General features: G+C 40.2%; 1 protein-coding gene and 1 pseudogene across 3 annotated transcripts; both read left to right on the forward strand.

Moving 5' to 3' along the window:
* Nucleotides 1–17,901: 17,901 nt before the first annotated feature.
* On the forward strand, nt 17,902–224,005 carry AFG1L (AFG1 like ATPase; the record flags this gene model as incomplete). 2 transcript variants are annotated; one of them, XM_080700611.1, is made up of 13 exons in its annotated part: nt 17,902–18,040; nt 38,200–38,423; nt 74,516–74,567; nt 82,962–83,063; nt 83,981–84,111; nt 102,102–102,201; nt 118,379–118,437; nt 152,670–152,752; nt 179,432–179,502; nt 179,759–179,859; nt 215,046–215,186; nt 220,128–220,241; nt 223,877–224,005. In XM_080700611.1, 13 exons carry the CDS (start codon nt 17,902–17,904, stop codon nt 224,003–224,005), a joined length of 1,446 nt encoding a protein of 481 aa, XP_080556737.1. The 2 variants fall into 2 exon arrangements, with proteins under 2 accessions (XP_080556737.1, XP_080556738.1); XM_080700612.1 differs by lacking the exon at nt 215,046–215,186.
* LOC308266364 (large ribosomal subunit protein eL21-like) lies at nt 163,199–163,675 on the forward strand (annotated as a pseudogene). The gene has a single exon. The product of its transcript is annotated as a large ribosomal subunit protein eL21-like (transcript).
* Nucleotides 224,006–272,343: the final 48,338 nt, after the last annotated feature.

Consider the following 272,343-nt stretch of genomic DNA (forward strand, 5'->3'; position numbering starts at 1 on the left):
ATGTTTAGCAATGTGTAGAAATGTTTGTCTATATTTCAACACAGTGTGTTATCAAAAGAAGGAGGCAGGCATGGTGGTACACATTTGTCATCCCCAGTACTAGGAAGACTGAGATAGGAAGATCACAGGTTCATGGCCAGCCTTAACAACTTAGTGACCAGCCTTAGCAACTTAGTGAGACTCTCAGTGCTTGGGAGACTGAGACAGGATTGCACAGGTTCGAAGCCAGCCTCAGCTGCTGAGTGAGGCTCTCAGACACTTAGTGAGACCCTGTTTCCATATAAAATATAAAATAGGTCTGGGAGTATAGCCCAGAGGTAGAAAGCCTCTGGGTTCCACACCCAGTACCACCAAAATAAATAAATAAATAATAAAATTCCCCTGGGTTCAGTAACACATGCACGCGCGCGCACGCACACACACACACACACACACACACACACACACACACATTCTTAAATATTATCCAGGCACGATGGTACATGCTTGTAATCCCAGCATTTGGGAGCCTGAGGATTGCTATTTGCTATCATCCTCAGCTATTTAATGAGGCCCTTTGCAACTCAGTGAAACCCTGTTTCAGAATAATAAAAAATCAGGCTGGGGTGTAGCTCTGAAGTAGAATGCCCCTGGGTTCCAGCTCCAGTACTATAAAAATGTGTATATATTTTTTATATATTTATATATATACATATGTTTATATATATACATATATATTTATATATATTTGAGAACCTGTGTGTGTGTGTGCATGTGTTACTGGGGATTGAACCCAGGGGCATTTTACCTTGGAAATATACTCCCATCCCTATTTTATTTTATTATTTATTTATATATAATATATGTAAATATATTATATATACATCATATATATTATATATATATATATATATGAGATAACTCTTGTGTGATAAGAATTGCAAATAATTTTCTGGTTTGATTTTTTACTTTGCTAATGATTTTTTTTAACCATGTGTTTTGTACCAATTCATATTCAGTTTATGTAGTTGAATTTATCAGTCTTTTTTTTTTTGTGGTACTAGTGATGGAACCCAGGGGTATTCTATATCTAAGCTATACCCCTAGTCCTATTTTTTATTCTTTATTTTGAAACAGAGTCTTACTGCTTTGCAAAAGGCTTCACTAAGTAGCTGAGGCTGTCCATGAACCACAGTCCTCCTGTCTCAGCCTCCCAAATGCTAGGATTACAAGTGTGCGCTACCATGCCCAGCAGTCTTTTTTTTTTTTTTAACAGCTTCTGAATTATTAAAATGGCAAGAAAGATCTTTCTTCACAACTATTACAATAGAGGTCATGACCACTGCAATAGGAAGGAGAGAATGGGTTGGAATGCAAACACAGTAGAGAGAAGTAGGGATTCATAACCAAGGAACTAGGTGAGGAGCTCAGTGGATAGAAACTCATTAAAATGAGACATTAAGACATGGGGATTTTTGCTAGACCTAACAGGATTCTTGCTAAAGGCAGTCCAAGGACTTAGGTGAAATAAATGGGGTACGAAGAACTTGATCAAATACCAAGGTTGAGGATTCTCTCTAAACTGATTTAACAGGATTCTTGCTAAGACTGGCCTCAGCAAGGAAGGACAGGGAAGGCCAAGGTAAATAAAGAGCGCTCCAAGGGCCCTCAGATTGTGTTACACAGAGTATCTTTCTCTATAGTGTTGGGCTTGGAAAATCTTCTCCAAAAACCCAAAGTATGGTGACTGAACTAAAGGAGAAACTTTAAGGTTTCTCTCTGACCTCCTCCCTCTACCATCCTGTCTCTTAATATTTCCCAAAGGAAAGGAGCAAGCCCTGAAGGAAAGGGCTTGCTCTGAATCTCCCTTCCTAGAAGGAATGCAGTTGTGAAATCTCATTAACAAGGAATGGTTAGCCACCAGAGAAGAGACTAAAGGTCTCCACTAGGACAGCAACTAGAGGTTGCCTGAGACATACCATAGACAATCTTTCTCTGGGCCCAGTGGGGCACACCTATAATCCCAGAGATCCAGGAGACCGAGACAGAAGGACCACAAGTTCCAGCTGGTCTCAAAACAAACAAACAAACAAACAAAAAAAGAAGTAGTGCTCCTTAAATATCAATATATGTGTGAATCGCTTGGGACCCCACAAAAATAATTCATGAGTTTGGGGCTAAGGCCTAAGATTTTGCACTCGGACAAGTTCACAGGTTGACATAATCAACTTACTAAGGGAAAATGTTTATTTTAGCTTATGGTTTCAGAGGTTCATAGTCACTTGGTCCTGATGTTTCCAACTAGTGGTGGCATAGCCATTGTGGTGAGAACACATGGCAAAGAAAAATCTGTTCTTCTTATGGCAAAGAGAGAGAGAAAGAAGGGACTAGGGTTCCATTATCTCCATCAAAGAATCCCCCCATTACTTAACTTCCATTAGGCCCTCCTCTTCCTACCTCATACTGGAGATTGAAACCAGCAGCTTTCAGCCAGGTGTGGTGGTGCATACTTGTAATCCCCACGCTTCGGAGGCTGAGACAGGAGGATCGCATAGGTTCAAAGCCAGCCTCAGCTACTTAGTGAGGCTCCCAGCAACTTAGTGAGATGCTGTTTCCAAATAAAATATAAAATAGGTCTGGTAGTGTATCCCGGAGGTAGAAAGCCTCTGGGTTCCACCCCCAGTACCACAAGAAAGAAAGAAAGAAAGAAAGAAAGAAAGAAAGAAAGAAAGAAAGAAAGAAGCAGCTTTCTACCTCTGAGCTACATCCCCAGCCCTTATTTCTCCTCTCCTTATTTTTCCAGTACTAGGGATAGAACCCAGTGATGTTGACCATTTTACTACATTCTCAGAACTTACTTTCTTTTTTTAAGATAGGTTCTCACTAATTTACCAAGGCAGTCTTCAAACTTGTGATCCTTTTGCCTCAGCCTCTTGAATAGTTGAGGTTACAAGCATGTGCCTCCATGCCTGGCTAGGCTCCACCTCTTAAGGGCTCACCACCTCCCAATAGTGCCATGGGCTGGCCACCAAGCCTTTAACACATGGGCCTTTGGGGGACATTTCACATGCAAACTATAGTATATTATTCTAGTGAAAGACCTGTTAAATTACAAGCACTAGAAGCCATTGTTTTGGATTAAATTCATGCAATAAACTCTAACCATCCAGGCTAAAACTAAAACTGAAGTCACACAAAATTTTGTGTTACCATGCTGAAAAATTAAGCTTTTTATCTGATCTTTCAAGAAACAAGAAGAAATAAGAGATGACAGCCAAATGTCTGAAAGAGTCAGTTTCAGTTGATAATGAAGTTTTCTCTGCTTTATTCCTTTCACAAAAAAGAGAACATAACTACCTACAACTTTCTCTTATTCTGCATTTCTGTCCCTCTAAGGAAAATAATGTGTAGTGTGTGTGTGTGTGTGTGTGTGTGTGTGTGTGTGTGTGTGGCATTGGGGATTGAACCCCAAGGCATTTTACCTCTGTGCTAAATCTCCAGCCTGATTTTATTTTGTATTTGGAAACAGGGCCTCACTAAGTTGTAGAGGGACTTGCTAAATTGTAAAGGCTGGCTTTGAACCTGCAATCCTCCTATTTAAGCCCCCCAAGTACCGGGATTACAAGTGTAGGTAACTTTGAAATGACTACTCTACACTGTGTTTTTAGCTTCTGATTTCTTCAGCCCTCTTCTATCTATAAACCAACTTTCTCTGCTCAGCTCAATCTGTTCTATGGAAGGAAATGTTACCTGATTCCAGAATTGAAAAGAAAGCCAAATAAGAGCCAGGCATTTTGGGGTATCATGGCCCGTATTTGGTATTCCAGTACTTGGGAGTCTGAGACGGGAGAATTGTAGTTTTGAGGACAGCCTTAGCAATTCTGTGAGACTCTCAGCAACTTAGTGAGACCATTAAAATAAAATAAATAGGGCTGGGTGTAGTTCAGAAGTAGAATAATACCCCTGAGTTCACTCACCAGCACAGAAAAATTCAGGTATGTTTTTTTGTGTGTGTGGTGCTAGGGATTGAACCCAAGGACATTCTACCTCTAAGCTATATCCCTAGTCCAATGTTTTTATTCTTTTTTTCTTTGTTTATTTTTATTTTCATTTTTTTTTTTTTTTTTTTTTTTGCTGTACTGGCAATGGAACCTAGGGCATTCTGCCTCCGAGCTACACCCCCAGCCCTATTTTTTATTCTTTATTTTCAAACAGGGTCTCACGAGTTCAAATGGCCTCACTAAGTAGCTAAGGCTGTCCACGAATTGCAATCTTCCTGTTTCAGCCTCCCAAGTACTGGGATTACAAGTGTGGGTCACCATGCCCAGCTTTATTCTTCATTTTGAAACAAGGTCTCACTAAGTTGCGGAGGGCCTCGCTAAGTAGCTGAGGCTGGCTGCGAACCTGTGATCCTCCTGTCTCAGCCTCCCAAGTACTGGGGTTACAAATGTGTGCCACCACCACCAGGCCCGGCTTCAATAAAGATCTTTAAATTAACTTGCAAATCAGGCATTATGGCACAGGTTTATAATCCCAGTACTTGAGAGGCTAAGAGAGGAGGATTGCAGATTTGAAGCCAACCTCAGCAATTTAGTGAGGCCCTCCACAATGTACACCCTGTTTTAAAATAAAAAATAAAAGCTGGAGTCAGATGTGGTGACACATGCTTGTAATCCCAGCATTTGGAAGGCTGAGACTTGGAGGATCATGGTTCATGGACAGCCTCAGCTACTTAGGCTCTCTGCAATTTAGTGAGAGCCTGTTTCAAAATAAAGAATAAAAAACTGGGCAGGGGAGGTATAGCTCGGAGGTCAAATGCCTCTGGGTTCCATCCCTAGACCCGCAAAAAAAAAAAAATTAAAAAATTAAAAAATAAAGAATAAAAAACAGGGCATGGGTATAGCTTGGAGATCGGATGCCCCTGAGTTCTATTCTCAGATACACACACACACACACACACACACACACACACACACACACAAAGCCCGAAGCTGGGCATGGTGGTGCATGCTTGTAATCCCAGTACTTGGAAAGCTGAGACAGCAGGATTGTAGTCTCAGCTACTTAGGCCACAACTTAGTGAGACTCTGTTTTAAGATAAAGAGTAAAAAGTAGGGCTGGGGGTGTAGATAGGAGGTAGAATGCCTCTGGGCTCAATCCCCAGTACAGCAAAATAAATTAATGAATGAATAAATAAATAAGCTGGGCATGGTAGTGCATGCCTGTAATCTGAGTACTTGGAAGCTGAAATAAGAGGATCACAAGTTCAAGGACAGCCTTAGCAAACATGGAGACCCATCAACGTAGCAAGATTCTGTTTCAAAATAATAGTAAAATTGGGCAGGAGGGTGTATCTTGGAGTTAGAAGGCCCCTGGTTTCAATCCCCAGTATCAAAAAAATTATTAATCAAATTAGAGTTTTTGTATCTTTGATAGGCCTTTGCCACAGGGACATACACTCTCAGCCATACCAGGTTTGATTTTCACTTGTATTTGTAAAGGAAATTAGTTCTGATTTTTCTTTTCTTAATTTTTGTGGTACTGGGTGTAACGTTGAAATTGAGCGGGGGTAGGGGGGGTGAAGGAGGTAAACATCAGCCTAGTTATCAAAAGCTGTTTTAACTGGTGCCTTCAGGCAGGTCTGCCGACCATGGGGGAAGGGACCGATGAACCATGCAGTCAGCAGAGTCACACGGATGAGCCAAAGTACCCTGATATTTAAAGCTGGGGGGCGGGTTTTGGAGTGGGGCTAGCAGTGTGGGAATGCCAATTCTCTGGCGTCATCCGGAGTCTCACGATGCCTAGAGTCTATCTCTCGATGTCTGGAGTCTCATGACACCTGGAGTCTTGCAATAGCTCCACTTCTGGCTTCTGGGGTTCCGCCTCCTGTCCCTGCAGAGTCCCGTGGGGGAAGAGAAGGATCTGACCTATCACTGAGGATGAAACCCAGGGACATTTTACCTCTGAGCTAAACTCCCCGCCCTATTTTTTTTATTACTGTTTATTTTGAAACAGTGCCTCACTGGGTTGCAAAGGGCCTCACTAAGTAGTAGCTGAGGCTGTCTGCAAACCACGATCCTCCTATCTCAACCTCCCAAATGCTGGGATTACAGGCCTGTGCCACCATGTCTGGCTCTGATTTTTCATTTGAGAACACATCCTCATAGGAGCTATATTTGTCCAGAAACTGTGGGTTGGGTTTGGCAGAGAGCCTGACTGGACCATTGATCCACCAACTGTCCAGTGTTTCCAGGTATACAATTACCTCCACCTGGAGTGTGAGCAGATCAATGTTATACTGGCACCCATCATACCATGTTCTCACCAAGGCAGTCAGTTACTATTTCTGCCTCTTGTCCTACTGATTAATTCAAATATATCTTGTCTAAAGTTAGTCTCAACCAATTTACTCTGAAGCAACTTCCAGTATTCACATTCTTTTGGCTACATTTGGAATTTGTTACAGTTTCAAACAGAAATGACCTCATCATGTGAAGATGTGTCATTTTGCACATCTCTTTGCTAACCAGAAATTCCTAAGTCAAACACACTTTTCCTCCTGCTTACCAGAATGTCCCCATTGCCTAAGATGTGCCTGACAAGCCCCTTGCTCATGGCATCCCTGCTTATGGAAAATCCCCGTGTCCTGCGCAATCCAACTCTAATAACCCAACTAACTCCCTTTAACAGCCCCAGCAATGGCTGCCCATCGCTGCCCCGCTCCACAAAATCTCCCCTTAGACAACCTATACACGTTTCTAAGCTACAAGCCCACGGGGGTCCAACGTTTCCTGGAGCCCCCACTCCACATATTTTATCCCAATAAAGCCTGTACTTCTGCTGACCGTCTCCCATCTCCTTCCTCGCAGAAACTTTTAGTATTATTTTTCTTATAACTTGTGTGTGTGTGTGTGTGTGTGTGTGTGTGTGTGTGTGAGAGAGAGAGAGAGAGAGAGAGAGAGAGAGAGAGAGAGAGAGAGAGAGAGTGAGTTATTGAGGACTGAACCGAACCGAACCCCAGGGACATTCTGCCTACAAGGTACACCCCAGCTCCATTTTATATTTATTTTGAAACAGGGTCTCACTAGTTTCATGAGTCTCAGTATTAGCAGAGGCTGTCCTCAAACCTGCAATCCTCTTGTCTCAGCTTCCCAAGTATTGGGACTACAGGCGTGCACCACCATGCCTGTCTGGGTTTATGACTCTGACTCATCTTTATCTTTTTCATCCACTCTTCACCCTACCCCGTCCCCGCTGTACTTCATTTGGTTAATGTTGGACTAGAGACAGCTCTATAGGCTTTGTTTTCTCTAGTCTCTCCAGCCTATTGTGCATAATGCTGGCATGGTTTACGCATTACTATTCTGGTGATTTTGGCTTTTATATTATAAATATCTCTTGGCTAGAATTTTATATTTTAAATAAATCCATCTGTGAGAAAATCAATTGTATTTAATCTGGGCTTGATAGACCAGATTGTCAAAATCTTTAGTACTGAGTAACTTACACAAATTATTTCTACGGTCTCTGTCTTCATTTCTTCACATATAAAAATGGGGATAATAACTATCTACTTCACGAGGTGGTTATGAGTATTAGAAGTGTTATTATTTGTAAAGTATTTGGAACAGTGCCAGATACATGGAAAGTCCTGGAATACCTAGAATCTGTATAGAAGTAAACAAGAGCTGGGTGTGGTGGCACACACTTGTAATCCCAGTACTTGGGGGCTGAGACAGGAAGATCCCAGGTTCACAGCCAGCTTCAACTACTTAGTGAAGCCCTCTGCAACTCAGACCCTGTTTCTAAATGAAGAATAAAAAGTAGGGCTAGGAGTATAGCTCAGAAGTAGAATGCCCTTAGGTTCTATCCTCAGTAGTGGGAAAAAAAAAGTGAATATGGAAATGAACTTAGCCGGGCGTGGCCAGTCTCAGCTACTTAGTGAGGCCCTTTGCAACTCAATGAGACCCTGTTTCAAAATAAAGAATAAAAATAGGGCTGGGGGTGTAGCTCAGAGGTCTAATGCCCCTAGGTTCCATCCCCAGGACCACATAAAATAAAATAAAGAATAAAAAATAGGGCTGAGAGTCTAACTCAGAGGTAGAATGCCCCTTGATTCCATCCCTAGTAACACACACACACACACACACACACACAAAAAAAAAAAAAAAAAAAAAAAAAAAAAAAAACTGGGTGTGGTGGCGCACGCTTGTAATCCCAGCATTCCAGAGGCTGAGATTGGAAGATTCGAGGACAGCCTCAGCTAATTAGTGAGGCCCTCCTTAGTGAGATCCTGTTTCAAAACAAAAAGAATAAAAAACAGGGCAGGGGATGTAACTCAGAGGTCAAATGCCCCTGGGTTTCATCCCCAGACCCGCAAAAAAAAAAAAAAAAAAAAAAAAAAATAGAACTTACTCAGAATGTGGTTGGAAAATCTTAAAATGAGGCCTTCAGTGCCATAAGTAATGATGTTGATGATGTTTGGGTTCATGAGCTAAAGAAAGCAAATGAATATTCATTTATTTATTTACTCATTCATTCATTCATTCATTCATTCATTTATGTTATGGTACTGGGGATTGAATCCAGGGGCATTTTGCCTCTCAGCTATAGCCCAGCCCTGTTTTATTTTTTATTTTGAAACAGGGTCTCATTAAGTTGCAGAGGGTTGCTAAGAGGGTTGCTAAATTGCTGAGGCTGGCCTTGAACCTGTGATCCTCCTGTCTCAGCCTCTCAAGTACTGGAATTACAAGGGCATATCACCATACCCAGCCTGGATACTGTGTCTAGATGAATCTCAGTGGAATGTTTCTTGGTTTTCTTGACCAGAAACCTGAGCTTAAATCTGATAGAATGTTTGAACACCTTAATTTACTTAATGTTGTTTTATATTTGAAGCACTACTTTTCATGGGCATTTTAGTTGAATGCAATATTGTTTAACTAGGTGTTAAGTAAATCATTTGCCATAAGAAGTTTACATTACCATAGCTTGCATTTAAGAAAGTCAAAAATTTCAAAATATGGTTAGTTTCAAAGTAAATTTTTTATAAACCAGCTTGAATACTGCATTGTGGATAACAAGGTTAAATAAAGGTTTTAATAAGACAAACAGTGACAATTTAAATAAATCAGATGTTTTTGTCGAAGATTACTCTGTGATTTTCTCCAATTATTCATGACATTTCACCCATTCATATTGTGATCTGCTTTAATAGTGGAAGAAAAAAAAACCCTTGTCTCCTTGTTTATTCTTTGTTCTCAAGGAGATAAGCTGTTTATAAAGATACGTTATTTGTTATTTAAATCACTTTTACTGAAGTTGTTTATTTCCTTGTTTCAGTTTCTAAAAATATTGCAACAATTGTAATGCTTCTTAGTGATGTCTATTCAATTCAGAGTGATTTGTACTGGAATTCTTTCCTAAATGGGCACAGGTGCTGATATGTATATCATACTAGAATGAGTCAAAACTAATAAATGAGAAAAAAAAGATAATGGGGATATACTTGTGTCAACTTTTAAAATCTGTAATTAAAAATACTTTAGACCTAAAGTCTTAGATATTTATAAAGGTCTACCTTTATATTTGCCATTTCATAAGTACTTACAAAGAGTAATAATAATAATGATGATGATAATAATAAAGTAAGTATAGCAGTAAAACCATAAGCAGAAAAATTGCATAATTTAAATCCAGAAGTCTATTTCTTGAAAATGCCCTTTAATCACTTTGCAGACTTTCAAGATCATAATTATTATATAAAAGTAATTACATTAAAAGATAATTTACCTGGTAGTAAAGTATCAAATTAAAGCTGAAAAACAGTATTTGTAAACAGAATTATATTTAAAAAAAATTGTTGAACAGCAAACATATGAAATTATATCTCCTGCTTCTTTCTTTGCTATGCATAAAATTGCTTTCAGAATAAATTTTTGTGATTTGATGCTAAAAAGCTGCATGGTTGTATAGCATACAGCTATATTACATGTTTTGCATATCAATGTATAAACCTAAACCATGTCTTATCTTAAATAATCAACAGGGTGGATGTGTGAAATAAAGTCAAGAAGATTTGATATTGTAAGGGACAGTTGATTATTTCTAAGAAATAAAGGTTCAAAATATAGCTGGGTTGACTTGGCTAAAAAAAAAAGAAGAAGAAGAAGTAAGAAGTGGTATTATAATTTATAGCATATATTCCTGCTGAGTAAGCTCTGGATGCTGCAAACTCGGGTCTGTGAATGCACATCTCTCCCTTTGAAGTTGATGAGAATTGCTTGGGCTAAGTGAGATACATGCTGGGAAAATTGGGCCCTTACAATTGCTGTGTATAGACATTAGAGGCCTCATGATACTTTCCATATCTGGTCCTTCAGTTTTCTCCAGTACTGGTTTTGGCAGAAGATGTTCAGTTTTGGAATGAACACCCCTTGAATTAGATAATTTCTGTTACTAAAAGGTATTCAGGTTTCATTATCCAAAGAGTCTTACTTAGCCAGGCCTGGTGGAGCAGCCTGTAATACCAGTCCTTGGGAGTTTGAAACAGGAAGGTGGTAGGGTCCAGGACAGCTTCAGCAAGTAGTAAGACTCTCATCAACCTAATGAGACCCTGTTTCAAAATAAAAATAAAAAATAGGGCTGGGGGTGTAGCTTAGCTGTAATGCACCTGGGGTTCAATCCCCAGTACCATACATACATACATACATACATACATACATACATACATACAAAAGGAAGAAAGAAAGTCTTACTTGAGAACTGTTCCACTATCAATTGGATAAATAAAGTTTACCTTGATTTAGTGCCTGGTATGGTGGCGCATGCTTGTAATCCCAGAACTTGGGAGGCTGAGAAAGGATCTCAGGTTCATGGCCATCCTCAGCTACTTAGTGAGGCCCTTCCCAATTTAGTGAGACCATGTTTCAAAATAAGGAATAAAAAATAGGGTTGGGATGTAGCCCAAAGGTAGAATGCCCCTGGATCAAACCTCAGTATGGCAATAAATAAATTAATTAACTAATTAAACAAAAATAAAAAATTAAATAGGGTTAGAGGTGTATCTGGGAGATAGAATGCCTCTGGGTTCAACTTTCAGTACCAAAAAGCATAAAACAAAGAAACAAAAGAAGGCAATTGTAACAATCCAGGAGGGAATTGATGAGGATTTGGAACAGGGTTTGTTGTCACACTGCTGGTGAAAGTGATGGGATTTTGGATAATTTTGAACAAAATTCACCGACGCAATGGACGCAGGGTGGGGGGAGGAGTAAAAGTGAAAAGCAGAGGATGGTGGCTGTGATAAATGACCTGGACAGCTAGAGGCGCAGAGTTGGCATCTACTGAGACAACAGGGTCACACAGTGGGTAGTGGGAATGGGAAGAAGTACTAGGGCATCCTCTGCCCCTTAAAGAAACGGTCATAAGAAGAGGAACAACAGCAGTAGTGTACGGAAATGGTCTCTCGACTGGGTCATGTCAGTGGCCTGCCCCGTCTGTGCTCAGTCTCTGTCACTGGCCCAAAAGCACCCTCCAGGATGGTGACCTTATAAACCCGGACTTGGAAAATCATAATGTATGTTAGAGATAGAGGACAACCATACAGTCCACCCCTTCCACACACACACGCACACTCACACACACACAAAATGGATTCTGTGACGCTCTCTCATATATATATATATATATGTTTCAACCATAAAAGATTATATCATATATATATAACAATCATATATATATGAATTTTCTTTTATTTATTTACATATGTATTTATTTTTGTGGTACTGGGGATGGAACCCAGGGGCTTTTCTACCTCTGGGATACACTCCCAAACCTATATTTTATTTGGAAACAGGGTCTCACTAAGTTGCTGAAAGCCTCTCTAAGTAGCTGAGGCTGGCTTCGAACCTGCGCGATATTCCTGTCTCAGCCTCCCAAGTACTGAGATTACAAGTGTGCGCGCCACCACGCCTGGCTTATTTATTTACTTATTTATTATTTATTTATCTTGTGGGTATTGAACTCAGGGATATTCTACATTCAAGTTATACCCTAGCCCTATTTTGTCTTGCTAGGTTGCTGAGGGGTTTCACTAAGTTTCTTTTTTTTTTTGCGGTACTGGGGATGGAACCCAGAGGCATTGTACCTCCAAGCTACACCTCCAGCCCTAGTTTTTTTTTTTTTTTTTTTAAACAGGGTCTCACTGAGTTGCGAAGGGCCTTGCTAAGTAGCTGAGGCTGTCCATGACCACGATCCTCTGGTTTCCACCTCCCAAATGTTGGGATTACAAGTGTGTGCCACCTTGCCTGGCCTGGGTCTCACTAAGTTTCTGAGGCTGGCTTTGAACCTTTGATCCTACTGTCTCAGCATCCCAAGTATTAGGATTATAAGCATGTGCCACCATACCTAGCAATCTTCTCATTTATTTAAATCCTTCTAATTTTTTTTTACCTTTTATTATTTTCATCATTTACATTTATTTAAAAATTTCTGGCCAGGTTTGGTGGTGCACGCTTGTAATGCCATCATTCAGGAGGCTGAGACAGGAGGATCACAGTTCGCGGACAGCCTCAGCTACTTAGTGAGGCCCTTTGCAACTCAGTGAGACCCTGTTTCAAAATATAGAATAAAAATAGGACTGGGAGTGTAGCTCAGAGGTAGAATGCCCCTGGGTTCTATCTCCAGTACTGAAAGAAGAAGAAGAAGAAGAAGGAGGAGGAGCAGGAGGAGGAGGAGGAGGAGGAGGAGGAGGAGGAGAAGGAGGAGGAGGAGAAGAGGGAGAAGAGGGAGAAGAAGAAGAAGAAATAGGGCTGGGGGTATAGATTGGAGGTAGAATGCCCCTGAGTTTAGTCTCCAGTACTGTAAAAAAAAAATTTTTTTTTAATATTGGTTACTTAAGTCTTCTGGTTAAAACAAATTCTCTTGAATACAACAAATGTAATATAAGTTATTTCCCTTTAAATTACCTCACACTTGTTCATAATAAAGTTCAGGAGCTGGGCATGGTAGCACATGCTTGTAATCCCAGCATTCAGGAGGCTGAGACAGGAGGATCTTGGTTCACGGACAGCTTCAGCTACTTAGTGAGGTCCTTTGCTGTCGGGGCCCACTCGGCTGGACCGAGATGGCACCCAGGCTTGTTGCCAGCGTGGATTCAAGATGGCGCCTAGGCTTGCAGCCAAGTCATGAGACTCACAAGATGGACGTCTCCTTGAGCATGCGCAGTGTGCCATGCTACGTGCCTGCAGAATGATAAGTGACGCCTACCACCAGCCTGCCTATGAGAAAGTCAGAAATGTGCATGCCCTAACTGTGGAAGCTTGGGGTTGGTAGGGAATAGAAGGAGGGATTATGATGCTGATATATATTGTGTACGCATTGTCAGACATATTGGAGACATATTAGAAGAGACATATTAAGAGACATGTTAAGGATCCATTAAAGAAGAATTCATATTTCAGCTGAAAAGGTGTCTGTGTCGTTCTCTAAGCCCCTGCGGGTCGGAGTCTTAGCTTCAGCTACTTAGTGAGGTCCTTTGCAACTCAGTGAGACCCTGTTTCAAAACAAAGGATAAAAGCCAGCCGTGGTGGCACAAGTTTGTAATCCCAGCATTCAGGAGGCTGAGACAGGAGCCTCAGTTACATAGGCCCTTTGCAACTCAGCGAGACCCTGTTTCAAAATAAAGAATTAAAAAATTAGGGCTGGGGGTATAGCTTAGAGGTAGAATGCCCCCGGGTTCCTTCTCCAGCACCACACAAAAAACGTTTATTTTCTATGCTTCTGTATTCTTTCATGGCCAGATGAAAAATTTATGTTGATATTGCTGCCCATTTAACATTAACATATTCATGATTGCTATTTTATTTCCATAATTATTAAGCTGTTGGAATCTCTAACAAAGGATTGTTTCATTGATCAAAAGAAGGAATTATTAAGCCAGGTGTTGTGGTGCATGCTTGTAACCCTAGTATTTGGGAGGCTGGGACAGGAGGATAGCGGACAGCCTCAGCTACTTAAGCCTTCCGCAACTTAGTGAGCCCCTATTTCAAAATAAAGAATAAAAAACAGGGCTGAGGGTTTAGCTTGCAGGTAGAATACCCCAGAATTATTTTTCTTATCCTTTTTTTTTTTTCTGATACTGGGGCTTGAACCGAGGGGCACTCTACCACTGAGCTACATCCTAGCATTTTTATTTTTTGTTTGGAGACAGGGTCTCACTAACTTACCTAGACAGGCCTGGAACTTGCACTCTCCTGCCTCATTCTTTGCAGTCCCTGGAATCAGGTCATGTGCCACTGTACTTGGCAAATTGTTTTCAGAAAAAAACATGATATCTAAACACTCAGCTGGGCATGCTGGCACATACCTGTAATCCCAGTGCTCTGGAGCCAGAGACAGGAGGATGTGGTTTCAAGCCAACCTTGGCAATTTAGCAAAGTCTTTCAGCAATTTAGTGAGACTGAGACCACATTTAAATAAAAAATTACAAGCATGTGTGCTACAGCATATCATGCAGATCTTGAGAAAGCTCAATCGGGATCCGCAATGGCGTAGATCCCCTGTGAAGCATGTCTAGCATTTCTTTCTTCATAAAATTATTTTAGGATTATTTGGATTAATATGTATAATTGGAATTTTATGTATAAACATTATAACTAAAACTGATGGGCAGCGGCTTGTGAGAGACTCAGGCAGCAAAGATTTTTTCCCAAGGATAAAGTTATTGGGCCAAACATTAAGTTCAAACTGATGTTAGTTTGAGCCACTGTGTAAGATAAGGTTTGAGTCAGCTTTATGAAGTGGGACAAAGCATATTATGATTAATTAAATGTCTGACACCGTTGCCCTAAACTCTATACAAAAAATAAAACTTTTCCTGTCCTTGAAAATCCTGCTTGCATGGCTATGCCCTTGCTTTTCTGCCAAAAAATAAAGTATAAAAGTTGTAACAAATCCTAAATAAAATGGAGAAGGTTAAATCTGATTTCGTGTGGCAATTCTCTCATTTCAACCTCGGCTTCCCTCACCAACACACGAACCTCGACTCTGCGAGGGCTGGACCCCGGCACATGTGTGATGGCACATGCTTGTAATCCCAGTACTTCCGGAGGCTGAGGCCGGAGGCTCACAAGTTCAAGTACAGTCTCAGCCAGTAATGACACTCTCATCAATCTGGTGAGACCCTGTTTCCAGATGAGAAATAAACTCTGAGCTGGGCGTGGTGGTGCAGGACCTGTACTTAATACCAGTACTTGGGAGGCTGAGACAAGAGAATCATAGATTCATGTCCAGACTCATCTACCTAGTGAGGCCCATGCAATTTAGTGAGACTCTGTTTCCAAATGAAAAATAAGCCTGGCATGGTGGCGCATGCTTGTAATCTCCGCGCTTGGGAGGCTGAGACAGGAGGATCGCACAGGTTCGAAGCCAGCCTCAGCTTCTTAGGCTCTCAGCAACTTAGCGAGACCCTGTTTTCAAATAAAATATAAAATATAAAATAGGTCTGGGAGTATAGCCCAGAGGTAGAAAAGCTCCTGAGTTCCAACCCCAGTACCACACACACAATTAGGTATGAGGGTGTGGCCCAGAAGGCCCCTGGGTTCCATCTCTAGTACCACACACACACACACACACACACACACACACACCCGAGTGAGGGTGTATAGCTCAAAGGTAGAATGCCTCTCTGGGTTCAATTTCCAGTACCCCTCACACAAATAAAAAAATTCTGAGTTGGAGTGTAGCTTGAAGGTAGAATGCCTCTGGGTTCAATCTCCAGACACACACACACACACACACACACACACACACACACACACACACGAATAAAAATAAAAAGGTCTGCGAGTGTAGCTTGGAGATAGAATGCTCCTGAATTCAATCCCCAGTACTGAAGGGGGAAAATATAGGGCTGGGAGTGTAGCTTAATAGTAGGTAGAATGACTCTGAGTTAAATCTCCAGTACCAAAAACAAAAAACAAAACGAATAAACATTCTCTGAAAAAAAATTTTTTTTTAAAAGATGAGGTCTTAGCCGGATGTGGTGGTGCACCCCCTTTTTTTGGTGGTACTGTGGTCCCTGGAAGCCCTTCTACCTCCCAGCTACATTCCCAGACCTATTTTATATTTTTATTTGGAAACAGGGTCTCCTAAGCCAGCACCCGCGGCTGGCTTCGAACCTGCGCGATCCTCCTGTCTCTGCCTCCCAAGCGCTGGGATTACAAGCGTGCGCCACCACGCCCGGCCCAAATAAAGAATTTTAAAAAAGGGCTGGGAGTGTAGCTCGGAGGTAGAATGTTCCTGAGTTCCATCCCCAGTACCGTCAAAAAAAAAAAAAAAAAAAAAAGAAAAAAAAATCACTGAAGTATGGAGTAACAGTTTGTCATGTCCAACAATAGAATTGCAGCTAGAAAGCAAATAAAAACCTTTATGTGTGAATTGGGGTATTTTCAAATACAATCAATGACTCAACAAAGTTGGGAGATGAGTCTTCAAAATATTTTGCCATGCTACATTTTCCTTTTCTGTTTCTTTGTGAAATTTGGCTTTCTCCATCCTATACTCTCCTTTCCAGCTTATTTTATAGCTCTATTCCTGGAATGTCTTGCTGAACTCTTGCTGAAAGTTAATCTTCTAGAAGGCATTCCTGATTTTCCATTAAAAAAGTCACATAAATAAAGTTGCTCTGTTATTAATACCGCCACAGCGATATGTCTTTTGTTGAAGTCTTCATGCAGCCTGTTTTGAATAGCAATTTGTATCCCCAATACCCATAGTATTTCAAAACACTTTTCTTTTAATCACGTTCGGGTGGGTCACTTAGAAATTCCTCTTCAGTAGCCGGGCGGGTGGCGCACGCTTGTAATCCCCGCGCTTGGGAGGCAGAGACAGGAGGATCACGCAGGTTCGAAGCCAGCCCCGCGCGCTGGCTTAGGAGACCCTGTTTCCAAATAAAAATGTAAAAATAGGTCTGGGAGTGTAGCCCGGAGGTAGAAGGGCTTCCAGGAACCCCAGTACCACCAAAAAAAAAAAAAAAAAAAAAAAAAAAAAAAAAAGAAATTCCTCTTCAGGATCAGGTGTGGTGCCCCATGCCTATAGTCACTATAGTGGTGAGCCCGAGACCAGAGGACATTCATGGTCGAGGCCAGTTTCAGCAATTTAGCGAGATCCTTCAATAATTTAGCAAGACCCTGTTTCAAAATAAAAAAATAACAAAAGAGCTGAGGGTGTAGTTCAGAGGTAAATTGCCCTGGGTTCAACCCCCAGTGCTAAAAGAAAAAGTTCCTCTTTGGCTACACCATCCCATGACTACTCCATCCGCTAACTGTCCTTGGGTCACTGAATTTCCTAAACCCTTGTAAATCCAAAACATCTGAGTGTGTGCCATATCGAAAGTGACTTATTATGTTACTCAAATACCCAAAGGATAAGTGATAGGTGTACATTTCAGCTACTTTTGGACATTGGAGGCCAAAAAAAGGGGCTACATTTCAAGAGGGTTTAATAACATTTTATTAAAATATGAGGGTCCATTGGGCCACCTACAAGTAATTTACATGCTCTAACTTCAGAGGCTCAGGGGTGGTTACTGCTACCACCCCTGAAGGCGGGGTGAACTAGGGGGTGCCGCACAGCCTGAGCTGGGCGGAGAGTTGCCCCGCCCCTCCGGCCGCGAGCGCTCGCCCCGCCCCTCGCCCCGCCCCCGCCGCGACGGCGCACTGCATGCTGGGAGCCCCGCCCGCCGCCCCGCCCGGAAGCCCTGCGGGCCGGGGAGTTAGGATTGGAGGTCGGGGACCTGAGCTGCTCCCTTAGGTTCGCTCGGGCGGAGCCTCCGGCGAGCACGGCCGGAGTTGACTGTGCCTCGGTGTCTTCTGGGTTTCAATAAAGTTTTCCTCTCCCTCCCCTTGTACGGAGCTCAAGATGGCGGCCTCCTGGTCGCCCTTGGCCACCCTGCGCGGCTTCGCGCAGAGCCGGCTGAGAGGGAGCTGTGCTGGGCGCGGGGCCCGGGCCGCCGCTCTGGCTCCTGCGGCCGCCGCCCCTGGGAAGCCCCTTTGGAAAGGTCAGTGACTGCCACGAGGAGGCGGGGCCGGCCGGCCTGTAACTGGAAGCCTCGGGGTCATCCTTTCTCCCAGAGCTCCCCCACGCGCCCCCAGGTTTCACAGCTCTTCCACTTAAGGGTCCCTCGAGAAAAGAGAAGTTTGCTTCTTTTGCCCTTTTATGCCACCTGCCCGTGAGGAGCCCAGAGCACTTTGGAAGCGGCCCAGAGTAACTTTTATATTAAGGCTTAGAGGTCGACCCTTACTTAGCTGGTTCCTTCCAAGATGTTGGAGAGCTGGGACCTGGCAAGGCTAGGTGTGGAGTGCCTGGCACCTCAGCTGACCCTGCTGCTGTCTGGTCCAGAAGGCTGAAGATTGAAGGGTTCATCTTGGTGTTCATTTCAAGCTTCGGTGGAGTTTATCACTGGGTTTATAGCATTCGTTCGTTTACTTATGTGCATGCATGCATGAATGAATGAATGACTATTTTGAGTAACCAAACCCACAGCAGTGCTATAATTTTACTGCTCTCTTCATATATTCTCATCCAAGTGCAGATTACTCAAAGGCAAGGACCTCAGGTCATTGTCATTCTCAGCATTTCGCACAGGGGTGGGTACCTGATGGGCAGATACTTTTCCGAAGAGTGATACGTTGTTCTCATTGTTTCCCTCATTCACCTACTTAATGCTTTCCTTTTAATCTTCTCCCAGCACACCCTCCTTATTAAACTGATATATGTTAATAAAGAATATAATGAACTACTTATTGGCCAAAAAAGCAACATCTTTGACCATTATCATCAATGTAGTTGAAATTAATACTAGAACTATGATTAGGTCAAATTACACTTTTTTATGGAACTGGGATTAAACTGAGAGGGGTTCTACCTCTGGGCTACACCCCCAGCCCTATTTAATTTAATTAAAAAATTTTTTTTGGTGGTACTGGGGTTCCTGGACACCCTTCTACCTCTGGGCTACACTCCCAGACCTATTTTATATTTTTTATTTGGAAACAGGGTCTCTTAAGCCAGGGAGGCTGGCTTCGAACCAGCGCAAACCCGAGCAATCCTCCTGTCTCCACCTCCCAAGCGCGGGGATTACAAGCGTGTGCCACCATGCCCGACCAATTTGTTTTTATTTTTAAAAAAAGTTTTGGTACTGGGGAATGAATCCAGGGACATCGTACCTCTGAACTATACTTCTAGTCCATTTATTTATTTATTTACTTATTTTTGTGTTACTGGGGATTGAACCCTGGGACTTTCTATCTCTGGGCCATGCCCTCAGCCCTATTTTATTTTTTATTTCAAAACAGGGTCTCCCTGAGTTGCTGAAAAACTTCACTAAATTGCTGAGGCTGGCTTTAAATCTATGATCCTCCTGTCTCAGCCTTCCAAGTACTGGGATTACAAGCATGTGCCACTATGCCTGGTTTATTTTTATTATTACTTTTTTTTTTGTGTGTGTGTGGTACTGGAGATGGAACCTGAGGCATTCTACCTCTGAGTTACATTCCCAGCCCCATTTTTTATTCTTTATTTTATTTTATTTTATTTTATTTTGTGGTACTGGGGATGGAACCCAGGGGCATTCTATGAGCTACACCCCTAGCCCTATTTTTTATTCTTTATTTTGAAACAGGCTCTCAGCCTTCCAAATGCTGGGATTACAAGCGTGCACCACCATGCCCGGCTTTATTCTTTATTTTGAAACAGGGTCTCACTGTGTTGCAAATGGCCTCACTAAATAATTGAGGCTGTCCTTGAACCTGGGAATTGCTAAATTGCTTAGTCTGGCCTCAAACTTGTAATCCTCCTGTCTCAGCCTCCCAAGTATTTATTACACTTAATGTATAATCAAAATATTTTGCTAGTATAAACTGTGGATCATAAAATAAACTTTATTTTTATAATAGCCAATAGGACTAGTGATGTTGTTTAGTGGGAGAGTGGGTGCTTAGCATGCAGAATGCCCTGGCTTCAATCTCCAGCACTGCAAAAATAAAAATAAACAAATAAATGGACTTGAATAGTCAGTAAAAACAAAGGTTACAAAATACAAATGTTGTGAAGAGGAAATTGGTAGTAAAATGTAAGACTCTTCTAACTTTAACAATTTAGGAGTCCTCTAAAATTGGTTTGTTACATATCCTTCCAAAGATAATCTGTGTATGTACAAGCATAGATGTATGTATTTATCTGTACAAAAAAATGGAGGTAAGCCGGGCGTGGTGGCGCACACTTGTAATCCCAGCATTTGGGAGGCTGAGACAGGAGGACCGCGGTTCGCGGACAGCCTCAGCTACTTAGTGAGGCCCTCTGCAACTCAGTGAGACCCGGTTTCAAAATAAAGAATAAAAAATAGGGCAGGGGGTGTAGCCCGGAGGTTGAATTCCCCTGGGTTCCATCCCCAGTCCCGCAAAAAAAAAAAAAAAAAAAAAAAAAAGTAGGTAGTAACATACCAAACACACTGTTCTGTGTATAGAACAGTTAATTCTTTGTTCATTTAATATGTCTTGGAGGCTTAGTTCTATCAATAAGCATAGACTTGTTTTAAACAGTAAAATAGTTTTCCATCCTATGCATGTACCATAATTTATGAAAATTAAGTTAAGGCTTAAGGAATGTCATTACAGCAGCAGGTGTGATTTACTAAATGCTTATTCTGTTCTTTAGTATGCTAACTGCTAATTTATTTATTTCTCGTTATCATTATTTTGGAGATGATGGATCCAGTGTTGGCAGAAGTTGTATGTGACTTGTAAGCCACAGAACTTGTAGGTTCAAGTAAATACCGTTCTTGGACATACATCCGACCCTAAGGCCATGCTGTTAACTCATGCTCCCTTCTATACTAAAAATTTAGCCAGTTCTGGGTATTGAGATTTGATGAAAATGTAGTTAGGGGAGGCCAATTTAATTCTAACTAAAAATGTTTCCTTCCCTTTTTAAACAAAAAAAACTTAAGTTGAAATTCTGTTCAATATTTTAAGTCTGAAATACAAATTAATTTTTGGTCACTTTCTTGATTTTTTTTACCATTTATATTTCTATATTATCTTTAATTTTTAATCTTTTGAAGTCTAGTGTTTAATACAGCATAATGTGGGTGAAGCATTGGTTTAAACAAGGAAAGAGGTAAGGAAAGGAATGTTCTTAATTTTGTTTCTGTCTCTTTGTTTTTTTTTGTGGTACTAGGGGTGGAACCTAGGGGCTTTCTACCTCCGGGCTATACTCCCAGACCTTTTTTTTTTTTTGCGGGTCTGGGGATGAAACCCAGGGGCATTTGACCTCCAAGCTACACCCCGTGCCCTGTTTTTTATTCTTTATTTTGAAACCAGGTCTCACTGAGTTGCAGAGGGCCTCACTAAGGAACTGAGGCTATCCGCGAACTGCCATCCTCCAGTCTCAGCCTCCCGAATGCTGGGATTACAAGTGTGTGTCACCACGCCCGGCTTTCCCAGACCTATTTTTATACTTTATTTGGAAACAGGGTCTCACTAAGTTCCTGAGAGCCTCACTAAGCAGCTGAGGCTGGCTTCAAACCTGGCATGATCCTCCTGTTTCAGCCTCTCAAGGGCAGGGATTACAAGTGTGTGCCACCACATCCGGCTTCTGTCTCATCTTTTAATACCAGCCCTGGCTCTATGGGTATTAAAACTTTATGGGTATTAAAATGCTGTTCATCCAAATTAGACCTACCTAATTACCTCATTTTAATTAAGTTTTAGGAAATACAACATGTGATCTCCTGTCTCAGCCTCCCAAATACTGGGACTACAAGTGTGCGCCACCACGCCCAGCCTAAAAATATTTTTCAGTTGTCTATATTTATGGGGTAGAGTGTGACAGTTCAATATGTGTATACAATGTGCTATGATTAAATCAAGATGATTAGTAATTCTATCTCCTTAAACATTTATCATTTTTTGTATGTACTAATGATTTTCAAACTCTCTTCTAGTTCATTATAAATATATAGTAAATTGTTATAAACTATAGTCTTTGTATAGTCTTATTGTAAACCCTACTGTGCTGTAGAACATCAAAACTTTTTTTTCCTGTTAAACTTTTTTTTTTTTTTTCTTTTCCGGTAGTGGGGATTGAACCTAGAGGCACTCTACCTCCAAGCTATGCCCCAGCCCGATTTTATTACTTTATTTGGAAACAGAGTCTCACTAGGTGTCTGAGAGCCTTCTTGTATTGCTGAGGCTGGTGTTGAACCTGCAATCCTCCTGTCTCAGCCTCCCAAGTACTGGGATTACAAGCGTGTGTCACCACATCTGGCTAAACTATATTTTGGTACCCGTTATCCAGATTTTCCACCTGCTTTACTTCCTGCTTCTCTTTCCTAGCCAGTAGTAATCACCATTCTTTCCTTTATGTGCACACCTTTTTTTTTTCTTTCTATACTGATGATTGAACTCCAGGCTTTGTGCATGGTAGGCAAGTCCTCTACCACTGAGCACATACCTGGCAACTTCTATGATTTTTTTGAGCTTCCACATCTGAGAAAGAATGTGCAATATTTGTTGTTTTCTACTTTGCTTATTTTGGTTACCCTGATGTCCTCTACTGCCATCCGAAAACATATATATGAGATGGTGTTTTACTGCCTTGCCCAGACTGGCCCTGAACTCCTGGATTCATGTGGTCCTGCCTCAGTCTCCTGAGTGCTGGCACAACAGGTGCCCACCACTGTGCCTAGTGAGTGCATAATTCTTTTCTTTTTTCTTTTTTGCTGACACTGAGGTTTTAATCCAGGGGCATTCTACTTCTGAGCTACATCACCAGTCCTATTTCATTCTTTAAAAATTTTTTTTATTGGTACATTATATTCATACATCATATTGGGGTAAAAAACTTGTGTGGACATACATGTACACATCACCAATTTAACCTCTACCCAATTCCCACCCCATCCCCTCCCCATCCCTCCTTCCTTTGCTTGGCTTAGTGGTTGACTTCGATATATTTAAGTACATTGCGTTTTACAGAATTTCCTTCCCCCCCTCCCATCCCATTATTTAGGTTGTCTTGTTTGCTCCTCTATAGGATTTCCTTTTTCATCTAGAGTTCCTCTATGACCCATTTCTCCTTAGCTTTCACATATTAGGGAAAGCATCTCTAATACTATATTGAAGAGAAATAGTGATAATAGACATCCTTGTCTTGTTCCTGTTTTTAGGGGGAATTCTTGAAGTTTTCCCCCATTTAATATGATGTTGGCGATAGGTTTATTTTAGATTGCCTTTATGATGTTGAGATATGTTCCTTCTATTCCAATTCTCTGCAGTGTTTTAATCATAAATGGATGTTGGATTTTATCAAATGTTTTTTCAGCGTCCATTGAAATGATCATGTGATTTTTGTCTTTGATTCTGTTTATATAATGAATTACATGGATTGATTTTCGTATGTTGAACCAGTCTTGCATCCCTGGGATGAACCCTACCTGGTCATGGTGTATGATTTTCTTTATGTAGTTTTGAATGTGTGTTGCTAGTTTTTTGTTTAATAGTTTTGCATTCAAGTTAATCAGAGATATAGGCCTGTAGTTTGCCTTCCTTGAACTATCTTTATTTGATTTGGGTATTAGTGTGATGTTGGCTTCATAGAATGTATTTGGGAGAGTCCCACTTTTTTCTATTTCACAAAATAGTTTGAGGAGTATTGGGGTTACTCTTCTATAAAGGTTTTATAGAATTCACTTGGAAAACCATCTGGTCTTGGGCTTTTTTTTGATGATAAACTCTTTATTGCTTTTTCAATCTCTCTGATTGTTATTGGTTGGTTTAAGTGTTCTATATCTTGTTGACTCAGTTTAGAAAGGTTGTATTTATTTAGAAATTTGTCAATTTCCTCCAGATTTTCCATTTTGTTGGAGTATAGTTTTTTAAAGTAGTTTCTGATAATCCTCTGGATTTCTACATTGCCAGTTGTAGTGTCTCCTTTTTCATCTCTTATCTTCATAATTTGGGTTGATTTTCTCTTTTTTTTAAGGTTAGGTTGGCTAGTGGTTTATCTATCTTGTTAATTTTTTCAAGAAACCAGCTTTTGGTTTTGTTGATTTTCTGTATTGTTTTTTTATTCTCTACTTTGTTAATTTCTGCTCTAATTTTAATAAATTCCTGTCTTCTACTGGCTTTGGGGTTTGATTGTTCCTGTTGTTCAAGGATTTTGCGGTGTGTCGTTAGGTTATTTACTTGAAGATTTTCTGTTTTGCTTATGTGAGCACTCAGCGCTATAAATTTTCCTTTTAATTCTGCCTTCAAAGTGTCCCAGAGGTTTTGATATGTTGTATCTTTTTTTTTCATTTGTTTTTATTAGAAATTTCTTGATTTCACCTCTTACGTCTTCTATGACCCATTCTTCATTCAGAAGTGTGGTGTTCAGTCTCCACATGTTTATGTTGTTTCTCTGGGTCTTCTTATAGTTGATTTCTAGTTTCATTCCATTATGGTCTGAAATGACACAGGGAAGTATGTAACATTTATTGAATTTGCTAGTGCTCATTTTGTGTCCCAGGATGTGATCTATTTTGGAGAAGGTTCCATGAGCAGCTGAGAAAAATAGAAACTCCACTGTAGTTGGGTAAAATATTCTGTATGTGTCCAACAGGTCCATTTGGTTAATGGTGTTCTTTAGTTCTGAGGCATCTTTACTGACTTTTTGTCTGGAAGATTTGTCTAATGTTGTGAGAGGTGTGTTGAAGTCTCCCAGTATTATTGTACTGGGATTTATGTGTGACTTCATGTCACAAAGAGTTTGTTTTATGAAAGTAGCTGCACCTATGTTTGGGGTATAGATGTTGATTATTGTTATTTCCTCTTGCTGGATTATTCCTTTTACCAGTAAAATATGACCTTCTTTGTCTCTTCTAATAATTTTGGGTTTGAAGTGTAACTTGCCTGATATCATAGTTGCTATTCCTGCTTGCCTTCGAGTTCCATTAGCATGGATTACCTTGCTCCAGCCCTTTACCTTGAGTTTGTTCCTATCTTTACTTGTAAGGTGTGTTTCTTGTAAGCAGCAGATGGATGGATTCTGGTTTTTAATCCATTTTGCCACTTTTATATCTTTTTATTGGGGAGTTGAAGCCATTTACATTCAGTGTGATTACTGAGAGATAATTTTTAATTCCTAACATGTTAAGATTTTATTTCTGTTTGAAATAATGTTTATTTTTCTTTGCTTAGTTGTCTGCTGTATGGAAAATCTTGTTTCTCTGGTTCTGGTGTGTATTACCTATTTCTTCTTTGTAGTTAATCTCCTTGAGTATTTTCTTAGCGCTGGTTTTGAAGACATAAATTCCTTCAGTTTCTGTTTGTCATGGAAGCTCCTTATTTGCCCATCTAATTTGATAGATAGTTTTGCTGGGTAGAAAATTTTTGGCTGGAAATTGTTTTCTTTCAGAATTTGGAATATGTTTCTCCAAGCACTTCTGGCTTTCATGACTTGATTTGGGAAGTCTGGAGTGATTCTAATTGGTTTGCCTCTGAATGTCACTTGGCCTTTTGTTTTTGTTGCCTTTAAGATACTCTGCTTGGATTCTACATTGGTCATTTTGACAATTATGTGGCATGGGGAACCTCTTCTCTGATCCTGTCTAAAGGGAGTTCTATAAGTTTCCTGGACCTGTGTATCGACCTCTTGCTCTATGTTTGGAAAATTTTCTGCTATTACTTCCTTGAAGATATTATTGATCCCTTTGGTTTCACCTTCTTTTCCCTCCTCTATTCCAATTATTCTTAGGTTAGCTCTCTTAAAATGGGCCCATATTTCTTCAATGTCAAATTCCTGTTTTCAGATTTTTTTTTCTAAATTATAAACTATGCGTTCGTTTTTGGAGTGATCATCTTCTAGGAGCGAGATTCTATTCTCCATGTGGTCTAATCGATTGTTTATAGCTTGAATGGATGACTTTACTTCAACAATTGTATCCTTTATTTCTTTTAAACTCTCTCTAAATTCTTTTCAAGGTCCTGTATTATTTCTACAGTTATATTCCTGATTTGATCTTCTTGAGGTCTCTGAATTTCTGTGTTATCCGGTTCTGATAATATGGAGTTGTGGGCATTCATTGCTTCATTGTTATTCCTCTTTCCCATGTTTTCAGAAGTTTGTGCCTTCTCTGGGTTCTTCCTTGGGTCACTATGACTTCACTAGGGTGCTTTGGATCTTGAGTCTGTGGTAATCTCAGTCACCAGTGCTCCTTTACTGGGTTGTATTGCAAAGTCTCAGACCCAGGGAGTTGATCGAGGCTGCACGAGACCGTGGGGGTGCTGAGCTGGGCATTTTCCCATGGGGAGCTGTGACTACGGTGTGCTATCTCTGCCACCGCTACTCCTTCTCTGGGTTGGACTGCAAACCAGACCCGGTGATATTATCAAAGCTGCGCAATTCTCTGGGGGTGCAGTGCTGGAATTTCTCCTTTAGGGGCTGCAATTTCATTTACGGTTATTGTGTGTGCTGATCTGGAGCTGTCGCGTGTGTGTTGAATTCACTGCTGCCACTGGCAATATGGCGCTGCTGCCATGCCCAAGGTTGTGAGGCTGGCATATTTATTTTCTGGTTTTGTGCTCCTTCTTGAGTCGCTGGAGGGCGTGATAAGGTTGGCCACTGGGAGTTTTAGACATTCTTTGCATTGAAAAAACTGCTGAATTATACCCAAATGACCTGCAGCTGCTCACTTCAGCTTTTTGTTTACCTTTCTTCTCTGGAGCCTGGTGTTATGAGGGAAGATGGCGCTGGCGCAGCATCTGCTGCCACAATGCGGGCTGGTTTCTTTTCTGGTCTCTGGTTGTTCTTCTAGTCTTCTTTTTCTCTGTCCTTTGTATTTACAGTTTTTATTTATCTACTGATAGTGTTTGTTGGCTATCAAAAGTGCTGATTTTGTGGTAATAGTGATGGAGTATTAGTGGGACTTGTAAATGCTGCTTTTCTTGGTCGCCATCTTCCCAGAACATATTTTATTCTTTATTTTGAAAAAAATATCTCCCTAAGTTGCAGAGGGCCTCACTAAGTAGCTGAGTCTGCCTGAGAACCTGTGATCCTCCTGTCTCAGCCTCTCAGGTACTGGGATTACAAGTGTGTGCTACCATGCCTGTCTATATAATTCTTATAGTAGTTCCTTTATAGGGTTGTAATGCAATTTATAATTTAAAGGTAAATATGTTAGATTCCATTTAAAGATTTTCATTTATATATGGATGAGCTTATGCAATCTAAAATGAACAATGAATGCATCAGTTATTTTTCTTATTTCTTGAAAAAAACAGATCTCTTAGATCTCATTATTAAAGAGTGTGTGAACAGGGTGAATATTAAGGAGTTATTCAGTATGCTAGGCCATGCCTATAATTACTTGAGAATCACTTTATTCAGATTTCTAGGCAGTATTTTACTGATTTGTTATCATGAAATTTAAAGGACTATTTTTTCCTTTTGTAAAGTTATACACATTGGCACATTTAAGATTAGCTACCTTCTACTGGAAAAGAATGATAACCAGGAAGCATTTAGTTTCAATTTTCATAATTTTTCTATTTAAATCAAAAGCACCCTTTTAAAGCCCCTAAATCAGTCTTTTATAAATAAAGTAAATCATCTTGTGATGCATTCCTTGATGATGGCTTATGTTGTTTTTCTAAAGAAAAAGTTTAATTAAGATTTGATTTTCTTCTATTCTGCACTGCTTTATTCATCACTGAATCAAACAGGTCTTTAATGTCACTGATAAGTCTTGACTTTTTGGGTTATTGATGACCACTGCAGTTTTAAAAAAAGCAGTGGAATATTATTTTTCTGGATATGATTAGACTGTAATAAAGCACAAATTGGCTGCCTTTGACCTCAGCATGAGCTTCTGCCACTGTAGGAGAACATTTCTGGTCAGTGGCTACTGTTTACAGTTTGTTAAAATCAACACAAATGTACGAATAAATCATGAATAATTGTGAACACAGTATTTGAATGGATGTTTAATAAATATGCATTAAAAATCTAATTACTGTAATGAAGTTTACAGCTGAAATTTTAATCCAGCCCTTTAGAAATATTAAATGTGCTTTTCCTGATTGTGCATTTTTCTCACAGCAGTTGGGTAAACATTTTAAACTAGAAATCTAAATTCCTTCTATAGTTTTGATTTCATTTAACTAAACATGTGTTCTTTTTTTTTTTTCCTTCTTTTGCGGTACTGGGAATGGAAGAGGGGCATTCTACCTCTGAGCTACACCCCCAGCCCTATTTAAATTTTTTATTTTTATTTTTATTTTTTTGTGGTACTGGGGATGGAACCCATGGCCTTCTGCCTCAGTGCTACACCTCCAGACCTACTTTTATATTTTATTTGGAAACAAGGTCTCACTAAGTTGCTTAGAGACTCACTAAACTGCTGAGGCTGGCTTCCAACCTGAGATCCTCCTGTCTCAGCCTGCCAAGTACTGGGATTATAAGGGTACACCACCACACCCAGCTCCCAGCCCTATATTTCATTCTTTAGTTTGAAACAGGGTCTCACTGAGTTGCAAAGGGCCTCACTAAGTAGCTGAGGCTGTCTGCCAACTGAGATTCTTCTTTGTCAGCCTCCCAAATACTGGGATTACAAGTGTGTGCCACCACGCCCGGCACATGTGTTCTTTTTGACAACAGTCTTTTTCTTTGTGAAGAAGTGAAGTCTTCTTTATGTTATACTGTTATTTTGAAGATTTTTGATCAGTTCTATCTCAGAACTGGTGAACATATGGGATACCAAATGATTATTAAAATATGACCTGAGCTGGGTATGGTGGTGCATACTTGTAATCACAGTACTTGGGAGGCGGAGACAGGAGGATTGCAGGTTTGAGGACTGTGTCATCAAATAGTGAGACTTTCATTACCTAGCAAGACCCTGTTTCAAAATAAAATAAAATAGAGCCAGGCATGGTGGCGCATGCTTGTAATCCCCGCGCTTGGGAGGCTGAGACAGGAGGATTGCGCAGATTCGAAGCCAGCCTCAGCTACTTAGTGAGGCTCTCAGCAACTTAGTGAGACCGTGTTTCCAAATAAAATATAAAAAATGGGTCTGGAAGTATAGCCGGAGGTAGAAAGCCTCTGGGTTCCACCCCCAGTACCACCAAAAAAAAAAAAAAAAAAAAAAAAAAAAAAATTAAAAAATTAAAAAAAAAAAAAATAAATAAAATAAAATAGGTCTGAGAGTGTAGGTTGGAAGTAGAATGCCCCTGGGTTTAATCCACAGCACCCCCTCCCCCCAAAAAAAGGCCTGGAAAGATGAGATTGTGGTTTTGGTTTCATTTTATTGTACGAGAATAATAATTTAATTTTCTTTTCTTTTTGGCACTAGCAATTGAATCCAGGGCTATTCTACCTTTGAGCTATACCCCAGCCCTATTTTTTTTTTTTTTTTTGTGTGTGTGTGTGTGTGTGTGGTACCAGGGATAGAACCCAGGGGCATTCTACCTCTGAGACACACTCCCATCTCTATTTTTTATCCTTTATTTTATTTTATTTTTTGTGGTACTGGGAATGGAACCCAGGGGCCTTCTACCTCTGGGATATACTCCAAGACCCATTTTATATATTATTTGGAAACAGGGTCTCACTAAGTTGCTGAGAGGCTCACTAATAGCTGAGGCTGGCTTCGAACCTGTGTAATCCTCCTGTCTCAGCCTCCCAAGTACTGGGATTCCAAGCATGCTCCACGACACCTGGCTTATTTTTTCTTTTGAAACAGGGTCTCACTAAGTTGCAGAGGGCTTCACTAAGTAGCTGAGGCTGGCTGTGAACCTTCAAGCTCTTCATGTCCCAGCCTACCAAGTACTGATATTACAAGCCTGCACTACTATGCCCAGCTTCCCAGGTTCTATTTTACTTTTGATTTTGAAACAGAGTCTCACTAAGTTGCAGAGGGTCTCACTAAGTAGCTGAGGCTGGCCTTGAATCTGTGACCTTCCTGTATCAGCCTCCCAAGTACTGAGATTTGAAGCATTTGCCACCATACCTGGCTGGAATAATCATTTATGTTTGTTTGTTTGTTTGTTTGTTTGCACATACTGGGGATGGAACCCAGGGGCATTCTACCTTCAAGCTATACCCCCAGCCCTAATTTTAAAAAAGTTTTTTTTTCCTTTGAAACAGGGTCTCAATAAGTTGCAGAGGGCCTCACTAAGCAGCTGAGGCTGGCCACAAACCTGAGATTCTCCTGTCTCAACCTCCCAAGGACTAGGAGTACACAGGCATGTATCACTACTCTGGCCCTTTTTATTTTATTATTATTATTATTATTAATTTTTGCGATACTAGGGATGGAACCCAGGGGCATGCTACCTCTGAGCTATACCTCCAACCCTATTTTTTATTCTTCATTTTTAAACAGAGTCTCACTGAGTTCCAGAAGGCTTCACTAAGTAGCTGAGGCTGTCCTCCTGTCTCAGCCTCCCAAATGCTGGGATTACCAGCAAGCGCCACCACATCTGGCTCCTTTTAATTTTTATTTTGAGTTATTATCTGGCAGTTTTGCCCACACTGGCTTTGAACTTTGGATCCTTGTACCTCCGCCTTCTTGAGTAGCTGGTGTTACAAGCATGTGCCAGCTCTTTTTGTTGTTGTTGTTTTTTAGTTCTCACATTTAGGTTTTTGGTTCATTCCTACAGTAATTGGAATTCATTAAATCTGAGTTTTATAGGTGATTCTGATATTTAGTCAGGATTGGGCTTAGAAAATCTGTACCTGTTAGGAGACTAGACCAAATGTTGTCAACCTTTTTCTGTAAAGGTCAGATAATATATTTTTCTTTGCAGGCCATATGGTCTCTGCCAAAGCTATTCAGTTCTGGTGTTGTAGTATAAAAGTAGCTATGGACGTAACATAGCTAATGGGCCTGGCTGCATTTGGAGTGCTGAACATAGCTTGTTTACCTCTGCTTAGATAAATATTCATGTATACTTACATTATTCTTTTGTTTGGAATTAAAATACATATATTTTAAAACTATCTGGAAATGTTGTTATGTAGAATGAGGGCATAATCTAAATTAATTTTTCTGTTGTCTTTTATTTATCCAAATGCTAGTTGTTGAATAATCTGTTGTCCCATGTTGCTTACTTCATTTACTCAATAAATAATGTGTGCCCATCATGGACATTATGCTAGCTAGGCCTTGTTGGTCCTAGGTACAAAGTGAAGTAAACACATGAGGTACCTTTCATTTTGTAGTTTCGTAGTCTAGTTACGAAGGACAGATGCCAGGCATGGTGGCGCACGCTTGTAACTCTAGTACTTGGGAGGCTGAGACAGGAGGATCGCAGATTCTTAGCCAGCCTCAGATTATTAGTGAGGCCCTCTGCAACTCAGTGAGACCCTGTTTCAAAATAAAGAATAAAAAATAGGACTGGGAAGCCGGGCGTGGTGGCGCACGCTTGTAATCCCAGCATTCAGGAGGCTGAGACAGGAAGGCCCTCTGCTACTCAGTGAGACCCTGTTTTAAAATAAAATATAGGGCTGGGGGTGTGTTGCTCGGAGGTAGAATGCCCCTGGGTTTAATCCTCAGCACTGCAAAAAAAAAAAAAAAAAAAAAAAAAAAAAAAAAGATCTTGCTAGGTTGCTGAGGCTGGTCTTGAACCTGCAATTATTTTGTCTCGGTCTCCCAAGTACTGGGATAACAGGTGTGCATGCCCTCTAGACCACCATGCCCAGTCAGACCACTCTTTCTTAGAGGTATTTGTCTAATTGTATCTTCCCCAGAGCACTGTCAGTGCTTTGAGTAGAGTTATAGCATCTGTCTAGCTCACCATAATATTTGTAGTTTTTAGCACAGAGCTTTGCATTTGAGATATTTTATAAATTATTGGTTGAATTATTTTTTGCTTAACTACATTTTTCTATTTAGTCATTTTTCAATCAATTCCTTCCAAGATAATTAAATTTTAAACTTAAATGCACCTCAACTAAATTTTGTGTTGGTAGGTTCATTGAACTGTTGTAGCACAACAACTTGAATTGCAGTTGTGATCCAACATTGATTTGTCTTCCAATTTGGCGTCATCTTCAGATTGAAAGACTTTGTCATTTATGTCTTCTAGTGCCAACTGTACTAATATTTTGTACTTGAAGCTCAAAAATGTATACATAAATCAAATTCGTATCATAATTCTTAGAAGCTAGCCAAATAAAGTAGCTAGCTAAAAAGGGCTCTTTAAGACTTATATAAAAAGGAATTTCTTCTCTCCGACACTTTGGCTTTGGGCTGGCAGCTTTGGAAGAGCGCCACGTGTTGTTAGCAGTGGCAGTTGACCCTGGAGTGCAGGCAGGACAAGCTTTGGCAGTGAGACCCAGGCGGAGCCAGTTGCTCTGGGAGGCTGGAGAGCTTCAGATGTGAAGGCCTGGGAGAGGTTTGTGTTTGATTTTTGGTTGCCTGGTTGTGACAAATGGGAGTACAGGCTTCACTTGTTTGTAGTATTCTGCTTGTTTTAATGAGGCTGAGGGCCTGCTGGTTTGGGGTCACTTAGCTTCAGATCCTGGCTCGGCCATTCACTTAAGTCTCCTAACCTGTTGAGGTACCTTACTATCCTCAGGTGTAAGAAATAAATAATAATTCCTACTCAGATTTTTTTTTTCGATAACGAATATAAAGGAAGCACTGTCTGTGGGCACAATCTCCAGTACTACAAAGCAAAATCAAAATGAAAAATATTATTAAAGGGAATAACTGAGGCATATACAAGATGAAATATGTCCATATAAATGTAAAGTGTTTCTAAGGAAAACTTTTTATTTTAATTAAATTAATTAATTAATTTATTTATTTTGCAGTACTGGGGATGGAACCCAGGACATTCTACCTCCAAGCTACACCCTCAGCCTATTTTTTTTGTCTTTTTTTTGGGGGGGGGGTCTGGGGTTGGAACCCAGGGGCATTCAATCTCTGAGCTATACCCCCTGCCCTGTTTTTTATTTTTTTATTTTGAAAAAGGGTCTCACTAAGTTGCGGAGGGCCTCACTAAGTAGCTGAGGCTGGCCACAAACCATGATCCTCTGGTCTCAGTCTCCCAAATGCTGGGATTACAAGCGTGCGCCACTACGCCCTGCTACGTCTTTAGTGTTTTTGATGATTGACATTCTAATTGGAGTTAGATGAAATTTCAGTGTAGTTTTATTTATTTATATATTTATTTTTGCAGTACTGGGGATGGAACCCAGGGGCATTCTACTTCTGAGCTACACCTCCAGCCCTATTTTTTATATTTTGAAACATCATCTCATTGAGTTGCAAAGGACCTCACTAAGTAGTAGCTGAAGCTGTCCTTGAACTGGGATCCTTCCTTCTCAGCCTCCCAACTGCTAGCATAACAAGCGTGCGCCACCACATCAGCTTTCAGTGTAGTTTTAATTTGCATTTCCCTTTTTGCTTAAGATGGTGGGCATTTTTAAAAATATATATTCATTGGGTGTTTGTATTTCTTTTTTTGAAAAGAGTCTGTTTAGTTTGGTTGCCCAGTTTTTTGAACGGGTTATATTTTAATGCCAAGCTTTTAAAGCTCTTTCTGTGTTTAGATATTAGACCTTTGTCTGATGGGTAGGTGGTGAAGATCTTCTCCCATTCTGTAGGCTCTCTCTGTTGACTCTTAATGGTTTTCTTTGCTGCACAGAAGCTTTTAATTTTTTTTTTTTGTGTGTGTGTGGTACTGAGGGTGGAACCCAGGGGCTTTTCTACCTCCAGGCTATACTCCCAGGCCTATTTTATACTTATTTGGAAACAGGGTCTCACTAAGTGGCTGAGAGCCTCACTCAGTAGCTGAGGCTTCGAACCTGTACGATCCTCCTGTCTCAGCCTCCCAAGTGCTGGGATTACAAGCGTGGGCCACCATGCCCAACTTTATCTATTTATTTATATATAGAATCCACAATTGAACTCAGAAGCATTCTGTCTCCGAGTTATACTCCCAGCCCTATTTTATTTTTTATTTTGAAACAGGGTCTCACTAAGTTGCAGAGGGTTTGGCTAAGTTGCTCAGGCTGGCCTTGAACTTATGATCCTTCTGTCTCAGCCTCGCAAGATCTAAGGTTACAGGTGTACGCCACCCCACCCAGCTAACTTTTCTTTCTTTCTTTCCCTCCTCCTTCCTTTCCTTCCTTCCTTCCTTCCTTCCTTTTCGGTATTGGAGGTTGAACCCAGGGGTATTTTACCTCCAAGCTACACCTCCAAGCTATTTTTAAAACTTCTTTTTCTTTCTTTTTTTTGTTTATTATTATTGTTTTACTTATTTATTTTTAGCTGTACTGGGGATGGAACCTAGTGGCATTTTACCTCTGAGCTATACTGCCAGCCCTATTTTTTTTCTTTATTTTGAAACAGGGTCTTACTGAATTGCAAAGGACCTAAGAAGATGAGGCTGGCCTCAAACCCAGATCCACCTGTCTTAGCCTCCCATATGTGGAGATTACAAGTGTGTACAACCATACCCAGCTCCCAATTCTTTTTATTTTGAGACAGGTTCTTACTAAGTCACAGAAGGCCTCACTAAGTAGCTGAGGCTGGCCTCAAACCTGTGGTCCTCCCATCTCAGCCTCCTAGGTACTGGGATTGCAAGTGTGTGCCGTCATGCTTGGCTTCCCAGCTAACATTTCTTATAAGGAAGACATTTACTTTCTCTTTAATTGGTCTTGTCACCATTTTTCCTGTGATCCTGCTGTCTCAGCCTCCTGAATGCTGGGATTACAAGCATGCGCTACCACACCCGGCTGAAACAGGGTCTTGATAAGTTGATGAAGGTCTCATTAAATTGCCAACCTGCAATCCTCCTGTTTCATCTTCCCAAATACTGGGATAATAAACCAGACATGGTGGTGCACACCTGTAATCCCAGTACTTGGTAAGCTGAGAAAGGAGGATCGTAGGTTCAAGACCAGCCTCAGCAACTTATTAAGACTCTCAGGAACTTAGCAAGATCCTGTTCCAAAACAAAAAGTAAAAAAAAGGCTGTGAGTGTAGTAGTTTGGAGGTAGAATGCCTATTCCCAGTAACACACACACACACACACACACACACACACACACACACACGAAAAAAAAAAAAACACCTGTTTTTGCTGGGCGTGGTGGCGCATGCTTGTAATCCCAGTATTCAGGAGGCTAGGATCAGCGTTTGGGGGCAGCCTCAGCTACTGAGGCCCTTTGCAACTCCGTGAGACCCTGTTTCAAAATGAAGAATAAAAAAGTAAGGCTGGGGGTATACCTCGAAGGTAGAATGCTCCTGGGTTCCATATCCAGTACCACAAAAAGAAAGGAAGGAGGAAGGAAGGAAGGAAGGAAGGAAGGAAGGAAGGGAAAATAAAAGAATAGTGCTGAGAGTGTAATTTGGAGGTAGAATCCCAAGGACCACAAAACAAAACCACCAACCCCAACAAAAAAGAAAAACCCAGCATAATGTGATTTAGTATATTATTTGTTGATTTAGTGAGATTAAGTGAAGCATATTAGTAGAAACTTTTTTTGTGTATGGCATGAGGGATTGAACGTAGGCACATTCTACTTCTGTGCTACATCCCCAGCCCTATTTTATATTTTAGTTTGAAACAGGATCTCACTGAATTGTGGTGGAGGGCCTTGCTAAGTTGCTGAGGCTGGCCCCAGCCCTGTGATCCTCCTGTCTCAGCTCCCAAGTACTGGGAATACACACATGTACTACCATGCCCAGCTAATAGAGACTGTAAGAGTGCAGAACTTCAGAAGAAATTTATTTGTTCCAAATTTATGTTTTAAGGTAAAAACCTAAAAATTGGGAAAGTTGCTTCATTCCAGGCTTAAAATATGGCGAGTACTCCTAAAACCCAGTAGACTTTGTATAAGAAGTGTGTCAAGGGCCAATCCCACAAAGTCACACAGTACTAAAGGGCAAGGACTCTCAGTATGCCCAGGGAAGATGATGTTTTGACAGGAAGTCGAGTGGCTATGGTGGGCAGACTAAGCTAATCTTCTGAAGAAGACAAACTACAAAGAATGATGCATGGCAGTCAGCTGCATATCTAAGAGGGCTGCTCATGAGAGACACAAGCAAGGCCGGGCACGGTGGTGCACGCTTGTAATCCCAGCATTTGGGAGGCGGACACCAGAGGATCGTGTTCATACCTAGCAAGGCCCTTTGCAACTCAGTGAGACCTTGTTTCAAAACTGAAGAATAAAAAATTAGGGCTGGGGGTGTCTCGCAGAGGTACAGTGCCTCTGGGTTCCATCCTCAGTACCACAAAAAAAAAAAAAAAAAGAGAGAGAGACAAGCATCTTGAACTGGGAGGAGTGAAAAGAGAAAGGGCCTAGCGACCCCATTCCAAACTTCATCTTTAGTTTTATTACGAGGAAAATAAAACTGTGAATTATGTTTACTTAAAGAAAAAATAGAAGAAATCAAAGTAATCACAATACAACCCGAGGAAACTCAGTTTTTCCCTAGAAATGATAAAACTAAATTGAAACTTTTTTGTGTGTGTGGTGGTACTGGGGTTCCAAGAAACCCTTTTACCTCCAGGCTGCACTCCCAGACCTATTTTATATTTTTATTTGGAAACAGGGTCTCTTAAGCCAGCGTGGCTGGTTTGAACCAGCGTGATCCTCCTGTCTCCGCCTCCCAAGCATGGGGATTACAGGTGTGCGCCACCACGCCCAACCAGTTTGTTTTTATTTTATTTTATTTTTTTATTATTATTAATTTTTTTTGGTGGTACTGGGGTTCCTGGAAGCCCTTCTACCTCTGGGCTACACTCCCAGACCTATTTTTATATTTTTATTTAGAAACAGGGTCTCCTAAGCCAGCGCGCGCGGCTGGCTTCGAACCTGCGCGATCCTCCTGTCTCCGCCTGCCAAGCGCGGGGATTACAAGCGTGCGCCACCACGCCCGGCAGTTTTTATTTTATTTTTTAAAGTTTTGGTACTGGGGAATGAATCCAGGGACATCGTACCTCTGAACTACACTTCTAGTCCATTTATTTATTTATTTATTTATTTATTTATTTATTTATTTATTTATTTTCGTGTTACTGGGGATTGAACCCTGGGATTTTCTACCTCTGGGCTATGCCCTCAGCCCTATTTTATTTTTTATTTCAACAGGGTCTCCCTAACTTGCTGAAAAACTTCACTAAGTTGCTGAGGCTGGCCTAGAAACAATTATTAAAAACTACCTAGGATGTTATAATAGGTTATTCAGGTATTAGAATACCAAGATATTGCCGGGCATGGTGGCTCACACTTGTAATCCCTGAGTTTGGGAGGTGGAGACAGGAGGACGCGCAGGTTTGAACCCAGCCTTGTTGGCTTAAGAGACCCTGTTTCCAAATAAAAAAAATATAAAATAGGTATGGATGTGTAGCCCAGAGGTAGAAGGGTTTCCAGGAACCCCAGTACCACCACGAAAAGAAAAAAAAATCTAGAATAGCAAGATATTGATTATTTCTCTGTGTTTTGCAGTACTGGGGTTCAAACCCAGGGCCTTTGATAGTCTCAGCAAGCACTCTTCCACTGAACTACACTTCCAGCCCTTGATTAAATCCTATAGCAGGTATATATATATAAATATATGCATCTTCCTAAAACTTGCTTTAGGCGAAATAGTGAAGTAAGGTACGAAATTAAGATATTAGCACAGACTTTTTGGGCTTCTAAAATTTTCTATTATGTTTGTAGATTAGTATGTGGAACTTTAGAATGGCGTTTTCCCACTGTCCATTTGGAGTACAATAAGACAAATTAATACAAATCAAAATAATATGGCAGTAGCATCACATAATTTGTGTACACTGATGTAGTAACAGATTTAATTTAGTGCGGCTTTCGGGAAGTCTTTTGTATTTCAATTTATACAGCTGCTATCCAGGGCTAAGCTGGCCAATCTCTCAGCGTTGAGTGTCTTGCCTGATTCTCTTTTTATTTCTGCTGATGAGCTGAATGAATGCCTTATCTTCAGTGCACCTTGGTTTTCTTTTAGGCTAAATATTTTTAAAATTAACAATTATAAAGATACTGTAAAAATTTTATTTGACCATTGTAATCAAAATTAACAATGATAAAAACTGTTCCGATAGATACCACTGCAACTGGTAAAAAGTTTTAATGTGACCTGCATGAATCATTATGACCTCTTTATTTCAGAAAGTCTAAAATTTTATATGTTTTTGTTTATAGCTTATACAGTCCAGACACCTGAGAGTGTGAACTCAGCTGCTCCTTCCGAGGCCTTTTCAAAAGCTTTTGCCGTTTGCCATGGACCAATGGACCACTATGACTTTCTGATCAAAGCTCATGAGCTAAAGAATGATGAACATCAAAGAAGAGTCATACAGTGTTTGCAGAATTTACATGAAGACCTTAAAGGATACAGTATAGAGGCAGAAAGCCTTTTTTCAAAGGTGAGGTTTGTGTGATTTTAAAGGTGGAACAGTTTAGAGTGTAAGCATTTTATGAAATCAATTCAGTGCAAGAGGTATCATCATGAAACAGCTTGAAAGTTTCCATCTGATGCTTTAAACAAGCTCTGTTGATTACTTATCCTGGACCTTGTGATGTTCCATAGTGAGTGCTTGCCTTTAGAGGCTTAAACAGCTTCATGAGAATATTTATTAATTTATATTTATGGAAGTGGGGATTGAACCCTCAGGGGCATTCTGCCTCCAAGTTACACCCCCAGCCCTATTTTTTTTTTTTTTTTTGGTGGTACTGGGATTCCTGGAAGCCGTTTTACCTCCGGGCTACACTCCCAGACCTATTTTTTACAATTTTATTTGAAAACAGGGTCTCCTAAGCTAGCGCGCGCGGCTGGCTTCAAACCTGCACAATCCTCCTGTCTCCGCCTCCCAAGCGCGGGGATTACAAGCGTGCGCCACCACGCCCGGCCCCAGCCCTATTTTTTATTTTGAAACAAGATCCCACTAAGTTGGAGAGGGCCTCATTAAGTAGCTGAGGCTGACCGCGAACCGTGATCCCCTTGTCTCAGCCTCCCAAGTACTGGGATTATAAGTGTGCACCACCATGCCAAGCTCTCATTAGGATATTTTAAAAATGCAGTCCAGTCTAAATGAAAACTTCTATGCATTTTCAAGGTTCCCCTTTCCTCTAGCTCAGGCCTTGCCTTGGAATTAGCAATGGAGAAGGGGGAGTAATTTGTTCTCTGTTTTCTTCCTTCTTCTGCCTCACTAGGGTTCAAATGAGGGATGAGAGATGAAGGTGTAGCAGCAGAATCCTTGGTGGCCAGGCAGCTGTTGGGGCCTTTGGGTGGTGGATACTGACCTGCTAGCTCTTCGTTTAGGGGGTCACTGGTTCATGATTCTCAGGGGGACCTCCCCACTGCGCCATGCTCTGACCTGCCTCCCATGACTCTAAGGAGGCACCTCATGACCTAGTGTTGTCCTGGGATACCATTGTCTTGTACTTAGCCTTCTTGGGTGGGGTCATTTCGGGACTTCTTTTGCTGGACCATCATTCATGGTGTCAACATAGGCCATAAGAAGCATAACATTTTGTTTCTCCAGCCCTTATTGCATGGACAGCTTCAGCCAGCCTCTTACGCGCTTGGACTTCTGCAGGCAAGAAGCGGGCAGCTGACTGTGTCCTCTACATCTTCATACTTCTGTGGACCCACGTCACGTTCTTCCATGACCTCTTCCACACCCTCTGTTACTGCCTGTTGATGTCCTCACCTATGCAAGCATGTGGCTGGGGATGGGGGTGCCATCTAATTTACACTCTCCCTAATCTCTTTGGATGTTTCAGTTGTGAACTCCCCCCCCTTGGGAGGAGGTAAAAGTCACACATTCTTAACCCAGGCCACAACTTTTTACCTTGATTACTCAGTTCTACTTTGGTATTAGAGCTGTTTTGCCTCTTTTTTATTTTAAACAGTAATTTCTACATGGATGTGACTAATACCTCTGATTAGAGTCTGGGGGAACTTGCCCTTCTTGTCCTCAGCTTTGAACTCTTGCTAAAATTCTGCCACAACAGGAAAATTCCCATTTCTTGTCTCATTATGGAAGCCTCAGTCATCAGTAAATTATGAGGATAATAGTAAGAAGTGGTGTGATATGTTCAACCTAAGAAACTAATTTTTATTTTGTTGATTGGTCACAACTTTCCTTCCTCCCTAATCCAAATATTCTTTTGCTGTAATCCCTTTAGAAGAAAGGTACTGTATAAAATATATTAGTAATATTTTGTTTAAAAATTAATAAAAATAGCTGGGCATGGTGATGCACGCTTGTAATCCCAGCACTTGGGAGGCTGAGACAGGAGGATCGCACAAGTTCAAAGCCAGCCTCAGCTACTGAGTGAGGCTCTCAGCAACTTAGTGAGACCTGTTTCCAAATAAAATAGAAAATAGGTCTGGGAGTATAGCCCAGATGTAGAAAGCCCCTGGGTTCCACCCCCATTACCACACACACACACACACACACAAAAAAAAAAAAAAAAAAAAAAAAAATTAATAAAAATAGTTTTATTTTTAAAAAGCACTTTAAAGTATAATTAAATTATTATATTTTTGTTGTTGTTGCATTAGTGGGCCTTGAACTCAGGGGCATTCTTCCATAGAGCCACATCCCAGCTCTCTTTTTTCCTTTTTATTTTTTCTTTTGAGGCAGGGTCTTACTAAGTTGCCTAGGTTAGGCCTCTGGAAGTGCTGGGATTACAGGTGTGTAATGCTGTGTCTAGCTATAATTTTATTTTTAAATAAAGAAAAAGGCTGCTATTGTGTTAACATCTTTTGGTTGAGAGGAATAGAGATTAATTTAGGTTACAGAAAGAAATAGAGATTTAGAATAAGATTACACATGAAAATAACAAGACAAGGTATTTCCATTTCATAGCAAGGCCTTGTGATACTCTGCCATGCATGGAGTCTACTGTCTTTGTCTGTTTGGTTACTATAATAAAATACCATAAATTTTTTTTTTTTACAGTGTTGGGGATTGAACCAGGGCTTCATGAAGTACACTTCCACTGAGCTATACCCCTAGCACCAATAAAAATTTATTTTTCATATTCCTGGATCTCGCTGGCTGTGGTGGCAAATGCCTGTAATCCTAGTACTTGGGAGGCCTAGACAAGAAGATTGCAGGTTCAAGGACAACCTCAGCAATTTAACAAGAACCTTTTTCAAAAACAAAAAATAAAATAGGGCTGGGAGTATAGCCCAGAGGTAGAATGTCCCTGGGTTCAATTTCTAGTAACACACACACACACACACACACACACACACACACACACACACATTCTCTCTCTCTCTCTCTCTCTCTCTCTCTTTCTCTCTCTCCCCCTCCCTCCCTCCCCCCTCTCCCCCTCTCTCCTCTGTCTGTCTGTCTCTCTCTCTGCTTTGCTGCCATGGGTGAGTAGGTCTTTCTGTCATGTGCTTCCGCCATGATATACTGTGCCACTACAGACCCAAAACAATGAGACCAATTGATCAAAGACTAAAAGCTTCAAAACTATCAGCTGAAGCCAGGCATGGTGGCGCGCACTTGTAATCTCAGCATTCGGGAGGCTGAGACTGGAGGGTCGCGGTTTGCAGACAGCCTCAGCTACTTAGTGAGGCCCTCTGCAACTTAGACCCTGGTTCAAAATAAAAGAATAAAAAATAGGGCAGGGGATGTAGCTCAGAGGTCAAATGCCTCTGGGTTCCATCCCCAGACCTGCAAAAAAAAAAAAAAACCCAAACCAAACCAAAAGAAAATAAAACAAAAAACAAAAAACAAAAAACCTATCAGCTGAAGTACATTTTTTCTCTTTTTAAGTTTATTTATTTCAAGTATCCTGTTAAAGCAATGCAACACTAGACATTAGTTAATATAGCTATTAACTTATCTGGTTGTCAATTTAGTAACAGTTTATTTCTTTAAATCAATTGGTTCTTCTAAGAAGTAGTCTTCTATACTTCTGCCTTTCATTTCATTTCTTTTTTTTTTTTTTTTCCGGTACTGGGGATGGAACCCAGGGACATTGTACCTTTGAGTGACACCCTCAGCCCTATTTTTTTTTATTCTTTATTTTGAAACAGGGTCCCAGTGAGTTGCAAAGGGCCTCATTAAATAGCTGAGGCTGGCTTCAAACCTGTGCAATTCTCCTGTCTCAGCCTCCCAAATGCTGGGATTACAAGTGTGAGCCACCATGCCTGGCTTGCCTTTCATTTCTGAATGAATAGTGTGTTATGATAGGGGCCAACTTAATGAATAACCCTGGTTTTTATTTTTCAGTATGATTTTTTTTTTTTTTTTTTTGCAGTACTGGGGATGGAACCCAGGGGCATTCTACCTCCAAGGTACAACCCCAGCCCTATTTTATGTTCTTTATTTTTGAAACAGGGTCTCACTAAGTTGCAGAGGGCCTCACTATGTAGCTGAGGCTGTTTGAACTATGATCCTCTGGTCTCAGCCTCCCGAATGCTGGGATTACAAGCCTGTGCCACCACACCCAGTTTATAACCCCGGTTTTATTGTGAAGTTGTAATCTTATATAAATGGAAGATTTGATATGTCAGATACAGTTTCAGATGTGTCTAATGAAAGCTTATATTTAACTTCTAATACATATATACATAAATGTTTAACAAACAGAGAAAAATCTTTGGAATAGCATTTGTCTTATAGTTTCTTAAGCCCCCTAAATCTTGTGTGTGTGTGTGTGTGTGTGTGTGTGTGTGTGTGTGTGTGTGTGTTTTGCTGGAGATTGAGCCCAGGGACATTCTGCCTCTGAATTACACCTCCAGAGCTGCTTTTTATTTTGAAACTGGGTCTCACTAAGTTGCTAAAACTGGCCTCGAACTTGAAATCCTCCTGTCTCACATGTACCAGGATTACAGGTGTGTGCCATCATACTTGGCCCCTTAAATCTTTAACACATTGAAAAGAACCCAGACATCTAGAAAACTTCAGTTTGGGAAGACTATAAAGAAGTCACAGACCTTTTTTTTGGGTGGGGGCAGAGGGAGGGGTCCTGGGAATTGAACCCAGGGGTATTCTACCCCAAGCCATGCTTCCAACCCTTTTAACTTTTTTCACTTTGGAACAGTATTACTAAGTTGTTGAATCTGGCCTTAAACCTGAGCTCTTCCTGTCCCAGCCTCCCACATACTGGGATTACAGGAGTGTTCCACCATGTGTAGCTGCCACAGACCTATTTTTTTTTAAAATTAAACTCTGATATGCTAGTTATCACAGAAGGAAAATTTTGGCTATTATGTTTTACAGTAATAGAAAAACTTTATTTTAACATGTTTAATTCTGGTAAATACGATTTAGATTTTATGGACTTGGATTTTGTTTTAATGCAAATGTTTAGACATTCATTATGGTGGACTTATTTCTGTAACTGAAGGTATCATATTAAAATAATGTCAAAGAGGTACTTTTCTTTGACAAAATGCCAGATTTATTAATCAGTGAGATACCTGCCTCCATAACAATATTTTCTCTAATAAAACATTTGAAGAAGTTATGAGCAAATAACCGCCATATAAGCAACAAACTATCAAAAATGATCATTGATGGACACTTTACTTTTGTTATCAAATAGAACTTACAGCCAGGTTAATCTGACACATTTAATATATGCATAATTGTTATTGTGCTGCGAAGTAATTAGGCGTAAATGGTAAGTAGTTCATGTAAATGACTATAATTAGTATTACTTTTACACAGCCAAATCAAGCATTCCTAGAGTCAGGGAGGGAGAGCATTAGAGCACAGAGCTACTCTGCAGATCTGTTTCAGTTAATCAGGGGTGTGCAGGCAGCCAGGTTTTTCATCTCTTGGGAGAATTCTTGGCACTTTTGTAAGGAAGTGAGATTGGGGAGGGTCATGCTATAGTCATGTGCCGTCACGTAACAGTATTCGGTCAGTTAGGAATGCGTGTTCGGTGGTGGTCTCATAAGGTTACCATGGAGCTGACATTCCTCTCCTCTAGTGCTGTGGTAGCACAATTCGTTACTCCTCGTTTTCTCTTTCTCTTGGTACTGAGAATGAGTCCAGGGCCATTCTACCTCCATCTCCTGAGTACTGGGATTACAGGCATGTGCCATCATGCATTATTTATTATTTGTGGTGATGCTGATGTAAATGAACCTACTACACTGCTAGTAGTACAAAAGTGTATCAGATACAGTTATTTACAATACATGACACTTAATCATAAAAGTAGACAACTGTTACTGTTTTGTATATTTACTATATGCTGTACTATACTTTTTATTGTTATTTTAGAGTTTACTTCTACTCTTTTTTGTGCGTTCAGGGATGGAACCCAAGGTCATTCAACCTCCAAGCTACACCCCTTACCCTATTTTTTATTCTTTATTTTGAAACAGGGTCTCACTGAGTTGCAAAGGGTCTCACTAAGTAGCTGAGGCTGTCTGCGAACTGCGATATTCCTGTCTCATCCTCCTAAATGCTGGGATCACAAGCATGGGCCACCATGCCTGGCTACTTCGACTTTTTTTTTTCTTTTTCTTTTTTTGCAGGTCTGGGGATGGAACCCAGGGGCATTCGACCTCCGAGCTATACCCCCAGCCCTATTTTTTATTTTTGAAACAGGGTTTCACTAAGTTGCAGAGGGCCTCACTAAGTAGCTGAGGCTGTCCGTAAACCGCAATCCTCCAGTCTCAGTCTCCCAAATGCTGGGATTACAAGCGTGCGCCACCACACCTGGCTTACTTTTAGTTTTACAGAAGACGTTTAATGTAAAAGAACAAGCCGTGCGACAGTGGCAGCAACCTCATACATCTCACGTTTACTAGGTCTCGTGGTTTTATCGGGAGATTACACTAATGAATGGCTCAATCTCTCTAGGTTTGTGTAAGGACATTCTACACTGATCACTTGACAAAATCACCTAAGAATGTATGTCCTAGATTATATCCCCTTTGTTAAGCGACACATGACTGTACATTAATATTTTACTTTATTTTTTGTGGTACTGGGCATTAAGCCCATGGGCAGTCTACCTCAAAGCTACACCCCAGTACTTTTTTTGAGTGTGGTATTGGGGATGGAATCCAGGGACATTCTACCTCCAAACTATACTCCCAGCCCATTTTTTATTCTTTATTTTGAAACAGGGTTTCACTAAGTTGCAGGAGAGCCTCCCTAAGTAGCTAAGGCTGTGCGTGAACCGTAATCCTCTGGTCTCAGTCTCCTGAATGCTAGGATTACAAGCTTGTGCTACCACGCCCAGCTTACACCCCATCACTTTTTTTTTTTTCAGCACTAGGAACTCAGTGGCCTCTACCTCCGAACTACACCCCCAGCTCCATTATTTATTCTTTATTTTGAAACAGGGTCTCAATGAGTTGCACAGGACCTCACTAAGTAGCAGAGGCTGTCCGCGAGCCACGATCCCTCTGTCTCAGCCTCTCAAATGCTGGAATTATAAGCACGTTCCACCATGCCTGTCCACCCCATCACTTAAAAATTTTTTTTTGTGTGTGTGTGGTACTGTGAATGATGGAACCAAGAGGCCTTCTACCTCTGGGCTACATTTCCAGACCTATTTTATATTTTATTTGGAAACAGGTCTCACTAAGTTGCTGAGAGATTCACTAAACTGAGGCTGGCTTTGAACCTGTGCGATCCTCCTGTCTCAGCCTCTCAAATACTGGGATTACAAGTGTGCGCCACCACGCCTGGCTGTTGAAATTTTTGTTTTTGAAACAAGGTTTCATTAGATTTATGAGAGTCTCACTACTTGTTCAGACTGTCCTCAAACCTGCGATTCTCCTGTTTTAGCCTCCCAAGTACTGGGATTGCAGGTGTGTGCCACCACACCTAGATTATACATTGATTTTGGTACTGGGGACGTAACCAGGAGCATTCTACCTCCGAGCTACACCCTCAGTTCTATTTTGTTTTCTTGATTTTTTTTTTTTTTTTGGATGGTACTGGGGGTGGAACCCAGAAGCTTTCTACCTCCGGGCTATACTCCCAGACCTTTTTTATATTTTATTTGGAAATTGGGTCTCACTAAGTTGCTGAGAGCCTCACTAAGTAGCTGAGGCTGGCTTCGAACCCGTGCGATCCTCCTGTCTCAACCTCCCAAGCGCAGGGATTAAAGCGTGCGCCACCAAGCCCAGCTTTATATATGTTGATTTTGGAGAACAAACCCATGCCAAAAGCTCATGTTATATCTGAAATTTATGAAACAAAGGACAAGAGCCTAATTTAGATTCCAGAATAATTAGTCAATGTATTTAATTATATCTTATATTTTATCATGGTTCCAAAAGGTGCAATCATGTCATCAATGTAGTTGATAATGTCTTTTTTTTTCTTGTACTGAGGATTGAATCCAGGAACATTCTACTTCTGAACTATACCCTAGCCCTATTTTATTTTGAAACAGGGTCTCACTAAATTGCTGAAAGTCTTGCTAAGGTACTGAGGCTGGCTTCCAACCTGCAATCCTTCTGTTATAGCCTCCCAAGTACAAGGATTATAGGTATGTGCCATCACGTCCAGTGAGAATGTCTTTTTTTTTTTTTTTTTTTTTTTTTTTTTTTTTTGCGGGTCTGGGGATGGAACCCAGAGGCATTCTACTTCTGAGCTACAGCCCCTGCCCTATTTTTTATTCTTTATTTTGAAACCAGGTCTCACTGAGTTGCAGAGGGCCTCATTAAGTAGCTGAGGCTATCCGCGAACTGCGATCCTCCAGTCTCAGCCTCCCGAATGCTGGGATTACAAGCGTGCGCCACCACGCCTGGCTTGAGAATGTCTTTAATATGTCTTTTCAAATGGTTTTAAAGAAAGGAGGCATAGCCTGTTATATAATACTTGGAATTTCTGTCTGTCATGATCAATCCAAATTGACTACTCTTGGTTAAGGGAGCAGAATCATCAGGCCATAAGAAGGCATTGGTGCCATGGAATCCATGGCTCCAGGGTATAGTCAGGTCTCCACATCACTGGTGGCAAACATTTTATGTAAAGGATGAGGTAGGTGATCTTTTTGATTTTGTGGGCCATGTGATATCTGTCATAGCTACTCAGATCTACAACTGTATTCAGAGCAGACACAGGCAATATTTAAATAAATGAAGTTCAATAAATCTTTATTCACAAAATAGGCATCAGGCTGGATTTGGCCTACAAGCCGGAGTTTGCTGCTCTTTTTTCTAGATGATGGCTACATAATTAGATTTGAGGGTTGATAGAAGGTTGATTAATTGAATCCATGAGTCTACTTGAACCATACTTAGTCTGGCTTTCCAATCAAATATCTCATAATTGCCTTTATGCCTGCCTCTAGTCAACAAAATCATTCATTGTTTTGTTCACCATTCACACATATGCAACAAAATAGAAAGTCCAGAACATATATGGAAACTGGACATATGGTTGAGTTGACATTGCAAATCAGTGGAAGAGATGGCCAGTTCAATAAAGAGTATGGGACCACTGGTTATTTATATGAAGAGTAAAATAAAATCAGGTACTTCTTTCTTCAAACACAAACATAAGTCCCATGGAATTAATGTGATATATTTAAAATGAAATTTTAGAACTTCTTGAAAAAAAATAAAGAGGAATGACTTTATCAACTTGAGAAGAGGAAGAGTTTCTTATACAAGATATAAAAGTCTAAATTATTAAGTTAATACATTTAACTGTATCAAAATCCAAAACTTCTAGTAAGTAAAAGATTCCTTAGAAAAAGAGAAAAGGCAGACTGCAGATTGGTACAAAATACTTAGGAAAAAAGTAGTTGTGGATTACTAGCTAGAATATGCGAGGCCTGGTTATACGTGCCTGTAATCCTAGTATCTGGGGGGCTTAGACAGGAGGACTACAAGTTCAAAGCCAACTTTTATAACATAGCAAGACCCTCAGCAATTTAGCAAGAACCTGTTTCTAAAAATAAAAAAGGGCTGAGGGTGTAAGCTGGTGGTAGAATGTCCCTGGGTTCAATCCCTAGTACCAAAAAATGTGTGTGTGTGTGTGTGTGTGTGTGTGTGAGATCTTCAACTCCTACCAAATAATACAAAACAGAGTGTGTTTTGAAGGGATAACTAGCAGATGCCACAGAATTGATAATAAAATAAAAATAAAGTGGGCTGGAGATGCAATTCAGTGGTTAGAGCACTATCTTAACATGTACAAGGCCCTGGGTTCAATCCCCAGTACCAGAAAAAGATAAAGCGTGGTGGTGAATAATAGATGCTCCATATGCTCTGTAATTTAATCGCCTGTTTGTAATCTTCCATTATAAAATAATTAAAATAGATTAAAATACTGCTCTTGGCATATAGGAATGACTTTGCCTTTTTCCTTCCTTCCTTCCTTCCTTCCTTCCTTCCTTCCTTCCTTCCTTCTCTTTCTTTCTTTCTTTCTTTCTTTCTTTCTTTCTTTCTTTCTTGCAGTACTAGGGATGGAACCCAGGGACATTCTACCTCTGAGCTACATTCCCAGACCTATTTTTTTGTGTTTTTGTTTTTGAAACAGGGTCTCACTGTGTTGTGAAGGGCTTGGCTAAGTAGCTGAGGCTGTCCGCAAACTGCGATCCTCAGGTCTCAGCCTTCCAAATGCTGGGATTACAAGTGTGCGCCACCACACCCGGGTTGACTTTGCCATTTCTAACATGTCCAGTTTCTGAATCTGAGTATGGTGGCACAAACTTGTTATCCCAGTACCTAGGAGGCTGAGACAGGAGGAACACAGGTTCGAGAATAGCCACAGCAATATAGTGAGGCTTTCAGCAACCAAGTGAGACCTTGTTTCCAAACAGAATTAAAAAGGACTGGGGATGTAGCTCGGAGGTGGAATGCCCCTGGGCTCAATCTCCAGTACCACCAAAAGAAAAAGAGAAAAAAGTCCAGTTTCTGAATTGATCATATAACAGTTTCTATATAACATAAATAATTTTAGTATTATTCCTAAAATAATAGACTGTTAATCAAACTAAATGCAGTACTTACTATCTACAGAATATAAAATGTAAATAATGTACTCAGTAAGATGTAAGATCAGTATTTAAAAAATTATAAGACACTTATAAGAACTATTATTCTATGAAGCTTCCATTTAGGCAAAAGTACATCACTGCATTAACTACTTTTCAATCTAAAAAATGTGAATTCAGAGTTACAGTCTAAGAGAAAAGAGTCTCAAGCTTCTTTGCAGCTTGTTTGGGATACTCATCAGTGGGTTAAGTCCCACTGGGACAATCGTTAGCCCGTATGTCATTGAGGAACACTGCAGAGGTGTCTTCATTTGTCTTTGCCCCACTGAAACACACAGAAGATCCTACAGTATTTCTCTCTCAACTCCACTGTATGGGACACTTGGGTTGGCCTGTCAGTAGAGCAGATATGAGTGGTGACATCCTTTCCTACAGCTCCCTCCAATTCAATCCATTCTGTGTACCATATCAAGAACCATATTTCTAACATACCTTCTCATCACACCATTCTCCTGCTTAAGGCTTTCTTGCTCTCAGGGTAAACTACAAACTCCTTAGGATGCTCTGCAAGGTCCTTGGTTGCCTGCTCCAGGCCCTCTTACCAGGTTCATCCATCATTGTTCTCAGCTGCCAAAAAGCACCAGCTAAAAAAAACACTTAAAGATCCTTGAAAAAACTGGTACTTTATTTGCTTCTGGGTCTTTGCTAAAATCATCCCCACCCCATCCTTTTGTTATGGCCCATCTTGCCTTTCCTACTTGGTACCACTTGCACCTGATAAATACTGTCTTTCTTCTCTCAGTCATCTGGACCCCTGGAGCCCAACTCACTGTTTGGCATAAAGTAGGTTCTCATTGCTCAGTCCATGTTTGTAAAATGAATGAAAAATGACAGGAAGAACAAAGCCACCCCTGAAGAGTCACAGAATAGTTCTCTGCTGAATCTGAAAGCAGCTGTGGCTGTATGCTTATGTATGTGTCTGTGTGTGTGTAGGTATCTCTGTGAGTCCTGTATTTATGTGTCACTCTGAATATCTTTGTTCTCTCCTTAGCATCAAATCCAGATAATGCCAGAAATACCAGTTTAATTTCTCAAATTCAGAACCTTAGTGGATCTGGGCATGGTGGCGCATGCCTATAATCCCAGGATTTCGGAGGCTGAGATAGGAGGATTACAGGTTCAAAGCCGGCCTCAGCAATGTAGTGAGGCTCTTAGCAACTTAGTGAGACTCTCTTTCCAAATAAGAAATAAAATAAGGCCAGGGGTATAGCTCATAGGTAAAGCAACCCTGAGTTCCATCTCTAATATTGCACCCACAAAAAATAAAATAATAAAATAAAATCAAAAAGAGTTTAGGGTGATGAGTATTTTGCACATTTTTCTTTTGATGAGTTCCTGATCATTTTTGTTTTGTTTTGTTTTGTTTTTGGTGGTACTGGGGGTGGAACCCAGGGGCTTTTCTACCTCCGGGCTATACCTCCAGACCTATTTTATACTTTATTTGGAAAAAGGGTCTCACTAAGCTGGTGAGGGCCTCACTAAGTACCTGAGGCTGGCTTTGAACCTGCGCGATCCTCCTGTCTCAGCCTCCCAAGCTTGGGGATTACAAGTGTGCACCACCACGCCCGGTATGATCATTTTGAGGATTATGCCAGTGTATTGGACATTCCGTTGAACTAGCAATGGACCGGGTAGACCCCACCTGCCATAATTTCACCTAAGCTAGGGCAGAATCAGAGTATCAGGAGTGACAGAACATGGGAGGATTTGCTGGAGAAATTGTTTCTTGGCACTTGTCTACTAGTGGCACATGTAGGCACTTACAAGTGTTTGTTACTTGAATGCACGAGGCATTAAAAAGTCATTTGCATCTTCAGATTTGGTTATAATCAGAGATTGGGCCATTTCTTATGTTAGCTGTTTTAGAGTTTTAAAGCCCCCTTGATTTTGATACTTAAATAGACTTAATTATACCAGCAAACTGAACAAATTGATGCATGCTAGGTTAGGAGGGTTCTTTTGCAAATCAGCTAAAGACATTTAAAATTTTTTTCATTTAAAGACAATTTATGGATGCTAACATATAGTTCAGTTACTTAGTTTTTAAAGATCTTTGTAGAAACCTGAAGTGATCTACTTTTATCAAGAAGTGGTCTATGTTGAGAATGATATAATGCCAGTTTTTAAAAGATGTAATTATGCTCAGCATTCCAGCTGGAATCATTGTCTCTGATTCTATCATTTGGGGAGATAATAATGCAATGGTGGGGGGAGTGGAGAGAAACAGGAAAAGTAGTATTCCTGCATTTTAAACAAATTGAAAACAACACTTTTTTATTTTAACAGTATCAACCTTATTATCTAATTGTCCTAATGGAAATTGTGCCGGACAAGCAGGTGGATAGTAATCCAGAAAGACAGAGGACATGCTACTTTAATTCATAACTTTGATAAGAATCACCTTGGATCATTTTTAATGTTAGAATTTTAAAATTTTTATTTATTCCTTTTGGGTAATGCTAGAATTTTAACATCATAGAGAACAAAAGATAAAGTTAAAATCATTAAATGAAATATTTGGAATGGTGGCTTTTAGTTTGCAGCAGCTAAAATAAAGAAGTAGCTTTGAAAGCAAGTACCTAAGATTTAAATATGCAGATATGTTTGAATAATTTTGGATTTAGTTCAGAAATATAAGTAATATAATTTTGAGATCTGGCTGTTACACATTTGGTAATATAAGAAGCTACTCATATTGCTCTACAATCAGTAAATTTAGTAAAATTTAGTAAAATTTTATTGTCTTAGGCTATTTTCTATTGTTTTAACAGAAAGTAATTGGTAAGTAATAAAATTAATACCAATTTTTTCCAACCTCTTACTTTGTAAAATTTTAACAATATACTTAAGTCTACTCATGGTTAATATTTTGCCACTTTTTTGTCTTTGTTATAAATATATATTTGTTTGAATTATTTACAGATTGCATTATCATAATACTTAACCCCTAAATACATCATACATATGGTTATAATTTTCCTCCATAACTATCTTTTTGTCCATTTGGTACTGAGGATTGAACCCAGGGACATTCTACTTCTAAGCTACAACTCCAGCCTTTTTTATTTTTTATTTTGAAATAGGGTCTTGCTAAGTTGCTGAGGCTGGCCTTGAACCTGCTATCCTCCTGTCTCAGTCTCCCAAGTACTAGGATTTCAAATGTGCAACCGCACACCTGGCTGTCTATAACTCTCTCACCACCCGACATGCTGGGTTTAGATATAATTTGTCCCCACTAAAACTTCTGTTGGGGCTTGACTCCTCAATGCAGTAATGTGGGGCCGAGTGGAAGGCATTTGGGTCATGGGTAGGGCCCATGAATAGATTACTGTGGTCTTGATGGTGTGAATTCTGTTCTGTGGACTTATTTATGCCGGAGTGAGTTGTTTGGAGTGAATCTGGCTTCCTGGGCTCTCTCTTGCTTCCTCTTTTGCATGCGCTGTCTCTTCTGCATGTTTCTGCTTACTCGTCCACCATGAGGCTCTCACCAGAAGCCAAACAGATGCCAGCGCCATGCTCTTCAATTTCTAGAACTGTGAACCAAAATAAACCTTGTTCCTATATAAACAATCTGGCCTTAGGTATTCTGTTATAGAAACAGAAAATAGCCTAAGACAAGAAAATTTTTACTAAATTTAGTGATTTGGAGAGCAATATGAATGTAGCTTATTTCTAATACCACCAGATGTGTAACAGCCAGATCTCCAGTGCTCATGACATTAATACGTGAACTTATTGGGAATTAGATAGTAGAGTCATATTGTTTAAACATTTTCAATGACTTTCTTTTGACACCTGCTTTTCCTGTCATCCTCTCTGTTGAGTTAGGATATTAAAGAGAGTCTGCTAAATTTAAGGACACTCTGATTAGGTATTGTCTTTTGGTTATAATGAGATGAGAATTTCAAAACCAATCAAAGAGTTTAATATTCTTATTAAATCAGTACTAAACTATATCCAGATATTTTCTTTTTTCTTCTTCCCTCCCTCCCTTCCTTCCTTCTTTCTTTCCTATTTTTTTTTTTTTTTTTTGGTGGTACCAGGGATTAAATTTAGATCCTTGCACAAGCTGGGTAAGCACTCTATCACTGAGCTACCATCCATTTTTTAAAACATTTTACTTGCCAGGTGTGGTGGCACATGATTGTAATCCCAGTGCTTGGGAGGATGAGACAGGAGGATTGCACAGGTTCTAAGCCAGCCTCAGCTACTAAAACATTTTACTTTATTTATTTACATTTATTTTTTGTGAAACTGAGGATTGAACCCAGGGGCATTCTACGTCCGAGCTACACCCCCAGCTCTATTTTTTATTCTTTATTTTGAAACACAATCTCACTAAGGTTGCAGAGGGCCTCACTAAGTAGCTGAGGCTGTCTGTGAAGCCCTTGATCCTCCTGTCTCAGCCTCCTAAGTACTGGGATTACAAGTGTGTGCCACCATGTTCTTGGCTAAAACATTTTATTTTTGAGACAGTGTCTCTCTCATTAAGTTGTCTAAGTAGCTGGGATTACAGGTGTGTGTTACTGTATGGCTAGATATATTATATTTTCAGCCCTTTACTTTCATGGACTGTGGTTGTAATATACTCTAATTTATAATTTATTTAAAGCTACATGTATCTATATATGTTAAATTATGTACATATGTCTCTCATTGTTAGCTTCTTGTAAGCTAATATGTATATGTAATTTATTTTGCCTCTTATCACTAACCTCTTATAAGCTGCATAAAAGCAGGAGCTATTTGTTGACCATTACACTCTCTCTCTCTCTCTCTCTCTCTCTCTCTCTCTCTCTCTCTATATATATATATATATATATATATATATATATATATACACACACACACAATACACTATATATAATCCATCTTTATATATTCTTAATATATAGTATACATATAACCATACAATACACACATGTATGTATATATGAGGGGTAAAAGTCCTTAGATTGATGTAAAATTCATTCATTTGTTCATTCATGCCAGGTGGAAGAGACCTTGTATATGTGGCTTAAGCTTAGTTTTTGAGCTTTAATTAGCCATTTTTGCCCATGCTGGGAATTCAGTTCTTTTCTTTTCTTTCTTTCTTTTTTTTTTTTTTTTTTTTTGGTACTGGAGGTTGAACCCATACTCCTGAGATATGCCCCTAGCCCTATTTTCATTTATTTTTTAAACAGGGTCTCACTAAGTTGCTGAGGGACCTTGCTGAGTTGCTGATGCTGGTCTCAAACCTTTGATCCTCCCGTGTCAGCCCCCCAAGTACTAGGATTACAACATGAGCCGCCACGCCTGGCTGGAAACGCCATTCTTCATTTATTCTCCTGTTGGGATGTCTTTGCTTTTTCTCCAGAGCAGAATGACTTTTTCTATCATACCTATGGCAAATGTCTACTCAGTCTGCAAGTTTACTGGCTATTTGCCTTCTGTAATTTTTTTTCATTGCTCCCATGCAGAGTTAATTGCTTCCCTGTGGTTCTTCTGGACCACTTTCCGTGCCTCTACCTCCCTGGCAGGGTTTTCAGCTTTCTCTGCTTGCTGTACCCTTAGAAGCACAGTTTCTCTTGGAAAAAAAATCCAGTAGTTTTGTTTATTAAGTAATTAGGTACGAACTTAACATATTAAGCATGAATAAATGGTAAAAGTATTTACATATTTAAGTTCTAACAACCTAACAATACACATATATTCAAATAAAAATATTTCTACCTCATCCTTAACTAACTATAATACTTACCAGTGGGATGTACCTGTCAGGCAGTACAATTTCTCAAACCTTAGGTTTAGGTTGAACACCATCATTTTATTTTCTGTTGCACACTGATTTTTTGCACAGTTTGGCTTTTTCTTTTAATCATAGCAACCATAAAAAAAATAACATTTTTGAAAGAAAAGAAGCATGACCCAACATTGAAAAGCTGAACTACCTTTAGGTAATAATTTGTCTGGTGTATGACAGTTATTGCTACTTTTTTTTATGTTTATAATTAGCCGTCAGTGTCCTGCAGATTTGCTGCAGGGCCTCAGGTGCCTCAGTTTGAGAACTCCAGTTCTTTGCATTATATTTTTGTTTGTTTTGTTTCACTTTGTATAATATATATTTTTGATTTTGGGATTGAGTCCAGGGCATTCTACCTCTGAGCTATACCCCCAGAAGGCCAGTCTCAGCAACTTGGAAGGGCCCTCAACAACTTAGTGAGACCCTGTTTTAAAATAAAAAACACAGTAGGGCTGTAGCTGTAGCTGCAGAGGTAGAATACTCCTGGGTTCAATCTCTAGTACCACACACACGTACACACCAAAAAAGAAAAAAGAAAGAAAAAGAAAAAAAGTCAGAATTAATGCCTGGATTAATTCAAAGTATGTGATGTAACAGAATCTTCTAGTTGCGAATTTTGAACTTTCTTTGTTCTATTTTTCTTGCTTTGATTAATATAAAGATTTAAAATGACTTAAAACTATTGTTGGTAGTAAGAAAGATAATCAATTAGCAAAATTAGTTATAAATCTGTTAAAAATTCATTAAAATAAGACCACTTGGGTTGATTTCTTATTTTTGGTTTGGACCTAAGTGTGGTAAAATCTAGGATGTGAGGTTTAAACCTGATTGTCTGAAAGAAATCTCTTTATCCCAAAAAAGAAAACAATACAAGCCGGGCATAATGGTGCGCACTTGTAATCCCAGTACTTAGGAAGCTGAGATGGGCAGATCACAGGTTCCAGGAGTAAGACTCATCAAATCGTACTACTTAGCAAGTAGTGAGACTCATCAACCTAGCAAGACCCTGTTTCAAAATAAAAATCAAAAATAGGGCTGAGAATATAGCTCAGAGGTAGAATGTCCTTAGGCTCAATCTCCAGTACCACAAAAAGAAAGAAAGAAAGAAAGAAAGAAAGAAAGAAAGAAAGAAAGAGAGGAAGAAGGAAAGAAAGCAAGCTAAAGCTCTTAAAATTTGGTTTTGTTTATTATATGTCAGCATTTTAGGATTTTCTGCTTTTGGATTACTGTGAGCAAGTCATTCAAACTCTGAGAATCATTATTTAACATTCAGAGGCAGATATTTGTGGTTTCATCAATATAAAAACTATGCTATGAAGCTGGGCATGATGGCACATACTTCTTATAATCCCAGTATGTGGGAGGCTGAGACAGGAGGATCGAGCAGGTTCGAAGTCAGCCTCAGCTACTTAGTGAGACTCTCAGCAGCTTAGTGAGACCCTGTTTCCAAACAAAATATAAAATAGGTCTAGGAGTATAGCAAGAGGTAGAAGGCCCCTATGTTCCATCCCCAGTACCACCCCCCCACACACACTATGTTATATATTAAATAACATTTTCTCATAGGAATGAAGCCAGTTTCCATTTGCTCGTCATCAGTAATTACAGTATGGAGGGGATGATTTGGGGATTGTATATAAACACTGATCCAAGATGCTTGGGAACTACTTACTCCCTTTAGACCTGCTGCACCTCCCATGCTGTGAATAAACTAGATGTACATGCAGCCATATTGCGTACGCTCTTTTGCCTGGTGGAAGTCGACTCCACATCTGCAAATGGTAGTGCTTATTCTCCAGGAGTAAATTGGCTTTGGATAATGCTAATTGGGGAAATTTACCGTCTTTTTTGCTATCTTTGGTCCTTGGTGTCATCAGAAAAATTAGGCTAAGGAATTTTTTTTTTTTTTTTGGTGGCACTAGGAGTGGAACCCAGGGGCTTTCTACCTCTGAGCTATACTTCCAGACCTATTTTATTTATTTGGAAACAAGACAAGGTCTCACTAAGTTGCTGGGAGCCTCACTAAGTAGCTGAGGCTGGCTTCGAACCTATGCGATCCTCTTGTCTCAGCCTCCCAAGCGCGGGGATTACAAGCGTGCGCCACCACGCCCGGCATTAAGCTAAGGAATTAGAGGACTCAACAAGAATCAATATCTGAGGGAAGATTTTTATGACAACAGGGTAACCTGCGTTTTGTTTCTGTGTAGTCTATAAATTTCATGATTGCCTTTTAAGAGTTTCTCTCAGGAAGTTATTTCTTACCATTACCTTCAATTTCTTAAGGCATAAATCCAATATACATTTTTTGGAGGGGGAGTTACTGGGAGTAAAACCCAGGGACATTCTACCTCTGAGTCCCCCCACCCCCATACCTTTATTTATTTATTTATTTATTTATTTATTTATTTGGTGGTACTGGGGGTGGAACTCAGAGTCTTTCTACCTCTGGGCTATACTCCCAGACCTACAAGTTGCTGAGAGCCTCACTAAGTAGCTGAGGCTGGCTTTGAACCTGTGCGATCCTCCTGACTCAGCCTCCCAAGCGCGGGGATTACAAGCGTGCGCCACCACACTGGGTGACCTATTTATTTTTTAAACAGGATCTCACTAAGTTGCTGAGACTGACCTTGAACCTGCGATACTTCCATCTTGGCCTCAGGTACTGGGATTACAAGTGTGTGCTTTCAACACACATTTTTAAGTGTTGTTAAGAAGAGGCAAAACTTTATAACTCTTACCCTCGTAGGGTCTCTGGCTGTTCTTTTTTCTTTTCTTTTTGTACTGGGGATTAAACCCAGGGGCATTCTACTTCTAAGCTATAACCTCAGCTCTTTTTAGGGGGGAAAAACGTTTTTTAAAACAGGGTCTCACTAAGTTGCTGAGGGCCTCATTAAGTTGCTGAGACTTACCTCAAACCTGTGATCTTTCTGTCTCGGCTTCTCAAGTCCTGGGGTTAAAGAAGTGTACCACTATTCCTGGCTAGGGGCTAACATTATAATTGACCTAAAACAGATTAACAGGAGAAAAACATACAGATTTTTTACATGTGCTTGAGAGCCCCCATGGGAAAATGAAGACACAAAAAGCATAAGGCCCAAGTGCATATGTAATTGGTTGGACAAGGAATAGCAATTGTGGTAAATAAAATATGTGGGAATAGAGGAAAATGGGAGTTATTTTAACAAGGTCTATCTGTACAGATTTCTCTGGACCATGACCCCTTGTCTCTATTGATAAGAATGTTTTCTTTCCTCCTGGTATAGGGAAGGCATCTTTCACATGGGAATTTCATCTCCTGCTTTTCAGGAGGAAAAGATGAGATCAAAGTGCCCTTCTTGCATCTGCTGTTTTTCAGGTGTCTTTAACTCAAAGCAATCTTTATGCTGAAGTGATGTATTTGAGAGTGGCAGGTTTTGTCAACTGTCAGCGTCTGCTGTTTGTGTTGGTCTGTGGTTACTAGGGTGTTTAAGTCTCTGTGTCTGTCCTGAGGAGTCCTAGCCTAGTTCAGAGCTCAAACTTTAATAGGAAATTCAGAATCTAACAATATTTGGAAGCTTTGAGGGCTATGTTCTGTGGGGTCTGCTGACTCCATCAAGTCAGCCCATAAGGCACTTTGAGAGAATGGAGGTCTCTGTGCTTGGCTGTTGGTGGATAAGAGGCTGCTGGCTGGGTGGGGTGGGGGGTGGCTAGAAGCCTGTTTCCTAAGGGCGCTGCTGGGAGGTGCAGGGGTGGGAGTGTTATATATGACTTCTACATCAAGATGCTTGCTCCAGCCCACTCAACCCATCACGCTCATCACCCACCAGACCTCCTGTTTCCAAGACCTTCAACCTGTCTAGTGTCCCGCCTCAGGGCAGCTTTCTCCAGGCCAGTCTGTGTTCTGACTTCCCAGTCTTGCTTTTTTTTTTTTTTTTTGGTAAATGTTCTATCTTCCAGAAGTTTGGTAAAATCTTTAGTGAGCTGATGTCTCCTTTTTAGACCTGTCATCCTTTGTACCTAGTATCTTTTTCTATTCTTTTGTTCTCATGGTGATGTGGCTAATGGTTATTTGGCAGAAGCACTCTCTCTCTCTTCTCTCTAAATCATCTTTTTTAATGAAAAGGAAAAAATATATATATTTATACACACATATATAGTAGCAAAAAGTACAAAAGGTTGTGCAATTAAAATTGTTTCTCTTATTTCTGTTCTCTTTCCAACTGTTCGTTTATTTTTTGTGGTACTGGGGTTGGAACCCAGGGGCTTTCCTACCTCTGGGCTATACTTCCAGACCTTTTTTAATATTTTATTTGGAAACAGGGTCTCACTAAGTTGCTGAGAGCCTCACTAAGTAGCTGAGTCTGGTTTTGAACCTGTGCGATCCTCCTGTCTCAGCCTCCCAAGCGTGGGGATTACAAGCGTGCGCCACCACGCCCGGCTCTAACTGTTTATTCCTTACAGTTTCTTGTGGAGCCCTCTAGAAATTTCCTAAGCTTTTACAAGTTCATGTATGTGTGTGTATCCACATACCCTTGTTTCTTTCTTGGAACCACAATATACCCAGTTTTCTACACTTTAAACAACAACAAAGTTTAATACTTTACCTAGGAGAACACTAGATAATTATACCCAGAAACCATAATTGTTCATGATATATGGCTCATTGCCCTTCTCATCTCAGTTGTGTGTGAACTCAGAATTTTCTTTTTTCTTTTCTTTCTTTCTTTTTTTTTTTTTGGTGGTACTGGGGTTCCTGGAAGCCCTTCTACCTCCGGGCTACACTCTCAGACCTATTTTTACATTTTTATTTGGAAACAGGGTCTCCTAAGCCAGCTCGCGCGGCTGGCTTCGAACCTGCGCGATCCTCCTGTCTCTGCCTCCCAAGCGCGGGGATTACAAGCGTGCGCCACCATGCCCGGCTGAACTCAGAATTTTCTATTTACCTCTGTTCTGTGCTCAACTAAGCAACTAACTAAGGCAGAGTATCAGTGTGATATTGTTTAAAGTTACATAGAAGCCAGGGGTGGTGGCACACACTTGTAATCCCCGCGCTTGGGAGGCTGAGACAGGAGGATCACACAGGTTGGAAGCCAGCCTTAGCTACTTAGTGAGGCTCTCAGCAACTTAGTGTTTCCAAAATAGGTCTGGGAGTATAGCCCGGAGGTAGAAAAGCCCCTGGGTTCCACCCCTAGTAACACTAAATAAATAAATAAATAAAGTTACATAGAGCTGTGCGTGGTGGCGCACGCTTGGTGCACGCTTGTAATCCCAGCATTCAGGAGGCTGAGACAGGAGGATCACGGTTCAAGGACAGCCTCAGCTACTTAGGCCCTTTGCAACTCATTGAGACCTGGTTTCAAAATAAAGAATTAAAAAAAAAAAAACAGGGCTGGGGGTGCAGCTCAGAGGAAAGGTGCCCTTGGGTTCCATCCCCAGTACTGCAAAAATAAAATAAAATAAAATAAGCCAGGTGTGGTGGTGTACGTTTGTAATCCCCATGCTTGGGAGGCGGAGACAGAAGAATCGCGCAGGTTCGAAGCCAGCCTTGCTGGCTTAAGAGACCCTGTTTCCAAATAAAAACATATAAAAATAGGTCTGGGAGTGTAGCCCTCATGTAGAAGGGTTTCCAGAAACCCCAGTACCACAATAAATGAATGAATGAATGCATAAATAAATAAATAAATAAATAAACAAGCCGGACACAGTGGCGCACGCTTGTAATCCCAGTGTTTGGGAGGCTGAGACCAGCTGAGACTGTAGGATTGCGGTTCACAGACAGCCTCAGCTACTTAGTGAGACCCTCTGCAACTTAGTGAGACCCTGTTTCAAAATAAAGTATAAGCCGGGCATGGTGGCACACGCTTGTAATCCTCGTGCTTGGGAGGCAGAGACAGGAGGATCGCACAGATTCAAAGCCAGCCTCGTTGGCTTAAGAGACCGTTTCCAAATAAAAATATAAAAAATAGGTGTATGGGAGTGTAGCCCAGAGTTAGAAGGGTTTCCAGGAACCCCAGTACTACCAAAAAAACAAAAACAAAATAAAGTATAAAAATAGGGGAGGGGTGTAGCTCGGAGGTCAAATGGGTTCCAATCCCAGACCCGAAAAAAAAATCTACATAAATTACAATTAAGGTAACTGTATTATTTTATTTTATTTTGTTTTTGCAGGTCTGAGGATGGAAACCAGGGGCATTCGACCTCTGAGCTACACCCCCTGCCCTATTTTTTTTAATTCTTTATTTTGAAACAGGGTCTCACTAAGTTGTGGAGGGCCTCAGTAAGTAGCTGAGGCTGTCCTCAAAACGCGATCCTCAGGTATCAGCCTCATGAATGCTGGGATTACTAGTGTGAGCCACCATGCCTGGCTGGTAACTGCATTATTAAGCAAATTGAAAAACAACACAGAAAGGCTAACATGCAACTAGGACACACTAAAGCTCAGCAGAGCCAGGAGACATTGGATAGGGCATGACTGCATAGAAGGAAAATGTGGCGTCAAGAGTTCAAACTGGCACACGCCGAGTTACCTAAGGCAAAGTGGTGGCAGAGGAGAGTAATTTGTTCTGTTGTATAAACAAGAGCAGAAGATTCATGGGAACCCATGTAAAAGCATCTTAAGTCACACAGATCTCTCCAACTGCCTCCAGAGAATATGAACACTGTCATCTTCAAGATTATACTTAGTCTCATATTCTGGACTAAACTAAGGAATAGCTTCATGCTAAACTTCTTGGCTAAAATGTAACAAGTATCACCATTCCTAATCAGACCAATAAATAGGTCATTTAAGGTAATGAAGCAAATGTCTATTTAGGTTTTTTTTATTTTGTTTTTTTAGGATTGACTTTAAGTTCTTCTGCTTTAAGACCAAAACACAGTTAGATTGCATTTTTTTTATTGGTGATTTTAAGTATATGTGTTTATAGCACTTAAAATGATAGATGAATTTAACATATTAAAAGTTTTATAGCATATGTTCAGAAAAGATTACATACTATACAAACTCTTTAAATCAGTGTCTTTTCAACTGAGAAGAATCCTCTTCAGCACACTTCTCCTTCTGAGGTGGTTCATACTGAGCAAGCTTTGCTTTCATTTTTTTATTTTCTTCTATAGTAGCTTCATATTTCTCTTTTATTTCTGCCAATTCTAGGCAAAGCAGCTCTATTTCTGGATTTTCTGGGGGTAGCAGCTCCTAAGTGATGCTTTATTTTTTATCTTTTTTCAGGTCTGGGGATGGAACCCAGGGGCATTCGACTTCTATGTTACACCCCCTGCCCTATTTTTTTATTCTTTATTTTGAAACAGGGTCTCACTAAGTTGCAGAGGACCTCACCACGTGGCTGAAGCTGTCTGCAAACCGCGATCCTCCAGGCTCAGCCTCCTGAATGCTGGGATTACAAGCGTGTGCCGCCACGCCCAGCCTAAGGGGGGCTTTAAAAATCCAAAGCACTTAATAGGTTTCTCTGGTTCTTCATATAAAGTTACCAACACCTGAGACAGTGTGTCCAGCACACCCAACCTCTCCAGGTACTTCTGGAACTGCTCACGCTTCAAGTTGTTGGCTTTGTAATGGGCCATAGTGACCTCTTTCTACATTTCTGATAATACTGTCTTCTCTAACCTTTAGTTTTTTGTCATGATAAGATTCCATTGTATGTAATGTATGTATGTGTGTGTGTGTGTGTTTATTGGTACTGGGGATTAAACCCAGGGGCATTCTTCTGTTAAGCTACACTCCAGCCTTATTTTATTTTTATTTTGAAACCTGGTCTCTTTAGGTTGATGAGAATCTTACTACTTGCTGAGGCTGTCCTTGAACCTGTGATCCTTTGTCTCAGCCTCCCATGTACTGGGATTAGAAGCATGTGCCACTACACCTGACTCTATTGTTATTTTAAATCATATTTGTTTTATTGCAATTGAAAATAAGTATTCTTTCAAAGGTTAAACCATCTGTATTTGTTTTCCTACTACTTTATAAAAACTCTGTTAAGAGAATAAGTTCTTGTCTTGTTGCAAAATGCTTTTGCAGTTTATTCTTTGCCTTTTTACCTTTTTTAACACTTTTTTCCCCAAAGTGAAAGTGTTAATTTTACTATCTTAAAACTACTTTTCCATATTGTTTCTGGGTTTATGTCTTGCTTTTAAGATATTATACTTAAATTATAAAAATAAATAAGCAGGAAGATATTTATAAGGGTGTTGAGAATTACAAGCAAAGAGAAATGTAATTTGATGGACATGGGTCCTAAAAAGATGGTGGTGGGTTATGAAATTCAGCCACTGATAGAAGGTGGGATAGAAAAGGGATCATCTTTTCTGTCACAGGAAGGAGGGAGGGAAAGATGGGTGCAGATATGGGTGAGATTGCAATTTCATATACCAAGTTGAAAGAGTTCCAACCTGATGACTTCTGCTTTCCCTTTTGAAGAGGTAGGTGACCATCTGAAAGTGATGGGGGAAGTATAGGTTATTTTGAAGAGAGCTGAGAAGGTTCCAGAGAATCACTGCGGAAACAGAACGAGCTAAATAGAGAAAGAGCTGTGGACAGTATGGAAGGCCTGCTGAGAGGCTGCTCTGCAGGGCTGAGTCTTTCCCAGTGAGCTTCAACAGTCTAGATGGAGGGGTAATAATTTAGTGGGACATTTTTCTATTTTGGGCTATCCTTCCATTTATTTATACCTATATTAAATGTAGCAGTAGTACATTTGATCCTTTGGAATTTATTCAGATTTCCTTAATGGCTTAGTATACATACTATATTTGAAGTTGTGCCATGTGTTCTTGAACATATTCTTTTTTTTTTTCTTTTTCTTTGCGGGTGTGGGGATGGAACCCAGAGGCATTCGACTTCTGAGCTACACCCCTTGCCCTATTTTTTATTCATTTTGAAACAGGGTCTCACGAAGTTGCAGAGGGCCTCACCAAGTAGCTGAGGCTAGCTTCAAACCTGTGTGATCCTCCTGTCTCAGCCTCCCAAGCACTGGGATTATAAGTGCATGCCACCATGCCTGGCAGACATATCCTTGTGTGTGTGTGTGTGTGTGTGTGTGTGTGTGTGTGTGTGTGTGTGTGTATGTGTGTGTGTGTGTGTGTATGGTGCTGGGGATTTAACTCAGGGGTAGTTTACCTCCAAGCTACACCCCCAGCCCGATATTTTTATTCTTTATTTTGAAATAGAGTCTCACTAAGTTTCAGAGAGCCTCCCTTAAGTAGCTAAGGCTGGTCTTATTCTCCCAAGTACTGGGATTATAAGTGTGTACCATCACTCTTGGCTTTGAACATAATGCTTTTTTTTTTTGTGTGTGATACTGTGGATGAAACCTAGGGACATTCTACCTCTGAGCTACACCCCCAGCCCTATTTTTTTTATTCTTAATTTTGTTTATTTATTTATTTATCTATTTATTTATTTTTGCAGGTCTGGGGATGGGACCCAGGGGAATTCATCTCCGAGCTACACCCCCTGCCCTATTTTTTATTCTTTATTTTGAAACAGGGTCTCATTAGGTTATGGAGGGCCTCACTAAATAGCTGAGGCTGTTCGTGAACCACGATCCTCCTGTCTCAGCCTCCCAAACGCTGGGATTACAAGTCTGTGCCACCACGCCTGGCTTCTTTAATCTTTATTTTGAATCAGGGTCTTGCTGAGTTACAAAAGGCTTCACTAAGTAGTAGCTGAGGCCGGCCACAAACCACAATCCTCCTGTCTCAGCCTCACGAATGCTGGGATTATAAGCGAATGCCACCACGCCCAGCTTGAACATATCTTGATCTGTTTGGTATAGAGGTGATATAGATGTAAAATCACTTGAGCTTGCTAATTCCACTCTTCAAATCTTTTGCCAAGGATGTGTACCAAGTCTGGGTGTGAAGAGGTTATTGGTAAGAATATGCAGTTTATAGCATCAGTGTGAATGTGGGTGAGGGGCATACAGAACACCCAAGAGATAAGGAGGCAGCTGGATGGAGAGTTGATATGGCTTGCTGAGGTTACACTGCTAATAAATAGCAGTGCCAGAATTGTATGCAGATCTTCTGGGTCCAATTCCAGTATTCTTCTGCCATATCTTTTATGCTTAATGATGTTAGGTTATTACTGTTTTCCAACATTATCCTTAAACTTTTCACCTGTACATTCTAAATACAATATCATTGGATCTTCATTTAAAAAAAAAACCATAGGTGAGCCAGGTATGGTGGCATGTACCTGTAATCCCATATTTAGGAGGCTGAGACAGGAGGATCACAGGTTCAAGGACATCCTTGCCAAAGTACCGAGACTCTCAACAACTTGGGTGAGACTCTGTTTCAAAAGAAAAACCAAAAAAGGGCTAGGAATGTAGCTCCATGGTAGAATGCCCTTGAGTTCAATCCTCAGTACCACAAAACAAAACAAAATACCATTAGAGAAGTTTGTTATCATCCTACTTTATAAGTTCCCTAAGATATAGGTTACTTAAAACCAATCTTAAAACCAGTCACTATAAGCTGGGCGTGGTGGCTCACACTTGTAATCCCAGCACTTGGGAGGCTGAGACAAGAGGATCACACAGGTTCGAAGCCAGCCTCAGCTACTTAGTGAGGCCGTCAGCAACTTAGTGAGACTCTGTTTCTAAACAAAATATAAAATAGTTCTGGGAGTGTAGCCCGGATGTAGAAGGCCCCTGGGTTCCATTTGCAGTACCACACACACACACACACACACACACACACACACACACAAAACAGTCACTATAGAAACTTATCTCATATTTTTAAGAGTCTAGTATTGTGTGCATTTTGGGTGTTGGAAGTTCATCAGAATCCTAGAAGGAAACAATTCCCAGCAGATGTTCCAAGTAGATACTGAATCAAGAGACTACCATGATGAGGCTTAATGCAGCAAAGGTTGGCATGAGATGGAGGAGGAGCCTGGTGAGAACTGGAGCAGCCTGAGGGATGTAGCTGTGCTGAGACGCAACTCTGAAGCAGGAAGGGACAGATGAGAAAGACCCAGCCCCTCTCTGGCCCTTCTCTCCTGTCTTCTGCAAATAGTGTCTGAACTGCAAGTTGAACCAGCCAGCCACCTGCAGCACAAAACGGGACTGAGGACACTGGGGGAGGGGCGCACATTCAGAATAATCGGTGCTAAAGAACAAGAAAAGTGCAGCTCATGGTCTGCGTTACAGTTATCTAATTGCATGGAAAATTCAAGAAATATTACATGGAAAATATTGCATGGAAAATCCCAGAAATAAAAATTTATAAGTTTTAAATGACTTTAATTTATAGTATATTGCTTTAATTGTTTGATTTTATTATTAAATTATTTTATTAGTATCTTACTATGTCTCGTGTATAAATTAAATTTCATAATAGGTAGGTATATATATGAAAAACATAGATTATATAGGGTTCAGTTCTGTTTGAGGTTCCAAGCACTTATGGGGGTCTTGGAACATATTCCCTGAAGGTAAAGGGGCAGATTAGTGTATAGAGTATCATTTAGATAAACAATGTTTAACATTTATTGCTAGAAGGGTATCCGTGTGTGTGTGTGTGTGTGTGTGTGTGTGTGTGTGTGTGTGTGTGTGTGTTTATTGGAAATTGAATCCAGGTTCTCACATATTCTAGGTAAGTGCTCTATCAAGCTATCTCACTAGCAATTAAAAATAAATTTTTACTTTATTTTATCTTGAGCCAGTGCCTCATTAAGTTGCCTTGGCTGGTGGATGGCCTTGAATTTAGGATCCTCTTGCTTCAGTCTCCCAAGTATCTGGGATTACAGGCAAAAGCTATATCTTAAACAGTATTCATATCATACTTTGTGATCTTGGATGTTTGAGGATCTTCTCCTTCGGAAGTAGACAGCAGCATCTCTTCATCATTTTCTAAATATTATTATAATATATAACAATATAAATTATATATGTAATATATGATATTTGCCAAGGTACCCTTTCTAAATACATTGAAATTATTAGTTGGGAAAAGGAAAAGACAGGACCATGAATATTACTTTTCAGCAGCATTGAACTCTCTCTGTGCCATCTTTTTTCCCTATCTTTGTTCGTTTTTTTTGCCAGAACTTCATTTTTCAGCATGTATCAATTGTATCATGTCAACAGTATTAGAGTAAAACTATTCCTTAAACAGTTCCTGCAAAATGTACTTCAAAGAATTATGAATTGCCACGGTACTCTCAGTTACATAAATCAGAATGTTGCTTCCAAAATGTTGATTTCCAGCACATAGACTATGCACCATAAAAAAAAAAAACTTTTATGCAAGTTTTCCAATTCAAAGTTGTTCTAAAATTGTTTAAGAGCATAATGCTTTTTCTGGCAAGTTGAAAATAGAAGAAGCAGTGTACAATAGTTTATATAAAAAAGAAAGAAAAATTAAGAGGTTTTGGCAGGAATTGAAATCTGTTTTCAGTTGAGATGTAAGAATAGATGGAGAGTTAACATGCAGAGAAACACAGCAAAGCCGTGCAGATAGAATCAGAGCAACGAAGGTTCTTCTGCCTGGACCACGATGAGGTCTAGAAGGTGTGTGGAAGAGTTAGGGGCTGAATTTAGTAGAAAGAGGTTTCTGAGGCAAGTTGGGATGAATCCTTAGATTATAAAACAAAACAAAAAAGCATTATGGACTGGATCCTGAAATCCAGCTTCTAAGAGTGTTCTTGGCCATATTATTGACTGCTCTGATTGTGCTAAGTGGCATAACCTTTGTTTCTTTTCTGTTTTTATCCTGTCTGAATTCACTCTGTTCTGGCTGACCGTGGTTTTTGCACAGGTGTCTAGGAAAGGTATATTTTCTTTGTTTCCCTTGTAATAGGGGGATTGAACCCAGTGGTGTCCTACCACTGAGCTATTCCCCCAGTCCTATTTTATTTATTTTTTTTGAAACAGAATTTCCTTAAGTTGCCAAGGCTGGCTTTGAACCTATGATCCTCCTGTCTCAGCCTCTCAAATACTGGGATTACAGGCATGCGCCACCACACCTGGCTGTGATAGCTGATTTTAAAGGTTATGCTCCTAAGTGTAACAAAATTTTTGATGAGTTTTTGGGTAGACTGCAATATTAGGAAAAGAGAGGCTCCACTTCATTTTGTCTCTGGTGCCCTCCATCTCCAGTGGTATGGAGAAATTGTGTCCCAGACCTGCTGGATGTGTGGTCCTGGAGCAGTCCTTGGTCGTCCCAGGACCTCCTGGCTTCCCAAGGATACTCTGTGTTGTGCTTTCCTCCTTATTGTGGGAGGTTTTGAGACCCTGTATGATTAAAAGCTAATGCTTTCAATTTTACACTTATTGAGTTTTTAATTTTATTTCTGATGGAAATTTTATTTTTTATTAATTTTTTGCGGGTCTGGGGATGGGACCCAAGGACATTCGACCTCCGATCTACACCTCCTGCCCTATTTTTTATCCTTTTGTGTGTGTGTGTGTGTGTGGTACTGGGGTTTCTGGAAGCCCTTCTACCTCCGGGCTACACTCCCAGACCTATTTTATAATTTTATTTGGAGACAGGGTCTCTTAAGCCAGCGCGGCTGGCTTCGAACCTGCGCGATCCTCCTGTCTCCGCCTCCCAAGCGCGGGGATTACAAGACTGCGCCACCACGCCCGGCTTATTCTTTATTTTGAAACCGGGTCTCACTGAGTTGTAAAGGGCCTCACTAAGTAGCTGAGGCTGTCCTTGAACCTCGATCCTCTGGTCTCAGCCTCCCGAGTGCTGGGATTACAATCCTGCGCCACCACGCCGGGACCTAATGGGCATTTAAGATTGATTCTCTGAGGCTCTTGTTTGTGATCCCAGCAATCAGGAGGCTGAGACAGAAGGATGCAGCAGCGGACAGCCTCAGCTGCTTAGGGAGGCCCTCTGCAACTCAGTGAGACTCTGTTTCAAAATAAAGAATAGAAAATAGGGCTGGGGGTGTAGCTCAGAGGTAGAATGCCCCTGGGTTACATCCCCAGTAATACAAAAGAAAAAAAAATAGATTTTTTGGAAATAATTTGTCCTCAAATTGTATTCAAATCTTGACTTGTTGTTGGCAACCTGTTTCTCCTCACCGACCACTCCATTACTACCCTGGAAATCTGTAGGATCCTCTAATATCCCCCATATTTATATCCCTATATGTCCATATTTAAAACTTTAGTATGTATTATGACACAGTTATAGGTCTTACTTGTTTCATTGATTGGATGCACAGTCCTTCCAATCCAGAAATCAGTTCCTTCAGTTCTGAGAAAATCTTTACATTTTTACTTTTTTTTTTTTTAAACAGTTTTACTTTTTTGGGGAACTTCCTTCTCTCTTTTTTCTCTGTTTCTGGAATTGCTTTTTTTTTTTTTTTGAGATTGAACCTAAGGTCTCACACATGGTAGGTTAACTCTCTATTGCTGAGTTATATTTCCAGTCCCCCCCACTTTTAATTTTTTTTTTTTTTGTACTTGGGATGAAAACCAGAAGTATTCTATATCTGAGCTCCTGTTTCAGCCCCCCTAGTACTGTTATTTATTATTATTATTTTTGTGGTACTGGGGGTGGAACCCAGAGGCTTTCTACCTCTGGGCTATATACCCAGACCTATTTTTATATTTTATTTGGAAACAGGGTCTCACTAAGTTGCTGAAAGCCTCACTAAGTAGCTGAGGCTGGCTTCGAACCTGTGTGATCCTCCTGTGTCAACCTCCCAAGTGCGGGGATTACAAGCGTGCGCCACCACGCCTGGCTCTAGTACTGTTATCATAGGCACCTACTACTTTGTCCAATTCTCTTATACATTTTGGAGCAGAATCTTATTAAGTTGCCCAGGCTGGCCTCCAGTTTGTTATCCTCTTGTCTCAGACTACCTGAGCTGGAATTAGAGGCATGTACCATCACACCAGCCTCTCTTTTGTTGTTAATACCCTTTAAAAAAATAATTTGTGCTAGAAGAAAACAAAGAACCAACTTTCCAACATACAGACACTGATAGGGACTTCCTCAAAATACCTAAAAAACTCAGGAAATGAAACTGAGAATTAATAAGTAGGATAACATCAAATTAAAGAGCTTCTGCACAACAAAGAAAACAAGAGTCTGAAGAGAGAGCCCACAGACTGGGGGAAATCTTTTCCAGGTACTCCTTTAATAGGAGACTAATATCAAGAATATACAAAGAACTTAACACCAAAAGACCCCAAGTAACTCAATCAAAATGGGCACTTGAACTGAATAGACATTTCTCAAAAAAAAAAAAAAGAAAAAAAGAAATACAAATGGCTAATAAATATATGAAAAAAAGTTCAGCATCATTAGCAATCAGGGAAATGCAAATCGAAACTACTCTGAGATAACATCTAACTCCAATTAGAATGGCAATCATCAAGAATACAAACAATAATAAATGCTGGCAAGGATGTGGGGAAATAGGAGCCCTTATACACTGTTGGTGGGAGTGTAAATTAGTACATCCACTTTAGAGATCAGTATGGAGCTTCCCCAAAAGACTGCGAATGGAAGAATGTCACCTAGGTACACCATTCCTTGATATCTTTCAAAAGAATTAAAGTCAGAATACTATATCAATGTTTATATATATATGTATATAAACATATATACTATATCATGTTTATAGCAGCACAATTCACAACAGACAAATTATGGAACCAACCTAGGTGTCTGTCAACAGAGGAATGGATAAAGAAAATGTGCTATATATACATGATTGAATTTCACTCAGCCATAAAGAAGAAAATTATGTCATTTGCAGGAAAATGGAAGGAACTACGGAATATTTTGCTGAATGAGTCTTGGGATGTCAGAGGTCCTTCCATATGTGGAAGCTAGAGAGAAAACAGCAACCAAAAGGGACTTCAGATAAATTAGGAGAGAGACCACGAAAATCGTGGAAGGGGACTGGAGGAGGGTTAGAGAGGGGAACAGGAGGCTTGAGGAAAGGGACAGTTCAATGTATGTCAGTATATGAAGGTATCACTACCAGTCTCACTAACAGGAGGGAGAATGGGGTGGGATCCTGAGAGAACAACACCAAGTGCTTCCTGCATGTATGTTTGTACATTGAACCTTACCATGATATGAAATTACAATGCATCAACAAAAGTATATTTATAAATATACTTTGGCTGGGTGTGGTGACACACGCTTGTAATCCCAGCATTTGGGAGGCTGAGACAGGAGCATTGAGGTTTGTGGCCTCGGCTACTTAGTGAGGCCCTTTGCAACTCAATGAGACCCTGTTTCAAAATAAAGAATAAAATATAGGGCTAGGGGTGTAGCTCAGAAGTAGAATGCCCCTGGGTTCCATATCCAGTACTGTAGGCCGGGCATGGTGGCGCACGCTTGTAATCCCCACGCTTGGGAGGCAGAGACAGGAGGATCGCGCAGGTTCAAAGCCAGCTGCGTGCTGGTTTAGGAGATCCTGTTTCCAAAATAAAAATGTGAAAATAGGTCTGGGAGTGTAGCCCAGAGGTAGAAGGGCTTCCAGGAACCCCAGTACCACCAAAAATAAACAAACATATCCAGTACTGTAAACACACACACACACACACACACACACACACACACACACACACCCTTTGGCCAAACAAAAAAGTAATTTGTTCTTGCTTTATAGTTTTATTTACTTATATAACCACATCTTCCCATTTTATCTGCTCTCTCTTCCCCTTGTAACTTCTATTTTCTATTTATTTGATTCTAAAACATTAACATTTTTATTTTAGATTTCACATATAAGTGCAATCATGTAGTATTTCTCTCCCTGTCTGATTTTTTATTAGCTTAATGTCCTGTAGGTTCATCCATGTTGGTGCAAATGACAGGATCTCCTTTTTTAAAAGGTGTAATAGCCGGGTGTGGTAACTCATGCTTGTAATTCCTGGCCTTGAAAGCCTGTTCCAAAATAAAGGATAAAAACAGGGCTTGGGGTGTAGCTCAGAGGTAGAATGCCCTTGTGTTCAATACCTAGTACTGCAAAAAAAAAAAAAAAAAAGGCTGAATAATATTTTGTTGTACATGTATACCACAGTTTCTTTATCCCATTCATCTGTGGTTGGACACATTATTTTTCTTTATCTTGGCTAGTTAAATAATACTACGATGAATATAGAAATGCAGATAACTTTATGAAGTGGTGATTTTATTTATTTATTTATTTATTTATTTATTTATTTATTTATTTTTGGTGGTACTGGGGGTGGAACCCAGAGGCTTTCTACCTCTGGGCTATACTCCCAGACCTATTTTATATTTTATTAGAAACAAGGTCTCACTAAGTTGCTGAGAGCCTCACTAAGTAGTTGAGGCTGGCTTTGAACCTGTGGGATCCTCCTGTCTCAGCCTCCCAAGTGTGGGGATTACAAGCATGCGCCACCACGCCCAGCTGTGATTTTATTTTTTTAAGGGACATTCTTAGAAGTATCATTAGGTCATATACTAGTTTTATTTAAAATAAAATTTTAAGAATCTCCATACTATCTTTCATAATTGCCACACTAATGTATATTTCCACCCACAGTGTGCAAGGATCTTCTTTCTTCACACTCATGCCAACATTCATTTACCTGTGTCTTTGTTTTGTGTGTGTGGTACTGTGGATTGTGCAGAGGAACATTCTACTGCTGAGCTACAGCCCATTATATTTTTATTTTTTATTTTTGGGTATTTGAGATTGAACCCAGAGGTATTTTGCCTCAGAGCTATAACCCTAGCACTATTTTATTTTTTGTCTTGTTAAGGTATCATGCTGGCCTTGAACCTGTAAACCTCCTATCTCAGCCTCCTAAGGACTGGGATCACAGGCATATACCACCATACTTTGTTCATTTACCTGTGTTTTCTGGGTTTTTTTTTTTTTTGTAACAAAAATCATCTTAGAGAGTTGTAAGATGTTATCTCATATATATATATATATATATATAAAATACATATTATATATATATTTTTTTTTGTTGTTGTTGTTTTTGTTTTTTTTTGTTTTTTTTGTTTTTGCAGTACTAGGTATTGAACCCAGGGCCATTCTACCTTCAAGCTATACCCTCAGCCCTATTTTTATTTTTGAAACAGGATCTCACTACATTTCAGAGGGCATCACTAAGTAGCTAAGGCTGGCCGAGAACCCAGATCTTCCTGTATTGGATCCTCCTGTCTCAGGCTCCCAAGTACTGGGATTACAGGCATGCACCACCATGTCCAGCTTCTCATTATGTTTTTAATTTTTACTTCCCTAATGATTAGTGATGTCAAGTACCTTTTCACATACTGACACTTTTATATTTAGTATTTTTGAAGTTTCCTTTTGCTCTCTGCATAGTTCTGTTTCCTCTTACCCCCACCCCCAACCCCACCCCCAGTGTATTTACTTTGGTCTCTGACTCTCCTCTTGAAATTTTTTTCAAATTCCTATTGATTTTTTTTTGTTGATTTTGGCTTTATTTTTTTTTTTTTACATTTTATAAAAATTTTCAGGGTTTTTTTTTGGGGTACTAATAATGACTAAGGTTTGGCTTACTATAAGGTGATCTGATAAGATGCTATAAGGTTTGACTTCCTGTAAGGTGATCTGTTAGGATGCAGGTCTTTTATAGGAGATGCTCATAAATAAGTGCCTTTGGGCCTTTTTTTCTGAAAAATATTCACTTTCTCTAGAAAAAAATTATTTTATTTTCTCACTTGCTAAGAATGAACCTGGCTGCCATTATATGGGGAGCCGATCTGAGAAAGAAGAGAAAGATGAATGGTGGTAAATGATGGAGGGGATGTAAATAAGTTCAGGTTATGTGGCTTTGGGGCCCTTACTCTGAGCTAGTCTACCTGTTGCCACCTGCAGTGAATTCCAAGTGGGACTTCACAACCTTCTCTTTCGTATTTAGTATTGTTGTAAAATATATATAACACAAGAGTTACTGTCTTTTATTATGTGTGTGTGTGGGGGGTATTGGAAATTGAACCCAGGGTTGTCCTGGAGATTGAACCCAAGGACGTCTGCCTCTGAACTACACTCCCAGTCCTATTTTATTTTTTATTTTGAAACAGGGTCTTGCTAAGTTGCTGAGTGCCTCACTAAGTTGCTAAGGCTGGTCTCAAATCTGCAGTCCTCCTGGTATTAGATGCCTTTATAATGTACAACTGTCATCACTAACCCATCTTTTCATCTTATACCCATTAAGCAGTTGTTCCCTGCCCCCCGCCCCAAGTTTCTGGCAATCACTTTTTCTACTTTCAGGCTCCATGATTTTTTGACTACTCTAAGTACCTCATATAAATAGATTCACATGGCACGTGTCTTTTTGTGACTGGCTTATTTCACCTAACACAATGTCTTCAAGGTTCATCCTTGTAGCCTGTGACAGAATTTCCTTCCTTTTTAAGGCTGCATAAGGCCAGGTGAGGTGGTGCATGCCTGCAATTCCTGTAGTTGGAAGGTTGAGATGGGAGGATCGCATATTCGAGGCCATCCCCAGCAACTCAGCAAGACCTTGATTCAGAATAAAAAATAAAAAGGGCTGGGGTATAGCTCAGAGGTAGAATGCTCCTGAGTTCAATCCTCAGTACCCAAAAAATCAACCAGCTAACTAAACAAAAAGCTGTCTGATATTCTAGCTTCATAGACTTTTGCATCAAATTTTTTCTTACTGATTGCTTATAAAAGCCCCTCCAATACCTGTATATGGGACAGTTAGGAACACAATGTATATGATTATATTTAATTATATTCATGATGGAGATTTATAATTTGTTCTTAATTTGCAGCTTTTTTCAAGGAGCAAACCTCCAAGGGGCCTGTATGTTTATGGAGATGTTGGTAAGTGTTAAAATAAGTTTTGGGTGGGCCAATCAGAAAGTTTTCCAGCTTTTGTTTTGAACTGTCTTCCATTTGATTCTTTAATCCACTACCAGAGAGGGAGATGGGTGAGGAGGGTGGAGCTAGGGAGGGAGGGTGGGAGGGCCAGACTTGACTTCCACCTTTACCTCTCACAGAATGTGGTTATAATTTAAGGCAGGATTGTATACTATGTCAGGGTGCAAACATACGTAATGTATAAACTGAATTGATCTCAGGGAAGGAAATCATTTATACATAGTTGTGCTATTAGATTCAGCTTACTTCTTTTTTAAAACTTAAGTGTTATATTATTAAAGATAAAGATTTATAGACATTGAAAGATGTTTATCAGTTTTTGTTTATCTATGTAAACAGATTATAAAGTGGTATATAGAACATGATTATAGAACAGTTTTGAAAAAAGAAAGTCTAGAGAGAGCTCTATGAAAATATTAGCAGTTATTATCAATGGATGGGACCAACAGTGATTTCTTTCTACTTTCCTCTTTGTCTGAATTTTAAAATAATAAACAGTTATCTACAGAAAAAAACCCATAAGTGGTACTTTTTGCTTTTAATTTTCTTTCTTTCTTTCATTCTTCCTTCCTTCCTTTCTTCCTTTCTTTCTTTTGTGGTGCTGGGGATGGAACCTAGGGGCATTCTACCTCTGACCTACACCTTCAGCCCTAATTTTTATTCTTTATCTTGAAACAGGATCTTAGTAAGTTGTGGAGGGCCTCACTAAGTAGCTGAGGCTGGCTGTGAACCTGCAATCTTCCTGTCTCAGCCTTCCAAATACTGGGATTATAAGTGTGTACCACCATGCCTGGCTTTTCATTCTTATTTCTATTCATAATTTAAGCCCTTAGATTACTAACCTAGTTATTTTATTTTATTTTTTTTTAGACCCAGGCTGGTCTTGAACTTTTGGCTCAAGCAATCCTCCTGCTTTAGCCTCCTTAGTTGCTGGGACTATAGACATGTGCCACTGCACTAGGCAATTAATTTAGTTAATAGAAACTCTTTGTGTGTGTGTGTGTGTGTGTGTGTGTGTGTATGTGTGTGGTCCTGGGGATGAAACCCAGGGACTTTCTCCCTCTGGGCTACACTATCAGACCTATATTTGGAAACAGGTTCTCATTAAATTGCCGAGAGCCTCACTAAGTAGCTGAGGTTAGCCTTGAACCTGTGAGATCCTCTGTCTTGGCCTCCCAAACACAGGGATTACAAGCGTGCGCCACCACACCCGGCTTAATGGAAATTCTTAATGCATATGTGGTAACATTTCTTTGGTTTTCTAGTTCTATACACTGGGCAAAAGACATATTTTTTGGAAACCTTCTGAGTGATGACTTACTTTCTAGATTTTTTTCTTCTGAGTTAAGATTGCTCATAAGGTGTTCCTTGACCTCATTCTTGCTGAACTCTTCCATCTTTTGGTGTCCATTTCCTTCAAACAAATCCTTTTTTCCTAGGTCTCAGCCTCCCTCTGGTCACCCATGTTCACCAGTGTCATGAGGGTGGCTTCCGTCTACTTGGCTCTGTTGTTTTTTCTTTATCAATTATTTTCTCTGTTGGCATGCCTACTCTGGACCTAGATTAATAAACACCCCCCAGGTTCCTCTAGAATCAGAACACATTTGTGTTATGAGGGAACAGGAGCAGGGGTTATAGACTTAGTGAATTTTTTAGGACAAGAAAATAATAGTTGAATAAGTAGTTATAGTACCTTAAAGATAAATCTGTTTTATCTCTTTCTTCTGATTGGATTACTAATACCTCTAAGAATTGTTTTACAAAGTTCTTCAAGTTCTTGAAAAATTCCATAGTTCTTTGGGAGTGGGGCACACTCCAAGGTGACATTTCTCTTCCCATGTCTCAAACCCCAATAAAAACAAATTCACAGAAAAATACATATATAAACTGGGTGTGATGGCATGCAGCTATAACCTCAGTACTCAGGAGGCTGAGACAGGAGGATTGCAGGTTTGAGGTCAACCTCAGCAACTTAGTGAGACCCTTTTCAAAATAAAACATAAAAATGGTTAGGAGTGTAGCTCAGAGGTAGAATACCCCTGGATTCAACCCCCAATTAAAAAAAATACAGATTTAAAAAATATTAAAGAAGCTCAAATTCTATTTTGTTTTATTATATTCTATAAGGAAACTATTTCTTTTTCTTAGTTCATTGACGAGTTGGAATTTTGAGACTCAGGTGTATTTACTAATTGTTTATAACCAGATGCTTAATCTGGGCGTGGTGGCGCACACTTGTAATCCCAGCATTCGGGAGGCTGAGACCAGAGGATCGTGGTTCTCAGCCTCAGCTACTTAGTGAGGCCCTTTGCAACTCAGTGAGACCCAGTTTCAGAATAAAGAATAAAAAATAGGGCAGGGGATATAGCTTGGAAGTCGAATGCCCCTGGGTTCTATCCCCAAACCTGCAAAATAATAATAATAATAATAATAATAATAATAATAATAATAAATATAAATATAAATAAATAACCAGATGCTTAATCTGTTTTACTGTCTGTACCTTTGGGTACCACTAACCTATGTTAGTCTGTTGTCAGCTCTTGTTCTTTGCTTCCTGAGAACATTTTACTTCCTGTATCTTTACTTTTATATTCAGTCATTGTGAAAATTAACTGTCTTTGTTTCTCTTATTGTCTTAACCAGTTAACCATAAATAGACATGGTTAGTAAAGTACAACTGTTTCCACTTCTATAAAAGGACTTGAAAAAATATATGAAAGTTGTTGGATTTTAGTGTGGAAAATACAGCCATATTCTAACTTATTGAAGGGAGGTACAATACAAGTAATCCATATGAATACTTGAAAAATGAGAAGTGATGTGATAACATGGGGCATTCATGTAGGCTATGTACATGGCAACATTTGGGTAATCTTAATAATAAGAAAAGAGAAAGGAATTCTGAAATAGGAAGTGTGATATACATTTTGTGGCTATGACCAGTTTAGAATAGTTACAAAATAGGTAATAGAAGGTCAAGTTCTTACTTTAGGGGGCTCTCTGGTTGGGAGAATAGCCTCAGAATGCCATCACCGGCATTCTGGTTCTTATTCTTTCTATTCTCCACCATTACTCTCTTCACTATTACCTGTTTGGGCTTAGGAAACATGTAGTACAAGGTGGGGATTGAGCCCAGAGGCATTCTCCCTTTGCACTATACCTGTAGTGACTTAATGGGAAAGAGGATGTCTGCTCCATAGCTCCTCTTCCCTGCTTCCCATTCCTGACTGGGCTAGTGCCCACCTCACTCTGCTCTTTCTTCATAGATGGACTTGACTGACTTGGATGGACCCCCAATCCAGGGGATTTCTGCAGAGTTGATATATATGATTAACATGGTCAATCTTGAAAATAAATATTTTCATTAATAGAATGTTTAGCACATCTCTTACAGAAGCCCAAAGCTTCAGTAGTAGCATTTTGTGTCTTCATTTTTATCCTACAGTTGACTTTTATTTATTTGATTCTTTCTTTATTTTTGTGGTACTGGGGATGGAACCCAGTGTCATTCTTCCTCTGAGCTATACCCCAGCCCTATTTTTTACTTTGAGACAGAGTCACTAAATTGCTGAGGCTGGTCTTGAACCTGCAATCCTCCTGTCTCAGCCTCATAAATTCTGGGGTTACAGGTGTGTGCCACCACATCCAGCTACAGCTGGCTTTCTTACAAGCCTTCTGCTCTTGACCAGCACTCTATAGCAACGATAGTAGGGCTCAGGATTTCTTTGTTACATTAGAAGAGAATAAAAGTACATTTTGGTTATCAGTCTGTTCTGTTGCTTCCTGGTTTTGTTTTACCTGTTTCCGATTAATACTGGACTCTTAATTTCACCAATTGAAAAGTAGGACTAGGGAAACATAGTTCTGCCCTGTGTGGAGGTGGTGATGGAGACACCAGCCACTTTCTGCGGCTTACAAGGGACAGCTGTGAAAAGGGACCGCTAGGGGGTGCTCCCGAGTAGTCACTTTTGGCTCCCAAATTAAGGGCTTGAAAGTTAAAACTTAAAAGTTTTAGGTTTTACAAGTTTATCTCTTCGTGAGAATCCTCTCTAGAAGCCGTTATGATGACACAGGCCTGTAATCCCAGTATTTGGGAGGCTGAGACTGGAAAATCTCAGGCTTGCGGTCAGTCTCAGCAACTCAGTGAGACCCTTGGCAATTTTTTTGGGGGAGGGTACTAGGGGTGGAACCCAGGGACTTTTCTTCCTCCGGGCTATACTCCCAGACCTATTTTATCCTTTATTTGGAAACAGGTCTCACTAAGTTGCTGAGCACCTCACTAAGTAGCTGAGGCTGGCTTCAAACCTGTGCGATCCTCCTGTCTCAGCTTCCTAAACACTGGGATTACAAGTGTGCGCCACCACGCCCAGCTGACCCTTGGCAATTTAGTGAGATCCTGATTCAAAATAAAAAATAAAAATAAAAAGGGCTGGGGATATAATTCCGAGGTAGCCTGCTTCTGGGTTTAATTCCCAGAACCAAAAAAGAAGAGAAAGAATAAATTTTTAAAAAAAGAAACCTCTCTAGAGAAAAACATAAGGTTTTATTCATGATTCTTTATAGACTCAAGCAAAATGTGAAGTGAGTGAAATCTAGTGCTGGTTTCCTTGCCACCCTTTTCAGTGTCTCCTCACCTTTTTCTTGTCATCGCTTGACAGATGTTTACTGAGCATCTGCCTTGTGCCAGCAGCACGTTGCTTCTGAAATGTAATGGTGAATAAAGGAAGACCCAGCCTTTGCTCATACAAAGCTTACAAACTGGTACAATGGCCTCGCTGGCTTAAGAGACCCTGTTTCCAAATAAAAATATAAAATAGGTGGGAGTGAAGCCCAGAGGTAGAAGGGTTTCCAGGAACCCCAGTACCACCAAAAAAAAAAAAAAAAAAAAAAAAATTGAAATAGGGTCTTACAAAATTTCTGAGGCTGGTCTTGTAATTGGTGATCCTCTGTCTTGGCTTCCCAAGTATTAGTCCTTTTTCCTTTATTTTCTGAAGAGTTTATGTAAGATTGGTGTTATTTAATTTTTATATACTTGATACTTTTCACTATTAAAGTCATTTGGACCTGTAGTTTTTTTGTGGGAAAGTTATTAATCATAAATTCAATTTCTGTAATAAATATGAAATTATTTCCAGCATGGTGGTACATGTTTGTAATCCCAGTACTTGAAAGGCTGAGATAAGAGAATCACAGGTTTGCACCCACTTGGCTACTTAGGCCTTTTGCGACTTAGTGATATCCTGTTTCAAAATAAAGAATAAAGAAATAGGCTGAGTGTGTATCTTAGAGATAGAATGCCCCTGGGTTTAATTCCCAGTTCTGAAAATAAAAAATAAATTATTTAGATTTTTTTTTTCGGGTCTGGGGATAGAACCCAGAAACATTCGACCTCTGAGCTACAATCCCTGCACTATTTTTTATTCTTTTTTTTGAAACCAGGTCTCACTCACTGAGTTGCAGAGGGCCTCACTAAGTAGCTGAGGCTGTCCGTGAACCACGATCCTCCAGTCTCAGCCTCCCGAATGCTGGGATTACAAGTGTGCGCCACCATGCCCAGCTTAAATTATTTAGATTTTGTATTTCTTTTATTTCAGTTTTGGTAATTTATATATTTCAAAGAATTTACCCCTTTTTCTGAGTTGGATTTATTGGCAGAAAGTTGTTTATAATAATTTATCTCCTTTTTTTAGTGTGTGTGTGGCACTAGGGATGGAACTGGAACATTCTATCTCCAAGCAACATGTACCTCAGTCCTTTTTCTTGTCCCAAAGTCTAGTTTGTTTGATATGAATATAACACTAGCTTCTGTGGATTGAACGTGAGACCTCACATTTGCTAAGCCTGAGCTCTACCACTGAGCTGCATCCTCCAGGCTCCACTCCCTCTGATTTCTTTCTTTTGCTTTTATCTCCAGAAACTATTATGTGATGGCATGTTATAATTTCATTTTTATTTTATTTTACTTTTTTGTAGTACTGAGGATTGAACCCAGGGGCATTCTACCTCCAAGCTACACCCCGAGCCCTATTTTTTATTCTTTATTTTGAAACAAGGTCTCACTAAGTTGCGGAGGGCCTCACTAAGTAAACAAGGCTGACCACAAACCTGTGCTCTTCCTGCCTGCTATTATTCATATTTTGGATTAGATAATTCATGGTCATTCCTGGATCTAACAGTATACCATGCTGCCTGACACAGCAGAGTTTAAAGATTTATTTATTAATGACTCAAAATCTGCTTTATTTATTTGCGGTACTAGGGATGGAACCCAGGGACATTCTACCTCTGAGTTACACCTCCAGCATTCTTTACTTTGAAACAGTTGCAGAGGCCTCACTTAAGTCGCTGAGGCTGTCTGTGAACTGTGATCCTCCTGTCTCAGCCTCTGAAAGTACAAGGATTACAAGTATGTGCCGCTGAGCCCGGCTCTGTTGCTACTCATTTTATTAAGAGATGTCGGATTGAATATTTTTTGCAAATAACTATTTTTCAATCACAATGACCTTTTCATTCATAATCTGTTTGAAATTTGTATTTTCATATATAAAACATTCCGACACTCAAGTGGCATGGGCTCAAAGTCATCTTATGAAGCACAGGAAAGCCCAAAAGACGAGACCCAGTTCTTACTTCTGGAGCTGCCTTTGACTTTTAGTGATTGCAGCTCCTTCTAGGAGAGCATGGGCACTGTGGGGTGGGGCAGGATGGAGGGAGAAGGGAGGATGGAGGCTAGGCCAAGCACATGCTGAGGGACACTGGGGTATGAACTGAGCTGCTGCACGGCCACTGTCCCTGGATCACTGGGTTTTCTGTGATGGAATAAGGCTTTTTGTGTATGCCTGTGTTAAGTGCTCAAGCTGTTGACTATTTAATTACTAATGCAATTATAGTGATTAAAAGTTTCAGTGTTGAAAATTAAATAATTATAAGGATTGACTATCAGAATTTCTTAAGTAGGTCTCATTTAAAAGACCTATGTTCTCATTTTTTTCTTAAAGAGGAAAATATTATAATTGGCCATTCTCCAGTTCTCTAATCTACTTCTGTTATTTATTTTCAATATTTACATTAGATAATAATGTTTCTTTCTTTCTTTTTTTGGTACTGGAGATGGAACCCAGGGGCATTCTACCTCTAAGATATACTCCCAGCACCTTTTAATTTTTATTGATTGATTGATTGATTGGTGGTTCTGGGGTTCCTGGAAGCCTTTCTACCTCCAGGCTACACTCCCATATATATATATATATATATATATATATATATATATATATATTTTTTTTTTTTTTTTTTTTTTTTTAAACAGGGTCTCTTAAGCCAGTGTGGCTGGCTTCGAACCTGTGCGATCCTCCTGTCTCTGCCTCCTGTCTCTGCCTCCCAAGTGTGGGGATTACAAGCGTGTACCACCATGCCCGGCCTTAATTTTTATTTTTTTTAGTTAAAAAAATTTTTTTAAACAGGGTATCACTAAGTTGCCAAGGCCCTGCTAAGTTGCTGAGGTTGTCCTCAAACTTGCAACCTTCTGTCTCAGCCTCCCGAGTACTAGGATTATAGGCATCAGCCATCACACCCAGTTCTTAATTTACTTTTCTTTTTTTGTGGTACTAGGGGTGAAACCCAGAGGCTTTTCTACCTCCGGGCTTTACTCCCAGACTTATTTTATACTTTATTTGGAAACAGGGTCTCACTAAGTTGCTGAGAGCAGCCTCAGTAGCTGAGGCTGGCTTTGAACCTGTGCGATCCTCCTGTATCAGCCTCCCAAGTGCTGGGATTACAAATGTGCACCACCATGCCCGGCTCATAAATAAGTATTAATTATTTTATTTATATTGGTGTCTTTTGGAAGACTGAAGAATAATCTGTAAATACTGCCAGTTTATTGGTATAGTTCTATACAGAAAATTGCCCATATAATGTTTACTAAATGTATTTCCTAAAAACAAGACTGTAATAGAAAAGAGTAATATCAACTTTTTTTTTTCCAGCCAGTTTAACAAATGAAGTGAACAAGCTCTTCTAAAAAGTAACATACACTGGGCACGGTGGCTCACACCTGTAATTTCAGTACTTGGGAGGCTAAGACAGGAAGGTCGCAGTTTCAAGGCCAGTGTAGTTTAGTGTGACCCTTTTGCAAAATAAAAAATAAAGAAGAGCTGGGGGTATATTGGAGCACACCTGAGTTCAATCTCCAGTATCATTTAAAATAAAAGTAACATAATTTTCAGCTTTCTAGTAGAGGAGTATGTTATCATTATCTCAAAGCTAATGAACAATCATTAGGACAATCAGTACATGCTGTTTAATAGTATTCTTAAATTTCTTTTATTTTTGAAGGTACAGGGAAAACAATGGTGATGGATATGTTTTATGCTTATGTGGAAATGAAGAGGAAAAAACGGGTCCATTTTCATGGTTTCATGCTAGATGTGCACAAAAGTAAGTGTATGATTTGAAAGAAGTGATATTTTTCAGTAGGCAAACTTCACAAAATAGTATTCTTCAGTGAATAAACATATAATCTTTTTAAAAATCCGATTTTTTTCTTGAAGCAGGATTTTACTTGGTTTTATCTGTTTTGTGCTATATGGAAATAGATATGCATCCAGAGTTGGGTCTTAAGGCCAATTCAGAACTTCCCAGTCAGAGAGCAGAGATGTTATTATATGAAGGACAGGTATTTTCTATTTCTATCAAGTATTGATAAAAAATGTTAAAAATGCAGCTGTTTCAAAAAGTTATTCTTGATTAGGTCCTTTATTCTGTGTTTCCTTAGCATGTAAGTATTCCATTTGCATTTGTGTATGTGCTTTCTTGCTTTGTGTGGTGTCCTTATGTTATTTCATTTTTCTGTGGTTTGTGTATCAGCCATTGTGTTTTCCCCTTAATACTTTTCAGCATTTAGCGTATATGTATGAATAGAGCGAAACTGGCTTTAGTGCCTCCGGCTGGAGACAAGGGGGCGTTCAATTTCGATACGCCAGACCTATCATGTATTGGGCAGAATCGCAACTTCTGCTGGCCATCCCGGAAATCCTCGGGACTGGTACCACTGACATCCTGTTGTCCATCAGCTTTACCCATCACTCTGCCATTTCTGAAGTGTTTCAAGGATGGAGATGGAGTAGTCTTGAAGTTTCCTTACAACTTTAAGATTATTTTAATATTTGAACAACTTACTTTGGGGTAGAGAAAATACAGTCAATATCAATAATCAAATTTGATTGCGTGTAGAATTTAAACTTAATTTTTATGTCTACACTGAAGTTTAACTTAGGGATTTAAAAATACGTTATAGTTGTTTAGATGTAGTAGTAATATAATATTTGGTCTGTGTTTAACTTCACCCATTTAAGGGATACATCGCCTTAAACAGAGTTTGCCAAAAAGGAAAGCAGGATTCATGGCCAAAGCCTATGACCCAATTGCTCCCATAGCTGAAGAAATCAGCCAAGAAGCCTGTCTCTTGTGTTTTGATGAATTCCAGGTAAAGTGGAAATTTTTCATAGATGTAGAATGGTATATTGAATGAAGTGTGAAGATTTAAATTTTGTTTATGGCCTTTTCATTGTTTTATAAATTGACTTAAGACATTCCTCAGTTTTACTGTCTCTTTGGGGGTTGGCAAACCATGACCTGCATAAAGCAAATCTGTCCAAACCTATCTCTGGGTGGCTCATGAGAAAAGAAAGATAAGGTATGTATGTTTATCATCATCATCATTATGATTAAGATTGTTTGCTATTGTGGATTGAACTCACAGCCAGTACATGCTAAGACAAGTGCTCTACCATTGCTACCATTGAGCTGTACCCCAACCCTTAATTTTTTTTCTTTTTTAATTTGAGACAGGTTCTGGCTTAGTTGCAGAGGTTGGCTTTGAACTTGTTATCCTCCTGTCTTAACTCTCCCTCCATACCTACCCCCACCGAGTAGCTGGGATTACAGGCATACACTACTGCACTTGGCTATTTTTACATATTTAAAGGTATACCACCTCCGAGCTACACCAACAGCCCTATTTAGTTTTTTAGCTTTAAGCAGCTGATTGGCCACCTTGGACTTGTGTGGTGTGGCCTGGTGCAGGGGCGGGGTCAATGAGACCTGCTTTCTCATGAATTTGGACTATCTGGGACCTAAGAAAGTTCCCATTTATGAATGAGACTGAAACAAAGAGACATAGAAAGATACTGAACCGCATTAAGGGAAGGAGACTACAGTGCTGCCTGGATAGCAATGGAGATCTCCAAGATCCTTCAGTCCCAAGCCTGTCCCCAGCTCCAGCTCCTGTGAGCTACTATCAGTGCTGTCCCCATCCAGGAGTCTCAAAGACACCTCTCCTTACTACTAGGGTTTCTTATGCCTGCCTATTCCTTGCAAACAGAATTTTGATGAGAATGGAATTTTTCAACTCTTCATTTGCCCCTGTTTCTATGTCATAGGGACTTCCCTATGATCTGTAAGATAGCATAAACATTGATAGGAAATACTGTGGGGACATATTACCTTACTTAATATAAAATCTGATATACCAGGACAGTTATCTGATGGACTAAGGCCCAAGAAGAGCAAAGATGAGGAATCTACTACAATAGAAAATAAATGAAGAAACTTATTACTTATATATCTTGCCATGAAAGAGCCAGGTAGAGAGGGAGCAAGAGGGGGAGAGTCCAACTGGCAACTGGGAGTACATAGGGGAGAAAGGTATGGTGCATTTAGGTTTGAGAGCAAATGTCTAAATGGTATTTTTAAAGCTTTGGAGAAAAGCAGGAAGCTCAGTTTTTATTATTTGTTTAATATAGGTGTCTCCCTATGTTGCCTGTGCTGGTCTTGAACTTCTGGGCTCAAAAGATGTTCCTGCCTCAGCCTCCCAAGTAGTGGGGACTTCAGGTGCATACCATTGTGCCCACCCTTAGCCCAGACTTCTAGACAGGGAAATGTGTATTTTTTTTTTTAAGTTCAGGGGCACTCCACTTCTGAGCCCTTTTTGTCCAGCTGGTTAATGTTGATAAGCACCCCTTCTCAGTGCTATTTTCTGGCTACAGGCTTGAGCAGTCTGTGTGTGGTGTTCTACTTCTCATGCCTCACCAGCCAGCAACCATTGCAGTGTCCTTCTGTTACACCCCCACTACCCATAAGAATAACTCCCTCACTTCTTCAGATGTTGCCCAGTTATCTTCTTTTTAACGGAGCTTTTTTTTCCCCTGGTACTGGGAATGGAACCCAGGGGCATTCTACCTCCGAGCTACACCCCTAGCCCTATTTTTTATTCTTTATTTTGAAACAGAGTCTCACTGTGTTGCAAAGGGCCTCACTAAATAGTAGCTGAGGCTGTCAACCAACCATGATCCTCCTGTCTCAGCCTCCCAATGCTGAGATTACAAGCATGTGCCACCATGCCTGGCTTAACAGAGCTTATTTTTATACTCTAAAATTGCAAGCTGGATCACTGGGCATGGTGGCGCATGCTTGTAATCCCTGCACTTGGGAGGCAGAGACAGGACCACGCAGGTTCGAAGCCAGCCACGCTGGCTTAAGAGACCTCATTTCCAAATAAAAAGTATAAAACCGGTCTGGGAGTGTAGCCCAAAGGTAGAAGGGTTTCCAGGAACCCCAGTACCACAAAAAAAATAAAAAAATATAAAATAAAATAAAATTGCAAGCTGGGCATGGTAGTACACACCTATAATCCCAATACTTGGGAAACAGCAGAATTGGAGGTTTGAGGCTAGCCTCAGCAACTTAGTGAGTGCCTGATTCAAAATAAAATATGAAAAGGGCTGGGAGTGTAGCCTGGAAGTAGAATATCCTGGGCGCAACCCCTAGTACCACAAAAATGAATGAATGAATGAATGAATGAATGAATGAATAGTTGCCATTGACCTCCTGCTCCTTTTCCTCCATAATATACATCATGTGCCGGGGTTCAGCCCTAGCAGGAGTTGGGGGTCGTGTGTTGGTGAGAGAAGAGTGGAGGTCGAGAGTGAGAGAAGACTCTGACACACAGACCAGATGCAAGCTTCTCCAACTTTGTTCAGGATTTGTTACAATCTTTATACTTTCTTTCTTGGCAGGATAGACAAAACCACAGTCATGCAAGCAGGAAACTTCAAGGACAGAAAAAGTCTTTAACAGACTTCAGGACAGGGTGCCAGACATTTAATAAATCATAGAAAGTATGCTTTGCCTCATATCATAAGGTCAGCTTGAACTTAATCTTATATGTTGGCCCAAACTAAGGTCAGCTTGAACTTAATCTTTGGCCCAAACTTTATCTTTGGGGGAAAAAAAGATCTTTACTGACTCAGTCTCTCACATGTAACTGCCCATCTATTTTAGTTATAATGCATATACATAAAATTCCAATTACACATATTAATTCACATAATTTTAAAATAATTCTTTTGAAGGAGGAAGGGCTAGTTTTTCTCGCGGTGAACTCCAGCCTTTGCGGGTCCCCTGGCCGAGCTTTTGCTCAAGGTCCGCACGAGATGCTGTAGCAATCACATTCTAACATAATTTGCTTATTATGTTTGTTGTTTGTTATTCTATTCTTCTATAAAATATAAACTTTATGGCATGAATTTTTGTTTTGTGTATTGACATATCTAAAGTATGTAGAATTATCTTTTAATGAATGAATAAATGCTAACAAATAAGTGAATGAATCCTAGTATTAAATAATAACTATTGAAGTAGTTATCTTCATAAATCCTATTCCTTGTATATAATACTATTTCTCAAGCAAACTCATCATTTATAGAACCTAAGGCATATTACAACTTCAACCAACATTTTTTCCTGTCCACATTCTGAATTATCTGAATGTTTTTGTCTAATTTAGCAGATGAAAAATGATAATTCATTGCTTTAATATATATGTTTGCTTAGGTAGTTTACCTATTAGTTAAATTCATCTTTTATAAACCCATTTATTAATTGGGAATGTGAACATTTCATTTGTGATATGTGTTCTTTATATCCTTTTTATATAGTATGATGCTGGGGCTTAAACCCAGGGCCTCATGCATGGTAGGCAAGGGCTCTACCACTGAGCTACATACCAGCCCCTCTTATGTAGACTTTATAATATTAGCTACTATTTATTCAGTGCTTTCTATGTGCCAATATTCCTGACTACTACACTATGTTATATATCATTCTACATATGACTAAAGTTTTATACAGCTATACATTAATAATATGGAATTAAGTACTTGGGAGGCTGAGACAGGAGGATCACAGGTTCATGGCCAGCCCTAGCAACTTGTGAGGTCCTCTGCAACTTAGTGAAACGCTGTTTCAAAATAAAAAATAGAATATGGTTGGAGGTGTAACTCAGAGGTAGAATGCCTTTTGGTTCAATCCTCAGTACTACACACAAAAAATAGAATTATTTCAGCATATATACTATACATAGACAATATCCACAGTTAACATTTCTTGAGAGTTTAATATGTGTCTCATTACAGTTTTGCAAGATAGGCATTTTTTCTGCCTTTGTCGCCATTGCCTCCTCCTATCCATGAGGAAATTGAGGGTCACAAAGGTTAAGTGATTTGACCAAGGTCAGACAGTGGGTAACCAGCACCTTAGATCCAGAGCCAGTATCCTTCCTTGTAACCACTATGTTAGGTGTTTTCCTTGTTATGTGATTACAAAGTCTTGGATTACATGTTTAAATATGTATAGCTACTGAGCTGGGTGAAGTTTGGGTAAATGTTTTAATAATAGAACCTAAAACTTATCCTGAAGTCTATTAAGTCTACTACAATACTTGTTGATTTATTAGAAAGATATTTTAGGTGCTTTATTCTTAGTGGCAGCATATCTACAATCATCACTTTTTAAAATTGAATTGCATTATGTTATGTAGTCTTGATTTTTAGCCAATTATTATTGACCTTTTGGTGGTGTTAATTAATATAATATTTATTTTACTAGGGAGATGAATGAGAATTATTGCTGCTTAAAAACAAGAATATAGCCGGGTGTGGTGGCGCACTCTTGTAATCCTGTGCTTGGGAGGTGGAGACAGGAGGATCGCGCAGGTTCGAAGCCAGCCGCGCTGGCTTAAAAGACCCTGTTTACAAATAAAAATATAAAAATAATAGGTCTGGGAGTGTAGCCCAAAGGTAGAAGGGCTTCCAGGAACCCCAGTGCCACCAAAAAAAAAAAAAAAGAAAGAAAACAAAAAACAAGCAAATAAGAATATACCTTTTTTTTTAATTTTATTTTTTTGAAAATAGGCAATTTATTGCAATTACTAGAATTACAGGCTTGTGCCACTATGACCAGATCAAAGACTGAATTTTCTTTTTTTTTTTTTAATTTTTAATTGGTGCACTGTATTCATACATCATAGTGGGATACATACTTTTGTAGACATACATGCACACATTGCCCAGTCAGCCCCCACCCAATCCCCACCCCATTCTCTCCCTATCCCTCCCTCCCATGCTTGGCTTAGTGGTTGACATCTAGTATTATAGCAATTTATCAAAAATTAAAAATGATAATCTCACATAACAGTTTCATTTGTCTGATACCAAGCTTTTGATGACTTAAAGATAACATTTCAATATTTCTTTTTGCTTTCTTTCTTACCAGAGAATCTATTTTTTCTATTTTTTAGGTGAAACTATCATATATTTATATATTTATTTTTCAGAAAAAAAATCTATCCTAATATGGAATATGGACTCTAGGTACCCACAACGATCTTGAAAAAGAACAAAGCTAGAAGATGTATATTTTCTGATTTCAAACCATATAAAGCTACAATAATTGAAACAGTGTAGTACTATTCTAAAGGCAGATATATAAACCATTGGAGTTAAATAAAAGCCTAGAGCTAAATTCTTCCCTATATTGTCAAGTTATTTTTGACAAGGTTTCCATGAACATTTGGTGGTGGGAATAATAATCTTTTAACTAAATATTGTTGAAAAATAATAATTACATGGAAAAGAATAAAATTGGACCCTTACCTAATCCCATATACAAGTATTAACTCAAAATAGATAAAAGACCTAAATATAAATCTTTAGACTATAAACTTTTAGGAGAAAATCTGGGTCATAAAACCTCACAACATTGAAATTGGCAGTGATATCTTGGTTATGATTTCAATGGCACAGGCAACAGAAGAGTATACAAACTCCCTAAAAAATAAAAAAACATATTGTATATCCAAAGACAATGTAAACAGAGTTAACAGTTACTAATAGAATGGGATAAAATATTTCCAAATTCTATATCTGAAGGTATATTAATATTCCAACTAGAAATCCTAAAAATTAACAACAATAAAGGCAAACAATACCCTTTAGAGATAGGTAAAAGACTAACATAAATAATGAATCTTCACAGATAACCAATCTTAGTTGTCTGTTGGATGGAAAGTCATGTTTCTCTGGTTCTGATGTGTGTTACCTATTTCTTCTTTGTAGTTAATCTCTTTGAGTATTTTCTCTAGTGCTGGTTTTGAAGACATAAATTCCTTCAGTTTCTGTTTGTCATGGAAGCTTCTTATTTCTCCATCTAATTTGATAGAAAGTTTTGCTGGGTAGGAAATTTTTGGCTGGAAGTTGTTTTCTTTCAAAATTGGGAATATGTTACTCCAAGCCCTTCTGGCTCTCATAACTTGGTTTGGGAAGTCTGGAGTGATTCTAATTGGTTTGCCTCTGAACGTCACTTGGCCCTTTGTTTTTGTTGCCTTTAAGATTCTCTGCTTGGCTTCCACATTGGTCATTTTGACAATGATGTGGCGTGGGGATCCTCTTCTCCGATCCTGTCTAAAGGGAGTTCTATACGTTTCCTGGACCTGCGTATCGACCTCTTGCTCTATGTCTGGAAAATTTTCTGCTATTACTTCCTTGAAGAGATTGTTGATCCCTTTGGTTTCACTTTCTTTTCCCTCCTCTATTCCAATTATTCTTAGGTTAGCTCTCTTAAAATGGGCCCATATTTCTTCAATATCAGATTCCTGCTGTCGGATATTTTTTCCTAGATTAGAAACTATGCGTTCATTTTTGGATTGCTCATCTTCTAAGAGTGAGATTCTGTTCTCCATGTGTTCTAATTGGTTGTTTGTGCTTTGAATTGAGGCCTTTACTTCATTAATTGCATCCTTTTTCTCTTTTTGGCTCTCTCTGAGTTCTTTTCGAAGCACCTCTATTATTTCTACAGTTATTTTCCTGATTTGATCTTCTAGAAATCTCTGATAATCTGTTTTATCGGGTTCTGATGTTGTGGGGTTGTGAGCATTCATTGCTCCAGTATTATTCCTCTTTCCCATGATTTTGGAAGTTTGTGCCTTCTCTGGGTTCTTCCCTTGGGTCACTATGACTTCACTTAAGGTGCTCTGGATCTCGAGTCAGTAGTATCTCAGACTCCACTACTCCTTTACTGGGTTGTATCACAGAGTCTCCGACCCAGAGAGTCGATAGAGGCAGCTTTAGACTGTGGGGGGTGCCAGGTTGCACATTCTCCTATGGTGTGATATCACTGCCACCGCCCCTCTCCCACTGGGTCAAGTCCCAGTGAGTACAGTACTGGGATTTCTCCGCTGTGGCCCGCAATTTGACTCACTGTTCTTGAGTACGCAGATGTAGCTGTACCGAATTCGGTGGCAATATGGCGCCGCTGCTACGCCCTCGGCTATGGGGCTGGCGTTTTTTTCTTGGTTTAGATTTCCACTCTGAATCCCTGCAGCGTGTGCTGAGCTCAGCCACTGGGAGCTTTAGATGCCCTCTGCGCCGAGAAATCCCGCCTGGCTGTTCCGCAGCGGCTCCCCTCGGCTTGCTGTGGCCGTCCCGTGAATTCGCCGGTGCTGCCGGCAGTATGGCGCTGCTGCCGCGTCCTCAGGCATGAAGCCGCGTCCTCGGGCGTGAGGATCTCCTCTGTGGCTCTGTTCTCAGTCCGCTTTCTCTCTGGAGCCTGGTGATTTTTTTTGTTTCTCTGGTGATGTTGTTTTCTGGCTTTGAAAGGCGCTGATTTTGTGGTAATGGAGTTTTGTTGTTAGCGGGGCTCTTAAGCCCCGCTTTTCTCGGTCGCCATCTTCCCGGAAGTCAAGAATATACCTTTTAGTGTTCTTGAATTTAAAGAATTTTACGGATTCTGTTTTGGTAGTGGTTAGGTCACATTTGCAGGACGTATCCTTCATTGGCTTAGTCATCTTTGACTATGTGTGGCATTTCAGTTTTATCTGTGGGATGAGATATACTGTTGTTTTGGTTGAGAAATGTGTCTAGATAGGTTGTTCTAAGATGTGTTTTAGTGGCTGAAATAAAAGAATAGCTTATCCTCAAAGTTCTCTTTCGGATTTTCATCTTGTCCTTTTTAGAATGTTTATGTTACTTATTAAACCATTTATGATTTTGAAGACATCAGACTACTGAGGGAAACTTTTTTTTTTAATATGTCTCCGTGTCTCTTTTTAGGGACACTAAATAGTTGTTTTACTAAGATGGTCCAAAAAATTCTGATGAGCAGAATATCATGCAAAATTCTGCTCTATAAGATAGCAGTATCATTTTAAAAAAAAGTTTTAACCATTTTTATAAGGCGGGAAAGCTATTAAAAACTGCTAATAAAAAATAGGTGCTTATTTTTGTGCTAATACTAATTACCGATAATGCATGCTTATGTTTGTCACTCTTACATGGCACTGTACCAATCAGTGGATGACTGAGACTCAAGTACTTACACATGTAAATTAACCATTAGGTTCCCCCCCATTTTTTTTTTTTTTTTTTTACTTAAGTGAGTCATAATGGAAAGCAACTCTAGGTCATAAAAAATCTCTTCTCTTTAATGCTAATGAAATGTCTCCATGCTCTGTTAGCAGACTACCCTTATTGGCAATCTGTAGCCTTCTCTTTTGTTCCTGGTGGTAATGAAATGCGGGGTGCTGAAACTGCAGGCTCTCCAAGAATGTGGGGCCAATTGTCTTCTGTTCACTTATACTGTAAAATTACTGTTCTCCAGCAAAGCTGAACAAGTGCAGGGACAAGATCAAAGGGGTGTACGTTGGCACCCGGCTGCACCAAGTGACTCCTGCTTTATTAATTAGTCATAGCTTCTCCAAGTTAATTTACTCTGATAGGACAAAAACATCCCTCAATACAAAAACAGCAAAGTATAACTCAACCATAAGCCTTCACTATTCGCTTTCTTCAGTTTTCAGCATAAACCTCTGTACTGTGTTGTAAGCTAAGTGTCCCTTCATTTTTCTGAATCTTAGGGTACAGAAACTACTTTTAATTTTTTTAAAAAACATTAGCCAATAATGGAGTCAAATGGCCATTTTTATTTTCTAAAATTAAGCAAGCTTCAATTGCTATTATTTTTTTTTAGAGTGAGCATATTGGGAATCTAATTTGAAAGTGCAGTTGCTGCTAAAATTTGCAAGCTTTTCTGTCCTCTCATCAGAAATGCCACTGGTGTTTAAGCATTTGAAAAGGACCTTCTCTGTGAGTGTTTTTGCGGAAGCAAAATTTGACAATGATCCTAAGCTCCAAATTAAATAATATCAGCACCACTTTTCTTTTCATTTAAATTACCACTTTTGAAGTTCCTGAAGCCTTTTAATTTAAGGAATCTTCAGTAGTTTTTCCAGTTAATATGTTTTCAAGTTATAGTGTGAAATAGAATTTTTTTTAACATATCCCCTTTCATGGTTTTGCTCAGGTGAGAAAGAAATCACTAAAATTTTGAATAAGATATTGGCTGTAAAGATAAAAATGATTTAGACTTGTGCAACCCAGGTAACTAGGTTAGTTGGAAATTTTTAGTATCTTCATTAAATTGAATTTGAGTAGTTTCTATGTCCCCTAATAGGTTTTATTTATTTATTTTTTTTTAATTTAATTTAATTTTATTTTTTTTAACAATTTTTTTATTGAACATAAATAGTATACATTTACACTATATTTGGTGCCCTCTCCCCCCGCCCCCGTTTTCTCCCCCCCCCCACCAATGGTTGGCCAGGTTAACCATGTCTTATTCATAATTTTACACATGTTCAGGTGAAGATGCTCCTTAATCAAGATCGGCCTTTCTCCTCTCCTATCTTTCCATTGAAACTTAGCTAGTATTTCCCCTCTAATATCTGGGGTCCTACTGGTATCCTTTGTGTTTTCTAGTTTGGGCATATTAGAGGAAACATGTGTATCTTCTCCTTCTGTGCTTGGCTGATCTCACTTAACATGATGCTTTCCAGGGCTTTCCATCTTCTTGCAAATGATAAAATTTTGTTCTTCTTTATGGCTGAATAGAATTCCATTGTGTGTATTTCCCACAGTTTTGCTATCCATTCATCTGTTGATGGTGATCTGGGTTGGATCCATATTTTGGCTATTACAAATTGTGCTGCTATGAACATAGGTATGCATATGTTGCTGTATTTCTCTGAATTTAACCCCTTTGGAAAGATACCCAGGAGTGGTATAGCTGGATCATATGGTGGATCTATTCCCACCTTTCTTAGGAATCTCCACACAGATCTCCATAGTGGCTGAACTAGTTTGCACTCCCACCAACAGTGTAAAAGAGTTCCTCTTTCCCCACATCCTCGCCAGCATTTGTTGTTGTTTGATTTCTTTATGCTTGCTACTCTCACTGGGGTTAGATGGAATCTCAGTGTAGTTTTGATTTGCATCTCCCTGATGGCCAGTGATGAAGAACATCTTTTCATGTATCTATTAGCCCTTTGTATCTCTTCTTTTGTGAAGTGTCTATTTAGTTCATTTGCCCATTTCTTGATTGGGTTGTTTGTTTTGTTGGTGTAGAGCCTTTTGAGCTCTTTGTATACTCTGGATATTAGCCCCCTATCAGAATGGTGGCTGGTAAAGATCCTTTCCCATTCTGTAGGCTTCCTCTTTAGGTTATTGATAGTTTCCTTTGATGAGAAGAAACTTTTTAGTTTAATGTTATCCCACTTGTTTATTCTTGCTTTAATTTCCTGAGCTTTGGAGGTTTTGTTGAGAAAGTTACTGCCTGTGCCAATATGTTGTAGTGTTGAACCTATGTTCTCCTCTACTAACTTCACCGTCTCAGGTCTAATTTCTAAGTCTTTGATCCATCTTGAGTTGATTCCTGTGTTAGGTGAGATATAGGGGTTTAGCTTCATCTTTTTACAAATGGCTAGCCAGTTCTCCCAGCACCACTTGTTGAAAAGGCTGTCTTTTCTCCAGCGTATGTGTTTGGCCCCTTTGTCAAAGATTAATTGACTAAAGATGTGTGGGTTTGTTTCTGTATCTTCTATTCTAATCCACTGGTCAGTATATCTGTTTTTGTGCCAGTACCATGCTGTTTTTACTACTATTGCTCTATAGTATAGTTTGAAGTCTGGGATTGTAATGCCTCCTGCGTGTTTCTTGTTATTGAGAATTGCTTTGGCTATTCTAGGTCTTTTCTTTCTCCATATGAAGTTCATGATTGATTTTTCTAGGTCTCTGAAGAATGTCACTGGTATTTTAATGGGAATTGCATTGAACCTATAGATCAGTTTTGGCAGAATGGCCATTTTGATGATATTTATTCTGCCTATCCATGAGCACGGGAGATCTTTCCATCTTCCAAGGTCTTCTTCTATTTCTTTTTTTAATGTTTTATAGTTTTTGTTGTAGAGGTCTTTTACATCTTGGGTTAGGTTTATTCCTAGGTATTTTATTGGTTTTGAGGTTATAGTGAATGGAATTGTTGTTTTTGTTTCCTTCATTGTGGATTCGTTGTTGGCATAAAGAAAGGCCACTGATTTCTTTAGGTTGATTTTGTAACCTGCGACTTTGCCGAATTTGTCGATCAGCTCCAGAAGTCTTTTGGTTGAGTTCTTTGGGTCTTCCAGGTAAAGGATCATGTCATCTGCGAATAAGGATAATTTCACTTCCTCTCTTCCTATGTGGATTCCTTTGATTTCCTTCTCTTGTCTGATTGCTGCAGCAAGAGTCTCAAGGACTATATTGAAAAGGAGAGGTGAAAGTGGGCATCCTTGTCTTGTTCCTGACTGTAGCGGAAATTCTTGCAGTTTTTCCCCATTCAATATAATGTTGGCTTTGGGTTTGCAGTATATTGCCTTGATGATGTTGAAGTACTTTCCTTCTATCCCAATTTTTTGCAGTGTTTTTAACATAAATGGGTGTTGGATTTTGTCGAATGCTTTTTCAGCATCTATTGCTATGATGATGTGGTTTTTGTTCTTGGTTCTATTTATGTGGTGAATAACATGTATTGATTTGCGTATGTTGAACCAGCCTTGTTTTTCTGGGATGAAACCGACTTGGTCGTGATGAATTATTCTCTTGATATAGTTTTGAATGCGTATAGCTAGTATTTTGTTTAGAATTTTTGCATCTATGTTCATTAAGGATATTGGTCTGTAGTTTTCCTTTCTTGAGGTATCTTTATTTGGTTTGGGGATTAATGTGATACTGGCCTCATAGAAGGAATTTGGAAGAGTTCCATCTCTTTCAATTTCCCGGAACGTGTTATGAAGTATTGGTATTAGTTGTTCACTGAAGGTTTTGTAGAATTCAGCTGGGAACCCATCTGGGCCTGGGCTTTTCTTTGGTGGAAGAATTTTTATTGCCGTTTCTATTTCTTTGGTTGTTATTGGTTGGTTTAGGCTTGCTATGTCCTCTTGGTTGAGTGTAGGAAGGTTAACTGTGTTTAGAAATCTGTCAATTTCATCCAGGTTTTCAAATCTATTGGAGTATAAATTTTTAAAGTAGTTTCTGATAATGTTTTGAATTTCTTCACTATCAGTGGTGATATCTCCTTTTTCATTTCTAATTTTGGTAATTTGAGTTGATTCTCTTTTTCTTTTGGTTAGGTTGGCCAGGGGTTTATCAATTCTATTAATCTTTTCAAAGAACCAACTTTTTGTTTTATTGATTCTTTGAATTGTTTTTTTGTTCTCTATTTCATTTATTTCTGCTCTAATTTTGATGATTTCTCGTCTTCTGCTGGCTTTGGGAATGGATTGTTGCAGAATTTCTAGATCCTTGAGTTGTTTCATTAGGTTCTTTACTTGGTGGTTCTCCATCCTTTTTATGTGGGCACTCAATGCGATAAACTTTCCTCTTAGTACTGCCTTCATGGTGTCCCATAGGTTTTGGTGGGTTGTGTCTCTGTTTTCGTTTGTTTCCATAAATTTCTTTATTTCTTCCCTAATTTCTGCTCTTACCCATTCGTCATTTAGTAGTGTATCATTCATTCTCCATGAATTTGAATACTTTCTTTCGAGTTTCCTGTTGTTGATTTCTACTTTTATTCCATTGTGGTCTGAAAAGATGCATGGGATTATATTACATTTTTTGAATTTGCTGGTATTTTCTTTGTGTCCCAGGATGTGATCTATTTTGGAGAAGGTTCCATGGGCTGCTGAGAAGAAAGTGTATTCTGTAGTTCCTGGTTGAAATACTCTGAAAACGTCTATTAGGTCCATTTGGTTTATGGTTTCCTTTAGTTCTAAAGCATCTTTACTCATCTTTTGCCTCGAAGATCGATCCAGTGGTGTGAGAGGCGTATTAAAGTCTCCCAGAATTATTGTATTTGGGTCTACTTGGGATCTTATGTCCAGAAGGGTTTGTTTTACGAATGTGGTTGCACCCACATTTGGGGCATAAATATTTACTATCATTATATCTTCTTGGTGTATTGTTCCTTTTAATAAAAGGAAGTGCCCTGATTTGTCTCTTTTGATGTGTTTTAGTTTAAAGTCTGTTTTGTTGGATATCAGGGTTGCTACCCCTGCTCTTTTTCGGTCACTGGTGGCATGGTATATCTTTTTCCATCCTTTCACCTTCAACCTGTGAATGTCTTTGGCTGTGAGGTGAGTTTCTTGCAGACAGCATATGTTTGGATTATGTTTCCTAATCCACATTGCCAGTCTATGTCTTTTGATTGGTGAGTTAAGTCCTTTGACATTAAGTGATATTATTGAAATATGCTTTTTGTTTTCTGCCATTTTGTGTTCTGTCTACTCTTGGGTGTTGTGATCTTTCTTCTTTACTTAAATGGCCCACTTATTAACTTCCTCGCTTCTCTGATTCTGGAGTCTGCTTCTTTTTTCTTCCTTATGATTTATTTCTTTAAGAATTTTCTCTAGTGTTGGCTTTGAATTCATGAATTTTTTGAGATTCTGTTTATCCTGAAAGACTTTGACTTCCCCATTGATCTTGAATAGTAGTTTTGCTGGGTAGATTAATTTGGGCTGGAAGTTATGTTCTTCCAGGGTCTGAATCACGTCATACCAGTCTCTCCTAGCATTCCTGACCTGGGTTGTATAGTCTGGGGTGATTCTTATTGTTTTGCCTCTATATGTCACCTGTCCTTTTGTTCTCACTGCTTTTAAGATTCCTTCCTTGGCCTCTATGCTGGTCAATTTGGTTATTATGTGGCGTGGAGTGGTTTTTCTTTGGTCCTGTCTCAGTGGAGTTCTGTATGCCTCCTGTACTTGAAGATTCAAGTCTCTTTCCATATTTGGAAAATTCTCTGAGATTATTTCCTTGAAGATATTACATATGCCCTTGGTCTGTACCTCTATCCCTTCCTCAATGCCTATTATCCGTAAATTAGGGCGCTTCATATTATCCCATAATTGCTGGATGTTTAGGTTTTGTTGCTGTAAAGATTTCTGTATATCGCTGACTGTGTTTTCGGTTTGGGATGTACTGTCTTCTAATATTGATATTCTGTTTTCCATTTCATCTAATCTTCCAGAGTTTCTTTCTATTGCTGTCTTCATTTCACTTATTGCCTCTTTCATTTCATTCCAGACCTCTTTCTGATTCTTTTTTAGTGTTTCTATTTCACCTTTAACCTCCTCTATACTTGTTTTAAAACCTTTCATCATATTGAACAACAAGATTCTGAACTCCCCTTCTTGCATTTCTAGTAGGTCAGTATTCGTGATTTCTGCTGTCTCTTCATAACTCCTGGTTCTCATATTTATAGTGTTCTCTGTCCTGTTTTTCTGATTTCTACCCATCGTTCGTGAGTAATGTGTTTAGTCAAATCTTAATATTAGGAGTTTAGGAGTATCGGCCAGTCAGCAGAGCCTTTCCAGTGTTGAAAGTGGGTGATGTGGGAGGAGCTGGGGTGATGGGTAAAGGAGTCAGATTAGGTGGAGGATATGTTAGGTTGAGAAGGACTTTAAGTATGATAAAGTAATAACTTGCTATGAATGAGAGAGAGTTAACTACTAGGACTCTTGTTGTTAGTAGAGTAGTTATGGATATAAAAAATACTTTGAGTTTTAAACCATGAGGTATATTATGGGGAAAAGTTTTGGGGGAGAAATGTATGTAGGTTAGTGTGGGAAGGTTTGTAAATAGGGATGCTGGTAGGAGCAGACAGACATAAAAAAAAAAAAAAAAAAAAAAAAAGAATCCCCTCAAGATACCAAGACTATTATGTAATCCAAGAAAAAGGAAGGTAAACCAATCAAAGGAGGAGAATGAAAGAAAAGGAAGGAAAAGGGAAGAAAGAGGAAAAAGGAAGAGGAATAAAATAAAAGGAACTAGCAGCCGTGTGAAATAAAAAAATAAGGCAAACTATCCAATGTATATATATATAAAACAACAAGTTAAAGTAAGAGAAGTTTGGATTAAAAGAAGAAAAAAAAAGAAAAAAAAAAGAAAACAGCAATAACCATACTAAAACAAAAGCACTTTAAAAGCAAAAGAAAACATAACATCCACATTAAAAGTAAAACAAACAGTCCTACTTATTTACGCATATGGGGTCAGGTCCATATAATATGTGTGTATCTGATTGCTTGGTAGCTTTCAGGATACCGTCCAATGTCTCTTAGTTTTCTTTGTACTCTATTTTTATCTTCTTAAGTCACTCTGGGTGTTTGGACACCTTTTTCTCCTTTAGCTGCTTTAGGTTTATGTGTCCGGGTGTCTGGTTTCACTGTTATTTGATTCTGTACAGTTCACAGATTCTGCGAAATTCTAACCTGTGGTCAGCACATCTGCACTCACCACCCTCGCCTCCAGCCTGTGCTTCCCTACAGCAGGGGTGGAGAGTGACTAAAGTGTAATTGGCACTTCCCCCTGAGGTCCTGAGCAGATTTTGTGGCCCGATGGATTTTCTTGTGTCTCTGGAAATTCCAGCTGGGCTAGCCAGGTGTGGTCCCAAGATGTGCCCTGGGCAAATGAATGCTGGTTCCTGGGTGGCCACACTTACTGCCAGAGCTCTGCCTATTCCAAGAGTGCAGGCTGGATGCCCTGTTAATACTGGACCCTAGTGAGAGTGGGTGCAGCTGTCTATTGCTGCTGGTATGTTCTTCCAAGGTGTATTGAGCTGTGTTCTCACTTAGAACTAAGCATCTGGCTACCAGGAGGTTGGGAATACCCCGCGGTGGGCCAGGGGTGCAGGGTAGGTGCTCAAGGGTCCAGTGTGCGGTGTCCAGCAATGGTCTCTGCGTCCCGCGGGACGTAGAGGCTGGGGGTGCCCCAAGGAGATTTCCGGGCCTCCCAGTGCTTTTGCAGCCTGGAGGGTAGGCTCTGGCAAGGTGGCAGGGGTTAGCCACAGAAGCAGGCTCCAATTTAGGAGGGCAGTGTACAGGCACTGATTACTAGTAGGGGACAGGCAGGATGCGCGAGGAGAGTGCTCTGAGGCTTGAGCCCGTGGTGGGGGTTTGAGACTGCGACTCCGCACACGCTAGGACCCCAGTTACTAGGGCGCCCTCAGGTACCTGTCTTGGTGCAGGAATCCGTGTGAGTCTCTGTGCCGATGTGATCCGGTCGCTGGTGGGCAGACAGAGTTCTGGTGGGTGCTGCTCGCTGCTTAGGATGCGGTCCTAAGTCCGTTTTTATTCCCGGATTATCTTGCCGTGGAAATATCGGGCAGGCAGCTCCTTGGACAGCTGCCAAAGCAGCCCGCGGCTCAGCGTTCCGGTCCGCGGTCAGATTGTATCTGAGCAGGTCCCGTGTCCGATCTTTGTTCTTCTTGTTCAAGTTCAGGGTTCCGCCGAGGTACAGGATGTGTTTTGGTTCCTGGTATGTATTTGTTTTGTTGATTTAGACACTGCTTTCTCAGTATTTAAACTTTATTTACTTCAGCTACTGAGAGGTGCAAGGAGAGAGAGAGCGGAGGCCGTGTGTCCTCAACCATGAATCACCCTGAACTCCGCAACCGCAGGGGCGCTCAAGCCCACGTCTCACACACGGATGCAAGGAGAGAGAGAGCGGAGGCCGTGTGTCCTCAACCATGAATCACCCTGAACTCCGCAACCGCAGGGGCGCTCAAGCCCACGTCTCACACACGGATGCGGCTGCAGGGCGCTCCTCCAGCCAGTCCCGGGGGTCCTAGGTTTTAAAAATAATACTGTGATATATTTAATGAGTATGTAGAAATCAAGCTTTGTTGAAATTATTTGAAATGTTCTATTAAAAGAAGATCAAAACATTTTTTTACCCTGAGAGTATCTGAAACTCAAGTTCCCCTAAGTTAACACAGAGGAGAAGCAGTAATTAATATCAACTTTCATTATGCATTTATTTTTGAAGTCAGTTTCCTTTCTTTATTTCTTTGTGAATTGTAAAAGGTTTTTAAAAAGTTGTCATTAAGCTTAATTTTTAATCATGAATTTTAAAAAACAATAACTTTAGGAAATCAAGTTATTTTCTTTGTAGCCTAACTTAGAATAGTTTTATCTGCTTCATGCATTTCTAGTTTTGCCCATTTATTTTTTAAAGCACTGTAGCAACCATTTTTATAAGGGATTTTTTTGGGTAGAAGGAATATTTGTGTTTGCGAAGGTTAGCAGAGGCTGGCTGTGCTGGAAGTGACTGCAGTGCCTTTTGATTATTCATGGACAGTAATAGAAGGCACTTAAAAAGAACAATGAAATTGCTTATTTTTGTGATGGGCCATCTGTTGAATTGTTTTGTGCAACAATTGCACAATAGTATCTATGTCATATCATTCTATTTTCAACAGCAGCTGATTATGTCTCACTGGCTACTTGTCCTTATTTCTAAAGTCTCATGACCATTTAAAGTCACCTTTCCAGGGACCTTTGCCAGAAAGGTATTAGAAATAGAAAACAGCCTGTGTATCTTCCCCCCCCCTCTTTTTCCCTCTTTCTGTCCTTTTTTGAGGGGGAGGGGTGGGTGGCAGCAGGAGGAGGGAGCTGGTCATGTTCTAATTAATTAGACTTCCTAAATGTTGAGGACAATTATCTATGCTTTCCACCTGTAGTTCCATAAAAGAAGTTAACATAGAACCATTTGATAATTTGTGTAGAAATGATAGGCTTGCAAAAAAAAAAAAGAAGTCAAGTTTAAAAGACTGTTATACAGTCTTCCATGCTTTTAATTATGTACTCTTTTCTTCATGATGATAATTAGAATTTTTCTCTTGGAATTCACTTCCATCTTAACAAAAATGAGCCATTAGCAAATTTGTTAGAGCAGAAGTGAAATTAAAATAAAACAAATGTGTTGTTGTCCATAGGTCACTGACATTGCTGATGCCATGATTCTCAAACAGCTTTTTGAAAATCTGTTCAAGAACGGGGTCGTCGTTGTGGCAACATCCAACAGACCACCGGAAGGTAAAACCAACATTGTGCTAGCCTCATCCAATTAGGTGGAAACTAACAAGCTTTGAAAAACCCTTAATTTTATACTAATTTTATTGTGTTAATAAATTAAATGACATTGCTGATCATGTTTTATAGCTGGTTTAAACTGAAAAAATCAAACTATTTATATTTGAAAAGTGTTCATATTCTTAGTGAATTAAATCCAGTTGATCTCCCATGTTGGATATGGTTGCTTTTTTTCTTCTGAATATCAGTATGTTCTGTGTGCATACAAAAAACTACAAGCTTTTCTTACTGCTTTTTATGGACCACAAAAGTAACTCAATGAAATGAAAGCTGAAAATTCAAATTAAATTCTAGAAAGAGAAAGCGTAATTATATAAATAGTTTCTAATGCTTCACCTAATTTATCATTCTTTTGTGCAGTCTTTTTTTCCATTTTGTGTATACAGTGCTGAGGATCAAACTTAGGACCTTGTGTATGCTAGGCAAGCATTCTACCACTGAGCTATATCCTAAACCCAATTTTTCAGTTCTAAAAAAGCACTTGTAACTTATTAAGAAAATGTTTTAGAATTAAAATACAAAAGATATTTAGAAAAATACAGTAAGTTAAAAATCATTCAGCCCTACATGTGGTCAGGTCAATGTTATTTATTTATATAAATAGGTTAAAGTTATTTATAATTTAAATTAAAATAGTATATATTTAAAATTTAATATAACATTAAATATGTTTCAAATATCACATATTAATATATCATATTTAATATGTTCTCTAAATATTTTTTGTAGTACTGGCAGTTGAACCCAGTGGCATTCTACCTCCGAGTTATACCCCAGCCCTATTTTTTTTTTTTTATACCTTTGGAAACAGGGTCTTACAAATTTGCAGAGGCTGTCCACAAACCTGCAATCTTTCTGTCTCAGCCTCCCAAATACAGGGATTACAGGTGTATGCCACCATATCTGGCTACAAATAATATTTTATGAGAGGCTAGTGTTAATATCTTTATGCCTAGAGTGCTCTTTCCCCAGATATCTGCATGTTGAAATCCTTACGTCAGTCAAGTCTTATCTCAGAAGTTACTTTCCCAGGGAAGCTTAGACTTACCTCTCCACTTGAAACCACACACAGCTCTTTTTTTTTTTTTTCTTGATACTGCTTTCTCTTACATTGCTCTGTTTTTCTCTTAAGAACCCACTTTATATTTTTCTTATTTATTATATTTTTGTCTTATTGTCCTTTCCTTTTGAGTATGTAAAACTTCATGAAGGCAGCAATTTTTATCTCTTTACTTGGAGGTATTCTAATCACATTCTATCAATGTTATATCATGATACAGTCATGCAGTTGGATCTCAGCAAATAATCTTAGAGTGAGTATTGAATGGATGCATGTTTAAGAAGGATGTCTCTGGCTGCAGTACGCAGAGTGGGCTGTGAGGATCAGGTGTTAGTGTTATAGCAAGGAAATCATTCAGAATACTATTGCAACAATCCTGAGGAGAGCTGATGGAGCAGTGGCGTGGAGAAGCGTTGTCAGGGTCTGGGTATATTTTGTAGGTAGAGACTACAGGATTTACTGATGGAATGGATATGAGGAATGAAAGAAAACAAAGGAGATCAAGAATGTCTTAAAGGTTGTGGGCTGAGCAATTATTAGAAGGATGGAGCTGCTATTTACTGAGATGGGAAGACTGCAGGAAAAGCAGGTTTGGGTAAGGCGTGGAAGTAGGAGTCTCTATGATGACAGGACAGATGCATAGAAGAGTTTCAGGTTTTTTTTTTTTTTTTTTGGTGGTACTGGGGTTCCTGGAAGCCCTTCTCCAGGCTACACTCCCAGACCTATTTTATATATTTTTTTAAAGTTTTGAAACAGGTTCTCTTAAGTCAGCGCGGCTGGCTTCAAACCTGTGCGATCCTCCTGTCTCAGCCTCCCAAGCGCGGGGATTACAAGCGTGCGCCACCACACCCGGCAGACTTTCAGTTTTGATGAAAAGGGTTGTATTGGAAATATACATTTGGGAGTTATTAATCCTAAAGAACGTTAGAGAAAGAAGCTCATGATGTAGGAGGAAAACCAAGAGAATGTCAAATGAGGGAAATAAAAGTGGTTCAAAAGGATGGATAGTCACCTTTGTTAAATGCTACTATGAGGTTGAAATAAATTAAGTATTGACCATTGGAACTAATAGCATGGACTTTATTAGTGAACTTGAAAAGAGCATGGAATAATATGAGCTTTCTTTTTTTATAATAAGCTATGCCACATCAATGACTCACATGTCAAGATGTTACTGTATAAGCTGCTGTCAAACTAAGTCCCTCTCATTCTGTGTTTGTGTGGTTGATTTATTTTTCCTCCAACATTATATATATACACAGTAGCTTTATTGTGATATGCTAGTATTAGCAACCCTGTGAGCCAAGGCAGTGAGGTTTTTTGTGTGGCTTTTTTTTTTTTTTTTCGGTATCGGGGATGGAACCCAGGGCATTGTACCTCCAAGCTACACTCCCAGCCTTATTTTGTAGTCTTTTCATTTCTTTTTTTTCATATTTTATTTTATTTATATGTGGAACATATTGAAAGTGATGTACATTTAGATTATGCTTAGTGCCCTCTCCCCCCTTCCCTTTCCCTCCTCCCAAAAATGAGTGCCCAGGTTAACCATGCTATATTCATACTTTTTACGCATATTCACTTGTAGCGCCTGCATTGATCAACCTCAGCCTTCTTCTTCTACTATCCTTCCATTCTAGATTTGCTGAGAATTCCCCTCCATTATCTGGAATCCCTCTGGTCTTACCATTACTCTCTAGCTTGGGCATATTAGAGAAAACATATGTCCCTAGTCTTTTCATTTCTGAAACAGGGTCTCACTGAGTTGTGAAGGGCATTGCTAAGTAGCTGAGGCTGTCCGTGAACCACATTTATCTGGTCTCAGCCTTCCGAATACTGGGAATACAAGCTTGCGCCATCACACCCAGCCAGCAGTGAGCATTTTAACATTAGATTATCCATTTAGGTGGAAGTGAGGTTTGTCTCTACTATACCTGACATGCTGATATAACAATGTCATCAGTATTACCATTAGACATCCATTGACAAAGCTGTGCTTATAAATAAAAAGGAGCTAGAACAATCTTGGAAACCCTCACGCAAAGATTGCTGAAAGGAAAATTATACTTTGCTGCTGAGGAAGGACAACCACAAGAAGAGGTTAAGGAACATTTTGGTGCTCATAGTTTTGTGGGAGTGAATACAGTTACTGGTCTACCAAGTAACCCCTACCATTTTAGCATGCAGAAATTAAGCGAGAGCAGCCCTTCTGGGGAAAACTGAAAGTTCAAGATGCAGAATTGCAGGAGTAGGAGCCGGGGATGGTGGCACACGCTTGTAATCCCAGCATTCGGGAGGCTGAGACCGGAGGATCGCGGTTCGCGGACAGCCTCAGCTACTTAGTGAGGCCCTCTGCAACTCAGTGAGACCTGGTTTCAAAATAAAGAATAAAAAAAAATAGGGCAAGGAGTGTAGCTCGGAGGTAGAATGACCCACCAAAAAAAAAAAAAAAAAAAAAGAATTGTAGGAGTAGGATTTAACTTAAAGAATGCCTTTTCTAAAGGCATAATTATATACCATGTTTATTAGCCACAGCAGTTGTCCTAATAATAATAACTATTATTATTATTATGTGTGTGTGTGTGTGTGTGTGTGTGTGTGTGTGTGTTACTCAAGATTGAATACAAGGGCATTTTACTTTTGCACTATACTTGCAGTCTTCCTGTCTCTGCCTCCCAAGTACTGGGGTTACAGGTGTGTACCATCATACCTGACACTGATAGCTTCTCCTTTCCTTTCTTCTTTCTTCCTTCCCTTCCTTTCTTCCCCCATTGTGTGTGTGTGTGTGTGTGTGTGTGTGTGTGTGTGTGTGTGGTACTGGGGATTAAACCCTGGGGAATTCTATCTCTGAGCTATACTCTCAGCCGTATTTTTTATTCTTTATTTTTGAAAGAGTCTCAGAGGGCTTCACTAAGTATCTGAAGCTGGTCACAAACCTTCTATCCTCTTTTCTCAGCCTGGGACTACAAGTGTGCACCTCCATGTCTGTTCTTCTTTCCGTTTTTCTTCTTGTATTACTGGGAATTGAACCTAGGGTCACTTTACCACTGAACTACATGCCCAACCCTATTTTATTTCTTATTTTGAAACAGGCTATTGCTAAGTTGCTGAGGTTGGCTTTGAGCTTGTGATCCTCTTGTCTTAACTTCTCAATTACTAGGATTACAAGTATGTGCCAACATGCCCAGCAATAGTTTCTTAATATATCAACTATATTTATTTCAATTCAAAAGTCAGAAATATGCTTAGCAGGGCAATTGTGGAGGCATTTCTATTGTAGTTATGAACAAGATAAGGCTGACAATTTTCACTTTTTAACATTAAGCTAAGTTACAGACAAAAAGATTATGACAACAACTAAGGGAGTAACAAGGAGAGCCAAGCAAAACTATAAACTTTGACTGCAGAGGAACACCGAGATTATACATTAGCACTCCTTGTTAAAGATTGTGTAAACAATTGCCAGGTGCAGTAGTGCATGGCTGTCATCCCAGCAGCTTGGGAACTGGAGGAAGGAGGATCACAAGTTCAAAGCTAGCCTTAGCAATTTACTGAGACCCTGCCTCAAAATAATGATGATGATGATGATGATGATGATGATGATGATGATGATGATGATAGTAGTAGTAGTAGTAGTAGTTTGGAGATGTAGCTCAATGATAGTGTCTCTGAGTTCAATACCCAGTATTAGGGGGAAAAAGGTGGAAAACAGCCTCCTTTTAACAGACAATCTACTAGAGCAAAGAGAAGTATATTTTAGAAAAGTTCTGTTTTATATTCTTTAAAAATGGGGAAAATAATCCGGGCGTGGTGGCACACGCTTGTAATCCCCATGCTTGGGAGGTTGAGACAGGAGGATCTCACAGGTTTAAAGCCAGCCTCAGCCACTTAGTGAGACTCTGAGCAACTTAGTGAGACCCTGTTTCTAAATAAAATATAAAATAGGTCTAGGAGTATAGCTCAGAGGTAGAAAGCCTCTGGGTTCCACCCCCAGTACCACAAAATAAATAAATAAATGGGGAAAACACAATGCCAGTCTCAATGTCATGTATGGGAGGAGGGAGGGAGGGGGGAGGGAGCAGAGGGAAGCCCATCAAACGCTGTATGCATGTATGTCACTATTTCTCTAAAGTACATTATGATGTAAAACTATAATGTACCAATAAAATTACATAAAAATAAATATGTCCAAGAAAACAGGCTTTGTTTGTTACAGAAGACCTAAAATGAGAGAAGATAACAGATTGAGCTAAAAACTTATTTACTGAGAGATCATCTGAAATAAAAAATCTAAATGAAACAAGATGAGATTAAGTTAATTAAATCAAATCAACTAAAATGAGCATTAGAAGCACTAAACTATAGAACTGAAACTACAGGAAGTGAAATCAATGCTATAGAAAAACTGACTTAAGCTGACAGCATATAGGAATAAAAAGATAGAAAAGGGAAAGAAATCCCTTAGGTGAATGAGAACTTATTATGACCTTATTGAAAAGAAATGTTTAAAATGAGAAAATGGATGAAAACAACTTACTGAGTATAAGTGATAAATTTGTTCCTCTTGGGCAGAGAGTATATAGATACTGAGCAACCGTGTCATCATTTGTGGCACTGATAACTTGGGACATATACAGTCAAGTATTTTAGAATTTAAGATATGCCATTTACTTTCTAAATTACTAGAAAAGAAAAAATATCAAAGAAAATAGTTTTTAAAGCAAATGCTAGAAAACAGCCAAAAAGAATGAACAAAAACATGAAACAAAACCAGATAGTTCAATGACAAGAAATATAAATGGGCTAAATTCCTCTGTTAAAAACTAAAACTTAGCTGGCGTGGTGGTGCACGCTTGTAATCCCCGCGCTTGGGAGGCAGAGACAGGAGGATTGCGCTGGTTTGAAGCCAGCCTTGCTGGCTTAAGAGATCCTGTTTCCAAATAAAAAATATAAAAATAGGTCTGGGAGTGTAGCCCGGAGGTAGAAGGGTTTCCAGGAACCCCAGTACTACAAGAAAAACAAAAACAAAAACAAAAAACTAAAACTTACCCAAGCGTGGTTGGTAGTGCATGCTTGTAACCGGGAGGCAGAGACAGGAGGATCTTGATTCAGGGACAGCCTCAGCTACTTAGCGAGGCCCTTTGCAACTCAGTGAGACCCTGTTTCAAAAATAAAAAAGACTAAAAACTAGGGCTGAGGGTGTGGTTCAGAGGTAGAATGCCCCTGGGTTCTATCCCCAGTGCTACAAAACAAAGAACAAAACTAAAACCTCAGGGCTAGGGGTACTAGTCAGAGGTATACTGCTTGCCTGGCATGTTCAAGGCTTGGTTAAATATTCCTAGCACTGCAAAATAAATAAATGAATAAACAATAGGTAAATAAATAAACCCCACACAAAAATTGCATCCAGGTATATGATCATCACATTGCTTCAAACTATTGATAAAGAAAAGTCCTAAAAGCGTCCAGATGCAGTGGTGGTATATACCTGTGGTCCCAGCTATTTGGTGACTAAAGCAGGAGGATCTTTTGAGCCCAGGAGGTCAGCTTGGACAACATAGGAAGAATAAAATAAGGACAGAATAAGGACAGAATAAGGAAGAATAAAATAGAACAAAAATAAGGAAGGAAGGAAAGAAGGGAGGGAGGAAGGAAAGGAGAGAGAGAGAGAGAGAAGAGGAGAGAGAGGAGAGAGAGAGAGAGAGAGAGAGAGAGAGAGAGAGAGAAGAGAGAAGAGAGAAGAGAGAAGAGAGAAGAGAGAAGAGAGAAGAGAGAAGAGAGAAGAGAGAAGTAGCCAGAATAAAAATGATCCATCTATTATATAGGGAGTAATAAAGAGCTGAATGACAGCAAATTCTCTTTGGGAATATCAGAAGATCATGTAGTAACACAGAAATTGCTTTGGAGATGCCAGGCAGACAAAATCTTTTCCATCAATCCTACAAATAGTACTATTAATTTAATTCACTTTTACTCAAATAATAATTTGATCACACATCCCCTTCTTTAGTTGCCTAACCATGTTTCAAATGCTACAATGTCCTAAAAACTGTGGTCATGGTAATCAAGGAAAGTATAGGCTCCAAAATGTCTTTAAGAGCCTTAGAAGTGCTAATTTTCTCTTTATAAAATGCTACATACAATTTTGATTATAAAAATATAATAATTCACATGCTTATATATTTATTTTCAGTAAGATCAAACACCAATGATGTAGTTTTTCACATTTCCAATTAGAAATATGTTAACGAGCTTGTTATACAAATTCCTAATATTTCTTTTTTTTCCCTGTCATCTTGTTTTTATTCTTCACATTGGATAATTTCAAGTTTTCACTTTCTTCTGGTATCTCTATTATGCTATTAGCCTATCAAGTGAATTTTATTTAAAATATTGTCTGTTTTAGCTCTAAATTTAAATTGGCTACCTTTAAAAATGGCTTCATTTCTGAGAGTTCCTGTCCTTTCATTCATTATCAACATATTTTCTTTACTTCATTTCCCCAGCAATTATATTATCACTTTAAAGTCCTCGTCTCCTAACCAAAGTCATATTAGGACTGGTCTCTGTTGATTGTTCTCTTAAGAATGAGTTACATTTTTCTCATTATTCAATTCTGGATTGCATCTGGGACCTTATAAATGTTTTATTCTGTAAATTTCATTTCATTTTCTGAAGAGTGTTGATATTTTTGCTTAGTAGGAAATTACTTTTGTTCTCAGTCTACAAATTCTTCTCTTGGGCAGTAGTTAAAATCTCATTTGGACCCTTACTCTTAGTTGGGCAGCTTGTAGTCCAGTTTACACATGCATGGTTCAGAGGTAAGAGATTTTTTTTTTTTTTTTTTTTTGGTGGTACTGGGGTTCCTGGAAACCCTTCTACCTCCGGGCTACACTCCCAGACACCTATTTTTTTTATATATATTTTTATTTGGAAACAGGGTCTCTTAAGCCAGAGCAGCTGGCTTCGAACCTGTGCGATCCTCCTGTCTCCGCCTCCCAAGCGCAGGGATTACAAGCGTGCACCACCACACCTGGCCAGAGGTCAGAGATTTAGACAGGATTTACACACAGAACTTGAGGCTATGCCAATCGAATTCTCCCTGGGACTCACCTCTCAATTCTCAGCAGTAGTATTTGCCCCAAACTCTGTTATCTGATTCTTTAGGTTAGAGAGACTGTATTTTTCTATCAGAATGTTGGGCACCGATTTAGCACTGACTTCACCCTGTCCAAAGGCTGATGGTCATAGGAAACTGTCTCTATACTGGCCCCTCTCCGAAAAGTTGTCACAAAGCTCTGAATGGTAGGTGTGAGGATCATGGAGGACTCCGCTAAAAAGTCTGTCCACTATAGTGAATTCAAGGATGGCTTGATAGACAGTGTGACGTTTGAGCAGTAGTGTATATGTATTAGAAAAGATGGTGGAGGAAAAGCATAAGCTGTGTTGATTCTTTTGTCTAAAATACTTTTCATTCTGGCCGGGCGTGGTGGCGTACGCTTGTAATCCCTGCTCTTGGGAGGCAGAGACAGGAGGATCGCGCAGGTTCGAAGCCAGCCGCACTCGCTGGCTTAGGAGACCCTGTTTCCAAATAAAATTGTAAAAATAGGTCTGGGAGTGTAGCCCGGAGGTAGAAGGGCTTCCAGGAACCCCAATACCACCAAAAATAAATAAATAAATAAATAAATAAATAAATAAATAAATAAATAAATAAAATACTTTTCATTCTTCTCGGCTTGGCATTCTGTTGTAGTCCAGTCCCATTGTTACTTCTGCAAAGCTGCCTTTGAGTCCCCAGTGAAAAAGTCAAGCTTCCTGCTCTGTATATTATGTTTACATGTTGAATCCTTTTTTAACTCATATACTTATGGTCTGGTTGTGACAGCTGTCAGAAGCCCACTGGTCACCTCGTGGTTCTGAAAAAGTCTGTACACTTTAGCATTATTGAAGTCCTTGACTCTGATTCTAGGTCTATTGATTCCTGTCTGGGAATCTGGCAAATTACTTTCAAAACCCTGAATATTAGCTTTTTTATCTATGAAACAGAAATAAGAATATCCACTACATTGTAGGGTTATTACGATTTCTGTGAAGTACCCAGCAAATGTTCTGGCTTTTAGTAGGAACTTTATAAACCTTAGTTTTTCTTTTTATTTGCCTTTTATCTTCTGTGTTCATTTTATTTTATTTTATTTTATTTTTTTGGTGGTACTGGGGTTCCTGGAAGCCCTTCTACCTCCAGGCTACGCTCCCAGACCTATTTTATATTTTTGAAACAGGGTCTCTTACGCCAGCGCGGCTGGCTTCGAACCTGCGCGATCCTCCTGTCTCCGCCTCCCAAGCGCGGGGATTACAAGCGTGAGCCACCACGCCCGGCGTATCTGTGTTCATTTTAGTGTAGACATATAGTAGGAATTCATGGCTGTAAATTGAATATCAAAGCATAATTTTATCAGTTAGGATTAGAACATTTGATTAGCTGTATAACCCTTAGATTAATAAAATATTATTTGAACTTTATGGTTTTTTTTTTATAAGAAGCTAAGTAGCTGTGGCTGCTTAAATGGTGTAAAAGAACCCTTTTCTTTTAATTTCCAATAAAATAAAGCTATCTTGGGAGGACAAATAAAAATGACCCCATAAAACCATATAATTATTTTATGTTAATTTTTTCTTTTTTTGCAGTACTGGGGATGAAACCCAGGGGCATTCTACCTCCGAGCTACACCCCAGTCCTATTTTTTATTCTTTACCTTGAAACAGGGTCTCAGTGAGTTGCAGAGGGCCTCACTAAGTAGCTGAGGCTGTCCATGAACCGCGATCCTCCTGTCTCAGCTTCCCGAATGCCGGGATTACAAGCATGCGCCACCATACCCAGCCTATGTTAATTTATAAGAAAACTACTTTTAGTAGTTTTACCTGTGTTAAATATTTTTCTTGCCGGGCGTGGTGGCGCACGCTTGTAATCCCTGCGCTTGGGAGGCGGAAACAGGAGGATCGCGCAGGTTCGAAGCCAGCCGCGCGCTGGCTTAGGAGACCCTGTTTCCAAAATGAAAATGTAAAAATAGGTCTGGGAGTGTAGCCCCGAGGTAGAAGGGCTTCCAGGAACCCCAGTACCACCAAAAAAAAAAAAAAAAAAAATTCTTACCCTAAGCTGATTTGTACATATATATAAAATTTACCTCTCAGTTTTGACACTTGCATTTTTCAGGAAGAGATCTGCATATCTATGTGCGTCTTCAAAGTATTTATGTACTCATAATCACTCTAAAAATCCTCTTTGCATATTTCATCTGTAAGTATTATTATAGTTATTCACTGGAGAATTTAGAGGTCCTTATACCATTCTCTACAAAATGAATGTCCCATAATTCCAGTACTTTCTCTTATATGACCAACTCTTCATTTAGGTCTTTTCAGAGATTATTAAAAATCATAGGCAAGAACTGCTAAATTTTAAGTAGTATTTAGTAAATAATGATGAATGTTAATATAAATATACTATAAAATCTTTATATTCCAAGAAAAATAATTTTTAACAACCAATATTAAAAATTTTGGTAGCTAAATAACATTTCAGAAGATGGATCTATTCCATTGATAATTAGCATACTATTTAAATTGCAGAGAAACTCTTCAATTTAATGAGTGCAGTCTTTTTACTCTAAAGTGTCCTATAAAAACCTAAAGGTTTTTCAAGCCAAATAATTTCTGTTTAGAATTCTGTTTAGAAAATACTTCTTAGAGCATAAAGTTTTGAATTATGTATCTTTGAAAAGGATGAGTTTTTAAAAGTTAACCCTTTAAAAATTAAGTCTCTAAGATGAGAGACATTATTATTCTACTTTAACTTTGCTGATGAGTTGGAAATCTTTTAATCAAGAATATTACAAGTGGGCCTTTACATCTCTCAATGTCATTAACATTCCCAAAGGTGCATGCTTGTTAAGCCATATCATAGAGCCTTATATGTCATAAGAATATTTTATTCCACAAGACCAAAAGGTTACCTTAACATAGATAAATTTTTATTAGTATAATATCTTAGGTTTGTGTGTATGTGTGTGTTGCTGGGGGTCGAACCCAGGGGCTTTTCTACCTCTGGGCTATATCCCAGACCTATTTTATATTTTATTTGGAAACAGGGTCTCACTAAGTTGCTGAGAGCCTCACTGAGTAGCTGAGGCTGGCTTTGAACCTGTGTGATCCTCCTGTCTCAGCCTCCCAAGCGCTGGGATTACAAGCATGCGCCACCACGCCTGGCTTAATATCTTAGTTTTAATTCTATACCATTGTGCTTTTTGATGGTCACTAATGTTGTATACATTTTTTCTAGTAAAAATTTTAAAAAGCTTATTGAGGTATAATTAGCATACAAAAATGGCACATATTTATTTATTTATTTTGCGGGTCTGGGGATAGAACCCAGGGGCATTCGACCTCCAAGCTATACACCTGCCCTATTTTTATTCCTTATTTTGAAACGGGGTCTCACTGAGTTGCAGAGGGCCTCACTAAGTAGCTGAGGCTGTCCGTAAATCGGGGTCCTCCAGTCTCAGCCTCCCGAATGCTGGGAATTACAAGCGTGCGCCCCCACACACAGCTATTGGCACATATTTGAAGGATATAATTGTAAAAATACTGACATGCCTATACATCTGTGAAACCATACCATAATCATATAGTAAACATTTCTATCATCCACAAAAGCTTCCTTGTTCCTATTTTTCGTCTCTCACCGCCAACCCTTTGCCAGGCAACCACTGATTTGCTTTCTATTCCTCTAGACTAGTTCGCTTCTTCTAGAGTTTTATGTAAATGGATCTACACAGTATATATTCACTGGGAGGGGGAGATATCTGGCTTCTTTTTCTCTTGTGTAATTATTTTGAGACTCATCTATGTTATTGTTTGTCATTTTTATTGTTAAGCAGTATTTCATTTTATACACAAATGCTACAACTTTTTTATCTACGCATTTGATGATAGTTTTTTGGTTTTTGGCTATTACAAATAAACCTAAAGCTGTTTTGAGTAAAGCTGTCATAAATACTGAGTGTGCTTTTAAAAACTGTCTTATTTTCACTTTTTACCACTTCCTGGCAATCATAGCTGTCAACTCGTATCACAAACAATGATTTTATGCACCTTCCCCAGCAGCTCTTGGTAATTAGGGAAAACTATGAAAATACTTAGCTTTAAACCCATCTCATGCATTCTGCCCATTTCATTCAATAAAGGTATTGATTATAAGAAAGAAAAGAGCTCAGTTTGAATTTAGAAATCCTAGCAGCATGTCCAGCACTATTTTACCTTTTGTAATATCCCTAAAATTTTAAATCTCGGTTGAAGCTTCTACTGTATAATTAGCCAAAGAGCTTATGCAAATACTTTCTTCACTATAATGATGTTATGATGAATATTTTTCTAAAGAGAATAAATGTTTTCTAATGACCATATTTTATTTCTGTAAGTAAATGCAGCATTTAAAAATCTATCATAGTTACTAAATTTTCTCTAAATAAGGAAATATAGGAAAGATCCTATAATGCCATACTAAAAAAATGAGATACATCTTAATCAAATTTGTATTTTTGATTATTGAGAAAACTTTATTATTGTTTTTTTGTGTATGTGTGATCTGGAGGATCAAACCTGGGCTTATCACATGCCAGGCAGTTACTCTACCACTATGCTACATCTTTGGTTCCTATTATTTCCATTTTTGTAATTTTTTTTCGAAAACTTTGTAACTCTATAGAGTGACTTTAAAATAATTTTTATGCAAGATTTCAAACTGTTAAAAGTTTATCCAAGAAGTCTCTCTTTTTAATGAAAAATATAAGAATTATATATAAAATACAAAAATATAAAAATACAACACTTAAAATTTATTTCCCCTTTTCATTTGTTTGTTTTTATGTGTATATACATGTGAAATATATATTAAAAAAATCTTTCTAAATCAATATATATAACCTGCTTATGATATCACAATATATTTCTAGTTTTTTAAGAATAATTTTGTTAAGAATAGTTTTAATTTTTAGACAATTTCACTTAAAGTGGCATTTCTTTAACTTGATGTCAAATATGTAACTTGGATTCAAATATAGGAGTTATATTGATGTGTTTTCTAAAAAGGCTAATTTTTTTTTTTCCCCCTGTACTGAGCATGGAACTCAGGGGCATTCTACCTCCGGGCTACACCTCCAGCCCTATTTTTTATTCTTTATTTTGAAACATGGTCTCACTGGGTTGCAAATGGCCTCACTAAGTAGCTGAGGCTGTCCTTGAACCATGATCCTCCTGTCTCAGCCTCCCAAAACCTGGAATTACACGTGTGTGCCTCCAAGCCTGGCTTAAAAAGGCTTATCTTTTTTTTTTTTTTTGTACTGGGGATGGAATCCAGAGGCATTTTACCTCTGAGCTACACCCCCCAGCCCTATTTTTTTTTTTTTATCCTTTATTTTGAAACAGTGTCTAACTGAGTTGTGAAGGGCCTGCTAAGTGGCTGAGGCTGTCCAGTCTCTGCCTCATGAATGCTGGAATTACAAGCATGTGCCACTATGCCCAGCCATTATAAAGGTTGATCTTGATAAACAATTTTTAATCCTTTACTGAGAACTAATATTATAGACTAAGACATCCTATATATTACAGTGTTAGTTACTTTTAAATATATCATTTTTTTATGTTAACTGATTTCGGATTTCAGAAGGGATAGTTTTCAAGTTCTTTTATTTTATCTTATAGCTATTTAAAGCTAAATTTTTAATACTGAGGATTAAACCCAGAGTCTCAAGCATACTGGTAAAGTACTCTAACACTGATCTACAACCCCAATTCCTTCTTAAATTTAATTTTGAGAGAGGGTCTCACTAAATTGCCCGGGCTGGCCTTGAATTTGTGATTCTCCTGTTGAGCCTCCCAAGTATCTGGGATTACAGGCATGTGCCACCATACCCAGCTTGCTTACAACTAATATGATCAGGATTCCTTTGGCTATTCTTGGTCTTTTATGCGAACATGAATTTTAGGACCACTTTTTCTACTTCTGTGAAGAATGACATTGGTATTTTAATAGGAATTGCATTGCATCTGTAGGTCATTTTTGGTAATATCACCATCTTGACTATTTATTTTGCCTATCCAAGAACGTGGGAGGTCATTCCATCTTTTAAGGTCTAAGCAGAGGCTTCATAATGCCTGATTTCAAATTATAACAGAGCTATATTAACAGAACAGCATGGTATTGGCACAAAAAACAGACACTTAGACCAGTGGGACAGATTTGAAGATATAAGAGACAAATCCTCACACTTTTAGCCAGTTGATTTTTGATAAAGGTGCCAAAAATATACACTGAATAAAAAACAACCTTTTCAACAAATGGTGTTGGAGAAAATTGGATATCCATGTGTAGAATAATTAGACTTCTATCTCTCACCATGCACAAAAGCCAACTCAAGATGGATCAAAGATCTAAGAAAACGTACGACCAACTTTCCAACACATAGGCACTGATAGGTACTTCCTCAATAAGAACAAAATCAAGAATCAATAAATAGGATGCTATGGACTAAAGAGCTTCTGTGCAGCGAAGCATACAGACTGGGAGAAAATCTCTGCCAGCTACTTCTCTGATAGAGTACTAACATCTAGAATATATAAAGAACTCAAAAGTCTTTACACAATAAAACCCCAAATAACTCAATTAAAAATGGGCTAATGAACTGAATGGATACTTCTCAAAAGAAGAAATACAAATGGCCAACAAACACGAAAAAATGTTCAACATCGTTAGCAATCAGAGAAATGCAAATCAAAACTACCTTGGGGTCTGATCTAATTCCAATTAGAATGGCAGTCGTTAAGAATACAAACTACAGCTGAGCTTGGGGGTGCATGCCTGTAATTCCAGTACTTGGGAGGCTGAGATAGTAGAATCATAGGTTTGAATCAGACTCAGAAACCTAGTGAGTCTGTCAGCAACTTAGCTAGATCCTGTTTCCAAATAAAAAAGAAAATAGGGCTGGAGGTGTAGCTCAGAGGTAGAATGCTCCCCTGGGTTCAGTTCTTAACACCCCTCCCCCCCCAAAAGAATATGAGCAATAATAAGTGCTTGTGAGGATGTGGGGAAATAGAAACTCTTATATATTATTGGTAGGAGTGTAAATTACTATAACCACTATGGAGATCAGCATGGAGGTTTCTCAAAATCCTGGGAATGGAGCCTCCACATGATCCAGTTACATCACTTCTCAGTATCTTTTCAGAATACTGAAGTCAGAACACTGTGGTGATTCATGCATCCTCATATTTGTAGCAGCACAATTCACAATAGTCAAATTATGGAATCAACCCTGGTGTTCATCAACAAATAAATGGATAAAGAAAATATGGTGTATACACACAATGGAATTTTACCCAAACAGAAAGAACAAAATTATGTCATTTATAGGAATATGGATGGGACTAGAGAGTATTATGAGTGGGATCAGCTAGTCTCAGGAGATAGAGAGTCATTGTATTTTGTCTCATATGTGGAAGCTAGAATGAAATAGGAAACATAAAAGACTTCAGTCAAAGGAAGAGAAAGACCAGTAGAATATTGGAAGCACATTGGGAGAGGGAGGTAAGGACTGGAAAAGAGGCTTTGGGAAGGAAAACAGTTCAAGTAAGGTTAGTCTCACTAACATGTATGGGGAGGGCGGAAGGGGAAGCAGAGTAGGATATGGAGGGAAATATACCAAGTGCTATGTGCAGGCAATTTTATTTCACTTTGAATCTCACAATGATGTATAATTACAATGTAACAATAAAGCTATTAACAAAAAGCTAATTTGATCACATGTTTTTTGACCTGTCTGTGGCTATTCATTTTTCTCCTACCAAAATTATAGTGAATTTTGTGTAGTACTTGACCAGAAATCAAGTGTGGTATTTTTTCTTTTGTTCCTTTATCGTTTTTATAAGTAAAAGGCCTTATTTGCCAGGCTAAAAGATAGACTAACATTATGATGTTACATTAAGCTATGTAATGCTATTTGTTTCTTTCAGATCTTTATAAAAATGGACTTCAAAGGGCTAACTTTGTACCATTTATAGCTGTCCTGAAGGTAAGAAAAGTCACTTCCTTGTGTTCACTCACTGAGATCATATTGATGGAGATATGATGGATATAGGATTATCTTGGTCTTGCATTTAAGTAAAATTTATTTTGCTATTTAGATAGTGATATTCAAAGACTCTAAAGGAGAAAATAATTTTTATACAGTATCCCTTCATGTGTACATAGGAAAAATTATAAAATATAGTCTAAATTATTCTCTAACTGAAACATTTCATAGTCTATATTTTATAAATTTTAATTTGAGGTTTTCTCATAAATATTATAATAGAATATTAAACTTATACCTTTATTTCTGAAAAAATATTTAATGTTCCCTGTTTCCTTCAGGATAATGGCCATTATTAACATGTTTTCTCAGCTATTAAAGTTGCTATTCTAGAATAACATTATTAAAAAATATTCTAATATATTTAAATGTGATTGCCATCAAGTTATCATGAAATTATGTCAAGTTGAGGCATATAAATAGTTTAAATATTTGTGTATATCATCACTGCATAGAGTTTAAAATAGTCTTCATTACAATATGATTAAGAATAAAATAGCCTTTTTATTGTTAATTTTAAGTAATTTTATATGATTATTCAATAATTCCATAGCCTATCAACATTTATTGAAAACCTACTATGTGCATAGTGCCACATTAGGTATAATAGATAATATAATTACAAAATAGGCTGTTTTTTGCTTGTAAATCATTTACTCTAGTCAAGGATGTAAAATGTACACAAACAGAATGTAAAATATGTAGTACCAAAAAGAAGCATAATTATATACCAAAACATAATTCTCATAACTTAGGTACATAATTTTTCTCAGTCCATATTAACATATTTGAAGAAAGAATTAAGTCTATTTAGCAAAAACTAAAGCTTCAAAAGTTTTTACCAAAGAGAAGATAAAACATTTTATCTTCATATATTCTAAAGGCATAGTCAATCTTTGTGACATATACTTTAGTTGGAAATATTATTGGTGCCAAACTTTATTCTGTGTGCTATACTTAGGAGAATTCAAACATCTGTTTTCTTGACCAATTTTAAGTTCCTAAGGATTTTAAATTCTCTGAGCTACAGATGTAGGAAGTACTTTTGGAAGATTTATGCTGTTAGTAATTTTTCCTTTTATATTAATGTTGTGCATGTAGGGAGAAGGTAGATGAATTGTTTTCTCCATAGTAAGAATCCAAAATAAAATATAGTGTTTACAGATACAAAAATATAAACAAAAAACTAGGAAAAATAGGTGCTAAAAGCAGTATCTAAATGTAGCATAAAATATACAAAATATAAAAAAAGAAATCCTTTAGGATGAAACAAATAAGATATCCTCTGGGAACATCATATATATATATATATCAATATATATATATTGATATATATATATATATATTCATTTTTTCCAGTAATTTCTCATACCACAATGTGTAATAGCACTATCAAAAGGCAATTAAATTTGCCAGATTGAATTTAATTTTCTTTTCCTTTTATAATCTTAATTTTTTAAAGAGGAAGGAAAATCAGAGATGAATAAACAAATTGAAATTTATTGGGAAAAAGTGTATTGTAAAATTATGTTTTCCTTTATCTTCTCTATAAACCAAATAATAGCATATTTGTAATTCACCACAAAAGCTTGTAATTAATTGCTTGGGGGTATTGAAACATAAAACTTACATTAACTCTTAGTGAATGATGATAGTTTCATAAGATAGTAGGACTGAAGAGGAAGATTATTATGCTATTTATATATACATTACAATATGATTAAAAATAAAATAGCCTTTTTATTGTTAATTTAAAGTATTTTTATATATTCAATAATTCCATAGCCTATCAATAGATGAATAAACAAATATATATATACCCATACAATGAAATATTATTTGGCCATAAAAAGGAAAGAGTTCTGATCATATATAAAATATGAATAGCATTGAAAACATCATGCCAGACACAAAAGGACAAAGCACTATGTGATCCATCTATAGGAGGTTCCTAGAAAAGACAAAGCATATGTGGAGACAGGCAGTAGAGTAGTGATTACCAGGCACTGGGAGGAAGAAAGAATTGGTTGTTATTTAATAGGTACAAGGTTTCTGATCAAGCTGATAAATAAGTTCTGGAAATAGATAGTGATAATGGTTATACAACATCATAAATGTACTTAATGTCAGTGAATTATATACTTAAAATGGCTAGGATGGCATATTTTATATTATATATTTCCCCAATAATAAGTTTAATTAAAATAATATTCACAATCTCTTGAAAAACTATAAAAATATCCTGAGGTTTCAATAGAAAATCATTCAGGATTTCAAACTGAATGTAAAAAGATAATTGATGACAACATCAATCAATAAGAGATGTTGCTATTATCTGATAATGATTTTAAAGCAATCGTGATAAAAATGCTTCAACAGGTAGTTATAGATACGACTGAAACAAAGGAACATTATTACTTAATGACTTAAACATTTTTCACTCAAAAAAAACCTTTCACTCACAAGGAATATTTTATCAGTTGAAAACTGCATGCAACTGACAATATAACCTCCAAATATGAAAGACAAATGATAGAGTTACAAGAGAAATAAATTTACAGTCATAGTGGGAGATGCTGTCATAAGCTTCTTAAGTGATAGATGGAAAAATATATAGCAATAAATGAATAGCATACTTACTTAATCAACCTAAACTATTAGAAATATATAGGAAGATAAAAATAGATCGGTGCATAGATAAATAGATGGATGGACGATAAGTGATTGTACAGTAAAACTAAAACATGCTTGCTTGCTTATTTATTTATTTATTTATTTATTTATTTATTTATTTATTTATTTGGAACTGGGGATTGAACCCAAGGATATTCTTCCTCCAACCTGTACCTCCCAGCCCTATTTTTTATTCTTTATTTTGAAACAGGGTCTCACTAAGTTGTGGAGGACCTCACGAAGTAGCTGAAGCTGGCCATAAACCTGCAGTCCCCCTGTTTCAGTCTCTCAAGTATTGGGATTATAAGGGTGTACCACCATGCCCAGCTTAGAACATGCTATATTTATTTATTTATTTATTGGTACTGGGGATGAAATCCAGGGGGCCTTCTACCTCTGGGCTACATTCCCAGGCCTATGTTATATTTTTATTTGGAAACAGGGTCTCACCAAGTTTCTGAGAGCCTCACTAAGTAGCTGAGGCTGGCTTCGAACCTGTGTGATCCTCCTGTTTCAGCTTCCCAAGTGTGGGGATTACAAACGTGCCCCACCACGCCCAGCTGAACATGTTCTTTTAAAGAGTACAGAGAATATTTACAAAAATTATCCACATGTTGGTCTCTAAAGCAAGTCTCAATGAATTTGAAAGATTGAAGTCACAAAAGCATATTTCCTGGCCATAATGCCCCAAATTGGACATTTGTTAAAAATATAATGAAAAAGCATAAATAGAAAAATTTTGTGTGTTTAGAAATAAACTTCTACATAGCCCACTGACTAGAGAAATTACAAAGAAAAACATAAAAAATAATGTCTTCAACTTATATCCAAACTGGGCATGGTGGTGCACACTTGTAATCCCAGTACTTGGGAGGCTGAGACAGGAGGATCACAGGTTCACAGCCAGCTTTAGCTACTTAGTGAGACTTAGTGAGGCCCTCCACAATTCAGTGAGACCTTGTTTCAAAATAAAAAATAAAAAATATGCCTGGGGGTGTAGCTTGGAGGTAGAATGACAATGGGTTTAATCCCCAGTACCGCAAAAAAAGGTATATCCATGTTGTAGCATGTATCAAAATCCCTCTTTTTACGGCATAATAATTCATATAGATTATTATGTATCCTTCTACCTTTTGGTTATTGTGAATAAAACTGCTATGGAAATTTGTTTGCAAATTTTCAGGTCTGTTTGAGCCCCTGCTTAAATTTTTGTGTATATACACCCAAAATTGAAATTGCTGGATCATATGATAATCATATATTTATTTTTGTTGAGAAATTGTCATCTCTTTTTTATAGTGACAGCACCATTGTATAGTCCCACGAGCAATGTACAAGGATTCTAGTTTCTTCACATCCTTATTGCTTGTTACTTTCTTTCTTTGTTTTGATAATTACCATCCTAATAAACTGAAAATGGTATCTTATTGTGGTTTTGGTTGTATCTCCCATGTGCTTCGTGATGATGAGCATCTGTTTTTTTGTGGGCAGTGCAGTGGACTTTATTGATGGTGCATGATAAGGTAGGGCTCCCTAAGCCCTTCCTCTTCTTCACAAGATCTGGGGTGGGAAATGATGAGAAGGAGGGACTCTCGGTGTGTTGGGGACTGGGTTGGGGCAGGGACTTCCCAGTACCTGAGGGCCTCTCTGCTTCTTGCCTGTTCTCACAAGGGCTCCTGGTCCAGGGGGCGCTCACTCCTTGGATGCCCTGTGGGCCAAATGGTCCCCTGCCCTTTTACTGTAGCCAAATTCATTGTGACACCAGGAAATGAGCTTGGCTGAGTGGTTGTTGAGGGCAATGACAGCCCCACATTAAGCAGAGAAGAGGGGTGCCTGACCCTGGTTGCCTTTTAGGGAGCTTTCCAGTGTTCATTTCATCGCCTTGATGTCAGCAGATTTGTCAGTTTTCAAGAACTTCAAGAATAAAGAACCTTTTATATAAGAAAAATTAATGGGGGGAAAATTAAGATGGTCTGACACTTGTTTACTACAAGTATATACTATAATGTAATAAAATAGAATAGAATAATTTTTTTTTCTTGGTGTTGGAGATTGAACCCAGGGGAATTTTACCACTGAGCTAAAAATCTCAGGCTTTTCAATTATTTATTTATTTTTTTGGTACTGGGGATGGAACCCAGGGGCATTCTACCTCCAAGCTACACCCCAGTCCTATTATTTATTTATTTATTTATTTATTTCATACATGTAATTTATTTTTAAATTTTTTAAAGTTTTTTTTTAATGTGGATCATATTGAAAATGTCATACATTCAGACTGTGCTTGGTGCCCTCTCTCCCCACCACTTCCCCTTCACAAAAATGAGTGTCCAGATTAACTATGCTACATTCATACTTTTTTTTTCCGGTGGTACTGGGGATGGAACCCAGGGGCATTCTGCCTCCAAGCTACACCCCAGTCCTATTATTTATTTATTTATTTATTTCATACATGTAATTTCTTTTAATTTTTTTTAAGTTTTATTTATTTATTTTTATTTATTTTATTTTTTACTTTTTATTTTTTGGTACTGGGGTTCCTGGAAGCCCTTCTACCTCCGAGCTACACTCCCAGACCTATTTTTTTTATATTTTTTATTTGGAAACAGGGTCTCTTAAGCCAGCGCGGCTGGCTCCAAACCAACGTGATCCTCCTGTCTCCGCCTCCCAAGAGTGGGGATTACAAGCATGCGCCACCACGCCTGGCTAATTTTTTTTTTTAATGTGGATCATATTGAAAGTGGCATACATTCAGACTGTGCTTGGTGCCCTCTCTCCCTACCACTTCCCCCTCACAACAATGAGTGTCCAGATTAACTATGCTACATTCATACTTTTTCTTTTTTTTTGGTGGTATTGGGGATGGAACCCAGGGGCATTCTACCTCTGGGCTACACTCCCAGACCTATTTTATATTTTATTTGGAAACAGGGTCTCTTAAGCCAGCTGAGGCTGGCTTCGAACCTGCATGATCCTCCTGTCTCAGCCTCCTAAGTGTGGGGAATACAAGCGTGCGCCACCACATCCAGCCTTACATTCATACTTTTATGCCTATTCGGATGTAGCTCTTCCATTAATCAACCTCAACCTTACTTGTCTCCTACCCTTCTATTTTAGCCTTTGTATTTTTTGGAACAGGGTCTCACTGAGTTCTGAAGGGCCTCAGGTTCTTAGTGAGGCCTTCAGGAACCGCAGTCCTCTGATCTCCACCTCCTGAATGCTGGGATTACAAGTGTGTGCCACCATGCCCAGGCCTAATTTTTTTTTTTCCAAAACAGGGTCTCTTTCACTAAATTGCTGCGGCTAGCCTTGAACCAGTGATCCTCCTGTCTTACTCTCCCAAGACTAAGGATTACAAGTATGAGCCATCATGCCTGGTGAATACTTTTTACTATATTAAAGTTAAAAAAATGTGACATCCAACCAGGTATGGTGGTGCATGCTTATAATCCCAGCATTGGGGGGTTGAGACAGGAGGATCGTGGTTCATGGCTAGTCTCAGCTACTTAGGCCCTTTGCAACTCAGTTGAGATTCTGTTTCAAAATAAAAGACTAAAAAAGTAGTGTTGGGGGTGTAGCTTGTAGGTAGAATGCCCCTGGATTCCATCCCCAGTACCACACACACACAAAAGATGTGACACCTGTTCAGCCATGTTGTCATGTACATCTGAACTCATAAATTTTAGGATATATGTTAATTTTGGGATTACAGTCTTCATGAAGCTTCCTGAAAAAATTAAGATTTTATACCACCAGACAAAATCAGTAACTTAAAAATAGAGATAGTAAGAAAAGATGAGTGGTGATTTAATTGAATCATATTATACATTGTCTTATTCTGGACTATAAATCAGACAACAAAATTTTTATCATATCATGTGACAAATTCTAGAATTGAATTAACTATAGGATGCTGAAATGTATAGAAACATTAGCAGTTTGAGTGCAGGAGGTAGCACATGTCATGGTATTTCTAAAGAGCAGATGATACTTAAGTTGACACTTAAAAGGCAAATAGAAGTTACCAGGAAGTGGAGATAAGCATCTGTCACGGAGGGAAAGGGAGAGAACGGAACCTGGAAAAGACAGAAGCATGAAAACTGCAAATTGAAAACGTGATTAGCGATCGATTGTTGTGATTTTCTTAAAGTAATAATGACCGGTAATCTGTTTATTTGGGGCTTGTAAACTTATTTTGGTAGGCACCACTCTCATTTATATAAAAAGATTGTTAATATAACAATTGTTTTTGCTATAATAATTGTGTACTTTTCTCTGTGTGGTTTTGGGATGGAACCCAGGGGCATTCTACCTCTGAGCTATGCCCCCAGCCCTATATTTTATTCTTTATTTTTTAAACAGGGTCTCACTAAGTTGTGGAGGCCTCACTAAGTAGCTGAGGCTGGCTGTGAACCTGCGATCCTCTTGTCTCAGCCTCCCAAATACTGGGATTACATGTGTGCTGACTATGTCCCAGAGTGTTCTGATTTTACTGAGTTGTTCTTAAAGGATATTTGTAGTTATGTTTTTGAAACTTAGGTATTTTTTTTTTTTTTTTTTTTTGGTGGTACTGTGGGTGGAACCCAGAGGCTTTCTACCTCCGGGCTATACTCCCAGACCTTTTTTATATTTTGGAAACAGGGTCTCACTAAGTTGCTGAAAGCCTCACTAAGTAGCTGAGGCTGGCTTCGAACCCATGCAATCCTCCTGTCTCAGCTTCCCAAGCGGGGGGATTACAAGCGTGCACCACCACGCCCAGCTCTTAGGTAAATATTTTAAAGTATACTAACAAATACAATTATTAAAGCATCTGTTGGGCTTGGAGTGGTTACAAATGTCTATAATCCCAGTGCCTGGAGGCTGACACAGAAGGATCACAGGATGGAGGACAGCCTCAGCAATGTAGTAAGACTCTCAGCAAACTAGTGATACTGTTTCCAAACAAAAAACTGAAAATGGTGAGTGTAGCTGTGAGGTAGAATACCCTTGGGTTTAATCCCCAGTAACACACACACACACACACACACACACACACACACACAGACACACACACCACATGCACACACTCGCAACATTATTTGTTAGTATCTACAAATCACCATCCTATGAAATTAAATGTATCTGCTCCAGCCTATGCACTGTACTATTTTATAAAGTGGCCTATGATAATCTATATCAGGGTCAACAAGCTATAGTCAGTGGCCAAATCTGGCCTGCTGCCCATTTTTTTTTTAAATAAAGTCTTTTGAAAAGCTTTATTCTCATTTATTTATGTATTGTCTGACTCATTTCACACTCTAAAAGCAGAGTTGATTATCTACAGTAGAGACTAGTGCCTTAGAAAGCCTAAAATCTCTCTTTCTTTCTTTCTTTCTTTCTTTTCTTTCTTTCTTTCTTTCTTTCTTTCTTTCTTTCTTTCTTTCTTTCTTTCTTTCTTTCTTTCTTTCTTTCTTTCGTGGTACTGGGGATGGAACCCAGGGGTTTTTTACCTCCAGGCTGTACTCCCACGCCTATTTTATACTTTATTTGGAATAGGGTTTAACTACGTTGCTGAGAGCCTCACTAAGTAGCTGAGGCTGAGTCTGAACTTCTGTGATCCTCCTGTCTCAGCCTCCCAAACACTGGGATTACAGGCGTGCGCCACCACACCCGGCTTAAAATATTTCTTACCTGACCTTTTACAGAAAAAGTTTGCCAACCATTGATTGTATAACATATGAAGGGCAAACTACTGCTTGAAATAATGTATATAAATAGAATATTTTTTCTATAAACTCTTATCTGTTTTTGTTGCTGCTGTTATTTGTTTGTTTGCTTTGGTACTGGGATTTGATCCCAGGGCAATCTACCTCCAAGCTACACCCTCAGCCCTTTTTATTTTTTAATTGGAAACAGAGTCTCACTAAGTTGCTGAGGCTGGCCTCAACTTATGATCGATCCCTCTTTTTAGCCTTCCATGTATTGGGACCACATGCATGTACCACCATGTCTGGCTTATGATCTGTTTTATATGAGGGTAATCATGTATCAGCACAGAATTATTAGCTCTTGGAGAAAGTGCCATTTCAACAGCCTTTTAGATAGATGGTTTAGAGAAGAGAGGAAGCTTGAGGACCCAGAAGCCAAGAGAGAGGGTTCAGTATTGACTTTCTCTAACTTAAGAATTATTAGCTTTTTAGGACCATCTGTCTTAGAAATATCTTCAATTTTATACATGTTAAAGGAATACCATGTCTTATGTACAGTCATTAAATAACATAATCTCACTGCACTTTAATTATTAAAATTAATGTGATTAAAAAGAAAAGAAAACCAAGGGATACTTTGTTCAGAAGAATATTCTTTTTGGTTAATCTCAGTTGGACAGTCATTGGCCTTGGCTGGCCAGCGTTACTGTTCTCCTCTGGTCAGATTCTAGCAATCTGTGATATTTTACACTAATGTTTTAAATCTAACTACTCACTCTATTATTTATACTTTCATAAACCATTTTGTTTATAAAATAGAAATATACATAAAATATAAAATAGAAGTATAATTTTCTTTTTAATTTCTTTTTAATTTCAGATAATGAAATTAGAGGAAAGTAAACTCCAGCACTAACTCCTGTAAATATGAATTTGCCTTTTCTGATAGTTGCTCATTTTTTTCAAAAACAGTTGTTCATTTGGGAGACATCATAAGTATGACTTGATTTAACATTAGTTGAGTTTAAATATGCAACACATAAAGGTACTTTATAACGTAAGGGAATTGCAGTCTTGTGATTGTTACTTCTTTAATACTTGTTTGATATCCAGATAATGATTTCATATCTTCTTCCTTGCTGTTAATGTTTCTTTTTTATTTTTATTTATTTATTTTTTATTGGTGCACTGTAGTCATACATCCTTTTTTTTTTTTTTTTTTTTTTGGTGGTACTAGGGGTGGAACCCAGGGGCTTTCTACCTCCGGGCTGTACTCCCAGACCTATTTTATATTTTATTTGGAAACAGGGTCTCACTAAGTTGTTGAGAGCCTCACTCAGTAGCTGAGGCTGGCTTCGAACCTGCACGATCCTCCTGTCTCAGCCTCCCAAGTGCGGGGATTACAAGCGTGCGCCACCACGCCCGGCTATAGTCATACATCTTAATGGGGTACAAGATAGAGGCATACATGCACACATCACTCATTTAGCCCTTCCCCAATTTCTACCTCATGGTTGTTAATATTTCTTTTTCTTTTTTTTTAAACTTTTTTTGGTGCATTATATTCATACATCATATTGGGGTAAAAAAAACTTGTGTGGACACACATCTATACATCACCCATTTAGCCCCTACCCAATTCCCACCCCACCCCTCCCCATCCCTCCTTCCCATGCTTGGCTTAGTGGTTGACTTCGATATTTTAATAGTTTTTACTATTGTGTATCTTCTATCTAAAACTTTAAAAAATTATGAAATATATTCTGTTTTTATTTTACTTATTTTGAATATACTTTTACTGGTGCATCATAGTCTCACATCATAATGCTCTTCAGAGTGATAGGGACACACATGCACCCAGCACTTAGCACTTGGTGAGCTTCCCCCAGCTCCTTTCCTTTTCCCCTTATGCTTTTACTTTTCTGAAAATAATTTTTTCTAATTAATTTTATCCCAATAGGGGAAATTTTGAAAATATTCTCATGGTGCCATCTTTAGTTATAAGCTTTCGAAAAACTGTTTGTAACCCCTAGATGCAATGTTGCGGTGTTTAGCCTTTGTCCGGCCACCTGCCTTAGGATCGTAGACTTGCTAACTAAATGTACATTTGCCAGTTTTTTTCCTGCCCACAACTTTCACACCTGGTGAGACTGATTTGTCAGTTTGTTCATTAAAACTTTCAATACTAGAGTGTTCAGAGTGCTAAATCATCCACACTGGCCTGCAAGGGCAGTGGCAGCCTCAGGGATCTCCAGTGAATGGTCACCTGAGTCAGCCTTGCTGGGTCAACCCTTTCTTAGTGTAGTAACGTCTTTACTTATGAGTTGCCTTTTTAATACTAAACAGAAAGAAACAAGAGAATAAAAATAGCAGACTGAGCCAGGTGTGGTGGCGCACGCTTGTAATCCCAGCATTCGCGAGGCTGAGAGGATCACAGTTCGCACACAGCTTCAGATACTTAGTGAAGCTACTTGCAACTCAGTGAGACCCTGTTTTAAAAAATAAAGAATAAAAAATAGAGCTGGGGGTGTAGCTTGGAAGTAGAATCCCCCTGGGTTCTATTCCAAGTACCACACACACAAAAAAAACAGACAACACTGAGTTGGAAAGAGTTGTAGCCTTCCCCCACAAACCATCAAAGTCTTAATTTACATCCTAGTATTTAATATATACGATAGAAAATGACCATTTGACTCATAAAATATTTTTATAATTATCAAGTTTTAGGATAAGTAAATTAAGGCAATCTACTCATAGTATTTTCATAAATTAATTTATTCCATCAGTATTTAAAAATTTGTCTATAGCAATAGAAATTAAACTTTACTTGCAGTTTTTTATGTTTGTGTCTTTGAAATTAATATGTGTCTAGGGTAAAAATTGATGTGACCTAGATTTAAAATGTAATTCTTATCTATCTTTATACCAGAACGTAGACCTTGTATTAGGGCATACCTATGGAAGAAAAGTAATTCGGGCATGTCTACTTCTTAAAATATTTTCTCCTATTGTCATCTATAAAATAAAAATAGAGACTTCTCATGAATTATATATTTGTAGTTAACATCAAGAAGGTTATTTTTTTCAGAATAAATAATTTTGTTTAAATTAGAGGACTTCCGGGAAGATGGCGACCAAGAAAAGCGGGGCTTAAGAGCCCCGCTAACAACTAATCTCCATTACCACAAAATCAGCACCTTTCATAGCCAGAAAATACCATCACCAGAGAAACAAAAAAATTACCAGGCTCCAGAGAGAAAGCGGACTGAGAACAGAGCTCAGAGCCACAGAGGAGATACACCGGCCTTACTCCGGAGACCGCGGCAGCAGCACCATACCGCCGGCGGCAGCGGTGACTTCACCGGATGGCTACAGCAAGCCGAGGTGAGCCGCTCTGGAACAGCCAGGCGGGATTACTCGCCGCAGGTAAAATCTAAAGCTCCCAGTGGCTGAGCTCAGCACACGCTGCAGGGATTCAGAGTGGAAATCAAAACCAAGAAGAAATACACCAGCCTCACGGCCAAGGGCGTAACAGCGGCGTCATATTGCCACCGGCGGTAGCAGCAGAGAATTCACCGAATCCAGTACAGATACATCTGCGTACTCAAGAACAGTGAGTCAAATTGCGGGCCACAGAGGAGAAATCCCAGTACTGTACTCCCTGGGACTTGATCCAGTGGGGGAGGGGCGGTGGCAGAGATATCACACCATAGGAGAACGTGCAACCTGGCACCCCCCACAGTCTAAAGCAGCCTCTATCGACTCCCTGGGTCGGAGAATCTGTAATACAACCCAGTAAAGGAGTAGTGGGGTCTGAGATACTACAGACTCGAGATCCAGAGCACCTTAAGTGAAGTCATAGTGACCCAAGGGAAGAACCCAGAGAAGGCACAAACTTCCTAAATCATGGGAAAGAGGAATAATACTGGAGCAATGAATGCCCACAACCCCACAACATCAGAACCCAATAAAACAGAAAATCAGAGATTTCTAGAAGATCAAATCAGGAAAATAACTGTAGAAATAATAGAGGTGCTTCGAAAAGAACTCAGAGAGAGCCAAAAAGAGATAAAGGATGCAATTAATGAAGTAAAGGCCTCAATTCAAAGCACAAACAACCGATTAGACCACATGGAGAACAGAATCTCGCTCTTAGAAGATGATCATTCCAAAAATTAACGCATAGTTTCTAATCTAGGAAAAAATATCCGACAGCAGGAATCTGATATTGAAGAAATATGGGCCCATTTTAAGAGAGCTAATCTAAGAATAATTGGAATAGAGGAGGGAAAAGAAAGTGAAACCAAAGGGATCAACAATCTCTTCAAGGAAGTAATAGCAGAAAATTTTCCAAACATAGAGCAAGAGGTTGATACATAGGTCCAGGAAACTTATAGAACTCCCTTTAGACAGGATCGGAGAAGAGGATCCCCACGCCACATCATTGTCAAAATGACCAATGTGGAAGCCAAGCAGAGAATCTTAAAGGCAACAAAAACAAAGGGCCAAGTGACGTTCAGAGGCAAACCAATTAGAATCACTCCAGACTTCCCAAACCAAGTCATGAGAGCCAGAAGGGCTTGGAGTAACATATTCCAAACTCTGAAAGAAAACAACTTCCAGCCAAAAATTTCCTACCCAGCAAAACTTTCTATCAAATTAGATGGGGAAATAAGAAGCTTCCATGACAAACAGAAACTGAAGGAATTTATGTCTTCAAAACCAGTACTAGAGAAAATACTCAAAGAGATTAACTACAAAGAAGAAATAGGTAACACACACCAGAACCAGAGAAACAAGATTTTCCATCCAACAGACAACTAAGATTGGTTATCTGTGGAGATTCATTATTTATGTTAGTCTTTTACCTATCTCTAAATGGTATTGTTTGCCTTTATTATTGTTAATTTTTAGAATTTCTAGTTGGAATATTAATATACCTTCAGATATAGCATTTGGAAATATTTTATCCCATTCTATTAGTAACTGTTAACTCTGTTTACATTGTCCTTGGATGTACAATATGTTTTTTTTATTTTTTAGGGAGTTTGTATACTCTTCTGTTGCCTGTGCCATTGAAATCATATCCAAGAAATCACTGCCAATTTCAGTGTTGTGAGGTTTTATGACCCAGATTTTCTCCTAAAAGTTTATAGTCTTAAGATTTATATTTAGGTCTTTTATCTATTTTGAGTTAATATTTGTATATGGGATTAGGTAAGGGTCCAACTTTATTCTTTTCCATGTAACTATTATGTTTCAACAATATTTAGTTAAAACATTATTATTTCTACCACCAAATGTTCGTGGAAACCTTGTCAAAAATAACTTGACAATATAGGGAAGAATTTAGCTCTAGGCTTTTATTTAACTCCAATGGTTTATATATCTGCCTTTAGAATAGTACTACACTGTTTCAATTATTGTAGCTTTATATGGTTTGAAATCAGAAAATATATATCTTCTAGCTTTGTTCTTTTTCAAGATCGTTTTGGGTATCTAGAGTCCATTTTCCATATTAGGATAGATTTTTTTCTGAAAAATAAATATATAAATATATGATAGTTTCAACTAAAAAAAATAGAAAAAAATATTCTCTGGTAAGAAAGAAAGCAAAAAGAAATATTGAAATGTTATCTTTAAGTCCTCAAAAGCTTGGTATCAGACAAATGAAACTGTTATGTGAGATTATCATTTTTAATTTTGGATAAATTGCTATAATACTAGATTTCAACCACTAAGCCAAGCATGGGAGGGAGGGATGGGGAGAGAATGGGGTGGGGATTGGGTGGGGGCTGACTGCGCGATGTGTGCATGTATGTCTACAAAAGTTTGTATCCCACTATGATGTATGAATACAGTGCACCAATAAAAAAAAATAAAGATAAATTAGAAAAAATCAATTCTGATGACAAAATGGTTTAAAGGAAGTGTGTCTTAAATATGAATTAGTTGCTTTTTTGAATCATGACATAAATTAGTTTAATTACATGTGGCAATTTCTTGCCTAGTGATGTAATGTGAAATAGAATTCTCCCTTTCCCCTCCCTGAAACCACAAGCCAATTAATAGAACTTTTAAGCTCTTTGTCACAGGCCACCATGGAGGTCTGCAGAGAAGAACTTTAATCCAATAAACATTTCATTGAGATCATGAAAAGAAAGCACGAGGAGACGCTCCTATAGGAGAGGGTGTTACTATGATTCCACCCATGAAGAGATGTGAGGAATTTGCCAAATTAACCAAGAGGTCCTCATATTTAACGCACAAATGTGTCAAAACTAACAGAATCATTATTTAATTTGCTTGAACTCTATATTGAGGAAACTCTTAAAAAGCCACAACTGTTTTCTTCAAAGCCTTCACTGTTGGCTTGGATGGACAGGGCAAAGGGAGGTTGTGAGAAATCCAGATAGCAAATAACACTGGCCGAAGCTGGTCAGAAAAGGGAATAGATAATTAGGCGTAATTAGTGTGTATGAATCGTTGTCTCTCTGCCCTTAGCTTGAATAAATTTTGAAGAAAAAACCCTAGTGGTGCAAATCCTTTGATGTAGGAAGAGTCATTGTGGCTTGGCAGCATAAAGGCAGTGTTTTATACTTTTTACATAATGGTTGTGATACAGAAAGAGTGAATGGACCCTGCACCCCTCTGTCTGCTTTATACCAAGGACTTTTGGATTCTCTTGAAACAAAATGCATCACAAGTTTTCAGTTGTCCGTAATGAGGTAGCGGACCTCATCAGGGCTTAGAGGAAGCCATCTTTAGCTTTTGTTGAAACCTTAATCACAGTTTTTTTTCTTTCTTTCTGGGAAATCTGTTTTCTTAAATCAATACTTCTTTCCCCTTCTTTGCTTGCACCTCTAAAAAGAGAAAGAAATAATGCACAAGAAAGCTAAATAGAAAAGTTAAACAAAAATTATCATATAAAAGACTTAATGTATTTCTGTGTTTTTAATCCCATTTTTACAAAGATTCTTGCTATATTCTTCTTTGCCTTCAAGTTAGTAACATTCTAAGATGGTTAAAATGTATGTTAAGGAAACATACAAGAAATAATTTTAGATTGGTTTTTGGAAAGAATTTATTTTCAAATTGAAATTACACAGGAGTAAAATGGTAGGTGTTTATTATTTCACAGTTTAAACTTTTTAGGTGGAAATCAGTTTAGTTAAAAATATTACTCAGTACATTTATTGTAAACCTTGCTTATTTGAGAGGCATAGTTGAAATATAGGTTTGAGAACCTAACTGATCTAAAATAGTCTGTTTATTCTCTGTGTACTACTGTGAAGACAAGAGGTTATTCTTGGGAAAGCATTGCATTTACTTTGAGATTTTGTGAGGAGGATGGAAACAAGTCACTTAAATACAGTATTAATTTAGTCTAGTAGTTAAATTATGTTCTTTTTGAATATATATAGAATTTTTAAATTAATCATAAGCAAAAGAAATTAGCTATTTTAAAATTCTAAAGTAAATCAGATATTTTGCATGCGTGGGGGAGAGTTCAAACAATTTATACATTATCCTCAGTATTAAAATAGTATATGTGAATAACTTCTATATTTCTGTTAAATTTTCAACTACTTTCATTAGCTATTTTAGAATTACATGGAAAAAATTTACCCTTCAGATTTTAAGTGCTCATATTTCCTCCTAATTAATATTCTTCTTTTAACATATTTTAATTATAAGACTTTCTGCAGTAGTCATCAGCGATCTCTTTCTTAATGTGTAATCTACGAATCTATTTTTATAAGTGTTGCTTTGCTTTAATATACTTTTTATGACGTTTTGATTCTAGATAGACTTTTTTCAAGCCACAATGCTCTGAGATGCTTTTGGCTACTTAACCCATTTTGCATATTGTGCCATTTGTAGAATAAAGTAGCCTTTCATACTTGAAGTTGATTTGAACTCTGAAAGGCAACACCTGAACATCTCACAAAACTGGGTAATTATGGCTGATTGTGTTTTTCAGGTATAGGTCACGGGAAATTCATTTGGGGTAAAGTATGTACAAAGCTAAGAAATATGCAGATTTTCTGTTGTAGGATTGTGTAAAAATTATTTACAGTTAATACTTGCATAAAGGTTAGAAAGGTTGATGAAGTGATATTTAGTTTTGCTTTACTATTCACTGCATGTCAGAATGTAATTATGACTGATTCATGAAACTGTCTTAGAAACGAACCATCTTTATTAAAATGCTGATCAAGATAAGAGCTGACAGTAATAAAGAATAGAACATTTTAGTCTTGTTGCTTTTGAATGATTGCTAATTACCCCAGAGGTCATGTATAGTGCTTGGTAGGATTCATTGACATTATTTCTTTTAAGTCTGCTGTTTCAACAACATCTGAGCATGAAGACACAAACTGTGTGCACATTGAACAATAGTTTGGCCAAGTTTGCAAGGCTTCAAGATATCCAAGGAATCTTTTTCTGCCATGTGCCAGCTTCTTCCCATCAAAATTATAGTATATTAGGGCTGCTTGGTACAAAATACTTTGTGTATTCATTTATTGTTGATTATCTACAATTCCCACTTTTAAGTTGGTATTATCCAGCATAGACAGGCTATTGAGACATAATCACCTCTGAATATATATGTAAGCATATAAAATTAATAACAAAAATGCATATTGTCCCTTAAGTTAGAATTCATAGAAAGAATTTCTTAATGTATAATCAGAATATACACTTACTCTCAGTAGCTAGTACTAAACTTGTTTTTGTTTTGTGATCTTTGTAATTTGTTTCGAAAGATATGAAAATACTTACAGTGTACTCTTAAGTCAATAATGATTACTAGGATTCGTATATTATAAAATATAGTTGGATAACAATAAACTCTGGCATAATATCTAAAATAACTTAATTATTAAAACGATTAACTAAAAGTAGAAGAATGTGGAATACACACACACACACACACTCACACACACACACACACACATACAAACCACATATCACACATATTTATGTGGTTGTCATGATGTGTCAGCAAAACCAGTGGATTAAGATTAAGGCTGTTTTTGTGAGCCTGTCTTTGTCACTGACATTGGGCAAGCCTCTTAAATCTGCCCAATCTTAACATTTTTCATCTGTAAATGATGGGATTGGACTATAGGATTGTGAAAGCCCTTATGACACTATGAATTTTCAAGAAGATTAAGTTTCAGAAGTTTATTTGTAAATTATTTATTTTGAACTGTGATAGATTTCTCCCCTGCACAGTGTTCTAAATGTGGTAAAGACCTAGGCTAGCTAGTCTTCAGAAGCCAGTTGCTTCTCATGGCTCAAATATACCCTTAGAAAATGGAGTATAAAAAAGCAGCATTTTGATTTCAACATGCATTTAATAGTTGCTTAGTTAATGGGAATGCAATAATGAATGTTACTAAGATAAATCTTGCCATCAAGGAAATTAGAACATTTTAGTTTGGAAAAAAGCCTCAGGAACTTAAGAAGACCCTATTTCAAAATAAAAGGGCTGGAGTTGTAGCTTGAATATAAAATGCTCCTGAATACCAAGGAAGGAAGGAAGGAAAGAAGGAAGGAAGCAAGCAAGCAAGCAGACATACCAACAAATAACTATAATATAAGAAAAATAGTATGCTATAATATTGAGTGATTAGGAGTAACTAACTATATGCCGGGTGGTTATTATAATACAAAAGTATAAAATAGCAATATGAAAAATTAGATTAAAACCACAAATTTTAAGTTTTCTATCTTCTGCAGTGCTGGCAAGTTATGGAAATGAATGAATGAAATGAAAATTTATGTGAATTCTGAATGGACTTCTATGTGTGTTTACAAATTTCAGAAACTGGAGCTTTGTTAGGCTTTCTGTTTTATTTTAATGGACGCATTACTGCTAGCACTCTTCTTTGTTTAATAGTTATGCTTATGATTTGGTTTTTGCTCCAATTGGAATGAAGTAGAGACTTTCCTGGGAAAACTGGACAAGGCTTATCAGGGGAAGGCAGAGGAAGAAAGCTAAAAATAGCTATGGTTCATATAGGAGAAGTTTCCTGATGTGGAAGCAAGTTATGAATTGTGAGATGGCTGAGAAAAGTAGAGAGAAGCATATGTAGTCTCTTTTTGGGGATGAGGGGCAATAAGAAAGGAAAGGGAAGGGACTCTAGGTTGTAATGAGGTTAAGAAAATCCATTTTTTTTTTTTTTTTTTGCTATATTGGGGATGGAATCCAAGGGCATTTTACCTCCGAGCTACACTCCCAGCCCTATTTTTTATTCTTTATTTTGAAATAGGGTCTCACTGAGTTGCAAAGAGCCTCACTAAGTAGCTGAGGCTGTCAGTGAACTGCAGTCCTCCTGTCTCAGCCTCTCAAGCTGGGATTACAAGTGTGCGCCACCACGACCAGCTAGATTTCTCGCTGTTTATTGAGAGTTCTTTCTACCAAACCATGTTGCATGATGTGTGTGTATGTGTAAGCAGAGGTACATATGCACATATATTCATTATGTTTACATATTATATATGTTACTCTCTTTGAGTAGTAGTATGTCTTCAATTGCTTTTGCCACTAAAATTTTTTATTTCTTCCTTTTATAAAACTGTAATTGGCCTTATTAGTTTAGCTTTAGTTGTACACAATGGTAAGTTAAATAGAGTGGCATCTAAAACTTGTTTTTATTTAGTAGCTATAAATTTACTCTTCAGGTCTTTTATCAGAATTAAAAATAAGTTGTAAGATTGACTGAAGTTATCTTTTTATCTTCAGCTAAAAGTGTTAATGAGTGGTAAATGGCAAAAATTTAAGTAAATGCAATGAAGAAAGGGCATATCAGAGTTTAGTGTATTTATAAATGCTCTTTTTAGGTATCATAAAACTCCTAAGACTCTGAAAATGGACAGAGGTTCTTTTTTATTAATTAATTAATTTTTTTGTGGGTCTGGGGATGGAACCCAGGGGCATTCGACCTCTGAGCTACACCCCCTCCCCTAATTTTTATTCTTTATTTTGAAACCGGGTCTCACTGAGTCGCAGAAGGCCTCGCTAAGTAGCTGAGACTGTCTGCAAACCGGGATCCTCCAGTCTCAGCCTCCCGAATGCTGGGATTACAAGCGTGCGCCACCACGCGTGGCCTTAGAGGTTCTTTTTTAAATTAAATATTTTGTTGGGTTTAGTTTTAATCCTTATTCCAGAGTGTTGTTATAGTATAAATTATAGTATAAAATCTTATGCGTATGGGCTTTGTGTATTTGCAGTGTAGTTTTATATATATTCAGATGGAAATGTTATTGTTTATGTACAGTTATTTGTAAAGAAGGAACAATCTTGAGGTAAATTTACTGAATGTGAAAAACCAGATTTTGCAAAGCTGCATATATTGGGGGAAGTTCTTCTTCACCTGGAGATGTACGGCATGGTTCCTTTTTGTGAGAGGAAGTGGAAGCTCACTAGAGTTGCAGTTGTGGGCTTGGTAGGGTAGTAATAAAAAGAGATTCTCAAAAGCTACATTCATCAACTTCTTTCCAACCTATTATATATTGTTCTTACATATTTCTTTGTTTTTCATTTCAGGAATAAGGAGTCTGGTTTTCTTGTATAAAGTAAACAATAGGAGAAGAATGGAATATTAAAATTGTTTGTAGCCAGGTGGTGGCACACACTTATAATCCCAGTACTTAGGAGGCTGAGACAGGAGGATCACAGTTCCGAAGCCAGACCCAGCAATTTAGTGAGGTTCTCAGCAACGTAATGAGGCCTGCTTCCAAATAAAAAATCAAGGTCTGGAGATAGAAGGTGCCTGGGTTCCATCCCCAGTACCACCAAAAAAAAAAAAAAAAAATCTGTTATGATAGCACTAGAAATGTGTAGTGGTTGTGATTTCAATAAGATAACTATCAGCTTTTTCTGAGTATCACTGTTTGGAGATAATATATGGAGATGATATGTGGAGTTCTCTAATTCCTCTCTCTCTCTCTCTCTCACACACACACACACACACACACACACACACACACACACACACTTTCCCTCCCTCTCCCTCTCTCCTTTCATACTGGGAATTGAACCCAGAGGCATTCTACCTCTGAACTAAACCCCCAGCCTTATTTATTTATTTATTTATTTATTTATTTATTTATTTATTTACTTTTGGTGGTACTGGGGTTCTTGGAAGCCCTTTTACCTCCAGGCTATACTCTCAGACCTATTTTTACATTTTTATTTGGAAACAGGGTCTCCTAAGCCAGCGCGCACAGCTGGCTTCGAACTTGCACGATCCTCCTGTCTCTGCCTCCCAAGCGCGGGGATTACAAGCGTGCGCCACCACGCCCGGCTTTTATTTTTAATTTTTAAACAGGGTCTCACTTAGTTGCAGAGGACCTCACTAAATTTCTGAGGCTGGCCACAAACCTGAGATCCTTCTGTCTCAGACTCCCTAGGCATGTGCCACCATGCCCAGCTGCTTTTGTAAAATTTCATGAGAGATAAAGGAATGCTGTGGGCTAAAAAAAAAAAATTCCAAACATCACACAATATTGAAAGCTGCCTCTTTACCACTCTTCTCTCTCCCCATTTCTTTCTCCCTCGCCTCTCATTTCATTCCTACTTTCCTCCCCAGGAAAAGCCATGATTAAAAATTTAGCTTGTATCTTCTATCTATCTATCTATCTATCTATCTATCTATCTATCTATCTATCTATCTACCTACCTACCTACCTACCTACCTATCTATCTACCAGCTCAAACCGAGAATGCCACCAAATTCTTCCTCCAGTTCTATGTGGATGGCATAACTGCATGGTTGCCTAAGCCAGAACCCTAGCAGCCCTCTTCTGCCTCTCTCTCATCCTTTACCTTGAAAGCAGTCAGGCCCTATTGACTTCTCTTTGCTCTACTCACTTCTCTCTCTTCTACCCCTTTCTCATTTTGGGGGGCAGTTTTATTTCTTTCCTGGATTTTCCAATATTTGTTAACCGATAAACATTTATCCAGTTTTTTTTCCCTCTAGCTTCTTCCCCAAACTGGAGAAATGATGTTTAAAACTGAATATAAACGTGTCTCTTTCTGCCTAAATCTTTACATTATTACCATTTTATGGACTTTGGATACAATCCATATGATGTAAAGTTTACAAAACCTTTTGTACACGAGGAGCCGCCGGCGTCGGTGGCCCCATTCTTGGCCGCTCTTGGAAGTGGGACAACTGAAAGCATCTGATTCTTGTGCTCTGCATTTTTGCTATAGTGAACTAATTTTAGAACTCAAATGAACCAAACTTTCTTGTGCATCTACATAGTTATAAGTCTTATTTCCTGAGTTTGAAACATTCATTCCCTTTTTTTCTCTCTCACTTGGCTAAGTCTGGTTAATTGTTACTCTATTTGGGTTAGTTATTGCTGTTCAGTATCCTGTAACATGCCGCTCTGATTCTCAGTTATCTGTCTTCCTTGCTAGACAGATGTCTGGTCACCTCCTACTTACCTTCTCATAAAGGAGGGATCTCTAAGGAGTATGAGATGACCAAGCACAAGAAACTGACATTGGACAGATGACACTGGAAATAATTTATCATGTGTGCAGACAGGCTAGGAGAGAAGGAGACCACACATAAGGGTTGTGAAGCCGAGGAAACTATCAGAGCTATGTATTAGTACTCTTTTGCTTCAATTGTGATCTAAAATTGGCTTTTGGGAGCTAGGCATAGTGGCACATGCTTGTAATCCCAGTACTTGGGAGGCTGAGACAGGAGGATCACAGGATCAAAGCCAGCCTCAGCTGTTTAGTGCGGCTCTCAGTAACTTAGGGAGACCCTGTTTCTTATGTAAAATATAAAATAGGTCTGCATTTTAGTCCAAAGTTTTAAGGTTCCTGGGTTCCATCCCTAGTAAAACACACACACACACACACACACACACACACACACACACACACACACAAAACCAAACCAACAAACAAAAACTTGTTTTTGCTTTTGTCATAAGTCATGATGTGATGATGGGATTTACTCTACTCAATCTAACATTGAGCTATTCTATTGTTTGCTAAACATATAGAGGATAAAACAATTTTCCAGAAAGGGAGACTTTTGGAGAGAGGGTAGAGAGTTCACTAAAAACTCTGGACAGGTACCGCCTGATGATGCTATTAAAGGGGAGGTGGAGTTTTGAAAAAGAGAATTGTAGCAATCCAACAAGGGAGTTTAGGAAATATTATTAAATGGTTTATTTTTTGTTAGTGTTATTTATTTATTTATTTACTTTTTGCGGCATCAGGATTGGAACTCAGGGGCATTGTACCTCTGAGCTACACCCCCACAATTCAATGAGCTCCTCAAAAAAGGAGCTGTCTGAGACAGAAGGTTCTCAGGTTTGTGGCCAGCCTCAGAAATCTAGTGAGGTCCTCTGCAACTAAGTGAGACCCTGTTTAAAAATAAAAATAAGATAAATAAAATAAGGTTGGGGGTTTAGCTCAGAGGGAGAGGGAGGGAAAGTGAGAGAGAGAGAGAGAGAGAGAGAGAGAGAGAGAGAGAGAGAGAGAGAGAGAGAGAAATTAGAGAACTCCACATATCATCTCCATATATTATCTCCAAATAGTGATACTTAGAAAAAGCTGATAGCTATCTTACCCCCAGCCCTATTTTTTAATCTTTTTATTTTTGAAACAGGGTCTCACTGAGTTGCGAAGGTCCTTGCTAAGTAGCTGAGGCTGTCCACGAACCATGATCCTCTGGTCTCAGCCTCCCAAATGCTGGGATTACAAGTGTGCGCCACCATGCCCAGCTTAATATTTTATTTTAAACTAGGAGAATAGACAAAAAGGAAATGGAAAGTTCAGTTTTGAAAATGTGTAAAAGTCTTGAGCACCCAGAGTTAATAGCAAAATAGGGTTATTGTGGAAGAGACTATGGCTATGCTACCAGAATAGATAGATCCCAGAGCTATGAGGAAAGAACCCACTGAACTGGAGGAATGGCCATTGCAGTAGGCCAGAGAAATTGAGCACAGCTTTAGCTTCAGCAGTATATAGCTGTGGGCTTATAGCTGATGAATAGAATGATGGTATCAGTCAATGAAAATTTCCTAAGATGAGGCATTAAGAGTATAAGGATTCTCACTAAATTGTTTGGGAAAGAAAATTCTTGCTAAAGATATGCCAGGGACTGAGACAGAAAAGGTAATGAGTAAGGAACTTGACCAGATGAGGATGGGGGATTTTTCTCTAACATGACCTGGTAGGATTCTTGCTAAAACTGAGTGCAGCAAGGATGGACATGAATGAACTGCTAACGCCTATTTGAAAATAGAACTCAGATGAGCCTAACCTGAAAATTCAGACCAAAGAAGATGATGTCAGTGATAAAGATCCCCAGAGTTCCTTGCCAAAATCATGCCAGTTTGTATTGTGAGACATTTTAAAATATGAGAAGAATCTTCATGTGTATTTTGTAGACAAAAGTAATTGTCAGACATTAGTTTGTACTACCATTTTGGGATCTCTGAGACAGGAGAAATCATCATCTAATCCTACTCTGAAGGGTCTGTAAGTATATGGGGTTCTGCAATGAATTATGAAGACAGTTTCTCTTCTCTTGGAGTTTATTTCCCAGGCTATTATCCTCAGCTTAGATGATCAAGCAAAGGTCGTAAAAAAGAGGAATATGAGTTGAACAAACACTTCAGTTAATAGAGAAGACATCTTATGTGATGAAAATTTACTATAATACAACCCATTATAGCACAGAATTTAGCATAGGGTGCCTTTATTTCATCTAGTTTTTGGCTAAATAGCTAAAGAAAATAATAATAGAGTCATAGAGTATGGAACTGTGGAAAAGTAAATAGCATATTTACATTATCCAGAGCTCATTAATTTGGAAGAAGTATTGAAGAGCAAAATGTATTCATGTCAATTATATAAGACTAAAAAAAAAGATCCTATGGCAATTGTTGAATACGATAGTGTGCATGGTGGGAAGAACATGAATTTGGGGCAAGACTGACCTGGTTAAACCATGGCTAGCCACTTGTGTCCTTTTTGTAGAAGCTCACTGAATTGTGAATGTACTGTGGTTCCCCTCTCACTGTAACTATAGGAAGAGTTAGATTGTGACTCACAAGCAAATATATGTAGGTATGATTCTCAGCTTCCGTCCTGGCTTTCTTTCTTTCCTTTTTCTTATCTTGCAATTGTTTCTTCTTTTTTTTTTATTAACTTAAAAAAAAGTTCCCATATATGTGCATTAATAGAAAAAAGTGGCATATTGACTGTAATCCCTGCGCTTGGGAGGTGGAGACAGGAGGATCGCGCAGGTTCAAAGCCAGCTGCGCTGGCTTAAGAGACCCTGTTTCCAAATAAAAAAGTATAAAAATAGGTCTGGGAGTGTAGCCCAGAGGTAGAAGGGCTTCCAGGATCCCCAGTACCACCAAATAAATAACTAAAATAAAATAAAATAAAATATGAGATGATCAAGGAAGCAAAGGAGTCTGAGGTAGATGTAGGGTGAGTCTACTCCAAAATGCAACAGACCTGACACAGATGTAAAACTTAGCCCTGTGGTCAGCAAACTTGAACAGTAGTATCAACTTTAGAGCCAAAATAATTCAATTCCTTAATTTTATGGAACACAAAACTCTTGTCTAGAGAGGTTGGTTAAGTGACAGACTAAATAAAATCACAGAGCTAGGCAGTTGGCAGAGGACTTATCCATTTATCAACCTGAAAAATTATGTCCATGATTGGGGGAGGAAAAGAAAATGGTAACTTGAACCAAATATCTGAATTCTACCAGATTATCAAAGTAAATCTATGTCTCATCCGTCACTGCATCTTTAGACCTGGGGAGACTGCCCTTCATCTGCATTCATTCATATTTGTGAAGTTGGCCCAAAATAAATGTTGAATACACAGGAAACTGGTTAAGCCATAAATGTACATTTTGTGATATAAAACAATGTGGCATTTTTGTGAAAAATATGAAGCATCTGTTCTATTATTCTGAAAAATCAATATAAAAATTATTTTAATAAGAGAATTTCCAAGAATATGAAGCCAGTATTTAAAAATTAATTGCTTTTCTATATACCAGCAGCAAACACATACCCAGGAATTTTCACACACTATGGTGGAAGTGTGGGTTGGTATAACCACCATCTTGGAAATCTAGCAGTGTCCACTGAAGCTGAGTATATTCTTACCCTATGTTCAAATAGTTTCTTTTCTGGGTACCAACAAAGCACTTGCATGTGTACACCAAAAAAATTACATACAAGAATATTGTTGTTGCATTGTTTCAAAAATAAAAAAGACTAGCCGGGTGTGATGGTAACATGGTTGTAATCCCAGCGCTTGGGAGGCTGAGACAGGAGGGTCACACAGGTTCGAAGCCAGCCTCAGCTACTGAATGAGGCTCTCAGAAACTTAGTGAGACCCTGTTTCCAAATAAAGTATAAAATAGGTCTGGAAGTATAGCCCAGAGGTAGAAAGCCCCTGCTTTTCACTCCCAGTGCCACCAAAAATAAAATAAGATAGACTAAAAAAATAGGGCTGGGGATATAGCTTGGAGGTAGAATACATCTGGGTTCCATGCCCAGTACCGCACCAAAAAAAAAAAAAAAAAAAAAGAAGCTTTAGTTATCAGAAAATAGCTAGAGGTTATCTACCCAAAAGGAAGGAAATCAACTACCAAACTAATGCATGTGTATCTATGTTCATAGCTGCACAATTCACCATTGCCAAACTATGGCAGCCAAGATGTCCATCAACGATGAATGGATTACAAAACTATGGGATATGTACACAATGGAATTTCACTCAGCCATAAAGAAAAACACAATTACGTCATTTACAGGGAAATGGATGGAACTGAAGGGCATTATGCTAAGTGAAATTAGTCAGTCACAAAAAAATAAGAAATCAGATGCTTTCCCTAATATGCAAAAGTTAGGGAAAAAATGGGTCATGGGAGGAACTTTAGACAAAGGAGGAGATTCTATAGATGAGCAAATAAGGTGACCCAACGGAGGGGATGGAAGAGGAGAAGAGGGAAATTCTCTAATGCACGTGATGTACTTTAACAAACATATCAGTGTCAAGCCAAAGGGAAGGGGAAGGAATGGGGTGGGAATTGGGTAAGGGCTAATTGGGTGATATGTGCATGTATGTCTCCACCTTTGTCTCCCATTAAGATGTATGAATACAGTGCACCAATAAAAAAAAATTTTTAAAGAAATAGAATATGTGACATGTGCAGTGCTATAAGTAAGGAGTATAAAATTTATTAGTCTTAACACTAATACATAAATTATTTGATTAAGGACCCTTTATAAATGTATTCATCAAAATATTATAATACCAACATATAAATGTATCCCAGTTTTAAAAAGTGCAAACATTTCCCAGGAAAATAAATTTAAAAATGTTTGTACTATAGCCGGGCGTGGTGGCGCACGCTTGTAATCCCTGTGCTTGGGAGGCTAAGACAGGAGGATCGTGCAGGTTCAAAGCCAGCCTCAGCTGGCTTAAGAGACCCTGTCTCTAAATAAAATATAAACTAGGTCTGGGAGCGTAGCCCAGAGGTAGAGGGCCCCTGGGTTCCATCCCCAGTACCACCAAAAAAAAAAAAATGTTTGTACTGTATTTATATATTCCATTGATTTAAAGGATATTGCCACTGTGTGAAAGAATTTCTGGTCCAAATATGTTCCTGCAGATGTTATGTATTTTCAAGACTTAAATCTACTATTTATGTTATAAAATTATTAATATCATGTAGCTCAGCATAAACAGTAATATAACATAATGAGAAAGTTGTATCTCTCTTCCTGATACTCTTAATAAACACATTATTCAGTTTTTATTAAAAAAAGAAAATAGCTAGAAACCCTATCTAGAGTAAAATAAAGCAATAAATTTTGGCTTATTCACACAGAGGATATGATACAGCAATCAATAGATTACAGTTATATACAAAGAGTGAATGGAGGAATCTCACAACCATAAAAGAACTTTATGGCAAAAGAATACATACTACAGCCGGGCGTGGTGGCGCATGTTTATAATCCCAGCATTTGGGAGGCTGAGACCAGAAGGTTGCGGATCGCGGACAGCCTCAACTACTTAGTGAGGCCCTCTGCAATTAGACCCTGTTTCAAAATAAAGAATAAAAAGTAGGGCAGGGAGTGTAGCTCGGAGGTTGATTGCCCCTGGGTTCCATCCCTAGATGCGCAAAAAAAAAAGCCAACCAACAACAACAACAACAACAACAAAAACATACTATATGATTCTACCTACATAAAGTTCCCCCAAAGGACAAACTCCTATAGTGGCAGAATCAGGATACTGGTTACTTTTGGGGAGGCAGAAGATGGTATTGGGTGCTATAGAGGTGTTGATGATATATATCCTGACTGAGCTGGACACTTACTATTTATGTACTTTTCTGTATTTGTGTTACACTTAAATTATAAAAGCTTAAAATATGTAGAAATGAATGTATTGAATTTTATATCATTGCTTAAGCTTAGATTTAGTAGAACATGATTATCTTAATGAGATTCAAGCAATTATCTTAGAACATAGAGCTGCCTAAAAAAATTTAAAGACACCCTACACACACCTTTTTGGGGGGGAGAGTTCAATGTCTTTCTTATATTCTTGTCTCTTAACTACAAAATTATATTCTAAATATACAAAGTAGTATAGTGTATACTGTACTATGCATTTCTGTCAAATGCATTTCTGTATTTAAACCTATATTATCTCTCACACAACTTTTAAAATATCAAAAAGAATTAATATTAGACCCATATTTATAATAATATCTTTTTTTCTCTCTCATCTCTCATCATCTCTGTGTCTAGAGGTTTGTTTATTTTATTTATTTTATTTTATTTTATTTTTTTTTTTTTTGTGTGTGTGTGTGTTAGGGATTGATTCCATGGCATTCTACCTCTGAGCTACATTCCCAGCCCTATTTTATTTTATTTTTTAATTGGAAATAGGCTCTCGCTGAGGTGTTGAGAGCCTCACTAAGTTGCTAAGGTTAACTTCAAACCTGTAATCCTTCTGTCTCAGCCTCCCCAGTACTGGGAACACAGACATACATCACCATGCCCATTTAGGAAAAATTTCAAGTACATAAACTATAAGCAAACTTCTTTGGAAAAGAGGCTAGAAGACTGTCATTTATACTTTTTATTTTTATTTTTATTTTTATTTTGCAGTCCTGGGGATGAAACCCAGGGGTGTTCTACCTCTGAGCTACACCCCCGGTCCAATTTTTTGGTCTTTTTATTTTATTTTATTTTTTGTGGTACTGGGGGTGGAACCCAGGGGCTTTCTACCTCCGAGCTATACTTCCAGACCTATTTTATATTTTATTTGGAAACAAGGTCTCACTAAGTTGCTGAGAGCCTAAGTAGCTGAGGCTGGCTTCAAACCTGTGTGATCCTCCTGTCTCAGCCTCCCAAGCGCTGGGATTACAAGCATGCGCCACTATGCCCAGCTGGTCTTTTTATTTTTTGAAACATGGTCTCACTGAGTTCTGAAGGGCCTTGTTAAGTAGCTGAGGCTGTCCATGAACCGCCATCCTCAGTCCTCCACCTCCCAAATGTTGGGATTACAAGCGTGTGCCACCACTCCCGGCTCATTTTACTTTTATACTTTTAACAGTGTTTGAATTTTTTGTGATGAGCATGGATCACTTGTTGGGTTCAGAAAAGATACATTTCAAAAGAATGAATTAAAAAGATCTTAGTTAACAAAATGTTTTATTTATTGAAACAAGAAAAAGTCTCAACCATTTTTCTTTTGATTATTTTTTTTGTGTGTGTGTAGTATTGAGGATTGAACCCAAGGACATTCACCTCTGAGCTACACCCCCAGCCCTATTTTTTATTCTTTATTTTGAGATAGAATCTCACTAAGTTGCAGAGGGCCTCACTATTTATCACGTATAAATCTATTTGTTGAGTAGCATCAAGAAAAACTCTAATTTTTGATCCTTCAAAATCCTATTTAATATAGTTACTTAGATAATGCTTATAAAAGTTCCACTTACATGGTGGTTCTTTACCCCCTTGTTCCAAATTTTCTACAGTAAGAATATTACTTTTTTGTTTGTGTGGTACTGAGTGTGGAACCCAGGAACTTTTCTACCTCCGGGCTATACTCCCAGACCTATTTTATATATTTCTATTTGGAAATAGGGTCTCAATAAGTTGCTGAGAACCTTACTAAGTGGCTGAGGTTGGCTTCGAACCTGTGCGATCCTCCTGTCTCAGCCTCCCAAGCCCTGGGATTACAAGCCTGCCCTCACCACACCCTAAATACATTTTAAGCAAAATGTATTTAAGGCTGGGAGATCTTTTTAGTCTTTGCTTGAGAGGTTAATATTGTGGTTTTTTTTTTTTTTTTTTTTTGTACTGGGGTTCCTGGAAACCCTTCTACCTCCGGGCTACATTCCCAGACCCATTTTTATACTTTTTTTATTTGGAAACAGGGTCTCTTAAGCCAGCGAGGCTGGCTTTGAACCTGCGCGATCCTCCTGTCTCCGCCTCCCAAGCGGTGGGGGGGATTACAAGCGGGCGTCACCACACCCAGCAATGTTTTGGGGTTTTAAAGGATTTTTTCACAATATTTATTCTTCAGACTGGGAATGGAGTTGAAGCTATATAAGGTTATTTTATCAGATGATTATTTTTCCTAATGGTGTTATTCAGAATTGCTAAAAACCCACACAATAGATTTGAGAACAATGTAAATTGCTGTAAGGCAGTTCTTTTAGTCATATACTTTTCCTTGCAAAGTCAAAGGCCTTTGACTTGTATGTTCACAAGAATATGTTAATCATTCTTTTTGTCTTCCCCAAATTTCCTAATTGCATTTTAGAATGCATAATTGTATTTGTCCTTTGTATGCACATACAAACTATTTTAAAATAAATTTCATTTGTTGGCTGATTAGTGTTGCAGTGTCATACATTAGAACTGGATGGTGATAAGAGGTCACAAGTTTTGTAAATATACTTTGAAATTAGGAAATTACTTAGAGATCATGCCCTGTAGATTTACTCTGTACTTGAAAATAGAATAGTTTTCACCCTCTTCCACCCTCCTGCAAAGTGCTTTGGAGAATCTAGGCTAAGTGAATAAAATCTGAAAAGCTGAGGTTTATTTTTCTTTAAAAATATAAACTGAGTATTAGTATCTTTTTGACAATTAAGCACTAACATCTAAGGGCTTCGGTTATAGTTCTTTTGCTGCTGATTAGGTATTCCTCGCTGGTGATTAGTGAATGTACAAATGCAATCATTTGGTAGGGCTTAATCACTCATATGTCCCAGAAGTTAGTTATCCAGAAAGAGAAACTGAAGCGTGTATAACTTCCATTAGCCTTATTTTTTAATAGCAACAAAAAGAAAGAAATTTGTCAAAATTAGAAACATTGAGTCATGAAAGATAAATTATAGTTTAAAAGAAATAGAGAGCTAGGCAAATACATTGATATATTATTATACTATGTATTATGTTGTTGGGAGCATAGATAGCATGTGAATAATGGCCTCTGCTGACACCGGGCCAGGTTTCCCTCAGAGACATAGAGTATGACTTGCTTCCTAAACAAGGACATCTTCTTCCTTTGAACTGGGTCACTGAGCCACCACCAACACAGGAGAGGCGGGGGAAGGACATACCTTTTTTCCAAGGGTTGCTATGTTACTCCAAGCTGAAAGGTAGAGGAGATGTGGCTGGACCATTTCTTACACAGGTGCTATGAAGCAAGGCAAGGGGAATGCATGTGTCTGGGCAAGGCTTTATTCCTCCTGGCAGGATGGATTAGAGGGCCTGGGGTTGGGTTTAAGCTCCTTGGAATGATGAACAAGAGATGTCTGTATGCAGACACTAATCTATGGCTCAGGCCAGACAGCATAAAGGGCCATGAGTTTGTTAGGTTCAGAGGGTGTTCTTTTAAAGTATAGTGCAAATGCTTAGCTTTGTAGACCTCTATAGAGGACCAGCTCCTTGGAAATTCATACTTGCTAATGTATACAGAAAATGTTATACTTCCAGCCACCTTCTAGCCAGTTTCCTGGGTCTTCACTCTTAGTGTGACCAGCTGTCCCAAATTTGGCTAGGATTGTTTTAATGTTAGCACAGAAAGTCTTGTGTCCTGAAAGGCCCCTCCACCTTGGGAAAGCTCTCAGCCAGGGAAATGGTTGGTCACCCTTGTTCACTCCCCAGGACCCCTTAGCAAGCTGCAGCATGGGAGGAGAGGAAACTCATTCTCACTTCCTCTGTGTGCAGCCTTTGGGCTTGGAGTGCAGGTGATACAGGGCCCTCAGCCTTTGCATAGCAGTGCAACTCAGGAGGAAATTTTAAGGAGGAAGGATGTAGCTACTTCTCAGGTGTACTCTAATACTGTTCTGGTCATCTATTATTGCATAGTAAATGGCTGCGACAGTTAGAGGCTTATAATGAATGACATTATCTCGCCTGGTTTCTCGAGGTCAGGGACTTGGGAAGGGCTCAAGTGGCAGTTCTAGCTCCCTCAGTACAATAGTGGCTACAGCTGGAATAGCTGGGAATTGACCAGTCCACGCCTTTGTCTTCATCTTACCTCAGGGCCTCTCTCGGTCTTTCTCTGTACGGACAAGCTCAAGCTTTTGAAAGGTTTGAGCAGCTGCCCCACAGGGGGCGGGACCGGAAGCTAGGAGGCGGAGCCCTGTGATTCCCAGAAGAGACCACGCCCCTAGATTGAAGAGAAGCTGCGGCTCAAACCTTTCAGCTTTCTCGTGACATTGTCGTCTCCAGGCAGTTGGATGCTAGCACTTCAGGGTTTCAGGAGTATTGCAGCTAACACGAAGCTGCCTCAAATATCACATAGGATATTATTGCATAGCATTATTTCTACCAATCTCGACTCAGGAGATTCAAGGGCAGAACACGAACCCCACTTCTTATTTGTTGCAGTATCAATATCACATTGTAAGAACATGTTGGAGTGGAGAGGTTGTTGCAGCTATCTTGGAAAGTATTCTCTGGCACAATTACCTTGACCCCAAAGACTTGAAAGAATGCAAATTCTTTCTTTTTTATTAATAAAAGTAGCGAAGTTGTTAAAATATAATTTTCCTCTGGAAATTTTATACAATTTTTATTTTTAATACAAACTAAAAGATCAGCCTATAAGTGTTTCTTGACTTGTCCTAAAAACCTTAGGTCGTCATTCTACTGTAATGAATATGTAGGAATATATGTACGCGCGCATGTGTGTGTGTGTGTGTGTGTGTGTGTGTGCGCGCGCGCGTGCCCCAAATCCAACTGATCAAGGTAGGTATATCAGAATTTAATTTGTTCTTATAGTAAGAATTTTGGTCATTAGCAATTAGGGAGATGCAAATCAAAACTATACTGAGATTCCCTCTAACCCCAATCAGAATGACAGTCATAAAGAGGTCAAATAACAAATATTGGCAAGACTGTGGGAAAATTGGAACTATTTCAGCCGCTCTGGAGATCAGTGTGGAGATTCCTTAGAAAACTGGGAATTGATCTACCATATGATCCGGCTACACCACTCCTTCGTATCTTTCCAAAGGGACTGAAACCAGAGAGCAATAGTAATATATGCATACCCATATTCATAGCAGCACAATTCACAATAGACAAATTATGGAACCAGTCTAGGTGTCCATCAACAGATGAGTGGATTACAAAATTATGGGAAATACACACAATGAAATTCTACTCAGCAATAAAGAAGAACAAAATTTCATCATTTGCAAGAAAATAGAAGGACCTGGAGAACATTATGTTAAATGAGATTAGCCAGTCATAGAAAATGAAGGGTCATATATTTTCTCTAATATATGCAAGCTAGGGAGTATTTGGGATACAAGAGAGACTCCAGATAAAGGAAGAAAAACCTCAGTGGAGCCAGTGAGGAAGGGTAGGGGAGGAGAAAGACTGAGATTCATTAATGGAAATACTGCTATCAACTATGTGTATATGTGTGAATATACCATCGTCAATCTGGGTACTTGTTATTGGGAGGGAGGAAAATGGGGAGGCGTGGGAGGTACCAGGTACTGTGTGCATGATGTATGTCATTGTCAACATGATTTACATTATGATTTGAGACTATAATATATCAGTAAAAGCATTAAAAAGAATTTTGGGTTTGTGTGTGTATTTGTGTACATATATGCACCCTGGAGGGTGGAAAGAAAGAATTGGGAGAAGAAACAGACATTAGTGATACAGCATGACTCGGGTTGAAAGGCATCCACAGTGGGAAAGGATGCTGAAGACATTGATGGCTAGAAAGACTAAGGGACACGGGCCTTGGCACCTGTTTAAGTGTCAAGGGGAGATCTACCTTCATAGCATCATTTTGGTTTGGTCATTTGGCTTAAAATGTGGATGCTTCAATTCTCTTGGCCGCTTCTCACCCACCATGATGGTTTAAAACCCATGAGATTGTGCTTTCTGGTAGACCCTAGCTGCTCAGTCTAGGTTACTGGGAATTGGACTCTATGAAAAATAAAACAAAAACCCTAATGTGGCTATTTAGAGAATTTGCTGACTACTATTTTGACATAGTTTCAGTAAAATATAATTCAAACCCTCGTTTTTAAACTGTTATTTTATTGGCTTCACATATGATTATTATTGCAACTTTAGTTGTACAAATCTATGTGAGTTTTATTATTTTGTCCTAATTCTATTGAAACCATTCCACAAGTTTTAAGCATATATTATAACAGAAACCTAGAATTCTGAATCACTATTTGTTTAAAAGAGACATTTTCTGTGTTTGGGTTGCAGGAATATTGTAAGACGGTCCAATTAGATTCTGGGATAGATTATCGGAAAAGGGAACTCCCTGCTGCAGGAAAACTCTACTACCTGTAAGTTTTCTTTTGTGGTTTTTAAGTTTTATCTTAATTTTCCAAATTTAATATCTAGTCATTTATTAGGAAAATAAGCACTTTAATTATAAGAACCTGAAAGACTAGTTCTGAAGTCCATGGTTTTTGAACAAAATGTTATGATGTTAACTTCTTTAAACGATGCTTTTCCCATCTATATTTGCCTCATTTATAACGTGTGGTTGGATGAAACCCTAATTAGTTTTTTGGGGGAGGAGGGATGACAGATGGTTTGAAAGTAATGAGTATCCTTTTAGAAAATGTTCTGATATTAAGAGGATATCTTTTAATGTGCTAAAGTAATTAATTATTTGTGGACATTTTCTAACAAGTGTGCCATTTCCATTCCCCTAAAATTATTGTTTTATTTTGTCAGACAATCTGTGTGTATTTATTGTGGTTGATTGACTTCCTTATATAACTGATATAAAACATATAATACACAGAAATACAACTGGATATATTTTGAAGTTTTATAAGGAATTGTTCTAAGTAGGAACAATTTATAATAATGGATGTACTCAGCACATGTAGTTAATGCTGAAAAAATAAATATGTTTTTTTTGAAAATGTTATTTGTGAGAACCTGAATGAGAAAAAGTGTTTTGCAAATGCAAACTGTTGTTTAGTATATGCCAACAGTGTTTGGCACATAGTGGGTTCTCAGTAAATAGATCCGTCTAAGGGCTAATTGTAATTTAACTAAAAGGCATGTTTCTGGTAATTTAAATTTTGATGACAATGTGCATATGAGAGGTTTAGAAAAGTTCTTGTCTCTGCCACCTTGTAAGCAGAAGTACTTACTGTTTTTGAAGCAGAAATTAGCCAGAAAAAATCACATAATTAAAATTGCATACTTTACAATGTTCCAAAGGGACTATTTCAGTTTATTATTCAGATTTGGATGATTATTCTAGGAGGTTCTTCATCTCACTTAAGTACTTTGTCTTTAAAGTGCTTTATAATTTTAAAAAATTCTTACAGCACTATTTCTGCTTTAACTCCAACTTTTTCTTTCCCATTTCTTTTATTCTTGGTGTTTTCTGGTTATCTTATTTTTCTGCTATTCATAGCCTTTCCCTGATTCTTTAATACTTATTCTGCTATTTCAAGTAGCAGGACTTAGTTCTTATAAATTAGTTTATTATTCCCTTTATTCTTTTTTTCAAAAGAGGTAATTCTTGTCCCATGTTTTTTCCACAAAGTGTATCTGTATGTAGAAGAATTAAGATATTTCCCAATGAGAGCTGGGTGTGGTGGCGCACACTTGTAATCCCAGTACTTGGGAGGCTGACACAGGACCACTGCAGGTTTGTGGCCAGCCTCAGCTACTTAGACCCTTTTTCAAAATAAAGAATTAAAAATAGGGCTGTGGGTGTAGCTTGGAGATAGAATGGTCCTGGGTTCAAACCCCAGTATCTCACACACATACACACATACACACACACACACACACACACACACACACTAAAAAAAAAAAGCTATTTCCCAGTGGGAAGCTTCTTAAATAAAGATGATAGTGTGAGTATAACTCACAAAATCTATTTCATGGAAACAAAACCGTCTCAATGGGATTTACTGGAGGTGAAAACCTGCGCATAGCCATTTTCTCTGACTTACCTATTATGCCCTTGCTCGTCCTGATTAAAGTAAGATGATTATAACACAATGAAATTTAGTTTCACCTTAAAACATGCACTAGTAGAAAACATTCTACCAATATCCCAGAGTCCAGGAAACTAGAACCTATAAAGGATAGGTTAAAACTCTTGAATAGCTTTTAAATATATATATATATATATATATATATATATATATATATATATACACACACACACACACACACACACACACACTTCCAAAAGAAGACAGATTTATCTACAAATTTACAAATTTAGTGTCAAAAAGGGCTTGACTATAGTCATAACTAAGATTAAAGAGCCTTAGGGCACATCTCATAGGATAAGGCAGATACGTGTCCCTGAGGGGACTTAAGAATTAAAATGATCTCAGATGTGAGAAGACAATATTAGATAAAAAGGTGGGATACCAGGGATATGCATGTTATTGTTTCTCATGAGCACTGAAGTAGACTTTTCTCATGGAAAAGTAAAAGAAATGTCCTTAGGTCAATGTTAATACTTCTAATTCAATTATTTCCTTTTATCTTGCTTTTATATATTACTTATTTTCTACCTGTAACAGACTTTAATGCGATATGCTATATATTGCCACATTATAACGTGTGTTTTTCTTTATTACCTTCTGGCCAAACATCTGAAATTGACTCCTGAACATGGAAGTCTATACTTTTTTTTCTTTTCTTTGCGTAACTGGGGATTGAACCCAGGAGCATTCTACCTCCGAGCTATACCCTCAGCTCTGTTGTTTTAGTCTTTATTTTGAAACAGGGTCTCACTGAGTTGCAAAGAGCCTCATTAAGTAGCTGAGGCTGTCCACAAACCCTCCTGTCTCAGCCTCCTAAATGCTGGGATTACAAGCATGTACCAGCACGCCTGGCTGGAAGTTTATACTATTTCCTTGTCAATTTTGCTAGAGCCCAACTGCCTGAAAAGAAAAACAAAATTCTAGCTTTCCTCCTTCCAGAGGATAGCCAAGTCCCATCTCAGAATTTCATACTTATTGATTTTTAACTATATAGAAATATTAAACAGAAGATAATTCTCATATATTCTTATGGAAGTCTTAACTAAGTTGTTAAGACGGATTCCTAGCTAAGTAGAAATATTCATTATCTCAATATTTTATTAGGCTAACTTTCCAAAAAGCAACTAAAAACATTTAAAAGTAGAATTCAGAGCCAGGCATAGTGGTGCAGGCTTGTAATCCCAGCATTTGGGAGGCTGAAACAGGAGGATCACAGTTTACAGACAGCCTCAGCTTAGTGAGGCCCTCTGCAATTCAGTGAGACTTTATTTCAGAATAAAGAATAAAAATAAGGCTGGGTTGTCGCTTGGAGGTAGAATACCTCCATTCCTAGTACCGCAAAAAAAAAAAAAAATAGATTTCAAATAATATAAAAAATTACTGGAGATTTTAAAAAGCTACCCTCAAAGTTGAATGGAACAATTTCTATAGTTCCTAATATTATCTGTGTTCTATAAGAATTAATTCATATAAGATACTGCATGTTAAGTTATAATCTATTTTAGTTTATTTGAAATCCCATTAAATTTAGAAATCTTAAAGTACCTTTATAAGTAAATTCCAGATGTTTTTGGCCCATCCTTAGAAGTTTAATCTCATATACAGTAAACCAGAGAGCTCAAATTTAGCAAGTTACAAGCCACAGAGAGCTCAAATCCAAATATCCAAATGTTTTCATAGATTAAAAACTGCATAGTGCGCCGGGCGTGGTGGCGCACGCTTGTAATCCCCGCACTTGGGAGGCGGAGACAGAAGGATCGCGCTGGTTCGGAGTCAGCCACGCAGGCTTAAGAGACCCTGTTTCCAAATAAAAAAGTTAAAAAATAGGTCTGGGAGTGTAGCCCGTGGGAGTGTAGTCCGGAGGTAAAAGGGCTTCCAGGAACCCCAGTACCACCAAAAAAAAAAAAAAAACCAAAAACAACAACAACAACAACAACAAAAAAAACTGCATAGTTGTCCAGGTTTTTCATTCTGTGGTAACTGCATGATCATTCTCCATACAATTAGAGTTAGTTTTTTCCTGGTTGCTTGGTGAATAGGCCTCAATGAGATCCCCATGTGTGAAATATGGTTTGCCAAAATCCAAACAGGTCAGCCAAGTGTTGGGCTTCCTGTTTGTAAGCATTGGGCTTCCCCTGGGTGGGGGCTTGCATATGAGTAATTTATTTCAAACAACCTAGGTTCAGAAAAGTGGCCCCATTCACTTGTCTTCCAGAGAATTTAACTGCTACAGATGAGTTAGCTGTCTGCTTAGGGGGTGGTGATATTAGAGGTTATCATTTTGCATATGCAATGGTCATGTCTTTTCAAACAGAAAACACCACTGGTGAGTATTCCATGGGATGCTGCCCCTGATCATTTTGATTTCACCTCTCTGAAAGGTTACTGGTTTCCTGGGGACGAGAGTTCAGGTCACCCGGAGTCACCCTTGCTCTCTATCTTTGCATTCAGGAGCTGACTAGTAAAGGTTCTTTGTTTTTACTAAGTGTGGAAGAATCTGGTGTGGGGATGTTTCCTGTTTAAATACCACATCTGGATCAGACTCGAGATCAGACACCCCCACCCTCCACACAGCAGCCAGATCTTCAGTGGAAGATTTTATTTATTTTAATTTTTTTATTTTTATTTTTTGGAGTACTGGGAATGGAACTCAGGGACATTCTACCTCTTGAGTTATACCCCTAGTTCTATTTTTTTTTTTATTCTTTATTTTGAAACAGGGTCTCACAGAGTTGCGGAGGACCTCACTATGTATGAGGCTAGCCGAGAACCTACAAGCCTTCTGTCTCATCCTCCCAATTACAAGCGTGCACCACCATGCCCAGCTCAGAGAAAGATTTTAAGTTGAACTAAAATACAGGCATTGGCCCTGGGATTTTGATTTATCCTACTTGTCAGCAAAAAGACTTATCTCTTACTATTTCGTGGATGCTGGCAGAAGACAACAAGAGTCCTGAGTCAGAGACAAAGGATTTTATTAGACCTGGTACGGTGTAAGCATTGGAAATTGTGTGGGTTCCCTCCTTGTGCCTTAGTCCCCTGGGGCAGGAGGGAGACAGTTTACTGAGGGTTCAGATGATTCCTGCATAGAGATGAATTGCGCTACAGAAGAGTTGCCCGGAGCTCGTGGCAGCCACCACTTTACAGCCAAAGCAAGCCAGTCTGCTTTTTAAAAGTCTTAAAGGTGTCCATTGTCTCAACACTCAAGGTTGCTCACAAACATAGACGAAAAAAGACCCACAGAGGATTCTTATCTTCCAACATAGGGCACTGACCAGACTTGGACCGAAGTGAAGCTGGACTTCCTCGCTTTGTTGCTCTTGGCTCCTATCCACTGCAGTCATCTACCTCTTAAAAATTTTTGTATTCCCTTAAATATTTTAGGCCTTTGTTCTGGGATGCAGTTAAGTTACTAGGAAACAGTTTATCCTTTTAAGGCTAGGCTTTATAAAAGGGACTGGAGTGCCTCTATTCTGGAGCTAATTATTTCCAAAGCAGTACCTTTCGGAGGATTCCTACTTGAAATCCCGTGTGTCAGTAGGACTTTCTACTCTGGAGAGAACGTGAATGATTTCTGGCTACGGTGAGCTCCAGGGTTAATCTGCATGATCCCAGTTGGTCTCCCAGTCCCCTGATTTCAAAGTTTCCTTTAATGCATGTATAGACATCTTCTGGGCTATAAAACCGCTGTTTCATATATTTTCAGACTGTTTCTAGTTGTTTAAGTCCTTTGTTAATATATCATGGCCAGAAATGGTAGTTTTTAATCCATTCTTCTTTTCTTTTCTTTTCTTCTTTTCTTTTTTCTCCTTTTTTCTTCTTTCTTTCTTTTCTTCCTTTCTTTCTTTCTTCCTTTCTTTTGTACTGAGGATGGAACCCAGGGGCTTTCTACCTCTGGGAGATACTTCCAGACCTATTGTATATTTTATTTGGAAACAGGGTTTCACTAAGCTGCTGAGAAGCCTCACTAAGTAGCTGAGGCTGGCTTCAAACCTATGTGATCCTCCTGTCTCTGCCTCCCAAGTACTGAGATTACAAGTGTGCACCACTACGCCTGGCTCTAATCCATTATTCTTTTTTTTTTTTTTTTTTTTTTTTTTTTTTTTTTTGGTGGTACTGGGGTTCCTGGAAGCCCTTCTGCCTCCGGGCTACACTCCCACGGGCTACACTCCCAGACCTATTTTTTAACTTTTTTATGTGAAAACAGGGTCTCTTAAGCCAGCAAGGCTGGCTCCGAACCAGCGCGATCCTCCTGTCTCCGCCTCCCAAGCGCAGGGATTACAAGCGTGTGCCTGGCTTCCATTATTCTTGAGGGAGGTCACTACAGTTTGGATCTTGTATCCTCCAAAGGTCCATGTAGTAAAAGGCTTTATCCAACTCTTGAGAGATGACAGCAATTTTAAGAGATGAGGCCATAGTGAGAGGTCTTCAGTTCACTGGGGGATGTGCCTTTGAAGGGTATTTGGGGACCTCAATCTTTTCCCTTCTCTTTTACTTTCTGGCCTTGTGGTGAGTAGCTTTGTAAGCAATAGAGCCATGTAATCACAGACTAGAGCCCCCCAAACTGTGATCCAACACATACCTTTTCTGTTTTTAAGTTGATTATCTGAGGTGTTTGTTATAGTAGCAAAAAGCTGACTTACACAGGTCCCTTTATACATAGTTGGACTTCTGTTTCTCTCTGTGTACGACATTTTACCTTGCAAGTTCTAGCTTTTATGGCCTCTTCGGAACTGAATTTTGTTTTCTCAAGTTATGCAGTCCAGCTGGCTTTGCCTTCGTGTCTCCTCCTGAAGTCCCATACTGATTCGGCAGCAATTGGAGATTGCCTCATTTCTTTCTTTATGGTAGTATGGGTCTATATCTCATGTGTGAAAAACAGTTTAATATACTTTTAGACTGTTTCTAGTTGTGTAAGACCCTTGTTAATCCACCATGGCCAGAAATGGAAGTCTCTAACCCATTATACTGAAAACTGGTCAATAAAAGGGAAGAATTGAGTGTTTTTCCTGTTTAGAAAGAACCAACTCTGAGTATAACATAATAGTTGATAAGGAGAAATTTCTCTCTATAGAACATTTCTAGGTCACACAAAAAAAGGATGAAAGAATTACAGTAGAATTAGAATGTCACCATTTTGTAAAACCCTCATAATTTAATGGGTCTAATTAATAATTAAGACTTCTACAATAGACCCAGGCATGCTGGTGCACACTTGTAAACCCAGAATCTGGGAGGCTGAGACAGGAAGATCGCAGTTCGCTGACAGCATCAGCTATTTGTGAGGCCCTTTGCAACTCATGAGACTCTGTTTCAAAATAAAGAGTAAAATTCAGGGCTTGGGGAGGGTGGCTGGGAAGTAGAATGCCATCCATAGTACTGCAAAAAAAAAAAAAGAATTCTACAATAATGATACATAAATGGAACCTGAATTTTATCATTTTATAGGAAATATACAGGCAAAAGAATATGTCAAATAACATCATAGGGATATATTCTACCTCTGAGCTACACCCCCAACCCTATGTTTTTTTATTCTTTATTTTGAAACAGGGTCTACTGAGTTGTAAAGGGGCCTCACAAGTAGCCAAGGCTGTTTGCAGACCCGGATCCTCCTGCCTCAACTTTCCCAATGCTGGGATTACAAGCATGTGCCACCATGCCCAGTGACCGAGATTTTTTAATAACAAATAAATGATTTCATTATAAATAAGACAAAAAGAGGTAAAGAGGGAACTTAAGCCCAAAAGAGACTTAAGAAACATGGTAACTAATTATTGGATATGGACCTTGTAGGGAATCCCGAATCAAATTGTATGAACAAAACCCAAACCAAACAAAAATTTGTCAGAGAAATTTAAACCTATTTCATGGCATTGAGAAATTATTGCCAGGTGTGGTGTTACATGCCTATACTCCCAGTACTTGGGAGGCTGAGACAAGTGAATTGCAGCTTTGAGAACAGCCTCAGTAATTTAGTGAGGCCCTCAGCAACTTAGTGAGAACCTGTTTCACAATAAAAAAAAAAATAAAATAGGCCGGGCGTGGTGGCGCACACTTGTAATCCCGGCGCTTGGGAGGCAGAGACAGGAGGATCGCGCAGGTTCGAAGCCAGCCACGCGCGCTGGCTTAGGAGACCCTGTTTCCAAATAAAAATGTAAAAAAATAGGTCTGGGAGTGTAGCCCGGAGATAGAAGGGCTTCCAGGAACCCCAGTACCACCAAAAAAAAAAAATAATAATAATAATAAAATAAAATAAAATAGGACTGGGGGATATAGCTCCAAGGTAGAATACCCCTGGATAAAATTGTCACTAAGTTTTTTAGGTGGAATATGGATATTGTACTTGTTTTATCAAGACATATGCCAAACAATCCACCCATTTAACAATACACAATTCAGTGACTTTAAGTGTATTTACGGAATTGTGAGACCATTACTACAATCAATTTTAGAACATTTTCTCACATCAAAAAGAAACTCCACATTCCTTAGTCATCACACTGTTCCTCCCATCCAGAACCACTCCTGCCTAGGTAACTACTAGCCTATGTTTTCTGTAGATTTTTTAATAATGAGATTTCATATGAATGGAATCATAAAAGATGTAGTACTTTGTGATCGTCTTCTTTCCCTTAACGTTTTCAAGGTCCATCATGTTGTAGCGTCTATCAGTGCTTTGTTCCTTTTATTTGCTGAATAATACTTCATTGTAGAGCTACATATCTTCTATTTACCCATTCATTGGTTGATGAACATTGGTTGGTTTCTGCTTTTGACTATTGTGAATAATGCTGCTGTGAGCATTCATGAGGAAGTGTGTGTGTGTGTGTGTATGTGTGTGTGTGTGTGTAGAGTTTCTCTTGTATATACCCAGAAGTAGAATTGCTAGGTTGTATGGTAATTCTATGTTTAGCCTTTTGAGGAGCTACCAGACTGTTTTGAAAAGCAGCTACATCAATTTTATATTCCCAATATCTCCACATCTGTGCCAATGCTTATTATATATTTTTTGTTTTTATTTTATATAGTCATAATCACTAGGACTTATGTAACAAAGTACCACTTTAGTGGGCGACTGAGAACAATAGAAATGTATTGTCTCACAGTTTGAGAGGCCAGAAGTCTGAAAGCGAGGTGTTGGCATGGTCCCAAGCTCTCTCTGAAACTTTTATCGGACTGACTGATTTGCAGTGTGGAGAATCAGACCCAGGGCACTGTGTGTACCAGGTGAACACTCTTTCACTGATCTGCACCTCTGGTGCTCTCTGAAACTTTTAGAGGCAGATCCCTCCTTGCCTCTTGTAACCTCATTTACTCTCCATCAATACTGGATGTTCCTTGCTGGTAGATGCGTCACCCCAATCTCTGCCTCTCTTGTCACGTGATCATCTTCCTGTGTGTGTGTCTCTCCTCTTTTTATAAGAACATCAGTAATGTTGAATCAAGGGCCCACTCGCTTAACTGAATACATCTTCAATGACCCTATTTCCAATAAAGGTCACATGTTGCCAGGCATGGTGGCACACACTTGTAATCACAGCACTTGGAAGGCTGAGACTGGAGGATCACAGTTTGCAGACAGCCTCAGGTACTTAGTGAGGCCCTCTGCAACTCAGTGAGACCCTGTTTCAAATAAAAATACAAAATAGCTCAGAGGTCAAATGCCCCTGGCTTCCATTCCCAGACCCACCAAAAAAAAAAAAAAAAAGGTCACATGTTGAGGTAATGGGAATTAGGACTTACTCTCTTTTTAGGAAGATGCAATTCAATTTAAACACCATTCTGTAGGGTACAAAATGGTATATCATTTTGGTTATTTATTTATTATCTGTGCGGTACTGGAGGTGGAACCCAGGGACATTTTACCTCTGATCTACACCTCTAGCCCTATTTTATTTATTTTTTATTTTGAAACAAGGTCTTACTAAGTTGTGGAAGGCCTCATGAAATTGCTACGGCTGGTCTCTAAGCTGTGATCCCCCTGTCTCAGCTTCCAGGTACTGGGATTACAAGCATGCACCACCATGCCTGCCTTTATTTTTTTAACTAGGTCACTTGCCTTTCTATTATTGGATTTAATCATTTTATATATCCTAGATATATAAATATCTTAACACATTCTAGAATATACTTTATATATTCTAGTCTTTAAACTAGAATATACATTCTAGAATATAGTTTATATATACTAGTCCCTTGTCAGTTATGCAACTTGCAAAAATATTCTCATGTTCTGTGGTTGGCCTTTTATTTCTCTATGATATCTTTTGAATAACACAAGTTTTAAGTTTTGTTAATACCTAATTTATTATTTGTTGCTACTGATTGTGCTTTTGGTGTCATATTTAAGCTATTGTTGCCTAATCCAAGGTAGCCAAAAATATGCCTATGTTCTCTTTAATCCTTTTATATCTAAAAGGTTGGTAGTGCAGTCTCCTCTTTCATTCCCAATCTATTGACACTTTATTAATGAATGAGTTTATGTTGTAAACTTATAGCTGTTTATTATAAACAACAACTTTTTGCTTTATATCCTGTAGGACATCATGAGTCAGGCTCGTTTTCTTTTTAATTTTGTGTTGGTTAAAGGTATAAAAGTGTTCTATTTGACATAATTTGGATGAGCACTTGAATATTTATTAATTAATCTTACATTAACTCAATGACGACAGAATTAAAAATTAACTTCGAGTGTTTGAAACTATTTAAAATACTACACAGAGCTTTCGCTGCCATTTTCCAGTAATTCGCTAAAATGACAACACAAAGGGGGAGAGGAGAGGATCCTGATATGTGTTCTCTAGGCCTTTTACAAAACATGCAGTTGCTTCTTTGGCCACATACACAAATCTACAAGAAGGGTGATGTAGACATTAAGGGTATGGGTACTGTTCCAAAGGGAATGCCTCACAAGTGTTACCATGGGAAAACTGGAAGAGTCTACAATGTTACCCAACATGCTGTTGTCATTGTGGTAAACAAGCAGGTCAAGGGCCAGATTCTTGCTAAGTGAATTACCGTGTGTATTGAGCATATTTTAAGCACTCCAAGAGTTGAAACAACTTCCTGAAGTGGGTGAAGGAAAACGATCAGAAGAAGAAGGAAGCCAAAAGAAAGGCGCCTGGGTTCAGCTGAAGGCTAGCCTGTTCCACCCAGAGAAGCACACTTTGTGAGAACCAATGAAAAGGAGCCTAGCTGCTGGAACCTATTCCCTTGGAATTCATGGCATAATAGGTATAAGAAAAATAAAGACCCCTGGACTGTAAAAATGGGGAAAAAATACTACATAGAAAGTAGTACAGCAGAAAAGACATGTTTCATCAGTCTCTTTAGCACATATTTTAGCATCTATTTGTTTATTGAACTATAATTTATTTTTTACTTATTGTGTTATTGGGTGTGATACCCAGAGGCATGCTACCTCCAAGCTACACCCCAGCCCTATTTTTTAATTCTTTATTTTGAAACAGAGTCTCACTGAGTTGCAGAGGGCCTCACTAAGTAGCTGAGGCTGTCTGTGAACCACGATCCTCCTGTTTCAGCCTCCCAAATGCTGGGGTTACAAGCATGCACCACCATGCCTGGCTCTTGAACTGTAATTTAACAATAGCATATCACAGTGTTTGTTTTCCAGTAGGCCACCTAGATGTGCTGCCTCTGAATGGAGCTGGTCATTATTTCCAGTTAAACACACTGACAAAAGTATCCAGTGGTGTATGGCCATACTTTTTATTTATTTATTTATTTATTTATTTATTTATTTATTTATTTTTGGTGGTACTAGGAGTGGAACCCAACGGCTTTCTACCTCCAGGCTACACTCCCAGACTATACTTTATTTGGAAACAGGGTCTCACTAAGTAGGTGGGGCTGGCTTTGAACCTGTGTGATCCTCCTGTCTCAGCCTCCCAAGCGCGGGGATTACAAGCATGCACCACCATGCCCAGCTATAGCCATACTTTTTTAGTGAAGTATAAATAATATCTTATGTATACAAAATATATATGTGAGTAGTTAATATATATCCTTATAACAGTAGAGGACATTTAAAAAAATTGTTCTTAGAACTCGCCTACCTTTGTTATTTCATCTTCAAATAGATCACAATTATAACTGAAGGTCAGTCTTGAGCACAAGAAAAGTTGCTTTGACAGCTAGGCAATTTGCCTTGTGCCTTTTTTAGTTATTAAAACTCTCTTGTGTCTCATTTTCTTTTTTATTTCATTTTATTTTATTGAGGAATTTTTTTTATTGGTGCACTGTATTCATACATCATAGTGGGATAAAAAAAAAACTTTTGTAGACATACATGCACACATGACCCATTTAGCCCCTACCTGATCCCCACCCCATTCCCTCCCCATCCCTCCTTCCCATGCTTGGCTTACTGGTTGACATCTAGTATTATAGCAATTTATCCAAAATTAAAAATGGTAATCTCACAGAACAGTTTCATTTGTCTGATACCAAGCTTTTGATGACTTAAAGATAACATTTCAATATTTCTTTTTGCTTTCTTTCTTACCAGAGAATATTTTTTTCTTTTTTCTTTTTTTTTTTTTTAGGTGAAACTATACATTTATTTATTTATTTTTCAGAAAAAAATCTATCCTAATATGGAATATAGACTCTAGATACCCAAAATGATCTCAAAAAAGAACAAAGCTAGAAGATGTATATTTTCTGATTTCAAACCATATAAAGCTACAATAATTGAAACAGTGTTGTACTGTTATAAAGGCAGATATGTAAACCATTGGAGTTAAATAAAAGCCTAGAGATGAATTCTTCCATATATTGTCAAGTTATTTTTGACAAGGTTTACACAAACATTTGGTGGAGGAAGTAATAATCTTTTAACTAAATATTGTTGAAAAATAATAATTACATGAAAAAGAATAAAATTGGACCCTTACCTAACACATATACAAATATTAACTCAAAATAGACAAAATACCTAAATATAAATCTTAAGACTATAAACTTTTAGAAGAAAATCTGGGTCATTAAACCTCACAACATTGAAATTGGCAGTGATTTCTTGGATATGATTTCAGTGGTACAGACAACAGAAGGGTATACAAACTCCCTAAAAAATAAAAAAAATTGTATATCCAAAGACAATGTAAACAGAGTTCAAAGTTACTAATAGAATGGGATAAAATATTTCCAAATGCTATATCTGAAGGTATATTAATATTCCAACTAGAAATCCTAAAAATTAGCAACAATAAAACAAACAATACAATTTAGAGATAGGTAAAAGACTAACATAAATAATGAATCTTCACAGATAACCAATCTTAGTTGTCTGTTGGATGGAAAATCTTGTTTCTCTGGTTCTGGTGTGTGTTACCTATTTCTTCTTTGTAATTATTCTCTTTGAGTATTTTCTCTAGCACTGGTTTTGAAGACATAAATTCCTTCAGTTTCTGTTTGTCATGGAAGCTTCTTATTTCCCCATCTAATTTGATAGGAAATTTTGCTGGGTAGGAAATTTTTGGCTGGAAGTTGTTTTCTTTCAGAGTTTGGAATATGTTACTCCAAGCCCTTCTGGCTCTCATGACTTGGTTTGGGAAGTCTGGAGTGATTCTAATTGGTTTGCCTCTGAATATCACTTGGCCCTTTGGTTTTGTTGCCTTTAAGATTCTCTGCTTGGCTTCCACATTGGTCATCTTGACAATTATGTGGCATGGGGATCCTCTTCTCTGATCCTGTCTAAAGGGAGTTCTATAAGTTTCCTGGACCTGTGTATCAACCTCTTGCTCTATGTTTGGAAAATTTTCTGCTATTACTTCCTTGAAGAGATTGTTGATCCCTTTGGTTTCACCTTCTTTTCCCTCCTCTATTCCGATTATTCTTAGGTTAGCTCTCTTAAAATGGGCCCATATTTCTTCAATGTCAGATTCCTGCTGTTGGATATTTTTTCTAAATTAGAAACTATGCGTTCATTTTTGGAGTGCTCATCTTCTAAGAGCGAGATTCTATTCTCCATGTGGTCTAATCGGTTGTTTGTACTTTGAATAAGGGCTTTACTTCATTAATTGCATCCTTTATCTCTTTTTGGCTCTCTCTGAATTCTTTTCTAAACACCTCTATTATTTCTACAGTTATTTTCCTGATTTGATCTTCTAGAAATCTCTGAATTTCTGTTTTATCAGGTTCTGATGTTGTGGGGTTGTGGGCATTCATTGCTCCAGTATTATTCCTCTTTCCCATGATTTCGGAAGTTTGTGTCTTCTCTGGGTTCTTCCCTTGGGTCACTATGACTTTACTTAAGGTGCTCTGGATCTCGAGTCTGTGGTATCTCAGTCCCCACTACTCCTTTACTGGGTTGTATTGCAGTCTCATACCCAGGGAGTCAATCGAGGCTGCTTTAGACCATGGGGGGGAGCCAGGTTGGGCGTTCTCTCTGGTGTGATATCTCTGCCACCGCCACTCCCCCATTGGGTCAAGTCCCTGGGGGTGCAGTACTGGGATTTCTTCTCCATGGGCTGCAATTTGACTCAATGTTGTTGAGTGCGCTGATGGAGCTGTAGTGGACTCGGTTAATTTGCTGCTGCCGCAGCCGGTGGCCTCTCATTTTCTTTTATTGTTTTTCATCTTTGACAGCCTTCATAAAATTTTATGAAGAAGCCGGGCATGGTGACACACCCTTGTAATCCCCGCACTTGGGAGGCAGAGACAGGAGAATCGTGCTGGTTTGAAGCCAGCCTCTCTGGCTTAAGAGACCCTGTTTCCAAATAAAAATATAAAAATGGGTCTGGGAATGTACCCCGGAGGTAGAAGGGTTTCCAGGAACCCCAGTACCACCAAAAAAAAAAAAATTATGAAAAAGAAGTATTTTTTGATCTACCAAAATGCAATTCTACAGCCAGGAGTGGTGGCGCACGCTTGTAATCCCAGCATTTGGGAGGCTGAGACCTGGAGGATCGCGGTTTGCGGACAGCCTCAGCTACTTAGTGAAGCCCTCTGCAACTTAGTGAGACCCTGTTTCAAAATAAAGAATAAAAAATCAGGATGAGAGTGTAGCTCAACGGTAGAATGCCCCTGGGTTCCATCTCCAGTTCCACAAAAAAAATTAATTAATTAAAAACCAAAATGCAATTCTACATATTTTATATCACTGATTTATTTTGTGGAAAACACAATACATAGAATTACTAGACGTTTTATATGGCATTTGTGTTTAGAGGAGGTGGTGTCTGAAATTTGAGAGCTAAAGGTGCTAGATCCCACTTTCTGCATTATATACAGGTCAAGATTAATGGAACCAGGTACATTATTCTCCAAGTGATTGAGAAGGGTGGGAATTTTAGAGATTGAAATGGATCATTGAACAGTCAATTAAGCCTTTGAGTGATTTAAAAGATAAATAGTAGGACAAAATCCATTCCAACAACTGATTCCGTTATGTAAAACAAACCTACAGGATTTGAAGTGCAACCAGTTCTGTTTTATATTAAGGCAAGTATAAACCAACTTAATTTTGGACCTGCCTCCAGCCCCGGATTATGTTTGGTATGAGGACAAAGAGGCATACAGCATGAATACACAAGGAATCAGTAGAGAGAGAAGGCTCTCTGCCAGGGAAGCTTGGCAAAGAACTCTAAGAGGAAGGGGAACTTTCTCTGTCAAATCAACTTTGGCTCTCTGGAATGGAGAGCATAGAGAGAGAAGGACTAAGGAAAGCCAACCCTATTCTACTTGTTGATACCTTAACAAGCTGTGATTTTTGAAAGGGGATAAAGGACCAAAGTGTGGGTAGCATTCTGTTCCCTTGAGTCAATCCTAATGAAGTGGGAGGTTCTTGAAGAAATTAATTTCCATTTAAATTCATGCGTGACCCTCTTCCAGAAACCTCCAAGTGTTTTGTAATTTTTGTTGAGAATTTCAAATGATCCAGCAATAATAAGGTCTCTTTTTTTTTTTTGACATGTTCTATTTCTATGAGGCTAAATTTTGTTTTGAATGCCTGATTCTGACTGTAGAATTTTTTTCTCAAAATCAGAATAACTGATTATTTTATTTTCTGTTTACTGATTTAATATGAAAAAATAAATCATGATCCTCATACTCCCAAAGCAATCAGGTTTTTCATACAGGGTACTATACTCACAGAATTCCTGTAGGAGTTGATGCCAAATTTCCTGGCAACTAAACAGTGGTTGATTCCAGGGTGTTTCTGACTTAAAGACACAGTGGTACTGCTCACCAAATAGAAACCTGTCCTTCAGTGCATTTTGTACTTAACAGGAGACAGAAGCAGTGAAATGGGTGGGTTTCACCAGGACATTGCAGAATAACAGAAGTCTGTGCTCTACTCTATCTCCCACCCCCACCACCCCCAAAAAAAGCAGCACTTGAAAAAGAGTGACTTCGCTTTCTCATCAGAAATGACTTTGATGCAGTGTGCATGTATGTCTCTACCAACTGGTACTCCATTAAGATATACGAATACAGCCAGACATGGTGGCACACGCTTGTAATCCCAGCATTTGGGAGGATTGTGGTTCTAGGGCAGCCTCAGCTACTTAATAGGCCCTTTGCAACTCAATGCGACCCTGTTTCAAAATAAAGAATAATATATAGGGCTGGAGGTGTATCTCAGAGGTAGAATGCCCCTCCGTTTCATCCCCCATGCCAAAAAAAAAAAAAGATATACGACTACAGTGCACCAATAAAAAAAATATTAAAAAGAAATGACTTTGGCCAGGCGTGGTGGTGCACGCTTGTAATCCCTGCGCTTGGGAGGTGGAGACAGGAGGATCGCGCAGGTTCGAAGCCAGCCGTGCTAGCTTAAGAGACCCTGTTTCCAAAAATAAAAAAAGTATAAAATAGGTCAGGGAGTGTAGCCCAGAGGTAGAAGGGCTTCCAGGAACCCCAGTACCACAAAAAAAAAAAGAAAAGAAAAGAAAAGAAAGAAAAGAAAAGAAAGAAAGAAAGAAAGAAAGAAAGAAAGAAAGAAAGAAAGAAAGAAAGAAAGAAAGAAAGAAAGAAAAGAGAAGAAATGACTTTGATTCTCTTAGTGTGGTCAGCTTTTGATTATCTGTGGACAGATTTTTTTGTGTGAACCTTACCTGCACAAGGACCTACTATATAGTAACATCCCACTGATGAACAATCACCCAGTTGGGCAGTGTCATGGGAATTAAAGGAAGTCACTTCAATTCTTTTTCCCTACTCATGTTCTGTCTCCCTTCATGCATCATGCATCTGAGCTATGAATTCTTTAATTGCCTCCTCATCATTTTGATGCTACCATAGTCACTTTTTCTCAAGATATGCCTCTTTGTGGTTAAAATAGAACTATACAAAGCTGAACAGGATATTTGCTTTCATTCCATGTGACATTTATATATTCATGTAGCCCCAAAGGAGACTCTGAATTTAATTCTTTTTTTTTTTTACATGGAAAAAAAATCTGTTAACCATAATGCCATCTTTGTGTTCTGGTTTTTCCATACAACAACTATTAAATACAAGGTATCTCTGGTTCCTCAAATTTTCTGGTCAGTCTGGGATTTATTCCTTCTTCCCTCCCTCCCTCCCTCCCTCCCTCCTAAGTTTCTTTCTTTCTTTCTCTTTTTCCTTCTTTTTCTTTTTCTTTTTTTTTATGGTACAGGGATTGAACACAGAGGCATTCTAACTTTGAGCTACACCCCAGCCTGATTTTATTTCTTATTTGGATACAAGGTCTTGCTGGGTTGAAGAGAGGCTCACTACTAACTGAGGCTGTCTTTGAACCTGCAATCTTCCTGCCTCAGCCTCCCAAGTACAGAGATTACAGGCATGCACCACCATACCTGGCTATGGAATATCTTTCAATTATGTTTTTAATTTGAATTACCATTTGTATTTTTGTATGGTATATATATATATATATATATATATATATATATATATATATATATATCCTGGTATATTTTTTGCACACTTATTTTTAAAATGGAATTATTTTTGACCTTACATCTTATGTCCCAAATACTTGATTTTTGTAAAAAATTAGCTGACCCTTCTTTACTACTTCATAGGTATGTATTATATTTCAGAATATAGATTATTAGTATAAGGTAATGGGTAATGTTATATTCTCTCTCTCTCTCTCTCTCTCTCTCTCTCTCTCTCTCTCTCTGTTACTAGGGATTGAACCCAGGGGTACTCTACCTCTGAGCTATACCCCTAGTCCTATTTTATTTTCATTTTGAAACAAGGTCTCACTAGGTTGATGAGAATTTCACTACTTGCTAAGGCTGTTCAGTCTCAGCCTCCCAAGTACTGGGATTATAGGCATGCATCACTATGCCCAGTTTTATTTTATTTTTAAATGGTTTTTACTATAGAGCTGACAAGAGAACCCGAGAGTCACACCTTTTCTTTATATAACTGACATAATATTTTCCTTTCTTATTTTCAACTTAAAGACATTTTCTCTGGCTGAAGTTTTTACAATAATGTCATGTCCTTGAAACTTTATCCTTTAAAGTCAAGAGATCTTACATGTGTTTTTTTTTAAGATTTAAAGAAGTTTATTAAAAGATAGAAATACCGAAAATAGAAATTTAGACCCCTGGGAATAATTCCCCGAAAAACTCCCCAAAGAAACAAACAAAAACAAAACAAAACAAAAAAAAACACAAATAGAGAAAAAGAAAAAACAGAAAAAGAGGAAAAAGATAGAAATACAGAGAATAGGAAAAGCTCCATACCAGACTGGCATGGAGGGGTGACTCGAAATGAATACACCCGAGATCTTACATGTTTTAAAGAGTGGAGTTTTAAAGCCGGGTGTGGTGGCGCACACTTGTAATCCCAGCATTCAGGAGGCTGAGACCTGGAGGATTGTGGTTCGTGGACAGCCTCAGCTACTTAGTGAGGCCCTCTGTAACTCAGTAAGACCTGGTTTCAAAATAAAGAATAAAAAATAGGGCACAGGGTGCCCTTGGGTTCCATCCCCAGACCTGAAAAAAAAAATGATTGGAGTTTTAAACTATATATATTCTAATGACATTTTATTAAGAAAATGTTTCTGGTTTATCTTATTAATTAAATTATAATTGTATTGTATGCCACATCCATATTCAATATAATTTGAAGCCCTTACATTGAGGTCATTTATGGTATACCCACTGTGATCACTAAAATGGAAAGAGGTGGAAATGCTAGATGCTGACAAGGATGCAGAAAAGGTAGAACGTTTATACATTACCAGTCAGAGTAGTGCTGGAACCACTCTGGAAAGCCATTTAGCAGTATCTACTAAGCCAAGTATATTACTTTACTCTATAGACATGTATGCATAAGTTTGCCCAAAAGTATATACTAAAATGTTCACAGGAGTCCCAAACTGTAAACTATACCAATACTCACTGTTATGAACTGAATTTTGTTGTGTTACCCCAAAAGTCATAAGCTGAAAGCTTAACCTCTGATGTGACTGTATTTGGAGGTAGGGCTTTTAAAGAGGTAATTAAGGATAAATGATTCTTTAGGGGGACCCCTACTTCAGCTTAATTGGTATCCTTATCAGAAGAGGACATTTGAGCAAAGACATGCATGTGTGGTGGAAAGACCACGTGAGTACAGCAAGGTGGGCATTGCTAGCCAGCCCTAGAAGCAACCCGTTCTGTCATGCCTAGAGCTGGAGCTTCTAGCCTCCAGAACTGTGAAAAAATAAGCCTTTTAGCCTGTGGTGTTTCATTATGGCAATCCTAGCACATGAATAAACTCATCAGCAGTACAGTGATAATGAATTGCGGTATTTCCACGCAATATAGTATAGCAAGAACAGTAAACAAACTACTTCTACCTACGTTGATATAGATGAGTCTCACAAGCATAAATGCATCAAAGAAGCCATGCAGGGGTGAAGTTATAGCTGATGCTACAGTGCTTGCCTAGCAAAGAAGAAGGAGAAGAAAAAAGGGAAAGAGGAAAAGGAGAAGAAGGAGAAGGAAAAGGGGGAAGGAGGAGGAAACTGTTGCCACCAGGCACGTGTTAATAAAGGGAATGAGTTTATATGAAGCAATTTGTACTTAATGCCAAAGTCAGTAAAAAGTGAAAGACATTTTCCCATACTAAAATCTACTTGGAATTTGGAAACACTTTTTCTAGGATTCACCCTGACTTTCCAGCTTGCCGTTATCCTTAACTCTCCTCTGGTTCTTCATGCCAGAAGGACTGTGGGTTTCTTGTCAGTTTCAGTTGTCCTGGTCAGTACTGCCTGTGCTACCTGTCCAGTCTGAAGGCTGTAAAAACGCGTGTAACTCGCTCCATATTCTTGGGAGCTCTACTCCAGAATGCACCCTTTTCTGTTCACTGTTCAGTGCTTTTTGAGATCTGTTTTTAGGTGTTGTCTCAAGTGTCTAGCTGCTGTCAGCAGGAGGATTGGTCGGGGTGGAGTTCACACAGTTCTACTGGTAGCAAAATTCTTTTCCTTTATTCTAACAGAGCGCCCCCTCAAGTATCTTCCAGGGAAGTGCATTTTGGAGGTCTCACACGTCTAAAAAAAATGTTTATTTTATTTGTGTAATAGTTTGACTAGGCATGTGTAGTTTATAATAATATTCCCGTAGAATTACTTTGGATACTATGTCATTATCTTCAAGTTTCCATTATTGCTGTTGCAGGATCTGATTTGAATCCGTTTATTGATCTTTTATATTTGACCCTTTTTTTTTTCTCTTAAAGTTTTTAGGTTTTCTGAAATTATCTGATAATATGCCTTAGAATAGAGCTTTTTAACATTTGTTTTATATTTCCTTTTTCCTTTTCCATTTCTTGTACTAGACATTTTGGACTCTGGCAACTTTGAAAGCCATAGCCTTTTATTCTAGGAAAACTTTTTTCTTTTATTCTTTCCTTCTTTTCTTTCCTTATATCATTTAGAACTTCTCCCACATAGTTATTGATTACCTAATTCTATTTTCTGGGTTGATCCTCTAATTTCATTTTATTTTCTATTTTCCATCTTTTTGCTCTATTTTCTGAAAAATTACCTGGACTTTTTTTTTTCCAGTTATTTTCTCTAAAATTTGACTTAGTATTTAGTATTTTTTATACCCTCACTGTTCTTTTGATCACAAAATTTTATGGATGAAATTTCTGCTTTTTTGTGTGTGGTACTGGGGAGTATACTGAAATATATACAGAATACATTCTATATATAGAATGTATTCAGAGGTAGAGGCATTCTACCTCTGAGCTACACCCACAGTGCAATTTTATTTTGAAATAGTGTTTCACTAAATTGTGGAGGCCAGCTTTAAACATGAGATCCTTCTTTCTCAGCCTTCTAAGTATGGAGATTACAGGCATGCACCACCACGCCCAGCTTCTCTAGGCATTTTAGACTCTATTTTCCCCTTTTGTTTTCTGTACTTTTTCTTTGCTTTCTCTAACATCATTGTTTCCTTATTTTCTTCTCTATTTCTTTATTTTTATATTTGTCTTTTTTCTAGAGGCTTTCCTTAACTTCTTGGAAACTTGATTGTCCATATGCTTAAAAATGAGGCATTAAGCCCAGTGTGGTGGCGCACATTTGTAATCCCAGCATTCGGGAGGCTGAGACAGGAGGATCACAGTTCACAGACAGCCTCAGCTACTTAGTGAGGCCCTCAGCAACTCAGTGAGACCCTGTTTCAAAATAAAGAGTTAAAGATAGGGCTGGGGTAGAGCTGAGAAGTAGAATGCCCCTGGGTTCCATCCCAGTACTGAAGAGAGAGAGAGAGAGAGAGAGAGAGAGAGAGAGAGAGAGAGAGAGAGAGAGAGAGGGAGGGAGGGAGGGAGAGAGAGGCCTTAAACATTTATTTGGCTGGGCGTGGTCACACATGCTTGTAATCCCAGTGCTTGGGAGGCTGAGACAGGAGGATTTCACAGGTTCGAAGCCAGCCTCAGCTACTTAGTGAGGCTCTCAGCAACTTAAGGAGACCCTGTTTCCAAATGAAATATAAAAAATAGGTCTGGGAGTATAGCCTGGAGGTAAAGGATATAGAAAACCTCTAGGTTCCACCCCCAGTAGCACCAAAAAAAATTTTTTATTAGAAGTTCTGAGTACATAAGCAAAGTATTATTGATCAGTAGGCTTCACTGGATGGTGCTAGGATTGCTGGTTAGGTTTTTCATTAGAGAACCCTGCCAGATCTTTACTATTTTCAGTTCCTTTCAGAGTTAAGTCTCTCTGTCTCTTTCTTGGGATAGAAGCTTTGCTGGCAGGTTTCCTGATGCTGAAGAGATAAGTGCTGTTGGCTTCACTATGTAGGATGTAGGATTTCAGTATGGTATTGTCATGGGGAAAGGTTGATTCTGTTGAGGGTCTAGAGCAGTTCCCAGTGTGGGGAATGAAACACAGCTCTGGGTCAGCAGGGTCTTTGGCTTACATGACATGACAGAGAAGAATTTTAGCATGTTCCACTCAGAGATTTATTTAGGAAAGTAAGAAATACACATTCAAGGGAGAATGCAGGCCACCCCAAAGTGAGAGAGGCACCTTTTGGGGTTCATGGCTCCTCTTTTATAAGAGATTTTGTGAGGTCTGGGTAGGAGGAGGCATGTGGATAGCATATCAGCCATCTAAGTCACAAGAGGACTTAGAGCGTTTTGGTCAACCTCAGAGCCATGATGGGGCCTTCACTATCTTCTCAATAGATATCTTTCCTGTTTAAACTATCCAAAGACAGCTAACTGTGCCCATCGTTAGACATTTAGGTTGTTTGTGGGGGGAGGTACTGGGGAGTGAACTTGGGGCATTCCACCTCCAAGCTATATCCCCCGCCTCATTTTTTATTCTAAGTTACAGAGGGCCTCACAAGTAGCCGAGGCTGGTTGCGAACCTGCGATCTTCCTGTCTCAGCCTCCCAAATTCTGGGATCACAAGCATGCGCCACCACGCCCGGCTCTTTTCACTTTTGTGATGTCAGAAGCATTGTCAGAGTGAATCTTCTTCTAGTAGTTAAGCACCATTATTTCCATAGGTGAAACTCCTATATGTTATGACAGGCATGTTCTTAGCCCTTTTACTACAGATTGTCTTGCTGTCCTGAAATCTTGTGCACTCCTCCCAGCAGTCCATGAGTCTCTCCCCTCATACCTAAGCTTGCTCAGAATATTTTATCTTTTCCTCATCTTTACCAGCTTGAATAGGAGACTGACATCTCCTGATTTTATTGCATTTGTTATTCTTATAAGAATGAACGACTTTACATATGCTTCTGGCCCATGGAGCTCTTGTTTTATGCCGTTTGGCTATTCAGAGTCCTTTGACACTTTTTCTGTTGTGAGTTTCAACTTTTTTTTATCATATTGGAGTACAAGATGGTAGAGGCATACGTGCACACATCATGCATCCCTTCCCCAATTCCCACCCCATTCTCTCTCCTCTCCCTCGCTCTCATGTTTGGCTAAGCGATCGACTGTATGTTTGTGACTGTACATCAAGTACAGTGTGGAACTTCCCCCTTCCCCCCTCCCATCACCTCCAGTTTTCTGAGCCACAGTGTTCTGTGAAATTGAGGTGCTGACATAATCTTTGTGGTAAGGTGGGGGTGGTACAGGAAAGTTAACTGCTACATAATAGTTGTTCCACCAACAGTAGCTTTTGTTATTCTCTCTCTGACATACAGAAATAGTTTGGAATCATCTACATTTTTTACTAGATGTGCATAACGTACCCAAATATGTAAATTGGTTTTACATCTTTGTTTAAATTGGATATGAAAATGGATAATTATATGTCTTTACTTTTCTAATTCTCATCCTTGAAAAAATTTAATGAACTCCAATTGATATATCTCTTTAGAGCAAACCTAAAGTCTGAGTGGAATGTGAGAAGAAAGTATTTTCTTTTTTTTTTTTTTTTTTTTGGTGGTACTGGGGTTCCTGGAAGCCCTTCTATCTCGGGGCTACACTCCCAGACCTATTTTTACATTTTTTTAAATTTGGAAACCGGGTCTCCTAAACCAGCGCGCACACTTGGCTTTGAACCTGCGCGATCCTCCTGTCTCTGCCTCCCAAGCGCGGGGATTACAAGCGTGCGCCACCACGTCCGGCTGAAAGTATTTTCTTATAAGTTATTTGTTAAGGAATTTTGAATGTATTTCTTTTTGGCAGGGATTTCTTTGATGGTATCCTTATATATTTTATATCAATCTAGACTTTCTACAAAAATCCAGAAGCATACATTAGTCCCTCCTCTTTTAAAGACACTATGAAAGTGAGGTTCCTGTCTTCCAGATAAGTAGAAATTACTCCCGGAAGCCAAGTACAAGTTGGCTTAGATTGATAAATCAACAGTTACATGAACTGATTTTACTTTTAGGCCACTCAATAGCAATAACATGTTATATTTTGGATTTAGTCGCTTTTGAGTAACATTTTATAACAATTCTTATAAGACACATTGTAAAATATTTTTATCATTTCACATATAATTTCACTGTGAAATCACGTACAGTAATTTTGTAGATGACTGAGATAGTGTGGTTTAGAAATAGTCTAAGTCACATTTTAAGAATATATAATACTAGCTGGGCGTGGTGGCGCACGGTTGTAATCCCAGCATTTGGGAGGCTGAGAAAGGAGGAGCGCGGTTCGAAGACAGCCTCAGCTCCTACTTAGTGAGGCCCTTTGCAACTCAGTGAGACCCTGTTTCAAAAATTAAAGAATAGGTGGGCATGGTGGCACACACTTATAATCTCTGCTCTTGGGAGGCTGAGACAGGAGGATTGCACAGATTCCAAGCCAGCCTCAGCTACTTAGTGAGACTCTCAGCAACTTAGTGAGACCCTGCTTCCAATAAGTATAAAATAGGTCTGGGAGTATAGCCCAGAGATAGAAAAGCCCCTGGGTTCCACCCCCAGTGCCACAAAAATAAAATAATAATAAAGAATAAAAAATAGGGCAGGGGGTGTAGCTCAGAGGTAGAATGCCCCTGGGTTCTATCCCCAGTACCCCCCCACACACACACAAGGGTTAAGAATATATAATACTAGGGTAGGAAGTAAGAAAGAAGTCACTACCAAAGAAGCTTATAATCAATTACTTATTACAAAATATGCTTTTGGAGACCTAATTCTCACCCATCTTGGTTATTTTTCAGAGTCTGGTTCTCCCTATTTTGGTTAACATTCTTATCTTAAGGAGAGGTTACCTTTTTAAAAGCTAGCAGACATGCTAGGTAGATAGAATTGCTGTCTCCTTTCTATATCCTTTAAAAATGTAGCTCACTGCTCTAATAGCTGTGCTGTATACACGGCCACTGCAGAGTAAAATCATTCCAAATGAATTCCCAGTGGTGTCTAGACACACATATGTTTGGTATAGGCATTGATATTGACCTAGGCTTATATGATTTATTGATACCTTTAAATTTGTTTTTGTCTCTATAATCACTTTTTCTGTGGTGTTATTATTTTACTCTAGCTTTATTCAAATGCCATACAAAGCTTTAGGAAAGTCAAATAGCAATTCCCCACAAAGTTAACCATTGCAGTGTGTGTGTGTGTGTGTGTGTGTGTGTGTGTGTGTGTGTGTGTGTAAAAGATACTGGGGATTGAATCTAGAGGGATTCTATCTCTAGGTACACTCCCAGTCCTGTATTATTTTTTTATTTTGAAACAGTCTCACTAAGTTGCTAAAGGCCTAGCTGAATTGCTGAATCTGGCCTTGAACTTGCAATCTTCCTGTCTCAGCCTTCAAGTACTGGGATTGCAGGCATGCACTAAGATGCCTGGCTCATTGCAAATATTTTCAAAGATCCTTTGAGATGGAGTGGTTATTACTTAGGATGTGACAATTCCAAACCCTTCATGATGACCAGGTGCTTAGTTACATTTTAAGGCATTTTTGGTTTTTTGGTTTTTGTTGTTTGGGTTTTTTTTTTTTTTTTCCTCTAGAACAGTTGAAGAATTAGTTGCTTGTATGTTAAATGTCTGTAACGAATAATTATCTCAAGGGAGAATGTTTTTGTTTAGTTTAAGTTTTTAAAGAAAAGATAATCTGTTGTATTAATTTTCAATAAGATTTTATTAAAGCTGATTTCTAGAATTTAGTTCAGTTGCTCCCAGAACTAATGATCTGTGTGTTAAAATTAAGCATATTGGCAGGTTATCCTGGGTATATTGGTTTGTAGAATTGGAGTAAACCTACATTTTCACTTGAAGATTTTTTGTGTGTGTGAATAGTATTTCTTTTTTCTACCCGTTATTTTATTTTATTGACATTAGTTTATCAACCCACTTAAAAAAAAGTGAGAGGAAAAAAGGCCACAGCATTATCACATTTCTATATGTGTTCCCTAAACCATATGGTGATTTCTAATTAGAATACAAAAGACTGTGTGGTGAGATGAACTTCATAGTCACTGTGATGGTGGGCATCACAGAAAAAGAGAGTTTTCTGGAATTTCCAACAAGAACACTTTTGAGAAAAACTGTGTGGTCTATAATTGTCCTTCTCCTAGAAGTCTGATAAAGTTATTGATGTGCAGATCAAGTTGGTGTTTCGAAGCCAGTAATTTAATTCTGGGTGTTTGATCCTCTCAGTCAGTAGCTTCACTTGATTTTTCTTTTTTTTTAAGCAGCTTCAATATTTAATTTCACGTGTACCCTCTCAGTAGGGATTTCAAAGGATACTTTGCTGGATGCTTGACTGCCTTGTCTATTTGCTCTTGTTTTGCATGCAAGAGAGAGCCAGGAGCTTTCTTCTCATTGTGTACACATAGTATTAATGGATTTACTCTGCCTGTATCGTCTCATTACTGGAAACAGCGAGAAGCACAGAAGTCTTTCAGTGTATGCAAATAAGGCCGAATCATCTACCTGAGAGTTAATATTCTCTGCTTTTAAGTGTATTCTAAATCTAATGTTTGTATTTAGATCATAACATCCTGTTCTCTTTTTTATGGGCAAAAAGCTAAGCAGGCTCAGGCAGCTGTTTGATGTTGGCTTCAAGTGTTATTAATTTCATATTCTATTATTCTTTTCACTGTAGCACAAGTGAAGCTGATGTGGAGGCTGTCATGGATAAGTTGTTTGATGAGCTGGCTCAGAAACAAAATGATTGTACGTAAGTTAATTTCTCTTGAAAGAGAATACATTTAGAACACAATGCCCAATCTCCACTGACCAATTAATAAGTTCCATTGCTGTATATGGGTTGATGCCACGCTCAAGTGGCAGTCATTGTATCAGCATTTTGTCTAATTTATGTGTTGAATCATGTGCTATTATTCATCAAGCTATGCATTTCCTATCTGTAAGAGATGAATTTTATAGTAATTATCCAGACAAGATTGAGTCTTTGTTCATGTTCCCATAGTAACTAGACCAAGGATTCTAAAAGTGCAAGGCAGAGAGCTGCGGCTGAATAAAGCCTGTGGAACCGTTGCCGACTGCACATTTGAAGAGCTGTGTGAGAGAGTAAGTATCCAGGCACGTCCAGACTCATTGGCCTTTTCACATGTTAAAATACTTCATGTTTTCCTCTCTGCCTGTTTCAGATTTTAAAATACTATTCACAGAGTCAGAGCTGTTTTAAAAGTCTCATTAAAGGGAATACTCATCTATACTAGCCGTGTGCTGTTTATAGACATTGGCACAAAATTTGCTCTTAGAGGGGCTCGAAAGCAAAATTAGAAATACAGAGAGATCTGTCAACTCTTGCTGGAAGCAAAAATAAAATCAGGATTAGGGCTATTTTGTAAATGTTTCCCATGAAGACTTTTAAAAATTTGAGGTGAAGTTAGTATGTGGGGAAAAAACATGAAATGATATGGGCACGATCCAAGGAGTATGATGTAGAGAATTACCACTCTTCAGACTCACCACCCGACTCCACACCATAAAATATGACCTCTGAGGATAAGGGTCAAAGAAAGCAACTTTCTAAAACTGTGTATCATATAATAATATATTTTGCAGATAAACTATATAAACTTGAGGCCCTGATTCAAGATGAAAATTTAGAAAAGGTCTGGGGGTATACCTCAAAGGGAGAATGATCCTGATTTAATCTCCAGTATGAAAAATAAAATATATATACTCATATATGTATATATATTCTAATAAATGAGAAAGATTTTGGTTGCAGGCTCATTATATATATATTCTGTCTTCAAAATTCTGGAATCCTCAGTATACAGTGGATGTTCAATATGTTTGAGATTACATAAATATGTGGGGGGGGGTCTGGGGATGGAACCCAGGGGAATTTGACCTCTGGGCTACACCCCCTGCCCTATTTTTTATTCTTTATTTTGAAACCGGGTCTCACTGAGTTGCAGAGGGCCTCACTAAGTAGCTGAGGCTGTCCGGGAACCATGATCCTCCGGTCTCAGCCTCCCAAATGCTGGGATTACAAGCGTGCGCCACCACGCCCGGCTATGTTTGAGATTATAAATCTTGAGAAAAACAAATCCAAATTAGACATTACTTTTGTGTGTGTGTCTACCAAGTACTAGGGGTTGAACCCAGGAGCATTCTCCCTCCGAGCTATACCCCTTCACCCTGTTTTACTTTTATTTTGAAACATGGTCTTGCTGGGTTGCTGAGAGTCTCACTACTTGCTAAGGCTGTCCTTGAACCTGTGATCCTCCTGTCTCAACCTTCCAGGTACTGGGATTACAGGTGTGTGCCACCACAGCTGGCCAAATTAGCCATAATAAGCATAATTTCTCAGTTAACGTGTAAATTATTATTCCATCTGGTCTTTGATTTATCTTGACTTTGAGGTAACTAAAGAAGAGTTGTTTCATGGTAAGGGAAAAGAGAAGGTTTTTGTTTATACCTGCCAGCCATTTTATTAGTACTCTTATTAAAAACTAGTGAATTGATTACTTCTAGCTAGAAAGTATATATATATATATATATATATATATTTTTTTTTTTTTTTTGCAGTATTGGGGATGGAACCCAGGGGCATTCTACCCCCAAGCTACACTCTCAGCCCTATTTTATGGATTGATTGATTGATTGCAGTACTGGGGATGGAACCCAGGGGAATTCTACCTCCAAGATACACCCCAACCCTATTTTTTATTCTTTATTTTGAAACAGGGTCTCACTGAATTCCAAAGGGCCTCACTAAGTAGTAGCTGAGGCTGTTCTCGAACTGCGATCCTCCCTCCTCAGCCTCCCTAATGCTGGGATTACAAGCACGTGGCACCACGCCCGGCTTAGCCAGAGAAATCAATCCAATATGCAGTTATTTAGCACTTCAGGACCAATGAAAATGAAAATCCATCAGCATCCTCTGTTAGAGTGGTAATGCCAGACTGTCGGTGGTCCTATTCTGGCTGAAGTGGACTCTCTAGATTTCTACTAGGTCAGTCTAATCTAGGTCCTAATAGTTAATATCTCCAGACAAAATTATTTTAAGATGTACATTTAGGTTTTACTAACTTTGCTGGAGAAGAATCTTGTGCATCCAAAAGATGAAGCTGTTTCTCCTCCTGCGGTCGGGCACCCATGAAGAGAAGGAAAGGACGGGCTCTTGGGCCTGGGGAGGAGGCAAGGAGGCTCTCTTGGAGCAGATACTGAGCTTTTGCCTGAGCTTTTATCTGCTCGGGAAACTTTTATATTATTTCAGGAGACTCAGGATCAAAAAAAGGCTGGTTAGGGAACAAAATCTTCACAGTCTCTTTACTGTTTGGGGGCAATAGGAAGAAAGATGATTAGATTTCATCTTGAAAAATGAAAATAACACTTATAAAAATGTCACTTTTACCGTATCTGACAAAAATATAGATTGTAATAACTACTAAGATCTGAGAATAAACAATGAATACATTTCTGTTTATTTTTTATAAAATTCTAGGATGATGAATTATTATATCATTCACTTCATGATTTGGTTGTTCAATCATATATGAAATCATTCTTACAAAGGCATTTGAGTATTCCATGCATTTTATTGATTTTCTCTTTTAACTCATTACTGCTTTAATAGTTTTATATTTTATTTATTTATTTATTTATTTATTTATTTATTTATTTGGTGGTACTGGGGTTCCTGGAAACCCTTCTACATCTGGGCTACACTCCCAAACCTATTTTTATACTTTTTTATTTGGAAACAGGGTCTCTTAAGCCAGCAAGGCTGGCTTTGAACCTGTGCGATCCTCCTGTCTCTGCCTCCCAAGCGCGGGGATTACAAGTGTGCGCCACCACACCCAGCTCAATTATTTTATTTGAAGTTTTTGTGGTGTCATTATCCCTGTTGGTGGTGTTTCTGTTCTTTTTTTTTTTTTTTTTTTTTGCAAGTCTGGGGATATAACCGAGGGGCATTCAACCTCCAAGCTACAGACCTTGCCCTATTTTATTATTCTTTATTTTGAGACTGGGTCTCACTAAGTTGTGGAGGGCCTCACTGAGTAGCTGAGGCTGTCTTCAAAATGCGATCCTCAGGTATCAGCCTCCCGAAAGCTGACTGGGATTACAAGCGTGTGCCACTATACCCTGCCTCCTCCTATTCCTCCTCTTCCTCCTCTTCCTCCTCCTCCTTCTCCTTCTCCTCCTCCTGCCTCCTCTTTCCTTCTTCCCCTTCCTTCCTTCCTTCCTTTCTTCCTTCTTCCTCTCTCTCATTTTTCCTTCCTTCCTTCCTTCCTTCCTTCCTTCCTTCTTCCTTCTTCAATTTGGAGAGGTCTTCATTTGTCAGTGACTTTGCCTGGGTAGGTTTGCCCTTTATTTGCACTGTAATTGTAGGATGTTTTGTCACATCAAATAAACTGAATGATGCACAAGAGGCATTGATAAGAAAAGAGGACTGGTTCCTAGTATTAAATGTGAAGGATGTTTGAAGAAGGACTAGCTAATTTTTTTTTTTTTTTTTTTTTTTTTTTTTTTGCTGTACTGGGGGTGGAACCCAGTGGCATTCTCTCTCCGAGCTACACCCCCTAGACCTATTTTTTATTCTTAATTTTGAAACAGGGTCTCACCGAGTTGCAAAGGGCCTCACTAAGTAGCTGAGGCTGTTCATGAACCACAATCTTCCTGTCTCAGCCTCCCAAACGCTGGGATTACAAGCGTGCGCCACCACACCTGGTTTAAGGCTACATTTTTAAGTGATCAGTTCACTTGCGATTATTTTCTTGCTATGATAATTTTGCATCTCTTTTCAGCATTATAATTGTAACAATCCAGATACTGAATACTTACATTTAGAGAATCCTTAAAATTATCCAACTTCAGATTTAGTGTAAAATTCTTAATTAGTTATAATGATCTTATGAGCCAGGCTTAATGCTTGCCAAAAAACATTCAGTAAAGCAAAAACACATCCATCCCAAGGTACTGAGAAGCAAGCATCTGGTGGTACTGTGACAACCCCAGCTTTAAATCACCTAAGCTAGTTCTCTGGGAGGCTCTTAAGCCCAAGACCCATCCACTCAACCTCCACTGCTGACACTATCATGAAAAACCCTTTGACAAAGAGTGGATAGAATGTTATTCTGTAATTTGTGTGTGTGTGGTACTGGGGATTGAACTCAGGGGCATTCTACCTCTGAGCTATACTCCCAGCCCTTTTCATTTTATTATTTGGAAACAGGGTCTCACTAAGTTGAGGGTCTCACTAATTTGATGAGGCTGGCTTTGAACTTGTGATTCTCCTGTCTCAGCCTCCCAAGTACTGAGATTACAAGCATGAGCCACCATGCCTGACAATAATGGTTATTTTTAAGCCAGGGTCTTCCTCCAAGGAAAAAATAATATATTCAGAGACTTTTAAATATATCAAGAAGAAATAGCTATTAGTGGCTTTTTTGTTTTTTTGTTTTGGTGGGGGTTTTTTTTGTTGTTGTTTTTGCAGGTCTCAATATGGAACCCAGGGGCATTCTACCTCCAAGCTACACTCCCTCCCTATTTTTTATTCTTTATTTTGAAACAAGGTCTCACTGAGTTGCAGAGGGCCTCACTAAGTAGCTGAGGCTGTCCGTGGACCATGATCCTCCAGTCTCAGCCTCCCAAATGCTGGGATTACAAGCGTGGGCCACTACCCCCAGCTATATTAGTGTTTTAATAAGGTAAAAAACCATTTCAAGTAGGAGTCCTTGACGTATGCCATGAGTAAACCAAAAGTCCCCAACATTCAGCTTTCTATATACCTCTTCCCTCCCTGTCCCAAACATACTCTTTCTCCTCTGTAATCCTGTTAGTTAATATCTAGCTTCTTGATATCTCCAGGATTCTCTGTCTTTGCAAGTCTGTGATTCAACACTGTCATGCTTAGAAAAGCAGTCCTAATTAAGAGACCTCATAACACCCGCATAATAATAGGGAACAGAGCCACACATCAGGTGTCATTAGGAACACTTTTAGCCAGGCATGGTGGCGCACGCTTGTAATCCCCGCGCTTGGGAGGCTGAGACAGGAGGACCGCATAGGTTCAAAGCCAGCCTCAGCTACTTAGTGAGGCTCTCAGCAACTTAGTGAGACCCTGTTTCCAAATAAAGTATAAAATAGGTCTGGGAGTATAGCCCAGAGGTAAAAAAGCCCCTGGGTTCCACCCTCAGTACCACACACACAAATAAAAGAAACACTTTTATATATTAGTTTAACATATACAGTAGATAAGCACAATTATTGTTCCCATTTTATAGTTGGTAAACTAGAAGCACTGAGATGTTAAATTGCTTTCCCACAACTAGCTAGTCGCACAGCTAGTAAGTGGCAGAGCCCGGGCTTAAACTCTTTGGTAATTTGGGAGCCAGATTTGTGTTCTTTAATCACTTCATTAATATCCAAAAATGCTCTGGACAATTTTAGTTCTATCATGAACTGAAGTCAGATACATTGTGCTTTTCTACATCTGAGCTAAGCTTTAAAGAAGCACAAAACTGGCTTGGGAACAGATGGCCTCCAGTCCTGAGAGCCTACCTCTGTGCTGAGAATGTCAGTACAGGGCTGTTCCACTCACATGCCACGGTGTACCTGCTGGGAATCGGTACAGCTAATGACCCCGCGCTCTCCTGAAGGCTGCGTACAGCCTCCAGATGAGGGGCCTCAGGCCTTAGGCAGCTTCCCCTCTTTACTCTTTAGTGAAAATACTTTTAAAATATGAACTTTACTATTTTTTTCTCCCTATCATGATATGAAAATGTTGGGAAGTGTTACTAAAAAACCATGGGAGGCAAGGAGAGCATGTTGGGTGACTTTTCTTCCCTGCCATTCTCTCCATATCAGAAATGGAAAACAAAACGCTTTTGTCTTCATGGGTTGACATGAGTTTCATCCTCCTTCCTTCCCTGATACCCTCACATGACCTCATGAGAATTAAGAATCTGCAGCAAGTTCTCAGAGTGAGGCCACGGGCCTCGAGGTCCTCATCTCAGTGGTCCTGGAGGTTTGAACTCTCTTTATAAACACTAGGATGCTCTGCCTTTTTCATGGGGTGGCATTTACAGTAAGCTACACCGTATTCCTCACTGCCCAGTTATCCCCAGGAAACACAAACAGTACTAAAAACCAGTTTTGTTTAAATAACTCTCTGAGGAGGCAGTAAAGTTATTCATGTTGTTAGGTCTTTGCCTTGAGAGCATGTCCTTTCAATATTCCTTGTGAGGAGACAAGATACTCTCATAGACTGTCCTGCTGTAAGTTCTGTGGTTGTCAACAGAGGAAGTACTTGGGGAGTTTGAGTTACAAGCTGAACTAGCCACTTTTTTTTCACAGAATACCATTTTTTACTTAAAAGACTGAGTGACAGACAAACTATGACTGTTCAGATTTGGCACACACATTTTCTCACTCAGAATGTTTGATAGACATTTTCTTGAAAATGAACAAAATAAGACTGTCACTTCAAGTTAAACAATTGACAATATTTATTACCAGTGATAACATTTGAGCAAACAAATGAATATTAAAAATTTGGAAGCTTTGTTTTTGCCATCACGAGCTTGACAGCTTCCCAGTTCTTAAACATTTTTTTTCTTATGAGATTGATAGTGATTTTAACAAGTGTAGTGTTTTGGCAATAATATACTTAAATGTGTTAACATTTCCCAATTGCAGTGGCACATGCCTTTACTCACACAGCTGAGACAGGATTATTGCAGTTAAAGGCCAGCCTCAGCTACCTAGCAAGGCCCTCAGTAACTTAGTAAAACTCTGTTTCAACATAAAAAATATACTCTTCTAGGCCATACACAACAGAAGATCTAATTGGGAAATATAACTAACATTTTTTAAATAAAGTTCTTTAGATTCCTCAATAATTTTTAGAGAATAAAGGGGTCCTAAAACCATAATGTTGAAAACCACTTGCTTTAGGGTTAAACTTTGTGAACCAAAAATGAAAGAATCGTTTTCAAAGAAAGCAAGCCAGTGCTGAATTCTAAAGGCTTAATGAATAAACTGGCTATACCTGAATTTCCCTTATTGAGAAATGTAATTTTTACACCTGCAGAAAATTGTTTTCTCAACCAATAACTGTGTGCATAAGTAACTATTTGCAAAAGAAGAGTTTTTTTTTTCTGTGCCTTAAAAATAATGATAGGTGGCCAGGTGTGTTTGCAAAACGTCTGGGTAGAAAATATATCAGTCAATGCATATGCATGGGTGTAGACATTATTCACTACCAACTTTTGTTTGCTAGTTCTCTCTCTTCTCTCATTCTTAGTGCTGAAGTGGAGGTCCACCAGTTATATGTACTGGCCTTCATCTGTCTAGTAACCTTAATTATATCGTTTACATATGACATAGACTTACACCCATACCAAATAGTATCTTTGGGGGAATTGTTGAGTGGCATTTCCTTTCTCTCTCACTTTTTTTAATGCTTTACTTGGCTTTATTCCAAATGAAACCACTGGTTGGGAACTACTTCTGGTTTGTGTCCTATGCTTGGTACACTATCAGAAAATACTAAGGGATCTAGTTCCGGGAAGATGGCGACCGAGAAAAGCGGGGCTTAAGAGCCCCGCTAACAACAAATCTCCATTACCACAAAATCAGCGCCTTTCATAGCCAGAAAACACCATCACCAGTGAAACAAAAAATCACCAGGCTCCAGAGAGAAAGCGGACTGAGAACAGAGCCACAGAGGAGATACACCGGCCTCGCTCCCGAGGACGCGGCAGACGCGGCAGCAGTGCCATACTGCCGGAGGCACCGGCGAATTCACGGGACGGCTACAGCAAGCCGAGGTGAGCCACTGTGGAACAGCCAGGTGGGATTTCTCCACGCAGAGAGCGTCTAAAGCTCCCAGTGGCTGAGCTCAGCACACGCTGCAGGGATTCAGAGTAGAAATCAAAATCAAGAAAAAAAACGCCAGCCCCATAGCCGAGGGCGTAGCAGCGGCGCCATATTGCCACCGGCGGCAGCAGCAGCGAATTCAGCGAGGCCAGTACAGCTACATCTGCGTACTCAAGAACAGTGAGTCAAATTGTGGGCCATAGAGGAGAAATCCCAGTACTATACTCCCTGGGACTTGACCCAGTGGGGGAGGGGCGGTGGCAGAGATATCACACCATAGGAGAACGTGCAACCTGGCACCCCCCACAGTCTAAAGCAGCCTCTATCGACTCTCTGGGTCGGAGACTCTGTGATAAAACCCAGTAAAGGAGTAGTGGGGTCCGAGATACTACTGACTCGAGATCCAGAACACCTTAAGGGAAGTCATAGTGACCCAAGGGAAGAACCCAGAGAAGGCACAAACATCGGAAATCATGGGAAAGAGGAATAATACTGGAGCAATTAATGCCCACAACCCCACAACATCAGAACCCGATAAAACAGAAAATCAGAGATTTCTAGAAGATCAAATCAGGAAAATAACTGTAGAAATAATAGAGGTGCTTCGAAAAGAACTCAGAGAGAGCCAAAAAGAGATAAAGGATGCAATTAATGAAGTAAAGGCCTCAATTCAAAGCACAAACAACCAATTAGAACACATGGAGAACAGAATCTCGCTCTTAGAAGATGAGAAATCAAAAAATGAACGCATAGTTTCTAATCTAGGAAAAAATATCCGACAGCAGGAATCTGATATTGAAGAAATATGGGCCCAGTTTAAGAGAGCTAACCTAAGAATAATTGGAATAGAGGAGGGAAAAGAAAGTGATACCAAAGGGATCAACAATCTCTTCAAGGAAGTAATAGCAGAAAATTTTCCAAATATAGAGCAAGAGGTTGATACACAGGTCCAGGAAACTTATAGAACTCCCTTTAGACAGGATCGGAGAAGAGGATCCCCACGCCACATAATTGTCAAAATGACCAATGTGGAAGCCAAGCAGAGAATCTTAAAGGCAACAAAAACAAAGGGCCAAGTGACATTCAGAGGCAAACCAATTAGAATCACTCCAGACTTCCCAAACCAAGTCATGAGAGCCAGAAGGGCTTGGGGTAACATATTCCAAACTCTGAAAGAAAACAACTTCCAGCCAAAAATTTCCTACCCAGCAAAACTTTCTATCAAATTAGATGGGGAAATAAGAAGCTTCCATGACAAACAGAAACTGAAGGAATTTATGTCTTCAAAACCAGCACTAGAGAAAATACTCAAAGAGATTAACTACAAAGAAGAAATAGGTAACACACACCAGAACCAGAGAAACAAGAGTTTCCATCCAACAGACAATTAAGATTGGTTATCTGTGGAGATTCATTATTTATGTTAGTCTTTTACCTATCTCTAAATGGTATTGTTTGCCTTTATTGTTGTTAATTTTTAGGATTTCTAGTTGGAATATTAATATACCTTCAGATATAGCAATTGGAAATATTTTATCCCATTCTATTAGTAACTGTTAACTCTGTTTACATTGTCTTTGGATATACAATTTTTTTATTTTTTTATTTTTTAGGGAGTCTGTATACTCCTCTGTTGCCTGTGTCATTGAAATCATAACCAAGAAATCACTGTCAATTTCAATGTTGTGAGGTTTTATGACCCAGATTTTCTCCTAAAAGTTTATAGTCTTAAGATTTGTATTTAGGTCTATTATCTATTTTGAGTTAATATTTGTATATGGGATTAGGTAAGGGTCCAATTTTATTCTTTTCCATGTAATTATTATTTTTTAACAATATTTAGTTAAAAGATTATCATTTCCACCACCAAATGTTCGTGGAAACCTTGTCAAAAATAACTTGACAATATAGGGAAGAATTTAGCTCTAGGCTTTTATTTAACTCCAATGGTTTATATATCTGCCTTTAGAATAGTACTACACTGTTTCAATTATTGTAGCTTTATATGGTTTGAAATCAGAAAATATATATCTTCTAGCTTTGTTCTTTTTCAAGATCGTTTTGGGTACCTAGACTCCATATTCCATATTAGGATAGATTTTTTTCTGAAAAATAAATATATAAATATATGATAGTTTCACATAAAAAATAGAAAAAAATATTCTCTGGTAAGAAAGAAAGCAAAAAGAAATATTGAAATGTTATCTTTAAGTCATCAAAAGCTTGGTATCAGACAAATGAAACTGTTATGTGAGATTATCATTTTTAATTTTAGATAAATTGCCATAATACTAGATGTCAACTACTAAGCCAAGCATGGGAGGGAGGGATAGGGAGAGAATGGGGTGGGGATTGGGTGGGGGCTGACTGGGAAAAGTGTGCATGTATGTCTACAAAAGTATGTATCCTACTATGATGTATGAATACAGTGCACCAATAAAAAAAAAAAGGAAAAAAAAAAAAGAAAATACTAAGGAATGAATAGCTTTTATCTATACTATTTGAAAGGCTGATGGTGTTTGGATGCCAACAGTGGTGATTAGCATCAGCTAGAAGGGCATCAGTCACCAGAGCTGAGGCAGCCCAGGAATGTCCGTGGCCTGTTGCCTTCCCAGCAGCAACACCACTCTTGTAGCATTGCCAGACTGGTGTGCTCGTTTCCTACATATGCTGACCTCTGGCAACACCATGTCCAAATAAAGCAGACAGAGAGCCTGGCCAAAGCAGAGGTGAGCAGGCAGAAGTAAGATCAGGAAAAGCTTAGTAGGAAAGTGGTCAGATTCTTGTAGGGAGGAATATGAATCCAGTGTCACAAACGAGTCTTAAGTGTTTTGCTGTCTGTCTCTCTTGCTCAGATTCCCAGTTAACCTTTCAGCTGAAGAGTCTTTGTGTTAGAAGGCACTTGTCCACCAACACTGAATCCTCCCTGCAATACCCTGGTCTTCCATTTACCTTGCAGAGCCAGGTTGAGAGATAGTCAAATGTGTGAGAAAGAAATATAGGACATACTCAGGCGTAAAATTTTACCATGCATACCTGAACCTAGCCTATTTCATATGGATCTTAAGAGTGATAAAGGTTTTAAGAATAAATATCATAATTGGTTAATACCATAATTTAATGTAAACAGCTAAGATGTGTACATGTAACTTCTTACCTGGGCTTATTTTATTATTCCAAAAATTTAGACATAAAAGAGAGTTCTCTATAAGGTTGGAGATTTTTACTAGTTTGTTTGTTTGTTTGTTTGTTTGTTTGTTTATTTATTTATTTATTTATTTATTTATTTTGCGGGTTTGGGGATGGAACCCAGAGGCATTTGACCTCCAAGCTACTCGCCCAGCCCAATTTTTTTTTTTTTTTTTTTGAAACAGGGTCTCACTGAGTTGCTGAGAGCCTCACTAAGTAGCTGAGGCTGGCTTTGAACCTGCGTGATCCTCCTGTCTCAGCCTCTCAAACGCTGGGATTACAAACATAAGCCACCACGCCTGGCTTTATTCTTTATTTTGAAACAAAGTCTCACTAAGTTGCATAAGGCCTCACTAAGTAGTAGCTGAGGCTGTCTGCAAACCGCAATCCTCCAGTCTCAGCCTCCCAAATGCTGGGATTACAAGCATGCGCCACCACGCCCGGCCATTTCTAGCTCTTTAAAGAAATATTTTTTCTTTAAATTTTGATACAAGGTCTTTTTAAGTTGCCCCGGCTGGCCTTGAATTGGTGACCTTCGTGCCTAAGCATCACAAGTTACTAGGGTTACAGGTATTCATCATGTAATAATAAACTTTTAAAATATAGAAATTGGGCTGGAGTTATAGCTGAGTGGTAGAAGGCTTGTCCAGTATGCACAAGGGCTGCGTTTGAGCCCCAGCGCTGTAAAATAGATATAATAATTAAAATAAGTTGTTTTTAATTTTAGACTAATTTATCTCATCTTGCTTTTAATAATAAATGTGTCAACACTAAGTAATGATTAAGAATAGTTCTCTAGACAAAATACCTATATGATGAAATGATTGGTAAAGTTCTAAGAGAAAAAAATTAGGTCAACCAATTAACATGACTATAAAAAATTTTAAAAGTACTTGTTTGAGTTTTTAAAAATAGTTTTAACACTGATGGTTTTCCTATTGCTTGCCTACCAATTGGCTTTATTTTTCTTAAACAGAAAAAAAAACATTTTTTATCAAGTAAATATTTGATTTTATAATTTTATTTATTTATTTATTTATTTGGTACTAGGGATTGAACCCAGGGCTTTCTGTCTTCAGGCTACACACTAGCCCTTTTTTTAAATTAGTTAATTATTTAATTTTGGTATTGGGAATCAAATCCAGTGGGGTTCTATCTCTAAGCTATACCCCCAACCTTTTAAAAAAATTTAAATTTTATTATTATTAGTGTGTGTGTGTGTGTGTGTGTGTGTGTGTGTGTGTGTGTGTTAGTGGAAACAGAACTCAGGGGCATTCTACCTCTGAGATATACCCCCAGCCCTATTTAATCCTTTTATTTTTCAGCTTATTTATTTTTTATTGTACCTTGTATTCATACATCTTGTTGAAGTTCAGGGGACAGAGGCACACATGCCCAGTACTCACTGAGCCCTCCTCCAGTCCTCACCCCATTCTCTTCCCCTCCCCTCCTTCCCATGCCCAGCACAGTGATTGGCTTTGACCACTGAGATGTCTCCCTCTTCCTTCCTCCCATCTCCCTCCATCAGGTCCCTTTCTTCAGTCCATTAAGGTTCCTCCTCCTCTGTCTGGAGTCCCTCCTAGGTCCCAATTTCTCCCCAGCTCCCATATATGAGGAAGAACATCCAACCTTCTGTGACTGACTAATCTCACTTAGCATTATGTTCTCCAGTTCCACCCATTTCCACGCAAATGAAATAATTTTGTTCTTTTTTATGGCTGAATAAAAGTTCATTGTGTATACATCCATTCATCCGTTGATGGATGTCTTAGCTGGTTCCATAGTTTGGCAATTGTGGATTGTGCAGCTAAAACATAGATATGCATGTATTACTATGGCGGTTTGATTTCCATTCTTTTGGGGAGATACCTAGGAATGTTATAACTGGGTCATATGGTAGGTGGGTTCCCATTCTTCTGAGGTTGTGCCACACTGTTTTCCAAAGTGGTTGCACTAATTTGCAATTCTACCAGCAGCATATCAGAGCTCCTACTTCTTCACATCCTTGCCAGCATTTGTTATTGCTTGTTTTTTTTTTTTAATGATTGCCATTTTGATTGGGGTTAGGTGAAATCTTGGTGTACTTTTGATTTGCATCTCTCTTTTTGCTAATGATATTGAACATTTTTTCTTACATTTATTGACCATTTGTATTATTTCTTTTGTAAAATATCTATTTAATTCACTTGCCCAATTTTTATTGTGTTGTTTTTTTTATTTCAGTGGTGAGTTTCTTGAGTTCTCTGAATGTTCTAGATAATAGTCCTCTATCAGAGTAACTGACAAAAATCTTGTATTATTCTGATGAGTCTCTCCTGAGTTCTTGATAGTTTTCTTTTCTGCACAGAAGCTCTTAAATTTAATGCAATCCCATGTATTAATCCTCATTTTAATTCTTGTGCCTTTGGGTCTTGCTGAGAAAGGTTTTGTTTGTTTTTGTTTTGTTTTGTTTTGTTTGGCGATACTAGGGATGGAACTCAGGGGCATTCTAGCTCTGAGCTACACCCCCAGCCCTACTTTTTATTCTTTATTTTGAAACAGGGTCTCACTGAGTTGCCAAGGGCCTCACTAAGTAGGTGAGGCTGTCCATGAACCTGGATCCTCCTATCTCAGCCTCCCAAATGATGGGATTACAAGCGTGCGCCACCACGCCCGGTTTGTTGAGAAAGTTTTTACCTGTGCCTATAAATTGGAGTGTTGGTTTTATGCTTTTCAAATACTTTCTAGGTCTCTGGTCTGATTTCCATCCTGAATTCACTCTTTTGCTTGGTGAAAAGAGGTTTATTTTCATTTTTCTGCATATGGATAACCAGTTTTGCCAACATCATTTGTTGAAGAGGCTATTTTTTTCAGTGTATGTTTTTGGCACCTTTGTCAAAAATCAATTAGCTTTAAGTATTCTGTTCCATTGGTATATTTGTTTTGTTTCTGCTTTCATGCCAATACGATGCTGTTTTTATTACTATGTTTAAGTCAGATATTGTGATGCCTCCTGCATGGTTATTATTGCTGAGAACTATTTTGGCTATTCTGGGTTTTGTTGTTGTTGTTGTTCCACATTAATTTAAGGACTGATTTTTCTATATATGTGAAGAATGACCTTGGTATTTTAATGGGCATTGCATTGATTCTGTAGATCACTTTCTGAAGAAAAGCCATTTTGATGATATTTATTCTGCCTATCCAAGAGCATGGGTTATTCTTTTCTTTTTTTTGAAACAGGTCCTCAATACATTGAGGAAGGCCTCACTAAGTTGTTGAGACTGGTCTTGAATTTGTGATTGATCTGTTTCATGTGCCACCACACCAGGCATCATTTTTTATTTTGAAACAAGGTCTTATTAAGTTGCTGAGGCTAGCCTTGAGCCTGCAATCCTCCTGTCTCGCCGCCCAGGTACTGGGATTACAGTTGTTTCCTGCCATACTGGCTTTATTTTATAATTTGTGTGTGTGGTACTGGGATGGAACCCAGCGGCTTTCTACCCCTGGGCTACACTCCCAGACCTATTTTATACTTTATTTGGAAACAGGGTCTCACTAAGTTGCTGAGAGCCTCACTAAGTAGCTGAGGCTGGCTTCGAACCTTCACAATCCTACTGTCTCAGTCTCCCAAGTGCTGGGATTACAAGCATGTGCCACCACGTCTGGTTTATTTTATAATTTTTAAATATTTGTTTTCTATCCTACAATACATGATTTGATAAACTCCATAGTACTTTCTTCCTAGATTAGATCAATTGACTCAAAATTAGTTATCAGTTTGTTTCCAGATATGTCTCATTAGAAGTCATATTACTTTGAGCTATAGTTATGGAAAAAAATTGCAAATTGATAGAATATACAATTTTTGTTTTTTAAAATAGCTCAGTAGAAGCCGGGTATGGTGGCGCACGCTTGTAATCCCCACGCTTGGGTGGTGAGACAAGAGGAGCGCACAAGTTCGAAGGCAGCCTCAGCTACTTAGTGAGGTTCTCAGCAACTTAGTGAGACCCTGTCTGGGAGTATAGCCCGGAGGTAGAAAGCCTCTGGGTTTCACCCCCAGTACCACACACACAAAAAAAAGAGTTGACAATTTAGTGAAGGAATTAACATGAACCAGATACCAAATATAGCAGAGTGGAAAGAGGCCAAATGAATTAGCAATATCAATTCCAACTCTTATTCAGATATTATTTACTGAGTTGCCCTACAGATCACTTAACACTCCGGGTCTAAGTTCCTAACTGTAAAAAGCATGATGTGATCAGCTAGTTCTGGCCTTCCTTTCAGCTCTATCAGTCTACTGTAAAGACCTGTGCTGTCTAGTTAAGTACTTATTATAAAGGTAGCAAGAGTTAAAAAGAAAGGATGCTAAGAGTTGGGAAGGGACCATGGAGATAGGAAAATTAAAGGGAGAATTAGTATTGACCTTGAAAGGTAAGTAGAATTTAGCAGAGTGAAGGTATGTTAACCATGTTCTGAAACCAAGCACCACATTTCAGGGGGGGACAAGATATTTGCCTAATGAGAGCAGAGTACAGGTTAGAGAGAAAAGGGAAGTGAAAATGAAAATCTCAGACAGACTCATCATAAAAAACAGGCAAAGAAATATGGAATTTTTATTGTGATCCACAGGGAGTCATTTCAGGCTTTGAGTGGGAATATGGAACCTTAAGCTGTATTTTAGGAAAACTGTGGGGCAGCACACTCAAGGAAGGGCCACACCTTTCACCAGCGTGTCTCATACACCGCAAACAATCTTTCCTCTTGGGAGAGTCCTTTTCTCGGGAAGGAAGCTTGGTTAAATAAACCAACACGTTAGATATTTAAGTTATCTTATGCACGATAACAGATAGAATCCTACCTTATGGAACATGTAGCACTTCTCCATGTTAATTCAACAAATACTTACTGAGTACTTAATAGAAGACTGGCATAGTTCTAGGTGCCTTAGGGGGAACCAACATGGAAAAGAGCCAGTCTCTACTCAGACACAACTTTAATTTAGAAGAGAACATGTGATCAGTACATAAATCACATAAGGCAGATTATAATTAGTACTACAAGTAAGTATGACCAGGATGTTGTAGATGATCAAAGAAGACCTGGGCCCTAAAGCCTGAAGGGTTGAGGATCCTGTTAGTGCAGGGGTGGGTAGGAAGAGTATGAGGGGTAGCTGTTCATTTCTTTCTAAGCAAAAGGGATCACAAGGGCACTTGCATGGTCTCTTCCTTTTAGTTTTTTGTACAAAAAAAAAAAAAACACAGTTGGAAATCACAGAGAACTACAGATCCAAGAGGGCTGCACTTCCATGTACAGAATATTCTATTTGACCAACCCACTTGGTAATCACATTTGCAAACTCTAGACAAAATCTAAAAAGTAATTATCTAGAAGGCATTCCTGAACAAAGGCATGGAAAAAGTGGAATGCAGTCAATACTTGCAAGAAAGAACTGAGAGCAGTGTCTGACTTTCTTTCCTTTCATCCTTCCTTCCTTTGCTTTTTTCTTACTTTCCTTTCTCCCTCCTTTCTTTGTCAGAGATTTAACCCAGAGGCATTCTACCTCTGAGCTATACCCCGCTACACCCCAGGCTATTGTTTGTTTGTTTTGTAACAGGGTCTCACTAAGTTGCTGAAAGTCTTGGAAAATTACCTAGGCTATCCTCAAACCTGGAATCCTCCTGTCTCAGTCTCCCAAGTGCTGGGATTGCAGGCATGTGCCACCACGCCAGGAAGATTTCTCCTTTTATAGATTTGTTACCTTGGGCAGATCACACAGTTGGTCTCATATAGACATCTAAAACTCAGTAGGAACCAGCAATGTTTCTGCTGACGCCAGCATATGAGTGACCACAGCAGCTGGAAATCTGGGTAAGGAGAGAATTACAAAGGAGTAGCCTGAAATTCTTCATATAAACAATGCCCAAACCTTGGTCTGGCCCGTGAAATATACATGCACAACTAAGGCAAAAACAAACAACAACAATAAGAACAAAAACTAAAAAGAGATTTCAGTGCTGTCCATCGCAGAGGAAACAGAATTTGGAGCTGGAGACTAGCCAAGTGAGTTAGTTACTAAAATAGCAACAACAACAAAAATAAAGCCAGAGCCGGGTGTGGTGGCGCACGCTTATAATCCCCGCGCTTGGGAGGCAGAGACAGGAGGATGGCGCTGGTTCGGAGCCAGCCTCGCTGGCTTAAGAGACCCTGTTTCAAAAAAATAAAAAATATAAAATAGGTCTGGGAGTGTAGCCCGGAGATAGAAGGGCTTCCAGGAACCCCAGTACTGCAAAATAAATAAATAAATAAATAAATAAAGCCAGGTGTGGTGGTGCTTGCTTGTACTCCCAGTACTTAAGAGGCTAGATAGGATGATTGCAGGCTCATGACCAGCCTAAGCTACTTAGTGAGACCCTATTTCAAAATAAAGAATAAAAAATAGGGGTGGGCATGTAGCTAGGAGATAGAATACTCCGGGGTTCAATCCCTAGTTCTGAAAAAAAGTCAATATATTAAGAATTCCAAGTTTCCACAAGATATTATGCAGATGTAGAATACAATCTCAAAATTACTAGGTATATGCAGACACAGGGAATATGACCCCTTTTTTTTTTTTTTTTTTTTGGTGGTACTGGGGATGGAACCCAGGGGCCTTCTACCTCCAGGCTATACTCCCAGACCTATTTTGTATTTTATTTGGAAACAGGGTCTCTTAAGCCAGCTGAGGCTGGCTTCGAACCTACGCAATCCTCCTGTCTCAGCCTCCCAAGTGTGGGGATTACAAGCGTGCACCACCACACCTGGCAATATGACCCATTTTCAAGAGAAAAGATAATCAATAGAGATTGACCCTAAGATGACACAAATTTGGAATTAGAGACGAAAATGAAAAACAGCTTTTGTATGTGTACTCAAGATGCAAAGGAAAGTATATTGATAATGAATAGATAAATATATAATTTTAGCTGAGTAATTGGAAATATAGAAAAGAACCATATGGAAATTCTAAAACTAAAAATTAACAATTCTAGAACTAATTTTTTATTTTTTTTATGGTACTTGGGATTGAACCCAGGGATATTCTACCTCTGAGCTACACCCTAGACCTATTTTTATTCTTCATTGAAACAGATCTCACTGAGTGGCAGCAGGCCTCACTAAGTTGCTGAGGTTGGCCTTGAACCTGAGATCCTCCTGTCTCAGCCTCCCAAGTACTGGGATTACAAGTGTACACCACCATGCCCAGCTAGACCTAAAATTTTTAAAATTCACTGTATGTTCTTAATACCAGAGTATATGTAATAGGAGAGTTGGTAGCGTTAAAGATAGATAATAGAAATCATGGAGTCTGGAAACCTGGGGGAAAAAATTTGAAAAAAGAACAACAACATAGCCACATGACATAAGAAACTATATCAAATATCTCAACATGTGTTACTGGAGTCCTAGAAGGAAAGGATCTATGAGAAGGAAAGAATAGAGTAGGAATTTTTTTTTTTAAATAATGGCTAACGTGAGGCAAGGCCGGCGCTGGGGCCTCCAAGGCCGGGATCCGAGCCTGCCGAGGGGTGAGGCTGGTGCCGGGGCCAGCGAGGCCAGGATCAGAGTCTGCCGGGTGGCCAGGTCGGTGCCAGGGCCATCAAGAGTGGGATTGGAACTTGCAATGCGGTGTACACAGAGAAATATCACAGAAAATAAAAAATCAGATGCTTTCCCTAATATGCAAAAACTAGGAAGAAATGGGTAATAGGAGAAGATCTAGCGGAAAAAAGGGCCCTATGGAGGAACAATTAAGGTGACCAATCAGAGGGGATGGGATGGGGAAAGATGTAATCTCTTTAAAACACATGATGTACGTAAACAAATATATCAAAGTTAATCACCAAATCAAGCATGGGATCGAGGGAGGGGGAGGAAATGGGATGAGGATTGGATAAAGGCTAATTGGATGATGTGTGCTTGTATATCCTAACAAGTCTTGTATTCCATTGTGATGTTTGACTAACAAAGCACCAATAAAACTATATATATATGTATATATATATATATATATATACATATATATATTATATATATTTAAAAAGGAAGGGGAAGCCGGGCGTGGTGGCGCACGCTTGTAATCCCAGCATTCGGGAGGCTAAGACTGGAGGAACGTGGTTCGTGGACAGCCTCAGCTATTTAGTGAGGCCCTCTGCAACTCTGTGAGATCCGGTTTCAAAATAAAGAATAAAAAATAGGGCATGAGGTGTAGCTCGGAGGTCAAATGCCCCTGGGTTCCACCCCAAGACCCGCAAAAAAAGGGGGGGGGGGTGGAGAAAAAATATCTCCAGGGTCCATTCCCAATGGAAATACTAGATGGCTATACTAGAGAGGTTTTATTAATAAAATAAATATGTTTTGGCTATTATGTAATAGCATGAAAATAAATAAATAAATAAATAAATAAATACTAGAAGACAAAAAAATAATGGCTAACTTTTTTTCCAGATATAGTAAAAGATATAAATTTATAGATTCTAGAAGCTCAACAGACTACTAGCAGAGACAAAGAAAATCACTCCTGGTCACATCATAGTTGAACTGGTGAAAACCAAAGATAAAAGAAAATAATCAAATCAATGGGAAAAATAAGATGAGTGGGGCTGAGTTTTCATCAGAAGCAATGAAAACGGGGAAACAACATCTCTAAAGTGCTTCAGGTGAAAAGCCCTGACAATCCAGAACTCTACTCAGAGGATATGAGAATTACGGCTAGAACTTAGATTATATACGAGTGCACAGTATGTGCTCAGACAGGGTAGATGGGTTGAAATCAGTGGGAAGAGGCTTGCCTGTGAGGCAGTAGAGATTGGATTAGAACCTTCCTCTGCTAAAACATAAATTATAAAATGATCTTCTCACTTTTAACATATCTGTGTCGGATAAATTGGCAAAGACGTATATGATTGGCATTGCTGCTGTTGTATCTGAGATTTCTTTTTGCATTAGATAAAGCTGCCCTTCCAGATGAGCATGGAACTAAGAGAGTCAATCATGCCCTTATATGGAAAAAGTGGTGCCCTTCCTCTAGGTGGATGCTACTGTTTCATTAGGGTGTATGGCTTGGCAAACAGAATGGACTGGATTTCACCTCCTAATGATGTCCTTGACCAAGTATATATGCTAGATTGGAAAGAATCAAATGAATATGCGAGAAATATTTAGGATCAGGAGGGGGCTCAGGGATAAGGATAAGCTACAGATGGCCCTGACATTTTCAGTTTGGATAACCGGAAGAATGGTAGGGCCCTTACCAGAAATGCCAGAGGTAGAAGAAGGAGGCTCACAAACATTTGGGAATATAGGACAAAAGCTAAGGGCCCGGAGTCACTTACAGAGGTATGTTAGTTTGGAGCTTAAAGGCATTAGTGAAATCATTGAACTGACATAAAAAGGAAGAGGTGAGGGTATGGGTAGGATGGGGAAGTGAGTTATCACAAGAGACAGTAGAAGAAACCAGGGCCAAGGTGCCAGTACGGTTGAGTCAGAGACACAAGAGAAACAATAAAAAATTCCCACTGTTTTATTGAAGCGTTTTTAAAAATTGAAGTAATTTACTAAATCGATAACATCTTGGGTAAGGTTATTCATAACCTAACTTCACTACATTTCATTCTTAACAGATGTAAAAACACTTTGTAAATTATAAATTACTATGTAATGTAGACGGCGATAGGAAAGTCACTTTGCATAATTTTCAGTATCATCATTTCTTTCCTGAACTTCCTGTATCATCTCTCTACAGTGTCCTAGTATAAATCCAAAGTGTGAAATGTTCACATCATTCCATCTTTCTCAGTGTTTTGTTTTTTCTTTTTCTTCTTTGCTTTATTTGTTTTGTTCTGAGATGGACTCAGTCTGCATTGCCTACGCTAGTCTCCAACTCCTGGGCTCAAGCGAGCGATTCCCTAGCCTCAGCCTCCCACATGCTAGGACAGTGGGCATGAGCCACATGCTGGCACAATACTGTTTTTTCTTGGTGCTGGGGATTGAACTCAGGGGCATTCTACCTCTGAGCTACACCCCCAGATCTATTTTATTTTTAATCTCACTAAGCCATTGAGGGTCTCACTGAATTGCTGAGGCTGTCCTTGAATATGTGATCCTCCTGCCTCAGCCTCCCAAGTGTGAGGATTACAAGCATTAAGCATCATGCCCAGCTGCAATATATTTTTAAATATCCTTTGCTGATTTACTAAAGCAAACGATGCTTTGTTTTTCTTAGGCTACTTTTCCCTTCATACCAAATTCCATTCAATTCTGTGTCCATCAAGTAGATTTCTATTTCTCCCCACTAAGCTATATCCCTCTCTTGGAAATCACCATCTTTAAGAATATCATTCTATACATTTACTTAGTACTGTGCCGCTGATGGATGCTCAGTATGTACTTGTTAACTAATAGCATTACAAAAAGTCAATGTTGTTTATTATCTGAAGTTCTTTTTTTTTTTTTTTTTTTTTTTGGTGGCACTGGGGTTCCTGGAAAGCCTTCTACCTCCGGGCTACACTCTCAGACCTATTTTTATACTTTTTTATTTTGGAAACAGGGTCTCTTAAGCCAGCAAGGCTGGCTTCGAACCTGCGCGATCCTCCTGTCTCCACCTCCCAAGTGCGGGGATTACAAGCGTGCGCCACCACGCCCGGCTTATTATCTGAAATTCTTACATCTATTTTCCGGATGCCCTTTTACTCCTTGTTTAACTAAAAACAAACTAAATAATGGCATAATCTTTAAAAAATAAATAGAAAAAGAAGAATTTTAGCATGTATTTATACTTTTATCTGATTCCAAAAAAGTATTTTGTATGTGCGTGCACACACATATATTCAGATGTATGTACAAACACACACAAGTAGAATTAGATATTTAAAAAGCAGGGGAAAGAGAAAATAGAGAATGATTAAGATGAAAAAGAGAAAAAGTTAGCATATGTAAATACCTGTCATAACATGAGATATTCAGTAAATTGGCTAGAAGCAAAATCAGAAGGGAAGTTTTCTGGTGCTTGGACCTTTCATAAAGGGACTTCTGAAAGATGCCAGCAGACAATTTTCTCAGCACCATTCCTGCTGCCAATACAAGTTTGTATTATACAGATTCTAATATCCAAGCTTGGGGCATAATGACAAATTAAAATTCAATGAAACTAGTGCTGTTAGGTCAAAAAGTGCTTTACAAGAAAGCTTTTTTCTAAATTATCTAGCTTGTTCCAGAAAAAGTTTAAAATGTTATTTGAAAAAGTTTAGAGATTGGATAGACTTAGGCTATTCAGGGCTGTCATGAATGTTTATCTTTTAATAAAATTTGGGCAGCAGATAATTCAAGGTTGTCTTTTCGGCAACAAGATGGAGTGAGTGAATAATTCTATCAGTCTTATTCATAATTTGAAGGGTTTGGCCCTTTGTGTACCCAGTAGCACAGAGAAGCATTCAACCTTGCTCTGGTTCACTTTTTAATATCTTTAGAGTATGAATTAGCATTTTTACTGAGTACTTCCATGATTTGGAAAGCTAAAGAATAGGAGGGAGAATAATAACTCTTTGATATCCACTTCTTTTCCAACTCTGATTGGGCTTTTCAAATATCTAAGCCTAAAAGAGGATTCGGTTTCTCCCCAGTGGACTCCTGGAAGGAGAGCAAAACAATAAATAGCAGCAACAAAAAATAAAACATGAGTAACCAAACCTCTGCATTTGCAAGACTTTAACTTGTTTGGAAGTTACAATTTTCATGTTTAAAATAAGTTCTTAGCTATTCTAAAGCCATTTCTCTTTTTTCCTGTTAGTATCCTAATGATCACCTTTTATGCCATTTAGCCCGATTTCCAAAGGAAATAGCATTGACTTACCTTAGACTTCACATGCACTTGTGAAACCAAAACCATAGGGTCTAGAGCCTGATCCCGTTCCATGTGGATAATCTTTCGAATTTCTTCTGGACAGAGAGCAAAGCAAGACAAACTTGTAATACTGTTCTTCCCAAAGAGACATAGCAAATACTGCCCTCTACTGCAGGTATGCTCAGTGCAGCTCGATTACATTAATGACCAAGTGCTAGTCTTCAGGTGCTACTTTTGGTAAACCAGTGTTGTTGTGTCATTGTATACCTTTGTATTTAAAAAATAATTATATTTAGGTGGGCATGGTGGTACACACTTGTAATCTCAGCATTCGAGAGGCTGAGACCGGAGGATCACGGTTCGAGGCCAGCTTCAGCTACCTTAGTGAGGCCCTTTGCAACTCAGTGAGACCCTGTTTCAAAATAAAAACTAAAAAATAGGGCTGGGAGTGTAGCTCAGAGGTAGAATGCCTCTGGGTTTCATCTCCAGACCCGCAAAAAAAAAAAAAATTATATTTAAAAACAAGACAAAAAAAGGTGAAAACATTCCAGCTTTGGCCATATCCATTTATTACTCTCTGAAGTCTATAAAATCAGATGTCATAGCTCTGTGTCTCAGAGATTACAAATAATGTTTAAATTTCCACTTATTTTGAATCAAGAGAATACCTCTTCCAGTGGGGAAATAGAGTTTTATAACATCCTTTTATTTTATTTTTTGTATTGGGCACTCTATTTCTGAGCTACACTCTCATCCATTTTTTTTAAACAAGGTCTGGCAGCGTGGCGGAGGCCGGCCTCAGACCTGCAGTCCCAGTGTTGCAGCCTCCCACGCACTGGGATTACCGACACGCACCACTCTGCTTGGCTATCGTTATAAACAAGTCTGTGACGTAATTCTAATGCCAGTTGGGCTGTTTTTCTTCCCACATACACATACATACACATCCGCTGGAATACCGATACCTGGAGTTGCAATTAAAAAAAAAAACAACTACACAGCTGTAATAAATTTTTCTTGTTCTTTATTATTTTAAAGGGTTAATTGTAGATGTTTAACAGTGGAAGATCATGGTAAACTAGATACTGTCCAACCAAAACGGTCACTAAGAAATATTAAACTAACCAAGGAGAGCTGGAGGTACAGCTCAGTGATAGAGTGCTTGCCTAGCACATACAAGGACTGCTAACAAATGAAATGATTATATGTACACAATATTTAAATTATGGCATTTTTTTATTTTTATTTTTATATTTTTTTTTTTTTTTTGTGTGTGTGTGTGTGTGTGGTACTGGGGTTCCTGGAAGCCCTTCTACCTCCGGGCTATACTCCCAGACCTATTTTTGATATTTTTATTTGGAAACAGGCTCTCTTAAGCCAGCGCGGCTGGCTTCGAACCTGCGCGATCCTCCTGTGTCCACCTCCCAAGCGCGGGGATTACAAGTGTGCGCCACCACGCCCAGCAAAATATGGCATATTTTAAAACATCATATTATCTATGTTCCTGGAGATGCAGAATCTGGCTAAGTGCTTGGCATAGTGCACACTGTTCAGCTTACTTTTTTCTAGAACTTGGTTTAGGATTAGCCTGAAGCTGAACAAATTTTAGCAAGGGAAACATGAAAAACAAAACCTAATAATCCTAATTAGAAGCCTTATACCATGACTTCTAAGTTTAAACTTTTTATAGCCTTAATTCAGAAACCGTAGATGCTGTGAAAACTAGCAGGAGAGTCTAGGCAAGCTAGATAATCTCATGATGGAGATAGATTCCAGGACGTGCTTGGCCAGCTTCTGTGAAGCCATCTACCCTATAAACCACTTGCTTTACAAACCAAAGCAGCAGCCTGTTTCTTAGAGACCAGGCTGCCATCTAACTATATCTCACACTGAAGTCCGAGTGAAACTTCAAGCTGCATGAAGTACCTAGGCAGGACTTTTTAACTCTAGAAGTGTTTGGGAGTCTTTCTGAGTGGTGGGCTCTGATCTACACTAACATTCACTGTTTCAGTTCTGAGGTGTGGTTGAAACAGCTTATTCTATGCCAAAAGGAGGAACTCTTAGCTCCCTCTAAATTTTAAGGGGCCATGAAGCAATTGAACACTCCATCCTAGTCAGATGCCAGATAATTGTTTAAAAATTATAGTTTGAGTTGCTGAATCCTGAATAGTTAATATAACCCATCCTACTAATTTTTGCCTTCACATGAAGATGCTTGTGTAGTTTTTCTGTATTGCTTTGGAGTTGTATTGATACTTATTAATAATAATGATGTTAATGCTAGTTATTTCCTACTTCATATTCTTCTAATGTGTGTGTGTGTGTGTGTGTGTGTGTGTGTGTGTGTGTGGTGCTGGGGGTGGAACCCAGGACATTCTACCTCCGAGCTACACCCCCATCTTTATTTTTTATTCTTTATTTTGGAACATGGCCTTGCTGAGTTGCAAAGGACCTCACTAAGTAGCTGAGGCTGTCCATGAACCGTGATCCTCCTGTCTTGGCCTCCCAAATGCTGGGATTACAAGTGTGCATCACCATGCCGGGCTTAATATTGTGTTTTTAACCTACCTCTACATTTTTCATTTTGGTTTTCAATACTACAGGGTATATAACTGAAATGTTTTTATGCCAGTTGTTGGAACTTTTTATTCCCTCTCCCTCAAATAAACTGGAAGTATTCCCAAGAATAAGCCCAGAATGACGCTTTTCACATAGACATTAGATCTGATCTGGTGTAGCTCATCTCTTGAGGAAGTTGTTAGTTCCAAGATCTCAAGAATTAAATGTCTTCAGAATTGGGAGATCCACTGTACACACAAAGCTAGTAAATTACTTTAATAAAGTCAATAGAGTACTCTAATGCTGTTAAAAGGGGACTGAGAGTTTATTCAAGACCTGGCAGATTTAGGTAGAACTAGCCTCCTACATTGAACCTACAAAAGTCAAGGAATATAGCTTTTCCACTGCATTCCTTCTGAACACCTTCTGATGTAGAAGTCATAGGAGTTGATCATTTTTTTTTTTTTTTTTGCTAGAAGGATGAGATATTTCCCAGCTAGACATTATATAAATGAGATTTTTCATATTAAGGTGCCATCTGGCTCTTGGGGAATTACTCATTCTGCAAGTAACCACATTCCAGGGCTCTGTTCTAATATTTATTATTTTAGAATTTGACATACATGCATTGTTTTAACATCAACTTATATGGTATTTTGTTTGTTTTGAGCAGGATGCATTCATTCTACTTCCAGTCAAGCATTTTAAGATATGCGGTGTTGTGGTTCCTGTGTAAACAAAGCAAGACGCCACACACTTGTTTAATGAGGAGCTGTCAGGGTATCGCTCTAAGGGATTTATAAAAGAGTCTGTGTAGATGGAGAGTAATTCTCAGGACACGATCATCTAGTCAGAGCTGGAAATAATGATCATCCTACTTCAGCTGAAATAACGGTGGCAGAACAAGCATTACAGGGGGAGAGGAAAACGAAGCTCACGCTGACAGCTCATTTGTTCCTGCTAAACGGATCGACTGCTCCTTGCAAGGCAGAAGGCAGTCGGGTGGTGACATCTGTGCATTTCACACTGCTGTGGCATTGACCAAGGTCAAAGCCAAAGCTGACAGCTATGCTCACTCTCATACAGCTGAACGAAGACAACATGCAAACTCTCTGTTCCCAAAAGTTTGTAAAAGAAAGTGTGCTACATAGAATCCAGCTGTATACTCTCGGTAATTAAGAAAAACAAATGCTCTTTGCAAACTCATTATAGATTTAAAGTTCTTTAAGTTTTCATCAGGTTTCCACAGAAACAAAGAGTTTGAGACAATAGTCGAGAATGCACAAACCATAGAATAAGTAGATTTTAATTGTTCCTATCTAGTAAATTATTCAGGTAACCAGCCACATCAAAGACTATTAAACTTTTCAATTGCTCAGGTAGAAAGATGGAGAATGTCATCATTATCTATCATAAGAAGAATCTGCATTAGATAATGCTACTTGAATTTTGAGCTAGAATAATATACTCAAGGATGCTACTAACTGAAGTGCCATTTAGTACTCAAAAGTAATCATATGCTTTAATTATTCATAGAGCACAATGCATGAATTCACAATACTAATTATGGCTTCAAAAAGTGTCTTATGCTATGGTTTACTTACATAGGAGAATCAACTAATGCAAAACAAAAGTATAAATATTTTCAACTGCCCTAGATACTATGTGCATGCAATTTAGTTGTATGTGAGTGTGGTCAAAAGAGTGGAGAAAGAGTTTTCTGTTTTTCAGAGTTCTTATAGGATTTGGTACAATGCTTCACATTTATTAAGCATTCAGTAGTTATAATTGATTTAGAAGAAGTCCTGATGATATGTGTTCATTCATTAATTATGTACAATACAGGACTCCATTCCCTGGTTTATGCTGGGTGCTAGGGACCTGAGGGATGGCACTGACCCTTCTGGGATTCCCAGTCGTGTTCGGTGAAGTAAATGAGGGTAGCAATGGTAAATTCAAATAGATTTTTAGCCCCTCAGATTCTTTGGTACAGTCACCTACTTACCATCAGACTAGGCTCTGAAAAATGCTTGGTTGGGTAATTTTGTTGTGCGAACATCAGAGTGGACTGACATGAGCCTAGATGGTATAGCCTACTACACCCAGGCTGGGTGGTAAAGCCTATTGCTCCTAGGCTACACACCTGGACAGCTTGTCACTGCCCTGTTGTAAAAAGTTGCCACACAGTGGTATTTGTGAATATAAACATAGAAAATTTACAGGCAAAATACTAGATAATAGAACATTTTCAGCTCTATTATAATGTTATGGTTCTGCTATTGTATATGTGGCCCATTGTTGACCAAACTGTTATTATATGGTGTATGACTGTATGTGCTATTTGTATTGAGTATATTACACATCAGCTCTGCTATTACTAGGGAAGATGCAGGGGACTAAAGCTGGAAATAAAAGCATAAAGAATTACTTTATTTGGAGCTGGGCGCAGTGGTACACATGTGTAATCCCAGCATTTGGGAAGCTGAGACAGGAGGATTGAGGTTTGTGGACAGCTGTCCCGGACAGCCTGAGCTACTTAGTGAGGCCCTTTGCAACTCAGTAAAACTGTTTCAAAATAAAGAATAAAAAAAGTAATAATAGGGCAGGGGCTGTAGCTCGGAGGTAGAATGCCCCTGGGTTCTACTTTATTTGGAATTAGTAAAGATCTTCAACATTGTTTTCTACATTATTCTGTTTTTATTCTTTTTTGTCATAATATGTTTTGTTTCTCCTTTGGAAAATCAAAGAAATCTCTAAAGTAAAGGTCATCAAATGTACATAAATCCTAATATTTATATATACTTATCAATTGTATAAAATTAATTTCTTTTTTTTGTGGTACTGGGGTTCCTGGAAGTCCTTCTACCTCCAGGCTACACTCTCAGACCTATTTTATATTTTTATTTGGAAACAGGGTCTCTTACGCCAGCGCGGCTGGCTTCGAACCTGCACGATCCTCCTGTCTCCGCCTCCCAAGCGCGGGGATTACAAGGGTGCGCCCCCACATCCGGCTGTGAAATTAATTTCTAACTGTAAATGCCAGATTATATTTTTCTACAAATGCTAGACTCAGTAATGACTGGAAATATGAGTTTTTCTTAGTAAATCTCTCTAGCAATTATAGTGTATTGGTTAGTTATTTTGCAGCGATAACCAACACACTAGAACTGTTAGAGATTGTATCAGGGGAAGCCCGTATCTTCATGGACTGGATATTAGCTGATGTCTTGGAGACATGGAATACTGACAGTGCACTACTCACCAAGCGTGCCTGGAGGAAGACTGCAAAATTAAGACATGGCATAAACGGAAGCAGATCAGCCTGGACTGGGATGTAGATTTTGACATTGCTAGGCTTTTGATCTGGGGCGCCCTGGGGCTTGGCTGTGAGGACTAGATGTGGACTCTTTGGGAATCCCTCCATCCTGCCTTATCTTCTGTTGTTGTTGTCGTGTGGGAATCATTAGTTGAATGTAGTAGCTACGTGACTAAGGTCAGATGTCATCTCAAATACCAAATCCTTTCCCTCTGTAAATCTTTAAGGGAAAAAATATAAGTTTAGCATATTTTTTAATGTCCTCAAAAAGAGGATTAAGAAAACTTAACAGGAAAAAAAAACCAAATGTCCATGTCAGAATTGGTATTATAATCTCACATAGATGTGACATGAATAATCATGGTAAACATGACCTCCACTTTTTTCCAAAGGATTCTTTTGCTCTTTAACACAAGTTTACTGGGGGAAATTTTTTTTAAGGATGACAAAGAATAAAATTTATATTTTTCTTCTACTACCCAAAGATGATCACTGCCAACATTTTGGTCTATTTTTCTAGACTTTTTTCTATGCATATATTAGGATATACAACAAAAGCTTGCCTTGGAAGAAGGGAGTTGGGCCAAGAAAGCTTGTGATTTGGGGAGAGGGGTATGTGTTTCGTTAATTTTTCATTATTTGAGGGAAAAAAGAGCATAAAAGAAAGGATGGGCCTGCTCCCCAGCTCGTTACATTCTATTAATACACCTACTCACTAACTCAGTAAAGATTAAGCACTTCCGACGTGCCACGTTCTGGGTCAGGGGCTATCATTATGTGGGCCTGGGCTTTGCTCCCCTGTGGTGCTAAGGATGTTACCAAGGACAGGAAGACAGAGCCCGAGGCAGAAGCAATATTTGTCACCTACATAAAACTTCATGGGGAGCCAAGGTGTCCAGGAAGGACCAGAGGAAGCAACTTCCATCTCTTGGGTAGAAGGGCAGAGGAAGACTGGAGTCAGTTTACCTCTTCACTCATTTAGACTACCTGGCCTTATGATTTGAGGAAAAGAGTACTTAATGATAATGGCTACTACTTATTAAGTGTTGCATGCCAAGTAGTTTGCAATGCATATATCATTTCCTTGACTTCTCACATAAATTCTGTAAATCAATAACCAGTATTTACTGAGCACTAACTGTGTGACGGCCGCTGTTGTAAGCTTTACATCCAGTCAAGAATTGAATCCTTGGGCCAGGTGTGATGGTGCACAGCTATAATCCCAGCACTTGGGAGGCTGAGACAGGAGGATAACCAGCCTCCACAATTTAGTGAGACCCTGTTTCAAAATAAAAAATAAAAAAGGGATGAGGATGTAGCTCAAGATAGAATAGCCCTGGATTCAGTCCCCAGTACTTAAAAAAAAAAAAAAAAGAATTGAATCCATGGGGTCCGGCATTGTGGTACATACCTGTAATCCTAGGCACCTGTAATCTTAGGCTGAGGCAGGCGAATCACAGGTCTGAGGCCAGCCTTGGCAACTTAGTGAGACCTTGTTTCAAAATTAAAAAATAAACTGGGCATGGTGGCACAAGCTTGTAATCCCATTACTTGGGAGACTGAGACAGGAGGATCATGCAAGTTCGAAGCCAGCCTCAGCTACTTAGTGAGGCGCTCAGCAACTTAGTGAGACCCTGTTTGCAAACAAAATATAAAAGGTCTGGGAGTGTAGTCTAGAGGTAGAAGGCCCCTGAGTTTCATCCCCAGTACCACAAAAATATAATTAATTAATTAAATTGGGCTGGAGTGTAGCTTGGGGTAGAAAGTTCCAGTACCCAATAAATACTGGTAAGTCCCAGTACCAAATAAAGGGGGCTGGGCATATAGCTCAGTAGGAAAGCTGCTGGTTTTAATCCTCAGCATTAGGAATTTTTAAAATAATTGAATCCTCAGGACAGGCTCTAAGTCCTCTCATGATCACAGTACAGATGAGGAAACAAAAGTCCAGAGAGATTTTCTTAGGATTCTGTAACTGGGGGTAACAGAGCTAAGGATTCCAACGTCTCTACTGCATTTCCTCCCACACCTGTATAATTTATGAAACTGTGTAAATTATGAGACTGAAATAACTAATGAAAATAACATTTTTTTATTTTATTTTTGCGGTACTGGGGACAGAACCCAGGGGCATTCTACCTCCTAGCTACACCCCCAGCCCTATTTTTTTATTCTTCATTTTGAAACAGGGTCTCACTAAGTTGCAAAGGGCTTCACTAAGTATCTGAAGCTGGGTGAGAATGTGCAATACTCCTGTCTCAGCCTCCCAAGTACTGGGATTATAGGTGTGTGCCACTGTACCTGGCTAATCTTAATCTTATTGGCCCTGATTTCTTTTGGGGAAAGATTTCCCTCATTAATTAATATAATTCACTCTTCTTTCTTACGTTTTTAAAGAAAAAAAAATTGCTATCTTTCCTTGGCCTCATTTGGGATTTCTTTGGCAATCAATAACCTCATGATAATAGTCATTATCATGACTATTTTTTAATGTAACAAGCCGGGCATGGTGGCGCATGCTTATAATCCCAGCATTCGGGAGGCTGAGACAGGAGGATTGTGGTTCACAGACAGCCTCAGCTACTTAGTGAGGCCCTCTGTAACTCAGTGAGACCCTGTTTCAAAATAAAGAAAAAAATAGGGCAGGGGGTGTAGCTTGGAGGTCGAATGCTCCTGGTTTCCATCCCCAGACCGGCAAAATAAATAAATAAATAAATACATAACATAAAAATTAACCATTTTAACCAGTTTGGTGGCATTAAGTGCATTCACATTGTGTGTAGCCATGACTACTATCCATCTACAGAACTTTTTCATCATCTCAAACTATATAAATTAATAATTCCACATTCCCCCAATGACTATTGTTTTAAAAGGACATCACTAACTATATTAAGCTTTATTTTCTTTACGTAAATGAGCATGTAGTTGTTTTAGTGATATGAGGAAGAGGGCTATTTGTTAATATAATGGCAAATGCAGAACCTACTGACAAAGGTGTATAATTTGTAAAACAGCTGAGTGGGCAAAATTCTGATTTCCAGTTGCCCTAGGCACTTCAGTGCACTCCTGATAATGATTTTCCTTGGGCATGTAGTTATACTGATAGAAATCACATCCATGCATAAAAGAGTGAGCTTAATTATACATAACTACATACCTAATATGAGGTTTTACATTTTAACGTGTACTTTCTGATTTACAAAAGACGAGATAATTCTAACTGATCTAAAAAAGTAGTATAGTTTCAGATCATGAAAGTCGTACTGTGGCATTTTCCTTTTTTTTTTTTTTTTTACAGAAAGATACTATTTTGCCTTCTCTTCTCCCTTCTGGAAATTGTTTTCATTAAGTGGTGATTCCACAGTCTCCTCTGGTCCCTGGGTGATTCCAAGGTCAGGCAAATGCATGTAGATGGTGGAGAAAGATTAACAGTCCCATTAAGAATGACGATTCTTTACAATCTTAACTCCTTTGTACTGAGCCTAATCACTCGAGCTCAAAAGAATAATAATAATAAAAGTAACCAAAATGAATGCTAAGGTATGCCCCAGCTACTGTGCCAAATGATTGCATGTATTACTTCTCACAATTGTGTGAGATGGGAATCAAAATTCTCTTATAGATGGGAAAGCTCAGCAACAGAAAGATTATATAGCTCACCAAAAGTGCCCAGTTACTAAGAGAGTATCCAAACCCAGGTAGTCTAGAGCCCTTGTTCCAGGCGTCTCTCAGCATGTGCCCTTGTGTTGTGGTTGGTTCACTGGGAGAGTGTCAGGGCTCAACCAGAAACTCCCCCATACCCACTACAGCCTCAAGCCACTCCATGGCCGAGGTGATCAGTCACAGGGGCTGGAGGCAGGGAGAGGGAATGGAAAGCAGAGATCTCCTTCTCCATCATCTGGGTGGTGAGAGCGGAGGGAGGAAGGGGCAGCTTCCACTTCCAGGGCAGACCAGTCATTCTTTGTGTTCTTCCTGCTCGTGTGCCACTTTGCCAGGCCCTGTAATTGCTACATTCTTCTTAGATCTACTCCAGAACATAATTACCTGGTTTTACTGCACACCTCGGTGTGAACCCCTCTGCCCTGAGTATAACTGAGTTCAGTGGGTTGTAAACATAGTGGTACCTTAAATGAATGATTCTAAGGGGAGGATCCTCCTCCTCCCAAGCCCCCTCCTCCTCCTCCTCTCCCCTTCCTTTTTCCTCCTCTTCCTCACAACTCCTTAATTCTCCCAGGAACATGGCCATATCATCATTTCTGAAAGAAGTTTTTAGGCAAAAGACTTTCAAGTGAGAGAGGCATTCCTGGACTGTGAAGAGTTTTGATGGATTTTGCGAGAAATTGAGGCGGCTCAGCCACCTGTGTCCTAGGGCGTGGTTGTGGTGCCCCGGGAGCTCTTAGAGGGCCTGGATGTGCTCCCGTGCTGCTCCGTCTTGCTCTTCTTACTCTGGAGGGGCCAGAAATGCTCCCTGACATTGTTCAGTTTGCTGCTCACAGAGCACAGTCACCACGCAGGACTTGAAGTGAGCAGAGATGACACTCTCAGGGGATGTGCCAACCCCGAAAAATGTGTTTTATAGATAGTTTTTGTTGTTGTTGGGTTTTGTTTGTTTGTTTTGCAGTACTAAGGATGGAACCCAGGGGCCTTCTACCTCCAAGCTATACCCCCAGCCCTATTCTTTATTTTGAAATGGGTCTCATTGAGTTGCAGAGGGCTTCACTAAGTAGCTGAGGTTGTCTGCGAACCACAATCCTCCTGTCTCAGCCTCCCAAGTACTGGGATTACAAGCGTGCACCACCACGCCTGGCTTTGCAGATAGTTTTTAATGTTCACTTGTGACATTTTTGTTTCAGGAAAAAGCACTTCCCACCTGTAGGCAGCACTATTCTGAGTAATTTTGTGAATCTTGAGCCTTACACCTTTCTCCTATCAAGAAGTAGCATGATTCTCCAGATGCTGCTGCTGCTTTTCTCCTTTTCTTCTTCCTCCCCCTCCTCCCTTTCCTCCCCCTTCCCCTCCTCCTCCTCCTCCTCCTCCTCCTCCTCCTCCTCCTCCTCCTCCTCTTCCTCCTCTTCCTCCTCCTCCTCCTCCTCCTCCTCCTCCTCTTCTTCTTCTTCTTCTTCTTCTTCTTCTTCTTCTTCTTCTTCTTCTTCTTCTTCTTCTTCTTCTTCTTCTTCTTCTTCTTCAGCTGGGGATTAAACACAGGGCCATTCTTCCTCTAAGCTACACCCTCAGCCCTATTTTATTTTTTATTTTGAAACAAGGTCCAACTAAGTTGAAGAGGACCAAGGCTTTCCTTGAATCTGCGATCCTCTGTCTCAGCCTCTCAAGTACTGGGATGACAAGTGGCCCCACCATGCCCAGTGTCCAGATTATTCTTGAAGTCTCAATAAACTTGGGCTCATTCAAACCCTCTGGTATTTCCTATAGAAGTTAGCAGTATGAGTTACATTGCACCTGAATAATCACACCCCAAATTAAACTAAAAATAATTTTTGGTGATTTTTATACTGAAGCCTATTTTTATTTCAAAATTGTGACAGAATGTTCTGCATGCCATCATAAAATAGTTCCATTAAACAATGGCAATAGTTTTCAGTTGAGTCATAGGAATGACTGTAAGAGCATGTTTAAAATTATGTCAATCTGGGTGTAATGGCGCACACCTGTAATCCTACTACTTGGTAAGCTAAGATAGGTCGATCACAAGTTCAAGACCAGCCTCAGCAACTTAGCAAGGCCATCAGCAACTTAATGAGACCCTGTTTCAGAATAAAAAAATAAAATAGGGCTGGAGATGTAGCTCAGAGGTAGAATTCCTCTGGGTTCAATTCCTAGTATCCCCCCCAATTTATATCAATGTACATGATCATGTATGTGATCACAAATGACTGATTGTGTGTGTGTGTGTGTGTGTGTGATATCACAAATATAAATATGAAAGACTGAATTTAAGATGGGTCTCTAAAAGGTACCAACTGAGGCAATGGCTAGAGATACTCTTTCTCTCCCGCCACACTTTGTCTTCTTCGTCCCCTCCTTTTTGATTCATGATTAAGGCAACAGTGTGCACTGTCTTTGTTCTTTGCCTACCTTGAAATCACTTGACCCAGTTTGGTCGAGTTACAGTAAAGCTACTACCTAGATCAAACTGACAGGAGAGTTTTCAAATTAAACGAATTCAAAAGCAAACAGCACTGGTTTATTTTTTAATTTTTTAATTTTTTAACTTTTTTGGTGGTACTGGGGGTGGAACCCAGGGGCTTTCTACCTCCGGGATATACTTGCAGACCTATTTTTATATTTTATTTGGATTCACGGTCTCACTAAGTTGCTGAGAGCCTCACTAGTAGCTGAGGCTGGCTTCGAACCCGTGCGATCCTCCTGTCTCAGCCTCCCAAGCACGGGGATTACAAGCGTGCGCCACCACGCCCAGCTGCACTGGTTTATTTTAATCTTCATTTCTTTATTCTGTTTCAATGATAGCCACTTGGAGCCAGTGACTACTTGGAACTATCAAGGAATTTTGACACAGTGTTTTTACGGAACATTCCACAATTTACACTGGCGAAGAGGACTCAAGCTCGAAGATTCATAACTCTCATTGATAACTTTTATGATTTCAAGGTAAAGATATAATACATTTTCTCAGAACTTCCCATTTTGGACTGTGAAGCCAGATGACCTGGTGAGGTCCTGGCTCTACCACGTCACCTCCCTGTGCCTTGGTCTCCTCATCTGCAAATCTGACATAGTAATACTATTGGCTTCAGAAGGCTGTGGTGAGGACTACAAAGGCTAATCCATGTAGATGTTGGAAACAACATTTGGTTCAAGCCTAATGCTGTATAAGTGTATTAGTGTAGCCGCAGTTAGGACTTAGACTTCCACTGTAAGTCACTCTGCAGTGTTAATGATGTTATCAGTACCCAAAGGATCATGGGCACATCTATGAGAATGTACACCATGCCTAGCCCAGAACAGGTGCTCAATAAATAAGCACCACAATAAATATAAACAGCCAGACAGATAGAATGATGAATGAACAAACTAATGAATGAAGAAAGGGCCTTCCACAGTGTTGGGGATTTTCTGTCTGTGATCCAGAAACCCCAGAAACTAGCATCATACCATTCTGTGGTGTAGGATTTTTTTTTTTTTTTTTTCTGTTCTGGGGTTGGAACCCGGGGGCATTCTACCTCTGAGCTATACCCCCAGCCTGAATTTTTATTCTTTTTTCTTTTCTTCTCTTTTTTTTTTTTTCAGGTCTGGGGATGGAACCCAGAGGCATTTGGCCTCTCAGCTATACCCCCTGCCCTATTTTTATTCTTTATTTTGAAACAGGGTCTCACTAAGTTGCCGAGGGCCTCACTAAGTAGCTGGGGCTGTCTGTGAACCACAATCCTCTAATCTCAGCCTCCCAAATGCTGGGATTACAACTGATTTTTTATTCTTTATTTTGAAACAGGGTCTCACTGAGTTCTGGAGGGCCTCATGAAGTAGCTGAGGCTGGCCGTGAATCTGTGGTTCTCCTGTCTCAGCCTCCTAAGTACTGGGTTTATAAGCATGTGCCAATATGCCTGGCTTGGTGTAGGATTTTTTATTTTTTATTTTTATTTATTTATTTTATTTTATTTTTTGGTGATACTGGGGTTCCTAGAAGCCCTTCTACCTCTGGGCTACACTTCCAGCCCTATTTTATAATTTTTTATTTGGAAACAGGGTCTCTTAAGCCAGCACGGCTGGCTTCAAACCTGCGCGATCCTCCTGTCTCTGCCTCCCAAGCGCGGGGATGATAAGCATGCGCCACCACACCAGGCATGTGTAGGATTTTGTTAATCCATGTGTTTTAGCATGGATTGCAGAGGCACTGCCCATTGAAGAAAGGCAGAATAGGTTAGTCATTAAAGAGCAGGCCCCGGGGCTAGGCTGTCTAGCCTGAAGACTGCCTTAGCTCCTCTGAGCTTCAGTTCCCCTCTGTAGGAGAAGTGGCCAATAGTGGTACTTAGGGGATTTTTGATGAAGGATGAAATGAATGTGTAAAGTACTAAGGACATTATCTGGCATATAGGGAGCTCTCCATTAAGATGAGCCACTCTTATTAGCATATAGCTGCAAATATGACTCAACAGTAAAGGTATATGTATAATTTCAAATCAGAGTTAAATATTATTTTACTTCCTGTTCCTTGTACAGAATTAGATGGAGCAATAATCCTAAAATGAGAGGGACTTAGGGGAAGCAAGTAACAGAATCTGCTGGGAAGTAGAGGTTAGGATTTAGTATTTCATTCACTCATTCATTCAGAAACCTTTATCATGCCACACAGTGCAGAGTGCTAGAAATTCAGTGGTAAGCAAAGCTGGACATAGTATGTGCCTTCATGGAACCTATGGCCTAGTGCCAGAGACACCTATCAACACGTATCAACAGAATCTCATGATCAGAGATGGGCACAGTATCTCATGCCTGTAACCCAAGACTCCGGAGACTGAGGCAGGAGGATCGCAAGTTCAAGACCAGCTTGGGCAACTTAGCAAGACCTTGTCTCAAAATAAAAAATAAAAAGGCTTGGGATGTGGTACAGTATCCCTTGATTCAATCCCCAGTAACACATACACACAGGGGGAGGGGAGAGGAGAGGAGAGGAGAAACAGAAGAGGAGAAGGAGAAGGAGAAGAGAGGAGAGGAGAGGAGAAACAGAAGAGGAGAGGGAGAGGGAGAGGGAGAGGGAGGGAGGAGTATGTTGCCCAGGGAGTCGAGGGGTCTAGGGAGAGGGCACTGGTCTGGAAGGTGGGGAGGGTGGGGAGAGGGAAATCCTCAGATCATCTGTACTCAGAATCATCTGGGCTACTTAAAATCCAGATCCCAGATCCTACCCCATCCCCACCCCAGCCAACGAGGACCCAAATGCTGCTCAGAGGTTCCTTATCATTGCACAGGGTGAAAGGGTGACCAGAGTGAAGTTTGCAGCAAGGGCCTGGGATGAAAGGGCAGAACCTGAAAGGCCTTAGATGTGGCAGCCTGCTGGCACCCGGGGTCCACAGCAAGGCGGTGGAGCTGTAGAGCAAGTCCCATCATTGTGAGTGAGTGGCTCCTTTCTGTAGAAATTGCCCTGCACTAATCTCAAGGCATCCAAGTGAAGAGTGTGAGCCTAAAGTGGGTGCTGTTTCTACAGGAAAATGGTGGGGGATTATTAGTTCTTAGATTGGAGGATCGAGACTCATTTTTATATTTCAGCTGGAATTGTGTGTGTGTGTGTGTGTGTGTGTGTGTGTGTGTGTGGTACTGGGGATTGAATGCAGTGGCATTCTACCACTGAGCTACTTCCCCAGCCCCATTTAAAAAATTTTTTTTGTTTTGAATGCCGGGCGTGGTGGCGCACGCTTGTAATCCCCGCACTTGGGAGGCAGAGACAGGAGGATCGCGCAGGTTCGAAGCCACACTGGCTTAAGAGACCCTGTTTCCAAATAAAAATATAAAAATAGGTCTGGGAGTGTATCCCGGAGGTAGAAGGGCTTCCAGGAACCCCAGTACCACCAAAAAAAAAAAAAAAAAAAATTTATTTTGAAACAGGGTTTTACTAAGTTGTAGAGAGCCTCACTAGGTCACTGAGGCTGGCCACAAACCTGTGATCCTCCTGTCTCAGCCTCCCAAGTACTGGGACTACAATTGTGCGCCACCATGCCTGGCTTAGCTGGAAAGATTCTAAAGAAAATTTATAGCCCCTGGTCCTACCCCCTAATCCCACCTCACTCCCACTTTTTTGCTTATTTAAGAGGAAAAAATTATATGGTATGGTGATGGACTACTCTCCCAACACTTATCCTAATATATTTAGATATTATACTTTAAAAAATATATATAGTCCAGAGCCGGGCGTGGTGGCACATGCTTCTAATCCCAGTATTTGGGAGGCTGTGACAGGAGGATCGCAGGTTCTCAGCCAGCCTCAGCTACTTAGTGAGGCCCTCTGCAACTTAGTAAGATCCTGTTTCAAAATAAAGAATAAAAAAATAGGGCTGAGGGCATAGCTCCAAGATAGAATGCCCCTGGATTCAATCCCTGGTACTGCAAATAAATTTTAAAAAATAAATAATATAGTCTAAAATGTTCTTATTTTGGAAGTTGAGAGAATTAAACAGATATTCTAGAGTGTATTCATGGGGATTTGTGAAATAAGGGTATTCCTATCTAAATAACAAACAAAAAGTGTTATTCGTGATTAAGAATATTTGTAGGAGAGAGCCTTTTGGATATGGGAAAGTTAGTCTCACATGTTAACATGTGATATTAAAGTATTGATGTGTTTATTTTAAATAATGATTTTTAAAGGTTTCTGCAAAGCATGAATCCTATAAACAAACTGAGGTTTTTAAAACACCAAGAGCCCGGGCATGGTGGTTCATGCTTGTAATCCGCATGCTTGGGAGGCTGAGACAGGAGGATCGCACAGGTTCGAAGCCAGCCTCAGCTAATTAGTGAGGCTCTCAGCAACTTAGTGAGACCCTGTTTCCAAATAAAATAGAAAATAGGTCTGGAACTGTAGCCCAGAGGCAAAAAGCCTCTGGGTTCTACCCCCAGTATCACCAAAAAAATAAATTTAATTTAATTTAATTAAAAATAAAACACCAAGAGGAGTATATTTTGTATTTAAACTAGTGAACATAAAATGTATAAGATTTCAATATATGATCACATATACATACTCAAATACTTACATAAGGCAGAGATGTAAAGCTTAGTGGTTTTTGAAGAGTGTCCTGACTGATATAAATGTAGGTTCTGGAAGCTCCGGTAGAGCACTGCTGACCTGAACCTCGCTGTCGGCTGTGCAGTAAAGTGTAACGACTTCTTCACAGTGCATCTGAGAGTAGCTTTGATGCACCTCTGGACAGCCAGGTAGAAATATCAGCAGTAGAGTGTGATTATCCTAGTCTGTTCATGCTGCTATAAAAAAAAAACCCCTCAAATTAGTAAATTTATAAATAATAGAGATTGATTTCTCACAGCTCTGGATCCTGGGAAGTCCAAGACCAAGGCTTTGGGCACATCACTGCAGAGCTCTCAGGACTCGGGCTCCTCCTGAAAGGCCCCTCCTCTTAATACTGTTGCACTGAGACTAAGTTCCAACATAAGCCGAGGATGCAGCTCGGTGGAAGAGTGTTTGCTTAGAATAGACGAGGCCCCAGGTTTATTCCTCAGGATCCCTAGTCTGGGACAAACCTAATCAACATGAATTTTGGCGGGGATGCTAATGTTCAAACCAGGACAGGAATGGAAAGAGCACTGGGCTTAGAACCAGAAGATCTGGGCTGATGTGGGCTGAGCACTCTGCAGACCTGAGGTCTCCCAGAGAATCCTTCCCCCTAGTTCACAGGATGGTGCAAGTTGTGTGAGAAGTACTCTACCATTTGACTAGACTACAAACTCCTGGAAAAATCATGGACATTTTAAAAGTCAAAATCCAAGCTTCCCGATATGACAAGCAGATTTTTATTTCATGACTCATTTTTCCTATTCGACTTGTTAAGCGTAAGACCGTTCACGCGTTTCCCTCTATTTCAGGTGCGCATAATTTGCTCTGCATCGACTCCTTTATCAAGCTTGTTTCTGCATCAGCATCAGGACAGTGAGTTGGAGCAAAGCAGAATACTGATGGATGATTTGGGGCTGAGCCAGGTAGGTGGTATTAACATAATCTCTTTTTATTTTAAAACAGCTTAATTGTTTTTGGTTCCATACATAGCTACATTTTGAAGGAGGAATGAGTATATACTTAACTTGACTTGCTGTTTTCTTTTACAGCTAGCATAGCCGACATCGTTCTCAGTGTCAGTGAATTTAAGAAAATTAACCCAGAGCAGAAGAAACCTTAGAGAACATGTAGCACAATGCTTCATTTGACATGTGGCAAAAATGAAGGCCAGAGAGATGACTGGGCCCACAGTCACACCCCTGACTAATGGCAGGCTAGAGCTGGACACCAGGGCTCTGTGTGGTCAGAGGCACACTGCAAGCCCATGTTGCCTTTTCTGGATAGCCTTGATCCTGGTTTTGGATTCGTAGTACATGATACAGTATTTAAGCTTGAGTCGGATAGTCCAGGATCATGTAGTGCTTAGAGATAAGTCTATGATTTATCTCCCGACCGTTGGGTAGAATTTCTGGAGTACCTGTGGGGCAATAGGCTCTGTGGACACTCTGTAGGGAACAGACTGATGCCGGCCCGATTCTTCTGGAGCTTGGAGTCTGGATTAAACCTAGGCCAAACAGAAGTGACTGCATTTCCTTCTGTTAGAATATGACAGGGTAGCCGGGCGTGGTGGCGCACGCTTGTAATCCCCGCGCTTGGGAGGCAGAGACAGGAGGATCATGCAGGTTCGAAGCCAGTCTTGCTGGCTTAAGAGACCCTGTTTCTAAATAAAAATATAAAATAGGTCTGGGAGTGTAGCCCAGAGGTAGAAGGGTTTCCAGGAAACCCCAGTACCACAAAAAAAAAAAAAAAGAATTTGACAGGGTATATTTCTCAACTATAAACAATTGAAATGTTATTCAAAATTTAAAACTATCAGTACTCGTCCCAAGAACAAGGAATTCCATTCTTCCAGCCTCAGAGGTAAAAGCCCATTTAGGGTGAGGTGAGGAGCCCATTCCTTATTGACCTGAGTAGAAATTATATATTCCCAGGAGTTTGGGAGAATGAGGCCAATAATTATTTTTAAAATGAGCTTTCAAAATATGATTACTTAAAACTATGTGCATAGCTGGGTGTGGTGGCACATGCTTGTAATCCCTGCACTTGGGAGGTGGAGACAGCCAGCCTCCCTGGTTTAAGAGACCCTGTTTCCAAGTAAAAATATGAAAATAGGTCTGGGAGTGTAGCCCAGAAGTAGAAGGATTTCCAGGAACCCCAGTACCACCATAAAACAAAAAACAAAAAAAAACCAAAAAACAAACTATATGCAGCCAGGCGTGGTGGCACACACTTGTAATCCCAGCATTCAGGAGGCTGAGACTGGAGGATCGCCATTCGCTTACAGCCTCAGCTACTTAGTGAGGCCCTCTGCAACTTAGTGGGACCCTGTTTCAAATAAAAAGAATAAAAAATGGGCCAGGGGGTGTAGCTCGGAGGTAGCCAATGGAACCCAATGCCCCTGGGTTCCATCCCCAGACCTGCAAAGAAAAAAAAAAAAAAAAAAAACTATGTGCATATCTTGGTCTTTTCAGGCTACTATCAAAATACTATAAAGTTCCTGGGTGTGGTGCCACACGCTTGTAATCCCCAGCATTCGGGAGGCAGAGATCAGAGGATCGTGGTTCGCGGACAGCCTCAGCTACTTAGTGAGGCCCTCCATAACTTAGTGAGACCCCGTTTCAAATTAAAAAGAATAAAAAATAGGGCAGGGGGTGTAGCTTGGAGGTCGAATGCCCCTGGGTTCCAGACCTGCAAAAAAAAAAAAATAATAATACTATAAGGTGGGTGGTTTATATACAACAGAAATGTATTTGTTACAGTTCTGAAGTCTGGAAAGTTCAAGACAAGATACGAGATTTGCTTCCTGGTGAAGGCCCACTTCCTGTTTCATAGACTACTGTCTTTTTATACAAACTTCACATGCTGGAAAGAGCCGAAGAGCTCCTTGGGCCCTCTTATTAAGGGCAAGAATCCCATTCCTGAAGGTCCCACTTTTAAAATCTAATCGACTCCCAAAGGCTTTACCCCCTAATACCATTACCTTAGAGTTGAGTTTTGACATAGGAATTTTGGAAAGACACAGTATTCAGACCATAGTGGTGTAGAAATAAATAGCTGCTTATAAGCCCCTGTGCTGGGACCACTTGAAATGCTGGTTCTCCAAAAGCAGTCTTTGTACATCCAGTACTGTCTTTGACCATTTGAAAGAATACACTTGAGCTGCATCAAATCCATTTCTAAAGATGTTTATTTAATTAATTTACTTATTTATTTTTGGTGGTACTGGGGTTCCTGGAAACCCTTCTACCTCCGGGATACACTCCCAGACCTATTTTTATACTTTTTTATTTGGAAACAGGGTCTCTTAAGCCAGAGTGGCTGGCTTCAAACCTGCGCCATCCTCCTGTCTCCGCCTCCCAAGCGCGGGGATTACAAGCGTGCGCCACCACGCCGGCTTCTAAAGACTTAAATCAAAGGCTTTTAAATCTTTCCCCATTCTCACCAGGATCAGGGCTCAGACACAGGCCAAATTAAGCTCAGCACTTGAAGCCAATCATATATGCAGACACCGGAGGATTGCAGGTTGCTTACTGACAGCTTCAGCAACATAGCAAGACTCAGAAACCTAGGAAGACTGTTTCAAAACAACAGCATAAAAAAGGCTAGGGAATGCAGCTCGGAGGTAGAATATCCCTGGGCATTCTATCTCCAGTACTGAATGCCTCAGGACATTCAATCCTCAGTGCTGGGGGAGGGTATATACATACATACATATACACACATATATGTATATATACAGGGACTGTGACCTTAGGGTCATGAAGGCTCCCAGTGCATTGGTGGGGAAGATGGACTTAGAAGTCCAGAATTTTTCTGTGAAAGAGCATAATAGCAAACCCCAAGGAAAGAAGGGCCCACTTAGTGATTGATTGTGAGCCCAGTTGGTATCACTAGTCTCGGGCTCTTTATTGGCCTCACAGGAACAGGGCTCCTCAACTTAAGCCTTCCTGAGGGGACCAGGTATCCCAACAGCTGAGGACTGAAAGCAGCTCTGACCTTTGTAAAGTCAGACCCCAGGCACCTTCTCCAGGACCCAGCACCCACTGGGACCTTTCAGTCCAGTTTGGAAAAGGCTTGTTTTCAGGGCCTCCCTCAGACAGTGGAACCCTGAACATGAAGCCTCTGAGGCATACAGCAGCCTCTTCCTAACAGCACAACACTGTTTTTGCTATTACTTATTTCTGGAGCACTTTTGGAGAAATAATTCCTTTTCTACCTGAAATGTTCTTTTAGGTTTTGCAGAGAACTGTCATTCTGAGCAAAAACTTTCATATTTGGATATTCTGGCATTGTTTCAGCTTTCATGATTCTTCCAATTTTTTTCTTTTATTCCCAAGTAATATGTCCTATTTATTGCCTATGGGTTTAGCTCAGTTGACTTTCTAGTTTAATTTAAGAGATCATCTAATGAGAAAAACACAGAAAAAATTGTAATCTTAAAGAAGTGAACCTAAAGTTTTTTTAAACCTACAATTAGTTCTGTAAATTTTCATTTAGATTGGGTTTAATCAGCTTAAGGTTTTTCTGTCTTTATTTGTTTGCTTGTTTTTGTAACCAGAACTCGGCAGAAGGGCTCTCCATGTTCACTGGAGAGGAGGAAATCTTTGCATTTCAACGCACAATTTCCCGACTAACAGAAATGCAGACTGAACAGTACTGGAACGAAGGAGAGAGAAGCAAGAAGTGACTGTCACTTTCACGCAACCAGACAGTGCGAACGCAGGGAGAACGCCACATTGTGAGACTTGAAGGGATCATTTTCTCATCAGCACTTTGTCCTCTGGAGCATTTTAATCAAGAATCGCCGTCAAAGATTTAGTGGGCTAGGAAGTTAGAGACTTATTTTAGAGATCTATTTTTTTCCTATTTATTTGGCCTTATTTCTGCACCATGAAATCAAGATCATCGCTCTTAAAGATTACTGTCATTTGGGCTTCACATGAAACTACCTGAGTGAACCTTGAGTGCCCCAACACTCGCAGCCAATGCTGAATGTGTGGAGACCTCTGAGCTCTGGCTGCACAGGGGCTGAATCCTGGAAACACTTCTTCCGTAAGAGGGAAAACCAGAACACAAACCCTCATTCCAACTCAAAGCAAAGAAAGCTTCCTGATCTTATTATAAACTGAAGGGGATAACATTTTAGAATGTGGGTTTATATGTGTGATTTTAAAAGGGGGTTCCCCACTATGAATTGTAATAAATCCCCTAGTTTTCCAGGTTTCTTCATGTGGAGAGTGTTTTTTTTTTGTTTGTTTTGGTGATACTGGGGGTGGAACCCAGAGGCTTTCTACCTCCGGGCTATACTCCCAGACCTATTTTCTATTTTATTTGGAAACAGGGTCTCACTAAGTAGCTGAGGCTGGCTTCGAACCTGTGCGATCCTCCAGTCTCAGCCGCCCAAGCGCGGGGATCACAAGCGTGCGCCACCACACCCGGCTCTGGAGAGCGTGTTTTTAACGCTGAGATCATGGTTGGCAGGCAAGGCCTGATCTCATACAGACACAGAGCGGTGTGGGGGTGGGGTGGGGGTGGATTTGACATCATCAAGTAAGAAGCAAGTGTCAAGTTCCCCGATGAGCAGATCTGTGGGTCGATCCCGACTCTGAGGGCCAGTCGGAGGGCAGGCACCAAGAATGGGACCAGCGATGGTGTGGGGAGGAGGCAGAGTCCCGGCCACACGCCACAGGCATGCGGAGAGAGCAGGCTCCTTCCCGCTGTTGAGCCGCACCGGCTCACTGCAGAACGATTCTCCCCACATCACTGCTGATTCTGCAGTGGGACTGAACGGTAAGTAGGCAAGAGCACTTGGCAACACTGCTTTACATAAAACCTGGTTTGTCCTTCGTTGAACTCATTCCTTGATTCAGCTACATAAAACCTGACTCTGTTGCAAAAGGGTATCTTGGTTGAGGCTCTTAAAAGAATCTTAAGTCCCTCTTTAGAAAACAACAAAATTTAAAAAAAAAAGAAAGAAAAAGAAAAATAGGAAATGCACGGTCTTGTGAAAATCAAGGATTAGGGGGCCAGGCATAGGTAAATCAGTCCAAACAATAATTGTTAATGTAAGTAGACTCCCTGGGAACCTACTTATTGTTTAAAAATCCATTTTTTTTCCTGTTTTTGCTAAGTTAAGGCATTAACTGATTTAAGTCAATCAGAGAGATGGATGAGTAGAGGAAAGCTTAAATTGGGACTACTAAAACCAATGTGGTTTAAAAATATTTTTACTGACGTAGCAGGGAATTCTAAAGAGATAAATAGGAGGAGAGGATGGCAAATAACTGCTCTGTGCCAGACTTAATGCCAGATATTTATATTATTTCAGTTTAAAAAGTGGTCCTAGAAAGTGAATATAATGACCTATGATTAAAGATAAAGAAACAGAGCCGCAGAAAAGAGAAGCCTCTGGACTTGAGAGTCACCCTTTATAACTACAGAACGCATGCTATGTTTCTACCACACTGCCTCCTACTCTCTCTATGAAAAAGAGAGCTTGTTTAATATCGATTTACTTAATCCAGCGAAGATGCATTTATAATGGAACCATTGCTTCGAACTCTATAAAAATGTTTTCATTTTATTCTTTAAATCAGAGCTCTTTTTGTTTTTGGTTTTCTGTAGTTAGTCCTGGAGACCAAACCCAGGGCCTGTGCATGCTAGGCAAGCCCTCTACCACTGAGGCACACCCCCAGTCCTAAACTTTAACTTTTTGCTTTTCATATTTCATTGGTAACTATTCTGTACCTTAATAAAGAGATCGTCTGAGTGGAGAGACAGTTGGAGAGCATGGCTGATAGGAAAAGGAACTGTCCCTGAGTGTGGGTGTACGCAGAACAGGGCCCCACGAGTTCTCTTGTAAAGGGCATTTGGGGTCAGGTATTTGCAATCACATTTCAATTTTTACAGCAACAATGATATAGCATTAGGTAGGTGCCCTGCACAGAAGCCTGTAAGTTCCCAGTGTAGCTGCCCTATAGTTTTGTTACTAAAGAATTTAAATGTCTTTTATAATACTATTTCTGTAGGGTGAAATTGTAGCACAGGGTCCACTTGTGTAACTGAAATGTGTCCACTTCTGTGGGATATGCTGCAATAGAAGGATCTCTCTGAGCTGGGAGGAGGGTTATGGGGGGCAGGGCCCTAGGTATCAGGGTGGGAGAGAAAGGAGGTCCATGGTGGCTAGAAGTGTTACATCTTCATTCTGATCTCCTCTCCACAAAGTCTGATTCATCAAACAACATTCAAGAAAAAAAATGAAATAAAAATATTAATAATCTGCCATTACCAGAAAACAATATGGTAGCTCTACTAAAAGTATAGGTTAATTATACCTTATCTGAAACACTTGGGACCAGAAATGTTTGGGATTTTTTTTTTTACAGACTTTAGGATATTTGTAGATTCATAATTAGATATCTTAAGGATGGGACCCCAGGTGAAATAGAAAATTTATGTTTCATATATACTTCATACACATGGCCTGAAGGCATTTTGTATAATATTTTGAATGTATGTGGAGTGTGTATGTGTTACTGGAGACTGAAACAAGGCATACTCTACCATTGAACTGTACCACCAGCCCTTTTTATTTTTTATTTTGAGACAAGGTTTCACTAATTTGCACAGGCTGACCTCAAACTTTTAATCTTCCTGTTTTCAGCCTCCCAAATACTAGGACCATAGGCATGCTCCACTGCACCCAGCGCGTGCCTGCATTTTGATTGTGACCTATCTTATGAGGTCTGGTACTCAGGTGACAGATCAATTCTCCACCTGTGGTATGATGTCGGCACTCAAAAAGTTTCAGATTTTTGACCATTTTGGATTTCAGATTTTCTAATTGGGATGCTCCACCTGTTAAATCCCAAAATGAAACATGAAAGCCAACTGCTAGGTTGGATACCCCCATTTCAACTTGTGTGTCTTTCTTCCAAGCCGGGTGCCTCTATTACGTTCTTAGCATTCTAGTCCCAGCATTCCAGTCTCAGAGCACATGCTCTTATTTGGAAGGCTTTGCGTGTGTGTATGCTCCAGGATGGAGGTTGGAGCTGAGTACTGCTGTGGGAGAAGGCTCCTGCTCACCTAGTAATGCAGGCTGGGAAAGTGTGTTTGCCCAGGGCACCCTGCAAAATGATAACTGGCTTCCAGACTTAACGGGGGGGGGGGACTTTTCTTAGAAAAAGAAAAATCTGTTCACTGTATTATATTTGTTTTTCTAATCATGAGACAAATAACATGGTGAGTTTAAAAAAATGTTAAGCCATCTCTGCAGCCAAAAAGATTATTGTACTGTCTTAATCAAATGTATGCATTTTCAGTAGGGTTTTAAAGTAAAGTAATACTTTAATGTTTATTTCCTATGCTTACAAGCATGCAAATAACAGAAGTATAAAATTAGTTGGAATTTTGAAAAAAATTAAAATTTCCCTTTTAAAATATATTAATGAGCCAAGCGTGGTGGCGCACGCTTGTAATCCCCGTGCTTGGGAGGCCGAGACAGGAGGATCGCGCAGGTTCAAAGCCAGCCTCAGCTACTGACTGAGGCTCTCAGCAACTTAGTGAGACCCTGTTTCCAAATAAAGTATAAACTAGGTCTGGGAGTACAGCCCGGAGGTAGAAAGCCTCTGGGTTCCACCCCTAGTACCACCAAAAACAAATAAAATAAATAAAATAAAATATATGAATGGATGTTCATATCCATTAACTTAAGAAACATAGAGTTTCCTGTGTCCTGGACATGGTATACATGCTTTACAAATAAGCTTTTGATCCTTAAAACAGTTCTCTGAGATAGACACTGTTATCACCATTTTACAGACTGAGAAGCCTAAAAACAGCTAAAACAATACTGAATTGCTAAGATGTACATTGTGATCAATATAATTATCAAAACATCGACTTATTAAACTTTCCATTTCACTGCTTCTCAATTCGTGTAACTTGAACCTACATCTGCAGCCCCTTTATCCAAGGTGAAAACACCCGAGGGATTGGAGTTCTGCATCTCAGATGCTTAAGTTCCTGGTCAGTGACAGGAGTCTGTCTGGTAACAGCCTATAAGTGACCTTGTAAATGATCTTTGTTAGTTCCGCTAAGCTCTTAAGACACCACTTCCTGGTAGAAAAAGGTTTTCTTTGGAAATGAGTTTACAACTTTTTGTTAAGGCAGAATTAGGCTCAGTTTTTCTCATTAGTATATAGCAGTTGGTTTTCCTGGTATCAAAACTTAAAGATAATAAAAATCTTTCTTGTTGAGTGGCTGCTGATGGTCCCCCATTTCCATCTCTCTATAAACCTCACAGCTGTTCCCTAGCTGGTCACATGGCCCAGTCAGGCGTGTCTGTCTGACTACTAACCTTTGGTCTGGTAGTCTGAAGGTCCAGGGCGTCCGTCATCTGTCTGTCCTTGCTTGGCTAGGAAGTCTTCCAAAGGTTGTCAGGGCTGTACTTCCCGGGTCCCCAGCAGTTGCCTGTGGCCTCTCTCGTGGGAAGAGCATGACATGTGGAATCAGAACATTAAGTTTTACCTATTCAGGACCTTGAACAAGAGAGCACACCAAACCTCAGTTTTCTTGTCTTATAAATGGGAACATCGATTCCCATTTCACAGGATTATTCTTAAGATCATTGGTGAAAAGCACTCTGTGAATGGTAAAGGGTTGAATTAATATTGGTTGTTATTGATGATTATAATTGTGAGTGGGCAATCAAAGCTGCACCTCTGCCTCTTATTTATTAATTATCCTTTGAGGAATCCAACAAACTGGATACATCCCAACCCACTGGTTTGCAGCAGAAGGGAAAAGATACACAGTAAATGGCTACACACCAAGGGCTCAGTATTCTGTCTGAATGAGATGCTGGAGGTCATTAAATGCAAAGCCATTCTTTGAGGTTTGCTTAATACAGAAAATGGGGTGTTGAGTGGTTAATGATTTCCCAGAAAGAGAGCACCATCTTGTGGTCATGAGGATGAACTGCAGAAACAAGTCTGAATCTCAGAGATTCGAGAACAAGGATGCTGCAGGTTCCCAGGCCCAGGTCCCACCCGGAGAGTCAGTGCCCTGGTGCAGAGGTGGGGCCCAGCATCTGTCTCATCAGTGCTCCCATGGGTGCTCATGACAGCAGGGCGAGGGGCTGGGCCTGCAGCTGGCTCTCCTGACTCCATCCCTGATCCATTCACAGGAGCCTTGTCAAGAGAGCATAGGTGGTCGCTGTGAGGCTCAGGGGGCCTGGTGCCAGGTCATGGGCATGCCAGGCCATCTCCAGGTCCTCCCTGGTGCCTCCCACAGCCTGCTCCTCTGCTTCCTGGAGACTTCTGCAAAACTTCTCCATCCCCGCTAGCAACAACGGAACAGCACACCCCCTACTTGACAGTGGCGCCTCCTGGTTTACAGAGCACTTGCCACCTTTGTTCACCTACAGCAGCTCTCTGAGGAGGGGAGGGGAGATTTTCCCCATGCTGAGGAGGAGGAGGTGAGGCCCAGGGAGGTTAGATGTTTTTCCTCAAGGTAGAACAGCTGAGAAACCCGTGCTGTCTGGCCCAGATCCTGCGCTCTGTGGCTTTCCATGCAGTGGTGCTAATAAGAGCCTCCACTGACAGTCATTTGGCCTTGAAGGCTGAGAAAAGAAAGATGAGGCTGAAGGGGCATGTGCCTGGTGTCATGTTGGTCCTGTTTGTGACGGTGAAGAACTGCAATTAGAGCTATTGGCAAAACTTTAAAATCTAGTCTTCACAACAACTTCAGAAAAGGTAGTATTACCACCAGTCCTTTTTTTTTTTTTTTTTTTTTAATGAGAATACTGAGCATCAGGGAGATGGACTGATCAGAGGCACCTGGTGGGCCCGGCCTGCAGCACATTCAGATGGTCAGCTAAATTTTTATATGGCAGCATAGACAAAGCTCCAAAACTCTTGTTGGGGGAGAATCAGAGCCAATACCATTAATGTGAGTTTCGAAGGCCACATGTAGGTATTCTTCTTGGGCACACAAGATCTAAATGTATTTGTGGAACATAGACCAGAGGGAAACCACATCAATCCATGAGCACTGCCGCTGCCAGCAGGAGGGAAATGAGGTGGCGGATGAGAGAGGGAAATAAACAAAGGGGGCCCTGCGTGGGAAATGACATCTGTGTGGCATTAACTGAGGAGTGTGCTCAGCACAATTAGATGCACCAGAGGTCCCTAAAAATAAGGGGGTGTAAGATATTTGGTAGAATCATGTGGAGGAAATGCTGGGAGTGTAAGGGGGTCCTGGGGTGGCTGAGGCTCCACTTGGTGGTTGCAGGACCAGTGGTGGTCACAGGCTCTCCTGCACACCAGGCCCCCCAGGAAGGTGCAGAGACAGTAAGAGACCTCAGGGCCGGCAATAGGGGGGTGTAGAGGGTCCACACAGGGACAGAACATACAGTGTCAGAGCAGAGAAGAAGAGCTGGGACTGAGGAGCAACGTGAAGGAAGGGGGGAACCCCCACCCCGTGTGGAGAAGGGAGGTTAGAGCTGGAAAAAGGGGCTTCATGGTGGTCACCAAATGTTCCAGCCTCATGGCAATGTTCCACTCTTGAAACCACCGCACACCCCAGCGGGCTTTAATGTGTGTGGGATATAGATCAGTGTGTTAGAAATAATTACAACCAAGACATGGTTAAATCTTAATTTATTATAAATAACAGCACATTACATATTTCATAAGCTGCATTATGAAATGTTTTCCAAAACAAAATAATTTTAGTGAGAAGTGTGGCATTTAAGAACAACTCTGCCCAGGTCTGAATGGAATACAGCTAGACTCACATCAGCTTGCGCATCTGGTCAGTTGTGACACCATGTACACCTTCTGGGAAAGCCAACCATGTTCTCTCAGGAGTATGAGAGTGTTGGAGCCCGGCGTGGTGGCGCACATTTGTAATCCCAGCATTCAGGAGGCTGAGATGGGAGGATCGCGGTTTGGAGACAGCCTCAGCTACGCAGGCCCTTTGCAACTCAGTGAGACGCTGTTTTAAAATGAAGAATAAAAAATAGGGCTAGGGGTATAGCTCGGAGGTAGAATACCCCTGGGTTCCGTCCCCAGTACCGGAAAAAAAAAAAAAAAGAGAGAGAGAGAGAGCAAAAAAGAAAAATCATGTCTTAGCCAAAAAAAAAAAAAAAAAAATTTCTTCTGTGACAGAATGCCTGAGGGTGAGAATTTATGAAGAATAGAGATTTATTTCTTCCAGTTCTGGAGGTTGGGAAGTCTGCAATCCAGGATCCACATCTGGCGAGGGCCTTTGTTCTACATCAGCCGGCAATGGAAAGAAAGGCAAGAGAGCCAGAGAGAGAGGTCCTCGGTCACTTCCCACAAACCACTCTCCTGAAAACGAGCCCCGTCCCTCAGTTACAGCAGTAACCACGCATGAGGCAGAGCCCTCAGGAGCTCATCACAGGTGTGTGTGTGTGTGAGTGTGTGTGTGTGTGACAGGTGTGTGTGTGTGAGTGTGAGTGTGTGTAAGCGCGCGCGCGTTACTGGGGATGGAACCCAGGGGAATTCTACTTCTGAACTACACCACCAGCCCTTTTTTTTTCTTTTTTTTTTTTTTTTTTTGGTGGTACTGGGGTTCCTGGAAACCCTTCTACCTCCGGGCTACACTCCCAGACCATTTTATATTTTTTTATTTGGAAACAGGCTGGCTTCCAAACCTGCGCGATCCTCCTGTCTCTGCCTCCCAAGCGCGGGGATTACAAGCGTGCACCACCACGCCAGGCTTGTTTTTCATTTTGAAACAGGGTCTTACTAAATTGCCAAGGTGGACCTCGAACCTGCAACCCTCCTTTCTCAGCCTCCACGTGTTGGGATTACAGGCCCGTACCACTGGACCTGGCTATATGACCTAATCACTTCTTAAATCACTTCTTAAAAGACACCTCCAACTTTGTTGCATTAGAGATTAAGTTTTCAATACATGAACTTGGGGGACACATTTAAACCATAGCAGCTGCGTTACGCTGCTGAGACTGGCTTTGAACCTGTGGTGTTCTTGTCTCAGCCTCTTAAATACTGGCATTGCAATTATTTGCCATCGTGCCTGGCTAGCAACAGTGATATTATGAAAAATAGCTTTGACCTCATGGACTCATTAGAGAGTCATGGATCTCTCAGGAGTCCCTGAACCAAGCTAAAGTTGACTACTAATGGATTATAGGATTCTGGAGCATGCCTACTGGAGCCCAGTGGTAAGAGCTGGTCTAATGTGGAATGGGGGAGGGTGGCAGTCGAGAAGGAGTGGGGCTAGGCCAGGTGAGCATTTGAGTATAGAAGGTAGTTAGGCTATTGTATAAACCACACACAATATTAGACAAACTTTTCACACATAGTGTCTTCTTGACATTCTTGATTTCCATAGCTACAAGTACCACCCGATGCCAGTTATCCCCAAATGCGCACTCCCATCCCTGACTCCCCGTCTCCAGTTCTGCATCCCAACTGCCTCTTGTGTCGATCCCTAGATTGTTCCTTAAACTCAGAACATCGACAGCCGGGTGCAGTGACACACACCTGCAATCCCAGTACTTGGGAGGCTGAGACAGGATCGTAGGTTTGAGGTCTTCAACCAGTCATATTTTTGAAACAGGAAGACCCTGTTTCAAAAATATGAAATTGCCGAAAGCCAGCTAGTCCAATGGGGCGCGAGTTTGCTCGCGGTCGAGGGTCTCAGTAAAGGTGGGGAAGGACAGAGTGATTTTCTACAGATTCTTATCTGTAGCGGTTCTTTCCTAGGAAAATAATCCTATGATCGGCGCTTTTAAAAAGAACCTGACATGGATCGATGCTTCTTGTGCAATCGAACACTTTATTTTGGACACAAGATTTTTTATATATTCCCCTCTCCCAGTGAATTTCTAGTAAAAAAGTGCAAATCACCCAAGGTACAAAAGAGAGATACACATGCAGATTACCAACCCTGAACAAGACAAAAGTAAGGCCTGGGATATCCCAGGTCTTTGTGTTTGAAATCAGTCCCATTATCTCAGGTGGGCCTTGTGCTCGGGAGCCCAGCCCCCTTTGGCCTTGCAGCTGCAGAGGCTTCTATTTGGCTAAAAGTCACACCCAAAATCACTTGAAGAATTTAGTTTTTAAGATCACTCGAAGAATCCAGTTTTTAAGAGTTTTCATTCCTAGGGCTTAGTCCAATGTCCTCCTTTATATATAATGGGGGACGAAGTCCGAGATTCCAGCTTTCATATAGTTATTTTAAGGAAAATCCGTGTTCCTTTATGATGATTTAAGGAATTTCGATGAATGTCTGCTGGATTTTGTCTGCAATACTATCCGCTGTCTGAAAACTTAAACTCATGACACAGTTTAGCAGGTAAACACCAAGAAATAACATGAAGTCTTTAGATTTAGTTGTCAGATATATTTCTCTAGCAGCTGAGCATTTTCCTTCTTTTAATAATCCATATTCCTATCACTAACCTTCTGCAACTTTCTTTTCTTTTCTGATTACCCTAATTCTCTCTTTCCCATTCGGGCCAATCTCAGGATAAGCTCTTCTTCATACAAAATACTTTCTTATTCTCACCATATTTTCTTTCTTTCATCTTTACACATCTATTTTATCTGTCCTTTGTTTTGACATAGCTATTTTTAACCAGGTGGTGTCGCTGTATTGAAGGTCGAAGGTGGACTGGAATGCTGCTTCTAATTACCATTTGAACAAGGCTCATCTAATTACCATTTGAGCAAGGCTGAAAGTTTACCAGTCCTGATCTTTTTTCCACTGGAGCAATTTCATGTGGAAAGTTAAAAGAATCATTACTAAAAGAATAGTAGTTATGAAAGAATATCTAAGAGTGGAGAATACTTTTTGCCAGCGACCACACCTTCTCTCGGGGCTTATTTCTCACTTTGAGAATTGCCTATGACTACATGGATTCTCACACATGTAGATGCCGAGATGGGGTGGGCAGCAAAGTCTTGGCATGAAATGAAATAGGGCTGGGGGGAAGGGGGTAGTTCAGAGGTGGAATGCTCCTGGGTTCAACCCCCAATATCACGAAACAAAGCAAATTTAAGAACCTCAGAATGTCTAAAATGGTACTGATCCTGCCCTAGTTCCCCATACCTGCCATATATTCTTGCCGGGATACTGTCCCAAGAATTCATGCAGGTGCAATAACCCATGACAAGGGTCATCGATGAGAAAAGAAGCGGAAGACATTAAAATCACGTTGCCACATGATAGAGAGATGGCTCTGATAAGTTGGGTCCTGCACTCATGTGACTTTGTGTCACATGACCTCTGCAGGGCAAGGGAGGGGCTGAAACCCCCGGGAGAATTGGGCGTTCCCGCGAGTAAACCCTCATCTCGCGAGAAGCATACCTTGAAAAGGAGAGCCCACGTCCTCAAGCTTCGGACAGGCGCGCGGGCCCCACGGTGCCTCGCCCTGATCCCCGGGAGAGCCGTGCCATTAAAACTTTACATGCCACGTGTACCGGACCTCTCTCGTGTTTTTCACACTCCGCCGTACTCACTTATTTTTATTTTACTCGCATTTAATTTTTTATTTTACTTATCAGGCTCAAGGTAAGTACCAGTTCGGGGGGGAAAAACTGGGTGGATGGTTAATTACTGGAATGAACAACAAATCCCACAATCTGAAAATAGAAGCAGTTTGAAAAAACAAGATCCCAGCAGTCTGGGCCTGTCCGGAGTGTTTCCACAGTAGCCGAATCGGTCCCAGAGTCTCCCAGAGGATCACATTCCCCAGAGTCTTGTAGGACATGCTGGCCTTTGGGGATGCCGCAGACAGTGCGCAGTTCTCATTCCTCTGGTTTAAAAAAATTAATTTATTGAATAAGCACTAAGTGCTTTATATGGCACTTTTCTCTGCTAGATACTATACAGGATAAAATTATGTAAAAGCTTTTTAAAAAGTGGTTAGTTTGCCGGGCATGGTGGCCCATGCTTGTAATCCCAGTGCTTAGGAGGCTGAGACAGGAGGATCGCACAGGTTCGAAACCAGCCTCAGCTACTTAGGCTCTCAGCAACTTAATGAGACCCTCTTTCCAAATAAAGTATAAAATAGGTCTGGAAGTATAGCCCAGAGGTAGAAAGGCCCCTAGGTTCCGCTCCAGTACCAAAAAAAAAAAAAAAAAAAATGGCTAGTTTGATAAGAGATTGTGTATTTTTGTCCTGTTGTAAGGAGAGGCCACCAACTGAAATCAAACAAGAATCTCCAGGACTGAACAACTGTGTCTGGAACATGTGGCTCTCCCCTCTCCCTAAGTCACCTTCCCCAGAGTCTGCCTTGGGCAAGGATAAGCCACACTTGTTATCTGTCCCCAGTCTCAGCTAAAACAAACACTTCAGTCATGTTCAGGAATGCAGATAAGAGACTCAGAAAATACTTGGAATCCAGATGTTTTAGTTAATGTGATTTACCTTGCTCATCTTCAGCAAGCTGCTCCTTTTCATTCCAAATCCACCTCAACATTCCAGACACTCCCTCATCCCCTGCCACCAAGACATAGTCTCACAGACACAAAGATATGCAAGTGCTTCCTTGGGCCGGGAAGGCCTCTGAAGAAGCCCTTCTCCAGCTGTGGCAGACATCATTATTAGAGCTTGCCAACAGCCAGCTCCCCTGCCTTTCCAAGCACACAAGGAGTAACACCCTTCTGGAAAGACCATGACACTAATTCTGGCCCATCTGTAGTAAAAAAAAAAAAAAAAAAAAAAAAAAAAACCGGGAAAAGTGTTGAGGCAGAAACACTCAAGATAAAAGAGTCTGGAATTCTGAGCCATCCTCAAAAATGAGGAGCAAGAAGTAAATTACATTCTGATAAGCCTTGGAGATCTTGACCGTGTTGTTACTGAAGCATAATCAGCTATCTTGACAAAGCAGCCAACCCCTAGGCCAACCGTTTCCTCTTCTGTTTCTGGTCCTAGAACCCAACTCTCTCCTGAACTGACACTGAGAGGCTTCTCTCTTCAGCTTTATCTCTAGCCGTGTGTCCCTGAGAGAGCTTAGCAATATCAGCACGTACTTTATCCCCTAAAACCTCAATGCTCATGAGTATATCACAACTATCCAACAAGCCCCCTGTGCTCAGAAACTGTAGATACCGTCTCACATTGTTTGTGTGTCCTTGTGTTACGGATTGGGAGAATATGGTTTGTGGAAACCGTTTCCTGGGAACCCCTGGTAGGGTCCTGGACACACTTTCCCCCAACCCATAACAAAACCCAAAACGACCCCAAACAGAAGAAAAAACCGTGGATTCTTGTCCTAAGCTAAGAATAAATATGCATAGCTTGGACAGTTGCTGAAGATTTAAAGAAGTTTATTAGAAAGACAGAAATACAGAAAATAGAAATACAGCCCCATGCCAAAATGGCATGGGGGAGTGACTCGAAATGAATACACCAAAGGGCTTACATGTGGACTCGGCCTTTTATACCCATGACCTCCATCTTGTTTGCGTGACTCTGATATAGTGGACGTCCCTGTAAGGTACCTCCCCTTAACCCTGTAAGGTACCTCCCCCAACCAGGTGTGGTGAGGCGGCTCCTTTCCTGAAGTGCAAGGTCAAACCCTTCCCTATCCTCCCTAGATCATCAGGTAGATCTCTCTAGAAAGCAGAAGTCCTAGCTCTCCTCTATTGACTTGTTAATTATTTTGAGTTAGGTTAATTTACATTGGAATAACTGCCTGTTTTAGGCAGAGGTCAAGTCCTTGCACAGATCTGCCCCTCACCCATGTCTGCCGCCATTTTGATACAACTATTTTTTAAATATACCAATTATTTTCTTTTGAAATATATTAATAATCAGAGCTTTTCCCAAATCTTCCTAGGCCATTCCCAATACTGGTACACTTGGTCACAGTGAACATATCAGGCGGTGTGTTTAAATACATCGTCTGACTTTAAGCCAGATCACTCAGGTAGTCCAGAGAGCTGCAAATTAGAGTCATTCTTGAGCTTCAGCTGCAGATTGTTTAAAATGTGAAACAGATGCCTGTTATAAAAACTATTTGCTCAAGTATAAAGTCTGCACCCAGAGAAAGCCATTTTCAGAAACGAAGTCAACACAGTGAAGAAGAAAAGTCATCTGGCATGGCAGGTAGCTTGGGAGCACAGGCTTGCCCTGACCCAGTGGAAGCCAGCTGCATGCGTATGTATAACCTCAGGAGAGTCAGTTAATGTCACTCTTTGGGGCTCATCTATGGCCTTTTTTGTAAAGTTCTGACATTTTATAATTTGATCTATTAGTATACAAAACAAGAGGCCAATAAGTGCATCAAAAGATACTCGATACCATACTCATCGGGGAAGTGCAAATCAAAACTATGAGATCCACTTAGTGCTGTTAGGATGGCTACAATCAAAGAGGCAGACTGTAAAAAATGTTGAGGAGGATGTGGAAAAACAAAGTGGTGCAACTTTGAAAAATGGCTTGGCAGTTCACCAAAATATTAAGCATAAAGTGATTGATTGTATAATATAGCAATTCCTCCAGTTTGCATCCATCTCTCTTGTTCTGAGTCACCTTGGATTCCAGGAATGGGCTCTGATAGATAAACATCTTCTGGAAGCAACCTCCTCCCTAGGCTACTGTGGACAAGGCCCTCCTGAACAACCCTGAGATAATAATGGACCAGACCATACCCGATTAAGATCGCTGGCTTCAGCCCCTGTGAGAAGCCTCCAGCTTGCAAACCCCCAGCTCTTAACTCTTGCCCCCTTTCTGTAAAACTCACAGTCATTGTCAGCCCCTCAAAGACAGGGCTAAGAACATGCTTCCCCTTGTCTTCCTGGTGTTGCTACACCAAGTTCCTTTCATGCTTTTCATCACTTAAAAAAAAAAATCTAGCACTGGGCGTGGTGGCGCACGCTTGTAATCCCCGCCCTTGGGAGGCTGAGACAGGAGGATCACACAGGTTCCAAGCCAGCCTCAGCTACTTAGTGAGGCTCCCAGCAACTTAGTGAGACCCTGTTTCCAAATAAAAATATAAAATAGGTCTGGGAGTATAACCCAGAGGTAGAAAGCCTCTGGGTTACACCCCCAGTACCACAAAAAAAAAAAAAAAATCTAGCAATTCTACTCCTAGATACCTAAGAGAAATAAAACACCTGTTTCCACATAAACATTTACACTAATGCTCATTGGTAGTATTATTCATAGTAGCCAAAAAGTGAAAACAACCCATACGTCCACCAACTGATGAATGGATAAGCCTAATTTGGCGTATTCATACAATGGAGGGTTATTCAACAATTGGAAATGGACGTAGCGACGTGTGCTTCAACATGGCTGAGCCTTGAAAACTTCATACCAAAGCCAGGCATGTGAGCCAGTATTGGGAATGGCCTAGGAAGATTTGAGAAAGATCTGATTATTAATATATTTCAAAATAGTTGTGTCAAAATGGCGGCAGACAGGGGTAAAGAAAGGACTTGATTTCTGCCTAAAACAGGCAGCTATTCCAATGTAAATTAACCTAGCTCAAAGCAATTAACCAGTCAATAGGAGAGGAGAACTAGGCCTGTCTCTATCTAAAGACAGATCTTAGTTGAGGAGAACTAGGCCTTTCTCTAAAGACAGATCTATGTGATTGGATAAGCCAGCTAAGATGGTAGGAGGGGTCGACCTTCATGGAAGGAGACACCTGCCACACCTTGTTGGGGGAGGTACCTTACAGGGTTAAGGGGAGGTACCTTACAGGGACGTTTACTACGTCAGAGTCATGCAAACAAGATGGAGGTCATGGGTATAAAAGGCTGATTCCATGTGTAATCCCTTTGGTGTACTCATTCGAGTCACCCCTCCATGCCAGCTCCTCCATGGAGCTGTACCTATCCTCTGTATTTGTGTCTTTCTAATAAACTTCTTTAAATCTTCAGCAACTGTCCAAGCTATGCATATTTATTCTTAGCTTAGGACAAGAACCCGCAGTTTTTTTCTCTGTTTTTGGTCGTTTTGGGTTTTTGTTATGGGTTGGGGGAAAGGGGTTCCCGGGGAACAGTTTCCCCAAACCATATTCTCCCAATCTGTAACACTTAGGAGGCTGAGACAGGAGGATTGTGGATTTGAGGACAGCTTCAGCGCCATTTAGCAAGACTCTCAGCACCCTAGTGAGACCCTGTTTCAAAATAAACAGGAAGGGCTGGGGGTGTATCTCAGAGCTAGAATGCCCCTGGCTTCAATCCCCAGTGTGACAAAAGAAAGACAAAGAAGGAAAGAAGAAAAAAAGGGAGGAAGGAAGGAAATGAAAGAAGCCAGTATTTGATATGTCCAGAATATGTGATCCATAGAGATGTGGGCAGGCATGAGGAGTGATGTTAATGCAGACAGGGTTTTCTTAAGAGTAATGACAAAAATCTGGACTAAGATTGTGCTGATGATTGTGCAACTCTGTGAATATACCAAAAGCCACTGAGCTATATGCTTTAAATGGCTAGATTTTATGGTATGTGAATGTCTCAGTAAAACTTGTAAAAAATAGTGTGCAGGCATTCACTAATCATTCATCGATTTATTCATCATTTATTTGCTTTTGTGAGACTAAAGAATAGTTCTATTTAGGCTCCGCCATTGTGTAACCATCTATGTACTGAATTTTTTGCAAAGATAGCGTTTCCTGGAAATTGTGACTGCCAACCCTGCCCCTGGAATACCCTTTCAGCCAATGGCATAAAGATTGTGAGGCCACATGCTCACCAATAGGAGCACAGCACAGAAGCCCCCCCACTGGAAATAAAACACCCAGCAGTATTTCGCCATGTTGTTCCTGCGTGCCTGACTTTACGAGTAGCAGGTATGCTATGTAAATTTTACTTTTTACAAAAGGTAAAATTCGCCTTGCCAAGCAGATTTTTGATTATGTGTCTTATGATGCCATAGAAATTTATTTCTAACACTTTCTACTCTGTGCCAGGAGCCATGCACTCCAATGTGAGTGGACAAACTCCCTGGTCACGATGGCTTCACAGCCTGGTAGTAGCAACACCAGGTCACAACACGGTAGACGTGCCCAATGGGAGGCTTCCTCCAGAATCCCGGGAACAGAGGGCGCCCAAGTCAGCCGGGGATGAAGGTAAAGCAGAGAAAGGATGGAGGGATGGGGTGTGCTGAGCGGAGAGGGGCAGAAATGATAGCCCCACTCCAAGTCTCCAGAGGATGAGTACGCCAAACCAGGAGGTGCCGTGAGTGACGCGGGGAATTACTATGTGCTCTGGGAATTCAGAGGAGGGAGATGGGATGACTTGAATGTCATCCTTTGGAGGTTCAGAGAGGAAGGGTTATAAATCAGCCCTGAACCCCAATTTCAGGGAGCACAGTGTAAAAACTGCTGCTCTCATCAAAACGTGTCCCTCATTTTGCACTAATAACCCATTATATTTTTAGCCAAACTCTATAACATGCAGAACATTGAATCCAATTGCTAAAGAAGTATCAGTTGATTTTTGTTGATTAGAGTAACATGGTCTATAGAATTAAAAGTAATTGCTCATACTTTTGTGGTATTGGCATAATCAGATCTAACAGCACAAAAATAATCCTCAAACTATGATAAAGCAACATGGAGTTTGGGGCAAAATGGGTACCCAATTTACGGCTGAGTTGACCTCACCTCAAAAGCCCCGCTTTGTAGCCCCTAGTCATACTTTGAGGAGAAGGAAGAAAAGGATTGGCTGCAACTTGGGGATGGGGGTGGGGCTGCCGCAGGCTCCTTACTTAGGGCTGGGCTGGCTGTTCAGCCTCTGTGTGATCTCTAGACCTTGACCCTTGATCCAGGAAGAGCATCCTCCTCCAAGACACTGCTCTGTCTCCAGTTCATGCTACTGAGTAGCAGTATCCTTCAACTCTCCCCCAACTCTGGAGGGGTGAGGGAGAAGTGTCCTCAAACATGTCCTTTTTCTTGCAGCCTGCATGTGTCCCATTTAAAGGGCTTCTGTTTTCTGTCTGCATTCGTCCTCTTTCTCATCTCTGCAAGAGACAGAAAAGGGTCTGGAGAGGGACCAGAGGTGCAAGCTTGGACACCAGCTCCAGGACAGAGCAAAGCCTACCTCCTGGGGACTTGGTTTTCTCATTCCTGTGGTAAGAGCTGCTTGCTGTTGGGCTGGGAAGCCCTGGGCTTAAATGGCTGCTCCAGCTTTTGGTACTGAGCTGGGTGATCCTGTGTGACCTAACTATGCTCAAACTCCATTTATAGAAGGGGGACAGAATACCTACCTCAGTGCAGATCACCATATAGAGTACCTGCTACAGAGAAGGCATTCGTTGGCATCACTGATCTACAATTATCCTCAAGTTCCCTGGAGAGGGGCCAGCTCCTCTGTAATGGTGTGTAGAAGCAGTGTCCACCCTGACAGCTGGGGACCCACCCTCTTACCGCCCAGGGCTGAGGATTTAGCGTCCAGATTCCTCTTCTTGGTGTCTCCTGGACACCACGTGATACACAAAGATGCTTCTAGGATTTGCATGGGTTTGAGAAGACCAGGGCCTGAGTGTATGAGCCCGGTACCTCTGTGTTTGTATGTGCCAAGCCTCTTCAGTGTTTGCCTGCCCCTGGAAGGTAGCAGATTCAGTGTGTCCCCAGGGTGGGGCTCTGCTGTCCCTAGTGCTGAGGGTCATCTGCACAGCCCTCATTTCAGGTACCAGAGGCCCTGAAGAGAGCACCCAGGACTTCTGGCATGTTCCCTATAAGATCAGTCACTGAGAGAGTCTGGCCAAATATTTCAACATTATAATTAGCACATCTTAAGCAAAGTCTTTCCTCAGTAATAAGCTTTTGTATATGATATATATATATTTATATACGTATGTGTACATGTCATATGTATATATGTTATACACACACACACACACACACACACACACACACACACACTCTACCACTGAGTTGCATTCCCAGCCCTTTTGAATATTTTATTTTGCCAGGCATGGTGGCTCACGCTTGTAATCCCTGCAGTTGGGAGGCTGAAACAGGAGGATCACAGGTTCGCTGTCAGCTTCAGCTACTTAATGAGACACTCCCCAACTTAGTGAGACCCTGTTTCAAAATAAAGAATAAAAAAGAGGACTGGGGTTGTAGCTCAGAGGTTGAATGGCCCTGAGTTCCATCCCCAGCAACACACACACACACACACACACACACACACACACAAAGTGAAAATTTGATTTTAAGACACTAAACTGACCAGTCTGGTTTCAAACCTGCAATTCTACCTTAGCTTCTCCAGTAACTGGGATTACAGGCATGCACCACCATTCCTGGAAATAATGAGCTTTTTTTTTCTGTGTGTGTGTGTGTGTGTGTGTGTGTGTGTGTGTGTGTATGTGTGTGTGACTGAGGATTGAATCCAGGACACTCTCTGAGCTACACCCCCAGCCCAGCCCTGTTTTAGTTTTTATTTTTAAACAAAGTTTTGCCAAATTACGTGTGCTGCTGGCCTTGAGCCTGTGATTTCCCTGTGCTCCCCTCTCAAATACCAGCGTTACAGGCGTGTATACAGGCTGGTATGCAATGGCATTAGTCATGTGCCAAGACATCCTGCTGCCTCGGCATCTATGTGTTGAGACCCCCCACTCCACATAGTTAATCGGCAGAAAGCCCCGAGAAAGAGGTATCGTCTCTGGCCAAAATATCCCCCACTTTTACCCTTCATGACTATTTTTTTTTTTAAATTTTATTTTATTGGTGCACTGTATTCATACATCATAGTGGGATACAAACTTTTGTAGACATACATGCACACATCGCCCAGTCAGCCCCCACCCGATCCCCACCCCATTCTCTCCCCATCCCTCCCCATGCTTGGCTTAGTGGTTGACATCTAGTATTATAGCAATTTATCCAAAATTAAAAATGATAATCTCACATAACAGTTTCATTTGTCTGATACCAAGCTTTTGATGACTTAAAGATAACATTTCAATATTTCTTTTTGCTTTCTTTCTTACCAGAGAATATTTTTTTCTTTTTTTTAGGTGAAACTATCATATATTTATTTTTCAGAAAAAAATCTATCCTGATATGGAATATGGACTCTAGATACCCAAAACAATCTCGAAGCAAAAACAAAGCTAGAAGATGTATATTTTCTGATTTCAAACTATATAAAGCTACAATAATTGAAACAGTGTAGTACAGTTCTAAAGGCAGATATATAGACCATTGGAGTTAAATACAAGCCTAGAGCTAACTTCTTCCCTATATTGTCAAGGTATTTTTGACAAGGTTTCCACGAAGATTTGGTGGTGGAAATAATAATCTTTTAACTAAATATTGTTGAAAAATAATAATTACATGGAAAAGAATAAAATTGGACCCTTACCTAATCCCCCATACAAGTATTAACTCAAACTAGATAAAAGACCTAAATATAAATCTTAAGACTATAAACTTTTAGGAGAAAATCTGGGTCATAAAACCTCACAACATTGAAATTGGCAGTGATTTCTTGGATATGATTTCAATGGCACAGGCAACAGAAGAATATACAAACTCCCTAAAAAATAAAAGAAAATATTGTATATCCAAAGACAATGTAAACAGAGTTAAAAGTTACTAAAAGAATTGGATAAAATATTTCCAAATGCTATATTTGAAGGTATATTAATATTCCAACTAGAAATCCTAAAAATTAACAACAATAAAGGCAAACAATACAATTTAGAGATAGGTAAAAGACTAACATAAATAATGAATCTCCACAGATAACCAATCTTAGTTGTCTGTTGGATGGAAACTCTTGTTTCTCTGGTTCTGGTGAGTGTTACCTATTTCTTCTTTGTAGTTAATCTCTTTGAGTATTTTCTCTAGCGCTGGTTTTGAAGACATAAATTCCTTCAGTTTCTGTTTGTCATGGAAGCTTCTTATTTCTCCATCTAATTTGATAGAAAGTTTTGCTGGATAGAAAATTTTTGGCTGGAAGTTGTTTTCTTTCAGAGTTTGGAATATGTTACTCCAAGCCCTTCTGGCTCTCATGACTTGGTTTGGGAAGTCTGGAGTGATTCTAATTGGTTTGCCTCTGAATGTCACTTGGCCCTTTGCTTTTGTTGCCTTTAAGATTCTCTGCTTGGCTTCCACATTGGTCATTTTGACAATGATGTGGCGTGGGGATCCTCTTCTCGGATCCTGTCTAAAGGGAGTTCTATAAGTTTCCTGGATCTGTGTATCAACCTCTTGCTCTATATTTGGAAAATTTTCTGCTATTACTTCCTTGAAGAGATTGTTGATCCCTTTGGTATCACTTTCTTTTCCCTCCTCTATTCCAATTATTCTTAGGTTAGCTCTCTTAAGATGGGCCCATATTTCTTCAATGTCAGATTCCTGCTGTTGGATATCTTTTTCTACATTAGAAACTATGCATTCATTTTTGGATTGCTCATCTTCTAAGAGTGAGATTCTGTTCTCCATGTGGTCTAATCGGTTGTTTGTGCTTTGAATTGAGGCCTTTACTTCATTAATTGCATCCTTTATCTCTTTTTGGCTCTCTCTGAGTTCTTTTCGAAGCACCTCTATTATTTCTACAGTTATTTTCCTGATTTGATCTTCTAGAAATCTCTGATTTTCTGTTTTATCAGGTTCTGATGCTGTGGGGTTGTGCACATTCATTACTTCAGTGTTATTCCTCTTTCCCATGATTTCATAAATTTGTGCCTTCTCTGGGTTCTTCCCTTGGGTCACAATGGCTTCACTTAAGGTGCTCTGGATCTCGAGTCTGTATTATCTCAGACCCTACTACTCCTTTACTGGGTTGTATCACAGAGTCTCCGACCCAGGGAGTCGATAGAGGCTGCTTTAAACTATGGGGGGTGCCAGGTTGCACGCTCTCCTATGGTGTGATATCTCTGCCACCACCACTCCCTCACTGGGTCAAGTCCCAGGAGGCACAATACTGGGATTTCTCCTCTGTGGCCCGCAATTTGACTCACTGTTTTTGAGTACGTAGATGTAGCTGTACTGGACTCGGTGAATTCACTGCTGCTGCCGCCGCCGGTGGCAATATGGCGCCTCTGCCACGCCCTCGGCCATGAGGCTGGCGTATTTTTTCTTCTCTGGTTTTGATTTCCACTCTGAATCCCTGCACGTGTGCTGAGCTCAGCCACTGGGAGCTTTAAATGCTGTCTGCGCCGAAAGATCCCGCCTGGCTGTTCCGCATCGGCTCACCTCGGCTTGCTGTAGCCGTCCGCTGAGTTCGCCGCTGCCGCCGGCAGTATGGCGCTGCTGCCGCGTCCTCGGGCACGTGTGTCTCCTCTGTGGCCCTGAGCTCTGTTCTCAGTCCGCTTTCTCTCTGGAGCCTGGTGGTTTTTTTGTTTTTCTGGTGATGGTGTTTTCTGGCTATGAAAGGCGCTCTTTTTGTGGTAATGGAGATTGGTTGTTAGCGGGACTCCCCTTCATGACTATTAATATTTCCTTTAACTTTCTACACGAATTGCTCCAGTGATGTGAAATCAGGACTATAAATAGAAATTGAGTCCGTGGATATAAATTTTCTAATAATTTGTCTAAACGTCCTTGGCTTTGCTCAATAGTAAGGAAAAAACTGGCCAGAACTCAGATGCTGTGATAAGCATTCCAGCTGCAGCAATCACAAAGGGTCTCCGATCCTCACTCCTATCACTAGGTTAAGCTCAGTTTAAGGAAACTTTGTTTACCCTTGAGATCCTGCCTAGAGACAGAGAAGATAAAATTTTGTGTGTGACTTCGAAGCAATTTAGTTGATGAACAACTTAGTTGCCAAAATACAATAGAGCCAAGGAGAAAGATTGTTGACCTTCACGCCCAGTGTGAGCGTTCCCCGAAACAGGGAGAATGCCGCATGGCTAGAAATGAAAATGACAAAATAAAGGACAGATATTCTAAATATATATGTATGAAGGAAAGGAAATACCGTAAGAGTAAGAAAGCACTTTTTCATGAAGAAGAGCTTATCATAAGAACGTCCCGACTGGGAAAGAAAGGAATTAGAAAGTTAGAAGCAGGTTGCAGAGGGTTTGTGATAAGGAAATGGATTATTAGAGACCAATAGGCCTTTAATAGGCTTTTTGTCTAAAAAAGAGTGTTCAGCAGTCAAGGAAATACATCTGACAACTAAATCCAAGAACTTCACAGTGTTATTTGTGGTGTCTTATTTGCCAAGCTGTGTTGTGAGTTTTTGTAAGCTTTCAGACTTCAGAAGGCAAAGCGGATGAGATCTGAGAGACTCCCATCGCATCTCCCTGGACCGCCACAGCTCCCCATGCTTGTCATATGGATATAGATGGAAACTTCAAAAAAGAAAGAAAAAGAAGATTCCATGAGAAGGCGTATTCTCCAAGCCCTGGGCCTTGGGCGTGCCTGTATTGCCTTTGGAATTTACCTTTGGACCTGCCCTGCTGCAATATCGGAAGAAAGATCCGGAGCTTATCTCCTAAATGCTGGACTAGTCATTTACTTTGTTTATATGTAATTTACTATTGTTTTGCTGTGATTGCCCCCCTTCCCTTTTTTTTTTCTCCTATTATTAATCTCACTGGTGAAGGGTATAAATTTCTCTGGGTTCCTGTAATAAATTGTCATTGGCTCAAGAAGCCTTTGTCCACCTCAAATTCTTTCCCAAGCGCCGTACCTAAAAAACTTAGGGAATTCATAGAGGGAACAGAATTGCTGCAGATAAGTTTCTGCAGAACTCCACCTGCCTTTTGCCCCATCTTTCTGAGGCTCCCGGTCGCGAGTGGACTTGCCCCCACAGGACTGAGCCAGTCGGTAACAGTCATGGGTATTGTTTGCTGGACAATTAGCTAAGGATAGTTTATTTTGTTCCTCGAACCTAGTACCATCAGAACCACCGGGGAAGCTAGTCGAGATTACTTGATGGCAGGCCAAATGGACTGAACTGGGTTGCCCATAAACAGGCCTAGAAACCTGGATTTTAAACCTTCAGGTGCCTTCAGGGAACCCGACCGGCAAAGACCAGGAAATGAGGACTGAATGTGGATACCATTTAACCTTCTTGAAGAAGTTTGTAGAGAAGTCAAATAATGGAATTATATTCCCAAAGTATTTTTAATATCTTCAGTAGTTCTCTTGCCTGTTTTTGCAGCTTAAGGCAGCTTTGAGAGGTACATAAAACACAATTTTTTAAACTAAAGAAATGAAACAAATTAGACTTAAGAAGAAATTAAACTAAAATGGCCTGGTAACCAAGAACATCAGATTTCGCTGTAGCAATTCTCCTTTCTCCTCTCCTCTCCTCTCCTCTCCTCTCCTCTCCTCTCCTCTCCTCTCCTCTCCTCTCCTCTCCCCTCCCCTCCCCTCCTCTCCTCTCCTCTCCTCTTCCCTCCCTCCCTTCCTTCCTTCCTTCCTTCCTCCTCCTCCTCCTCCTCCTCCTCCTCCTCCTCCTCCTCCTCCTCCTTCTTTTTCTTCTCCTAAGTGAATTTTGGCCTCATCTGAAGTGAGCCCATTTCATCAAACTGTTCTTCTAACACAGTATTTTAAGAGAACCAGGCAGGAGAAGTCACTGAGTCAGTCATACCGTCAGTGATCCTTCTAGTATGTGTGGCAGGGGACTAGGGCCTGGAGGAGCAGATGGTTAACAAGTCACCATAAAGTGGACAGGGACACATCAGCATGTGCTTAGTGCTGAGACACAAATGAAGAAGTGTGCTGTGGTGGAGAGAGCCTGGGCTCCCCTCCAGCAGAAGGTTGGGAAGGCCTCGGAGGAGGTGGCATCTGCGGGGAGCCCTGAATGGCATCGCCCTCACCACGTGGCCCCCTGTGGGGGGCTTCTAGACAGAAGGAAGCTGGCGCACAGTGCTGAGCCCAGGAGGTGTTAGAGGTGTGGGAGGAGCAGAAAGAATAGCTGATGACTTTTCCTGCAGTTGGTAGGCATTTTGATTAAAATCCCACTGTGTGCATTTGGAATACTGTAGGTGGCCTGACTGTGACATCTCTGCTCATTACCTGTGGGTTTTTCTAGTTTGTCCTTGAGGGTGACATGAACCTGCCTGGTGACATCTCTAAAAGTCCATCTCCTCATCTCCTCTTGGTCCTCTACCCCTTGTTGCAATGGTACGAAACCCTCTGCCACCGAAAAGATCCACCTCCTCCAGGAAGCTTTTCTCAACCCCGGTCAGAATGAGCGAGAGCCACCGGTCTCTTTGGTGCCTCCCACCCCCTTTGCTTGGGTGTCTAGTAGCTCTTCTTCATCCTGCACCGAGCTGTACACCGTCTCCTGTCTTCACACTACCCCACCCCATGCATCAGGACCTCAAGAGCCCCAATCCAGCCAGGTCTGTGCACCACAGAGTTCGCTGGCTGAAAAAGGAAGAATTTTTAAAGAAAAAAATTTCTATTTATAAATTCCATTATTGTCGATGTAGAAAAATCCAGTGGATCTACAAGGAAATCTGTAAAACTAATAAGCTCAGCAAGATCAGAGGATACAAAATAAACACACCAATCCAGACAGTCCATTAATCCAATGTCATGAAGCAACTGAGCTTTTCTCTCCCCGTGCTGGGCGTTTGGGAGGAATGAGAAGAATAAGACACAGCCTTGCTCTTAAGAAGCTTAGAAATCCAGTGGCATGGGCCTGTAATCCCAGCTACTAGAGAGGCTGAGGCAGGATTGTAAATTCAAGGCCAGCCTGGGTAACTTAGGAAGACTCTGTCTCAAAATGAAAAATAAAAAGGGTTGGAGATGAACTGAGCATGGTGGTGCACACTTGTAATCCCAGTATTGGGAGGCTGAGACAGGAGGATCTTGGGTTCGCAGCCAACCTCTGGAACTTAGCGAGGCCTTCCACAAAGAATAAAAAATAGGGCCGAGTTTAAGCCCCACTACTAAACAAACAATAACAACAAATTTAGAAATTGATAGCAGCAGCCAGGAGTGGTGGCGCACTCTTGTAATCCCCGCGCTTGGGAGGCGGAGACAGGAGGATCACACTGGTTCAATGCTAGCCGCGCTGGCTTAAAAGACCCTGTTTCCAAATAAAAATATAAAATAGGTCTGGGAGTGTAGCCCGGAGAAGGATTTCCAGGAACCCCAGTACCACCAAAAAAAAAAAAAAAAAGAAAGAAAGAAATTGATAGCAGCAACCAAGTGTGGTGCCACATGCTTGTAATCCCAGCATTCAGGAGGCTGAGACTGGAGGATCACAGTTCAAGGACAGCCTCAGCTACTTAGTGAGGCCTTCTGCAACTTAGTGAGACCCTGTTTCAAAATAAAGAATTAAAAAATAGGGCTGGGGGCTGGGGATGTGGTTCAGAGGTAAAATGCTACTGGGTTCAATCCCCAGACCCACAAAAAAAAAAAAAAAAAAAAAAAAAAAAAAAAAAAAAAGAAAAGAAAAGAAAGAGAAACTTAAGCTTTTTTTTTCTTTAAAATTTTTTTTTTCTTTTTCGCAGGTCTGGGGATGGAACCCAGGGGCATTCAACCTCCGAGCTACACCCCCTGCCCTATTTTTTATTCTTTATTTTGAAACTGGGTCTCACTGAGTTGCAGAGGGCCTTACTAAGTAGCTGAGGCTGTCTGCGAACCAGGATCCTCCAGTCTCAGCCTCCTGAATGCTGGGATTACAAGTGTGCACCACCACATCGGCTGAAAGTTAAGCTTTTTAAGCACAAAGAGTACTAAGCAGGTGGATTGGTTTTAGCACCATTCTTATAATCTCCATCAGCAAACCTAGTAAACATAAGCTCTACATAAAAATAGTGTGCTTGTGCCGGGCGTGGTGGCGCACGCTTGTAGTCTCAGTGCTTAGGAGGCGGAGGCGGAGACCGGAGGATCGCGCTGGTTCAAAGCCAGCCTCCCTGGCTTAAAGCCAGCCTCCCTGGCTTAAAGAGACTCCGTTTCCAAAAAATATATATAAAATAGGTCTGGGAGTGTAGCCCAGAGGTAGAAGGGTTTCCAGGAACCCCCAGTACCACAAAAAAAAAAAAAAAAAAAAAGGAGGGAAGCTTTAAAAATTCTCAAGAAAAGCCAGGTGTGGTGGTGCATTCTTGTAATCCCAGTGCTTGGGAGGCTGAGACAGGAGGTTTGAAGCCTCAGCTACTTAGTGAGGCTCTCAGCAATTTAGTGAGACCCTGTTTCCAAATAAACCACAAAATAGGTATGGGAGTGTAGCCCGGAGGTAGAAAGCCCCTGGGTTCCACCCTCAGTACCACCAAAACAAAACAAAACAAAAATCTCAAGAAAGCTAGTGACAAAGGGGGAAAGAAGCCTATTACTAACATTATATTTAATGAGGAAAAACTAAATGCTTTCACCCTAAGATCTAGAACAAGGTAAGGGTACCCATTCCCATGACTTTCATTCAACATAGTACTAAAAGTTCTAGCTGATGGAGTAAGACAAGAAAGGGGGGGAAAAAAATTGGTATTACAAGTGTGCACCATCACATCCAGCTTAAAAGCTAAAACAATTTTGAAAAATATGGATAGACTGGGAAGAATCATTCTCAATTTTAAGACTTAGAGATTTATTTATTTATTTATTTATTTATTTATTTATTTATTTATTGTGGTACTGGGGATGGAACCCAGGGGCATTCTACCAGAAGCTATACCCCCAGACCTATTTTTATTCTTTATTTTGAAACAGAGTTTCACTGAGTTGCAAAGGGCCTCACTAAGTAGCTGAGGCTGTCCTTGAACTGTGATCCTCCTGTCTTAGCCTCCCAAATGCTGGGATTATAAGCATGCACCACCCGGCCAAGACTTAGAACTTTAATGATTATGACTGTATGCTTTTGGTGAAGGGATGGCCATAGAGATTAGTGGAACAAAATAAAGAACTTATAAACACACACAAATATACCTAATTAATTCTGTGTGTGGGGGGAGTGTACTGGGAATTGAACCCAGGGGCATTCTGCCTCTGAGCTACACCCCTAGCCCTATTTTATTTTTTATTTTGAAACAGGGTCTCACTAAGTTGCAGAGGGCCTTGTTAAGTTGCTGAGGCTGGCCTCAAACTTGTGGTCCTCCTGTCTCAGGTTCCCAAATATTGGGATTACAGATGTTGTCACCATACCTGGCTTGCTCAACGACTTTGAGAAATGTAAAAGCAAAGTCATGGAGGAAGCACAGACGTTTCAACAAGTGAGGCTGAAAGGAACAGACTCTGGTGGCTACAAACAAACAGACAAGTCTCTACCTAGCACACCTCATGCAAACTTCAACTCAAAACCAGCCACAGAGCCAGGCAGACCTGCAAACCATATAGCTAACAATTGTAGACATCCACATAACCATATATTCTCTCTATACTTGTCTAGGATTTTGTGTGTGTGTGGTACTGGGGGTGGAACCCAGAGGCTTTCTACCTCCGGGCTATACTCCCAGACCCATTTTATATTTTATTTGGAAACAGGGTCTCACAAAGTTGCTAAAAGCCTCACTAAGTAGCTGAGGCTGGCTTCGAACCTCTGTGATCCTTCTGTCTCAGCCTCCCAAGCGCGGGGATTACAAGCGTGCGCCACCACGCCCGACTTGTCTAGGATTTTTTAATTTTTATTTTATTATTATTTTTGTGGTACTGGGGTTCCTGGAAGCCCTTCTACCTCTGGGCTACACTCCCAGACCTTTTTTATATTTTGGAAACAGGGTCTCTTAAGCCAGCACGGCTGGCTTCGAACCTGTGCGACCCTCCTGTCTCTGCCTCCCAAGCACAGGGATTACAAGCATGCACCACCACGCCCGATTTGTCTAGGATTTTTAAAAAACCTCTGGAAACTTATTCAGTGTGTGTGTGTGTGTGTGGGGGGGAAATCCATACAATCTGGTTGTGGTGGTGCACACTTGTAATCCCAGCATTTGAGAAGCTGAGACAGGAGGATTGCAGGTTCAAGACCTTGATTCAAAATAAAAAGGACTGGGATATAGCTCAGAGGTAGAGCACCTCTGGGTTCAATCCCCAGCCCCCCCCCCCACGTATTTTACATGTTTTCACTTGGCCATGTGCATAAAAAAAAAAAAGACAAATCAGGAGAGGGAACGGGAAAGAAAAGTGGAGAGAGTAGCTTGTCTCAGGGTAGTGGGTACATTCTTTTTTTGGGGGGTGGTACTGGGGGTGGAACCCAGAGGCTTCTACCTGCGGGCTATACTCCTAGACCTACTTTATACTTCATTTGGAAACAGGGTCTCACTAAGTTGCTGAAAGCCTCACTAAGTAGCTGAGGCTGGCTTCGAACCTGTGTGATCCTCCTGTCTCAGCCTCCCAAGCGCGGGGATTACAGGGGTGCGCCACCACGCCCGGCAGGTAGTGGGTACATTCTAACGTGACTCTTCATACATTTCTCCAGAGCCATGGGCAGTGGATATTTTGAGCCCCCATCTTCAGCCCAACCCTTAGCATAATGCCCAGTGTCCAGTAGGCACCTGCAAATGCTGGTGGAACTAAAGTGCCTGTGGATGCCCACTGGCCGTTCTGTTGTTGATCAGAGGGCGAGGGGCCTCAGGAAGCCCAAGCTATGAAGGACGAGAGACCGAGCCAGGAAGGGACTGTGGTTTCCTCTCCCTTCTGTCCCCCTCTCCCTGCCCTCTTCTCCCATTTACCCTTTAAGATCCTTGAGTGTGGGGGTTGAAGAATGGAGTGCGCAGAGGAAGGCTGGAATTCTCGTGTACACTCAGCTCTCAGCCACAAGATGGCAGAAGCTGATCAGCAGATTCAGGCAAAGACCTGTCCTCGGGCTCCACAAGAAGCTAGGCCCAGGAACCAACTGGTTCTCCTCCCGGTAGGTTGCTACGCAGAGACCAAGCCTCTTTCTAGAGGTGCTGGTGAAAGCAAGCGTTAGCTGTGAAGTTTGAGTGACGTCACCCGTGAGAGGGGATACTGGGATTGCCTCTCCTCCTCCCGCAGAGCTCACTGTGATACAGCCTGTGAGAGACCAGATGAGTACCTGGCCTACTCAGCCAGTGTCACCCTGCCCTTCCCAGCACGCAGGAGGTGTCCTGGCACTGCAGTAGCTGTGGACCTTGGGGAGAGCCCTGAATGTGCTTCCACTCAGGGCCCAGGATCCGGTGAAGACTGAGTTACAAGCACTCAGAAAAAGTTACTCACTAACATGCCAGAGGCAGTGGAGGAAGCCATTTTCTTGGAAAGGGAGTGTTCCAGGAGGGACGGATTCTGGAAATGAGGGCAAGACTGCACTGGCAGCCTCCACACAGGCTCAGTGGGGGTGATGGGCAAAAGAGACCGTTACACCGTCCTGTGGAAGTGAGACTCTCCTCCTGCTCTTTTTATGTTGGATGTCACACACTTCTGAGGGTGTCTGAGTCTTCCCACCAGGGCAAGTTGAAGCCTGTGTTTTAGAGGCACCTTGTCAGGTAGAAGTTGCTGGTCAGCCAGTTTGGGTTTTAGTGAATAACTGCATCCTCCTTTGCAAAGATTGTGTTACTTCCTGGTTTTTGTTTAGTTTTATCATTGTGGTACTGGGGATCAAGTCCAGGGGTACTCTACCACTGAGGTACACATCTCCAGCCGCTTTTGTAAAAAATTTTATTTTGAGATAGGGTCTCACTAAATCATGACTATGGGCTCAAACTTGCCATCCTCCCGAGTTGCTGGGATTACAGGTATGTACCACACCTGACTCTCTTGCTTGTACCTTGAGCTGTGAGGTGAGCCATGTAACCAGAGCCCCTGCACGTTTGCCTTACAGTCAGGAGGCTTTTTTTTTTTTTTTTTTAGTTAGTGGTGTGTGTGTGTGTGTGTGTGTGTGTGTTTACTGAGGATTAAACCCAGGGACATTCTGCCTCTGAGCTACACTCCCAGCCTTTTCTATTTTTATTTATTTATTTATTTTAATTTTGAAACAGGGTCTCACTTAATTGCTAAGGGTCTCAAATGTGATATGCCTGTCTCAGCCTCCTAACTGGGATTACAAGTGTGTGCCACAACACCTGGCTAGGAGATTCATCTTGAAACTTCACCAAAGATCTTTCTGTTTGCATCCTGTCCCTCCCAATATCTTACACATGGTGACTGAGAAGTAAAAGTTCCAATGGTCCCAGTCACCAGGATGAAGCGACTAGAGAAGGAGGCAGGGTACTAGATCGCACCTGGGTGGTTTTCTCAGGGATCCGGAGCTCCAGGAACAGAATGGTACAGCAGCCTCAGCCAGGCTCTTGGGCAACACAGCTTTAACAACACAGCCCTCCTTAGTGGGAGTGATCTCTGGCATGGGTGCCAGGAGAAAGTCTGGTGGTTTAAATGAAGGGAACTTGAGACAGAGAATGAAAGTGAAGCTGTCATTGGTACCAAACAACTCTGGAAGAAGAGGGGTGTTGGTGGAGGCCCACTGTGGAAGCCTGAAGAAGGCCGCCATCAGATGTGCAGCCCAGCTGCTGGCAGGCTGCAGTGCAGCCCGTGGGCACCCGCTGTGTGGCTGAATGCATGTGGGGGCACCCTGATGTTGGCCATTTTGCAAGAATCTGGGGACAGTGACAGCTGGCAGCGGCAAGAGTAGGGAGCCCACAGCAGGGGGTTAATGATGGTCCATGGTGACCCTGCAGAGAGATGGATGTCAAACAGCATCCTCAGATGCTTCCAGTGAGATGGCAGTGGCCAGGCGTATTTGGAGCATTAGCATAGTATTTGGCTCAGGTTGCAAAGTAGACAGGTCCACCCTGGTTAATTGCAGGGTTCACTTGGCAGAACGTAGTGCAGATACTAACTGAGGCCTTCAATGGCAGGTCCCAGCTTCCCCTCCCAAGACTGTTCTGAAAATTTATCATTTCGGGAGAAAAATGCTCCAGCCTTGCCTCTCATCGCTGAGGTAATTCAGCAATTATGGAATTTTTCAAAATTATGTTTGAATTAAGGAAATTTAATTCTTAATTAAAAATTAAGAATTTTTCAAAGATTAAGATGAGGGAGGCAATGCTGGTTATAAAACTGAAAATAAATGTTAAGAACTTTATTAGGCAGCATATCTCCTTTATAAAAAGGGATTCCCCCCCCCCACCATGATAACAGTTACAAGCTAACAAAGGCAGAGTGCAAAGGCTTGATCAAGCCCATTTTCCACTAAGGCAGAATTTCTTTGCTGTTGAGAAAGTGTTGGCATTTTTCTCAGCCTCATCCCCAAAGAAAAGAAAGCTAGGGATATAGGAATGGGGATAATCAACAATCTGATGAAAATTACTCACTGGTGTTTTTTGCCCAGTTTTTCTTTCCTTTTTTTTTTCTTCTTTCTTTTTTATGGTACTGGGGGTGGAACCCAGGGGCTTTCTACCTCCGGGCTATACTCCCAGACCTATTTTATACTTTATTTGCAAACAGGGCCTCACTAAGTTGCTGAGAGCCTCACTAAGTAGCCGAGGCTGGCTTCGAACCTGTGCGATCCTCCTGTCTCAGCCTCCCATGCGCGGGGATTACAAGTGTGTGCTACCAAGCCTGGTGTGCCCAGCCTTTCTCCATATGAGGTCCCTTTTAATGTCAATAGGTATCTAGAGCCGGGCATGGTGGCGCAAGCTTGTAATCCCCACGCTTGGGAGGCTGAGACAGGAGGATCGTTCAGGTTCAAAGCCTCACAGCTACTTAGTGAGGCTCTCAGCAACTTAGTGAGACCCTGTTTCCAAATGAAGTATAAGATAGGTCTGGGAGTATAGCCTGTAGGTAGAAAGCCTCTGGGTTCCACCCCCAGTACCACCACCAAAAAAAAAAAAATGGTATGTAGACCCCTCCCCAAACTGTGGTTCTACTTTATTATCCGGTGATAGAAAAAATTCATAGCTGGACATGGTGGCACAGGAGGATCACAGTTTGCAGACAGGCTCAGCATCTTAGGCCCTTTGCAACTCAGTGAGACCCTGTTTCAAAATAAAGAATAAAAAATCAAAATGATATACATTTATAATGGTGTCTAAAAAGCATTAAAAATGGTAACACGTGAATGTGTGAGATACTGTTTTTCATTTCAGGCAATGTTTGGAGGACACTGACAGCTCCAATAAACCCAGGAGAAAAAGAAAAAAAAAGCTGAGAAATATTCTTACCCTTAAGAAGTCGACTATCTAGGTTTTTGTTGTTGTTTGTTTTTGTGGTACTGGGAATTAAACCCTGGAGTGATCTATCCCTGAGCTATACCTCCGGCCCTATTTTATTTTATTTTTTACTTTTTGGCAGTACTGAGGATGAAACGCAGGGGCATCCTACCTCTGAGCTATATCCCCAGCCCTATTTTTCATTCTTTATTTTGAAATAGGATCTCACTGAGCTGCAAAGGGCCTCACTAAGTAGCTGCAGCCGTTCAAGAACCAAATGCTAGGCTTACAAGCCTGTGCCACCACACCTGGCTATTTTTTTGTTTTTGTTTTTTGAAACAGGGTCTTGCTAAGTTTCTAAAACTAGCCTCAAACTTGTAATCCTCCTGGATTCCTAAATCCTGGCTTCCTAAATCCTGGGATTACAGGCCTGCCCCCCCACCCCCAGCCTACAAGTTCTTAATAATTGGCCCACACAGGGCTTAACATCTCAGCCTTGACGATAGCACTCCACTGGGCAATTGAGATCTTTCTAGCCAAAGTATGAAATGACTTGGTCTTGAGACAGTACCCTCCCCACAGCATGGGTCTGGGCACCTTGCTGAGTACCTTAGGGTATGGGAAGGGGAGGGGGAGGGACAGCATAATCAGCTGTGCAGCTGTGAGCCCCAGAGAAGCCAGGTTGGGGAGAAGTGAGGCCACAGACCCTCTCTCCTATCTTAGGGCCTCAACTCCTCTTTGATTTTAGCCTCCCCTGGTGTAGAACTGGGGATAGCCACCCTCCCCACCCTGTACTCCCTCCTGGAACAGGGGGGGGGGCGGCAGCTCACCAGAGGTTCCAACACCAGAGCCCCTCCCACCCTTGAGAGTCTGGGCTGTGAGCCGCTCAAGGCCACCTACCTTGAGAACCTCCCTCAAGCCCTCTCGGTCCCTCCCTTGAGAAATGCTAACCTTGCAGGCAGAAACAGCTGTGACAGTCATTCCAAAACTTTGAAAAAAAGACTTCACTTCTCTACCTAGAAATCAGTCCCCTTCCCCTGGGTACCTGAGGGGAAATGGTAAGGAAGAAAGAACCCAGCAGCTTGATCCAGCCTTCCAGCACAGCCTGGCACCAGTCTCCGGTTAGCTTAGAGGGAGGTAATCTGTTACCCACCAGGCCCCCGGGACTGGATGACAGGCTGCGGCTTCTTTTTTGGAGGGCAGGGGTTGTCTTGTGAGTGTGCGAGGGAACCCTGGCTAATCACAGATGACACAGTTAAGCAAAGAAAATAAATTGTGTTTTGCAATTGATTGAGGCACTTTTCAGAAATGTAATCAGAACATATCCACAATAAATCACAGGTCACTGGGATGTTCAGCAGAACCAGGTAAAGAGAGATCTTCCTGAAGAGTATCTCTAAAACACCAAGGAAACCAACAAAAAGTTTGCCTCATGGCAATGCCAACTGAGCAGAAAGGAGGGTCTCCCTGAGCAGTAGATTTCCTAGGATCAGAAGCTCAACAAGTCTGGTAACTTAATTATAATGTTTGCATTCAAGAGCACTTGGCATCTTTTATCAGGGCCACGATTACATTAGGTGCCTGCAAAAGGCTTCAATAAAAGTAACATAATTTTTGATAGCTCTGAAGCTTTGCTGATTCCATAAAGGGTCAAAGCCTGCGACCAATGGCACTCTTTGTGGTCAGGGACTTATCTTTGGACTGTTCTTGGACCCAGTGATATCAGATGTGGGGACATTCCAGGGATCAGTCCTTACGCCTACCTTCTCACCCTTTCCTTCCTTCCTTTTATATTTACTGAGTTCCTGTTATGTGCTTGAGATACAAACACCAATTAGACACAGTCCCTGGCTTCATCAAGCTTCCAGTCTAGTGGGAAAACAGCAAAGACAGCCCTTACCAAAATAGACCCGAATCTAGTGGTTAGAAATAGCTATACCAGCCGGGCGTGGTGGCGCAGGCTTGTAATCCCAGCATTTGGGAGGCTGAGACTGGAGGATCACGGTTCGCGGACAGCCTCAGCTACTTAGTGAGGCCCTCTGCAACTCAGTGAGACCTGGTTTCAAAATAAAGAATAAAAAATAGGGCAGGGGGTGTAGCTTGGAGGTTGAATATCCCTGGGTTCCATCCCCAGACCCGCCAAAAAAAAAAAAAAAAGCTATACCATGAGCTGGGCATGGTGGCGCACGCTTGTAATCCCTGCGCTTGGTAAGCAGAGACAGGAGGATCGTGCACGTTCGAAGCCAGCCTTGCTGGCTTGAGACCCTGTTTCCAAATAAAAAAATATTAAAAATAGGTGTCTGGGAGTGTAGCCCGTAGGTAGAAGGGTTTCTAGGAACCCCAGTACCATCAATCAATCAATCAATAAATAAAATACATAATAAATAAATAAATAAAAATTTTAAAATAAATAAATAAAGGCTGCGGATGTAGTTCAGAGGTAGACTGCCCCTCGATTCAGTCTCCAATGCCCAAAAAAAAGGATTAATACATATATACTTCCTAGGCTCCATGTATGTTATATATGTCTCTTAAACTGTTTTATTGGTTCAGTATAGTTATACGTAGTAGAATTTGCTGCTCATATTAGTCTATTCACAGAACACAACGTATCTATCTTAATGTATCCTTTAGCTACCAGTAGCTCAGAATAAGAGGGAGGATTCCACTGCAGTAGGACCTAGAAAAGCCCTAAAGCTGAGGTTGAAAGGGAAAGAAGTCGGTTCCTAAGCATTACATGAATCAAGCAGTTAAAGGAGCGTTGAGAAGGAAGCGTAACAGAAGTGTGGTTCTTCTGGCGCAGTGTGATCCTCCGGTGATGCTTTCTTGGATGCAAAGTCTGTTAGCTGAAGCGGGACATGTGTGAGGCCAGACCCAGGCCTCACACAGCAAGGGCTCACTGGGCCGGAGGCAACTTGCCTCCAGCCAGCCAGCTGGGCCCCTGGCAATGGTGAGGGGAAGCAGGGTGGGGATGGGTGGATTATTATACGGCAGTGAAAATGAATGAACTACAGCAACACACTTCACCTTTATGTTTGTGAATCTCAAACATAATTGTGATTCTCACAGACATAATACCGAGAGAAGGAAGAGGGACACAAAGGAACATACACAGTGTGATTTGATCCGTGTGAAGGTCAAAATCAGGCAAATGAAATGAGTGCTTAAGGATGGGAACCTAGAAAAGCAAAGAATTATTGCCATAAAAGTTAGAGGAGTGACTCCTTGTAGGGAGAGAAAGGAATGTTTTGATGGGTAAGGGCACCCCAGGTGTGTGTGTGTGTGTGTGTGTGTGTGTGTGTGAGAGAGAGAGAGAGAGAGAGAGAGAGAGAGAGAGAGAGAGATATTGGGGATTGAACCCAGGGGCATTCTACCTGAGTCACACTCTCAGCCCAATTTTATTCTTTATTTTGAAACAGGGTCTCACGGAGTTGCAAAGGGCCTCACTAAGTAGCTGAGGCTGGCCATGAACTGTGATCCTCCTGTCTCAGCCTCCCAAATGCTGGGATTACAAGCATTTGCCACTAAGCCCAGCTCTAGCACTTTTTTTTTTTTTTTAAACAGGGTCTCAGTAAGTTGTGGAGGGCCTTGCTAAATAACTGAGGCTGGCCATATACCTGTGAGCTTCCTGTCTCTGCTTCCCAAGTACTGGGATTATAAGTGTGGGCTACCATGCCCTGCTCTAATGTTATATTTCTTGCCCTGGGTGGTAATTTGTAACTATTCATAAAGTTGCACCATTAACATAAACGATAAAGTATTTATTGATAAAAAAATGGGAACAAAAGTCTATTCTGGCCGGGCATGGTGGCGTACACTTGTAATCCCAGCATTCAGGAGGCTGAGACCAGAGGATAGTGGTTCGCGGACATCCTTAACTACTTAGGCCACTTGCAACTCACTGAGACCCTGTTTCAAAATTAAAACGACTAAAAAATAATAGGGCTGAGGGTGTAGCTCGGAGGTGCAATGCCCTCGGTTCCATCCCCAGTGCCCCCTCCAAAAAATAGTCTATGCTGAAGGAGACAAGACTACCTTCCTTGTAGATGTAGGACAAGTAAAGAATATAGATGTTTTGTAAAACAGTTTAAATGCCTTTGTATTATATTGGATAAGTTGAAAGACTCAAGGTCACTAAACACCTTTTATATTTGAAAGAATGAAGTAATATTAGGAAGGGTAACATTAAATGATTCCTAGAAAGAATTTTCCAAGTCATCTAACAGTTTCATCTTCTGAGTGTGTCTTTTTTTTTGTACTGTGGGTGGAACCCAGGAGCTTTTCTACCTCCAGGCTATATTCCCAGACCTATTTTTATACTTTTATTTGGAAACAGGGTCTCACTAAGTTGCTGAGAGCCTCACTAAATAGCTGAGGCTGGCTTCGAACCTGTGTGATCCTCCTGTCTCAGCCTCCCAAGCGCTGGGATTACAAGCGTGCACCACCATGCCTGGCTTGAGTGAGTCTTGAATGCAGAAGTTAAACCACATATGAATTTTGACCTGCCTTATTTATTTATTTATTTATTGTGTGTATTGTGTTGGGGATTAAAGCCAGAAACATTTTACCTCTGAACTCTACCCTCAGCCCTATTTGGTTTTTAATTTTGAAACAGTATTTCAGACAGGCATAGTGGCCCATGCTTATAACCCAGTACTTGGGAGTCTGAGACAGGAGGATCACAGACTCAAAGCCAGCATCAGCAACTTAGCAAGGCCATTTGCAACTTCATGAGCCCCTGTTTCAAAATTAAAAAATAAAATAAAATAGGGTTGAGGAGGAGCTCAGAGACAGAATGCCCCTGGGTTCAGTCCCTAGTACCACACATACAAACAAAAAGGGAACAGTATCTTACTAAGTTGCTGAGGCTGGCCTTGAGCCTGTGATCCTTCTGCCTCAGCCTCCCAAGCACTGGGATCACAGGTGTTCACCACCATGTCTGGCTGACCTGCCCAATTTAAATATTAATGTACAACACCTGTGAAAAAGTTGAGAGGGACTAACTTTAAACATAGATAAGCCAACTAGTTTTTATACTTTTGAGAAATTCTAATTGTTCACCTGGGGATCAATTAGTTTGGAAAGAGCAATTTAATGATGTCAAGTATGTGGGGAGGGGTGTCAAAATGTCTGTCTCTTTCAGACTCGGCCTCCTGGAATTCTTTTGCCAGCAGTTTCTCCCAGATCCTTCCATGGAGCAGGTAAAGGAAGTTGACTGTGTAACTAACCCAGAGACTTACCAGGTGTTGGTGACTGCCCACGGTGGTGTCTGGGGCCACTGACCTTTCCCTTAGGTCCTCTGCCTGCAGCTGTCCACTGGGAAGTCCAGCTCGTGCAGGCTGCAGCCTCTCTCCTTCCTAGGGTCCACGTAGCTCAGGTGAATCCTGCCGGTCATAGTTGTCATGACAACCTACTCCCTCTTCAACAACATATTTTAGGGCACAACAGGTGAAAAGAAAGGGCCCACCTCACTTTTTACTAGTTGGTAATTTTTCCCCAAATTCTAAGAGGAGTTTCAATCTCCTTGGAAAGCAGGCAGACCTGACCCAACGTGACTCGATTTGATCAGCTCCCGAAACAGGACAAGGGGCCCTGGGGAGTGTGTTCATTTATGGGAATATTCACTTGGCTCAATTATTGGTTTCCAATTTACAGATTTTATAAAAATCATTTCAAATGTAAAAATAAAAAGCCCTTCGATGCTACACTTGAGAAGTGAGATGGTGAAAGGCCCCTGAGTGGCGCGTGAATGTGTGAGGCTCAGATGTTATGCTTTCACAAAGCAACTCCTGCCTGGAGGCCTCGACACGTCCTCCTCACATGTCTCTCCTCGTGATTTTGTCACCCATTTTGGTGGCTTCAGCTGTCTCTCCAGAAATGAGCACAAGAGGGCACAGAGATGTGATATTAAAGACATGCAATCTACTCCAGGGAGTGGGAAAGGAGGGAGGGTGAGGAGGAAGAGCCACCCCGTGAGCAGAGAGGATCTGGCCTCCCACCAGGCCCAGCACCACCTTGGATCATCTTCTGGGGTAGGTAGAGAAGAGCTCGCAAGAGCTGGCCCACCAACATCCCAGGGTCCCTACTTTGCTAGGCTACCAAAAAGGGTTCCACCAGAACTTGAACTGAGAGAAAAGTCCCTTAAGAAGTTTGGACCATCACAGTTGAATAGCATTCAAACTCAAATTTACCATCTTCATGGCATCTGTTGCATGTACATTTTTTTGTGGGGTTTTTTTTTTTTTTTTTTTTTTTTGCAGGTCTGGGGATGGAACCCAGAGGCATTCGACCTCCGAGCTACATCGCCTGCCTTTTTCTTTTTTCTTTTTCTTTTTGGTGGTACTGGGGTTCCTGGAAGCCCTTCTACCTCCGGGCTACACTCCCAGACCTATTTTATACTTTTTATTTGGAAACAGGGTCTCTTAAGCCAGCGCGGATGGCTCTGAACCTGCGCGATCCTCCTGTCTCTGCCTCCCTAGCTCGGGGATTACAAACATGCGCCACCACACCTGGCAGCCTTATTATTATTGTTGTTGTTGTTGTTGTTGTTGTTGTTGTTGTTGTTCTTTATTTTGGAACCGGGTCTCATTGGGTTGCAGAGGGCCTCATTAAGTAGCTGAGGCTGTCCACGAACTGCGATCCTCTGGTCTCAGCCTCCCGAATGCTGGGATTACAAGTGTATGCCACCACGTTGCATGTACATTTCTATGCCAGGGTTTGCCGGTCTAGGTACAGGCCTTGCTATATACCTTGCTAGCTGGAGAATTTTAAACTGATGTTTCCATCAGACTTACTAACTTGGCCGACCTTTTTCTTTTTCCCTTGTTATTTTCCTATTTCACAGGTTTACTCCATTTCTAGGTGTGGTTATAGGAGGGGTAATAATCAGATTTCATGTCCCTTGAGTCCTAAATCACACCCCATGGGGGCTTTGGTATCATCCTATTCTAGAAAACTTCTCACTTTTGTGCGTAGTCCAAATTGCACCATGGAGATAGAAGGGAAGAATAATGAATGGTTCCATATGGCCTTGATTTCATTTTAGTACCACATCAATGCTTTAAAGCAATTTGTATTTAAGATTCCAATAACTAGGCATTTTAAATAGCTGTCTTAACAAGTGGACATGGACACATGCTCACTTCACAAGTTCCCTCAAGATGAGAAACGGACTAGATGGACCACTCACAGAGCTCGGCGCCATCTGTGGAGGCTAGACACTAGCGGCACTGCGTTAACTCTGACTTCGTGTCATCTTGTGTCTTATCTTACAATAGGATTTGTTTTACATTTAAATTAAAAAAAAAAGTAGCTGGGTGTGGTGGCACACGCTTGTAATCCCAGCATTTGGGAGGCTGAGACATGGAGGATCACGGTAGCCTCAGCTACTTAGTGAGGCCCTCTGCAACTCAGTGAGACCCGGTTTCAAAATAAAGAATAAAAATAGGGCAGGGGGTGTAGCTCGGAGGTCAAATGCCCCGGGTTCCATCCCCAGATCCGCAATAAATAAAAAAGTAGTCACAACCTCTCATTTTTACTTCTGGCTTTCAAAAGAAGAATTGGGTACTCCTTTAAATTGACAAATAAGAACTTATTACATGTCAACCCTGTCCCCTGTGTTTTCAAAGACCTAAAATTAAACTGGGAAGAAAAAATTAAAAACAAATATTCGTTTTTTAATAGACACTTGTTTCTTTCCTGTATTTTCAGACTTCTTTTTCATTTACTTTAAATATATTAAGCACACTTATTTTCTGTGTCTGATTATTCCAATACCCACTTTGTGTGTCTGACCATACCTTTAGTTTTTTTACTGTTCTTACTCTGATTGTTGCTTCTGTATGTTTTGTGTTTTCTGATTATGAGCTTCTGTTCTTGAAATTTTATCTGTGGGATTTTTTTGGGTTTTGGTTCAAGATACTACTCTGGAGAGAATTTATATTTGCTTCAGATAGTTTCCTAGAACACCACAAGCTGATACTCATGAAGTTGTTTTTTTTTATATATAATTTCACAGTGTTGTGAATTTGGGTCATAATGTTGCTGCAGACCACATCATAGTTCTGAGTTCTCAAAGAGGAATATCATTTTATATTCCTTCATCCAGCACTAGCACCAGCACAAAAATAGGTGATTTTTTGGAAGGTCCTCTTCTGCACTTTCCTGAGGTCCAACCTAGGTTCTGCTTTTGGTCTGTTACTTTCTTGCTTTCTTTCCAGCTCAATAATTCTTTTTTTTTTTTTTTTTTTTTGTACTGGGGATGGAACCCAGAGGCCTTCTACCTCCAGGCTACACTCCCAGACCTATTTTATATTTTATTTGGAAACAGGGTCTCACTAAGTTGCTGAGAGCCTCACTAAGTAGCTGAGGCTGGCTTCGAACCTGCGCGATCCTCCTGTCTCAGCCTCTCAAGAGTGGCGATTATAAGCGTGCGCCACCATGCCCGGCTCAATAATTCCTTTTTTAAAAATTTGAAAATGGCTTATACAAGTTTAATTTTGTGTATCTTTTAGTTTCTTTTTTTCTTTTAGGTACTGGGATGGAACCCAGAGACATTCTATTTCCAAGTCACACCTCCAATCTGAGTTTATTTCTTATTTTGAAATAGGCTCTCACTAAGTTGCCAAGGCTGGCTTAAAACCTGTGATCCTCCTGTCTTGGCCTCTTAAGTACTGGGATTACAAACATGTGCCACCCCGCTGGGCTAGTTTTACTTTTAAATAAAGTTTTAGTTTTCATTGAGAAGATAGTTCTGGGTATTTACTCCACCATATTAAATTGAAGTACTTTTAAAACAATGTTAAATAATGAATAATCAATTGCTAAGCGGGGTCAAGATATGGTTTCTCAAGTGCTTCTGTTGTTCTTCACTTTCTTTTTGTTTATTTGTACTGGAGGTTGAACCCAGGGGCATTATACCTTCAAGTTATATCCCCAGATTTTTTTCTTTTTTCAATACTGGGGATGGAACCCAGGGTCACTCTACCTCCAAGCTACAACCCCAGCCTTATTTTGTATTCTTTATTTTGAGACAGGGTCTCACTGAGTTTCAAAGGGCCTAAGTAGCTGAGGCTGTACATGAACCGTGATCCTCCTGTCTCAGCCTCCCAAATGCTGGGATTACAAGTGTGTGCCACCACGCCCAGTTTGGCCCCAGCCCTTTTTGTTGTTGTTGTTGTTGTTGTTGCAGTACTAGGTATGGAACCCAGGGGCATCCTACCTCTGAGCAACACCCCCGCCCTATATTTTATTCTTTATTTTGAAATAGGGTCTCACTGAGTTGCAAAGGGCTTCACTAAGTAGCTGAGGCTGGCTTCAAACCTGTGCAGTCCTCCTGTCTCAGCCTCCCAAATGCTGGGATTACAAGCATGTGCCACCATGCCCAGCTATTTTATTTTTTGAGACGGGGTCTTACTAGGTTACATTACTGAAGCTGTCCTCGAACCTAAGATCCTCCTATCTCAGCCTCCCAATTGCTGGGATTATAGGCATGTGCCACCATGCCCAGATTATTTATTTATTTTTAACAATGCCTGAGAAAGCCAAAAGAGTAACCTTGTGGGCAGATCTGGCCAGACAACCACCAGCTTTGGATGGGTTGCAACAGATGTGTTTGGTGATATATTTGCCTGTCTGGCTCCAGGCCAAATGGTTGGCATAAATCTCCTTTTCTCTAGGCCCAGGGCTGCGGAGGCAGGAAGGGTTGAGAGAGTAGCACATGTTGTGGGTTCCAACAGACCTCAGTTCAAATTCTGGGCCTGATGCTCACTGTGTGATCTAAGGCAAATTCCTGTAAAATGGAAGAGATGGTCTCTGCCAGGGGTGGGTTGTTTTAGTCATAAACTGAGATGTTTTGCTTATGGACCTTCTCCCTTATGTGTAACCAGTTAATGGTTCCGTCCTTATTTTTTAACAATGGTCAGAGCTAAGGAAGGGCCAGCACTGCAGTGTGTGGCAAAGACAGACTCATCTCAGGATTTCTCAGGGCTAGACCCTGCCCTCAGAAGTTCTGATTTATTTGGTTTAAGATGGGGTCTGGGAATCGCTATTTTAAAATACAAATATTAAAATAAATATTTTAAAATATTTATTATGTAAATATTATGTAAAATATTTTAAAATAAAATATTTTACAGCTGGGTATGGGAGTGCACATTTGTAATCCCAGTGCTTGGGCAGCTTAGACAGGAGGATCTTGGGTTTATGGCCAGCCTCAGCTACTTAGTGAAGCCCTCCACAACTTAGTTAAACTCTGTTTCAAAATAAAGAATAAAAAAATAGAGCTGGGAGTGTAGCTCTGAGGTACACTGCCCTGGGGTTCAATCCCCAGTACTGCAATAAATAAACCAAATAAGTAAATAAAATAAAAGTTTCCTCACTATGGCACACTCCAGTTGAGCTTCATAATCTCAGCTTATTATTTTTTTTTTCAGGGAGTCTTTTTTGTTGTTGTTGTTCTTTTGGAACTGGGGATCGAACCCAGAATGCCACACCTGCAAAACTACATCCCAGCCCCTCATAATCTCATTTAGCCCAATTCTTCCAACAATCCTAGAAGGTACTAATCTCATTTTATGGGTGAGGAACTGGGGCTTGAATAGTTAAAAATATCATCTCCAAGGGTGCATAGCTGGTAAGTGCAGGATAGAGAAGTAACCTCAGAGCCTTCACTCTCAATCCGCACATCACTGAGGACTACCCAGCTACTTCATATGGCCTCTATGAGGCTTAAATGCTGCAATAAAATGCTCACTTCAGGGCCTGGCACATATTGAGTGACAACGTTTAACTATTATCATTACCTCAAAATATCAAAGCAGAATTCTTCCCAACTTATCAGCTACCCAATTCCCTTTCAGGTAAACACCCTTTTTTGGTTCACCTTTCTTTTTTCTTTCTTTCTTTCTTTCTTTCTTTCTTTCTTTCTTTCTTTCTTTTTTGGTGGTATTGAGGTTCCTGGAAACCCTTCTACCTCTGGGCTTCACTCCCAGACCTATTTTTTTAATATATATTTTTATTTGGAAACAGGGTCTCTTAAGCCAGCGAGGCTGGCTTTGAACCTGCACGATCCTCCTGTCTCCGCCTCCCAAGCGCGGGGATTACAAGTGTTCACCACCACCATGCCCGGCTCCGGTAATGTATTTTTCCTTGAAAAATATACAAATATACATATACGCGCACACACACACACACACACACACACACACACACACACACACACATACTTGTCATCTGAATAAACCATAGTACAATTGCTGTTGCCACCTGCACAGGCTTTCTAGGGCCTGGCATACCTGATGCTAAAAGCGGAAAGGAGAGGAGAGGAGAGGAGAAGAGAGGCGAGGAGCTCCAGCTTCCCATGGAGAGGGTGGTGATGAAACCTGCCTGGAACGGCGCCCTAGAGAACACGCCAGAACTCACTTTACTTTGGTACACAGTGTTCTACAAAGAAGTTTCGCATGTGACTGGTGTGCTGAGGAGAGGGGAGGCAGAGGAGACTAATGAAGATGTCAGACATAGATAGAACTGCATGTCCAGACCCTTCCTTTTCTCCTAGATCGTCACATATTTGTCAATATGGACATAGAAGACAACCCAAGAGCAAACTGAAATAAAAATAAAATAGAGCTGGTGGCATAGAATGCCCCTGGATTCAATCCCCAGTAATTCAACACAGACACACAGACACACACATGCCAAAAGGGAAGTCTTTGCAATTCCATCTCTGTGTTCTCCGTTTGCCTATATAGGCAAAGTACAGTGGTAAATTCTTTGGGTGAGACACACATTTACATGGCTGGATATAGTCACTGACATCTCGAGTTTTTTGATCCTCCACTCATTTGACACTTGCCCAAGTTAGATCTATGACTCCTTGATTTCTCTTTCTCTTTCTCTTTTGTGGTACTGGGAATTGAACCCAGAGGTATCCTACCTTCGAGCTAAACTCCCAGACCTATTTTATTAACTTTTTTGTCTTGAAAGGTTGCTGAGTCTCACTAATGTGCTGAGGCTGTTTTTGAACCTGTGATCTTCCTGTCGCAGCCTCCCAAATACTGGGATTACAGGTACGTGACACCGACTATGCTTGTCTTGTACTACTTTCAAACTCTTGAAATATGTTTAAATATTTCTTCTGCCTCCAACCAAGATTGTAGGTTCCTTGAGGTAAATGGCTTTATCATGGGTCTGTTCCACTCCCCATTCCTCACTGTGAAATGTTGTGTGTGTTTGTGTGTGTGTGTGTGTGTGTGTGTGTGTGTGTGTGTGTATGTGTGTGGGTCTGGGGATGGGACCCTAGGGTATTCAACCTCCAACCTACACCTCCTGTTCTATGTTTAATTTTGAAACAGGGTCTCACTGAGTTGCAAAGGGCCTCACCAAGTAGCTGAGGCTGTCTGCAAACCAGGATCCTCCTATCTCAGCCTTCTGAATGCTGGGATTACAAGCGTGCGCCACCACGTCTGGCTCAAAATGTTCTTAATGAGTCCACCGAAGCTTTAACTCCTCCACCCCCTTTTTGGAATGCTCTTGGGATGTGATTTCTGTAAATGAACACTCAACATGTTTATAGTGAAAATCTAATGGCTGGGAGCCCAGCACATGTAAACACATTCTTTCTGCCCCTCCAAGCTTGCACCCTAATGACAAAGGATTGCTTAGATTTACAGAAGGACAAGTGTGGATTTCTTGTAGAGCGTTCTACGTATCCAAAATGAGCAAGTGAAAATTCTTTGGATTTCACACAGCATGCGTTGCAACGGGCAGTCCACCAGCCTCCGTGGTTCTTGGTGCAAAGCTTAAAGCCAGAGTCTGGGTCATAAAGGCCTCAGCACCCCTCCCGGAGCCCTGGCATTCGAAGCTGCCTTGGTCCTGCATCGCCATCCACACTATCAGGCTGTAAATCAAATTCAAACTCAGGTTCTCAGCTGAGCAGGCCCACGAGGAGAGGATCCGCCTGCGGAGGAGCAAGAACCCAGAAGCGCGTTAGTACGTGGGTAGGGCCTTACGTCCAAAGACCCGGGGACAATTCGGAATGAGGGAGCGGGGTCACACCGGAGGCAGGGTGCTCAGAGTCCACCCCGCGGTCCAGCAAGTACGTGTACTGGAGATCTGCTCTGGAGCTGGCTGCCCCGCCGGGTCTGGGGCAGCATTCCCAGCCAGACAGCAGGCGGCTTTGTTCCCTGAGTGTCAAAGCGGAGCCGGCTCCGCCGCAAAGGCGGCTGCGTTCGCACCCGTCGTCTCGGTGGCTGCTTGGGCAGCGCGGGAAAGTCGCAGTCAAGCCCCCGGCCCACGCCCCCGACCACGCACGCTGCGCGCACGGGGCTTGCCGCGCCTGCTCCCCAGCAGCGCGGTGAGGCCCGGGCGCGGGGCCCGCCGCGTCCCCCCGCCCGCCACTCTGCAGCGCCGCCAGCCCCACATTCTATTTAAAAATAACACCCACGTGCGTTGGTAAACAAGCGCGCGCGTTAGCGGGGCCGCGCCTCGGGCGAGCCAGTGCGGCGCGCGCCCGCCCTCCGCCCGCACGTGTCGGCCGGCCCCGCCCCCGGCTCGGCCCCGCCCCCAGCCCAGCGCGCCGCTCCTGGGCCCTAGCGCCGACCCTCCTCCAGGCGCGCCCCGCGAAGTGCTCCCTAAGTTTCCTTCCCCGACGCGCGCTGACCGCGGCAGGTCAGCTTCCTCCCTTGTCCTCTCGCGTCCCCCATTTTAATCCTCTCGCCACCCGTGCGAGAAGGGCCGCCTTCTGCTGCTCCCTCGCTCTCTCTCCTCGCCTCCCTCCCCTCCGTCCTTCCTTCGAATTTTACTCGATTGTTTATTATTTGCTGGGGGGCGGGGGCGGGGGGCGGAGAGGGGCGTCTGGGGCCTGGAGACTGGTGGCTGCGGCCAGTCAGCGCGCGGCGTGGCTTGACGAGTAAGCGCCGCAGCGAATGGCGACGCGGCCTAGAGCTCCGGGGTCACGCGCGTGTGGAGACAATGACATCATCTGTTTGTACGCGTCGAACTAGCTTGGCGCGGGGGCGGGGCCTCGCCTACCGTGATTGACGGGCCCCGGGCAAAGCCTGGAGCCCGGAGTCTGCGGGTGTGCGGACTCCTGCGTACGCTCCGCTGCCTGGACCTTTCTGTGCATGCAGTGATATTGTGGAGCCCACTTCGACTCTGAAATATCTCCAGCGACTTAGGATCTTATTTTAAAAAATGATGCGTAGGAACCAAAGTGGATAGACTTTTGATGTGCAAATCGCATGTGGTGCAGTTTTTAAGACACAAACAATTTGGGGCACAGATCAGAGAATAAGGACGAATGAAGATGATCTTTGAAACCTAAAGGAACATCGCTTTAAAAAGTCAGAAATGCACAGTTCGCAGTTTTGCTGTCATTGACCAATTAGAATAAAACCGTTTCCCGTTTTCAACTGTCCGGTATATGCTTTTGGGTTTAGGAAGGAGAATTAATGGGCTTTTCTTCCTGATGAGTTATAGTTCTCCCTCGTTTGCCATGAAATCCACGAAAAGTGAAGCGCGATCGCTTTCGAGCGTCCAAGGTAAGGGACACACTGGTGTCTGATCCAATCCGAAGGCACAAGCTTATCTAAGTCTTGCAGGCACCAACAGCAGTTTCGCGGGCCAGTATTTCCACTCCGAGGCCACCCTGGCCGTCTGCGCTCAGCATCTTATCTCAGGTGTTACCTTAGTGTCGGTTCTAATGGGGAATCGGATACCCGGGCGGGCCGAGCCTGGCGGGCGGGGGCGAGGACGGACCCGGCGCCCGGTGCCCGCTCGGCGGCCGCTCCGCGCTCCTCCGCCCCGCGGCGGGCGCTTTGTTGTCGGGAGGCTCGGGAGGAGGAGGAGCGGCCGGCGGCCGAGCTCGCACCCACGCCCGCAGCCCGGCGGCCGCGCAGGCGCCCCGCACCCGCGCACGCAGGCCGGCGCCGCCCCGGCCCTCCCCTGGGCGGGCCCGCCGCCCGCCCGCCGTCAGCCTAGGTTGAGGCGCCCTGCGTGTGTCTATAACTTTGTGCTGCCGCCGCGGCCGCCCTGCTCGTGCGAGGGAGGAGGAGGAATGTGGAAGGCGGCGGCGCGCAGGCTGGCAGGCGCTTCCTCCTCGGGCGGGCTGCGGCGGCCCGAGCGCCTCTCCCGGGCCGGGCGTGCGCGCCCCCTCCGCTCCGCGCCCCGGACCCTCGCGGCATTGTGCGTCCTCCCGCCGCGTCCCTGAAGGGAAGGAACCGAGGTAGGCGCCGAGCTGTGCCGCGGGCGGCCGCCTTCCCGGTGACTCCGGATCTGCTTCCGAGCTGGGCCGGGCTCTTCCCTTCCCTCCGCGGCTCGCTGTGCGCGCCCCCTTCTCTCCCGCTAGTGTCTTTAAAGGACTTGAGGGAAGGGGGGAAACTGTCAAGATGGCAGCAGCGGGAGCAAGGAGGTGATGAACGTGCTGGCCCGGGTTTTCTGGCAGCCCGGGAGACTTGGCGCTTCCCGACCTGTTGGAAGATTTATGCTCCGACTGGCCCCCCCCACCCCCGCCCCCGGTTCCCGACGGGGAAGGGGCGGAGGGCACCGCGTCCGCCGCCCAAGAAACCGCGCCGACCCCGAGGTGGCGGCCCCTCCGGGGCGGCGGGCGCCCGCGGGGCTGCCTGCTCCGTCTTTACTTCTCCCCCCCCCCGCTTTTTAAAATTTTTTTTAAGTGTCAAGGGCGAGCCCCCTGAGCCCAGACCAGACCCCGGCTCCCTCTCCCCGTTCCTGGCCCGCGGGCACGAGGGGAGCTGCGCGCACCCCCGCGCTCGGGCCCCTCTGCCGGGAGGGGCTGGCCGGGGGGCGGCGGGGAGCCGGACCGAGACGCCGCGGACTTCGCGGGCGCCGGGGGGCGCCGGAGCGGGCCCGGGCGAAACGTAAACAAACGCACGCCCGGGCGGGCCGGGGCGGCGGGCTGCGCGGCCGGGCGCTGCCCACTTTAAAGGCGCGGCCGGCCCCTCCCCCGCCCGCCCCCAGCCCCGGGCCCTGGGGGGGGGGTGCTGCCCCGCGCCCGCCCGTCGGCTCGCCCGCGCTCCCCGCGGCCCGGCCGGGGGGCGG

The sequence above is a fragment of the Muscardinus avellanarius genome (assembly GCF_963383645.1).
Source record: "Muscardinus avellanarius genome assembly, chromosome: 8".
Lineage (NCBI taxonomy): Eukaryota > Metazoa > Chordata > Mammalia > Rodentia > Gliridae > Muscardinus > Muscardinus avellanarius.